The following is a 288,358-nucleotide window of genomic DNA, read 5'->3' on the forward strand; positions in this document are numbered from 1 at the left end:
GAGTAAAAGCTTGATGATTGGTTAAAATCACCCTACCAACCGTTTTAAGCTTTCAAATTACTAATCATGTTTATCTGTATCTTGGCTGGAAAATAATTTGGGCTTTGTAGCCGTGTGCAGCACTGATTCTATTAGGCCATCTATAATAAGCTCCACCAGATTTAAAATTACTAATCATGTTTATCTGTATCTTGACTGGAAAATAATTTGGGCTTTGTAGCAGTGTGCAGCACTGATCCTATTAGGCCATCTATACTAAAGCTTCACCAGATTTAAAATTAATAATAATTTTTAGCTGCATCTAGCCCGGAAAATAATTTTGGGGCTCCGAGATGCGCAAGACACATAAGTGCCTTCTTGCTGCACTACCTGCAGCATGACCCTCATATTGTCAGAATTCGAAGTAATCATGACTACTGGGTTGCCACACTCTTAGATCCCCCAAACTTTTCGATCAACCTTTTCATTTTAATAAAGACCAAAAAAATGGTCATTTTTGAAATTATAAGCATTAGCAGGTTGTTAGAAACTGAAATCAAACAGTTTTCAACTCAAAACTTTATTCTAGGTGATGTTACATTTTCACATAGGACCCCTTGTTCGAAAGGAGCTTCTGAACTCTCTCGTCCATTGAATTTGTCAGGTTTTGGATGGTTTCTGCTTCAATTGTTTTGCATGAGGACAGAATACCCTCCCAGAGCTGTTGCTTAGATGTGAACTGCCTCCCGCCATCATAGACACTCCTTTTAATGATGCTCCAAAGGTTCTGAATGGGGTACAGGTCAGGGGAGCATGGGGGTCACACCATAAGTTTGTCCCCTTTTATGCCCATATCAGCCAGAGATGCAGATGTTTTATGTGCAGCATGAGATGGTGCATTATCATGCAGAAAAATGATCTTGCTGTGAAATACACGGTTCTTCTTCTTGAACCATGGCAGGAAGTGCTGTTTGAGAAAATCCACATACATTATGGAGTTCATCTTTAGCGCCTTCAGGGATCCTAAAGGGGCCGACAATCTCTCTCCCCATGATTCCAGCCCAAAACATTACTCCACCTCCTCCTTGTTGGCGCTGTAGCCGTGTTTGCATGGGGTGTCCATCAACCAGCCATCCTCCACTCCATCCATCTGGACCATCGAGCGCTGCACGGCACTCATCCGTGAACAAAACAGTTTTGAAATCAGTCTTCATGTAATGTTTGGCCCACTGGAGCCGTTTCTGCTTGTGTGAAGTGGATAGAGGAGGTCGACAGGATGGCGTATGCACAGCTGCAAACCTCTGAAGGACCCTGCATCTTGTTGTTCGGGGGACGTTGGAGGCACTAGCAGCTTCAAAAACTTGTCTGCTGCTATGACAAGGCTTTTTTGCCGCTGATCTTTCAACCTGACGTAATTGCCTGTAGGAAAGAGTCCTCAATTTGCCCTTATCAGCACGCACACGTGTGTACTGTGAATCAGCTACATACTTCTTGATTGCCAAGACACTTCATCCTGATCATCGCACAATGTTGATTGTAGTCATGCCTTGACCTAAACACTCCACAATTTGTTGCTTCTCAGCAGCCGACACATCCTTTTTCTTTCCCATTTTGGCAGAAAATGTAGGCTGCTTAATAATGTGAGACAGCCTTCTTAAGTAGTCTTGCCTTTCATTGGACACACCTGCCAAACTAATTAGCACAGGTGTCTGCAATTGCTTACAGTGATATAAAGAGCCCTGACACACATCACCATCAATGAGTTTAACTGACAAACAAACAAATTCTTCCCTTATCACTCCTAAACACTTTTTGCATAATAATTTGGAACGCAGTGTACATGTGCTTTTCCACAAAACACCAGTGGTTCACGTAGTGAATCTTACAGTTCTAACTTGCCAACCGTGGTCTGTATGGAGTTGTTCAATAAAGGGCCCAAAATTAAGATAACATAGATGGGAGAGGTCTCTATGAATAGGAATTCCTAAGTATTTGATACCCTGTGAGGGCCAGGCAAAGGGAAAGTTGGACTGGATGGAATCCTATATGGATTTGGGGAGGGAGACATCGAGGGCCTCAGACTTCGCTGCATTGATTTTAAAATTTGACCATGTAACAAAGTGATCTATTTCAGCCATAACAGCATGGATGGATATATGTGATTGAGTGATATATACTAGGACATCATCAGCAAATTGAGAGCACTTGTACTCGGTGCCTCCCACCTCAATCCACCTAATATTGGGGTTATGGCGAATTGATGAGAGCAGGTGCTCCGTCACTAGGATGTATAAGAGAGGGGACAGAGGACATCCCTGCCTTGTCCCATTGGTGATTGTGAAAGGTGATGAAAATGTTCTGATGCACCCCCTGGGCCTTGGGACACCCGGAGCCGGACCCTTTTTGGTGGATGCTGGTGGTTGTAGTCTTCGTGGTGGCGACCAGGTTCCGTGGCTCAGGGTGGTCAAACCAGTGGCGGAACTATTTATGTGGTTTTGATGTTTAAATGTCCGACTACGCCACCCGTGGATTGCGGTCAGAGTGAACCGCCGCTGCAGGGCAGACCGCTGAGGCTGGTGTTGTGGGTTCAGCAGAGCGTAGCATAACTCCCCACGGGAGGAGTATAGCCTCAGGGCAGTGTATGCGGAGGATGGGGGTGATGGTGCAGGGCAGCAGCAGTAACGACACGGAGTCAGTGATGCAGTCCAGGGCCTTTACTCACAGTTCTTATTATCCAGACCATGTCTGCAGGTAACGGCTGCCCACGTCGTACTGTGCTCACCAGGTGAGGGGCTCAGACAACTCCCAGATAACTTTGGAGCGCTTCACAGGACCCCCTTTGTGTGTCCTTTGTCTGGCCTTTCTTACCAACCCTTCTGTCCGGCTGCCTCGGGCCTCCTCTTGGTAAACTTGGCGCCAGTTTCCCTGACCCTATGTGGTGCCTTCCTAGCGGGTGTAGCGAGGGGCTGCGCCACATAAAATGTCACAGCCTCCGGTTTCTAGCTGAGAGTCGTTTCCTGCCTCCACTAGTTTCGGGGACCGGTCTCCCCCTTTGGCCTGACCCCTCCACGCAGGTGGATTCGGGCGTGCGGTGGCGACTCGCCAGTCCGCACCCCTGGGATCCCTTCATTCCTCGATCCTGGAGCCTTCTCCGCTCCTCTTCCTTCCTTCTCCCTCTTCCAGGCCTGGGCCTCTGTTACTAGGACCGCCTCCGGAGCAGAGCTCATGCAGAGCCCCTGCTCCCTGCCACTTCTGCTCAGACTTCTCTGCACTGAACTAAGATGGTGCCCACCTTTTATATTCCCTTCTCAATGCACCCAGGAACTGCTTCCTCCCTGCTCCTGCACTACAGGGTTCCCCTTCCTCAGTGTTCCCTCCCCCCACTCCAGCCAGGGACAGGGACTTGTGTGCCCATCTCAGAGGCATATTGGTCGCCCTGCCCCACGGCAATGTGGTGTAATGCATGCAGGTGTCGGGTCCTGATCCACACTCCATCCTTACCTGAGAGTGAGATATCACACCTCTGGGTGAGGTGCAATACCTCTGTAGCAACCGAGCCCTCAGGGTGCTACAGTTCCATTTATCTTCAGCCTAGGTGACGTATTGTGATACAGGGCCGTGATTTTGGCTATAAAAGGGTCCCCTAGACCCCTACCCCAAGCTTTTTAAGAGAATCATATATGGCGTGCCAGGAGACTCTATGGAATGCTTTCTCAGCATCCAACGAGAGTATCTAATTACAAATTTTTAACTGCATCTAGCCCAGGAAATACTTTGTGCCTAGTAGCAGTGTCTGCTAGTCAGCGGATTATCCCAGCTGTTAAGCAAGCTACACCACCTGTAGTTTAGACACTTAATTTTTTCAAAGGAAATGCTTCGGGACCATGGGATACTCAGTGAAGAGCATCAGGAGGCACCCCAAGGCATAGGGGCTGGGACTGGCAGTAGGATGCCTTGCGGTGGACAGCCGAGCTCGATCCTTATAAAAGCTTTTTAACTGCAGCAGCTTTAGTGGACGCTACTGGAGCTGGAATTACGCGGCTGCTGGCATGAGACTTGCCCTCCAATAGATCCTTGTAAATCTATTTAAAGTGTATTCATTCAAATTAGAGAGACAATTTAAATTAAAAAGCTTAGAGCTGCCTCCACCACAGGGGGGCTCGCTCGACCCACCAGCGGACAGGCACCAGTATTGGGAGAGGGGGGCTGGCCATCAGGGTTCACCGCGGCTCTGGCACAAACCCGGCGACACGGAGGTGGCACGGGCAGGAGCGGACTGGCCGTGTCAGCTTCTCACTTTTTGGATTGTAGAAGGGCATGACATGCCTATATCTGTGTCTCCCCCTCCTTTTACTCCTCCACCTCTTTTATTTTCGCATGACTATATGTACTTGTCACTTTTCCATGTGTTAGTTATGTCTTCTGAGCAGTTTGTCAGCTTTTGGACACCTTTGAAGGTGTTTTCTATGTGTTTCTATGTGTTTTTGTTTGCCTGCCATTGGTTTTAACGGTGTTCGAAGGTGTTCGACGAACAGTTCGACGAACAGTTCGGCGAACACACGGGTGTTCGACGAACCGAACCGAACTCGAACACTACGGGGGTGGCTCAACACTAGTATGGACAACTGAACACTGCGCTGGGACAAAGACATGGACGTACTTCCTGATGTTGCTACTTGAGAATGTGCAGCTACAGGTTCAGGGCAGGAGGCGTCTTCGCATGCACCATGGACAGGGGATTGACTTGCATGAACAACAGCGGAAGAAGCAATGGTGCCACCCGCAAGACACTGTTCCTGGACCCTGAGGTTCGGCCCACAAAGTCGGGTGCTTTGCTGAAATGTGACTGATCATGCTGGTGGTGGTCAGGCTGGTCGTTTTGCCACCCCTGCTGACGCTGGCCTGGCAGGTGGTGTAAATGGCCTTTTTGGGGATATCGGCAGAGTGTTTAAAAAACAACCAGACTCGGGAAGACCTAACAGTTGTACTGGCAACTTCCTTCGTGTTGGTGTTATGGGGAACGGTTGCCTGCCTTCTGTCTGCGGCCACCACACTGCCTCTTCCTGCCTATTGGAGTGCTCTGCCTCCCTTTCCCTGTGTGCTGCTGTCCTCACTCTGCATGTCCTCCTGACAGGTTGGGTCAGATACTATATCATCCACCACCTCATCTTCCACTTCCATACCCTGGTCCTCCTCCTGACTTTCTGGCAATTGTGTCTCATCATCGTCCACCTCTTGTGACACTTTCCCACTGTCGCCTTCGTGTGACTGTGGCTGCTCAAATATTTGGGCATCGCTACACACGATATGCTCTTTCCCTGCTTCAAGTGGACCGGGCGAGAGGCCCGAATCTATAAATGGAAAAGTGAACATCTCTTGAGAGTGTCCAAGTGTGGAATCAGTTGTCTCTGGGTACTCGGCATGGTGGGATGAAGTAGGATCAGGGTGAGGAATATACGGTCCAGACTCACGGCTAATGAGACTTGACCGTGTGGAAGACAGGGTGGTTGTGGTGGTGGCTAAGTGACTGGAAGCATTATCCGCTATCCACCCAACAACCTTTTGACACTGCTCTGGGTTCAATAGTGGTGTGCTGTGGTCCCCTAGAAATTGGGACAGGAAAGTCAGGCGAGAAGATGTGGGTGTTTGCTGTGGCACAATTTCGGCTTGCCCACGGCCTTGTCCTCGACCTCTGCATGCACCATTACCATCACGTCCAGTTTCCCGTCCCTTGCCATGTGCCTTGCCCATTTTAAATGGAGGACAGTATCTTCCACTCTCACTACAAATGACTGAGTTTGGAGCGAACTTATATGTGATCCATTTGACGGAGAAAACACAGTTTTAAATAGCTGGATTTCTAGCGTTCTAATATGGAAAGGACCTGGCTGTATTCTGCAGTGCCATCAAGCACATGGCGCAGAAAAAACTGTGTTCTCTGGATTGCTTTTTAAGCAAATAATGAGGATTAAGATCCAAAGAAAAGTATTCCTGGCCCCTGAGACCTAGGCCTTTATATAGAAATATCTAACTGCAGCAGAAGGTAGAATTGGAATGGAGCTTCTTGTGCTATATGCACTGCAGTCTGCTATAAACACTGCCTGCCTATACACCCTGCCTGCCTGATATCTCAGCATATAGATTAGTCCTCAGAAGGACTGTTTGTTAAGATGGATATGTGTAATGTACTTTTTTTCTCCGTACACTGCCTAATACACAAGCAAATCTGTCCCTAACGCAGCAGCACCTCTCCCAAAACCAGCAAATGGCACAGAAAAACGGTCTTCTCTGGATTGATTTTTAAGCAAATAATGAGGATTAAGATCCAAAGAAAAGTATTCCTGGCCCCTGAGACCTTGGCCTTTGTATAAAAATATCTAACAGCAGCAGAAAGCAGAATTGGAATGGAACCTGCTGTGCTATTTGCACTTTAGTCTGCTATATACACTGCCTGCCTATACACCCTGCCTGCCTGATATCTCTGCAGATGGATAAGTCCTCAGAAGGACTGTTTGTTAAGATGGATATGTGTAATGTATGGTTCTTCTCCCTACACTACCTAATACACAATCAAATCTCTCCCTGACACAGCAGCAGCTCTCCCTACACTGTCTGATCTGGAGTGACTGTGACGAGCATGGCGGCGCCAGGTCTGATATAGACCTGATTACTCTGTGCGGCCTGCCAATCACTGTAATGCCCACAACCAACATGACTACGGCATTACAGTGCATGGTAGGCAATCCCTGCATGTTCATTGGCTCTCTAAAGAGCGCCAAACATGCAGGGAGGGGACCCAAGTTCCTGCCCGAGCAACCCGGAAATACTCAGCGAGTGCCGAGCATCTTGAGCAGTCAGATGCTCGGGCGAGCACTGAGCAGTAGCGAGCATGCTCGCTCATCACTAATGATTATGGCTTACAGCTAATGAAAACATAAAACTCATTATCTCAGTAAATTAGAATACTTTATAACAACAGCTTGAAAAATGATTTTAAAATCCGAAATGTTATCCTACTGAAATGTTTGTTCAGTAAATAACTCAATACTTGGTTGGGGCTCCTTTCACATCAATTACTACATTAATGCGGCAATGTGGCATGGATGCGATCAGCCTGTGACACTGCTGAGGTGTTATGGAAGCCCAGGTTGCTTTGATAGCAGCCTTCAGCTCATCTGCATTGTTGGATCTGGTGTCTCTCATCTCCCTCTTGACAATACCCCATAGATTCTCTATGGGGTTAAGGTCAGGCGACTTTTCTGGCCAATCAAGCACAGTGATACTGTTGTTTTTAAACCAGGTATTGGTACTTTTGGCAGTGTGGACAGGTGTGAAGTCCTGCTGGAGAATGAAATTTCCATCTCCAAAAAGTTTGCCAGCAGAGGGAAGCATGAAGTGCTCTATAATTTCTTGGTAGACGGCTGCACTGACTTTTGTATTGATAAAAGACAGTGGACCTACACCAGCAGATGACATGGCCCCCCAAACCATCACTGATTGTGGAAACTTCACACTAGACCTCAAACAGCTTGGATTGTGTGCCTCTCCACTCTTCCTCCAGACTCTGGCACCTTGATTTCCAAATGACAATTGGAACTCTGGGACCTTGTGAAGTGTGTCAATGACTGCCTTCTGGACATCTGTCAAGTCAGCAGTCTTCCCCATGATTGTGGAGCCTACTGAAACAGACTAGGGGACCTTTTTAAAAGCTTAAGAAGCCTTTACAAGTGTTTTTTGTTAATTATTTTAATTTACTGAGATAATGAGTTTGGTTTTTTTATTGGCTGTAAGCCATAATCATCAACATTAACAGAAATAAACACTTGAAATATATCACTCTGTTTGTAATGACTCTATATAATATAGGAGTTTCACTTTTTGGATTGAAGAGCTGAAATAATTTAACTTTTTAATGATATTCTAATTTAGTGAGATGCACCTGTAGCAAGAAATGTTAGGTAGGTAGGTACATGTGTGGTGCCCCTGTGGGTTCAGTTGCCACAGAGGTACTGCATCTCACCCAGAGGTGTGGTGCCCCACTCTCAGGTAAGGAGGGAATACTACCCGGGACCCACCCACCGGCATCCAACACTACTTCATTCCAGACCAGCAAGCGGGGCAAGATGCACTGCCTTATGCTGAGCCTTGTCCCTGGTTGGAAGTGGGGGAGAACCGAGTGAGGGGGAACCACGTAGTGGGTGTGGGTGGAGGAAGCAGTACAGTGGAGCACTTTGAGGAGGAGTATAAAAAGGGGAAGCATCTTGTAGGAAGGCAGTCAGACAGAGGAGTTCAGTCTGAGGAGGAAGTCTGAGAGTATCAGGAGCTCTGTATGAGCTCTGCTCAGAGGAGAGGGCCTAGATTGAGAGGCCCAGGAGGACAGGCTGGAAGAGGACAGGAGTAGAGGGAAGGCTCCAAGAGGGGATCCTAGGGGCACAGGAAGTGCGGATACCACCCGGGCATCCAAATCTACCAGAACGTGAAGGGATCAGGCCGCAGAGGGGACCGGCCCCTAACTAGTGGAGAGCTACAAGGCTCGGCTAGAAACCGGAGGCTACTGCACTTTTACGGTGCAGCTGCTCACAACTGCAACTAAATCGCAAAAATCGCTAAATCGCTAATAAGGTAGCTACATAGGATTCAGGGGACTGCAGGTTGCCCGCCAAATTCCGAGCCTACCGGTTTGGGACATTGGTTGCAAGACGCAGGGCAGGAGGGTGAGAGCCAGCGCAGGAAGACGACTGAGGAAGGCACAGAGCATAGGGTCCCATTAAGTGCTCTTGAATTACCTCAGGGATTGCTGAACCCCTCCCTGAGTGAACACAGGACGGCACGGGAGGTTACCCTGGCGCTGGGAACCTGGAGTCTGACAACTGCGAGTAAATCTTGAAGACTGCACCCCCCACTGTGTCCTAGAATTATTTTCTGTGCCATCACCTGCACCACACTGCACAGAAACATCTATCAAATCACCATCTATACTGCCCTGGAGCTTAGATGGTGAAGCTGAACCAAGCTGAACAAACTCTGCTGGGTCACCATCAGCTCCAGAGGATCTGCACCGCAGCGGCTGCCCATATAGCTGCATACCACAGGTGGCGTCACGAACATTAATCTATAAAAACTATAATCCCCTTTTATTAACCGCCCTGGGTCACGGACCGGGTCACTGCCACTGTAACATCCCCTACACCGACCGGACCGTCACCGAGTACCCCACGGCCCAGGGGGCGTCACAAGCACATAATGCAAAATGTGTCAGCAGGCTGCAATTTAGTTGTGGTGTGTATAGTTGTCAAATTGGGCCATTAAAACAGGTGTGCAAAAACAGGTACATAAAGCAGGCAAATGTCGACTTTTTTAGAAAAAATATTAAGACTTGAGAGTCCTCAGTGGTTGATACCTTTTAATGGATATCTGAAAAGATGATAACAAATTGCAAGCTTTTGAGACTACTCAGGTTTCTTCATCAGGCATAGAATAACACAAAATCTGAAGAGTAACCTATCCTGATGAGGAGACCTGAGTAGTCTCTAATGCTTGCAATTCGTTACCATCTTTTCTGTTAGCCATTAAAAGGTATCTATCACTGAGGACTCTCAAATCTTAATATTTTTCTATCTACTGTACTGGCTAACATGGTACAAAAATAGATAGATAGATAGATAGATAGATAGATAGATAGAATGTCGTACTTTTTAAACATTTTTTGTTTGCAAAAACTCAGCATAGTCACTTGTAACAAGTAAGCACATTGACAGTGAATGCAGATTTTTTTTCTGTGGCTTGCTGCTGCTTTCTAGTGCATTATGAATGAAGAATGATAATGTGCAATTGTAGATCAGCATTGATGCTGCAGAGCAAAGCAAAGTTGATGATTCAAAGAACAAATGATAAAGAAGTATTCTGGAAAATTGTTTCATCATGCACTGAATATGTCTTAGAGCTTATCCAAACAGTCATATTGTGGCACCATTTTTAATGCATCCAAATATATCTCTTATAGAAACATAAAAAATTATAGTATGAATGATGGTTTAACCTGTTCAATCTCGCTCTATATGTATTCAACTCTGGGAGCATTGCTTTTTGGGAGAATATGTTCTTTTTTACAGAGTCTGATGTCAGTGCAAGGAGCTTACATGAGACTTTAGTTAGATAAAACCAGAAATTTATTTTTTGTTCATTTTCCAGACCAAGCACAAGAAGGACGCAGTTTGAAAATGAAGATTATATCATTGTAATTATTTATGAAATTGGGGATTACTCCATGTATTTCAAAGGTTAAATTTCCAATGTTCAGGATCATACATTCCATCCATTTAGATCATGGTATTAAACAGGAATTATGTAACATTATGACTCATTTCCAGTACTGGCATCACACATCAGAAATCATAAAACAGTATAACATAATTAAAATGAGGAAACGGAAAAAAAATCATCTCAAACTAAAATTGCGTTTGTAATTGCATTTTTCATTATAGAAATAGTGACTGAGAAAATTAAATAAAAATGAAACAGCATCATATATTAATTTTCTTAAGTTATTGCTGTTTAAAGGTGGTTCTACAAAGTGTACCTAATTTTTCACACATTTCTTCTTCATTTTGACTAGTTTTTCACATGGTATCATTTATCATGTGTTGTTGCTCATCTCAGGCTGTATTTACAAGGGATTTGCAAATTTATTTGTGTCAAAGTTTTGAAAAGTTAATAAACCCAGAAAAATGTAACAGTTTACAATTCGATTTACTCGAATTGCCAAAAAAGTCTCCACTATTTTACACAATGCTGAAGATTACATCAGTCAGGTAGTGCAACAGAGTGGGCTACCCAATAATGCCTCTGCAGCTATCATATTACAAAACCTAGTATAGCCTGTATAAAAGCTGAGGTAGGGAATGAAGCACAGGAACCATTTGGGGGTTAATCTGTTTAGTGAGTGGATGTCATCTTAGCAAAAGAATTAGATAAAAAAAAAGTCCTCAAAAAATTCTGAATAAGCTGTACAAATGGTGTATGTCCCAAAATAGAAGTCAAGAACAGATACCAGCCGTTTATGCAAGTATTTGCAAGAAAGAGCTTGAAAAGGGTTAGATTCAGTCCCATTAGACCTTAGACTGTTATACTTCTCTTTCTAGGGAAATTAGAGCACCTGCAATTTTCACAAAATAAATGTGCCACAATATATATTTGCAATAGTTGATGACTTAGAATTTCTGAAGATTTGATCATTTCTAGTATTTAGTTAATTTTAAGACCTTCTAAAGACTAGATTTTATTATTATGTCCTCAATGATATTAAAAGCCATATAATTAAATTAGGGTGTACTTAAGTTTTTCTCATTTGTTATATGCACAACAGTCTGTCTTACTTTCCTCATTCTTTCCATGCCTTCAACATGAGGTATCTTTTTGATAACTTTATCATTCACATTACCAAGGTACAGGAACATTCAGGTGTATTTACTAAGGCGAGTGCGCCATAATTATGATTTGCAATGCACCAAAAACCGGCACCAATGACGTGCATTACATGGTTCGTGGACCCACTGTGCCAAAGACCGCACTTACCCTGGAGGGGCGTGACTAAGCAGCTACCTTGGTGTTCGCTGGAATCTCTAGTGGTGAAGTCAGGCTTGTGCGGCAGGTAGTTGCCAGGTGCCTCTCCAAAGCGATGCCTGGCAGTTGCTACTGACCCCAAAGGGCAGAGACGTTACTTCGAATTCTCAACAGGACAGGAAAGCCACTTGTAAAAAGTTCAGACTGTGCAGACAGGACAGCCACTGGGACAAGTTCACTCTGTGCAGAAAAGATGACCACTAGGACAGCTTCAGACTCTGCAGACAAGATGGCCACTGGGATAGGTTTACATTGTTCAGACAGGTACTACCGATGCGGCCACAGGGTACAGATACTACCAATGTGGTTTCAGGTTCAGGATTCTGGTCTGGGCGCTCAGCCCCCAGGTTGGCAGACAGGTACCACCACAGATGCGGTTCAGGATGCGGATTCCGCCAAAGCGGTCACAGGAACATGTACAACTATACTGGACTAAAGGGACAGGACACAGGATATGGGAAACTATAACAGACTAGGGATGGGTGAACTGGCAACATACAGTTGCACACCAAACCACCTAACATAACTATAGGGGTTACTCAGGCACCGCCGTATTGCAGGTGAGGACTTTAACTAAATTCCTTCCAGCTATCAGCTGGGAGCTTTCAGCAAATGCACGCGCTGCCCCTTTAAGAGCAGGGGAGCGCGTGGGCACACTATGCACGCCACCGGAACAGAGTACGGTGTGCATATCAGTAAGCACGAGGCAGGAGCACACCGGGGACCACACCGAGAACCGGGGTGGTGAGTAAGCCAGCATCACTGCATGGAGGGAGAAGGTGACAGCATGTATGGGCACTGGCAATAGCGCTATAACTGGGCTATGGAATTTTTAAAATCAGATATTGTAAATATATTTCTATGCACACATTTTATTTTTACCCATGTTCTAATAGTCTTTTTTTATTTTTACAATTAATGTTTAACCCCTTTACCCCCCAAGCCTGTTTTCACCTGCATGACCAGGCCAAATTTTACAATTCTGACCACTGTCATTTTATGTGGTAATTAGTGTTGAGCCACCCCCATAGTGTTCGGGTTCGGTTCGGTTCGTCGAACACCGGGACGTTCGAGGAACTGTTCGTCGAACTGTTGGTCGAACACCTTAGAACACCGTCGAACACCGTTAAAACCAATGGCAGGCAAACAAAAACACATCGAAAACACCTTCAAAGGTGTCCAAAAGCTGACAAACTGCTCAGAAGACACTCTCTTTAAAAAAGCCGGCCGGCAAATTCAGCAGCGGCATACACCGGCACCCGACAATTTAGACAAGAAGGAATAGAGCATCACACATAGATTAGATAGATAGAAACATGTCAGTCACACATATAAGAAGCACAGTAACAGTGTTGGTTGCTGCACTTGTCATTTAGTGTAAAGGATTTATTAAAAAAAATATTAGTGTTTTCATGCACCGTCTCTTTAAAAAAGCCGGCCCGCAATTCAGCATCTGTACTCGACAATTTAGAACAGAAAGAATAGAGCATCACACATAGATTAGATAGATAGAAACATGTCAGTCAGATATATAATAAGTACAGTGATAGTGTTGATTACTGTACTTGTCATTTAGTGTTAAAATAAAGGATTTAGTAAAAAAAAATTAGCGTGGGGTTCCCCGTAATTTTAGTCTCTAGCGGAGGTTAAGCAGATGGCTGGGGCAGATGTTTGAAGCCTGGGAAGGGGTAATACCCACGGAGCTTCCCAGGCTACTAATCCAGCTGAATACCTAGCCTTTACTAGCTATTAAAATGGGGGACCCCCAAAAAAATGACGTGGGGTCCCCCCTATTTTAATAGCTAGCAAAGGCTAGGCAGACAGCTGGGGGCTGATATTAATAGCTCAGGAAGGGTGCCATGAATATTGGCCCCCTCCCAGGCTAGAAACACCATAGGATGCGCCAATTCTGGCACTTAGCCTCGCTCTTCCCACTGCCCTGTAGCGGTGGCAGTGGGGTAATAGGGCTGGGGTTGATGTCAGCTTATAATGCCAGCTGACATCAAGTCCAGGTTAGTAATGGAGAGGCGTCTATAAGACACCCCCATTACTAACCCCATAGTGAAAGTTAAAAAAACCACAAACACCCAGAATAAAGTCCTTTAATTGAAATAAACACACAATTCTTTATTGTTCTAAATTAAACCATACTTACCGTCACGCCCATTCCAGCTGAAGCCAACGATCTCCTGCAATAAAAATAAAATAATAAACCAACATCACCCTTACCTTTCGATGGTTCCCAGGACAGCTCCAGCTCTGCTACATCGAGATGACAGGCTGGACCGCAGCAGAACGCTGCCATCCAGCCTGTCAATCCGCAGACACTGAGAAGAGCAGGCTTGCTTCGCTCCTCAGTGTCTCGCTGTGACGGCATCCAGATGAGCCGAGGTCATGTCCAATGAACTCGGCTCACCTCATGCACGTCACTGACAGCGTGGGAAAATTCTCCTGCACTCAGCGCTTCAGCTTGGGAGAATTCTCACGCTGAAGCGCTGAGTGCAGGAGAATTTTCCCACGCTGTCAGTGACGTGCATGAGGTGAGCTGAGTTCATTGGACATGAGCTCACCTCATGCACGTCACTGACAGCGTGGGAGAATTCTCCTGCACTCAGCGCTTCAGCGTGAGAATTTTCCCACGCTGTCAGTGACGTGCATGAGGTGAGCCGAGTTCATTGGACATGACCTCGGCTCATCTGGATGCCCTCACAGAGAGACACTGAGGAGCGCAAGCATGCCTGCTCTTCTCAGTGTCTGCGGGATGACAGGCTGGATGGCAGCGTTCTGCTGCGGTCCAGCCAGTCATCTCGATGTAGCAGAGCTGAAGCTGTCATGGGAACCATGGAAAGGTAAGGATGATGTTGGTTTATTATTTTTCTTTTATTTCAGGAGATCGTTGGCTTCAGCTGGAATGGGCGTGATGGTAAGTATGGTTTAATTTAGAACAATAAAGAATTGTGTGTTTATTTCAGTTAAAGGACTTTATCTGGGTGTTGTGTTTTTTTTAAATACTTTACTAGAAATTCATGGCGGTCATGTCTAATACTGGCGTGACCCCATGAATTTTGGGCTTAGGGCCAGCTGATAATTCCAAGCTGGCCCTAACCCCTTTATTACCCAGTGAGCCACCGCACCAGGGCCCTGGATGAGTTGGGTACAGCGCCAGAAGATGGCGCTTCTATGAACGCGCCATTTTCCGGGGTGGCTGCGGACTGCAATTTGCAGCGGGGTGGGGGCCCAGAAAGCTTGGTCCTCCCTGCGCTGCAGATTCCAGCCCCCAGCTGCCTAGTTGTACCTGGCTGGACACAAAAATAAGGCGAAGCCCCACGTATTTTTTTTTTAATTATTTCATGAAATTCATGAAATAATTAAGAAAAAAAGGCCTTCTCTATATTGTTGTGTCCGGCCAGGTACAAATAGGCAGCTAGTGGTTGGGGGCAGCCCGTTCCTGCCTGCTGTACCTGGCTGGACACAAATATAGTGCGAAGCCCCACTTCAATTTTTTTTAATTATTTCAGGAAATTCATGAAATAATTAAGAAAAAAAGGCCTTCCCTATATTGTTGTGTCCGGCCAGGTACAAATAGTCAGCTGGTGGATGGGGGCAGCCCGTTCCTGCCTGCTGTACCTGGCTGGACACAAATATCGTGCGAAGCCCCACTTCAATTTTTTTAAATTATTTCAGGAAATTCATGAAATAATTAAAAAAAAATTGAAGTGGGGCTTCGCACTATATTTGTGTCCAGCCAGGTACAGCAGGCAGGAACGGGCTGCCCCCAACCACCAGCTGCCTATTTGTACCTGGCCGGACACAACAATATAGGGAAGCCCTTTTTTTTTTAAATTATTTCATGAAATAATTTAAAAAAAATTGACGTGGGGCTTCGCACTATATTTGTGTCCAGCCAGGTACAGCAGGCAGGAACAGGCTGCCCCCAACCACCGGCTGCCTATTTGTACCTGGCCGGACACAACAATATAGGGAAGACCTTTTTTTTTTAATTTTTTCATGAAATAATTAAAAAAAAATTGACGTGGGGCTTCGCACTATATTTGTGTCCAGCCAGGTACAGCAGGCAGGAACTGGCTGCCCCCAACCAACAGCTGCCTATTTGTACCTGGCCGGACACAACAATATAGGGAAGCCCTTTTTTTCTTAATTATTTCATGAAATAATTTAAAGAAAATTGACGTGGGGCTTCACCCTGTTTTTGTGTCCAGCCAGGTATAACTAGGCAGCTGGGGGCTGGAATCCGCAGCGCAGGGAGACCCAAGCTTTCTGAGCCACCCCCGCTGCAAATTGCAGTCCGCAGCCACCCCGGAAAATGGCGCGTTCCTAGAAGCGCCATCTTCTGGCGCTGTACCCAACTCATCCAGGGCCCTGGTGCGGTGGCTCACTGGGTAATAAAGGGGTTAGGGCCAGCTTGGCATTATCAGCTGGCCCTAAGCCCGAAATTCATGGGGTCACGCCAATATTAGACATGACCACCATGAATTTCTAGTAAAGTATTTAAAAAAAACACAACACCCAGAAAAAAGTCCTTTAATTGAAATAAACACACAATTCTTTATTGTTCTAAATTAAACCATACTTACCATCACGCCCATTCCAGCTGAAGCCAACGATCTCCTGAAATAAAAGAAAAATAATAAAGCAACATCATCCTTACCTTTCCATGGTTCCCATGACAGCTTCAGCTCTGCTACATCGAGATGACAGGCTGGACCACAACAGAACGCTGCCATCCAGCCTGTCATCCCGAAGACACTGAGAAGCGCAGGCTTGCTTGCGCTCCACAGTGTCTCTCTGTGAGGGCATCCAGATGAGCCGAGTTAATGTCCAATGAACTCGGCTCACCTCATGCACGTCACTGACGGCGTGGGAAAATTCTCCTGCACTCAGCGCTTCAGCGTGGGAGAATTCTCACGCTGAAGCGCTGTGTGCAGGAGAATTTTCCCACGCTGTCAGTGACGTGCATGAGGTGAACTGAGTTCATTGGACATGAGCTCACCTCATGCACGTCACTGACAGCGTGGGAGAATTCTCCTGCACTCAGCGCTTCAGCTTGAGAATTTTCCCACGCTGTCAGTGACGTGCATGAGGTGTGCCGAATTCATTGGACATGAACTCGGCTCATCTGGATGCCGTCACAGAGAGACGCTGAGGAGCGCAAGCAAGCCTGCGCTACTCAGTGCCTGCGGGATGACAGGCTGGATGGCAGCTTTCTGCTGCGGTCCAGTCTGTCATCTCGATGTAGCAGAGCTGAAGCTGTCATGGGAACCATGGAAAGGTAAGGATGATGTTGCTTTATTATTTTTCTTTTATTGCAGGGGATCGTTGGCTTCAGCTGAAATGGGCGTGATTGTAAGTATGGTTTAATTTAGAACAATAAAGAATTGTGTCTTTATTTCAATTAAAGGACTTTATTCTGGGTGTTTGTGTTTTTTTTTAACTTTGACTACGGGGTTAGTAATGGGGGTGTCTTATAGACGACTCTCCATTACTAACCTGGGCTTGATGTCAGCTGGCATTATAAGCTGACATCAACCCCAGCCCTATTACCCCACTGCCACCACTACAGGGCAGTGGGAAGAGCGAGGCTAAGTGCCAGAATTGGCGCATCCTATGGATGTGCCATTTCTGGGGCGGCTGACGGCTGGTGTTTCTAGCCTGGGAGGGGGCCAATATTCATGGCACCCTTCCTGGGCTATTAATATCAGCCCCCAGCTGTCTGCCTAGCCTTTGCTAGCTATTAAAATAGGGGGGACCCCACGTCAATTTTTTGGGGGGTCCCCCATTTTAATAGCTAGTAAAGCTAGGCATTCAGCTGGGGGCTGATATTAGTAGCCTGGGAAGCTCCGTGGGTATTACCCCTTCCCAGGCTTCAAACATCTGCCCCAGCCGTCTGCTTAACCTCCGCTAGAGACTAAAATTACGGGGAACCCCACGCCAATTTTTTTTTAAATAAATCCTTTATTTTAACACTAAATGACAAGTACAGTAATCAACACTGTCACTGTACTTCATATATATGTAACTGACATGTTTCTATCTATCTAATCTATGTGTGATGCTCTATTCCTTCCATTCTAAATTGTCGGGTACCCTGCTGAATTGCCGGCCGGCTTTTTTAAAGAGACGGTGCATGAAAACACTAATATATTTTTTTAATAAATCCTTTACACTAAATGACAAGTACAGTAAGCAACACTGTCACTGTACTTCTTATATATGTGACTGACATGTTTCTATCTATCTAATCTATGTGTGAAGCTCTATTCTTTCGGTTCTAAATTGTCGGGTACCGGTGTACGCCACTGCTGAATTGCCGGCTTTTCATGTTTCACTGTGAGCACTGTTCCCATCGATTTGGGCAATCACTCTAATGCCACAACCACCATGGCTGTGGCATTACAGTGAGTGGCAGACAATCCCTGCATGATTGGTGCTCTAAATAGCGCCAGACATGCATGACACGCTTTTGGTGCACGAACAGTTATCGAACATAACCTCGAACAGCCGAATTTTTTGCAAATCGTTCGGGTTCGTCGAACAACTCGAACACCGCCCAAAACAGCTCGAATTTGAGATTGGCGAACAGTTCTAGTCGAACACCGCTCATCTCTAGTGGTAATAACTCTGGAACTCTTTGACGGATTCCAGTGACTCTGAGAATGTTTTCTCATGACATATTGTACATCATGATAGAGGTAAAAAATTTTAACATGACTGGTGTTTATTTTTGAAAATAGTAGAAATTTGCAAAATTTAGAAAATGTCACAATTTTAAATTAATTCTTATGGCCTTACACCAGAAAGTTATGTCACAAAACATAGTTAATAAATAACATTTTCAATATGTCTACTTTACATCTGCATCATTTTTGAAACATTATTTAATTTTTTGTTAGGAATAGTGATGAGCGACTATGTTTTGTTAACCCTTTCACCGAGTACACTTGGCCGAGCACCGAGTATCTATAGCGTGCTCGGGCTTTAAGTTTTCTTCCCTCCGTGAACATGATTTTCGACTGTTTGACAGATTTAATATGTGTGAGGAATGCCTGTTTTTCCAGCATTACTCACATGTATTAAATCTGTAGTGATGAGCGATCATGCTCGCTACTGCTCGGTGCTTACCTGAGCATCTCACTGCTCGAGATGCTCGGCGCTCGCCGAGTATTTCCGGGTTGCTCGGGCGGGAACTCGGGTCCCCTCCCTGCATGTTTGGCGCTCTTTAGAGAGCCAATGAGCATGCAGGGTTTGCCTGACATGCACTGTAATGCCATAGCCATAGCTATACTGCGTCAACAGGTCTATATCAGACCTGGCGCCGTCATGCTCGTCACAGTCACTCCGGACCAGACAGTGTAGGGAGAGCTGCTGCTGTGTCAGGGAGAGATTTGCTTGTGTATTAGGTAGTGTAGGGAGAGAAATCATACATTACACATATCCATCTTAACAAACAGTCCTTCTGAGGACTAATCCATCTGCAGAGATATCAAGCAGGCAGGGTGTATAGGCAGGCAGGAAGTGTACAGTATATAGTAGACTGCAGTGCATATAGCACAAGAGGCTCCATTCCAATTCTGCCTTCTGCTGCTGTTAGATATTTCTATACAAAGGCCCAGGTCTCAGGGGCCAGGAATACTTTTCTTTGGATCTTAATCCTCATTATTTGCTTAAAAATCAATCCAGAGAACACCGTTTTTTCTGCGCCATTTCCTTGTTCGCACTGCAGAATACAGCCAGGTCCTTTCCATATTACAGCGCTAGAAATCCAGCTATTTGAAACTGTGTTTTCTCCGTCAAACGGATAACATATACGTTGTCAGAAAATACTGCCATTTCTGGCCTCCATTAAAAATTTCCATTAGTGTGTCATTGAAGCAATCCACCGCAGTTTGCTGGTCAAACTACTTACCCACAGGCCAAGTATTTAAAACTCTGTTTCCTCCATCACACGGATCACATATAAGTTCACTACAAACTCAGTCATTTTCTGTGAGCGTGGAAGATACTGTCCTCCATTTAAAGTGGGCAAGGCACGTGGCAAGGGACGGGGAACTGGAAATGATGCTAATGGTGCATGCAGATGCCGCGGACAAGGCCATGGGCAAGCCGAAATTGTGCCACAACAAACACCCACATCTTCTCGCCTGACCTACCTGTCCCAATTTCTAGGGGACCACAGCACACCACTATTGAACCCAGAGCAATGTCAAAAGGTTGTTGGTTGGATAGCGGATAATGCTTCCAGTCACTTAGTCACCACCACCACCACCCTGTCTTCCACACGGTCAAGTCTCAGTAGCCGTGAGTCTGGACAGCATAGTCCTCACCCTGATCCTCCTTCCTTCCTCCATGACGAGTACCCAGAGACAACTGATCCCACACTTTGACACCCTGAAGAGCTGTTCACTTTTCCATTTATAGATTCGGGCCTCTCGCCCGGTCCACTTGAAGCGGGGCAAGAAAAGATCGCGTGTAGCGATGCCCAAATATTTGAGCAGCCACGGTCACACGAAGGCGACGGTGGGAAAGTGTCACAAGAGGTGGACGATGATGAGACACAATTGCCAGAAAGTCAGGAAGAGGACCAGGGTGCAGAAGTGGAAGACGAGGTGGTGGATGATATAGTAACTGACCCAACCTGTCAGGAGGACATGCAGAGCGAGGACAGCAGCACACAGGGGGAGGGAGGCAGAGCACCCTAACAGGCAGGAAGTAGCAGTGAGGTGGCCGCAGACAGAAGGCAGGCAACCGATCCCTGTAACACCAACATTAAGGAAGTTCCAAGGACAACTGTTAGGTCTTCCCAAGTCTGGTTGTTTTTTAAAGACTCTGCCGATAACCCCAAAAAGGCCATTTGCACCACCTGCCAGGCCAGCATCAGCAGGGGCAAAACGACCAGCCTGACCACCACCAGCATGATCAGGTACATGGCAAAGCACCCGAATTTGTGGGCTGAACCCCAGTGTCCAGATACAGTGTCTGCCCGTGGCACCATTGCTTCTTCCGCTGTTGTGCATGCAAGCCAATCCCCTGTCCATGGTGCATGCGAAGACGCCTCCTGCCCTGCACCTGTCGTTGCACACTCTCAAGTAGCAGCATCAGGAAGTACGTTCATGTCCTTGTCCCAGCGCAACGTTCAGTTGTCCATACCCCAGTCATTGGAACGCACGCGCAAATATGCAGCCAACGCCCCACAGGCCACACTACTAAATTCTCACATTTCACGACTGCTTGCGCTCGAAATGTTGCCTTTTTGGCTCGTGGAGACTGAAGCTTTCCGCAACCTGATGGCGGTGGCTGTCCCTTGGTACTCAGTCCCCAGCCGCCACTATTTCTCCCGGTGTGCTGTCCCTGCATTACACAAGCACGTGTCCCAAAACATTAGCCGTGCTCTCAACAACGCAGTTACCGGTAAAGTCCATCTAACCACGGACACGTGGACAAGTGCTTGAGGGCAGGGATTGTACATCTCGCTGACGGCACACTGGGTTAACATAGTGGAAGCCGGAACCCTGTCGGACCTTGGGACGGAACACGTCATCCCGACTCCAAGGATTGCGGGCCCTAGGTGAATCAGGGTTGCCCCCACGTTCTACAGCTCCTGCACCTCATCCTTCTCATCCTCCTCCTCCTCTTCAGCCTTCTTCTCCGAAATGACCACATCGGTCACAAGCTGGAAGCACTGCAGCACTGCCTCAGCCAAGCGGCAACAGGCTGTGCTGAAGTTATATGCTTAGCTGAAAAACTGCACAATGCTGAAGAGTTGTGGACAGCTCTGAAAGAGCAGGCAGAACTGTGACTCACACCGCTGAACCTACAGCCAGGCATGGTCGTGTGTGACAATGGGCGGAACCTGGTGGCAGCTCTGAGGCGAGGCGAGCTCACACACGTACCATGCCTGGCCCATGTACTTAACCTCATGGTTCAGCAGTTTCTCAAATCCTACCCGGAGCTTCTGGATCTGCTTGTTAAAGTACGCCGCCTGTGTGCCCATTTTAGAAAGTCAGCTACAGCTTCCACCGCCCTTGCATTGTTTCAACAGCATTTGCAGCTTCCAGCTCACAGACTGGTGTGTGATGTCCCCACGCGTTGGAACTCTACACTGCAGATGTTGGGAAGGATTTGTGAGCAGAAGAGGGCAGTTGTTGAGCACCAGCATCAACAAGGCCGTCGGCATTCAGTTCAGACTCCACACATAAGACCTCAGGAGTGGACATGGATGTCAGACATGTGTACCATCCTCCAAAACTTTGAGGACTCCACCAAGATGGTGAGCGGCGATGATGCCATAATTAGCGTCACCATCCCACTTCTCTGTCTTCTGAAACGCTCTCTGCTCACAATCAAAGATGATGCATTGCAGGCAGAGCACGATGAGATGGAGCAAGGAACCATACAGGGTGATTACACACAGCCAAGCCTCATCTCATCCCAACGTGGATTGGGTGACAATGAGGAAGGAGAGGAGGAGGAGGAAGGACAGGAGCTATTTTCATGCACTATAGACGGTACTACCTGCACAGCTGTCATACCATCTGTTCAGCGTGGATGGCCAGAGGACAGAGAGGAGGAGGAGGAAGAGAGAATGGTCAGTCATCCTCTTGGTGAGGACACGGAAGTCTTGCCTGTTAGTAGTCTGGCACGCATGGCTGAGTTTATGTTACGCTGCCTTTCCCATGACCCTCACGTTCTCAAAATTTTGGGTGACAGTCTTTACTGGTTGGTGACACTTCTAGACCCACGCTACAAAGAGAACTTTAAATCTCTTATTCCTGAGGCGGACAGGTTTACAAAAATGGGGCAGTACCAGAAGGCCCTTGTTGGGGAACTATTAACAGAATTCCCATCTGAAAACACTGGCAGCAGAGGGCACACTTCGTTGGACAACCAAGAAGTACAGGCGAGAGATAGACAACTTCAATCCAGCAAAGGCAGGGGAACACTGTCAAAGTTCTGGGAGCGTTTTCTCAGACCCTCCCATCGCACAGGCCCTGAGGCGTAGGGTACTCTCACAAGGAGTACAAAGTTTGGAAAGATGCTGAGGGAGTACCTTGCCGACCATACCAACGTCCTCCATGATTCCTCTGAGCCTTATAATTATTGGGTTTCCAAGCTGGTTACGTGGAATGAACTGGCTCTCTATGCCTTGGAGGTCCTGGCCTGCCCTGCCGCCAGCGTTTTATCAGAGCAGGTTTTTAGTGCCGCTGGTGGAATTATAACTGATAAGTGCATCCGCCTGTCCACTGAAAATGCTGACAGGCTGACTCTTATAAAAATGAACAAGGGCTGGATTGGGCCAGACTTCTCAACACCACCGAATGATAGCAGCGTAACATAAACTCTAATTCAGTGTCTTTTATTGGGAGGTGCATTCCCATGCACCTTTTCACACCCACATATGGGTATATGCTTCCTGATTTTGTCTATTTGCTTTTGTCCTCTTCCTTTTCCTCATCCTCCACCACCATATCACCAGGCTGACCGTGGTCCTTGATGCAACACCCACACAATTTTTTTAAAGGGTGTTTATGTTGCCAGTGAAACATTTTTTTATACACTATGTTCATGTATTCCCCCCAGGGGTAAATGTTTGTCAACCCATACACTTAGTTCATGGGCATTACAAGTATAGGAGGCCCGTTCTTTTCTAATGGGAACATTTTTTCATGAGGCCCTCCTCCATGTCTCTTCCAAGGGGCATTGAAGTGCCTCCAAATTTTTGGCAGCCCTTGCATTCACAGCATAGACCAACACTATGGGAGACTCTTTCCTTTCTAATGGCAATTTGTCATTACTGTGGCCCTGCTATGTGTGTCTTTAAATTCTTAGTGGGGTTATTCCTAAAATTGGTCAGCTGTTGGACTCACTGCATGCCCTATAACTGTAAAGCAGACCCTCTCCTTTCCAATGGGAACATGTCGTACCTTGTTACTGTGGCCCTGCTCCGTGTGTCTTTAAATTCTTAGTGGGGTTTTTCCTAAAACTGGCCAGCCGTTGGACTCACTGCCTACCCTATGACTGTACAGCAGACCTTCTCCTTTCTAATGTGAACATGTCATACCTTGTTACTGTTGCATTGCTCCGTATGTCTTTAAATTCTTAGTGGGGTTTTTACTAAAATTGGTCAGCCATTGGACTCACTGCATACCCTATAATTGTATAGCAGACCCTCTCCTTTCTAATGGGAACATGTCGTACCTTGTTACTGTTGCCCTGCTCTATGTGTCTTTAAATTCTTAGTTGGGTTTTTCCCAAATTTTGGCAGCTCTTGCAGTCACAGCATGGGCATTACCACTATAGGAGACCCTCTCCTATATAATAGGAACATTTTTTTACTGAGACACTCCTCTATGTCTCTTCAAAGGGGTATTGGGTGGCGTCCAAATTTTTGGCAGTCCTTGCAGTCACTGGATACGCAATAACAGTATAGGAGACCCACTTGTTAATAATGGGAACAACAAAGCATAGCCGGCTGATGGCTTTCTAACAATAGCTAGGGCCGACTGCTGGCCTTTTAAGAATAGTAAGGGCCGTCTGATGTCCCTGTAAAAATAGGCTTTATGACTTTCACAGTCCCTCCATCATAAATAGAAAAGGATGTGTCTGATGATGTGTCACACACCACATTGCCAGATAAGGTTGTAAAATATTAAAATGACATTTCCCGGTGAATGCATTTGTCTTAAAAAATAATGTAAAAAAACCCAAAACAATAGCATCTTTCTTTAGTATAAAAAACAGCGTCACCAATTTAACCTCAATGTAATCACATTGTTCAGCTCATGCACCTCCTCCATCTCCGAAATGATCACATCAGTCACAAGATGACAGCACTGCAGCACTGCCTTGGCCAAGCGGCAACAGGCTGTGCTGAAGATAACGGTTGCTGAAATCTGTAACACAGCAGCCTGGTCTGTAGCTCTCACCACTTAACATACAGCCAGGCATGGTCGCGTATGACAATGGGCGGAACTTTGTAACGGAGAAATGACAGTCGGGGTAGATACGGTTTCCTTCTATGCCAGTCCTTTCACCGAGCTAAAGAATTTGGCTGTGGTGCAATGCAACTCCCACTGAGAAGCTGTTTCAGATTGATAAACATTGTGCCCACCAGAGGATTTGATTCTGAGTGCTAAACTTTCTCCCCCGCTCAAGAGCCCCATAGCAGCTGCAAAGTTAGCACTATAATGATCTCTCCTGAGGTAGAAGCCAAGGCACACCAGAGGATTCTCTGGTGGGACCGTCCAACCAGGGAATGGCTAAGTGTGTGGGAAGGTTCCTGGACACTCTATGGCAGCTTTTTTACTGAGGAGGAAACACACGCAAACACGGGGAGAACATACAAAGTCCTTGCAGATGTTGTACTTGCTTGGATTTGAACCCAGGATCCCAGCGCTGCAAGGCTTCAGTGCTAACCACTGATCCAATGTGCTGCCGTTCACCCTCTAATACCTAACAGGCTGGAATAACTTGCACCTACTGCCACTCTATGTACAGCTCCTTTGTGAGAAAATGTATTTGGGCAGCCACTCAGTCTACCAAATAAAATTACTGAGAAGTAAATTGGGGATGGCTTCGCTACTGGTACTGGGGGCAGTGCTAATACCATGGCGTTGTACCATAGTTTGCTGGAAATATTCCAGGCTGGTAGGAGGCAAGCAAATTCCCACAGAAAAGTACCAGCAGTAATGTTCAGGCCACATTTCAAATGCAAGCAGCTTTAGAGGGAGAAATGACAAGCAGGGTAGATATGGTTTCCCTCTATGCCAGTCCTTTCACCAAGCTAAATACAACTCTCAGACAAAAAAGCTGTGGACTGGCTCCGTACCGTCCCTGGCCACATTCACCTGTCCACGTGTTTGTAGTTAGGCGGTCCTTCCCAGTAAGTGCACTGCGGAGGGCACGAGAAATGTTGTGTGATCCGTGCTTGTGGAAGGCGGATGTGATACCGGGAAATATAGTGGCGGCTGGGGACCGAGTATGGACACCCGGCCGCTGCCGGCATGAGGTTGTGAAAAGCTTCCGCCTCCACGAGCTTAAAAGGCCATATTTCAAGTGCAAAGAGCTGCCCAGAAATCTGGCAGTTTAGTGTTGCAGCCTGTGGGTGGGTGGCTGTCTGCATATTTGCACTTGCATTCCAAGTAACAGAAAACTAAGCAGATGGTGGCCTCTATCATCATCATGGCCTCACCTCGGCACTATGAAATCTCCTGAAGGAGAAGCCAGGGCCCACCGGAGGAGTCTTCGGTTCTCTGGTGAGCCCGTCCAACTCTGCCGGAAAGCAGCCCTGGCTAAGAAAAGTGTGGGGGAAGGTTTCCGGACACTCTATGGCTGCTTTTTTAATGTGGATCGGCCATGCTTATGCATGTTTTTTCTCAAAATGCATTACAGATCAGGCCATTGTCCAACTCTGTATTAAGGAAATTAAATGGGCAAAGAAAGATGTGTGTGTGTCAAAGCACCACCGACAAGTGCGAGTTGATGTTGGACGGGCTGCCATTGCTTTTGCAACAAGCTCAATTACAGGACTTCCTGGGAGAAATGACACGCATGGTAGATACGGTTTCCCTCTATGCCAGTCCTTTCACCGAGCTAAATACAACTCTTAGCAAAAAAAGTTGTGGACTGGCTCCGTACCGTCCCGGGCCACATTCACCTGTCCACGTATTTGTGGTTAGGCGGTACTTCCCAGTAAGTGCACTGGGGAGGGCAAGGGTAATGCTGTGGGACCCGTGCTTGCGGAAGGCGGAGGCGATACTGGGAAATATAGTGGCGGCTGGGGACCGAGTATGGACACTCGGCCGCCGCCGGCATGAGGTTGTGAAAAGCTTCCACCTCCAAGAACCTAAAAGGCCACATTTCAAGTGCAAGCAGCTGTCAAAATTTGGCAGTATAGTATTGCAGCCTGTGGGTGGGTGGGTGGCTGCCAGCATACTTGCACTTGCATTCCAAGGAATGGGGTAGGGACAACTGAATGCTGCACTGGTACAAGGACCTAGACGGTGAATGTTGCAAGTCTGCAATGACAGGTGCATGGCGGGAGGCATCTTCGCATGCACCAAGGATCACTTATGATAGGCACACTTTTAGGCAGTGACCTGGGAGCCAGAGATGCTTCCAGAGGTCTTCCCCATGCTGTTCCCATGTCTGTTTCTGCACTGTATGCATGTGTCTGATGATGTGTCACACACCACATGGCCAGATAAGGTTGTAAAATGTTAAAATGACATTTCCTGGTGAATGCATTTGTCTTGGTTGAAAGCAATTAAAAAGTGAAAAAATGCATCAAAAACGCAACGTGTGAACATAGCTCAAGTTGTGGAGGAGTATTTTTGTTTTTGGTTATTTATTTTGCCTTATATACAAGTCATTACCCTGGAAAGGATGTTCCTTAACATATTTCCCAGGAAAATCCATTTTGGTTTCGTTTTTGTATGTTTTATTGTGAGTCCGTAAAAGTGGCGTAATACTCTGACCATGTTGCTGACAGCAGTGATATGGGAGTCAGTAATGCTTCCAGGGGTCTTCCCCATGCTGTTCCCATGTCATTTCAGCACTGTTCCCATCGATTTGGGCAATTTTTAGGCCCTCTGCAGACCGCCGGGGGAGCCGCCTGAAAAATGCTCGAGTTTCCCATAGACTTACCTTGGGCTCATTGCTCGGGTCGAGCACCCGAGTATTCCAATTTGCTCGACCCGATAAATGAGTACCCGAGCATTTTAGTGCTCGCTCATCACTAGTTATAAGTTGATCATCAATTTCTTATATTTACAGCAAAATTAATAAAAAAAACATTTTTTTAGTGACCACATCACATTTGAAGCGACTTTGAGGGGCCTTTATGGCAGAAAATACCAAAAAATGAAAACATTCTAAAAACTCAACCCTTCAAAGTCCTTAAAACTACATTCAAAAAGTTTATTAACCCTTCAGGTGCTTCACGGGAATTAATGCAATGTGGAAGGAAAAAATAACATTTTACTTTTTTTCACAAAAATGTTAATTTTGCCCCAATTTTTTTATTTTCATATGGGTAACTGGAGAAAATGGAGCCTAAAATTTGTTGTGCAGTTTCTCATGAGTACACCGATACCTCATATATGGTCGAAAAATACTTTTGAGGTACAGTGCAAAGCTCAGAAGGGAAGAAGTGCCATATTAGAGTTCAGATTTTGCTGGAATGGTTTGAGGGTGCCATGTCACATTGGCAGAGCCACTAAGGTGCCAGAACAGCAGAAGCCCCCAATAAGTTAACTCATTTTACAAACTGCACCCCACACTGAATTTATCTAGGGGTGCAGTGAGCATGTTGACACCACATGTGCCTCACAGAATTTTATACCATTGAGCGGTGAAGAAAGAATAATTACATTTTTACCACTAAAATGTTGTTTTAGCTCCAAGTTTTTAATTTTTCTAAATGATAGTAGGAAAAACTGGACCTCAGATTTCTGTAAAATTTCTCCTTTAATCAGGAAATAGTTTTCAGGCACAGCGCAAAGCTCAGAAGGGAAGGAGCACCATATTATAGTGCAGATTTTACTGTTATGGTTTGTGGGTGCCATGGCCCACTGGAAGATCCCTTGAATAGGAAAGGACGGACCGGTGGAAGTTCGGGTTCTGGGACCTGACCCAAACTTTTTAGAAAGTTTGGTTCAGGTACCAGAACAGTACCCAAATTTCCACCAGTACCCAAATCCCATTGAAAATGATGAATACCCGAACTGCTAAGAAGAGAAAAAAAATATCTCCCTCTCTCACAACAGACTTACCCCAAACAATGCACCGGACTTCAGAAGAAAGTTTGTGTTCGGTGTTCAGGCCCGAACAGTGACTGTCCGGTACAAACGTCAAACATTTCTATTCAGGTTTGGCCATCTCTACCTCTGAGGTGCCAGAACAGCAGAACCCCCATAAGTGACCCCATTTTACAAACTATACATCTCAATGAATTCATCTAGTGGCGCATTGATGATATTGACACCACAGGTGTGTCAAAGAATTTTATATCATTGGTCAGTGAAAAAAAAATAATTACATTTTTGCCACAAAAATTTCGTTTTAGCCCTAGATTTAACATTTTCACATGGGGAAATGGGTAAACATGGCATTTTCTTCTGAATGTAGAAATACCCTATGTGTGACTGTACAGTACTGCTTAGCCATACTGCGAGACTCAGGAGGGACGGAGCATTATTTGCCTCCTGGAGTGAAGGTTTTCCTAGAATACTTTGCGGACTCCATACCTAGAACCCCCAAGTGCTACAAGAGCAGAATCCACTCTCTCGTGACCCCATTTTGGAAATTATCCCTTAAGGAGTTTATCTAAAGGTGTAGTGATGATTTTGACTCTATAAGCATTTTCTTGAAACAAGCAGCAGCAGATGTTGCTGAGTGAAAACTGTGTGAACTGCCATTGTAGTGCCCATACATTGTAGTGCCCAGTACGTTGTAGTGCCCAGCTCATACTTCTGGAGACATGCACCAGTAAATTAGGTGGGCTATCATCACTACAGAAATGCCAAACATGTGGACGCTAAATGTGATTTAGGCACACTGTGGGGCTCAGAAGGAAGAAGGTCATTTGGTTTTGGGAGTTCAGAATTTGTTCAGTTTCTTTTGGGGGGCAAGGAGCCATTTCGCTTTCCCAGAACCTTTTGTGCTACCAGTAACGTGGAAGCCCCTATATCTCCATTAACAGATGATGGACATGAGTGGGGACTTGCTTTTTCTGTGGATTGATTAGAAGCTTTTGCTGGGAACATTATACATAACATTTTTGGATCACATTTATCCTGTGCTCTACGTTGAGCATTTACTTTGGGATTTCCATCTAAATCTCCGAGTGATGTGATTCATAGGAAACCACCAAGGGATCCATTCACTATAATGAGGCAGTAGAATTCCTTTGAACTCCATCAGGCCTCTGTTCAGCGTTGTCGTTCTTTTCAGAAGTGTGCAAAACTGTGGTCGACCGCGCATTTATACACACCTAAAAATACGGACACTGCCGAATCACAGGCCAGACAGTGTCCACAGTGCCTCCATCTGCCTCATTATAGGGAATTTTCCGCCGGGGTTTCCCTCTTAATTAGTGTTGAGCCACCCCCGTAGTGTTCGAGTTCGGTTCGGTTCGTCGAACACCCGTGTGTTCGCCGAACTGTTCGTCGAACTGTTCGTCGAACACCTTCGAACACCATTAAAACCAATGGCAGGCAAACAAAAACACATAGAAACACATAGAAAACACCTTCAAAGGTGTCCAAAAGCTGACAAACTGCTCAGAAGACACAACTAACACATGGAAAAGTGACAAGTACATATAGTCATGCGAAAAGAAAAGAGGTGGAGGAGTAAAAGGAGGGGGAGACACAGATATAGGCATGTCATGCCCTTCTAAAATCCAAAAAGTGAGTCCGCTCCTGCCCGTGCCACCTCCGTGTCGCCGGGTTTGTGCCAGAGCCGCGGTGAACCCTGACGGCCAGCCCCCCTCTCCCAATACTGGTGCCTGTCCGCTGGTGGGTCGAGCGAGCCCCCCTGTGGTGGAGGCAGCTCTAAGCTTTTTAATTTAAATTGTCTCTCTAATTTGAATGAATACAATTTAAATCCATTCACAAGGATCTATTGGAGGGCAAGACTCATGCCAGCAGCCGCGTAATTCCAGCTCCAGTAGCGTCCACTAAAGCTGCTGCAGTTAAAAAGCTTTTATAAGGATCGAGCTCGGCTGTCCACCGCAAGGCATCCTACTGCCAGTCCCAGCCCCTATGCCTTGGGGTGCCTCCTGATGCTCTTCACTGAGTATCCCGTGGTCCCAAAGCATTTCCTTTGAAAAAATTAAGTGTCCAAACTACAGGTGGTGTAGCTTGCTTAACAGCCGGGATAATCCGCTGACTAGCAGACACTGCTACTAGGCACAAAGTATTCCTGGGCTAGATGCAGTTAAAAATTTGTAATTAGATACTCTCGTTGGATGCTGAGAAAGCATTCCATAGAGTCTCCTGGCACGCCATATATGATTCTGTTAAAAAGCTTGGGGTAGGGGTCTAGGGGACCCTTTTATAGCCAAAATCACGGCCCTGTATCACAATACGTCACCTAGGCTGAAGATAAATGGAACTGTAGCACCCTGAGGGCTCGGTTGCTACAGAGGTATTGCACCTCACCCAGAGGTGTGATATCTCACTCTCAGGTAAGGATGGATTGTGGATCAGGACCCGACACCTGCATGCATTACACCACATTGCCGTGGGGCAGGGCGACCAATATGCCTCTGAGATGGGCACGACAGTCCCTGTCCCTGGCTGGAGTGGGGGGAGGGAACACTGAGGAAGGGGAACCCTGTAGTGCAGGAGCAGGGAGGAAGCAGTTCCTGGGTGCATTGAGAAGGGAGTATAAAAGGTGGGCACCATCTTAGTTCAGTGCAGAGAAGTCTGAGCAGAAGTGGCAGGGAGCAGGGGCTCTGCATGAGCTCTGCTCCGGAGGCGGGCCTAGTAACAGAGGCCCAGGCCTGGAAGAGGGAGAAGGAAGGAAGAGGAGCGGAGAAGGCTCCAGGAACGAGGAATGAAGGGATCCCAGGGGTGCGGACGGGCGAGTCGCCACCGCACGCCCGAATCCACCTGCGTGGAGGGGTCAGGCCAAAGGGGGAGACCGGTCCCCGAAACTAGTGGAGGCAGGAAACGACCCTCAGCTAGAAATCGGAGGCTGTGACATTTTATGTGGTGCAGCCCCTCGCTACACCCGCTAGGAAGGCACCACATAGGGTCAGGGAAACTGGCGCCAAGTTTACCAAGAGGAGGCCCGAGGCAGCCGGACAGAAGTGTTGGTAAGAAAGGCCAGACAAAGGACACACAAAGGGGGTCCTGTTAAGCGCTCCAAAGTTATCTGGGAGTTGTCTGAGCCCCTCACCTGGTGAGCACAGTACGACGTGGGCAGCCGTTACCTGCAGACGTGGTCTGGATAATAAGAACTGTGAGTAAAGGCCCTGGACTGCATCACTGACTCCGTGTCGTTACTGCTGCTGCCCTGCACCATCAGCCCCATCCTCCGCATACACTGCCCTGAGGCTATACTCCTCCCGTGGGGAGTTATGCTACGCTCTGCTGCACCGAAAACACCAGCCTCAGCGGTCTGCCCTGCAGCGGCGGTTCACTCTGACCGCAATCCACGGGTGGCGTAGTCGGACATTTAAACATCAAAACCACATAAATAGTTCCGCCACTGGTTTGACCACCCTGAGCCACGGAACCGGGTCGCCGCCACGAAGACTACAACCACCAGCATCCACCAAAAAGGGTCCAGCTCCGGGTGTCCCAAGGCCCAGGGGGTGCATCAGAACATTTTCATCACCTTTCACAATCACCAATGGGACAAGGCATGGATGTCCTCTGTCCCCTCTCTTATACATCCTAGTGACGGAGCACCTGCACTCATCAATTCGCCATAACCCCAATATTAGGTGGATTGAGGTGGGAGGCACCGAGTACAAGTGCTCTCTATTTGCTGATGATGTCCTAGTATATATCACTCAATCACATATATCCATCCATGTTGTTATGGCTGAAATAGATCACTTTGTTACATGGTCAAATTTTAAAATCAATGCAGCGAAGTCTGAGGCCCTCGATGTCTCCTTCCCCAAATCCATATAGGATTCCATCCAGTCCAACTTTCCCTTTGCCTGGCCCTCACAGGGTATCAAATACTTAGGAATTCCTATTCATAGAGACCTCTCCCATCTATGTTATCTTAATTTTGGGCCCTTTATTGAACAACTCCATACAGACCACGGTTGGCAAGTTACATCTGTAAGATTCACTACGTGAACCACTGGTGTTTTGTGGAAAAGCACATGTACACTGTGTTCCAAATTATTATGCAAAAAGTGTTTAGGAGTGATAAGGGAAGAATTTGTTTGTTTGTCAGTTAAACTCATTGATGGTGATGTGTGTCAGGGCTCTTTATATTACTGTAAGCAATTGCAGACACCTGTGCTAATTAGTTTGGCAGGTGTGTCCAATGAAAGGCAAGACTACTTAAGAAGGCTGTCTCACATTATTAAGCAGCCTACATTTTCTGCCAAAATGGGAAAGAAAAAGGATGTGTCGGCTGCTGAGAAGCAACAAATTGTGGAGTGTTTAGGTCAAGGCATGACTACAATCAACATTGTGCGATGATCACGATGAAGTGTCTTGGCAATCAAGAAGTATGTAGCTGATTCACAGAACACACGTGTGCGTGCTGATAAGGGCAAATTGAGGACTCTTTCCTACAGGCAATTACGTCAGGTTAAAAGAGCAGCGGCAAAAAAGCCTTGTCATAGCAGCAGACAAGTTTTTGAAGCTGCTAGTGCCTCCAACGTCCCCCGAACAACAAGATGCAGGGTCCCTCAGAGGTTTGCATCTGTGCATACGCCATCCTGTCGACCTCCTCTATCCACTTCACACAAGCAGAAACGGCTCCAGTGGGCCAAACATTACATGAAGACTGATTTCAAAACTGTTTTGTTCACGGATGAGTGCCGTGCAGCGCTCGATGGTCCAGATGGATGGAGTGGAGGATGGCTGGTTGATGGACACCCCACGCAAACACGGCTACAGCGCCAACAAGGAGGAGGTGGAGTAATGTTTTGGGCTGGAATCATGGGGAGAGAGATTGTCGGCCCCTTTAGGATCCCTGAAGGCGCTAAAGATGAACTCCATAATGTATGTGGATTTTCTCAAACAGCACTTCCTGCCATGGTTCAAGAAGAAGAACCGTGTATTTCACAGCAAGATCATTTTTTTGCATGATAATGCACCATCTCATGCTGCACATAAAACATCTGCATCTCTGGCTGATATGGGCATAAAAGGGGACAAACTTATGGTGTGACCCCCATGCTCCCCTGACCTCTACCCCATTCAGAACCTCTGGAGCATCATCAAAAGGAGTGTCTATGATGGCGGGAGGCAGTTCACATCTAAGCAACAGCTCTGGGAGGGTATTCTGTCCTCATGCAAAACAATTGAAGCAGAAACCATCCAAAACCTGACAAATTCAATGGACGAGAGAGTTCACAAGCTCCTTTCGAACAAGGGGTCCTATGTGAAAATGTAACATCACCTAGAATAAAGTTTTGAGTTTAAAACTGTTTGATTTCAGTTTCTAATAACCTGCTAATGCTTATAATTTCAAAAATGACCATTTTTTTGGTCTTTATTAAAATGAAAAGGTTGATCGAAAAGTTTGGGGGATCTAAGAGTGTGGCAACCCAGTAGTCATGATTACTTCGAATTCTGACAATATGAGGGTCATGTTGCAGGTAGTGCAGCAAGAAGGCACTTATGTGTCTTGCGCATCTCGGAGCCCCAAAATTATTTTCCGGGCTAGATGCAGCTAAAAATTATTATTAATTTTAAATCTGGTGGAGCTTAGTATAGATGGCCTAATAGGATCAGTGCTGCACACTGCTACAAAGCCCAAATTATTTTCCAGTCAAGATACAGATAAACATGATTAGTAATTTTAAATCTGGTGGAGCTTATTATAGATGGCCTAATAGAATCAGTGCTGCACACTGCTACAAAGCCCAAATTATTTTCCAGCCAAGATACAGATAAACATGATTAGTAATTTGAAAGCTTAAAACGGTTGGTAGGGTGATTTTAACCAATCATCAAGCTTTTACTCTCCCCAGGATGACACAGGGGTAGAAAAGTCGTTTCGGATCCATGATTTGTTCATCTTTATGAACGTGAGTCTGTCTACATTATCAGTGGAGAGCCGCATGCACTTATCTGTCAGCACACCACCAGCAGCGCTGAACACACGTTCAGACAGAACGCTGGCTGCGGGGCATGACAAGATCTCCAAGGCGTAATTGGCTAGCTCCGGCCACTTATCCAGATTGGAAGCCCAAAAAGAGCAAGGGTCCAGTGACAGTCATGGCTTCAATGTTTACTTGGAGATACTCCTGTACAATCGTCTCTAGGCGTTGACTATGTGTCAGACTTCTTGTCTCCTGTGGCCTTGCAAAGGATGGGCTAAAAAAGTGGTGAAATGATTCTGCAAAATTGTTGTTACCAGCAGATACTGTGGTTCTGTTACGGTTTGAGTGCTGAACACTTGACGGTCCCACGGTTGGCAAGTTGGAACTGTGAGATTCACTACGTGCACCACTGGTGTTTTGTGGAAAAGCACATGTAAGATTCTGCAACAGTCTCTGCTGATACTCCTGCATTCGTGCATCCCTTTCTATGGCAGGAATAATTTCTGCAAATTTACTTTTGTACCAGGGATCTAACAGTGTGGCAACCCAGTAGTCAGGATTATTTCTAATTCTCACAATTCGAGGGTCATGTTGCAGGTAGTGCAGCAAGAAGGCACTCATGTGTGTTGCGCATCCAGGAGCACCAAGTCCCTGTTGTGTTGGTGGCGAGGTAACAATCATGCTTCCTTCCTCTGTCCTCTCCCCCCAACCTCGCACAACAGAAATGTGATCAAGGTCTCCCTCATCTGATGAGTCTTCCATCAGTTCGTCCTCCACTTCTTCCTGGGCTCCTGCACCTTCCTCACTAGTTTGGCTGCTACCATGCGCCCTGGTAAAACCATCTCCCTCACCCTCACATGCCTGCCGCCTTGGTGCTGCCGACCGTCTGGACCTTGCAGATGTTAGTGACGCGCCCCCTGGGCCATATTCTTTAGGGGAATACCCGGAGCCGGATCAGATGGGGGTTGTAGTCTCCGAGTGGCTGTGACCCGGTCCGTGCCCAGGGTGTCAAGCTCAGAGTATGTGGCAGTCCTACAGATGTTACAACGTTCGTTATGTCGACTACGCCACCCGTTGGATTGCGGTCACTACGGCCGCCGCTGCAGCAGGGTCTGCTGAGGCTGATGGTGTTGGTGCAGCTTTAGATAGTATAACCCCCAACGGGAGGGGTATGGCCTCAGGGGGTCAGGTGTAGAGGATGGGGGTTGTGGTGGTGCAGCGTAGATGATAAGTAAAGACAGAGTCGGGTTGTGCAGTTCAGGGTGTTTACTTACTGCAGATATTCCGGTCACTCCGGCCTTCAGTGACCACCCGAGCCGTGCTGCGTCCACCAGGTCCTGGATTTAGCCAACCCCCAAGCAAGTCCGGAGCGTGTCCCTGAGCCCTCCTTCTTGTCCTTTCTTCTGGCCGTCCCCACCAGGGATCCACCTAGGTCCAGCTCCCTCGGGCCTTCTGTTGGGAGACCCTTGGCCTTGGGTTCCCTGACCCTACACGTGGTTTGCCTTCAGGGTGGATGTGGTGGGTGGCCGTGGCAGATCCTGCCCACGGCCTCCGGTCTCTGGCTGAGGTATGCTTTAGCCCCCACCAGTTTGGGATCCGGTACCCTATTGCCAACTCTTCACCCTGGGGTTGTACTTGGGTTCTCAGAGTTCCTTTCTGTCTCCCCCTCTGGGTCTTTCTGGCTCTCCTCTCTCACTCTCTCTGGGGCTGCTCTGCTCCTCTGCTCTCTTCCTCTCCTCTGGCTTCTCTGCAAAGACTGGCTGACTGACTGACTGACTGACCCTGATCTTAGATGGTGCCCACCTTAAATACTCCCTCTATGTGTGAGCTCAGGTGACCAGCACCCAATGAGCTCCTATCTTTACCCAGGCTGCTCCCCCTATCTGCCCCTACACTACTGGGATGTACCACCCCCCTCCCACTCCAGCCAGGAACAGACTCGGTCGTACCTGCACATTTCTAAGTGGGAGTACCGTTGGTCTGTTCCTCGGAAATGGGATGTGTGTAGTGCATGCAGCTTTCCGAGCTCAGTTCCACACTCCATCCTTACCCGGGAGTGGAATATCACACCTCTGGGTTGAGGTGCAATACCCCTGTAGCAGCCGAATCCTCAGGGTGCTACATTCCCCCCTGGTAAATCACAGCACGTCCTCGGGCTGCAAGATATAAAACAACACCAAAACATACAACTTTTGCATAAACAACATAATAAAACATATAAAACAACATATATTAGCAGCATCATAAAACTTTTCATATAAAACTTTCTCGTACTCGTTTCTTGCTTCTAACTCCTCCTCCGGACACTGTGCAACGTGTGCCCGGGAAAAGTGCAACAGTTTCTCTAGAAAAATGGTTTTCCTATAAAACCGGTAGGGGGCGCTTTAGGAAGCGCAACTATATACATGGGGATATGGCCGCTCTCAGTCCTCGGCCAGGTATTAGGAAAGGGATGACCGCTCTCAGTCCTCGGTCAGAGGGATTAAGGGAAATACGGGTAACAGTTCAATTTGCTGGTCCCAACGGGGACTATAATAGCAGCAACGGTTCACTGTGCCCCGACGGGCAACTATATACAGCTTGTACTCTGCTGTACTCAACGACGACGTCCTCCTGCTCTTTCTTTGTGTTTACCTTTAACTTCAGACCCGTCCGGGTCCTCTTGCTCCTCCTCACACCGCAGCTCCTCCTCCGTCAGGCGATGCACATGGAGGGCGTAGGGTCCTTTGGCACACTTGTGCCGGGTGAAGGTGACCTCGTCCCCTATATACAGGTCACGTCCTCTGTGTCCCTCCGGTAGGTGGGACTCAACGTCTCTTCTTGTCACGAAGACGTCGCCTGGGGTACGGTGATCTCGGATGAAGCCCCACCCGTGCTGCATATTAAACTTGATCACAGTCCCGGTGGAAGGGGGACCATGAGCTGCACGGGGACTCCTCCTGGCCCGGCTCTTCTGCTCCGCGCTCCTTATTTGGGCTTGTTGTTCCCGGACCCGCCTCTCTCTCCGCTCCCTCTCAAAGACCTCGAGCTGCTGCCGGCAGCACTCTGCACGCTCCGCTGCAGCTGCCCGGGTCTCCTGAGTGAACCCCATGAGGTCTTCTCCGGTGGGGTCCCACTCAACCTGTGCCTCCTCTAGCGGGGGCGAGGTCCTTTTTACGGGCTTTGGAACCGGAATCAGGGGTTCATCTAGGGGTCTCTCTTTCCGGAGTCGGGGATGGTGAAACTCCGGTGGCCAAATAAAGGGCTGCCCATCCGGGCACGTATGTTGGGCGAACAGATCTTCTCCCAGATGCGGCACTCTTGGTTTTATGGGCGCGGTGGTGGTGGCGCCCGGGTTGCCCAGGCCTTGCGGCCAAGCCTGGGGCAACTGGAAAGTGAAGGGCACCGTAAGGACGGCGGCACCCTGGGCTACTTGGCCCTGCGACCAGGCCGGTGGCTCCGCGGAGGTAGGGGGCGCTGTTGGTATTGCGGCGCCCGGGGGTACTAGGCCTTGCGACCAGGCTGGTGGTACTTCCTGCTTGGTCACGCTCGGGGTCGAGGCGTGTGACGTCACAGGGGTCGCGGCTGCGGCTTCCGGTTGAGGCCTAGTCTGTGGCGGTGACGTTGCGGTTACGGGCACGGCAGGGGGTACTTCGGGCTCTGCGACGGGGAGCTGGGGCAGGTACGCGGTTTCCCGGTTTGGGGTAGAGACGTCCCCTTTACCTGCCTCCTTTCGTTCGGCTCCCTTCTCGGCGCCGTCTCCGGCCTTCAGCCCTCCTGCGCCATCCTCAGAGGCGGTCTGTCTCCTCGTCTCGGGTGGCGTGCTCTGCTGATGAGTCTCGGTCCGCTGGGCCATCTCTCGGCTCCACTCCGCCAACGTCTCTCGTTGCACCCGGGCCATCCTCCGTGCGAGGCCCTCCAGCGCAGTCTGCGCACACTCCCAATCTCGGGGGAGCTGTGCCAAGACCTCCACTAAGCCTAGTGGGGTCGTTGCTTCTAGCAGGCTCCTGACCAACGGGTCGGTGCTGCTCTGCTCTCCTTCCGTTGTCTCCAGCAGGCTCCTGGCCAGCGGGCCGGTGCTGCTCTGCTCTTCTTCCATCTCCGGGTAAGCTTCTTCTGGACTCAGCTCTAGGCTTCTTGTCTCCGGGTGCGCTCTCTCCAGACTGCTCCAGGCGACACCCATCTTTGCTCTCTTCTTCTCAGTCCTCCCACTTCGAGGGCGGTCCCGGGGCCACTTGGTGATTGTCAGCTCCAGGGGCAGTTCTTTCACGCTGACAGACACCTCTAGCATCACAGTCTCTGTTGGTGGGGGCGGTTTCCACTTTTGGCGCCATTTTCGGTCCTGGCCCACGATGGGAGGTGGCCTCTTGCCATCCTCTGGCACGCCCATAATGGCGTCCGCTCTGACAAGGCGGGAAACCTTTGGAAATGGCGGGAATCGTCTCCCAGTGGCGGGAAACTCTGCAGATGGCGGGAAAAAGCTGTTAATGGCGGACAACCGGCGGGAATCGATCTGTGATGGAGTCCGATGGCGGGGACCCTCCGGAACCGGCAGGAGACTTCTTTTTGAGGTAAACTTGTTCTTTTCTTCAGGCACGCAGTACCCGGTTGTTGCGGGCACGTAATCCTGCCGACTACGCCAAAGTTGACGCGCCCCCTGGGCCATATTCTTTAGGGGAATACCCGGAGCCGGATCAGATGGGGGTTGTAGTCTCCGAGTGGCTGTGACCCGGTCCGTGCCCAGGGTGTCAAGCTCAGAGTATGTGGCAGTCCTACAGATGTTACAACGTTCGTTATGTCGACTACGCCACCCGTTGGATTGCGGTCACTACGGCCGCCGCTGCAGCAGGGTCCGCTGAGGCTGATGGTGTTGGTGCAGCTTTAGATAGTATAACCCCCAACGGGAGGGGTATGGCCTCAGGGGGTCAGGTGCAGAGGATGGGGGTTGTGGTGGTGCAGCGTAGATGATAAGTAAAGACAGAGTCGGGTTGTGCAGTTCAGGGTGTTTACTTACTGCAGATATTCCGGTCACTCCGGCCTTCAGTGACCACCCGAGCCGTGCTGCGTCCACCAGGTCCTGGATTTAGCCAACCCCCAAGCAAGTCCGGAGCGTGTCCCTGAGCCCTCCTTCTTGTCCTTTCTTCTGGCCGTCCCCACCAGGGATCCACCTAGGTCCAGCTCCCTCGGGCCTTCTGTTGGGAGACCCTTGGCCTTGGGTTCCCTGACCCTACACGTGGTTTGCCTTCAGGGTGGATGTGGTGGGTGGCCGTGGCAGATCCTGCCCACGGCCTCCGGTCTCTGGCTGAGGTATGCTTTAGCCCCCACCAGTTTGGGATCCGGTACCCTATTGCCAACTCTTCACCCTGGGGTTGTACTTGGGTTCTCAGAGTTCCTTTCTGTCTCCCCCTCTGGGTCTTTCTGGCTCTCCTCTCTCACTCTCTCTGGGGCTGCTCTGCTCCTCTGCTCTCTTCCTCTCCTCTGGCTTCTCTGCAAAGACTGGCTGACTGACTGACTGACTGACCCTGATCTTAGATGGTGCCCACCTTAAATACTCCCTCTATGTGTGAGCTCAGGTGACCAGCACTCAATGAGCTCCTATCTTTACCCAGGCTGCTCCCCCTATCTGCCCCTACACTACTGGGATGTACCACCCCCCTCCCACTCCAGCCAGGAACAGACTCGGTCGTACCTGCACATTTCTAAGTGGGAGTACCGTTGGTCTGTTCCTCGGAAATGGGATGTGTGTAGTGCATGCAGCTTTCCGAGCTCAGTTCCACACTCCATCCTTACCCGGGAGTGGAATATCACACCTCTGGGTTGAGGTGCAATACCCCTGTAGCAGCCGAATCCTCAGGGTGCTACATTCGCCCTTCCGCATACAACTCCTCCTCCTCTACTTCCTCCACCTCCTCTTGTGCCACCACCTGACTCCGAATTCTGTTTAACATGTGCTCCAGCATGTAAATCACCGGAATAGTCATGCTGATAATGGCATCGTCAGCACTAAACATCTTCGTCGCCATTTCAAAACTGTGCAGAAGGGTGCATAGGTCCCTGATCTGAGACCACTCCTCCAGCGTGATTTGCCCCACCTCTGGATCTCGTTGGCCCAGGCTATATGTCAGACCGTATTGCACCAGGGCTTGTCGGTGCTGCCACAGTCGCTGCAACATGTGCAGAGTTGAATTCCACCGGGTAGGCACATCGCATTTTAGCCGGTGAAGTGGCAGGCCCAACGACTTCTGTAGAGATGTAAGTCGCTGAGCTGCGGGATGCGAACGGCGGAAGTGAGCACACAGCGACCGTGCCCTCTGCAGAAGGCCATCTAGTCTGGGATAGTGGGCTAAAAATTGCTGGACAACCAGGTTCAACACGTGAGCCATAAAAGGCACGTGTGTGGCATTGCCACGGCGAAGGGCCGCACCCAGGTTTGCAGCATTGTCGCACACGGCCTTCCCTGGTTTCAGGTCCAGTGGAGACAACCATTCATGAAATTGGTTCTCCAGAGCTGACCACAACTCCTCAGCTGTGTGACTCACATTTCCCAGACATTTCAAAGTAAAAACCGCCTGATGACGTTGAGCCCTACTGCTAGCATAGTAAGGAGGTGTGCAGGATCCCTTCTGCGCAGTTAGAAAGCTTGTGGCATGACCAGACAGGCTTTGGGTGCAGGTGGAAGACCGAGAGGAGGTTGAGGAGGCAGAAGCAGTGGAGGAACTTTGACATAAAGAGGATTGACGCACAACTCGTGGGGACGGCAAGACTTGGACAGCAGCCCCTTGTCCTGCTGTCACCATAGTTACCCAGTGCCCAGTCAGCGACATGTAACGCCCCTGTCCATGCCTACTCGTCCAAGTGTCTGTGGTGAAATGCACCCTGTCACACACAGAGTTTCTAAAAGAAGCGGTGATGTTGTGTGCGACATGCTGGTGGAGCGCAGGCACACCTTTCTTTGAGAAGTAGTGCCGACTGGGCATCTGGTACTGGGGCACTGCGACGGACATAAGGTCTCGAAAATCCTCTGTGTCCACCAGGCGGAAAGGCAGCATTTCTGTAGCCAAGAGCTTGCAGATGGTGAAATTCAACCTCTTATCTTTCTCATGGCTAGGAGGAAATGGTCTTTTACTTGTCCACATCTGAGGGACCGAGGGCTGGCTATTGTGCTTAGACGGGGTTGATAAGGGTGTCCCCGGCAAACTGCCGGTCTGTGAAGAAGATGCAGGCGGACATGTTAGGTTGCCTTGATCCAAAGGTGGTGCTATCGATGTCGGACAGCGCTCAACACCAGCTGGTGTTACCACCTCCAAAGAAAATGATGACCTGCCAATCACGCTGGCTGTTGCGGGTAAAGAGGTGGCAGGTCTGCGCCCCAAAACAGGTGTGACTGCTGTCCCCCCAGTCACAGAGGATGAAGAGGCCGCGGATGCACAAGATATGGTAGACGGTGGTTGGCCCGGCCGGCTAGGCCGCATTGTAGCACACTGAGCTTCCCACTGCAACTTATGCTTCATGTCCATGTGCCGGTTCATGCATGAAGTACTCAAACTATGTATTTTTTGGCCTCTACTTAGCTTTTGCTGACAAATGTTACAGATAACACGAGTTGGGTCATCTTTATCGATCTGAAAAAATGCCCAGGCTATGCAAGGCTTAGCACCCATGCGACCTGAAGAGCCACCACGACTTGTGGTGAGAGGCAGAGTTGTGTTTGAGGATGCAGTTGTTGACGTGCTTCCAGTACTATGTCTCTGTCCAGGAAGGCGCAACCTGACCTCGTCGTCACTAGCATCTTCCTCCACCTCCTCTGCTAACCTCATCTCTTGGCTGACTGTGGGTTGACAGTAAGTGGGATCTCCAACCTCATCATCATCACCCTGTGCGTTATCACACCCGTCGTCCTCAGAGCCAACCTGTTCCTGCCCTGACAAAAAACTAAAGTTGTCGCTCCAATCAGGTATTTGAGTCTCATCATCGTCTTCCTCATTGTCTCCACCAACAGGAGTTACAGTTTGGGAATGAGGGTCTACATTATGGTCAGAACCTTCTGCGTCTGGTCCTGGATCCGACTCATAAAGATTCTGGGCATCAGTGCAGATCATTTCCTCGTCTGGATTCACAGAAGCGCTGGAGTCGACCTCTGATTCCCAGGCTATAGTATGAGTAAACAGCTCTGCAGACTCAACCATCTGTTCTACCTCATACTCAGACGGGTAGCTGGAGATTTGGGAGCTGTGAGGAAGCAAGTGTGATTGGGGTGACACCTTTGAGGACTGGAGTATTTGTGATGTTGAAGTTGATGTGGAGGAGAGCCCACTTAAAGGAGCACTTGATATCCGTTGAAGCACCTGCTGTTTTTGTGCCTCATCTGGAATTTGTAGCGATTGGCGTGGCCGTAAGAAAGGGATCTTATCACATTGTCCGCTAAAAGAAGTAGACATTTTAGTTTGGCTGGAAGATGGTCTTTCTTCTGCAGATGTTACTGTTGCTTTAACACCTACCCCACGGACACAACCTTTTTTCCCCTTCCCAACACGCCTATTCCCCTTTCCACCAGCAGCAGGCCTTTTTCCACTCATTTTGGTGGTTAACTAATTCACAACTCTGGAGTTGTTTGCACAAAAAAACAATGGATGGGAACCGAGCAGAGCTGAGTGGCCAAACTGTGGTATTAGGCCAAAACTATTGGCTGGGTTAGATGCAGAAAAAAATTATATTCAATTTGCAACCTGATGGAGGTCAGTATAGATGGAATAATAGAACAAGTCCCACACACAGCTAGAAGCCCAAATATTTTTTCAGAGGAAGATGCAGAAAAAAATTGTATTCAGTTTGCAACCTGATGGAGGTCAGTATAGATGGACTAATAGAACAAGTCCTACACACAGCTAGAAGCCCAAATATTTTTTCAGAGGTAGATGCAGAAAAAAAATATATTCAGTTTGCAACCTGATGGAGGTCAGTATAGATGGACTAATAGAGAAAGTCCCACACACTGCTAGAAGGCCAAATATTTTTTCAGAGCTAGATGCAGACGAAAATTATTTTTAATTTGCAACCTGATGGAGGTCAGTATAGATGGACTAATAGAACAAGTCACACACACAGCTAGAAGGCCAAATATTTTTTCAGACCTAGATGCAGATAAAAATTATTTTTAATTTGCAACCTGATGGAGGTCAGTATAGATGGACTAATAGAGAAAGTCCCACACACTGCTAGAAGGCCAAATATTTTTTCAGAGCTAGATGCAGAAAAAAATTATATTCAGTTTGCAACCTGATGGAGGTCAGTATAGATGGACTAATAGAACAAGTCCCACACACAGCTAGAAGCCCAAATATTTTTTCAGAGGTAGATGCAGAAAAAAATTATATTCAGTTTGCAACCTGATGGAGGTCTGTATAGATGGATTAATAGAACAAGTCCCACACACAGCTAGAAGCCCAAATATTTTTTCAGAGGTAGATGCAGAAAAAAATTATATTCAGTTTGCAACCTGATGGAGGTCTGTATAGATGGATTAATAGAACAAGTCCCACACACAGCTAGAAGCCCAATATTTTTTCAGAGGTAGATGCAGAAAAAATATATATTCAGTTTGCAACCTGATGGAGGTCAGTATAGATGGACTAATAGAGAAAGTCCCACACACTGCTAGAAGGCCAAATATTTTTTCAGAGCTAGATGCAGACAAAAAATTATTTTTAATTTGCAACCTGATGGAGGTCAGTATAGATGGACTAATAGAGAAACTCCCACACACTGCTAGAAGGCCAAATATTTTTTCAGAGCTAGGTGCAGATAAAAATTATTTTGAATTTGCAACCTGATGGAGGTCAGTATAGATGGACTAATAGAGAAAGTCCCACACACTGCTAGAAGGCCAAATATTTTTTCAGAGCTAGATGCAGACAAAAAATTATTTTGAATTTACAACCTGATGGAGGTCAGTATAGATGGACTAATAGAGAAAGTCCCACACACTGCTAGAAGGCCAAATATTTTTTTCAGAGCTAGATGCAGATAAAAATTATTTTTAATTTGCAACCTGATGGAGGTCAGTATAGATGGACTAATAGAACAAGTCCCACACACAGCTAGAAGCCCAAATATTTTTTCAGAGGTAGATGCAGATAAAAATTATTTTTAATTTGCAACCTGATGGAGGTCAGTATAGATGGACTAATAGAGAAAGTCCCACACACTGCTGGAAGGCCAAATATTTTTTCAGAGCTAGATGCAGACAAAAAATTATTTTGAATTTGTAGCGTGATGGAGGTCAGTATAGATGGACTAATAGAGAAAGTCCCACACACTGCTAGAAGGCCAAATATTTTTTCAGAGCTAGATGCTGAAAAAAATTATATTCAATTTGCAACCTGATGGAGGTCAGTATAGATGGACTAATAGAACAAGTCCCACACACTGCTAGAAGCCCAAATATTTTTTCAGAGCTAGATGCAGAAACAAAAATTATATTCAATTTGCAACCTGATGGAGGTCAGTATAGATGAAATAATAGAATGATGCTATGCCCAAAAGATTTTACTTCACTAGGTGCAGTAAAAAAATTGGTATTCTATACACAGGTGGTATATCTTGCAACACAGATAGGCTACTCCACTGACTAACACACTCTGCAATAGGCCAAAAAGGATTAGCTTTGCTAGATTCAGCCAAATGCTGTGAAAAAAACTTGCACAGCACTGGCACAGACCTGCCTGGCAAAAACTGATAGGAACTGATGTAACCTAGTCCTTAAAAGGACTGCAATTACAATTAGTCTTTACTCCCACAATCTATCTATTTAAGAGCACAGACCTGCCTGATAAAAGTCGTAGGAAATGCTGTAACCTAGTCCTTAAAAGGACTGCAATCACAACTATTCCCTACTCCCAAGCTATCTGTAGATTTGTGCGAAAATTGGCTTGAAATTAACAAGGTATAGCGCACACAGCAACAGCGGTGCCGTCTAACACGCAGCTGCAGCAGTGAGAAAATGGTGACGATGGGGAAAATGGCTGGGTCTTATAGGGCAAGGACATGTGACATACACTGCCAATGACACATGCCCTTGCTTGTGTGAAAAAAAGCACTTCGCTCCGTGTGTGCGCTGCTGATAGGCTGACAGATTGCACCTCCCCACTGTAAATGCGGGAAAGAGAAAAAAAAATGGAGATCTTCATTATTTCTGCAGAGATCCATCCCCTGTCCCTCCCCCCACCCCGCTGTACACTCAAACTGCGTATTAACATTAATTTTCATCATTACTGAGAAAAAATCCAGTTATGATTTTGGTGCACGAACAGTTATCGAACATAACCTCGAACAGCCGAATTTTTCTCAAATCGTTCGTGTTCGCCGAACGGCTCGAACACCGCCCAAAACAGCTCGAATTTGAGATTGGCGAACAGTTCGAGTCGAACAACGCTCATCTCTTCTCTTAATCACATATTTCAGAGATTTACATGTAAAACCCAATGTAAATACTCAGCGTAGAGTGCAGGATAGATGTGAGCCAAGCCATACAGCAATCTTTAGGAGGCAGAGTTAAAAAATCAACAGCAAGTGAAGAATTGATTTTATCAATTTTTTACGCCATTCCTCGTGCAGTATAAGTGATTAAACGACTTTATTCTTCGGGTCTGTGCGATTACAGTGATACCAGATTTATATATAGTAGTTTTTTTCTGTTAGGCTGCTGGCACACACTAAAAACCTTTTTTATTGCACATTGCCATATTTTGAGAATTATAATTTTTCCATATTTCTTCATGTTAGGGGCTGTTTTTTGCAGGATGAGATGATGTTTTCATTGGTAATATTTTTGGGCACATAACATTTTTTGATCGGTTTCTATTCTGATTTTTGGGAGGCAGAATGAACAAAACGCAGTGATTCAAAAATTGTTTTTTTTTTATGCTGTTCCGAGTGTTTGTCTGTTCAATCACGTTTTAATCCACTTTGTATTCAGTGGTATGGTGAAAAAGCATAATTTTTTTGCCCAGTTTTTTTTTCTGGTGTTCATTGAAGGGGTTAACTAGTGTGACATTTTTATAGGTTGGGTCGGTCTGGACATGGCAATACCAAATACAGGTATGTGTACTTTTTTTGCTTATTTTTTTATGTAAAAATACAAATTTATGGGTATAATTTTTTATTATTATTTTGTGATGTTTTTAAAAATTATTTGTAAAATTTTTTTTCACTTTTTTTTACTTTTTTTACTTAGTTCCTCTCTGGGACTTTCACTTTTAGCAGTCTGATCACTGTTATAAAGCATTGTGGGCACTGCTCCTGGCAGTGAGAGCCAGGTGTCAGCTATGATATTAGCTGAAAACCCAGTGGCAGTCACGCGCACAGCCCCTGTGCGCTCACAATCGCCATGACGTACCCCGTACGTAGAAGATCGGGAAGTCATTCCCTTCCATGACGTACGGGGTACATCCAAGGTCGAGAAGGGGTAAAGGGATTTTTTCATTTTTATTTTCTACTTAAAATGTATAAATAAGTTTGAATATATATTATCTGAAAACCAGGTAGCCTACAAATAAAAAAAATATTTTGCGTAATGTGATGTTTTACTAATTTGTACTATTGCAGATGCGGAAATGCAAATATTTTTTTTTTCTGACATATATTAATATGGACAACCTTTCCCTTTAGTCAGAATAAATCTGTCTTCTCTGTCTGAAGACCTGTTCATCATCAGCAGGGATTTCTTTCACACCACTTACAAGTTCTCGTATTGTCATATTGCACCAAATTCAACATACACAATGCATCATATATGCAAAATTGCTACAAAGTGGGTTAGCACAGAAAGAAAAAGGACTCTCCAAAAAAGGTGACTTCTAAGATGTTACTGATTAAAACTTACCCCTCTTACCCCTCCTTGTCTAGATTGGTGCTAGATGAATTGAGGTACCTTGACACTATCACATTGCAATAATAAAATCATAGTTCTTAGAGGATAAGCTATGCACAGTGATAACCCTCTTTTTTATCATATCCCTGCACTCTATATCCCAATTTCCTACATCTAGGGCCATTTTATTTCAATAATAAAATTGTGTGGATCTCAATACTGGTAGCTTGGAATTGCTAGGAAAATACATGTGGGGGAGAGAACAAAGACAGAGAAAGACCACACTTACCATATGCAGGCAAGAGATAAAGAAGGCACCCTGCTAAGCACAAGAGCTTAGACTCTACAGGGGAAAGAGAGAGGACCCCACTGACCATAAGAGCTTACACTCTACAGGAGAGAGAGGCTCCCGCTGACCATAAGAGCTTACACTCTACAGGAGAGAGAGGACCCTGTTGACCATAAGAGCTTACACTCTACAGGAGAGAGAGGACCCTGTTGACCATAAGAGCTTACACTCTACAGGAGAGAGAGGACCCCGCTGACCATAAGAGCTTACACTCTAAAGGAGAGAGAGAAGACCCCGCTGACCATAAGACCTTACACTCTACAGGAGAGAGAAAGGGGACCCTGCTGACCATAAGAGCTTACACTCTGAAGGAGATAGAGGACCCCGCTGACCATAAGAGCTTACACTCTACAGGAGAGAGAGATGACCCCACTGACCATAAGAGCTTATACTCTACAGGAGAGAAAGGACCCTACTGACCATAAGAGCTTACACTCTACAGGAGAGAGAGATGACCCCACTGACCATAAGAGCTTATGCTCTACAGGAGAGAAAGGACCCTACTGACCATAAGAGCTTACACTCTACAGAAGAGAGAGAATCCTGCTGACCATAAGAGCTTACACTTTACAGGAGAGAGAGATGACTCTGCTAACCATAAAAGCTTACACTCTACAAGAGAGAGAGGACCCTGCTGACCATAAGAACTTACACTCTACAGGAGAGAGAGGACCTCACTGACCATAAGAGCTTACACTCTACAGGAGAGAAAGGAAACTTCTGACCATAAGAGCTTACACTCTACAGGAGAGAGAGGACCCTACTGACCATAAGAGCTTACACTCTACAGGAGAGAGAGGACCCCACTGACCATAAGAGCTTACACTCTCCAAGAGAGAGAGGACACCGCTGACCATAAGAGCTTACACTTTACAGGAGAGAGGTGACCCCACTGACCATAAGAGCTTACACTCTACATGAGAGAGAGGACCCCGCTGACCATAAGAGCTTACACTCTCCAAGAGAGAGAGGATGCCGCTGACCATAAGAGCTTACACTTTACAGGAGAGAGAGGACCCCACTCACCATAACAACTTACACTTTACAGAAGGGAGGGAGGACCCCGCTAACCATAAGAGCTTAATCTTTACAGGAAAGAGAAATAGAGAGAGCCCCGCTGACCATAAAAGCTTACAATCTATATAATAAAGAGGACCCCACTGACCATAAAAACCTACACTCTACAAGAGAGAGAGTCTTACCTAGTGACTCTGGAGATGGAGAATGATTCTACTGTACAATGTGAGCTTTACTGGAATCCACTGATCTGTGATGGCCCGGTATGATAATATGCTGGATGTCATAGTTGCAGGGCATTATGGGGAGGCCCACACAGAAATGCAAAATTGCATTAGCCTGCTCTCTGATGCTTCAGCAGTATGGGAACTGGTGCTGAGCAAGTTTTTTCTTTTTTTTTCTCTGCGAACTGCAAATCAGTTTCAAAAAGTTTGAATTCTCATGATATCGTGTAGGAAATTCAACTCAAACTCTATCCTGCGTGGATCAATCCGCTCATCTCTAGAGACTACAGTACTTCATTCCTGGCCCAGAAAACCTCTTTAAGAAGCTAATTCTTGATCCATCATGCTGTGCTTCATATCATCCATCCTATGTCTAATATCATTTACTTCTAAACTCCTGAAATTGTCTATAGTGTCTCATCCAATCAACTGTTCTTCTGCTAACTCGATGATGAACCCCTTACAATTTGATTGCCATGTACTCCATTACATGAGAAAAGCTTGCACTAAAGTTACAGTACTAATGATTTCTTGACTACAGAGTTTATTGAGCAATACTAACTTTTAACTGTTCTGAAAATGATATCTTGGACCATTCCCTACTTCAAAACATTTGGCATTGTATAATATTATTTTTTCTTGGTTTACATCTTTATTTCAAGCGTTAAAATATTCTTCATTTTACATTCAAGCTCTTTTTTTTCTAGAAGAGACAAAAAAAAATGTAACACCAGCTCAACAATGTTGGCTCATATCAATGGTATGGCACTGTTTTGCTACTAAGACTATATAGATACCATAACCATCCAAATAAGAGTCTATATCTCTTTTTACCTCTTAAGTCAGGTGAGGCAGTAAGCACATCCTCCTTCTTAAGAGTTTTAAGGGTTTGCTCAGGCATGTAATACTGATGAGGTATCCTTCGAATCCTTAAATCATCAATAACAGATTGGTAGGGGTCAAATACCCCGCACCCTCAACAATCAGTTCATATAAGTTGACAGGCTCATTCAATGCGAAATGATCTTTGTCGAAAATCACAAAGAAACCCCATATCCCATCAGTTCCTCACATAAGCCGCATTCAAATGTTAGTTTTTTTCATGTTCGGGAAAAATGAAAATCGGACATGTCTCTACGATTTTTCATGGGCCATTTGATTAGCACACCATCACAGACATGAAAACAGCCCCATAGACTATAATAGTGTCATGGAAACCCCTCTTTAGGGAGATCTTTGGGGGAGGTGCAAGGGATCTTCCCAGGGACCAGTCAGAGATGAAGCATACACAGGAGTATATCTGTGTACAAAACCTAAAAAATTGAATAAAGGCATAGTACCCCTCAAAAAAAATTATAGCCAAGTAGTGTCCAATAACAAAGTTTTTATTAAAAAAAATCAACAAAACAGTACCATTAAAATCCACTTGTATGATGTTTTTTCGGCTCTGACCTGTTATTATTCCTTGGCATCTACTGCAGTGGTTCTATCTTTCTACTCTTCATGGGTGTACTGCCTCACGTCCCTTTTCTTGCTGTATTCTGTTTTTTATGTCTTTTAATGGTACTGTTTTATTGATCAAAACATTTTTTATTGGTCACTATTTGGCTATATTTTTTGAGGGGGGGTTCTATAACTTTATTCAATGCAGTTTTTTAGATCTTGTGGTTCTGCGTCTGTTTTAAATAGGTGCCATTAATAATTTTTCCTTAAGTTAGGGTCAACGTTCTTTTATAGGTTGTAGTGTTCCTGTGTACACAGCCTGTCTACTAGGTTCCATGACAAGCATGTAAACTTACCAATTTATAAAAAGGAAGTGAATAACGGTAACATCGTGAAAGGATATAAGGTCATCATAACAGCAGCAAGAATATAAGGGTATAAGGTCAACACTCCTGTAACTTGTACCTACATTTATGAAACCAGACAATGTCTAAAACAGTTCTCGAAATTAGTTAAACCGATACTTTGGTTGTTTTTACATACAAAACTTAATGCTAAACAAAAATGAAAACCAAAGTTATTAATACTGATAAACTGTTTAAATGATAATAAAAGCAAGCTACAAAATATTAACCGTATCAATAAGTACAAGTGATGTCCTTAAAAAACACAAATAGATCTCAAATGTGAAAAACTGACGTCTAAATGAATCTTTAATCTTCTCCTGTTCATTGATTTTTTTTCTCTCATATTACAATTACAACTGATAAAATTATAAATAAATGTTCTCTGGATGTCTGAGAAAAGGCAAAATATTACTAAGCCCCTACCACTTGATTAAGGAGGTGGAGCTTTAGCCGCCACCAGTCTAAGGTGGAACTGATTTGTAACTCCCTTCTTTTCTGTAGGATTTCTTCAAGACTGACTGTTTACATAGGTATTGGAATCATGAAGAAAATAATTCAGTCTGACAAGCAGTGAAAGCCGCTATATTTCTTGTTTATTTTTAACATTCATTTCTAGGTTTAGTGTTACTTTAAAAAATGACAAGACTCCTATGCCTGAGACTTCTTAAGACAAGTAAGAACAAAAGGAGATGCCTCAATGTGCAATGACACAAAGTCCTTGAATGAACTCTTAGGAATCCAAGTCAAAGGTCTGTAAGAGGAACTCCCAGTGATGAGCATGGAACGGGAACAAACTGAGAGGCTATTTAAAGGGAACCAGTCTTCGGGAAAAACGCTTTTAACCTGCAGATATATGGTTAATCTGCAGGTTAATGGCGTTACTAACCTGCCCGACACCTGCACCACAAGGGGAAAATTAACTTCCCCCCCGGCAGCACTGTGGTTTCAGTCACGGGGGGCAGCGCCGGTGTGGGTTCAGTCACCGCTCTGAGTTTACAGAGTGTCACATGCATACTTCTCAGCATATGACTTGGGGTGTGCCTGCAAGGGTTAATTTATCTCCTCTCACTCAATCCAGCTCTCAACCTCTGTTTTAGGCTATAAAGTGAGCATAAATCATACCCCGACACATTCAGCACACTGCGATTTCATGATGCTGTTGCCACCACTCATCAAACACATGGGGTGATGAGTTCCCAAAATATGTTACTTTTAGACAATCAAAATATCACACACTCTCTGAAAGGCTATGGATTCTTTAGAACATACAAGGATCAAACATATTAAATATTTTAAGAAATACCTAAATGTATCAGCCTACAGTTATGTTCTGTTTCCTTGAGGGAAGGAGAAATGAATTATGAATCACATCAGCATCCTGGCAGCCTCTACATGTGAACAACTTCTTTTGTGCTAACCAGATTTTTATAGTCCTGACCATAGGCTCATATTTCTATGATCACCTGATTGGATGAAATAAAAAATGCTGTTTGGTGACTGGACACTGAGCTAAGAGCCTTCCATTTCAAATATCCTGTGTCTCCTTCACTCCTCTCTATACAGTGAATAGGAAATATCCTGCCTAATTACAGACCATGTGTTTCGCTTTGAAGCTCAGGGTCCAGGAGCTGATGTGCATTTTTGACACCTCCAGCAAAAAACCCTTTGGTGCTTACAATACTGGTACTGGTACATCTAGTGTCACCCTTTTGTCACCTACATGTAACTCTACTGCTGTTATACATTTCCCTTTTTGATTTTAGATTTCCTTCACAGAAAGCATCTACTTTAACCACACCGCGGACCTGACTGACACTGGCTCTGCATTGGGGCCCGCTGTCATTTATTGCAGGGGCGCGGTTACAGCCACCACTTTCTATACTCAGAGCGATGACTGAACTAGTATCGGCGCCAACTCCGTGACTATAACCGAATATTGCCGGGGAGAATAAAGTTCATTTTCTCCCCACAGAGTTCAGCTAAGAGCAGGCGCTGGGTGGGTTAGTAATGCTATTAACCTGCAGATTAACCCAATATATGCAGGTTATTAGCGTTTTTGCTGGTGGCAGTTTCTCTTTAAATTTTCATCTTGATAAGCCTTAAAGGGAATCTGTCACCAGGTTTTTTCCACCTAATCTGAGAGCAGCATAATTTAGGGATGGAGACCCTGATTCCAGCAATGTCTCACTTACTGGACTACTTGCTGCAGTTTTGATAAAATCCATGTTATATCAGCAGTAGATTATCACTAGAAGACTAGTAAGCCTGCTGCTATGTAGTCCTCTATTTTCATGAGTTATGTATAACCCTATCCCCACCACTGATTGGCAGCTTTCTGCCTATACACAATGTACTCAGAAAGCAGCCAATCAGTGGTGTGGGTGAGGCTATTCAGAGCTCAGCATTCCAAGAACTGCTAGATCTGCTGTGGAGAAAACAGTGATTTTTATCAAAAAAACACTAAGAAGCCAAGTAAGTGATACATCACTGGAATCAGGGTCTCTGGCCCTATATCATGCTACTCTCAGATGGTGCAGTAAACACCTGATGACAGATTACCTTTAATGACTAATGTGGTCGGGCATATAAGATGTTTAGGAACCTTTCATACTGGTCATATTTCAACATATTAAATATTCAAGCTTGACAACCAAAAGGGCCATTCAGTGTTTGTATTATCCATTTCTGACATCATGTGTGATAGAAGTGTTTCATAAGCTCTTTCTTTAATAAAGTATACCTAGTGCGGCCATAAAAGTTGCACCAGACTCTTACACATACTCCATTATAAATGGAACATATACAGTTATATGAAAAAGTTTGGGCACCCCTATTAATCTTAAGCTTAATGTTTTATAAAAATTGGTGTTTTTGCAACAGCTATTTCAGTTTGATATATGTAATAATTGTTGGACACAGTAATGTTTCTGCCTTGAAATGAGGTTTATTGTACTAACAGAAAATGTGCAATCTGCATTCAAACAAAATTTGACAGGTGCATAAGTATGGGCACCCTTATCATTTTCTTGTTTTAAATACTCCTACCTACTTTTTACTGACTTACTAAAGCACTTTTTTTGGCTTTGTAACCTCATTGAGCTTTTAACTTCATAGCCAGGTGTATGCAATCATGAGAAAAGCTACTTAAAGTGGCCACTTGCAAGTTATTCTCCTGTTTGAATCCCCTCTGAAGAGTGGCATCATGGGCTCCTCAAAACAACTGTCAAATGATCTGAAAACAAAGATTATTCAACATAGTTGTTCCGGGGAAGGATACAAAAAGCTGTCTCAGAGATTTAACCTGTCAGTTTCCACTGTGAGGAACATAGTAAGGAAATGGAAGAACACAGGGACAGTTCTTGTTAAGGCCAGAAGTGGCAGGCCAAGAAAAACATCCGAAAGGCAGAGAAGAAGAATGGTGAGATCAGTCAAGGACAATCCTAAGACCACCTCCAGAGAGCTGCAGCATCAACTTGCTGCAGATGGTGTCACTGTGCATCGGTCAACTATACAACGCACTTTGCACAAGGAGAAGCTGTATGGGAGAGTGATGGGAAAGAAGCCGTTTGTGCAAGCACGCCACAAACAGAGTCGGCTGAGGTATGCAAAAGCACATTTGGAGAAGCCAATTTCTTTTTGGAAGAAGGTCCTGTGGACTGATGAAACCAAGATTGAGTTGTTTGGTCATACAAAAAGGCGTTATGCATGGCGGCCAAAAAACACAGCATTCCAAGAAAAACACTTTGGTGTAGGTTCCATCATGCTTTGGGGCTGTGTGGCCAATGCCGGCATGGGGAATCTTGTTAAAGTTGAGGGACGCATGGATTCCACTCATTATCAGCAGATTCTTGACAATAATGTTCAAGAATCAGTGACAAAGTTGAAGTTATGCAGGGGATGGATCTTTCAGCAAGACAATGATCCAAAACACCGCTCCAAATCTACTCAGGCATTCATGCAGAGGAACAATTACAATGTTCTGGAATGGCCATCCCAGTTCCCAGACCTGAATATCATTGAACATCTGTGGAATCATTTGAAGAGGGCTGTCCATGCTCGGCGACCATCAAACTTAACTGAACTGGAATTGTTTTGTAAAGAGGAATGGTCAAAAATACCTTCATCCAGGATCCAGGAAATCATTAAAAGCTACAGGAAGCGACTAGAGGCTGTTATTTTTGCAAAAGGAGGATCTACTAAATATTAATGTCACTTTTCTGGTGAGGTGCCCATATTTATGCACCTGTCAAATTTTATTTGAATGCAGATTGCACATTTTCTGTTAGTACAATAAACCTCATTTCAAGGCAGAAACATTACTGTGTCCAACAGTTATTACATATATCAAACTGAAATAGCTGTTGCAAAAACACAAATTTTTATAAAACATTAAGCTTAAGATTAATAGGGGTGCCCAAACTTTTTCATATAACTGTAACAGATTAGTACTTGACTGAAACCATCCTAGTGTGCCCTAACATTATAGTCCATAGTCATAAACTGTGACTAATATATAATATAATAATAAATAGTAATGCATATATATGCACACATATCTATATAGTTGAAACCAGAAGTTTCCATCCACTATATAAAAAGACACATCTGCATGTTTTTCTCAATATCTGACATGAAATCAGAATAAACCTTTCCCGTTTTAGGTCAATTAGGATTACCATCATTCTTAATATTTGCCAAGTGCCAGAATAATGAGAGAGAGAGAATGCTTTAAGGCATTTTTATTACTTACTGCAACGTCAAAAGTTTCCATACATTTCATTAGTATTTGGTCCCATTGCCCTTAAACTGAATGACTTGGGTGAAACGTTTGGGATCTCCTTCCACAAGCTTCTCACAATAGTTGGTAGGAATATGGGCCCATTCCTCCTGAAAAAACTGGTGTAACTGATCCAGGTCTGTAGGTCGCCTTGCTCGCAGCCTTTTCAACTTTGCCCATAAATTTTCAATAGGATTGAGATCAGGGCTTTGTGATGGCCACTCCAAAACATTGACTTTGTTATCCTTAAGCTACTTGATTACCATTTGACAGTATGCTTTGGGTCATTTTCCATTTGGAAGACCAATTTCAGCCCAAGCTTTAACTTCCTGGCTGATGTCTTGAGATGTTGCTTCAGTATTGCCACATAATCTTCTTTTATCTTTTCTGTTTGTGAAGTGCACCAGTCCCTCCTGCAGCAACATGATGCTGCACCACCATGATTCACAATTGGGATGGTGCTCTTAGGCTTGCAAGCTTGTCCCCTTTTCCTGCAAATGTAATGATGGTCATTATGCCCAAAAAGTTCAATTTTAGTTTCATCAGACCACAGGACATGTCTCCAAAAATTAAGGTCTTTGTTCCTGTGTGCATTTGCAAACATTAATCTGGCTTTTTAATGTTTTTTTTGAGTAATGGCTTCTTCTTGGCAGAGTGGCCTTTCAGTCCATGTTGATACAGTACTCGTTTCACTGTGGATACTGACACAATCTTACCAGCTTCCGCCATCATCTTCACAAGGTCTTTTGCTTTTGTCCTTGGGTTGATATACACATGTCGGACCAAAGCACGTTCATCTCTGGGACGCAGAACCCGTCTCCTTCCTGAGCAGTATGATGGCTACACATTCCCATTTTGTTTGTACTTGCCTATAATTGTTTGTACAGATGAACGAGGTACCTTCAGGTATCTTGAAATTGTACCCACTGATGAGTCAGACTAGTGCAAGTTCACAATTCCCTTCCAGATATCTTAGCTGATTTCTTTAGACTTTCCCATTATGCTACACAAAGAAGCAGTGTGTTTCCGGTGTGCATTAAAATAGATCCACTGGTGTGTCTCTAATTAACTCAGATGTTTCCAGAAAACATATCAGAAGCTTCCAAACACACAACATCATCATATGTGCAATCCAGAATTGTTTAAAGGCATAGTAATCTTAGTGCATGTAAACGGATGACTTTGCAGTAATTAATAAAAATGCCATATATACAGTACAGACCAAAAGTTTGGACACACCTTCTCATTTAAAGATTTTTCTGTATTTTCATGTCTATGAAAATTGTACATTCACACTGAAGGCATCAAAACTATGAATTAACACATGTGGAATTATATACTTAACGAAAAAGTGTAAAACAACTGAAAATATGTCTTATATTCTAGGTTCTTCAAAGTAGCCAACTTTTGCTTTGATGACTGCTTTGCACACTCTTGGCATTCTCTTGATGAGCTTCAAGAGGTAGTCACCGGAAATGGTCTTCCAACAATCTTGAAGGAGTTCCAAGAGATGCTTAGCACTTGTTGGCCCTTTTGCCTTCACTCTGCAGTCCAGCTCACCCCAAACCATCTCGATTGGGTTCAGGTCTGGTGACTGTGGAGGCCAGGTCATCTGGCGTAGCACCCCATCACTCTCCTTCTTGGTCAAATAGCCCTTACACAGTCTGGAGGTGTGTTTGGGGTCATTGTCCTGTTGAAAAATAAATGATGGTCCAACTAAACGCAAACCGGATGGAATAGCATGCCGCTGCAAGGTGCTGTGGTAGCCATGCTGGTTGAGTATGCCTTCAATTTTGAATAAATCCCCAACAGTGTCACCAGCAAAGCACCCCCACACCATCACACCTCCTCCTCCATGCTTCTCGGTGGGAACCAGGCATGTAGAGTCCATCCGCTCACCTTTTCTGCGTCGCACAAAGACACGGTGGTTAGAAGCAAAGATCTCAAATTTGGACTCATCAGACCAAAGCACAGATTTCCACTGGTCTAATGTCCATTCCTTGTGTTCTTTATCCCAAACAAGTCTCTTTTGCTTGTTGCCTGTCCTTAGCAGTGGTTTCCTAGCAGCTATTTTACCATGAAGGCCTGCTGCACAAAGTCTCCTCTTAACAGTTGTTGGAGAGATGTGTCTGCTGCTAGAACTCTGTGTGGCTTTGCCCTGGTCTCTAATCTGAGCTGCTGTTAACCTGCGATTTCTGAGGCTGGTGCCTCGTATAAACTTATCCCCAGAAGCAGAGGTGACTCTTGGTCTTCCTTTCCTGGGGCGGTCCTCATATGAGCCAGTTTCTTTGTAGCGTTTGATGGTTTTTGCAACTGCACTTGGGGACACTTTCAAAATTTTCCCAATTTTTCGCACTGACTGACCTTCATTTCTTAAAGTAATGATGGCCACTCATTTTTCTTTACTTAGCTGCTTTTTTCTTGCCATAATACAAATTCTAACAGTCTATTCAGTAGGACTATCAGCTGTGTATCCACCAGACTTCTGCACAGCACAACTGAAGGTCCCAACCCCATTTATAAGGGAAGAAATCCCACTTATTTAACCTGACAGGGCACATCTGTGAAGTGAAAACCATTTCCGGTGATTACCTCTTGAAGCTCATCAAGAGAATGCCAAGAGTGCGCAAAGCAGTCATCAAAGCAAAAGGTGGCTACTTTGAAGAACCTAAAATATAAGACATATTTTCAGTTGTTTCACACTTTTTTGTTAAGTATATAATTCCACATGTGTTAATTCATAGTTTTGATGCCTTCAGTGTGAATGTACAATTTTCATAGTCATGAAAATACAGAAAAATCTTTAAATGAGAAGGTGTGTCCAAACTTTTGGTCTGTACTATATGTATAAATCATAGCATACATGTTAAACATTTTTATTAACAAATTGACTTAAACCGAAAACACTGATGCAAATAAAAAAAATAATAAGTAATCTAAGGTGATATATACAGAATCTGAGGATGACATAATGGCAATATTTACTCCAATTACAGCTGCCATTAGGTCACGTGTAAAAATGTTCTGTTGGTAAACCATCCTGTATTTGTGCTCTAACCTGAGACCTATGAGGTCTGTTTTGACCTGACTTATCTTTAGACCACATTCACATGTTCAATACTTGGTCAGTATTTTACATCAGTATTTGTAAGCCAAAATAGTGAAACTATCAGAGGAAAAGTGTAATAGAAACACGTGCACCACATCTGCAATTTCACCCACTCCTGATTTTGGCTTATGAGAGTATGCAAATACATTTGTCACGCTCCCAGGTGGCACACGTTTTTCGTGGACTGAATGAGCCATGGGGCCAGGCTTGCCTAGGAGGAGCGTAGATACTTGGTTTTCACTGGAGCTCCTGATGGTGCAGTCAGGTTTGAGCTGCAGGTAACTGCCAGGTACCACTTCTAGTCAGTCCTAAGTACTGCAGCTGCTGACTCCAAAGGGGCAGGTACGCTGGCACGGACTGGATTTGGAGCCACAGACAAGGCTGGATTTGGAACCTGTTCAGACAGGTGTGGCTTCAGGGTTCGAGTACCGCAGGTGCGATTTCAAGATTCTGTTACCGCTGGAGAGGTTTCATGGTTCAGCTACTTCCAGTGTGACTTCAGGGTACCGTACACTCTATACAGGAATACAGGAAAAAGAAATAACTTATCTAGATAGGATGAGGGACCTGGCAACATGTAGTTGTGACTCGCCCCCTGGGCCGTGGGGCACGCGGAACCGGGCGATAGGGAGACGTTGGGGGTAGTAGTGGCGGCCCGATCCCGCGGCTCAGTGTGGTCAGACCAATGGTAGTCTGCTACGCACTTTAGGTAATGTCCGACTACGCCACCCATGGATTGCGGTTATTAGGAACCGCCGCTGCAAGGCAGTCCGCTGGGGCTGATGATGGGTGCAGCTGAGGTGATGAGACTCCCCACGGGAAGAGTGCGGCCCCAGGGCAGTGTAGTGGATGGTGGGAGTGATGGTAGTGCGAGTCCCGGTGCTAATAGTGCTGGAGGCGCGAAGGAGCACACAGACAACAAGTTACAGTCCAGGGTCTTTACTCACAGTTCGTTTGTTCCGGGCCACTTCTGTCAGCAGTGACCGCCCGAGCCGTGCTGCGTCCACCAGGTGCGGGGCTCGGTCAACTCCCAGGCAGTTCTGGAGCGTGGCACAGGACCCCCTTTAATCCTTTCTCTGGTCTGCCTTACCAGTGACCCACTTTTGTCCAGCTGCCGCGGACCTGTGCGGTTAAACGTGGGCCCCGTCCTCCGCTGTCCTATATGGTGCCTTCCTAGCAGGTTTGATGAGGTGTCGCACCAATAAATGATCACGACGACCGGTCTTTGGCTGAGGGTAGTTTCTCCTCCACGAACTTGGGATCTGGTACCCTTAATCTGCTTGACTCTTCACCCTGGATTCTCGTGGTTTCTTAGGGTCCCTTCCACCTTCTTGTTCCTGAGCCCTTCTGTTTCTCTCTCTCTTCTCCTTCTCTCCTGTTCTGTCTTCTCCTCCTTCCCTTGGCCTCTTCTCCAGGCCCACTTCTCCTTTTCCTCTCAGGCTCCGGCCTCTTCTCTAGGCCTGCCTCTGGAGCAGCACTCAGCCTGAGCTGCTGCTCCCTGTCAGCTCTCCTCTCCTCACAGACTGAACTGAACACGGTTCTAAGATGGTGCCCACCTTTTATACCTCCCTCTAGCCATGAGCCCAGGTGACCAGCAACCAATGAGCTCCTTCCTACGCTCAGGAACCAACCCCTATCTGCTCCTACAGCACTGGGTGTTCCACCTCTCCCTCCCCACTCCTGCAGGGACATGGTCGGTCGTGCCTGCACTTCTGTCTAGTGGGAGCACCGTTGAGCTGTCCCTGGGAAATGGGGTGTGTGTGCTGCATGCAGTTAACTGAGCCCTGGTCCATACTCCATCCTTATCTGGGAGTGGAATATCACACCTCTGGTCTGAGGTGCAATACCCCTGTAGCGGCCGAACCCTCGGGGCGCTACAGTTGCACACACAATGTAGGGAAACTACAAGGGTTGTTAAGGCACAACCCTAGTGGGGAGGGTGCCTTTTATACAAAATGCCTTCCAACTATTGGCTGGGGGAAATTTTAAAGTATGCGCTGCCCGATTAAGAACAGGGAACCACGTGTGCACACTGGACGAGCTTCCAGAAGCCCGTGCAGCATGCACAGGAGGGAGGGAGACCGAAGTAGGGAACGAGGACACCACTGTGGCCGGGCAGTGAGTATGTCCGCGTTTCTGCCGGGAGGACGGAGCTCGCAGGGACGCCGGCATAGTGTTACAGTACCCCCCTTTAACCACCTCATCTTTAAGTCCACAATGCATCTCTGCAGAAGAAATGAGGCATCTATACTCTTCTTGGAGTCCCAGGACTTTTCTTCAGAACCACATTCACTCCAGTTCACTAGAAGAAAATTTGCATCTCACACTTTCTTCTTAGTTAGGATGCTTTTCACCATCAAGACATCGGCAACTAGCAGACCAGGTCGAGAAGATGGTGAAATAGGTGGCCAAACTGGATGTACAGGGAAGAGACACCTCTCGTGACTTGACTATCCCCAATGAAGCACTTCCACGAATCTCCAGTCAAGAACAGACTCATGAGTTCTCAGCCACACAAAGACATAAGTGAAGTGGATGAAATAGACCAGATAGCATATAGAATGCAATCTTCTCCGTATGCAATGCTCCTATCTTAAGCTCTACTTGCTCAGTAATGACTTGAACAACTTCAGCAAGAGCCTTTCCCTCGACGGATAATACCCTCAGCAGATTCTGGAAGCGTTAGATGGGAATCTGGCACCGACCCACCACGGCTTGCTGCAAGAAATTCACCGCCAAACTGAAATCAAGGCAAGCTGTTTCAACAAATGGGGTACCTCCAGATGTTACAGATACATTCATAGTCAGCGATGAAGAAGCTAGGAAGGCTTCACCCACTGGCCCTAGGTTTTGGAGTTTTTCAAGCCTCTCAGGACAGCAATGAATGAAGTGTTCCTTGCTTCCGTAGCTGCAGCACACTCCCTTGGCACGACAACATTCCGCTGCTGTTCTGCCAGCCTAACATGACTGACCTACATGGGTTCAGCGTAGACAGCTGTCTCAGGAAGCAGGGGAACAAGCGGTCTCTAGAAGGAAAGAGCCAAACGCGACAGTTTCCTCTCACACATCACCTCTCTGGTCCACTCCTGGAATCTGAGGTCGATCCAGATTGCCATAGAAATCAATTCATCCAGAGTGGCAGAGATGTCACTGTGGCGCCCCTGAGGGTTCAGTCGCCACAGAAGAACTGCACCTCACCCAGAGGTGTGGTGCCTTCTTCTCTCAGGTAAGGAGGGAGTGCTGTCTGGGACCCCAACAACCACATTCAACACTACACTACTCCTGGCCGTCTGGAAGGGCAAGATGCACTGTGTTCTGCTGAGCCCTGTCCCTGGATGGAGTGGGGGGAACCAAAGAGAGGGGGAACCAGTAGTGAGTGTGGGTGGAGGATGCAGAACAAGGGGAGCACTTTTATAGGAGTTATATATTAAGGGAAGCCATCTTAGAGTGGCAGGTCAGTACTGTCCAGTGAAGTGAGTAGTAAGGAGAAGAGGGGAGCAGAGTCTCTTCAGGAGCTCTGCTCCACAAGTGGGGCCTAGTGATAGAGGCCCCGGAGGGGAGCAGAGGAGAAAGGCTCCGTTCTACAGAAGGGATCCCAGGGGGTACGGTGAGTGCAGGACGGCACCCGTACGCCCCGAATCTGCCAGGTGTCAGAGGGATCAGGCCGCAAGAAGGGGACCGGCCCCTGGACCAGCCGTGTTACTCCAGGTCTCGGCTGGAAAAACCGGAGGCTTCTGCACTTCCATGGTGCAGTCGCCACAGTCTCATCCTAGTCACCGTGAGGGTCAAGTAGGTCCGGGAACTCCAGGTTGCCTAGAGGGACTTCAGAGCACCCGATCGGGACTGTGTGTGGGGAAGCGCAGGGCAGGAGGGAGAAGACTAGAGATGAGCGTTATTCGACTCGAACTGTTCGCCAATCTCAAATTCGAGCTGTTTTGGGCGGTGTTCGAGCCGTTCGGCGAACACGAACGATTTGAAAAAAATTCGGCTGTTCGAGATTATGTTCGATAACTGTTCGTGCATCAAAATCATAACTGGATTTTTTCTCAGTAATGCTGAAAATTAATGTTAATACGCAGTTTGAGTGTACAGTGGGGCGGGGGGAGGGGCAGGGGATGGATCTCTGCAGGAATAATGAAGATCTCCATTTTTTTTTCTCTTTCCCGCATTTACAGTGGGGAGGTGCAATCTGTCAGCCTATCAGCAGCGCACACACGGAGCGAACTGCTTTTTTTCACACAAGCAAGGGCATGTGTCATTGGCAGTGTATGTCACATGTCCTTGCCCTATAACACCCAGCCATTTTCCCCATCGTCACCATTTTCTCACTGCTGCAGCTGCGTGTTACACGGCACCGCTGTTGCTGTGTGCGCTATACCTTGTTAATTTCAAGCCAATTTTTGCACAAATCTACAGATTGCTTGGGAGTAGGGAATAGCTGTGATTGCAGTCCTCTTAAGGACTAGGTTACAGCATTTCCTACGACTTTTATCAGGCAGGTCTGTGCTCTTAAATAGATAGGTTGTGGGAGTAAAGACTAATTGTAATTGCAGTCCTTTTCAGGACTAAGTTACATCAGTTCCTATCAGTTTTTGCCAGGCAGGTCTGTGCCAGTGCTGTGCAAGTTTTTTTCACAGCATTTGGCTAAATCTAGCAAAGCTAATCCTTTTTGGCCTATTGCAGAGTGTGTTAATCAGTGGAGTCGCCGATCTGTGTTGCAAGCTACACCACCTGTGTATAGAATACCAATTTTTTTACTGCACCTAGTGAAGTAAAACCTTTTCGGCACAGCATCATTCTATTAGTCCATCTATACTGACCTCCACCAGGTTGCAAATTGAATATAATTTTTTTCTGCATCTAGCTCTGAAAAAATATTTGGGCTTCTAGCAGTGTTTGGGACTTGTTCTATTAGTCCATCTATACTGACCTCCATCAGGTTGCAAATTGAATATAATTTTTTTCTGCATCTAGCTCTGAAAAAATATTTGGGCTTCTAGCAGTGTGTGGGACTTGTTCTATTAGTCCATCTATTCTGACCTCCATCAGGTTGCAAATTCAATATAATTTTTTTCTGCATCTAGCTCTGAAAAAATATTTGGGCTTCTAGCAGTGTGTGGGACTTGTTCTATTAGTCCATCTATACTGACCTCCACCAGGTTGCAAATTAAAAATAATTTTTATCTGCATCTAGCTCTGAAAAAATATTTGGGCTTCTAGCAGTGTGTGGGACTTGTTCTATTAGTCCATCTATACTGACCTCCATCAGGTTGCAAATTGAATATAATTTTTTCTGCATCTAGCTCTGAAAAAATATTTGGGCTTCTAGCAGTGTGTGTGACTTGTTCTATTAGTCCATCTATACTGACCTCCATCAGGTTGCAAACTGAATATAATTTTTTTCTGCATCTAGCTCTGAAAAAATATTTGGGCTTCTAGCAGTGTGTGGGACTTGTTCTATTAGTCCATCTATACTGACCTCCATCAGGTTGCAAATTGAATATAATTTTTTTCTGCATCTAGCTCTGAAAAAATATTTGGGCTTCTAGCAGTGTGTGGGACTTGTTCTATTAGTCCATCTATTCTGACCTCCATCAGGTTGCAAATTCAATATAATTTTTTTCTGCATCTAGCTCTGAAAAAATATTTGGGCTTCTAGCAGTGTGTGGGACTTGTTCTATTAGTCCATCTATACTGACCTCCACCAGGTTGCAAATTAAAAATAATTTTTATCTGCATCTAGCTCTGAAAAAATATTCGGGCTTCTAGCAGTGTGTGGGACTTGTTCTATTAGTCCATCTATACTGACCTCCATCAGGTTGCAAATTGAATATAATTTTTTCTGCATCTAGCTCTGAAAAAATATTTGGGCTTCTAGCAGTGTGTGGGACTTGTTCTATTAGTCCATCTATACTGACCTCCATCAGGTTGCAAATTGAATATAATTTTTTTCTGCATCTAGCTCTGAAAAAATATTTGGGCTTCTAGCAGTGTGTGGGACTTGTTCTATTAGTCCATCTATACTGACCTCCATCAGGTTGCAAATTGAATATAATTTATTTCTGCATCTAGCTCTGAAAAAAAATTTGGGCTTCTAGCAGTGTATGGGACTTGGTCTATTAGTCCATCTATACTGACCTCCATCAGGTTGCAAATTCAATATAATTTTTTTCTGCATCTAGCTCTGAAAAAATATTTGGGCTTCTAGCAGTGTGTGGGACTTGTTCTATTAGTCCATCTATACTGACCTCCATCAGGTTGCAAATTCAATCTAATTTTTTATCTGCATCTAGCTCTGAAAAAATATTTAGGCTTCAGCAGTGTGTGGGACTTGTTCTATTAGTCCATCTATACTAACCTCCACCAGGTTGCAAATTCAATATAATTTTTTTCTGCATCTAGCTCTGAAAAAATATGTGGGCTTCTAGCAGTGTGTGGGACTCATTGTATTAGGCCATCTATACCAAGCTCCACCAGCTTTAAAATTAATAATAATTTTTATCTGCATCTAGCCCTGAAAATAATTTTTCTTCCCAATAGTGGTCGCAATAGAAATAAGGGGCGCGCGCCTGGCTAACAAAAATATACGCTTCATAACAAAAAACACCAGCCTAGCGCACTGCATTAATAAGATGGCATCATCGTCTCTCCCAGTGCTAGGCCTACTACACAGGCTAGCATTCCTGTGCCTAAAACACAATGTATGGGTCCGCGCTAGCCACTATGCTGAGGGGTCTAAAGCTGCTGCTAACGCTTTATAACAATTCAATTGGCAGATTTTCACAGAGCTCTTCCGCAACGCCCACCCATCGGGCAACAGTTGCCCACCCTCCCTATGGGATCTAGTGGCAAATAGTTGATGCCATTAATCAGAGTGTCAGTTGCCCCGTCGACGTGGCAAGCATACGGTAAAGCATGGGAAGAGTGGACACGACTAGTAGCAGGCAGACGGGTTGACCAATATGAACAAGCCAGATCAAAAGTCACCACAGAATTTCTCCACCAGCTAATGATGAGGGGCATATCAGGGGCGTCAGTGCAGCGGTGTCTGACCGGAGTAGCATTTCACTTCCAACTACTGAATTGGGGAGATGTGACAAAGATTCATCATCAGACAATCCATAAAAGGGTGGAAAAGGGGTCAGCCAAGTCAGGAGTGTAGACATCCCGTCCTGTGTCACTAAAACTGATTTCTCACATCATATCCCTAACACCATTAACATGACACTCACAATTTGAAGCAACACTACTGTCTACTGCATTTGTGATCGCCTTCTTCGGGGCGCTATGCATAAGCGAATTAGTCCCTCAATCCAAAATTACAACTAGTGGAGGCTTATTACACCAGGACGTAGTCATAGCCAATAATGCAATACGTCTACGCATACACCAATCGAAAATGGTTCCAGCGGGCAGGGGCACTTGGGTACTTCTACAACCCACAAACGGTACACTGAGTCGGGTAACAATAGTAAAAACATATCTAACCATCAGATCACAAAGTAATTTCTTCCTATCTCACATTGATGGAACGCCATTATCAAGATACCAGTTCCAAGCTATATTTAATAAATGCATAACATCAGCAGGGAACCACCCCAAAGATTACGGGACACACTCATTCCGCAAAGGTGCGGCTACGGAAATAGCAAGAGCAGGACTGTCAGAAACGGAAGTTGAGAGGATAGGGAGATGGCGATCCACGTGTTTGGCGAGATACATAAGAACGGACTTGTTATCCTAACGGGGTTTGTTTCTTTTACAGGTGACGCTAAGCCAACAGTGTGGGTGATAGGCCACTCGTATATATATTGGGCAGAAAAAAGGGCAAAAGTCTGCCCAGGTGGGAGGAAATTAGAGTTTCATAACACATATTTCAACTGCAGAGCTATTAGAGGCCTGCTATGGCCACAGGTACTAATGGAGGTAATCAAGGTAGGGAGAGAGGCAAGAGGTCCGGTCATCTTAGTTATACAGACCAGGGTAAACAACTTAGGTCATCACAAGAGCGCATAACTAATGGCAATAACGAAACTAGACACTGAGCGCTTCAGAGAATTTTTCACAAAACTAGCTATAGTATGGTCAGAGATTGTGCCAATAGCGGTATGGCAAGGTGCACGAGACATCATGGCCATCGAACGGACAAGGCGGGTAATAAATATTTGGATGGCAAAATTTATAAGAGACAGAGGCGGTGTAGTGATACGACACCGACAACTGGAAGGAGATAAAGCAGGCCTCATATGGCCCGACGGTGTTCACTTAATATTTGACTGGGCATATTCCTATCAGGACTCCAGGACGGAATGGAACAAGCATTAAGAGTGATGGGTGGGGGTCAGAGTCCTGCATACGAGTACGCAGGATCCTCCGTGGCCTGGAAATAGAAAGGACATGTTGGAGAGTTACACTTGTTGGCCAACTTGCCGGAGTGGAGACCCAGGGCATGCTGCAACAAGCTGAATTATTTTAGAAATAAAATGCCTTTCTAATGGAATGAGTATAAAGAGTTAATAAAGCTGTGACCAATCCTCACCCATCCAGTTGTAAGAGTTACATTATTGTATTGTCAAGGAAAGGGGGGCTTTAGGGGGGCTGAGCGTCTGGGTTTGGTTGGGGGTCCCCACAGTCTGCCTAGGCTAGATGCATTTAAAAATTCTTATTAGATACACAGGCGGTGCAGCTTGCTTCGCAGCTGGGCTACTATGCCCAAAGTATTGCCTAGGCTAGATGCAGTTAAAAATTCTACGCTGACTAGCAGACACTGAAGATTTGGAGCAGACCTCTGAGTAAACAGCTCTTCAGACTCAACCATCTGTGTTACCCCAAGCCATAGTGTATGTAGTTTCTTACAGTTAAAAGGGGGGGGGCAGCGACCCAACCCACCTGGAATTGACGATGTCAACGTCATGTAAGACACAGCAAGGGGACTCCAAAAAGAGTCTCAATTTTTTCCCAAAATTGTGGCACAGACACCACTTAACCCTAGAACGCATACCTGGGGCGTCGCAGGCCCGCCCTGTTAATTGTTTTCTCTTTTCTGCAAGATTACTTTAGTTAGAATTTTGAAACTCTAGGTATTCTTCATGTATATAGTTGTTTGTCATTTGAGCTTGAGTTATTCCATGTTATTTGCACACGGGCCTAAAAGGCCCCAGGTATGTGAAAGTGTAGATTTTTATGGTCATGCGTTCTAGGGTTAAGTGGCATCAATTGCCCCACAGTTGCTTAAAACGGTTGGTGAGGTGATTTTACCAAATCCTCAAGCTTTTAGTCTCCCAAGGATGACACAGGGGTAGAAAAGTCCTTGCGAATCCATGATTTGTTCATCTTTATGAACGTGAGTCTGTCTACATTCTCAGTGGACAGCCGCGTGCGCTTATCTGTCAGCACACCACCAGCAGCGCTGAACACACGTTCAAAGAGAACGCTGGCTGCAGGGCATGACAAGATCTCCAAGGCGTGAGTGGCGAGCTCCGGCCATTTTTCCAGATTGGAATACCAAAATGAGCAAGGGTCCAGTGACACAGTCATGGCTTCGATGTTCACTTGGAGATACTCCTGTACCATCCTCTCTAGGCATTGACTATGTCAGAGTTCTTGTCTCCTGTGGCCTTGCAAAGGATGGTCTAAATAAGTGGTGAAACGATTCCACAAAATTGCTGTTACCAGCAGATACTGTGTTACTGTTACGGTTTGAGTGATGAAGACTCGACAGTCCCACGGTTGGCAAGTTAGAACTGTGAGATTCACTACGTGCACCACTGGTGTTTTGTGGAAAAGCACATGTAAGATTCTGCAACAGCGTCTGCAGATACTCCTGCACGCGTCAATCTCTTTTTATGGAAGGAATTATTTCGGCAAATTACTTTTGTACCGGGGATCTAGGAGTGTGGCAACCCAGTAGTCGGGATTACTTCGAATTCTGACAATCCGAGGGTCATGTTGCAGGTAGTGCAGCAAGAAGGCACTCATGTGTCTTGCGCATCCAGGAGGACCAAGTCCTTGTTGTGTTGGTAGCGAGGTAAGAATCATGCTTCCTTCCTATGCCTTCTCCCCCCAACCTCGCACAACAGAAATGTGATCAAGGTCTCCCTCATCTGATGAGTCTTCCATGCCCATCGCCAGTTCGTCCTCCACTTCTTCCTCGGCTCCTGCACCTTCCTCAACAGTTTGGCTGCTACCATGCGCCCTGGTTAATCCCTCTCCCCCACCCTCCCATGCCTGCCGCCTTGGTGCTGCCAACCGTCTGGACCTTGGAGATGTTATCCCTTCCGCATATGACTCCTCCTCTACTTCCTCCACCTCCTCTTGTCCAACCACCTGACTCTGAATTCTGTTTAATGTGTGCTCCAGCATGTAAATCACCGGAATAGTCATGCTGATAATGGCATCGTCGTCAGCACTAAACATCTTCATCGCCATTTGAAAACTGTGCAGAAGGGAGTGTGGCGCCCCTGAGGGTTCTGTCGCCACAGAGTTACTGCATCTCACCCAGAGGTGTGGTATCTCACCCTCAGGTAAGGAAGGCGTATGGCTCGGGACCCTAACACCTGCATCCAACACATACCCGCAGTGGGGGTAGGGCGAGATTGCTCCTAAGGGAGAGCACAGTCCCAGGTCCCTAGCTGGTAGGAGGGTCCTATGTAGTGGGTGCTTAGGGGAGCAGCTTAGGAGAGCACATGACAGGGAGAGTATAAATAAGAAGCCATCTTAGAAAGAGCAAGCCAGTCAGAGGAGGAAAAGTGACAGGAGCAGAGGCTCGGCATGAGCTCTGCTCCGGAGGCGGGCCTAGCCTGGGAGGCCCAGGACTGAAGGAGAGAAGAGAGGAGTGGGAGCAGGAAGGCTCCAGGAACCAAAGGGACCCTAGGAGTACGGACCATGCAGAAGGTCACCCGTACACCCGCTGTTACCAGGAGGTAGAGAGGTCAGGCCAGATAAGGGGAACCAGTCCCTCAACTAGAAACCGGAGGCTGCAGCATTTCATGTACTGCAGGCCAAAGTCCACACCAGTCTCACTAAGAAGGTAGCCACATAGGACCCAGCGGACGAAACACACGTCGCCCGCCACAGCCCGAGGATACCAGATAGAAGTGTCACTAGGTGTGAGGTGCAGGGAGAAGGCCAGAGAAAGGACACACAGAAGGGGGTCCTGCTAAGTACTCCGGAGCTATCTGGGGGTGGACTGAGCCCCTCACTGAGTACACACAGCACGAAGGGGGAGATTGCTCTGGTACCTGTTATCTGGACTGCAACAACTGTGAGTAAAGATCTTGGGACTGCATCACACGGACTCTGTGTTCATTACTGACTCCCTGCACTACAACCACCATCATCCACCCACACTGCCCTGAAGCTACACTCTTCCTGTGGTGAGTAATAATACCATTGCTGCAAAACCAACAGCTTCAGAGGACTGTTCCGCAGCGGCGGCCCCTTTGGCCGCACTCCACAGGTGGCGTAGTCGAACATTATAAAATCTATATATACAAATTACCCTTGGATTGACCACCCTGAGTCACCGCCACAGTGACTACAACCCCCAGCGTCTACCGGCCCGACTCGGTACCCCACGGCCCAGGGGGCGCGTCAACTTCATAGGTCCCTGATCTGAGACCACTCCTGCAGCGTGATTTGCCCAACCTCTGGATCTCGTTGGCCCAGGCTATACGTCAGAACGTATTGCGCCAGGGCTTGTCGGTGCTGCCACAGTCGCTGCAACATGTGCAGAGTTGAATTCCACCGTGTCGGCACATCGCATTTCAGCCGGTGAACTGGCAGGCCCAACGACTTCTGTAGAGATGTAAGTCATTGAGCTGCGGGATGTGAATGGCGGAAGTGAGCACACAGTGACCGTGCCCTCTGCAGAAGGCCATCTAGTCCGGGATAGTGTGCTAAAAATTTATGGACAACCAGGTTCAACACGTGAGCCATACAAGGCACGTGTGTGACATTGCCCCGGCGAAGGGCCGCACCCAGGTTTGCAGCATTGTCGCACACGTCCTTCCCTGGTTGCAGGTCCAGTGGAGACAACCATTCATGAAACTGGGTCTCCAGAGCTGACCACAACTCCTCAGCTGTGTGACTCACATTTCCCAGACATTTCAAAGTAAACACTGATGCCGTTGAGCCGTCCTGCCAGCATAGTAAGGAGGTGTGCAGGATTCCTACTGTGCAGATAGAAAGCAGGTGGCATTACCAGACAGGCTTTGGGTGCAGGTGGAGGACTGAGAGGAGGTTGAGGAGGCAGAAGCAGTGGAGGAACTTCGAGATAAAGAGGATTGACGCACGACTCGTGGTGACGGTAAGACTTGGATAGCAGCCCCTTGTCCTGCTGTCATCATAGTTACCCAGTGCCCAGTCAGCGACATGTAATGCCCCTGTCCATGCCTACTCGTCCAAGTGTCTGTGGTGAAATGCACCCTGTCACACACAGAGTTTCTCAAAGAAGTGGTGATGTTGTGTGCGACATGCTGGTGGAGCGCAGGCACACCTTTCTTTGAGAAGTAGTGCCAACTGGGCATCTGTTACTGGGGCACTGCGACGGACATAAGGTCTCGAAAATCCACTGTGTCCTCCAGGCGGAAAGGCAGCATTTCTGTAGCCAACAGCTTGAAGATGGTGAAATTCAACCTCTTAGCTTTCTCATGTCTAGGAGGAAATGGTCTTTTACTTTTCCACATCTGAGGGACTGAGGGCTGGCTCTTGTGCTTAGACGGTGTTGAGTAGGGCGTCCACGGCAAACTGCTGGTCTGTGAGGAAGATGCAGGTGGACATGTTAGTGTTAGAACCTTGCTCTTAGGTTTTTTCTATTGCTGGTCACATGACCTTGTTGGCCTATTTAGTCCTGCTCCGCCCTTCTGGCTTGCTGGACTTCATTGTATTACTACTCTTTAGCTAGCCGGTGCTCAGTATCTAACTCTGTTAGTTTGCTTGGTCTTCGGACCTCTGTGTTCTATATTATTTGTTTGTTCGTCTGTCTGCTACTATTTCTGTTAGGAGGTGTCCATTTTGCTTCCAGTCCCTAGAACTTGTAGGGATTCCTTCCCCACATCTATAGGTCTCCGTACAGACTAGCTGAGGACTTTAGCAGGTCTGATCGCAGGATCAGGTTCCCTGTTACATCGTAGGGATCAAGCTGAGTTCTATCGTAGGGACAGATCTCCTCTTTTTCCTTAGCTCTGGTAGCAGAACATAACAGTAAGTCCAGCCTGCAAATTCTCTAAGGAAAGATTTTTCTGTTCCATCATGGTGTCAGTTCAGGATTTGGCTCAACGCCTGCAGGGACTCTCTCTGGAGGTGGCCGAGCTCCGTCAGCACGTGAGTAACTGTCCTGGAGCACATTTCTTGGAGCCTAAGGTACGTTTGCCTGATTTATTTTTTGGTGAACATCAAGAATTTTTTTCATTTAAAAATGCTTGCTTATTGTATTTTCGTTTGAGACCCAGGTCCTCTGGGGATGAATCCCAGCGCATAGGGTTCATAATGTCACTTTTGCGCAAAGAGCCTCAGGAGTGGGCCTTTTCTTTGCAACTTAGTGATTCATGCTTTAGATCAGTGGATAGTTTTTTTTCTTCTTTGGGGCTATTATATGATGATCCTGACCGTGTCTCATCTGCTGAGACTGAGTTGAGACGTTTGTGACAGGGATCAGGTAATGTGGAAAAATATTGTACTCATTTCCGTCGGTGGTCTACTCAAATAGGGTGGAACGATTCTGCTCTGAAGAGTCTGTTTCTTGCTGGGCTTAGTGAAAGGGTTAAAGACTTGCTAATTGCTTATCCCACACCTGAAGATTTGCAACAGGCTATGCAATTAGCTATACGGGTGGATAGGAGACTGCGTGCAAGGGTTAATGAGAGCAAATCCTCTGCTATGTCAGTTTCTGGTCATGAGAATGTGTGTACTGACAGTGGAGAGCTGATGGAGATTGGAGCGATGGCACCTCGCTCTCAAGAAAAGGACCGCAGATTTTCTGAAGGCTTGAGTTTCTATTGCGGAAATTCTGGTCATTTCATTAAAAGCTGTGTGCTTCGTATGAAGAAAGAAAAAAAAATGGTCAGTCATGCCCGTATTGCCTGTTTAAATTCCAAGGGTGTATTTTTAGCTGCTTCCACTATTGCTCAGGAAAAATTAATGGAATTTCAGGTGTTTGTCGATTGTGGGTCTACTCTGAATGTTATTGATGGGGGATTCTTGGAAAAACTCAATTTAAAACCCGAACCTTTGTCATCCCCTATTGCTGTGGTTTCTGTGGATGGCTCCCCTTTGAAGAATGTTACTCTCAAGGTCTGTGAATTTCCCCTCACTATTAATGGTGTTCACCATGAGAATTTGGATTTGGTAGTTCTGAATAACTTGCCTTCTCCGGTGGTGTTGGGATTGCCCTGGTTAAAATTGCACAATCCTGTACTGGATTGGTCTACCAATGAAATTAAATCCTGGAGCCATAAATGTTATGACAAGTGTTGTAACGGGCGCATTGCAGCTGTGGATAGGGGGGAATTGCCTGTTCCTATTCAGGATTTTTGGAGAGATTTTTCTGAGAAGGAATCGCAGGTTTTGCCTCCCCATAGAGACTATGATTGTACTATTGAATTTGTCCCTGGAGCGACTCTTCCTAAAAGTCGTTTATTTAACCTTACTATTCCTGAGAGAAAGGCTTTGGAGGAATACATACAGACAAGTTTGGCCGCCGGTCACATTAGGCCCTCTAAGTCTCCTGTGGCGGTTGGATTTTTTTTTGTAAAAAAAAAGGACGGCGGTTTACGTCCTTGTCTGGATTTTCGTGAGATTAACAAAATTACTGTACGCAATCCTTACCCACTGCCATTGATTCCTGATCTGTTTAACCAGTTAGTGGGGGCCAAGTGGTTCTCTAAAATTGACCTTCGGGGGGCATACAATCTGTTGCGCATGAAGGAGGGTGACGAATGGAAGACTGCTTTTAACACTCCTGTGGGTCATTTTGAGAATTTGGTTATGCCTTTTGGTCTTACTAATGCTCCTGCATTTTTTCAGAATCTTATTAATGACATCCTTAGACCTTTGATCGGCAAAAATGTGGTTGTGTATTTGGATGACATTTTGATTTATTCGCCGGATCTGGAATCTCATTGGCGGAGCGTACGTGAAGTATTACAGTTATTCATTGACAATTCGCTTTTTGCTAAGCTGGAGAAATGTGAGTTCGCTGTACAGAGAATTAGTTTTTTGGGCTACATTATCTCCAGTGAAGGTTTTGAGATGGACCCGGTGAAAGTTCAAGCTGTGCAGGAATGGCCTACGCCTATTGGTTTGAAATCGATATAGAGGTTTTTGGGTTTCGCCAATTATTATAGAAAATTCATAAAAAATTTTTCTATTATTGTCAAACCTCTGACCGATCTCACCAGGAAAGGTGCTGATGCGGTTCAGTGGACTTCTGAGGCCATTGAAGCTTTTGTGTATCTCAAGGAGAGGTTCACCTCTGCTCCCATCCTTATGCAGCCTGATGTGACTAAGCCGTTTTTGGTTGAGGTTGATGCTTCCTCTGTGGGGGTTGGCGCAGTATTGTCTCAGGATAACGGGGATGGAGTACATCCCTGTGCCTTTTTTTCAAAAAATTTTTTCGGAGACTGAACTGAATTACGATGTTGGTAATCGGGAATTATTGGCTATTAAACTCGCATTTGAACACTGGCGCCACCTCTTGGAAGGTGCTGAATTTCCCGTTCAGGTTTTTACGGATCATAAAAATCTGATATATCTTGATGCTGCCAAGCGCCTGAATGCCCGTCAGGCTAGGTGGGCACTGTTTTTCTCGCTGTTTAATTTTTCCGTTACTTACATCCCAGGTACTAAGAATGTTAAGGCGGATGCCTTGTCTCGCAGTTTTTCTCCCATAGTCAGTGCTGAGAAAGAGGAGAACATTTTACAAGAAGGTGTTGTGATTGCTGCTTTGGACTCCATTTTGGAGGATGAGATTCTTAAAGCACAGGAGAATGCCCCATCTAACACTCCCCATGGGAGGTTGTTTGTGCCTGGGACCTTTAGGAGAGATTTGTTTGTTGAGTGTCACGAATCTCGGTTGGCAGGTCATCCCGGAATCTCTGAGACCAAGAGACTGGTGGGTCGCAGTTTTTGGTGGCCTGGATGGCAGAAGGAAGTCATTAAGTGGGTGCGTCAATGTACTATATGTGCTAGATCTAAGTCCTCACATACTCCTGCTGCGGGGTTGCTTTGCCCTCTGGAGATTCCCAGTGCTCCTTGGACACATTTGGCTATGGACTTTATAACTGACCTTCCCCCCTCTGAGGGTTTTACTGTCATCTGGGTGGTTGTGGACCGTTTTAGCAAGATGTGTCACTTGGTTCCCTTCGTCAAACTGCCCTGCGCTAAGACTCTCGCTAAGGCCTTTGTCAAGGAAATTGTCAGACTTCATGGCGTTCCTACTGACATTGTTTCTGATAGGGGACCTCAGTTCGTGGCTCATTTTTGGCGCGCCTTTTGTGACAGGTTGGGAGTTCATTTGTCGTTCTCATCCGGATATCATCCTGAATCTAATGGCCAGACAGAAAGGAAAAACCAGGATGTTGAGCAGTTCTTGCGCTGTTTTGTGGCAGACAATCAAGAGGTGTGGTCTGAGTTTCTGCCACTTGCTGAATTTGCTCTTAACAACCATACATCTTCTTCTGCTGGTTGTTCGCCTTTTTTTTGTTGTTCTGGGAGACATCCGTCGTTTGGGTCGTTCTCCAAGTTGGTATCTGCCGTGCCTGAGGAGGAGAATTTTTCCGGCGATTTGGAGAGAGTTTGGACGGATGTGCGTGGTAATCTTCAGGAGGCTAACAGAAAATCTAAAGACTACTTTGATAGGAAATGACAGGAGGTTTTGTTCGCTGTTGGTGACATGGTTTGGTTGTCCTCTAGGAATCTGCGGTTGAGGATTCCGTCTAAGAAATTGGGTCCCAAGTTTGTAGGGCCCTTTAAGGTGCTTCAGGTTGTCAACCAATCTGCTGTTAGGTTGGAGGTTCCTACCTCCTGGAGAATTAATCCCGTGTTTCATATCTCTCTGTTGAAAAAAGCTGTTGTGTCGGATTGTGACGCCTCTGCCTCTGTTCCTCCGGTGGTGGAGGACGGGGAATATGAAATTTCTCGCATCCTTAATTCTAGACGGTATAGAGGTAGTTTGCAGTATCTCGTGGCCTGGAAAGGTTTCGGTCCCGAGGATAACTCATGGGTGAGGTCGGATGATGTTTCCGCGTCCAGACTTATCAGAGCGTTTCACAGGAGATTTCCTGATAAGCCTGGTCCTAGGGGATCCGGAGGATCCTCTTAGAAGGGGGGGTACTGTTAGAACCTTGCTCTTAGGTTTTTTCTATTGCTGGTCACATGACCTTGTTGGCCTATTTAGTCCTGCTCCGCCCTTCTGGCTTTGCTGGACTTCATTGTATTACTACTCTTTAGCTAGCCGGTGCTCAGTATTAGAGATGAGCGTTGTTCTACTCAAACTGTTCGCCAATCTCAAATTCGAGCTGTTTTGGGCGGTGTTCGAGCCGGTCGGCGAACACGAACAATTTGAGAAAAATTCGGCTGTTCGAGGTTATGTTCGATAACTGTTCGTGCACCAAAATCATAACTGGATTTTTTCTCAGTAATGATGAAAATTAATGTTAATACGCAGTTTGAGTGTACAGCGGGGCGGGGGGAGGGGCAGGGGATGGATCTCTGCAGGAACAATGAAGATCTCCATTTTTTTTTCTCTTTCCCGCATTTGCAGTGGGGAGGTGCAATCTGTCAGCCTATCAGCAGCGCACACACGGAGCGAAGTGCTTTTTTTCACACAAGCAAGGGCATGTGTGATTGGCAGTGTATGTCACATGTCCTTGCCCTATAAGACCAAGCCATTTTCCCCGTCGCCACCATTTTCTCACTGCTGCAGCTGCGTGTTAGACGGCACCGCTGTTGCTGTGTGCGCTATACCTTGTTAATTTCAAGCCAATTTTCGCACAAATATACAGATAGCTTGGGAGTAGGGAATAGTTGTGATTGCAGTCCTTTTAAGGACTAGGTTACAGCATTTCCTACGACTTTTATCAGGCAGGTCTGTGCTCTTAAATAGATAGATTGTGGGAGTAAAGACTAATTGTAATTGGAGTCCTTTTCAGGACTAGGTTACATCAGTTCCTATCAGTTTTTGCCAGGCAGGTCTGTGCCAGTGCTGTGCAAGTTTTTTTCACAGCATTTGGCTGAATCTAGCAAAGCTAATCCTTTTTGGCCTATTGCAGAGTGTGTTAGTCAGTGGAGTAGCCTATCTGTGTTGCAAGATATACCACCTGTGTATAGAATACCAATTTTTTTACTGCACCTAGTGAAGTAAAATCTTTTAGGCATAGCATCATTCTATTAGTCCATCTATACTGACCTCCATCAGGTTGCAAACTGAATATAATTTTTTTCTGCATCTAGCTCTGAAAAAATATTTGGGCTTCTAGCGGTGTGTGGGACTTGGTCTATTAGTCCATCTATACTGACCTCCATCAGGTTGCAAATTAAAAATAATTTTTTTCTGCATCTAGCTCTGAAAAAATATTTGGGCTTCTAGCAGTGTGTGGGACTTGGTCTATTAGTCCATCTATACTGACCTCCATCAGGTTGCAAATTAAAAATAATTTTTTTCTTCATTTATCTCTGAAAAAATATTTGGGCTTCTAGCAGCGTGTGGGACTTGTTCTATTAGTCCATCTATACTGACCTCCATCAGGTTGCAAATTAAAAATAATTTTTTTCTGCATCTAGCTCTGAAAAAATATTTGGGCTTCTAGCAGTGTGTGGGACTTGGTCTATTAGTCCATCTATACTGACCTCCATCAGGTTGCAAATTAAAAATAATTTTTTTCTGCATCTAGCTCTGAAAAAATATTTGGGCTTCTAGCAGTGTGTGTGACTTGTTCTATTAGTCCATCTATACTGACCTCCATCAGGTTGCAAATTAAAAATAATTTTTTTCTTCATTTAGCTCTGAAAAAATATTTGGGCTTCTAGCAGTGTGTGGGACTTGTTCTATTAGTCCTTCTATACTGACGTCCAGCAGGTTGCAAATTGAATATAATTTTTTTCTGCATCTAGCTCTGAAAAAATATTTGGGCTTCTAGCGGTGTGTGGGACTTGGTCTATTAGTCCATCTATACTGACCTCCATCAGGTTGCAAATTAAAAATAATTTTTTTCTGCATCTAGCTCTGAAAAAATATTTGGGCTTCTAGCAGTGTGTGGGACTTGGTCTATTAGTCCATCTATACTGACCTCCATCAGGTTGAAAATTAAAAATAATTTTTTTCTGCATCTAGCTCTGAAAAAATATTTGGGCTTCTAGCAGTGTGTGGGACTTGGTCTATTAGTCTATCTATACTGACCTCCATCAGGTTGCAAATTAAAAATAATTTTTTTCTTCATTTAGCTCTGAAAAAATATTTGGGCTTCTAGCAGTGTGTGGGACTTGTTCTATTAGTCCTTCTATACTGACCTCCAGCAGGTTGCAAATTGAATATAATTTTTTTCTGCATCTAGCTCTGAAAAAATATTTGGGCTTCTAGCGGTGTGTGGGACTTGGTCTATTAGTCCATCTATACTGACCTCCATCAGGTTGCAAATTAAAAATAATTTTTTTCTGCATCTAGCTCTGAAAAAATATTTGGGCTTCTAGCGCTGTGTGGGACTTGGTCTATTAGTCCATCTATACTGACCTCCATCAGGTTGCAAATTAAAAATAATTTTTTTCTGCATCTACCTCTGAAAAAATATTTGGGCTTCTAGCAGTGTGTGGGACTTGGTCTATTAGTCATTCTATACTGACCTCCATCAGGTTGCAAATTGAATAAAAAAATTTTCTGCATCTAGCTCTGAAAAAATATTTGGGCTTCTAGCGGTGTGTGGGACTTGGTCTATTAGTCCATCTATACTGACCTCCATCAGGTTGCAAATTAAAAATAATTTTTTTCTGCATCTAACCCGGCCAATAGTTTTGGCCTAATACCACAGTTTGGCCACTCAGCTCTGCTCGGTTACCATCCATTGTTTTTTTGTGCAAACAACTCCAGAGTTGTGAATTAGTTAACCACCAAAATGAGTGGAAAAAGGCCTGCTGCTGGTGGAAAGGGGAATAGGCGTGTTGGGAAGGGGAAAAAAGGTTGTGTCCGTGGGGTAGGTGCAGAAGAAAGACCATCTTCCAGCCAAACTAAAATGTCTACTTCTTTTAGCGGACAATGTGATAAGATCCCTTTCTTACGGCCATGCCAATCGCTACAAATTCCAGATGAGGCACAAAAACAGCAGGTGCTTCAACGGATATCAAGTGCTCCTTTAAGTGGGCTCTCCTCCACATCAACTTCAACATCACAAATACTCCAGTCCTCAAAGGTGTCACCCAAATTGCACTTGCTTCCTCACAGCTCCCAAATCTCCAGCTGCCCGTCTGAGTATGAGGTAGAACAGATGGTTGAGTCTGCAGAGCTGTTTACTCATACTATAGCCTGGGAATCAGAGGTCGACTCCAGCGCTTCTGTGAATCCAGACGAGGAAATGATCTGCACTGATGCCCAGAATCTTTATGAGTCGGATCCAGGACCAGACGCAGAAGGTTCTGACCATAATGTAGACCCTCATTCCCAAACTGTAACTCCTGTTGGTGGAGACAATGAGGAAGACGATGATAAGACTCAAATACCTGATTGGAGCGACAACTTTAGTTTTTTGTCAGGGCAGGAACAGGTTGGCTCTGAGGACGACGGGTGTGATAACGCACAGGGTGATGATGATGAGGTTGGAGATCCCACTTACTGTCAACCCACAGTCAGCCAAGAGATGAGGTCAGCAGAGGAGGTGGAGGAAGATGCTAGTGACGACGAGGTCAGGTTGCGCCTTCCTGGACAGAGACGTAGTACTGGAAGCACGTCAGCAACTGCATCCTCAAACACAACTCTGCCTCTCACCACAAGTCGTGGTGGCTCTTCAGGTCGCATGGGTGCTAAGCCTTGCATAGCCTGGGCATTTTTTCAGATCGATAAAGATGACCCAACTCGTGTTATCTGTAACATTTGTCAGCAAAAGCTAAGTAGAGGCCAAAAAATACATAGTTTGAGTACTTCATGCATGAACCGGCACATGGACATGAAGCATAAGTTGCAGTGGGAAGCTCAGTGTGCTACAATGCGGTCTAGCCGGCCGGGCCAACCACCGTCTGCCATATCTTGTGCATCCGCGGCCTCTTCATCCTCTGTGACTGGGGGGACAGCAGTCACACCTGTTTTGGGGCGCAGACCTGCCACCTCTTTACCCGCAACAGCCAGCGTGATTGGCAGGTCATCATTTTCTTTGGAGGTGGTAACACCAGCTGGTCTTGAGCGCTGTCCGACATCGATAGCACCACCTTTGGATCAAGGCAACCTAACATGTCCGCCTGCATCTTCCTCACAGACCGGCAGTTTGCCGGGGACACCCTTATCAACCCCGTCTAAGCACAATAGCCAGCCCTCGGTCCCTCAGATGTGGACAAGTAAAAGACCATTTCCTCCTAGCCATGAGAAAGCTAAGAGGTTGAATTTCACCATCTGCAAGCTCTTGGCTACAGAAATGCTGCCTTTCCGCCTGGTGGACACAGAGGATTTTCGAGACCTTATGTCCGTCGCAGTGCCCCAGTACCAGATGCCCAGTCGGCACTACTTCTCAAAGAAAGGTGTGCCTGCGCTCCACCAGCATGTCGCACACAACATCACCGCTTCTTTGAGAAACTCTGTGTGTGACAGGGTGCATTTCACCACAGACACTTGGACGAGTAGGCATGGACAGGGGCGTTACATGTCGCTGACTGGGCACTGGGTAACTATGGTGACAGCAGGACAAGGGGCTGCTGTCCAAGTCTTGCCGTCCCCACGAGTTGTGCGTCAATCCTCTTTATGTCATTTTTCCTCCACTGCTTCTGCCTCCTCAACCTCCTCTCGGTCTTCCACCTGCACCCAAAGCCTGTCTGGTCATGCCACAAGCTTTCTAACTGCGCAGAAGGGATCCTGCACACCTCCGTACTATGCTGGCAGTAGGGCTCAACGTCATCAGGCGGTTTTTACATTGAAATGTCTGGGAAATGTGAGTCACACAGCTGAGGAGTTGTGGTCAGCTCTGGAGAACCAATTTCATGAATGGTTGTCTCCACTGGACCTGAAACCAGGGAAGGCCGTGTGCGACAATGCTGCAAACCGGGGTGCGGCCCTTCGCCGGGGCAATGTCACACACGTGCCTTGTATGGCTCACGTGTTGAACCTGGTTGTCCAGCAATTTTTAGCCCACTATCCCAGACTAGATGGCCTTCTGCAGAGGGCACGGTCGCTGTGTGCTCACTTCCGCCGTTCGCATCCCGCAGCTCAGCGACTTACATCTCTACAGAAGTCGTTGGGCCTGCCACTTCACCGGCTAAAATGCGATGTGCCTACCCGGTGGAATTCAACTCTGCACATGTTGCAGCGACTGTGGCAGCACCGACAAGCCCTGGTGCAATACGTTCTGACGTATAGCCTGGGCCAACGAGATTCAGAGGTGGGGCAAATCACGCTGGAGGAGTGGTCTCAGATCAGGGACCTATGCACCCTTCTGCACAGTTTTGAAATGGCGACGAAGATGTTTAGTGCTGACGATGCCATTATCAGCATGACTATTCCGGTGATTTACATGCTGGAGCACATGTTAAACAGAATTCGGAGTCAGGTGGTGGCACAAGAGGAGGTGGAGGAAGTAGAGGAGGAGGAGTTGTATGCGGAAGGGCTAACATCTGCAAGGTCCAGACGGTCGGCAGCACCAGGGCGGCAGGCATGTGAGGGTGGGGGAGATGATTTTACCAGGGCGCATGGTAGCAGCCAAACTAGTGAGGAAGGTGCAGGAGCCCAGGAAGAAGTGGAGGACGAACTGATGGAAGACTCATCAGATGAGGGAGACCTTGATCACATTTCTGTTGTGCGAGGTTGGGGGGAGAGGACAGAGGAAGGAAGCATGATTGTTACCTCGCCACCAACACAACAGGGACTTGGTGCTCCTGGATGCGCAACACACATGAGTGCCTTCTTGCTGCACTACCTGCAACATGACCCTCGAATTGTGAGAATTAGAAATAATCCTGACTACTGGGTTGCCACACTGTTAGATCCCCGGTACAAAAGTAAATTTGCAGAAATTATTCCTGCCATAGAAAGGGATGCACGCATGCAGGAGTATCAGCAGAGACTGTTGCAGAATCTTACATGTGCTTTTCCACAAAATACCAGTGGTGCACGTAGTGAATCTCACAGTTCCAACTTGCCAACCGTGGGACCGTCAAGTGTTCAGCACTCAAACCGTAACAGAACCACAGTATCTGCTGGTAACATCAATTTTGCGGAATCATTTCACCACTTTTTTAGCCCATCCTTTGCAAGGCCACAGGAGACAAGAAGTCTGACACATAGTCAACGCCTAGAGACGATGGTACAGGAGTATCTCCAAGTAAACATTGAAGCCACGACTGTGTCACTGGACCCTTGCTCTTTTTGGGCTTCCAATCTGGATAAATGGCCGGAGCTAGCCACTTACGCCTTGGAGATCTTGTCATGCCCCGCAGCCAGCGTTCTGTCTGAACGTGTGTTCAGCGCTGCTGGTGGTGTGCTGACAGATAAGCGCACGCGGCTCTCCACTGATAATGTAGACAGACTCACGTTCATAAAGATGAACAAATCATGGATCCGAAACGACTTTTCTACCCCTGTGTCATCCTGGGGAGAGTAAAAGCTTGATGATTGGTTAAAATCACCCTACCAACCGTTTTAAGCTTTCAAATTACTAATCATGTTTATCTGTATCTTGACTGGAAAATAATTTGGGCTTTGTAGCAGTGTGCAGCACTGATCCTATTAGGCCATCTATAATAAGCTTCACCAGATTTAAAATTAAAAATAATTTTTAGCTGCATCTAGCCCGGAAAATAATTTTGGGGCTCCGAGATGCGCAAGACACATAAGTGCCTTCTTGCTGCACTACCTGCAGCATGACCCTCATATTGTCAGAATTCGAAGTAATCATGACTACTGGGTTGCCACACTCTTAGATCCCCCAAACTTTTCGATCAACCTTTTCATTTTAATAAAGACCAAAAAAATTGTCATTTTTGAAATTATAAGCATTAGCAGGTTGTTAGAAACTGAAATCAAACAGTTTTCAACTCAAAACTTTATTCTAGGTGATGTTACATTTTCACATAGGACCCCTTGTTCGAAAGGAGCTTCTGAACTCTCTCGTCCATTGAATTTGTCAGGTTTTGGATGGTTTCTGCTTCAATTGTTTTGCATGAGGACAGAATACCCTCCCAGAGCTGTTGCTTAGATGTGAACTGCCTCCCGCCATCATAGACACTCCTTTTAATGATGCTCCAAAGGTTCTGAATGGGGTAGAGGTCAGGGGAGCATGGGGGTCACACCATAAGTTTGTCCCCTTTTATGCCCATATCAGCCAGAGATGCAGATGTTTTATGTGCAGCATGAGATGGTGCATTATCATGCAGAAAAATGATCTTGCTGTGAAATACACGGTTCTTCTTCTTGAACCATGGCAGGAAGTGCTGTTTGAGAAAATCCACATACATTATGGAGTTAATCTTTAGCGCCTTCAGGGATCCTAAAGGGGCCGACAATCTCTCTCCCCATGATTCCAGCCCAAAACATTACTCCACCTCCTCCTTGTTGGCGCTGTAGCCGTGTTTGCGTGGGGTGTCCATCAACCAGCCATCCTCCACTCCATTCATCTGGACCATCGAGCGCTGCACGGCACTCATCCGTGAACAAAACAGTTTTGAAATCAGTCTTCATGTAATGTTTGGCCCACTGGAGCCGTTTCTGCTTGTGTGAAGTGGATAGAGGAGGTCGACAGGATGGCGTATGCACAGCTGCAAACCTCTGAAGGACCCTGCATCTTGTTGTTCGGGGGACGTTGGAGGCACAAGCAGCTTCAAAAACTTGTCTGCTGCTATGACAAGGCTTTTTTGCCGCTGCTCTTTCAACCTGACGTAATTGCCTGTAGGAAAGAATCCTCAATTTGCCCTTATCAGCACGCACACGTGTGTACTGTGAATCAGCTACATACTTCTTGATTGCCAAGACACTTCATCCTGATCATCGCACAATGTTGATTGTAGTCATGCCTTGACCTAAACACTCCACAATTTGTTGCTTCTCAGCAGCCGACACATCCTTTTTCTTTCCCATTTTGGCAGAAAATGTAGGCTGCTTAATAATGTGAGAGAGCCTTCTTAAGTAGTCTTGCCTTTCATTGGACACACCTGCCAAACTAATTAGCACAGGTGTCTGCAATTGCTTACAGTGATATAAAGAGCCCTGACACACATCACCATCAATGAGTTTAACTGACAAACAAACAAATTCTTCCCTTATCACTCCTAAACACTTTTTGCATAATAATTTGGAACGCGGTGTACATGTGCTTTTCCACAAAACACCAGTGGTTCACGTAGTGAATCTTACAGTTCTAACTTGCCAACCATGGTCTGTATGGAATTGTTCAATAAAGGGCCCAAAATTAAGATAACATAGATGGGAGAGGTCTCTATGAATAGGAATTCCTAAGTATTTGATACCCTGTGAGGGCCAGGCAAAGGGAAAGTTGGACTGGATGGAATCCTATATGGATTTAGGGAGGGAGACATCGAGGGCCTCAGACTTCGCTGCATTGATTTTAAAATTTTACCATGTAACAAAGTGATCTATTTCAGCCATAACAGCAGGGATGGATATATGTGATTGAGTGATATATACTAGGACATCATCAGCAAATAGAGAGCACTTGTACTCGGTGCCTCCCACCTCAATCCACCTAATATTGGGGTTATGGCGAATTGATGAGAGCAGGTGCTCCGTCACTAGGATGTATAAGAGAGGGGACAGAGGACATCCCTGCCTTGTCCCATTGGTGATTGTGAAAGGTGATGAAAATGTTCTGACGCACCCCCTGGGCCTTGGGACACCCGGAGCCGGACCCTTTTTGGTGGATGCTGGTGGTTGTAGTCTTCGTGGCGGCGATCCGGTTCCGTGGCTCAGGGCGGTCAAACCAGTGGCGGAACTATTTATGTGGTTTTGATGTTTAAATGTCCGACTACGCCACCCGTGGATTGCGGTCAGAGTGAACCGCCGCTACAGGGCAGACCGCTAAGGCTGGTGTTGTGGGTGCAGCAGAGCGTAGCATAACTCCCCACGGGAGGAGTATAGCCTCAGGGCAGTGTATGCGGAGGATGGGGGTGATGGTGCAGGGCAGCAGCAGTAACGACACGGAGTCAGTGATGCAGTTCAGGGCCTTTACTCACAGTTCTTATTATCCAGACCACGTCTGCAGGTAACGGCTGCCCACGTCGTACTGTGCTCACCAGGTGAGGGGCTCAGACAACTCCCAGATAACTTTGGAGCGCTTCACAGGACCCCCTTTGTGTGTCCTTTGTCTGGCCTTTCTTACCAACACTTCTGTCCGGCTGCCTCGGGCCTCCTCTTGGTAAACTTGGCGCCAGTTTCCCTGACCCTATGTGGTGCCTTCCTAGCGGGTGGAGCAAGGGGCTGCGCCACATAAAATGTCAGAGCCTCCGGTTTCTAGCTGAGGGTCGTTTCCTGCCTCCACTAGTTCGGGGACCGGTCTCCCCCTTTGGCCTGACCCCTCCACGCAGGTGGATTCGGGCGTGCGGTGGCGACTCGCCCGTCCGCACCCCTGGGATCCCTTCATTCCTCGTTCCTGGAGCCTTCTCCGTTCCTCTTCCTTCCTTCTCCCTCTTGCAGGCCTGGGCCTCTGTTACTAGGCCCGCCTCCGGAGCAGAGCTCATGCAGAGCCCCTGCTCCCTGCCACTTCTGCTCAGACTTCTCTGCACTGAACTAAGATGGTGCCCACCTTTTATACTCCCTTCTCAATGCACCCAGGAACTGCTTCCTCCCTGCTCCTGCACTGCAGGGTTCCCCTTCCTCAGTGTTCCCTCCCCCCACTCCAGCCAGGGACAGGGACTGTCGTGCCCATCTCAGGGGCATATTGGTCGCCCTGCCCCACGGCAATGTGGTGTAATGCATGCAGGTGTCGGGTCCTGATCCACACTCCATCCTTATCTGAGAGTGAGATATCACACCTCTGGGTGAGGTGCAATATGTCTGTAGCAACCGAGCCCTCGGTGCTACAGTTCCATTTATCTTCAGCCTAGGTGACGTATTGTGATACAGGGCCGTGATTTTGGCTATAAAAGGGTCCCCTAGACCCCTACCCCAAGCTTTTTAAGAGAATCATATATGGCGTGCCAGGAGACTCTATGGAATGCTTTCTCAGCATCCAACGAGAGTATCTAATTACAAATTTTTAACTGCATCTAGCCCAGGAAATACTTTGTGCCTAGTAGCAGTGTCTGCTAGTCAGCGGATTATCCCGGCTGTTAAGCAAGCTACACCGCCTGTAGTTTGGACACTTAATTTTTTCAAAGGAAATGCTTCGGGACCACGGGATACTTAGTGAAGAGCATCAGGAGGCACCCCAAGGCATAGGGGCTGGGACTGGCACTAGGATGCCTTGCGGTGGACAGCCGAGCTCGATCCTTATAAAAGCTTTTTAACTGCAGCAGCTTTAGTGGACGCTACTGGAGCTGGAATTACGCGGCTGCTGGCATGAGACTTGCCCTCCAATAGATCCTTGTAAATGGATTTAAAGTGTATTCATTCAAATTAGAGGGACAATTTAAATTAAAAAGCTTAGAGCTGCCTCCACCACAGGGGGGCTCTCTCGACCCACCAGCGGACAGGCACCAGTATTGGGAGAGGGGGGCTGGCCGTCAGGGTTCACCGCGGCTCTGGCACAAACCCGGCGACACGGAGGTGGCACGGGCAGGAGCGGACTGGCCGTCTCGGCTTCTCACTTTTTGGATTTTAGAAGGGCATGACATGCCTATATCTGTGTCTCCCCCTCCTTTTACTCCTCCACCTCTTTTCTTTTCGCATGACTATATGTACTTGTCACTTTTCCATGTGTTAGTTGTGTCTTCTGAGCAGTTTGTCAGCTTTTGGACACCTTTGAAGGTGTTTTCTATGTGTTTCTATGTGTTTTTGTTTGCCTGCCATTGGTTTTAACGGTGTTCGAAGGTGTTCGACGAACAGTTCGACGAACAGTTCGGCGAACACACGGGTGTTCGACGAACCGAACCGAACTCGAACACTACGGGGGTGGCTCAACACTACTTAGTATCTAACTCTGTTAGTTTGCTTGGTCTTCGGACCTCTGTGTTCTATATTATTTGTTTGTTCGTCTGTTTGCTACTATTTCTGTTAGGAGGTGTCCATTTTGCTTCCAGTCCCTAGAACTTGTAGGGATTCCTTCCCCACATCTATAGGTCTCCGTACAGACTAGCTGAGGACTTTAGCAGGTCTGATCGCAGGATCAGGTTCCCTGTTACATCGTAGGGATCAAGCTGAGTTCTATCGTAGGGACAGATCTCCTCTCTTTCCTTAGCTCTGGTAGCAGAACATAACAGTTAGGTTGCCTTGATCCAAAGGTGGTGCTCTTGATGTCGGAGAGCGCTCAACACCAGCAGGTGTTTCCACTTCCCAATGAACTGACGACCTGCCAATCACACTGGCTGTTGCGGGTAAAGAGGTGGCAGGTCTGCGTCCAAAAACACGTGTGACTGCTGTCCCCCCAGTCACAGAGGATGAAGAGGGTGCAGATGCACAAGATGGGGCAGACGGTGGTTGGCCCAGCTCGCTAGGCCGCATTGTAGCACAGTGAGCTTCCCACTGCAACTTATGCTTCATATCCATGTGACGGTACATGCATGAAGTACTCAAACTATGGATTTTTGGCCTCTAGTTAGCTTTTGGCGACAAATATTACAGATAACACGAGTTGGGTCATCCTTATCGATCTGAATAAATGCCCAGGCTATGCAAGGCTTAGAGCCCATGCGACCTGAAGAGCCACTACGACTTGTGGTCAGAGGCAGAGTTGTGGTTGAGGATGCAGTTGTTGACGTGCTTCCAGTACTCCGTCTCTGTCCAGGAAGGCGCAACCTAACCTCGTCAATAGCATCTGTGACGACCCGCTGCACTTGGTATCACAGATCCTAGAAGAGTGCATTGATGGATTCCTCCACAAGAGGCCCCTATAAACATTTACACATCTCCACCTTCCACCTCAAACCAGCAGAGGGAGCCCGTTAGGGATATAAATAGGGAAGGTGGAGCTAGGCAGTTCAGTTCCTCTGAAGAGTTCCTGCAGTAGAGAAGCCTAACAGAGGTCAGTCTGCAGTGGAGCTCAGTCTAGTCTAGAGAACTCAGTTAATAGTTTAGCAGTGGAGCACGAGGCTCCTGGTAGCTAGATTCAGGGAGCCCAGTTAGAGCTTAAGGTGTGCCGGCGCCATAAGATCGGTGAAGCGCGGCAAGCTGCCATTAGTGTGTATAGCCTAGTGAGGGCCCGAGTAGGCCGAAGGCGAGCGGCGAGCTAGTACATAAGGGGCAGAGGAGCTTAACCAACTCACCCCGAAGCATTTACCGGACACCGGATCCGAGCTTACCGGTATCTCTATGACCCAGTAAGGCATAACCGGAATCCCTGGAGAACTACAAGTCCCAGGATCGCTAAGGTGCTGATACGTAACAGAGCCCGGAGATGCTTAGGCCCTGCATACTGGGCGCGTGAACTCCAAGAGAAGTCCCTACCACAAGGTCAGCCAGCGCAGGACAGAGACAAAGTTAGGCCTAGCTCCCGGCAGGTCAGAAACTTACTACGCAGAGGCAAGAAACAGGAGGCCCTACACCCGCTCATTGGGGAGGATCCTGATATGCACCCTTCACCCTACAGTGCTCCGGGATGTGCCTGAATTTCCACCAGTAAAAGGTACTGAAGTGACTACCGTGTCCGTTCCCGTTCTTGCTCTGACCCGGCTGGGTCTCGTCTGTCCTGCATTCCCCCTGCATACGCTGCCCTGAGACCTAGCTCCACCTGTGGGGAGCTATACCATCAAGCTGCCTTATCACGGGCCTCAGTGGACTGCTGCAGCGCTGGTGCTTCTCACCAGATACCACAGGTGGCGTCACGAACTCTTATAAAATTAACAATTCTCCACCCTTTTAAAGAGTGACCCCAGGGTACGGGCCAGGGAGCCGACCACCACGACATCCCCAAGGCCAAGCAAAGGCCTGGGTACCGAGTCATCCCCATCCCCTGGGCTAGTCACATCCTCCTCCACCTCCTCTGCTGACCTCATCGACTGGCTGACTGTGGATTGAGAGTAAGTGGGATCTCCAACCTCGTCATCATCACCCTGTGTGTTCTCACACCCGTCGTCCTCAGAGCCAACCTCTTCCTGCCCTGAACGAAAAGTCAAGTTGTCGCTCCAATCAGGTATTTGAGTCTCATCATCATCTTCATCATTGTCTCCACCAACAGGAGTTACAGTTTGGGAACGAGGGTCTACATTTTGCTCAGAACCTTCTTCATCTGGTCCTGGATCCGACTTATAAAGATTCTGGGCATCAGTGCAGATCATTTCCTCGTCTGGATTAACAGAAGCTCTGGAGCAGACCTCCGTTTCCCAGGCTATAGTATGAGTAAACAGCTGTGCAGACTCAACCATCTGTGTTACCCCATACTCAGACGGGCAGCTGGAGACTTGGGAGCTGTGAGGAAGCAAGTGCGATTGGGGTGACACCTCTGAGGACTGGAGTATTTGTGATGTTGAAATTGAGGTGGTGGAGAGCCCACTTGAAGGAGCACTTGATATCCATTGAAGCACCTGCTGTTTTTGTGCCTCATCTGGAATTTATAGTGATGGGCGTGTCCGTAAGAAAGGGATCGTATCACATTGTCCACGAAAAGAAGTCAACATCTTAGTTTGGCTGGAAGATGGTCTTTCTTCTGCAGATGTTACTCCCCCCCCACCGCGGGGGGGCTAGACCCACCAGCGGACAGGCACCAGTATTGGGAGAGGGGGGCTGGCCGTCAGGGTCCACCGCGGCTCTGGCACAAACACGGCGACACGGAGGTGGCACGGGCAGGAACGGACTGGCCGTGTCGGCTTCTCATTTTTTGGATTTTAGAAGGGCATGACATGCCTATATCTGTGTCTCCCCCTCCTTTTAGTCCTCCACCTCTTTTCTTTTTGCATAACTATATGTACTTGTCACTTTTCCATGTGTTAGTTATGTCTTCTGAGCAGTTTGTCAGCTTTTGGACACCTTTGAAGGTGTTTTCTATGTGTTTCTATGTGTTTTTGTTTGCCTGCCATTGGTTTTAACGGTGTTTGAAGGTGTTCGATGAACAGTTCGACGAACAGTTCGGCGAACACACGGGTGTTTGACGAACCGAACCGAACTCGAACACTACGGGGGTGGCTCAACACTAGAGAAGACCCGGCGCGAGAAGTCGGTCTACTAAGGAACACAAAGAAAGCGGGATTCCGTCAAGCACTCCTGATTAGAGATGAGCGGTGTTCGACTAGAACTGTTCGCCAATCTCAAATTCGAGCTGTTTTGGGCGGTGTTCGAGTTGTTCCACGAACCCGAACGATTTGCAAAAAATTCGGCTGTTCGAGGTTATGTTCGATAACTGTTCGTGCACCAAAAGCGTGTCCTGCATGTCTGGCGCTATTTAGAGCACCAATCATGCAGGGATTGTCTGCCACTCACTGTAATGCCACAGCCATGGTGGTTGTGGCATTACAGTGATTGCCCAAATCGATGGGAACAGTGCCAACAGTGAAACATGAAAAGCCGGCAATTCAGCAGCGGCATACACCTGTACCCGACAATTTAGAACCGAAAGAATAGAGCTTCACACATAGATTAGATAGATATAAACATGTCAGCCACATATATACGAAGTACAGTGAAAGTGCTGCTTACTGTACTTGTCATTTAGCGTAAAGGATTTATCAAAAAAAATAATAGTGTTTTCATGCACCGTCTCTTTAAAAAAGCCGGCCGGCAATTCAGCAGCGGTACCCGACAATTTAGAATAGAAGGAATAGAGAATCACACATAGATTAGATAGATAGAAACATGTCAGTCACATATATAAGAAGTGCAGTGACAGTGTTGATTACTGTACTTGTCATTTAGTGTAAAGGATTTATTTAAAAAAATAATAGTGTTTTCATGCACTGTCTCTTTAAAAAAGCCGGCCGGCAATTCAGCAGCGGTACCCGACAATTTATAACAGACAGAATAGAGCATCATACATAGATTAGATAGATAGAAACATGTCAGCCACATATATACGAAGTACAGTGACAGTGTTGCTTACTGTACTTGTCATTTAGCGTAAAGGATTTATCAAAAAAAATAATAGTGTTTTCATGCACCGTCTCTTTAAAAAAGCCGGCCGGCAATTCAGCAGCGGTACCCGACAATTTATAACAGACAGAATAGAGCTTCACACATAGATTAGATAGATAGAAACATGTCAGTCACATATATATGAAGTACAGTGATAGTGTTGGTTACTGTACTTGTCATTTAGTATTAAAATAAAGGATTTATTATTAAAAAAATTGGCGTGGGGTTCCCCTTAATTTTAGGCTCTAGCGGAGGTTAAGCAGACGGCTGGGGCAGATGTTTGAAGCCTGGGAAGGGGGTAATACCCACGGAGCTTCCCAGGCTACTAATATCAGCCCCCAGCTGAATACATAGCCTTTACTAGCTATTAAAATGGGGGACCCCCCAAAAAAAATGACGTGGGGTCCCCCCTAATTTAATAGCTAGCAAAGGCTAGGCAGACAGCTGGGGGCTGATATTAATAGCCCAGGAAGGGGGCCATGAATATTGGCCCCCTCCCAGGCTAGAAACACCAGCCGTCAGCCGCCCCAGAAATGGCGCATTCATAGGATGCGCCAATTCTGGCACTTAGCCTCGCTCTTCCACGCTGCCCTGGTGCGGTGGCAGGGGGTAATAGGGTTGGGGTTGATGTCAGCTTATAATGCCAGCTGACATCAAGCCCAGGTTAGTAATGGAGAGGCGTCTATAAGACACCCCCATTACTAACCCCATAGTCAAAGTTAAAAAAAACACAAACACCCAGAATAAAGTCCTTTAATTGAAATAAAGACACAATCCTTTATTGTCCTAAATTAAACCATACTTACCGTCACGCCCATTCCAGCTGAAGCCAACGATCTCCTGCAATAAAAGAAAAATAATAAAGCAACCTCATCCTTACCTTTCCATGGTTCCCTCGACAGCTTCAGCTCTGCTACATCGAGATGACAGGCTGGACCGCAGCAGAACGCTGCCATCCAGCCTCTCATCCCGCAGACACTGAGAAGCGCAGGCTTGCTTGCGCTGCTCAGCGTCTCTCTGTGACGACATCCAGATGAGCCGAGTTCATGTCCAATGAACTCGGCTCACCTCATGCACGTCACTGACAGCGTGGGAAAATTCTCAAGCTGAAGCGGTGAGTGCAGGAGAATTCTCCCACGCTGTCAGTGACGTGCATAAGGTGAGCTCATGTCCAATGAACTCAGCTCACCTCCTGCACGTCACTGACAGCGTGGGAGAATTCTCCTGCACTCAGCGCTTCAGCGTGAGAATTCTCCCGCTGAAGCGCTGAGTGCAGGAGAATTTTCCCACGCTGTCAGTGACGTGCATAAGGTGAGCTCATGTCCAATGAACTCAGCTCACCTCCTGCACGTCACTGACAGCGTGGGAGAATTCTCCTGCACTCAGCGCTTCAGTGTGAGAATTCTCCCACGCTGAAGCGCTGAGTGCAGGAGAATTTTCCCACGCTGTCAGTGACGTGCATCAGGTGAGCCGAGTTCATTGGACATTAACTCGGCTCATCTGGATGCCCTCACAGAGAGACACTGTGGAGCGCAAGCAAGCCTGCGCTTCTCAGTGTCTGCGGGATGACAGACTGGATGGCAGCGTTCTGCTGCGGTCCAGCCTGTCATCTCGATGTAGCAGAGCTGAAGCTGTCATGGGAACCATGGAAAGGTAAGGATGATGTTGCTTTATTATTTTTCTTTTATTTCAGGAGATCGTTGGCTTCAGCTGGAATGGGCGTGACGGTAAGTATGGTTTAATTTAGAACAATAAAGAATTGTGTGTTTATTTCAATTAAAGGACTTTTTTCTGGGTGTTGTGTTTTTTTTAAATACTTTACTAGAAATTCATGGTGGTCATGTCTAATATTGGCGTGACCCCATGAATTTCGGGCTTAGGGCCAGCTGATAATGCCAAGCTGGCCCTAACCCCTTTATTACCCAGTGAGCCACCGCATCAGGGCCCTGGATGAGTTGGGTACAGCGCCAGAAGATGGCGCTTCTATGAACGCGCCATTTTCCGGGGTGGCTGCGGACTGCAATTTGCAGCGGGGGTGGCCCAGAAAGCTTGGGCCTCCCTGCGCTGCGGATTCCAGCCCCCAGCTGCCTAGTTGTACCTGGCTGGACACAAAAACAGGGCGAAGCCCCACGTCAATTTTCTTTAAATTATTTCATGAAATAATTAAGAAAAAAAGGGCTTCCCTATATTGTTGTGTCCGGCCAGGTACAAATAGGCAGCTGGTGGTTGGGGGCAGCCCATTCCTGCCTGCTGTACCTGGCTGGACACAAATATAGTGCGAAGCCCCACGTCAATTTTTTTTAAATTATTTCATGAATTTCCTGAAATAATTTAAAAAAATTTAAGTGGGGCTTCGCACTATATTTGTGTCCAGCCAGGTACAGCAGGCAGGAACGGGCTGCCCCAATCCACCAGCTGCCTATTTGTACCTGGCCGGACACAACAATATAGGGAAGCCCTTTTTTTCTTAATTATTTCATGAATTTCATGAAATAATTAAAAAAAATTGAAGTGGGGCTTCGCACTATTTTTGTGTCCAGCCAGGTACAACTAGGCAGCTGGGGGCTGGAATCTGCAGCGCAGGGAGGCCCAAGCTTTCTGGGCCCCCCCCCGCTACAAATTGCAGTCCGCAGCCACCCCGGAAAATGGCGCGTTCATAGAAGCGCCATCTTCTGGCGCTGTACCCAACTCAACCAGGGCCCTGGTGCGGTGGCTCACTGGGTAATAAAGGGGTTAGGGCCAGCTTGGTATTATCAGCTGGCCCCAAGCCCAAAATTCATGGGGTCACGCCAGTATTAGACATGACCGCCATGAATTTCTAGTAAAGTATTTAAAAAAAACACAACACCCAGAATAAAGTCCTTTAATTGAAATAAAGACACAATTCTTTATTGTTCTAAATTAAACCATACTTACCATCACACCCATTCCAGCTGAAGCCAACGATCTCCTGCAATAAAAGAAAAATAATAAACCAACCTCATCCTTACCTTTCCATGGTTCCCACGACAGCTTCAGCTCTGCTACATCGAGATGACTGGCTGGACCGCAGCAGAACGCTGCCATCCAGTCTGTCATCCCGCAGACACTGAGAAGCGCAGGCATGCTTGCGCTCCTCACTGTCTCGCTGTGACGGCATCCAGATGAGCCGAGGTCATGTCCAATGAACTCGGCTCACCTCATGCACGTCACTGACAGCGTGGGAAAATTCTCACGCTGAAGTGCTGAGTGCAGGAGAATTCTCCCACGCTGTCAGTGATGTGCATGAGGTGAGCTCATGTCCAATGAACTCAGCTCACCTCCTGCACGTCACTGACAGCGTGGGAAAATTCTCCTGCAATCAGCGCTTCAGCGTGAGAATTTTCCCACGCTGTCAGTGACGTGCATGAGGTGAGCCGAGTTCATTGGACATGAACTCGGCTCATCTGGATGTCGTCACAGAGAGACGCTGAGCAGCGCAAGCAAGCCTGCGCTTCTCAGTGTCTGCGGGATGACAGGCTGGATGGCAGCGTTCTGCTGCGGTCCAGCCTGTCATCTCGATGTAGCAGAGCTGAAGCTGTCGTGGGAACCATGGAAAGGTAAGGATGAGGTTGCTTTATTATTTTTCTTTTATTGCAGGAGATCGTTGGCTTCAGCTGGAATGGGCGTGACGGTAAGTATGGTTTAATTTAGAACAATAAAGGATTGTGTCTTTATTTCAATTAAAGGACTTTATTCTGGGTGTTTGTGTTTTTTTTAACTTTGACTATGGGGTTAGTAATGGGGGTGTCTTATAGACGCCTCTCCATTACTAACCTGGGCTTGATGTCAGCTGGCATTATAAGCTGACATCAACCCCAACCCTATTACCCCCTGCCACCGCACCAGGGCAGCGTGGAAGAGCGAGGCTAAGTGCCAGAATTGGCGCATCCTATGAATGCGCCATTTCTGGGGCGGCTGACGGCTGGTGTTTCTAGCCTGGGAGGGGGCCAATATTCATGGCTCCCTTCCTGGGGTATTAATATCAGCCCCCAGCTGTCTGCCTAGCCTTTGCTAGCTATTAAATAAGGGGGGACCCCACGTCATTTTTTTGGGGGGTCCCCCATTTTAATAGCTAGTAAAGGCTATGTATTCAGCTGGGGGCTGATATTAGTAGCCTGGGAAGCTCCGTGGGTATTACCCCCTTCCCAGGCTTCAAACATCTGCCCCAGCCGTCTGCTTAACCTCCGCTAGAGCCTAAAATTAAGGGGAACCCCACGCCAATTTTTTTAATAATAAATCCTTTATTTTAATACTAAATGACAAGTACAGTAACCAACACTATCACTGTACTTCATATATATGTGACTGACATGTTTCTATCTATCTAATCTATGTGTGATGCTCTATCTTTCTGTTCTAATTTGTCGGGTACCGCTGCTGAATTGCCGGCCGGCTTTTTTAAAGAGACAGTGCATGAAAACACTATTATTTTTTTAGATAAATCCTTTACACTAAATGACAAGTACAGTAAGCAACACTATCACTGTACTTATTATATATGTGACTGACATGTTTCTATCTATCTAATCTATGTGTGAAGCTCTATTCTTTCTGTTCTAAATTGTCGGATACAGATGCTGAATTGCCGGCCGGCTTTTTTAAAGAGACGGTGCATGAAAACACTAATATTTTTTTTAATAAATCCTTTACACTAAATGACAAGTGCAGTAACCAACACTGTCACTGTGCTTCTTATATGTGTGACTGACATGTTTCTATCTATCTAATCTATGTGTGATGCTCTATTCCTTCTTGTCTAAATTGTCGGGTACCGGTGTATGCCGCTGCTGATTTTGCCGGCCGGCTTTTTTAAAGAGAGTGTCTTCTGAGCAGTTTGTCAGCTTTTGGACACCTTTGCAGGTGTTTTCTATGTGTTTCTATGTGTTTTTGTTTGCCTGCCATTGGTTTTAACGGTGTTCGACGGTGTTCTAAGGTGTTCGACGAACAGTTCGACGAACAGTTCCTCGAACATCCCGGTGTTCGACGAACCGAACCCGAACACTACGGGGGTGGCTCAACATTACTCCTGATCTATCTGAGAAAGTGCTGAACCCCTGGTATGGTAAAGGCAGTGCGACACGGAGGTGGACACCCATACAGTGTAGCTGAGAACTTTGAACAAGAACTGTGAGTAAAACTCGGATGACTGCACTTCACTGCCTCCGTCAGTTATTTCAGCTGCGCTATCTCTCCTGCACCACAAGTACCAGCATCACCACGCACCATCAAACTCTACACTGCCCTGAGGCCCGCTCCACCTGTAGGGAGCTGTTCTATCCTAGCAGCCCTATCAACTGCCTCAGAGGTTTGCAGCAGCGCTGGTACCAATTACCAGAAACCACAGGTGGCGTCACGATCTAACTACAAATCCCATATAAACTATCCCCTTTTTGTTGACCTCCCTGGGCCACGGTCCAGGCCAGCCACTGTGACATATTCCCCCCCAGCACCCATATGCCCGGACACCGAGTACCCCACTGCCCTGGGGGCGCGTCACCTTGACCAGTCAATTCATCCTTGATCCTTAAGGATAATCTTTTCCAGAAGGTGGCTACCAATGCTTGATCGTTCCAACCTAGTTCAGAAGGGTGTCGTACTGGACGGCATACTGGGTTACAGACAAATCACCCTGATGCAGTCTGAGAAGGGAAGATGCAATAGAAGATACATGATCAGGCTCATCGAAGACCATTCAGAAATCCACCAGGAAGGCCTGCAGATCTGAGATCACATGTTCCCCTCTCTCCCACAAGAGGTTGAGCCATGCTAGGAGGGACATCAGGAATTAATCTGATCAGGGGGAACTTGATGGGCCAATAGTCCATAATGCAAGGTGTACTGGTTCATGAATACACGGTACTTCTTAGGGTCTCCGTTGAATCATGGTGGAGCCGATAAATAAAGAGAAACTCCTGGAGCATAAGTTGCAGGCAGAGTAGACTCAGCTACAGCTGCTGCAACTTTGTTTGGAGCAGAAGAAGCAGGCTTGTTCAGGGCTTCTAACCGGGTATTCACAGAACGTAGATATCACAATAATTTTTCTTGCTGATGTCGCTGACGGATCAATTCTTGGTACAGCTCAGATGCCTGAGAGGTCTTGGGATCAGTGGGGTTCATGGCCTGAGAAAACTGTCAAGCATGCAGATGGCGCAAGTGGTTTATGGACTCACTGAGTCACAGGGCCTGGCTTCACTAGGAGGGGCGAAGCTAAACGGCTACATGTTTTTCATTGGAGCTCCTGGCGATGGAATTTGGTTTGAGCTGCAGGTAGCCACCAGGTACCACTCCTATGAAGTCCCAGGGACTGCAGCTGCTCACCCTAAAGGGGCAGGTATGCTGACACGGAGTGGATTCAGAGTCAACGACAAAGCTTGATTCGGAGCCTGTTCAGACAGGTGCGGCATCAAGGTTCGGGTACTGCCGGTGCGGCTTCAGGTTCAGGATCTGCCAGTGTGGCTACAGAGTTCAGGTACCGCCAGAGCGATTTCAGAATTCAGGTGCCAGAGAGACTCCTGGTGGGCTGGGGTAATGAAAGAGGTGAGTGGTAAGGTGAGTATTAGTTTTTGTTTTTAAGCCCTTTCCTGCCCATCTACAATTAAGCAATTTAGAAGCTTTCTGGCACAAAAGCAAATTACAAAAAAAATCCGGATTCAGGACAAAGTCGCTTGTCTCTTCTAATTATGTCAAGCAAAGTAAAGTTTCTAGGATTTATACTGTGCGATACTACTAAAGAGGGCAATAGTGCAATATTTAGTAATACTACCAGCTTGCATATCTTGTTTTTTCCCTATTGCTCCTTGAACCTACGATTTTATCCTTGTAGAAATATCAAACTGGAGTAGGGAGACTAACATACCAGGCAATACTGCCCTTCAGAAGAAATAAACAAATTCTTTACGAAGTTATCCTAAAAGTCATTGTCCAACTCTAAGTCTTGAAACATAAGTATTGATATTAGCTCAATCAGAGTTCTTGCTCTGTGTATATGTGATCTAAAAACCTATTCCGTGAATTCAAATTTATAACTAATGTAACCTAGTACTTATTATAACTCTTAGTATATCAGACCTAGATTATATTGTACCTGTTAAACACATTTGCTAGGAAAATCACAAAAATCTCTAACTTTTTTTTCTTCTTCCAAACATCAGTATTACTTTATTCATAGGTTAATCGGGAGTTACAGAACATTTACTAAATGAGATTACCCTGTCTGTAATGCATACAATTTATGTGATGATCAGTATTCAGTTCCTGTCCTTCTACAGCTGTCAGTTTGTGAACTGCCATGTGGAGATAGAAGTGGATGGCCGACAACCAACAGTAAAAAGAGGTTTTGTCATGGTGTCATTGGCATTACAAAAGACCAGAAGGAGCAATCCTGTCACCTATCATAAAGCAATGGCACAAAAGACAGTAACTCCAGCTTTGCCCAGATGCCAACCAATTAATAAACATTCCCAGTAGACCATGTGGACCTTTAAACTGCTTTTGGCAATTGATACCAGGGTACAGAAAACGCATCTGCTAGCGGGCAGCTGACAAGTTACATGTCTGTTAATCTTGTGCAGCTCTAAAATTTTCTATGCAAAGAAGTACGGATCTTTTTACACCACGTGTACAGTATTGTGTCCAGGATCGGATGTAAGCCACATGTACTCAAATATTAATGATCTTTCACTAAATCAAAAATGTTTTGTAGGATATTACCAACATTACCGCCTTAAAATGCTACAGAGAACCATATAAATCCCCCTTAATTCCTTTATATTATTTTAGGAAAAAAAAGATTTTCTTTAAAGGATCCGAAAGCAAATTAATTTTCATTCTGAATCCCTATCTATTTAGTGCCATAATCTAAACTATTTTCTAATATACTAGCATTAAAAATTCCCTAACCTTCTCCAACTACATTATCTACCCGCTTTCTATTTTTTTCCCTACTCCCTCTTTCAGGACTCTGCATTTGAGAAGTCCAGTGCATGCTGGGCTAGTCAAACAAAGCGTCATCAGGGGGCAAAGACCTTGGTCCCTGCTGCAGCCCCTGAGCCCTCCCTGAAATGAAGCATCATCAGTAATGCTTGTTTCAGGTGCTGGGCTAGTCTCTGCACACTGTGAACTATGTGACATGCACAATAACAGTGCGCTCTCAGTTGTCGGCTCAAATCAGCACTAATGAGCGGTGTCAGAATACCTGGCGTGCAGAGACCAGCAAGTGAAGTCAACAGTCTCTGCATGCCGAGTATTCTGACTCTGCTTTGTTGCAGGCTCGCTACTACTGATCTGAGTCGACGAGAGAGCGCACTGTCATTGTGCACATCGCACAGAGACTAGCTAAGCACCTGAAACGAGGGTCAATAATGACATTTTATTTCTGGGAAGTGACTGCAGTCTCTTGCCCCCTGATGACGCTTCATTTGAATATTATAGCATGCACAGAGATTTGGAAATTAAGTGTCATCACAAAGGAAGTGGAAAAAAAAGAAAAGCAGCTAGTGTAATTAGGAAAGGTTAGGGAATTTTTAATGCAGGTATATTAGAAAATAGTTTAGATTATGACATTAAATAGAAAGGTATTTAGAATGAAAATGACTTTGCCTTCGGACCACCCCTTTTAACTCCTGAAGCACACAGACAATTTTTTTTTTTGCCTTCTCTACTACTAATAACCATAACTATTTTTTATTTTTTATCAACATAGGCATATGAAGATTTTTGCTTTCAGCACGGGTTTGTAGATTTTAATGACATCATTCACTTTACCAGAAAATGTACTGAAAAATGTGGAGAAAAGGTGAAAAAAAAAATAAAATTCCGGCATTGTTTTTTCTGATGTAATTTGTTTACTATCTTAGTGGCTTAAAAAATGTCAGAACTTTATAAAAATATACCTATAGCTTTTTTTTTCTTGAGCCGGTGTAATTATTATTATTTTTTTATTTCCATGCTATAGTTTTTAATATTTTCTGGTTACATACAATGTCTTGATAATCTTTTCTTGCCTTTCTGGGGGAGGGACCACAAACAAAAAAAATAGCAATTTTTGCTGTTCCATTTTTTTTCTTTATGTTTATCAATTTTAAAGGGACTCTGTGACTGGGTTTTTGCTATTACATGTGAGAGTAGCATGATGTAGAGAAGCTCGGGAGAGGGACAGAAGCGCATACAAAATAGGGCAATACCATCTGGTAAAGGATAGGCATAATCAAAGATAGCACTCACCACAGGGTGTTATGTGCAGGCACAGCACCTATAAAGGTGTGGAAAGCTGCTGCAGCTGCCCCGTGGCTGGAGGAATAGGTTCTTCCAGGGGTATATGGCAAAAATGGAAGTTGGCACGTTTAGGCGGGCTGCGCTGCAGGAATAAAGATGAATTAATTTGCCTAAATCTATTTAACTCTGTTTTGAGTATCCCTAACTTTTTGCTTTTTGGGTGATTCTTTCCATGTTCAATAATTCTTCCCAGTTTATATAGTTTATTCCCTTAGCTTACTCCATCAATCAGGGATTACTCAATGGGCACAACCTAGGTTTCCCTGCAGCAAAGTCCAGATACCTGTAGAGGGACTAAAGCAGGGATGTTAAACTGAAATAGACAGAGGTCAATAATTAAAGGTTTATACAAAATTGGCCAACCTTGATATTTATTAAAAAAAAATGTCTACAATTGAGGAAGTTTTTCCTTATCATCAAACATAACGATGAACATTTTCATATGGAAACAAATGTAAAGGGGTTGTTCCATGAACAAAGTACATTTTAATTAATAAATATTACAATAAAATATTGTAAAAAATGTTAAACAAGAGAAGTAAAAATCATATGGCCCAATGACCTAACTTAAATATGTAATAATAAAATATAAAAAAATCTTGAAAAATACAGATAATAAAGTATAATGCCAACAAAAGTGCCCATCAAACACAGTAAGATCCCTTCACAGTACCCTCCACATGCATGGTATGATGACCCTACTGTACCCGCTCCCACACCCTAGCTAAGTATGGTGACTTCATCACAGTATGATCCCCCAACTGTAATCCTCACACAGCCTTCCACATATTATAATGGACCCCATATAGTCCTCCATACAGTATAATGGCCTCACATAGTTCTCCATACAGTATAATGGGCCTCACATAGTCCTCCATACAGTATAATGGCCTCACAAAGTCCTCCATACAGTATAAGGGGGCCCTGCATTGCATTCCATGCAGTATAATGGGCCTCACACAATGCTCCATACAGTATAATGGCCACAGAAAGTGCTCCATATGGAATAATGGCCCCACAGAGTCCTCCATACAGTGTAATAGGCCTCACATAGTCCTCCATACAGTATAATAGGCCCCATATAGGGCTCCATACAGTATAATGGGCCTCACATAGTCCTCCATACAGAATAATGACCCCACATAGTCCGACATACAGTATAATGACACCACATAGTGCTCCATACAGTATAATGGGCCCCACATAGTGCTCCAGACAGTATAATGGGCCCCACATAGTGTTCCATACAGTTTAAAACCCCACTTAGTCCTCCATACAGTACAATGATACCACATAGTGCTCCATACAGAATAATAGGCCCCACATAGTGCTCCATACAGTGTAATAGGCCTCACATAGTCCTCCATACAGTATAATAGGCCTCACATAGTCCTCCATACAGTATAATGACCCCACATAGTTCTACATACAGTATAGTGACACCACATAGTGCTCCATATAGTATTTTGGGCCCCACATAGTGCTCCAGACAGTATAATGGGCCCCACATAGTGCTCCATACAGTATAAGGACCCCTACTTTAAAATAATAAATAAATACTCACCTTTCCCAGTTCGCCTGCTACTCTGGTCTCTTTATGATATCTTCTGATCCTCTGCACATTTTGGTACTGTGGGTGCATTGTTATGACGTCATTTTGCCCACTGCGCTGAGACATCAGACGCAGAGGGAGAATGATGGTGGGGGGAGTGTCAGCTGATGCTCCCACCTCCATCATTGCTTTTAACTATATCATCATCCATGATGGCAAGAAAGTTGAAAGTCCAATGCAGGGCAGGAGGGATGGAGGACCCGCCCAGCATTGAGGACCAAATATGCTCACCCTGGGGATCAGATTTGGCCAGCTGGCCAGAGTTTGACTTTTGTATACGAAAGGGTGAAAACTAGAGAGCTCCTTAAATTCTGCTAAAGCCTGGCTGCAGAAGGTTATTTTGAGCTAATGATTTTATTACAATTATATTATACTGTAATAAAGTTGTACTTCGAAGCAGCAGTGAACAACCAGGTTCATAGTCTGGGCTCTGCTGAACCCCCGTCTTTGAAGATACTCCTGGCAAGTATGATACTTAGAGATGAGCAGATCTTTTAAAAATTCAAACTTGCCGATGACTCGCCCAGGGGGATATGGGGGAAACTCGGTACCCGGGCCTTGACCTTCTGTGGGATGTCACGGAGGTCGGCTCCCGGGCCCGTACCCAGGGGTCACTCTTTAAAAGGGGGTTTGTTAACAGTTTTGTCTCGTGACGCCACCTGTGGCTCCTGGTAATGGGTACCAGCGCTGTTGCAGACCTCCGGGGGTGATGGGATGACAGCTGGGATGTTTCTGCTCCCCACAGGCGGAGCCGGCCCCGGGGCAGGGTTGATGGAAGGGATGCAGGTGAGAGGTGGCCAGGTCGGGTCAGGGGGAATGACGGACACGCACACAGGGGATTAGCTTCAGTACCTTTACTGGTGTAACGGCAGGTATGGTCCAGGGTACCTATTAGGAGAGTGCACTTCAGGACTCTCCCCAGTGAGCGGGTAGTAGGCCTCCTGGTCCATTTCTTCCTCTTTCTAAAGCTTCTGTCCTGCCTGGAACTAGGCCTAGCTTCTATGCTGTTTCACTCTCTCACCTGTCTGCTTGGTAATAGAACTTTTCTCCGGCAACCACTATCCCTGGACGCAGGGGCCTTCGTGGTTCCTAGTTCTGTAAAATTATGGTAGCTTCAAGTTGACCCGGAATCTGGAATCCTCCTGGTATGCCGGTTGTCCCTACTGGGTGTAGAGGACCCTGTAGGCGCGGACTCGGTGTCTGGCTTGTGTCCTGGGGTGAGCTTCAGATGCTCCTCTGCCCCCTTAACTTCTCTCTCCTCTCTCCTTGCCTCGGCCACACTCGGGGCCCTCAACACAGAAGCAGACATGCTGCTCCTTCACTGATCTAAAGTGTCAGCACACTCTGACTACCTAACTCCACCTTCCAGTATATATATCCCTAACAGGGCTCCCTCTGGTGCTATGAGGTGGAAGGGTGGAGGTCTCTGTTATGTAATGAGGGCCTCTGGTGGAGAAGTCCGTCCATGCACCCTTTTGGGTTCTGTAGTACCTGGGTAGCAGGATGCCACACCAACTTCATCAAATTTTCCCCAAAAATTTGATTTGCAGCAAATTGATGTGTGCAAATCTCAATAACGTAAAGCTTGTAATTGCTGAGAAAATATAAGTGGGGGTGAGGAGAGAAAAAGAGAGAATCCAGCTGACCCTAAGAGCTTACAATCTACAGAAGAGAGAGGACCTCGCTGATGATAAGAGCTTACACTCTACAGGAGAGAGAGAGGACCCCACTGACCATAAGAGCTTACACTCTACAGGAGAGAGAGAGAGGACCCCACTGACCATAAAAGCTTACACTCTACAGGAGAGAGAGGACCTCACTGACCATAAGAGCTTACACTCTACAAGAGAGAGAGGACCCTACTGACCATAAGAGCTTACACTTTACAGGAGAGAGAGGACCCTGCTGACCATAAGAGCTTACACTCTACAGGAGAGGACCCCACTAACCATAAGAGCTTACACTCTACAGGAGAGAGAGGACCCTGGTGTCCATAAGAGCTTACACTCCACAGAAGAGAGAGAGAGAGGACCCTGCTGACCATAAGAGCTTACACTCTGCAGGAGAAAGGGAGAGGACCCCGCAGACTATAAGGCTGTGTGCCCACGATGTGCTTTTGGTGCATTTTTTGGTGCGTATTTGCAGCGCGTAAACGCTCCAGAAAGGCATTGCATATCTTATCCCATGACTTCCTATGAGAGTCAGGATTTTTTCTGCGCAGATTTTACTCGCAGAAAAAATACGGACATGACCAATTCTTGTGCGTTTCTGCATGCATATTTGCCTATACAATGCATTGGAAAAACGCATGGCAAATACGCATGCAAAAACGCTTCAAATACGCGTCAAAAACACATATAAAAACCGTATGCGTTTTTCTGCCAAGGAGATGCAGAAATCAACAGTAAAATTTCTGCTTAATTTCTACATCATGGGCACTAAGCCTAAGAGCTTACACCTCACAGAAGAGAGAGAGAGAGAGGACCCCACTGACCATAAGAACTTACACTCTACAGGAGAGAGAGGACCCCACTGACCATAAGAGCTTACACTCTACAAGGGAGAGATGACCCCGCTGACCATAAGAGCTTATACTCTACAGGAGAGAGAGAGGATCCTACTAACCATAAGAGCTTACACTCTGTAGGAGAGAGAGAGGATCCTACTGATCATAAGAGCTTACACTCTGTAGGAGAGAGAGAGGATACTACTGGCCATAAGAGCTTACACTCTGTAGGAGAGACTTACCCAGTGACTCTAGAGATGGAAAACGACTCTGCTGTACAAACTGTGCTCCACTGGGAATCGATGATCTTTGATGGCCCCGGTACTGACCACCATTGTACAAGGTGTGATAATCCACTAGCTGCAGGGCATTATGGAGAGACCATGCAGTAAAGCAAAATGATGTTAGCCCACTCTCTGATGCTTCAGCAATGTGGGAAATGGTGTCGGGCAATTTTTTTCTTTGCAAACCGCAAATCTAATCTCAAAATGTGTAAATTAGCATTAAAACATGAATTTTACGAAATTTGACTTGAAGTATACAGCTCTTCCATATTATATCCATCTCCGTATATAGTACTATTATTAGCAATAATATTATCAAATATTATAAAAAAGTTAGAAATGTACAAAAAAAACCCCCTTATTTTCAATAGCTGCCATGAATGCCAACATAACCTTGCCCTGCATTTCTATACAGTACACATTCTATAATATATTGGATTTCTAGGCTGGAGCAGCTCTGAACATGGTAATATGTTCTTTTAACAATGGAATTATTTCACACTTCGCTTTCCAAACTGCACAGACCAAAATGTGATCTCATGTCGTCTGAACATGCCAAATTCCAGTAACCTCCAGGTTACCAGAGCTTTCCAGTAAAACAGAACCTTTGGCAGTGGAAAGAAATAGGACTTGATTTTACAGCTTCAGTCCACCCTCCTTCCTGAATATCATTGTCCTCATCCCACACAGAAGAGTCAAAGCCGTTCAGATAACAAATGTGGAATCCTATGACTCACTGAATCGTCTACAAAATGGAAGCCTGTGAGACAATGGTAGGAGTTACGGAAATACAGAGGCGAAACGTTAGGGAAATCCAACATTCCAGAGGGGGATTCCAAGTCAATGACTGACATCACAGTATAATTGTACTGGGATGGAGATTATCGTAATATGCTGCGAAACATCCTTGATTACACCATGACCTCAAATGAAAAAAACATGTGCAAGACAAGGGAAGGATGCATGCCATATGGAATAAAGCCAAGGATTTAGTCCCAAATGAGGAAACGCTATATGAATATGGTTTTCCTGAAGTGTAGGGTTCTGCAGACATGTCTGCTGAAGGAGCTGCGAATGCTGACTCAGTCCTATAATAATCTAATAAAAGCTTCGGCAGCATAATGACATAAGCCATGTTTGGCTGCTAACTCAGTCTGCTCTCATAGTCTACTAAATTAAAAGCCTCCCTTTGTGCGTACCCCACAGACAAAACTCAGTCACAGTATGGAACAATGTGAAGAGAAGGGGGTCACAGATGTGGGAAAAGGGAGCAAGAAAATAACATCAGAAACACATTGGGAATAACTTAATATCCGGATAACCCTAAAATCAGTTAGAAGATACTTTGCATTAAATGCGTTTTTCAAAATCGATCTCCATTTAAACCATAACCATATATACCACTTTAGCATCCACAATCATTTTCTTCCATTTTGCCAGTTTTATACATTGAATCTAGATACCCCTGATTGATTAATACTGGAGCGTGCGGAAGTTGCCTTCCTGGCATCTGATCCTTTCTGGCTACTTTTTAATATTCTTGGCTCATGAATTTAAGAATCTCAGTATCTTGTCAACTCAGGGCTTCTTCTCTAGTGCATCCTCACCTAATGTATGTGACGTCACTTTTGATATTCTAGATATTGACGCAGCCAGAAATAAAGTTCAAAAACTGTGAACCGGATGTGGCAGATGTGGCGAAACCACAAAGAGGAAAGGTCTCTTGACCAGCACCAAGATATAGTCTGCTAAATTAAAAGTTTTCCTTTGCATCCACAGTAAAATCAAATTTCAAATACAGTAAGTATATAACAAAGTGAGAAGAATTGATCATAGATGTGGGCAACGGCACGTGTAAAGGGAAAGGAATAAGCAGATAACACAAGCAATCAGTAACACATTGTTAAAAACCTAATATCATGTTAACTCTAAAATCAGTTTGAAGATACTTTGCATTAAATAGGTTTTACAAAACGGATTTCCATTTTTCGAAAACGCTCTTTCCACTTCTATAAACCAGTGTACCCATTCATTTTCTTCCATTTTGCCAGTTTCATATCTTCAATCAAGAAACCCTTGATCGAAATATACTGGAGTGTGCTGAAGGGACATTTCTGGCCACACAAGCATCTGACCATTTCTGGCGACTTTTTATCTTTCCTGGCTCATGAATTATGGAAGCTCAGTATCTTGTCAAGTGTATGCTCAGTGGAAATGGAGCTTCTTCTCTAGTGCATCCTCATCATAATGTATGTAACTGTTACAACCCGTCTGTTTGTTTTTTCCATCTTGTGTTTTGCGGTCACGTGACCATCTGCCTTTATATTCCAGCTCCGCCCTTTTGGCTGTGCTGGACTTCAGTGTTGTTTGACTGTTTTTCTAGCCAGGTGTTTCGGTGCCTATCTCTGTTAGTTCGCTTGGTCCTTCTGGGAACTCTAGTACCTTTTTGTAAGTTTGTCTTTTTGTGTTGTGCAACAACTTTCTCTGTTTAGGAGGTGTCCCATTTTTGTTCCAGTCCTTAGTTCTTTTAGGGACTCCTTCCTTTATTCTATAGGTCTTCATTCAGACTAGCCTAGGACTAAGGCGGGTCCGTTCGCTAGGAACTAGAGATGAGCGTTGTTCTACTCGAACTGTTCGCCAATCTCAAATTCGAGCTGTTTTGGGCGGTGTTCGAGCCGTTCGGCGAACACGAACAATTTGAGAAAAATTCGGCTGTTCGAGGTTATGTTCGATAACTGTTCGTGCACCAAAATCATAACTGGATTTTTTCTCAGTAATGATGAAAATTAATGTTAATACGCAGTTTGAGTGTACAGCGGGGCGGGGGGAGGGGCAGGGGATGGATCTCTGCAGGAATAATGAAGATCTCCATTTTTTTTTCTCTTTCCCGCATTTACAGTGGGGAGGTGCAATCTGTCAGCCTATCAGCAGCGCACACACGGAGCGAAGTGCTTTTTTTCACACAAGCAAGGGCATGTGTCATTGGCAGTGTATGTCACATGTCCTTGCCCTATAAGACCAAGCCATTTTCCCCGTCGCCACCATTTTCTCACTGCTGCAGCTGCGTGTTAGACGGCACCGCTGTTGCTGTGTGCGCTATATCTTGTTAATTTCAAGCCAATTTTCGCACAAATCTACAGATAGCTTGGGAGTAGGGAATAGTTGTGATTGCAGTCCTTTTAAGGACTAGGTTACAGCATTTCCTACGACTTTTATCAGGCAGGTCTGTGCTCTTAAATAGATAGATTGTGGGAGTAAAGACTAATTGTAATTGGAGTCCTTTTCAGGACTAGGTTACATCAGTTCCTATCAGTTTTTGCCAGGCAGGTCTGTGCCAGTGCTGTGCAAGTTTTTTTCACAGCATTTGGCTGAATCTAGCAAAGCTAATCCTTTTTGGCCTATTGCAGAGTGTGTTAGTCAGTGGAGTAGCCTATCTGTGTTGCAAGATATACCACCTGTGTATAGAATACCAATTTTTTTACTGCACCTAGTGAAGTAAAATCTTTTGGGCATAGCATCATTCTATTAGTCCATCTATACTGACCTCCATCAGGTTGCAAATTGAATATAATTTTTTTCTGCATCTAGCTCTGAAAAAATATTGGGCTTCTAGCTGTGTGTGGGACTTGTTGTATTAGTCCATCTATACTGACCTCCATCAGGTTGCAAACTGCATATATTTTTTTCTTCATCTACCTCTGAAAAAATATTGGGCTTCTAGCTGTGTGTGGGACTTGTTCTATTAATCCATCTATACAGACCTCCATCAGGTTGCAAACTGAATATATTTTTTTCTGCATCTACCTCTGAAAAAATATTGGGCTTCTAGCTGTGTGTGGGACTTGTTCTATTAATCCATCTATACAGACCTCCATCAGGTTGCAAACTGAACATATTTTTTTCTGCATCTACCTCTGAAAAAATATTGGGCTTCTAGCTGTGTGTGGGACTTGTTGTATTAGTCCATCTATACTGACCTCCATCAGGTTGCAAACTGAATATATTTTTTTCTGCATCTACCTCTGAAAAAATATTGGGCTTCTAGCTGTGTGTGGGACTTGTTGTATTAGTCCATCTATACAGACCTCCATCAGGTTGCAAACTGAATATATTTTTTTCTGCATCTACCTCTGAAAAAATATTGGGCTTCTAGCTGTGTGTGGGACTTGTTGTATTAGTCCATCTATACTGACCTCCATCAGGTTGCAAACTGAATATATTTTTTTCTGCATCTACCTCTGAAAAAATATTGGGCTTCTAGCTGTGTGTGGGACTTGTTCTATTAATCCATCTATACAGACCTCCATCAGGTTGCAAACTGAATATATTTTTTTCTGCATCTACCTCTGAAAAAATATTGGGCTTCGAGCTGTGTGTGGGACTTGTTGTATTAGTCCATCTATACTGACCTCCATCAGGTTGCAAACTGAATATATTTTTTTCTGCATCTACCTCTGAAAAAATATTGGGCTTCTAGCTGTGTGTGGGACTTGTTGTGTTAGTCCATCTATACAGACCTCCATCAGGTTGCAAACTGAATATATTTTTTTCTGCATCTACCTCTGAAAAAATATTGGGCTTCTAGCTGTGTGTGGGACTTGTTGTATTAGTCCATCTATACTGACCTCCATCAGGTTGCAAACTGAATATATTTTTTTCTGCATCTACCTTTGAAAAAATATTGGGCTTCTAGCTGTGTGTGGGACTTGTTGTATTAGTCCATCTATACTGACCTCCATCAGGTTGCAAACTGAATATATTTTTTTCTGCATCTACCTCTGAAAAAATATTGGGCTTCTAGCTGTGTGTGGGACTTGTTCTATTAATCCATCTATACAGACCTCCATCAGGTTGCAAACTGAATATATTTTTTTCTGCATCTACCTCTGAAAAAATATTGGGCTTCTAGCTGTGTGTGGGACTTGTTGTATTAGTCCATCTATACTGACCTCCATCAGGTTGCAAGCTGAATATATTTTTTTCTGCATCTACCTCTGAAAAAATATTGGGCTTCTAGCTGTGTGTGGGACTTGTTGTATTAGTCCATCTATACAGACCTCCATCAGGTTGCAAACTGAATATATTTTTTTCTGCATCTACCTCTGAAAAAATATTGGGCTTCTAGCTGTGTGTTGGACTTGTTGTATTAGTCCATCTATACAGACCTCCATCAGGTTGCAAACTGAATATATTTTTTTCTGCATCTACCTCTGAAAAAATATTGGGCTTCTAGCTGTGTGTTGGACTTGTTGTATTAGTACATCTATACTGACCTCCATCAGGTTGCAAACTGAATATATTTTTTTCTGCATCTACCTCTGAAAAAATATTGGGCTTCTAGCTGTGTGTGGGACTTGTTGTATTAGTCCATCTATACTGACCTCCATCAGGTTGCAAACTGAATATATTTTTTTCTGCATCTACCTCTGAAAAAATATTGGGCTTCTTGCTGTGTGTGGGACTTGTTGTATTAATCCATCTATACAGACCTCCATCAGGTTGCAAACTGAATATATTTTTTTCTGCATCTACCTCTGAAAAAATATTGGGCTTCTAGCTGTGTGTGGGACTTGTTGTATTAGTCCATCTACACTGACCTCCATCAGGTTGCAAACTGAATATATTTTTTTCTGCATCTACCTCTGAAAAAATATTGGGCTTCTAGCTGTGTGTGGGACTTGTTCTATTAATCCATCTATACAGACCTCCATCAGGTTGCAAACTGAATATATTTTTTTCTGCATCTAGCTCTGAAAAAATATTTGGCCTTCTAGCAGTGTGTGGGACTTTCTCTATTAGTCCATCTATACTGACCTCCATCAGGTTGCAAATTGATTATAATTTTTTTCTGCATCTAACCCAACCAATAGTTGTGGCCTAATACCACAGTTTGGCCACTCAGCTCTGCTCGGTTCCCATCCATTGTTTTTTTGTGCAAACAACTCCAGAGTTGTTAATTAGTTAACCACCAAAATGAGTGGAAAAAGGCCTGCTGCTGGTGGAAAGGGGAATAGGCGTGTTGGGAAGGGGAAAAAAGGTTGTGTCCGTGGGGTAGGTGTTAAAGCAACAGTAACATCTGCAGAAGAAAGACCATCTTCCATCCAAACTAAAATGTCTACTTCTTTTAGCGGACAATGTGATAAGATCCCTTTCTTACGGCCACGCCAATCGCTACAAATTCCAGATGAGGCACAAAAACAGCAGGTGCTTCAACGGATATCAAGTGCTCCTTTAAGTTGGCTCTCCTCCACATCAACTTCAACATCACAAATACTCCAGTCCTCAAAGGTGTCACCCCAATCGCACTTGCTTCCTCACAGCTCCCAAATCTCCAGCTGCCCGTCTGAGTATGAGGTAGAACAGATGGTTGAGTCTGCAGAGCTGTTTACTCATACTATAGCCTGGGAATCAGAGGTCGACTCCAGCGCTTCTGTGAATCCAGACGAGGAAATGATCTGCACTGATGCCCAGAATCTTTATGAGTCGGATCCAGGACCAGACGCAGAAGGTTCTGACCATAATGTAGACCCTCATTCCCAAACTGTAACTCCTGTTGGTGGAGACAATGAGGAAGACGATGATAAGACTCAAATACCTGATTGGAGCGACAACTTTAGTTTTTTGTCAGGGCAGGAACAGGTTGGCTCTGAGGACGACGGGTGTGATAACGCACAGGGTGATGATGATGAGGTTGGAGATCCCACTTACTGTCAACCCACAGTCAGCCAAAAGATGAGGTCAGCAGAGGAGGTGGAGGAAGATGCTAGTGACGACGAGGTCAGGTTGCGCCTTCCTGGACAGAGACGTAGTACTGGAAGCACGTCAACAACTGCATCCTCAAACACAACTCTGCCTCTCACCACAAGTCGTGGTGGCTCTTCAGGTCGCATGGGTGCTAAGCCTTGCATAGCCTGGGCATTTTTTCAGATCGATAAAGATGACCCAACTCGTGTTATCTGTAACATTTGTCAGCAAAAGCTAAGTAGAGGCCAAAAAATACATAGTTTGAGTACTTCATGCATGAACCGGCACATGGACATGAAGCATAAGTTGCAGTGGGAAGCTCAGTGTGCTACAATGCGGCCTAGCCGGCCGGGCCAACCACCGTCTGCCATATCTTGTGCATCCGCGGCCTCTTCATCCTCTGTGACTGGGGGGACAGCAGTCACACCTGTTTTGGGGCGCAGACCTGCCACCTCTTTACCCGCAACAGCCAGCGTGATTGGGAGGTCATCATTTTCTTTGGAGGTGGTAACACCAGCTGATGTTGAGCGCTGTCCGACATCGATAGCACCACCTTTGGATCAAGGCAACCTAACATGTCCGCCTGCATCTTCCTCACAGACCGGCAGTTTGCCGGGGACACCCTTATCAACCCCGTCTAAGCACAATAGCCAGCCCTCGGTCCCTCAGATGTGGACAAGTAAAAGACCATTTCCTCCTAGCCATGAGAAAGCTAAGAGGTTGAATTTCACCATCTGCAAGTTCTTGGCTACAGAAATGCTGCCTTTCCGCCTGGTGGACACAGAGGATTTTCGAGACCTTATGTCCGTCGCAGTGCCCCAGTACCAGATGCCCAGTCGGCACTACTTCTCAAAGAAAGGTGTGCCTGCGCTCCACCAGCATGTCGCACACAACATCACCGCTTCTTTGAGAAACTCTGTGTGTGACAGGGTGCATTTCACCACAGACACTTGGACGAGTAGGCATGGACATGGGCGTTACATGTCGCTGACTGGGCACTGGGTAACTATGGTGACAGCAGGACAAGGGGCTGCTGTCCAAGTCTTGCCGTCCCCACGAGTTGTGCGTCAATCCTCTTTATGTCAAAGTTCCTCCACTGCTTCTGCCTCCTCAACCTCCTCTCGGTCTTCCACCTGCACCCAAAGCCTGTCTGGTCATGCCACAAGCTTTCTAACTGCGCAGAAGGGATCCTGCACACCTCCTTACTATGCTGGCAGTAGGGCTCAACGTCATCAGGCGGTTTTTACATTGAAATGTCTGGGAAATGTGAGTCACACATCTGAGGAGTTGTGGTCAGCTCTGGAGAACCAATTTCATGAATGGTTGTCTCCACTGGACCTGAAACCAGGGAAGGCCGTGTGCGACAATGCTGCAAACCTGGGTGCGGCCCTTCGCCGGGGCAATGTCACACACGTGCCTTGTATGGCTCACGTGTTGAACCTGGTTGTCCAGCAATTTTTAGCCCACTATCCCAGACTAGATGGCCTTCTGCAGAGGGCACAGTCGCTGTGTGCTCACTTTCGCCGTTCGCATCCCGCAGCTCAGCGACTTACATCTCTACAGAAGTCGTTGGGCCTGCCACTTCACCGGCTAAAATGCGATGTGCCTACCCGGTGGAATTCAACTCTGCACATGTTGCAGCGACTGTGGCAGCACCGACAAGCCCTGGTGCAATACGTTCTGACGTATAGCCTGGGCCAACGAGATCCAGAGGTGGGGCAAATCACGCTGGAGGAGTGGTCTCAGATCAGGGACTTATGCACCCTTCTGCACAGTTTTGAAATGGCGACGAAGATGTTTAGTGCTGACGATGCCATTATCAGCATGACTATTCCGGTGATTTACATGCTGGAGCACATGTTAAACACAATTCGGAGTCAGGTGGTGGCACAAGAGGAGGTGGAGGAAGTAGAGGAGGAGGAGTTGTATGCAGAAGGGCTAACATCTGCAAGGTCCAGACGGTCGGCAGCACCAAGGCGGCAGGCATGTGAGGGTGGGGGAGATGGTTTTACCAGGGCGCATGGTAGCAGCCAAACTAGTGAGGAAGGTGCAGGAGCCCAGGAAGAAGTGGAGGACGAACTGATGGAAGACTCATCAGATGAGGGAGACCTTGATCACATTTCTGTTGTGCGAGGTTGGGGGGAGAGGACAGAGGAAGGAAGCATGATTGTTACCTCGCCACCAACACAACAGGGACTTGGTGCTCCTGGATGCGCAACACACATGAGTGCCTTCTTGCTGCACTACCTGCAACATGACCCTCGAATTGTGAGAATTAGAAATAATCCTGACTACTGGGTTGCCACACTGTTAGATCCCCGGTACAAAAGTAAATTTGCAGAAATTATTCCTGCCATAGAAAGGGATGCACGCATGCAGGAGTATCAGCAGAGACTGTTGCAGAATCTTACATGTGCTTTTCCACAAAATACCAGTGGTGCACGTAGTGAATCTCACAGTTCCAACTTGCCAACCGTGGGACCGTCAAGTGTTCAGCACTCAAACCGTAACAGAACCACAGTATCTGCTGGTAACATCAATTTTGCGGAATCATTTCACCACTTTTTTAGCCCATCCTTTGCAAGGCCACAGGAGACAAGAAGTCTGACACATAGTCAACGCCTAGAGACGATGGTACAGGAGTATCTCCAAGTAAACATTGAAGCCACGACTGTGTCACTGGACCCTTGCTCTTTTTGGGCTTCCAATCTGGATAAATGGCCGGAGCTAGCCACTTACGCCTTGGAGATCTTGTCATGCCCCGCAGCCAGCGTTCTGTCTGAACGTGTGTTCAGCGCTGCTGGTGGTGTGCTGACAGATAAGCGCACGCGGCTCTCCACTGATAATGTAGACAGACTCACGTTCATAAAGATGAACAAATCATGGATCCGAAACGACTTTTCTACCCCTGTGTCATCTTGGGGAGAGTAAAAGCTTGATGATTGGTTAAAATCACCCTACCAACCGTTTTAAGCTTTCAAATTACTAATCATGTTTATCTGTATCTTGGCTGGAAAATAATTTGGGCTTTGTAGCAGTGTGCAGCACTGATTCTATTAGGCCATCTATAATAAGCTCCACCAGATTTAAAATTACTAATCATGTTTATCTGTATCTTGACTGGAAAATAATTTGGGCTTTGTAGCAGTGTGCAGCACTGATCCTATTAGGCCATCTATACTAAAGCTTCACCAGATTTAAAATTAATAATAATTTTTAGCTGCATCTAGCCCGGAAAATAATTTTGGGGCTCCGAGATGCGCAAGACACATAAGTGCCTTCTTGCTGCACTACCTGCAGCATGACCCTCATATTGTCAGAATTCGAAGTAATCATGACTACTGGGTTGCCACACTCTTAGATCCCCCAAACTTTTCGATCAACCTTTTCATTTTAATAAAGACCAAAAAAATGATCATTTTTGAAATTATAAGCATTAGCAGGTTGTTAGAAACTGAAATCAAACAGTTTTCAACTCAAAACTTTATTCTAATTGATGTTACATTTTCACATAGGACCCCTTGTTCGAAAGGAGCTTCTGAACTCTCTCGTCCATTGAATTTGTCAGGTTTTGGATGGTTTCTGCTTCAATTGTTTTGCATGAGGACAGAATACCCTCCCAGAGCTGTTGCTTAGATGTGAACTGCCTCCCGCCATCATAGACACTCCTTTTAATGATGCTCCAAAGGTTCTGAATGGGGTAGAGGTCAGGGGAGCATGGGGGTCACACCATAAGTTTGTCCCCTTTTATGCCCATATCAGCCAGAGATGCAGATGTTTTATGTGCAGCATGAGATGGTGCATTATCATGCAGAAAAATGATCTTGCTGTGAAATACACGGTTCTTCTTCTTGAACCATGGCAGGAAGTGCTGTTTGAGAAAATCCACATACATTATGGAGTTCATCTTTAGCGCCTTCAGGGATCCTAAAGGGGCCGACAATCTCTCTCCCCATGATTCCAGCCCAAAACATTACTCCACCTCCTCCTTGTTGGCGCTGTAGCCGTGTTTGCGTGGGGTGTCCATCAACCAGCCATCCTCCACTCCATCCATCTGGACCATCGAGCGCTGCACGGCACTCATCCGTGAACAAAACAGTTTTGAAATCAGTCTTCATGTAATGTTTGGCCCACTGGAGCCGTTTCTGCTTGTGTGAAGTGGATAGAGGAGGTCGACAGGATGGCGTATGCACAGCTGCAAACCTCTGAAGGACCCTGCATCTTGTTGTTCGGGGGATGTTGGAGGCACAAGCAGCTTCAAAAACTTGTCTGCTGCTATGACAAGGCTTTTTTGCCGCTGCTCTTTCAACCTGACGTAATTGCCTGTAGGAAAGAGTCCTCAATTTGCCCTTATCAGCATGCACACATGTGTACTGTGAATCAGCTACATACTTCTTGATTGCCAAGACACTTCATCCTGATCATCGCACAATGTTGATTGTAGTCATGCCTTGACCTAAACACTCCACAATTTGTTGCTTCTCAGCAGCCGACACATCCTTTTTCTTTCCCATTTTGGCAGAAAATGTAGGCTGCTTAATAATGTGAGACAGCCTTCTTAAGTAGTCTTGCCTTTCATTGGACACACCTGCCAAACTAATTAGCACAGGTGTCTGCAATTGCTTACAATGATATAAAGAGCCCTGACACACATCACCATCAATGAGTTTAACTGACAAACAAACAAATTCTTCCCTTATCACTCCTAAACACTTTTTGCATAATAATTTGGAACACAATGTACATGTGCTTTTCCACAAAACACCAGTGGTTCACGTAGTGAATCTTACAGTTCTAACTTGCCAACCGTGGTCTGTATGGAGTTGTTCAATAAAGGGCCCAAAATTAAGATAACATAGATGGGAGAGGTCTCTATGAATAGGAATTCCTAAGTATTTGATACCCTGTGAGGGCCAGGCAAAGGGAAAGTTGGACTGGATGGAATCCTATATGGATTTGGGGAGGGAGACATCGAGGGCCTCAGACTTCGCTGCATTGATTTTAAAATTTGACCATGTAACAAAGTGATCTATTTCAGCCATAACAGCATGGATGGATATATGTGATTGAGTGATATATACTAGGACATCATCAGCAAATAGAGAGCACTTGTACTCGGTGCCTCCCACCTCAATCCACCTAATATTGGGGTTATGGCGAATTGATGAGAGCAGGTGCTCCGTCACTAGGATGTATAAGAGAGGGGACAGAGAACATCCCTGCCTTGTCCCATTGGTGATTGTGAAAGGTGATGAAAATGTTCTGACGCGCCCCCTGGGCCTTGGGACACCCGGAGCCGGACCCTTTTTGGTGGATGCTGGTGGTTGTAGTCTCCGTGGCGGCAACCCGGTTCCGTGGCTCAGGGCGGTCAAACCAGTGGCGGAACTATTTATGTGGTTTTGATGTTTAAATGTCCGACTACGCCACCCGTGGATTGCGGTCAGAGTGAACCGCCGCTCCAGGGCAGACCGCTGAGGCTGGTGTTGTGGGTGCAGCAGAGCGTAGCATAACTCCCCACGGGAGGAGTATAGCCTCAGGGCAGTGTATGCGGAGGATGGGGGTGATGGTGCAGGGCAGCAGCAGTAATCACACGGAGTCAGTGATGCAGTCCAGGGCCTTAACTCACAGTTCTTATTATCCAGACCACGTCTGCAGGTAACGGCTGCCCACGTCGTACTGTGCTCACCAGGTGAGGGGCTCAGACAACTCCCAGATAACTTTGGATTGCTTCACAGGACCCCCTTTGTGTGTCCTTTGTCTGGCCTTTCTTACCAACCCTTCTGTCCGGCTGCCTCGGGCCTCCTCTTGGTAAACTTGGCACCAGTTTCCCTGACCCTACGTGGTGCCTTCCTAGCGGGTGTAGCGAGGGGCTGCGCCACATAAAATGTCACAGCCTCCTGTTTCTAGCTGAGGGTCGTTTCCTGCCTCCACTAGTTTCGGGGACCGGTCTCCCCCTTTGGCCTGACCCCTCCACGCAGGTGGATTCGGGCGTGCGGTGGCGACTCGCCCATCCGCACCCCTGAGATCCCTTCGTTCCTCGTTCCTGGAGCCTTCTCCGCTCCTCTTCCTTCCTTCTCCCTCTTCCAGGCCTGGGCCTCTGTTACTAGGCCCGCCTCCGGAGCAGAGCTCATGCAGAGCCCCTGCTCCCTGCCACTTCTGCTCAGACTTCTCTGCACTGAACTAAGATGGTGCCCACCTTTTATACTCCCTTCTCAATGCACCCAGGAACTGCTTCCTCCCTGCTCCTGCACTACAGGGTTCCCCTTCCTCAGTGTTCCCTCCCCCCACTCCAGCCAGGGACAGGGACTGTCTTGCCCATCTCAGGGGCATATTGGTCGCCCTGCCCCACGGCAATGTGGTGTAATGCATGCAGGTGTCGGGTCCTGATCCACACTACATCCTTACCTGAGAGTGAGATATCACACCTCTGGGTGAGGTGCAATACCTCTGTAGCAACCGAGCCCTCAGGGTGCTACAGTTCCATTTATCTTCAGCCTAGGTGACGTATTGCGATACAGGGCCGTGATTTTGGCTATAAAAGGGTCCCCTAGACCCCTACCCCAAGCTTTTTAAGAGAATCATATATGGCGTGCCAGGAGACTCTATGGAATGCTTTCTCAGCATCCAACGAGAGTATCTAATTACAAATTTTTAACTGCATCTAGCCCAGGAAATACTTTGTGCCTAGTAGCAGTGTCTGCTAGTCAGCGGATTATCCCGGCTGTTAAGCAAGCTACACCACCTGTAGTTTGGACACTTCATTTTTTCAAAGGAAATGCTTCGGGACCACGGGATACTCAGTGAAGAGCATCAGGAGGCACCCCAAGGCATAGGGGCTCGGACTGGCAGTAGGATGCCTTGCGGTGGACAGCCGAGCTCGATCCTAATAAAAGCTTTTTAACTGCAGCAGCTTTAGTGGACGCTACTGGAGCTGGAATTACGCGGCTGCTGGCATGAGACTTGCCCTCCAATAGATCCTTGTAAATGGATTTAAAGTGTATTTATTCAAATTAGAGAGACAATTTAAATTAAAAAGCTTAGAGCTGCCTCCACCACAGGGGGGCTCGCTCGACCCACCATCGGACAGGCACCAGTATTGGGAGAGGGGGGCTGGCCGTCAGGGTTCACCGCGGCTCTGGCACAAACCCGGCGACACGGAGGTGGCACGGGCAGGAGCGGACTGAACGTGTCGGCTTCTCACTTTTTTTATTTTAGAAGGGCATGACATGCCTATATCTGTGTCTCCCCCTCCTTTTACTCTTCCACCTCTTTTCTTTTCGCATGACTATATGTACTTGTCACTTTTCCATGTGTTAGTTGTGTCTTCTGAGCAGTTTGTCAGCTTTTGGACACCTTTGAAGGTGTTTTCTATGTGTTTCTATGTGTTTTTGTTTGCCTGCCATTGGTTTTAACGGTGTTCGAAGGTGTTCGACGAACAGTTCGACGAACAGTTCGGCGAACACACGGGTGTTCGACGAACCGAACCAAACTCGAACACTACGGGGGTGGCTCAACACTACTAGGAACAGGCAGCCCGCTACATCGTAGGGATTCAGCTTAGTCTTACTGTAGGGATAACTTTCCCCTTTCTTTCCTTAGTACTTGTTGCAGATCATAACAATAACGTCACATTTGACATTCTAGACATTAATGCATCCAGAAGAGAAAGTCAAAAACAGTGCACCGGATGTGGCTGATGTGGCGAAACCACAAAGATGAAAGGTCACAAGTCCAGCACAAAGATAAAGTCTGCTAAAATGAAAATGACCCTTTGTTTTTATGGTACAGGCAAATCTCAGTCACAGTAAGTGACAATGTGCGAAAAAGGGATCGTAGATGCAGGGGTGGATTAAGAGTAGCAAGGGCCCTGGGCAGTTAAGAAGGCGCGGCTCCCCCCTCACATACACACACACCTGATGTATCACGTGACTTGTCACATGATTCCCTGTGATAGATCATGTGATAGTTCATGTGAAATTAATTTGGCACAATATTAATATATTAATTATAATTATTTTTTTACATTAATTGTATGACTTAATATTGAGCACAATTAAGTATGCTGACATCCCCTATATACAGTATGAGACCCTACACACAATATGAGCTGACACAATGCTCCCATACATAGCAGGAGGCCGCACGTAGCCATCTATGCACAGCAGGAGGCCACACATAGCCATTTATACACAGCAGAAGGCTGCACGCAGCCATTTGTACACAGCAGGAGGTCATACGGTGCCATCTATACACAGCAGGAGGCCGCACGTAGCCATCTATACACATCAGGAGGCCGCACGGTGCCATCTATACACAGCAGAGGGCCGCACATAGCCATCTATACACAGCGGGAAGCCACATGTAGCCATCTATACACAGGAGGAGGCCGCATGCTGCCATCTATACACAGCGGGAGGCCGCACAGTGCCATCTATACACAGCAGGAGGACACACGTAGCCATCTATACACAGCAGGAGGCCGCACGGTGCCATCTGTACAGAGCGGGAGGCCGCACAGTACCATATATAAACAGCAGGAGGCCGCACGTAGCCATCTATACACAGCAGGGGGTCGCACGTAGCCATCTATACACAGCAGGAGGCTGCATGGTACCATATATAAACAGCAGGAGGCCGCACGTAACCATCTATACACAGCAGGAGGCCGCACGTAGCCATCTATATACAGTGGAAGGCCGCACGTAGCCATCTATACACAGAAGGAGGCCGCACATAGCCATCTATACACAGCAGGAGGCCGCATGTAGCCATCTATACACAGCAGGAGGTCGCACGTAGCCATCTATGCACAGCGGGAGGCCGCATGGTGCCATCTATGCACAGCAGGAGGCCGCACGGTGCCATCTATGCACAGTAGGAGGCAGCATGTAGCCATCTATACACAGCAGAGGGCAGCACGTAGCCATCTATACACAGCGGGAGGCCGCACGTAGCCATCTATACACAGTGGGAGGCCGCACGTAGCCATCTATACACAGCAGGAGGCCGCACGGTGCTATCTATACACAGCATGGGGCCGCACAACACCATCTAAACACGGCGGGAGGCCGCACGTAGCCATCTATACACGGCAAAAGGCCGCACATAGCCATCTATACACAGCAGGAGGTTGCACGTAGCCATCTATACACAGCAGGAGGCCGCACAGTGCCATCTAGACACAGCGGAAGGCCGCACTGTGCCGTCTATACACAGAGGGAGGCCGTACGTAGCCATCTATACACAGCAGGGGGCCGCACGTAGCCATCTATACACAGAAGGGGGCTGCACGTAGCCATCTATACACAGAAGGAGGCCGCAGGGCACCATCTATACACAGCAGGGGGCCGCACGGCGCCATCTATACACAGCGGGAGGCTGCATGGCACCATCTATACACAGCAGGGGGCCGCACTGTGCCATCTATACACAGCAAGGGGCCGCATGATGCCAACTATACACAGCTGGAGGGGCCGCACGGCACCCCCCCAGATACAGCGGGAGGCCACACGGCGCCCCCCAGAGACAGCAGGAGGCCGCACGCTGTCACGCACACACACACAAACATATACAGACATGTACATACATACACGCATAAACACATCTGAAACACAAAAATACATATAAACAGCCATCACACAATGAAATCTGCACTCACACAGACACACTCACTCACTCACCATGCCTCGGCTCCCGTCGTCCAGCTCCTCTCCGGTGGTAAGTAGCAGTGCAGGGCACGCACTGCGTGACGTCACACTAGCAGACACGGCCGCGCACAGGGCCGTGTCTCCTAGCTGAGGGAAGTTAACAGGTGCAGTGCTGGCCCGGCCGAAGAAGAAGCAGCGGTTGTGCGTCACTGCTGGGGGAGCGGTCCGGGGGCCCCCGCCTCTGACTGCCGGTATGTGCCGCGGCGCCGCACATATTATAATGAGGGAAATCTGGCCATGGAGCCCCCAGAGCCCAGGGCCCCCTTGAGCCCCGGGGCCCCAGGCGGTAGCCCAGATTGCCCTCATTAAAAATCCGCCTATGCGTAGATGTGGGGAAAGAGACAAGAAAATAAAACAAGCAATCAGTAACACATTGTAATTAACGTAATGTTCTGATAACTCTAAGATCAGTTAGAAGAGGCTTTGCTTTAAATGAGTTTTCCAAAACTGATCTCCTGTTTCAAAAAAATGCCCCTCCTGCTCTTCTAAATCACCTTAGTGTCACCCAGGTGTGGACATATCATTGATGCAACCTGTGTAGCTGCACAGGGGCTCAAGAAGTAAGAGGGCCCACAACTACCTCCAGATCTGGTGGAATTGTGCATTATGATGAGCTATTGGGCTGCAAATGCCCATATATAGTTCTTTGCACAGAGGCCTTCTTCTGTCTGTGTCCATCAGTGGTGTTGCCAATACTATTTTTCTGTTCCATCAGCTTCATACCTTGAATCTAGATACCACTGATTTGAGTTGTACTGGAGCGTGTTGAAGGTGCATTTCTGGCCACACCAGCATTTGACACTTTCTGGGTTATCTTGTCAAGTGTATGCTCAGAGGAAACAGTGCTTCTTCTCTAGAGCATCCTCATCATAATGTACGTGACGTCACATCTGACATTCTAGGCATTGACACAGCCAGAAGAAAAGGTCAAAAACAGTGCAGGGACTTAACCGGATGTGGAAAAGCCACAAAGAGGAATAGTTTACTAAATGAAAAGGCTTCCTCTGTCCATATGATGTAGGGCAATCTCAGTCTAAGTATGCAACAATGTGAGAAGAAGGGATCACAGATGCGGGGAACTGCAAATAACCCAGCAACACATTGGGAATAACTTAAGATCCTGTTAAACCTAAATTCAGTTGGAAGATACTTTGCGTTAAAATGGTTCTTTTTTAAAAAAAAAAAAACAAATTTCCAGATTTCAAAAATGGCCTGAACACACACGTCAGTGTCACCAATAGTTTTCTTCTATTTTCCCAACTACTTGTGTCTATTGTTATATTGTCTACAAGTGGCACTTCTGACCACTTCAGGCTACTTCTTTTTAACGCTTCTGGTGTTACACTGAAGAAGTTTCATATCCTGTCAAGAAAATGCTCAAATCCTCTAGCGCATTCTTATCTTAATGTATGTGACGTCACATATGACATCCTGGACACTTTAGATATTATATTTATTATTCTCGGGAGTCTTGAAAGACTATAATAATAGGTTACATTAAATTAGCTAAGAGGTTATTGGAATATTAAACAATATCACATTTCCAGAAAAAATCTGTGAAAATAGACTAATTCATTTTTTTTTTTTATAAGGGTGGCACTCTATCCAGTTTTCAGACATTTTAATTCAGCATTTTTGAGCAATAATCCAAAAATAGATTAAAGACGCCAGCTCTATGACTGTTGAACCTGTTTCAAATCTGCAAAATAATAATTTCCATTCTCCCAGACACTGACTTGTATTAAGCATATGTTAGTTCATGTACTAACGGCAAGCCGACTCAGTGGGTACTGCACAAAAGTCTACACTTGTTAAATAAGTGACACCCAAGGGTTCGGCTGGTGGCGGAGCATTTCCAATCATATCGGCATCTGTGCAGCTGTTAAATGTCTGACTGACCGCACTGAACTTGTTACAGCAGGGCATAAGGATGAGTAATGGCACTGAAAATTTGGTTCAAAACTCTTAACCACTTTATTGCCTTAAGCCACTGGAGATGTTTTTATTAAGGGATTTCCTAATCTCATAAAGTAATGCCATATCGGTAGGATTTGTGATAACTTTATGATTTTGAGAGTTTGATGTCAGGGGTCCTCAATGTTCCAGAGAATAAAAGGGGTGCACATGTATCACCTACCTCATATCTATCCATCATCTGCTTATTACATCTACTTCACATGCCACAGAGTATCGGCTTCTTCCTCATCAGATCACTATGGAGCATGAGCAGGGACAAAGAAAGGAAGCTACTGAGCATGTGCGTCCACCACTGAAGGTGGACCTACATTGCAGCCACAGGAGAAACAGCATGGAGCGTGTAACGGGTCTGCGAGGTGGAACCTCTGAGCAACTATACAAGGGGGCGATCCTTGTAAGGAAGCGGGTGGTGACCAGGGAAGACGGGCAGGTAGTCACAGCAGGTGACCGGGACAGTCTCTGGGTAAACGGGCAGGAGGTCACCGCAAGTGACCGGGACAGTCTCTGGGTAAACGGGCAGGAGGTCACAGCAAGTGACCGGGACAGTGTCTGGGTATATGGTTGGTATGACCTGTGACGGCTGAGCCTCCAGGTAGGCTAGCAGGCGGATGGCAGGTGTGTGCTCCCAGGTGAGCAGGCGAGAGTCTCTGGATAAGCAGGTGGTCACAGCATGTGACGGCGGAGCCTCCAGGTAGGCTAACAGGCGGATGCAGATGAGTGCTCCCAGGTGAGCAGGCGAGAGTCTCTGGATAAGCAGGTGGTCACAGCATGTGACGGCGGAGCCTCCAGGTAGGCTAACTGGCAGGTAGCAGATGAGCGCTCCCAGGTGAGCAGGCAAGAGTCTCTGGACTGGCAGATGGTCACAGCACGTGACGGCGGAGCCTCCAGGTAGGCTAACAGACAGGTAGCAGGTGAGCGCTCCCAGGTGAGCGGGCAAGCTGGTCCATAGACAGACTGACAGGTGTCGGAAGGCAGACCGTCGGACCTCAGGCTAGCAAGCAGGAAAGCGGATGACAGGCAGGAATCAGGCAGCAAACTGGCAGGAAACTGGCAGGTAACTGGCAGGTAACTGTCAGGTAGCAGGCAGGTAACAGGCAGGTAACAGGCAACGGGACCTGAGGGCTGAAGCAGAGTAGTGAACAGTGCAACAACATTGCTCGGGCACCTCCATTTTGGAGGAGGTGCCTTATATATGGTGAAGTCCTCCGGCCATTGGCCGGGGACTCCTTAGGACGGCGCGCGCGGCCCCTTTAAGAGGGGGGGAGCGCGCGCGCGAGCGCCCTAAGCACCATGGCCGGGAAGGAGCGCGCGCTGCCAGCAGAGCGGGAGGAGGACGCCGGGCTCGGAGCGGAGAGGTGAGGGGAACAGCGTCCCTGCCTAGCAGGGGCAGGGACGCCGACGCTACAGTACCCCCCCCCTTTAGGCCCCCCCTTTTTTAGGCCAGACAGAAATTTAGCAAGGATGAGAGGGGCATGGATGTTCTCCCGGGGCTCCCACGTTCTCTCCTCAGGACCAAACCCCTTCCAATCTACTAGAAAAAAGGTCTTTCCTCTTACCCTTTTGGTGGCCAGAATGTTCTCTACCTCAAACTCGTCTTCAGCAGAAACCGGAGCAGGAGGCGTACCTGTAGACTTGGAAAAAGAGTTAAGTACCACGGGTTTGAGGAGAGATACATGGAAGGAGTTAGGGATCCGTAGGTTGGCCGGGAGTTTCAATTTATAGGCCACCGGGTTGATCTGACTGATAACCTCCAGAGGACCGATGAACCGAGGCCCTAACTTATAGGAAGGAATCTTGAGCCGGACATTCTTGGACGAGAGCCAGACTTTATCCCCAGGACGGAATTGTGGAGGATCCAGACGTTTTTTGTCAGCGTGTCTTTTCATCCGCTCGGACGACTGAAGGAGTGCGGATCGGGTACTCTCCCAAGTGGAGGAAAATTTGTTAACGAGAGATTCTGCAGCCGGATTATCCACCGAGGTGGAGACAGGAAATGGGATCCGAGGATGCTGACTGAAGACTACAAAAAACGGGGATTTGGAGGAAGATTCGCTCTCGTGGTTATTGTACGAGAATTCAGACCATGGCAGGAGATCCACCCAGTCAGAATGGTGGGCATTAACGAAGTGCCGGAGGTAACTGGTCAGGTTCTGATTGATCCGCTCCACTTGACCATTAGACTGTGGGTGGTAAGCGGAGGAGAAGTCCAGGGTGATGTCTAGCAGTTTACAAGTGGCTCTCCAGAAGCGTGAGGTGAACTGTACCCCACGATCCGACACGATGTGGAGGGGCAGGCCATGAAGACGAAAGATGTGGCGGATAAAATCTTTAGCCAGCTCGGGTGCAGACGGGAGGCCTGGCAGGGGAACGAAATGAGCCATCTTGGAAAAGCGGTCAGCGACCACCCAAATGACCGTACAACCAGCAGAGACGGGGAGATCAGTTATGAAGTCCATATCTATATGCTGCCAGGGGGCAGCAGGTACAGGAAGCGGAAGGAGGCGACCGGCTGGCAGATGTCTCGGAACCTTGTTGCGGGCGCAGGACACACAGGCAGAAACAAAGTCAATTACGTCCTTGTGCAGGGTAGGCCACCAGTAGTGCCGGGTAATAAGCTGGAGGGTCTTTTTCTGACCGGCATGGCCAGCTAGTTTAGACGAGTGACCCCAGTGTAGCATCTTCTCCCGATCAGGTACATATACGAACGTCTTACCGGGAGGGAGACGATTTAGACTCACGGGAGCCACCTGCATTACTCTGGTGGGATCGATGATGTGTTTAGGTTCCTCCTCGAGATCAGACACCAGAAAGGATCGGGACAAGGCATCTGCCTTGATGTTTTTGTCAGCCGGGCGAAAATGAAGAACAAAATCAAAGCGAGCAAAAAACAAGGACCACCGGGCTTGGCGCGGGTTAAGTCTCTGGGCATGCTGGAGGTAAGCCAAGTTCTTGTGGTCAGTGTAAATTATTACTGGGTGAAGAGCCCCTTCGAGCAGGTAACGCCACTCCTCCAATGCCAGCTTGATGGCCAATAACTCTCGATCTCCTATGGAATAGTTGCGCTCCGAAGAGGAGAAGAGTTTGGAGAAGAAGCCACAAGTTACCATTCTCCCGGAAGACGATTTTTGGGTAAGTACCGCTCCGGCTCCAGAGGAGGAGGCGTCAACTTCCAGGAAGAACTGCTTGTTGCCATCTGGTCGATGCAGCACCAGGGCGGAAGAGAAAGCCTGTTTTAAGGAAAGAAAGGCCTCCTCTGCTTCGGGCGGCCACTCCTTGGGATTAGTGCCCTTACGGGTGAGCGCAGAAATTGGGGCAGTCCGGGAAGAGAAGTGCGGTATGAAGAGGCGGTAGTAGTTGGCGAAGCCCAGGAACCGCTGAATGGCCTTCAACCCCTCCGGTCGAGGCCACTTCTCGATGGCAGACAGTTTCTCAGGATCCATTCGTAGGCCGGTCTGAGAAATTATGTAGCCCAAAAACGGAAGCGAGGTCTGCTCAAAAAGGCACTTCTCATATTTAGCGAAGAGGTGGTTCTGCCTGAGCCTGAGCAGGACCTGACGAACATCCCTCCGGTGAGTCTGGAGATCCGGAGAGAAGACCAAGATGTCGTCCAGGTACACCACCACACAGGAGTAGAGAAGGTCCCGGAAGATGTCATTGACCAACTCTTGAAAGACGGCGGGAGCGTTACAGAGACCGAAGGGCATTACCAGATATTCATAGTGGCCGTCCCGGGTGTTGAATGCCGTCTTCCATTCATCCCCCTGACGGATACGGACCAGGTTGTACGCCCCACGAAGGTCCAGTTTGTTGAAGATTCTAGCCCCCCTCAGACGATCAAATAATTCCGGAATGAGCGGAAGGGGGTACTTATTCTTCACCGTGATCTGGTTTAGGCCTCTATAGTCTATGCAGGGACGGAGAGAGCCGTCCTTCTTTTTAACGAAGAAGAAGCCTGCTCCCGCCGGGGAGGTAGATTTCCGGATAAATCCCCGGGCCAGGTTCTCCTCAATATATTCGGACATAGACCGGGTCTCAGCAGCGGACAATGGGTAAATACGCCCACGGGGAGGAGTAGTACCGGGTAACAGGTCGATAGGGCAGTCGTATGGTCTATGAGGGGGTAGTGTCTCTGCCTCCTTTTTATTAAAGATATCAGCATATGACCAATAAGGAATCGGAAGTCCAGGTAGATTAGCTGGGGTAGGAGAAGGACGGACGGGATGGACGGGAACCAAACAAGTCTTATGGCAGTCCTGTCCCCAGCGAAGGACTTCTCCGGTCTGCCAGTCAAGCACGGGTGCATGTCTCTGGAGCCAAGGTAGGCCTAGCAAGAGGGCATGAGAGAGTCCAGGCAGAACATGAAAGGAGATACTCTCAGAATGCAGCATTCCCACCTGCAGAGTAACGGATTTGGTGATGAGTTGGATGGGACGTGGTAAGAGAACCCCATCCACGGCAGCGACAGATAAGGGTACAGCCAGAGGTTTGGTGGGGATGCGGTATCTCTCTACCAGGGACTGTGAAATAAGATTCCCGGCTGCTCCAGAGTCAAGTTGGGCTAGTTCGAAATAACGGTTCTCCCCGCAGACGATTGAGACTGACAACAGCAGAGATGGAGAGGATTTATTCTTGTCTAGGACATAGTTAGTAAGTAAAGCCGAATAAAGACTTGCGTCCATCAAGTTCGACCTGTTAGTTCTGTAATTGCTAAAGTTGATCCAGAGGAGGGCAAAAACCCCAAATGATTTGGCCAATCTTCACCTGAGGAAAAATTCCCTCCCGACTCTGAAACCAGCAGTCAGAATAAATCCCTGTATCAACCTACTATTTTATTTTATTTTTAAGTATATGCTGAAATCTGCCTGGTATCTAGAAAAGCATCCAGTCCCCGCTTGAACTGGTTTAGTGAATCCGACATTACCGTCTCCTCACTCAGTGAATTCCATATTCTCACTGCTCTTATCGTAAAAAACCCCTTCCTATGCTGGTGCTGAAACCTTTTCTCTTCCAGTCTTAGTGAATGCCCTCTTGTTACCGTAATATTCCTCTTTTTGAACAAATCCCGGGCAAGGTCTCTATACTGTCCCCTAACATATTTGTACACATTTATTATGTCCCCCCTCAACCTTCTCTTTTCCAGGCTGAATAGTCCTAGTTTTGCCAACCTCTCTGGGTATTGCAGTCCCTCCATTCCCTTTATTAATTTTGTTGCCCTCCTTTGTACCTTTTCAAGCTCATTTATATCCTTTCTATATATTGGGGCCCATAACTGAGCACAGTATTCCAAGTGTGGTCTGACCAGAGCTTTGTACAGTGGAAGAACAATGTTCTCCTCCTTTGCAGCTATACCTCTTCTGATACATCCCATTACCCTGTTTGGCCTTACAGCAGCCGCCTGACTTTGGGCACTCCAATTTAGTTTGCTATCAATTAAGATGCCCAAGTCCTTCTCCATCTCTGAATTCCCCAATGATTTCCCATTCAGTGAGTACTGGTGACTTCCATTTTTCCTTCCCATATGTATGACCTTACATTTCTCCTCGTTAAACCTCATTTGCCATTTAATGCTCCACCTACCCAGCTTATCCAAATCCCTCTGTAGGTCTGCACTGTCCTCTTTTGTATTAATTGTTTTACATAACTTTGTGTCATCTGCAAATATTGATATTTTACTATTTATCCCGTTGACTATGTCGTTAATAAAGATATTAAATAACATTGGGCCTAGTACAGACCCCTGTGGTACCCCACTAGTGACGCTTACCCAATCTGAGTATATTCCATTTATAACCACCCTCTGCCTTCTATCCTTTAGCCAGTTAGCTACCCACTTGCAGACATTTTCCCCCAGCCCCATCATTCTCATTTTGTATACCAACCTATTATGTGGCACGCTATCGAACGCTTTTGAGAAGTCGAGATACACGACATCCACTGGTTCCCCCTGATCTATTCGAGAGCTAACCTCCTCGTAGAAGTCAATCAGGTTAGTTTGGCAGGAGCGATTCCTCATGAATCCATGTTGGTTCGGGGTTAATAGATTATTAGCATCAAGATGCTCCATGATTGCCTCATTAATAAAGCCTTCAAAAATTTTGCCCACAACGGACGTCAGACTCACCGGCCGATAGTTTCCGGCGTCACTTTTCGCTCCCTTTTTGAATATTGGCACTACATTCGCCTGTCGCCAATCAAGTGGTACAGACCCAGTCTCAACAGAGTCCTTAAATATAAGATATAACGGTCTGTCTATCACATTACTTAGTTCCCTTAGTACCCGTGGGTGTATGCCATCAGGTCCTGGTGATTTGTTTATTTTAATGTTACTGAGGCGTTTCTGTACCCCAGCTTGGGTTAGATTTGTCATACTTAGTGGAGGATTAAGCTTGTCACTTCTCATTTCTCCTGTTAGTTCGATTTCCTTTGTGAAAGTTGACGAAAAAAATTTATTTAATAGATTAGCTTTATCCTCATCTTTCTCTATGATTTTGCCTTCCTCACTTTTTATTGGTCCAATATTATCCGATTTAATCCTTTTACTATTTATATACGTAAAGAACAGTTTGGGATTTGATCTACTTTCCCTAGCAATACGTCTCTCTGTTTCCTCCTTCGCTATTTTTATTTGTTTTTTGCAGGTTCTCGTTTTTTCCTTGTAACACATTAGTGCCTCCTTACTGTTTTCCTGTTTTAATCTCTTGAATGCCTCTTTTTTGCTATTTAACGCCCTTTTTACGTTCTTGTTCAACCATATTGGTTTCCTCTTATTTCTGGCCCTTTTATTCCCATACGGTATATACCTCTCGCACTGAGTATTCAGAATTATTTTGAAGGTTTCCCATTTACTATTCGTATTCCTTTGATTAAGAACTTTGTCCCAGTCTATAAGTTGAAGGTTTTCTTTCAGCTGATCAAACTTCGCCCTCCTAAAGTTTAATGTTTTAGTTGTTCCCTTATTGATAACCCTACTGAAGGGCATTTTGAAATTGATAATGTTATGATCGCTATTACCTAGGTGCCCCCCTATCTGTACCTCAGTTATTCTATCAGGCCTATTAGTCAATATTAAGTCCAACACGGCCTTCCCTCTCGTTGGTTCCTGCACTAGTTGGGAGAAATAATTATCCTTGATATTTGTCAAGAACCTTTTTCCTTTCTGCGATCTACAGGTTTCTGTTTCCCAGTCAATATCCGGGTAGTTGAAGTCCCCCATTACAATCACCTCATTATGTTTTGCTACTTTGTCTATTTGTCCTAATAGCAGTTTCTCATTCTCCTCTGTTATATTGGGTGGCTTATAGCAGACCCCCAGTAATATTTTATTATTATTTTTTGCCCCCTCTATCTCTACCCACATGGACTCGACCCCCTCTTCTCCCTCTCCTATATCTTCCCTTAGTCTGGGCTTTAGACGTGACTTTACATATAAGCAGACTCCTCCGCCCTTCCCCTGTTTCCGGTCCCTTCTAAATAAACTATAATCTGTTAAATTTACCGCCCAGTCGTAGCTATCATCTAGCCAAGTCTCTGTTATACCTACGATGTCATACCTCTCCTCCGATATAAGCGCCCGCAGCTCATCCGCCTTATTGCTCAGGCTTCTTGCGTTGGTCAGCATGCAAGATAAAACTTTGGGGTTATTTAGCATCCTATTCTTCTCTAACGATCTAACTGTACTATCCCCACCCCCCTCTCCACCCTCATTATATTCACTTCTCCCCTTCCCCCTTGCTTGCCTCACATCCCACCTATTTCCTTGGTTTCCCCCCCCCGTCTCTAGTTTAAAAACTCCTCCAACCTATTAGCCATCTTCTTCCCCAGCACCGCTGCACCCTCCCCATTGAGGTGCAGCCCGTCCCTACGGTAGAGCCTGTAGCCGACAGCGAAGTCGGCCCAGTTCTCCATGAACCCAAACCCTTCTGCCTTGCACCAACTCTTTAGCCACTTATTCACCTCCCTAACCTCCCGTTGGCGCTCCTGTGTGGCTCGCGGGATTGGTAGTATTTCTGAGAAAACTACCTTGGAGGTCCTTGCCCTAAGCTTCCTACCTAGATCCCTGAAATCATTTTTAAGGACCCTCCATCTACCACTCACTTTGTCATTGGTGCCAATGTGGACCATGACCGCTGGGTCTTCGCCAGCCCCACCCAGTAACCTGTCAACCCGATCCGCGATGTGCCGGACTCGAGCGCCAGGGAGGCAGCACACCGTTCGGCGATCCCGGTCTTTGTGACAGATTGCCCTGTCTGTCCCCCTAATAATAGAGTCACCCACTACCAGGACCTGTCTAGCCTGCCCTACACTTCCCCCCTCCCCCTCATTACTGGAGCATACACTCCCCCGGCGGTCAGAGGATCTGTCGTGCTCCAATAATGCCGGTTCTGAACCAGCCTTCCTATACTTCTTCCCTCTATCCCTTCTAACTGTTACCCAGCTCCCTGCCTGTTCAGCCTGCGCTTCCCCACTAAGCTCCACCCCCATTGTTGACCCATTGAGTGTCTGCTCGGTGAGCAGCAAACTCCGTTCCATGTTGTCGATGCTCCTCAGTACCGCTATCTGAGCACTTAGATCCAGGATTTGGGCTTCCAAGTGCACGATATGCTCACATCTCTCGCAGCAGTATGGATCCCTGAGCGGTAGCTCAGGGAATGCATACATTGCGCAAGATGTACACTGCACGGCTCCGGCCAACATGGACGTCATTCTAAATATGGGGATACAGTCAGTATATATGTACAAGTACAAAACACAATTATTTATATATAGGTGTATGGACGGGGATCAATTAGGGATGTGCAAGTGTATCGATTAGATATCGACGCGGGATCCGTTAAGTATGGACGGGGGATCAATTAAGTATCAATTAAGTGTGGACGGGGGATCAGCTGAGTGGGTCAGGTGGATTAATTAAGTATGGACGGTGTGTCAATTAACTATGGACTGGGATCAATAAGTATGGACTGGGGAAATAATTAATTGTGGACTAGGGAATCAATCAATTAATTATGGACAGGGGGTTTAATTAAATAGGATGGGGGGTAAAGCAAATAAATAGGTATGGACGGTGGGTCAATTAACTAAGGACTGGGGATCAATAAGTATCAATAATATCAATAAATATGGACTGGGGAAATAATTAATTGTGGTCTGGGGAATCAATCAATTAATTATGGACAGGGGTTAATTAAATATGGTGGGGGATAAGGCAAATAGATAGGGACTGGGGATGAGTAAAAGTGGACAAGGGGAATCTATTAAATAGGACAAGGGGGATCAATCAATTATGGGCTGGGGGGGTCAATCATTTAAATGTGGTCAGGGGGATCACTTTAATATGGACGGGGGGTGGTCGGGGATCAATTAAATGAGGACGGGGGGTCAATTTAATGTGGTCAGAGGGATCAGTTAAATATGGACGGGGGTGTTCAGGGGAATCAATTTAAATATGGACGGGGGTGATCAATTAAATATGGACGGGGGGTAATCAATTAAATATGGACTAGGGAATACAATACAATTACAATACAGATACAAATACAATACAGTACAGTACACACTTGGGTTCAGTAGGGCCGCTTATCGCGGCCTCCTGCCCCTCACTCACCTCCTCTAGGGACGCTGCTCGCTATCACAGCGTGCTCGACCCTCCGGTCGCCCTTACCGGTCCTCCTGATCACCTTCTGGTCACCACCACCTGGCACACTCCGCCGGCCAGCACTGCACCCTGCCACAGCGCTCTCTTGCGCTCGTCCCTCCGGTCGCCTCCTACTGGTCCTCCCGGTCCGCTCGGTCACCTCCGCCTGGCTCTCCTCTCTGAGCGATCCTGGACACAGGCGTTTCCCGACCTCTCCGGGCAGGTACGGATCCGGTGCTCCTTACTGCCACAGTAGAAGCAGCTCCCCTCGGCACGGCGTAAGTCTTGACGGGTTTTGACCATCTTGGTCTGGTCGACCTGCATAGGCTCAGGAGAGTGTGCCTGGGGAGAAACGGAGGGAATAACGGGTTTCTGGAAGATGGGAGCTAGACGTGGAAACCTTCTCTCACGAGAGACCTCTTTGGCGCGCTCCTGGAACCGTAGGTCAATCCGGGTGGCAAGAGTTATTAAGTCGTCGAGAGTGGTAGGAATGTCCCGACCGGCGAGTTCATCTTTAATACGGCCGGACAGACCCTCCCAGAAGACAGACACCAGAGTGTCGTTATCCCAGGCCAGCTCCGAGGCAAGGGTACGGAACCATATGGCATATTGGCCCACGGTGAGATCTCCCTGACGGAGGCGTAGCAGAGACGATGCGGATGAGGTCTTCCATCCGGGTTCATCGAAGACTTTCCGGAAAGCCGTGAGAAAGGCTGACAAGTCGGACACCAGAGGGTCTCCTCTCTCCCATAGAGGATTCAGCCAAGCCAGAGCCTCCCCCGTGAGGTGGGACATGATAAAGGCCACTTTGGACCGGTCGGAGATAAACTGGTGGGACAAGAGTTCGAAGTGCAGGGTGCACTGGTTTATGAAGCCCCGAGCTTGAGCGGAGTCACCTCCGTAGCGAGGAGGTGCAGAAAGCCGGGGTCCAGGACAGGATACCATGGTATTGGTGAGCAGCGGCGCTGCCGGGTTGCGAGTCATGACACTAGCGGTGGTTGCTGGTGGAGCAGTCAGAGTGTCCAGGCGAGAGTTGACATTCCGCAGGTGACCCAGGATGGACTCCTGTTGGGACCTCTGACGGGACAGTTCATGACATAGGTCCGAGAGCGAGGGAGCTTGGGTACCACCGGGTTCCTTGGCCCGAGCAAACTGTAACGAGTCTGGGAGGTGGAACCTCTGAGCAACTATACAAGGGGGCGATCCTTGTAAGGAAGCGGGTGGTGACCAGGGAAGACGGGCAGGTAGTCACAGCAGGTGACCGGGACAGTCTCTGGGTAAACGGGCAGGAGGTCACGGCAAGTGACCAGGACAGTCTCTGGGTAAACGGGCAGGAGGTCACAGCAAGTGACCGGGACAGTCTCTGGGTATAGGGTTGGTACGACCTGTGACGGCTGAGCCTCCAGGTAGGCTAGCAGGCGGATGGCAGGTGTGTGCTCCCAGGTGAGCAGGCGAGAGTCTCTGGATAAGCAGGTGGTCACAGCATGTGACGGCGGAGCCTCCAGGTAGGCTAACAGGCGGATGCAGATGAGTGCTCCCAGGTGAGCAGGCGAGAGTCTCTGGATAAGCAGGTGGTCACAGCATGTGACGGCGGAGCCTCCAGGTAGGCTAACTGGCAGGTAGCAGATGAGCGCTCCCAGGTGAGCAGGCAAGAGTCTCTGGACTGGCAGATGGTCACAGCACGTGACGGCGGAGCCTCCAGGTAGGCTAACAGACAGGTAGCAGGTGAGCGCTCCCAGGTGAGCGGGCAAGCTGGTCCATAGACAGACTGACAGGTGTCGGAAGGCAGACCGTCGGACCTCAGGCTAGCAAGCAGGAAAGGGGATGACAGGCAGGAATCAGGCAGCAAACTGGCAGGAAACTGGCAGGTAACTGGCAGGTAACTGGCAGGTAACAGGCAGGTAACAGGCAGGTAACAGGCAACGGGACCTGAGGGCTGAAGCAGAGTAGTGAACAGTGCAACAACATTGCTCGGGCACCTCCATTTTGGAGGAGGTGCCTTATATATGGTGAAGTCCTCCGGCCATTGGCCGGGGACTCCTTAGGACGGCGCGCGCGGCCCCTTTAAGAGGGGGGGAGCGCGCGCGCGCGCGCCCTAAGCACCGTGGCCGGGAAGGAGCGCGCGCTGCCAGCAGAGTGGGAGGAGGACGCCGGGCTCGGAGCGGAGAGGTGAGGGGAACAGCGTCCCTGCCTAGCAGGGGGCAGGGACGCCGACGCTACAGAGCGCTTTTACAATTTTCAAATGTAATGTGTTTTCAAAACAGCACAGTATTTTTACTTGATTATATTGCAAAAACTCTATTTTTATGCACCTTTTTCTGATTTGAACATTTTTTTGTGGGACGACTCCCTTGAGAAAAACAATGTACTGCCGTTGTGCTCTTGGTGCAACTCGGACAGAGAATTGAGTTATACCTTTCCCAGTGAGTATACCCCATAAAGGGGTATTCCAATTTTGTAATATGATAGCATATTAATAGAATATGCCATCATATTACTCAACCTCTATGAAGTAATGAACTGCAGTGCTAATTTTGAGCTACATCCTCTATTTTGACTTTTCTTGCACATCTAGTCCCTGATCAGCAACTGTGTAGTGAAGTGTAGCTCAGACGTATTCAAGTAAATAGGTCATCTACAATTTACATCAGTCAACTGGGAGGCCGGGAACATTGCTGTGTATGGAAACTTGGAATGAAGGTGCACAATAGAGATGAGCGGTGTTCGACTCGAACTGTTCGCCAATCTCAAAATCGAGCTGTTTTGGGCGGTGTTCTAGCCGTTCGGCGAACACGAACGATTTGAAAAAAATTCGGCTGTTCGAGGTTATGTTCGATAACTGTTTGTGCACCAAAATCATAACTGGATTTTTTCTCAGTAATGCTGAAAATTAATGTTAATATGCAGTTTGAGTGTACAGCGGGGCGGGGGGAGGGGCAGGGGATGGATCTCTGCAGGAATAATGAAGATCTCCATTTTTTTTTCTCTTTCCCGCATTTACAGTGGGGAGGTGCAGTCTGTCAGCCTATCAGCAGCACACACACGGAGCGAAGTGCTTTTTTTTCACACAAGCAAGGGCATGTGTCATTGGCAGTGTATGTCACATGTCCTTGCCCTATAAGACCCAGCCATTTTCCCCGTCGCCACCATTTTCTCACTGCTGCAGCTGCGTGTTAGACGGAACCGCTGTTTCTGTGTGCGCTATACTTTGTTAATTTCAAGCCAATTTTCGCACAAATCTACAGATAGCTTGGGAGTAGGCAATAGTTGTGATTGCAGTCCTTTTAAGGACTAGGTTACATCATTTCATACGACTTTTATCAGGCAGGTCTGTGCTCTTAAATAGATAGGTTGGGAGTAAAGACTAATTGTAATTGCAGTCCTTTTCAGGGCTAGGTTACATCAGTTCCTATCACTTTTTGCCAGGCAGGTCTGTGCAAGTGCTGTGCAAGTTTTTTTCACAGCATTTGGCTAAATCAAGCAAAGCAAATCCTTTTTGGCCTATTGCAGAGTGAGTTAGTCAGTGGAGTAGCCTATCTGTGTTGCAAGCTACACCACCTGTGTATAGAAAACAAATTATTTTACTGCACCTAGTGAAGTAAAACCTTTTGGGCATAGCATCATTCTAGTAGTCCATCTATACTGACCTCCATCAGGTTGCAAATTCAATATAATTTTTTTCTGCATCTAGCTCTGAAAAAATATTTCATCTTCTAGCAGTATGTGGGACTTGTTCTATTAGTCCATCTATACTGACCTCCATCAAGTTGCAAATTCAATATAATTTTTTTCTGCATCTAGCTCTGAAAAAATATTTAGGCTTCTAGCAGTGTGTGGGACTTGTTCTATTAGTCCATCTATACTGACCTCCATCAGGTTGCAAATTCAATATAATTTTTTTCTGCATCTAGCTCTGAAAAAATATTTCAGCTTGTAGCAGTGTGTGGGACTTGTTCTATTAGTCCATCTATACTGACCTCCATCAGGTTGCAAATTCAATATAATTTTTTTCTGCATCTAGCTCTGAAAAAATATTCCAGCTTGTAGCAGTGTGTGGGACTTGTTCTATTAGTCCATCTATACAGACCTCCATCAGGTTGCAAATTCAATATAATTTTTTTCTGCATCTAGCTCTGAAAAAAAAATTCAGCTTGAAGCAGTGTGTGGGACTTGTTCTATTAGTCCATCTATACTGACCTCCATCAGGTTGCAAATTCAATATAATATTTTTCTGAATCTAGCTCTGAAAAAATATTTAGGCTTCTAGCAGTGTGTGGGACTTGTTCTATTAGTCCATCTATACTGACCTCCATCAGGTTGCAAATTCAATATAATTTTTTTCTGCATCTAGCTCTGAAAAAATATTTAGGCTTCTAGCAGTGTGTGGGACTTGTTCTATTAGTCCATCTATACTGACCTCCATCAGGTTGCAAATTCAATGTAATTTTTTTCTGCATCTAGCCCTGAAAAAATATTTAGGCTTCTAGCAGTGTGTGGGACTTGTTCTATTAGTCCATCTATACTGACCTCCATCAGGTTGCAAATTCAATATAATTTTTTTCTGCAACTAGTTCTGAAAAAATATTTCAGCTTGTAGCAGTGTGTGGGACTTGTTCTATTAGTCCATCTATACTGACCTCCATCAGGTTGCAAATTCAATATAATTTTTTTTTGCATCTAGCTCTGAAAAAATATTTAGGCTTCTAGCAGTGTGTGGGACTTGTTCTATTAGTCCATCTATACTGACCTCCATCAGGTTGCAAATTCAATATAATTGTTTTCTGCATCTAGCTCTGAAAAAATGTTTCAGCTTCTAGCAGTGTGCGGGACTTGTTCTATTAGTCCATCTATACTGACCTCCATCAGGTTGCAAATACAATATAATTTTTTTCTGCATCTAGCTCTGAAAAAATATTTCAGCTTGTAGCAGTGTGTGGGACTTGTTCTATTAGTCCATCAATACTGACCTCCATCAGGTTGCAAATTCAATATAATTTTTTTCTGCATCTAGCTCTGAAAAAATATTTCAGCTTCTAGCAGTGTGTGGGACTTGTTCTATGAGTCCATCTATACAGACCTCCATCAGGTTGCAAATTCAATATAATTTTTTTCTGCATCTAGCTCTGAAATAAATATTTAGGCTTCTAGCAGTGTGTGGGACTTGTTCTATTAGTCCATCTATACTGACCTCCATCAAGTTGCAAATTCAATATAATTTTTTTCTGCATCTAGCTCTGAAAAAATATTTAGGCTTCTAGCAGTGTGTGGGACTTGTTCTATTAGTCCATCTATACTGGCCTCCATCAGGTTGCAAATTCAATATAATTTTTTTCTGCATCTAGCTCTGAAAAAATATTTCAGCTTGTAGCAGTGTGTGGGACTTGTTCTATTAATCCATCTATACTGACCTCCATCAGGTTGCAAATTCAATATAATTTTTTTTCTGCATCTAGCTCTGAAAAAATATTCCAGCTTGTAGCAGTGTGTGGGACTTGTTCTATTAGTCCATCTATACAGACCTCCATCAGGTTGCAAATTCAATATAATTTTTTTCTGCATCTAGCTCTGAAAAAATATTTCAGCTTGAAGCAGTGTGTGGGACTTGTTCTATTAGTCCATCTATTCTGACCTCCATCAGGTTGCAAATTCAATATAATATTTTTCTGCATCTAGCTCTGAAAAAATATTTAGGCTTCTAGCAGTGTGTGGGACTTGTTCTATTAGTCCATCTATACTGACCTCCATCAGGTTGCAAATTCAATATAATTTTTTTCTGCATCTAGCTCTGAAAAAATATTTAGGCTTCTAGCAGTGTGTGGGACTTGTTATATTAGTCCATCTATACTGACCTCCATCAGATTGCAAATTCAATATAATTTTTTTCTGCATCTAGCTCTGAAAAAATATTTAGGCTTCTAGCATTGTGTGGGACTTGTTCTATTAGTTCTTCGATCCCGACCTCCATCTGGTTGCAAATTCAATATACTTTTTTTCTATATCTAGCTCTGAAAAAATATTTCAGCTTGTAGCAGTGTGTGGGACTTGTTCTATTAGTCCATCTATACTGACCTCCATCAGGTTGCAAATTCAATGTAATTTTTTTCTGCATCTAGCTCTGAAAAAATATTTAGGCTTCTACCAGTGTGTGGGACTTGTTCTATTAGTTCTTCTATCCCGACCTCCATCAGGTTGCAAATTCAATATAATTTTTTTCTGCATCTAGCTCTGAAAAAATATTTCAGCTTGTAGCAGTGTGTGGGACTTGTTCTATTAGTCCATCAATACTGACCTCCATCAGGTTGCAAATTCAATATAATTTTTTTCTGCATCTAGCTGTGAAAAAATATTTAGGCTTCTAGCAGTGTGTGGGACTTGTTCTATTAGTCCATCTATACTGACCTCCATCAGGTTGCAAATTCAATATAATTTTTTTCTGCATCTAGCTCTGAAAAAATATTTAGGCTTCTAGCAGTGTGTGGGACTTGTTCTATTAGTTCTTCTATCCCGACCTCCATCAGGTTGCAAATTCAATATAATTTTTTTCTGTATCTAGCTCTGAAAAAATATTTCAGCTTGTAGCAGTGTGTGGGACTTGTTCTATTAGTCCATCTATACTGACCTCCATCAGGTTGCAAATTCAATGTAATTTTTTTCTGCATCTAGCCCTGAAAAAATATTTAGGCTTCTAGCAGTGTGTGGGACTTGTTCTATTAGTCCATCTATACTGACCTCCATCAGGTTGCAAATTCAATATAATTGTTTTCTGCATCTAGCTCTGAAAAAATATTTAGGCTTCTAGCAGTGTGTGGGACTTGTTCTATTAGTCCATTTATACTGACCTCCATCAGGTTGTAAATTCAATATAATTGTTTTCTGCATCTAGCTCTGAAAATATATTTCAGCTTCTAGCAGTGTGCGGGACTTGTTCTATTAGTCCATCTATACTGACCTCCATCAGGTTTCAAATTCAATATAATTTTTTTCTGCATCTAGCTCTGAAAAAATATTTCAGCTTGTAGCAGTGTGTGGGACTTGTTCTATTAGTCCATCAATACTGACCTCCATCAGGTTGCAAATTCAATATAATTTTTTTCTGCATCTAGCTCTGAAAAAATATTTCAGCTTCTAGCAGTGTGTCGGACTTGTTCTATTAGTCCATCTATACTGACCTCCATCAGGTTGCAAATTCAATATAATTGTTTTCTGCTTCTAGCTCTGAAAAAATATTTAGGCTTGTAGCAGTGTGTGGGACTTGTTCTATTAGTCCATCTATACTGACTTCCTTCAGGTTGCAAATTCAATATAATTTTTTTCTGCATCTAGCTCTGAAAATATTTGGGCTTGTAGCAGTGTGTGGTACTCATTGTATTAGGCCATCTATACCAAGCTCCACCAGCTTTGAAATTAATAATAATTTTTAGCTGAATCTAGCCTTGAAAATAATTTTTCTTCCCAATAGTGGTAGCAATAGAAATATGGGGCGCGCGCCTGGCTGACAAAAATATACGCTTCATAACAAAAACCACCAGCCTAGCGCATTGCATTAAAAAGATGGCATCATCGTCTCTCCCAGTGCTAGGCCTACTACGCGGGCTAGCATTCCTGTTCCTAAAACACAATGTATGGGTCCGCGCTAGCCACTATGCTGAGGGGTCTAAAGCTGCTGCTAATGCTTTATAACAATTCAATTGGCAGATTTTCACAGAGCTCTTCCCCAACGCCCACCCATCCAACAGTTGCCCACTCTCCCTATGGGATCTAGTGGCGAATAGTTGATGCCATTAAACAGAGTGTTAGTTGCCCCGTCGACGTGGCAAGCATACGGTAAGGCATGGGAAGAGTGGACACTCCTAGTAGCAGGCAGACGGGTTGACCAATGTGAACAAGCCAGATCACAAGTCACCATAGAATTTCTCCACCAGCTAATGATGAGGGGCATATCAGGGGCGTCAGCGCAGCGGTGTCTGACCGGAGTAGCATTTCACTTCCAACTACGGAATTGGGGAGATGTGACAAAGATTCATCATCAGACAATCCATAAATGGGTGGAAAAAGGGTCAGCCAAGTCATGAGTGTAGACGTCCCGTCCCATGTCACTAAAACTGATTTCTCACATCATATCCCTAACACCATTAACATGACACTCACAATTTGAAGCAACACTACTGTCTACTGCATTTGTGATCGCCTTCTTCGGGGCGCTATGCATAAGCGAATTAGTCCCTCAATCCAAAATTACCACCAGTGGAGGCTTATTACACCAGGACATAGTCATAGCCAATAATGCAATATGTCTACGCATACGCCAATCGAAAACGGTTCCAGCGGGCAGGGGCACTTGGGTACTTCTACAATCCACAAACGCTACACTTAGTCGGGTAACAATAGTAAAAACATATATAACCATCAGATCACAAAGTAATTTCTTCCTATCACACATTGATGGAACGCCATTATCAAGATACCAGTTCCAAGCTATATATAATAAATGCATAACATCGGCAGGGAACCACCCCAAAGCTTACGGGAAACACTCATTCCGCATAGGCGCGGCCATGGAAGCAGCAAGAACAGGACTGTCAGAAACGGAAGTTCAGAGGATAGGGAGATGGCGATCCACGTGTTTGGCGAGATACATAAGACCGGACTTGTTATCCTAACGTGGTTTGTTTCTTTTACAGGTGACGCTAAGCCAACAGTGTGGGTGATAGGCCACTCGTATATATATTGGGCAGAAAAAAGGGCGAAAGTCTGCCCAGGCGGGAGGAAATTAGAGTTTCATAACACATATTTCAACTGGAGAGGTATTAGAGGCCTGCTATGGCCACAGGTACTAATGGAGGTAATCAAGGTAGGGAGAGAGGCAAGAGGTCTGGTCATCTTAGTTATACAGGCTGGAGGAAACAACCTAGGTCATCACAAGAGCGCATAACTAATGGCAATAATGAAACTAGACATTGAGCGCTTCAGAGAATTTTTCACAAAACTAGCTATAGTATGGTCAGAGATTGTGCCGATAGCGGTATGGCAAGGTGCGCGAGACATCACGGCCATCGGACGGACATGGCGGGTAATAAATATTCGGATGGCAAAATTTAGAAGAGACAGAGGTGGTGTAGCAATACGACACGGACAACTGGCAGGAGATAAAGCAGGCCTCATACGGCCCGACGGTGTTCACTTAATGGATATTGGACTGGACATATTCCTGTCAGTACTCCAGGATGGAATGGAACAAGCATTAAGAGTGATGGGTGGGGGTCAGAGTCCTGCATACGAGTACGCAGGATCCTCCGTGGCCTGGAAATAGAAAGGACATGTTGGAGAGTTACACTTATTGGTCAACTTGCCGGAGTGGAGACCCAGGGCATGCTGCAACAAGCTGAATTATTTTAGAAATAAAATGCCTTTCTAATGGAATGACTCTAAAGAGTTAATAAAGCTGTGACCAATCCTCACCCATCCAGTTGTAAGAGTTACATTATTGTATTGTCAAGGAAAGGGGGGCGGTAGGGGGCTGAGCATCTGGGTTTGGCTGGGGGTTCCCACAGTCTGCCTAGGCTAGATGCAATTAAAAATTCTTATTAGATACACAGGCGGTGCAGCTTGCTTCGCAGCTGGGCTACTATGCCCAAAGTATTGCCTAGGCTAGATGCAATTAAAAATTCTTATTAGATACACAGGCGGAGTAGCTTGCTTCAGAGCTGGGCTACTACGCTGACTAGCAGACACTGAAGATTTGGAGCAGACCTCTGAGTAAACAGCTCTTCAGACTCAACCATCTGTGTTACCCCAAGCCATAGTGTATGTAGTTTCTTACAGTTAAAAGGGGCGGGGAGCGACCCAACCCACCTGGAATTGACGATGCCAACGTCATGTAAGACACAGCAAGGGGACTTCAAAAAGAGTCTCCATTTTTTCCCAAAATTGTGCCACAGACACCACTTAACCCTAGGACGCATACCTGGGGCCTCGCAGGCCCGCACTGTTAAATGCTTCCTTCCTCTGCCCTCTCCCCCCAACCTCGCACAACAGAAATGTGATCAAGGTCTACCTCATCTGATGAGTCTTCCATGCCCATCGCCAGTTCGTCCTCCACTTCTCCCTCAGCTCCTGCACCTTCCTCAACAGTTTGGCTGCTACCATGCGCCCTGGTTAATCCCTCTCCCCCACCCTCCCATGCCTGCCGCCTTGGTGCTGCCGACCGTCTGGACCTCCTCTTGTCCAACCACCTGACTCTGAATTCTGTTTAATGTGTGCTCCAGCATGTACATCACCGGAATAGTCATGCTGATAATGGCATCGTCGTCAGCACTAAACATCTTCGTCGCCATTTCAAAACTGTGCAGAAGGGTGTGTGGCGCCCCTGAGGGTTCAGTCGCCACAGAATTACTGCATCTCACCCAGAGGTGTGGTATCTCACCCTCAGGTAAGGAAGGCGTATGGCTCGGGACCCTAACACCTGCATCCATCACATACCCGCAGTGGGGGTAGGGCGAGATTGCTCCTAAGGGAGAGCACAGTCCCAGGTCCCTAGCTGGCGGGAGGGTCCTATGTAGTGGGTGCTTAGGGGAGCAGCTTAGGGGAGCACATGACAGGGAGAGTATAAATGGGAAGCCATCTTAGAAAGAGCAAGCCAGTCAGAGGAGGAAAATTAACAGGAGCAGAGGCTCTGCATGAGCTCTGCTCCGGAGGCGGGCCAAGCCTGGGAGGCCCAGGACTGAAGGAGAGAAGAGAGGAGTGGGAGCAGGAAGGCTCCAGGAACCGAAGGGACCATAGGGGTACGGGCTGTGCAGAAGGCCACGGGTACTCCCGCTGCTACCAGGAGGTAGAGGGGTCTGGCCAGATAAGGGGAACTGGTCCCTCAACTAGTGGAGAAACAGCAAGGCTCAACTAGAAACCGGAGGCGGCAGCATTTCATGTACTGCAGGCCACACCAGTCTCACTAAGAAGGTAGCCACATAGGACCCAGGGGACGGAACACACGTCGCCCGCCAAGGCCCGAGGATACCGGATAGAAGTGTCACTGGGTGTGAGGTGCAGGGAGAAGGCCAGAGAAAGGACGCACAGAAGGGGGTCCTGCTAAGTTCTCCGGAGCTATCTGGGGGTGGACTGAGCCCCTCACTGAGTACGCACAGCACGACGGGGGAGATTGCTCTGGTACCTGTAATCTGGACTGCAACAACTGTGAGTAAAGATCTTGGGACTGCATCACACGGACTCTGTGTTCATTAATGACTCCCTGCACTACAACCACCATCATCCACCCATACTGCCCTGAAGCTACACTCTTCCTCTGGGGAGTAATAATACCATTGCTGCAAAACCACCAGCTTCAGAGGACTGTTCCGCAGCGGCGGCCCCTTTGGCTGCACTCCACAGGTGGCGTAGTTGGACATTATAAAACCCATATATACAAATTACCCTTGGATTGACCGCCCTGGGTCACGGACCGGGTCACCGCCACAGTGACCACAACCCCCAGCGTCTACCGGCCCGGCTCAAAGGGCCAAGGGGGCGCGTCAACTTCATAGGTCCCTGATCTGAGACCACTCCTTCAGCGTGATTTGCCCCACCTCTGGATCTCGTTGGCCCAGTCTATATGTCACAACGTATTGCACCAGGGCTTGTCGATGCTGCCACAGTCGCTGCAACATGTGCAGAGTTGAATTCCACCGTGTCGGCACATTGCATTTCAGCCGGTGAACTGGCAGGCCCAGCGACTTCTGCAGAGATGTAAGTCGTTGAGCTGTGGGATGCGAACGGCGGAAGTGAGCACACAGCGACCGTTCCCTGTGCAGAAGGCCGTCTAGTCCGGGATAGTGGGCTAAAAATTGATGGACAACCAGGTTCAACACGTGAGCCATACAAGGCACGTGTGTGACATTGCCCCGGCGAAGGGCCGCACCTAGGTTTGCAGCATTGTCGCACACGGCCTTCCCTGGTTGCAGGTCCAGTAGAGACAACCATTCATGAAACTGGGTCTCCAGAGCTGACCACAACTCCTCAGCTGTGTGACTCACATTTCCCAGACATTTCAAAGTAAACACTGATGCCGTTGAGCCCTGCTGCCAGCATAGTAAGGAGGTGTGCAGGATTCCTTCTGCGCTGTTAGAAAGCAGGTGGCATTACCAGACAGGCTTTGGGTGCAGGTGGAGGACCGAGAGTAGGTTGAGGAGGCAGAAGCAGTGGAGGAACTTCGAGATAAAGAGGATTGACGCACAACTCGTGGGGACGGTAAGACTTGGACAGCAGCCCCTTGTCCTGCTGTCACCATAGTTACCCAGTGCCCAGTCAGTGACATGTAACGCCCCTGTCCATGCCTACTCGTCCAATTGTCTGTGGTGAAATGCACCCTGTCACACACAGAGTTTCTCAAAGAAGCGGTGATGTTGTGTGTGACATGCTGGTGGAGCGCAGGCACACCTTTCTTTGAGATGTAGTGCCGACTGGGCATCTGGTACTGGGGCACTGCAAAGGACATAAGGTCTCGAAAATCCTCTGTGTCCTCCAGGCGGAAAGGCAGCATTTCTGTAGCCAACAGCTTGCAGATGGTGAAATTCAACCTCTTAGCTTTGTCATGGCTAGGAGGAAATGGTCTTTTACTTTTCCACATCTGATGGACCGAGGGCTGGCTGTTGTGCTTAGACGGGGTTGAGTAGGGTGTCCCCGGCAAACTGCCGGTCTGTGAGGAAGATGCAGGCGGACATGTTAGGTTGCCTTGATCCAAAGGTGGTGCTCTCGATGTCGTAGAGCGCTCAACACCAGCAGGTGTTTCCACTTCCCAATGAACTGACGACCTGCCATTCACACTAGCTGTTGCGGGTAAAGAGGTGGCAGGTCTGCGTCCAAAAACATGTGTGACTGCTGTCCCCCCAGTCACAGAGGATGAAGAGGCTGCGGTGCACAAGATGGGGCAGACGGTGGTTGGCCCGGCCCGCTAGGCCGCATTGTAGCACAGTGACCTTCCCACTGCAACTTATGCTTCATATCCATGTGACGGTATATGCATGAAGTACTCAAACTATGGATTTTTTGGCCTCTACTTAGCTTTTGGTGACAAATATTACAGATAACACGAGTTGGGTCATCCTTATCGATCTGAAAAAATGTCCAGGCTATGCAAAGCTTAGAGCCCATGCGACCTGAAGAGCCACTACGACTTGTGGTCAGAGGCAGAGTTGTGGTTGAGGATGCAGTTGTTGACGTGCTTCCAGTACTCCGTCTCTGTCCAGGAAGGCGCAACCTAACCTCATCGTCAATAGCATCTGTGACGCCCTGCTGCGCTTGGTATCACAGATCCTAGAAGAGTGCATTGATGGAATCCTCCACAAGAGGCCCCCATAAACATTCACACATCTCCACCTTCCACCTCAGACCAGCAGAGGAAGCCCGTTAGGGAAATAAATAGGGAAGGTGGAGCTAGGCAGTTCAGTTCCTCTGAAGAGTTCCTGCAGTAGAGAAGCCTAAGAGAGGTCAGTCTGCAGTGGAGCTCAGTCTAGCCTAGAGAACTCAGTTAATAGTTCAGTAGTGGAGCACGAGGCTCCTGCTAGCTAGATTCAGGGAGCCCAGATAGAGCTTAAGGTGTGCCGGCGCCATAAGATCGGTGAAGCGCGGCAAGCTGCCGTTAGTGTGTATAGCCTAGTGAGGGCCCGAGTAGGCCGAAGGCTAGTGGCGAGTTAGTACATAAGGGGCAGAGGAGCTTAACCAGCTCACCCCGAAGCATTTACCGGACACCGGATCCGAGCTTACCGGGATCTCTATGACCCAGTAAGGCATAACCCGAATCCCTGGAGAACTACAAGTCCCAGGATCGCTAAGGTGCTGATACGTAACAGAGCCAGGAGACGCTTAGGCCCCGCATACTGGGAGCGTGAACTCCAAGAGAAGGCCCTTCCACAAGGTCAGCCAGCGCAGGACAGAGACAAAGTTAGGCCTAGCTCCAGGCAGGTCAGAAACTTACTACGCAGAGGCAAGAATCAGGAGGCCCTACACCCGCTCATTGGGGAGGATCCTGATATGCACCCTTCACCCTACAGTGCTCCGGGATGTGCCTGAATTTCCACCAGTAAAAGGTACTGAAGAGACTACTGTGTCCGTTCCCGTTCTTGCTCTGACCCAGCTGGGTCTCTCCTGTCCTGCATTCCCCCTGCATATGCTGCCCTGAGACCTAGCTCCACCTGTGGGGAGCTATACCATCGAGCTGCCTTATCACCGGCCTCAGTGGACTGCTGCAGCGCTGGTGCTTCTCACCAGATACCACAGGTGGCGTCACAAACTCTTATAAAATTAACTATTATCCACCCTTTTAAAGAGTGACCCCAGGGTACGGGCCAGGGAGCCGACCATCGCGACATCCCCAAGGCCAGGCAAAGGCCCGGGTTCCGAGTCATCCCCATTCCCTGGGCTACTCACATCCTCCTCCACCTCCTCTGCTGACCTCATCGACTGGCTGACTGTGGGTTGACAGTAAGTGGGATCTCCAACCTCGTCATCATCACCCTGTGTGTTTTCACACCCGTCGTCCTCAGAGCCAACCTCTTCCTGCCCTGACCGAAAAGTCAAGTTGTCACTCCAATCAGGTGTTTGAGTCTCATCATCGTCTTCATCATTGTCTCCACCAACAGGAGTTACAGTTTGGGAACGAGGGTCTACATTATGCTCAGAACCTTCTTCATCTGGTCCTGGATCCGACTCATAAAGATTCTGGGGATCAGTGCAGATCATTTCCTTGTCAGGATTAACAGAAGCTCTGGAGCAGACCTCCGTTTCCCAGGCTATAGTATGAGTAAACAGCAGTGCAGACTCAAACATCTGTGTTACCCCATACTCAGACGGGCAGCTGGAGACTTGGGAGCTGTGAGGAAGCAAGTGCGATTGGGATGACATCTCTCTGGACTGGAGTATTTGTGATGTTGAAGTTGAGGTGGAGGAGAGCCCACTTGAAGGAGCACTTGAAATCCGTTGAAGCACCTGCTGTTTTTGTGCCTCATCTGGAATTTGTAGCGATGGGCGTGTCCGTAAGAAAGGGATCGTATCACATTGTCCACGAAAAGAAGTAGACATCTTAGTTTGGCTGGAAGATGGTCTTTCTTCTGCAGATGTTACCCCCCCCCCACCGCGGGGGGGCTCGACCCACCAGCGGACAGGCAGCAGTTTTGGGAGAGGGGGGCTGGCCGTCAGGGTCCACCCCGGCTCTGGCACAAACCCGGCGACACGAAGGTGGCACGGGCAGGAGCGGACTGAACGTGTCGGCTTCTCACTTTTTTGGTTTTAGAAGGGCATGACATGCCTATATCTGTGTTTCCCCCTCCTTTTACTCCTCCACCTCTTTTCTTTTCCCATGACTATGTGTACTTGTCACTTTTCCATGTGTTAGTTGTGTCTTCAGAGCAGTTTTTCAGATTTTGGACACCTTTGAAGTGTTTTCTATGTGTTTTCTATGTGTTTTTGTTTGCCTGCCATTGGTTTTAACGGTGTTCGAAGGTGTTCGACGAACAGTTCGGCGAACATACGGGTGTTCGACGAACCGAACCGAACTCGAACACTACGGGGGTGGCTCAACACTAGTGCACAACAGGGTGGTGGTGGGGGTTCCAGAGGTCAATTTCCACTTATCATAAAGTGATGGCATATCCTAGCATATAAATCAATTTTGGACTCTGAGGTCTTGCACAGCTCTCCTATAGCCCTATTTCCCAAGGACAGTTCTCTTATATCTCTACTACCAAGGTACATCTCTCTTAGTTCAACTACCCAGGTGCACCTCTCTTAGCCCTAATACCCAGGGACAGTTCTCTTAGCCCTACTACCGTGGGACAGCTATCTTAGCCCTACTACCCAGGAACAGCTGTCCTATATCCCTACTATCCAGGGACAACTTTGCTATATTCCTACTACACAGGGACAGCTCACTTAGCCCTACTACCCAGGGACAGCTCACTTAGCCCTACTTCCCAGGGACAGCTCACTTAGCTCTTCTACCCAGGGACATCTCTCTTAGCCCTACTACCCAGGGACATCTCTCTTAGCCCTACTACCCAGGGACATCTCTCTTAGCCCTACTACCCAGGGACATCTCTCTTAGCCTTACTACCCAGCTTTCCTATATTCCTACTACCCAGGGACAGCTCACTTAGCCCTACTACCCAAGGGTATCTCTCTTATCCCTACTACCCAGGGACATCTCTCTTAGCCCTACTACCCAGGGACAGTTTTTTTAGCCCTACTACCCCGGGACAGCTATCTTAGCCCTACTACCAAGGAACAGCTTTCCTATATCCCTACTACCCAGGGACAACTTTACTATATTCCTACTACCCAGGGACATCTCACTTAGCCCTACTACCCAGGGACATCTCTCTTAGCCTTACTACCCAGGAACATCTCTCATAACCCTACTACCCAGGGACAGCTATCTTAGCTCTACTACCCAGAAAGAGTTTTCCTATATTCCTACTACCCAGGGACAACTTTCCTATATTCCTATCACGCAGGGACAGCCCTCTTAGCCCTACTATCCAGGGACAGCTCTCTTATCCCTACAACCCAGGGACATCTCTCTCAGCTCTATTACCAAGGGATAGCTTTCTTAGCCATACTAACCAGAGACAGGTGTCTCAGCTGTACTACCCAGGGACAGCGTTCTTATCCCTACTTCCCAAGGACAGTTCTCTTACATCCTTACTACCCAGGACCAGCTCTCTTCGCCTTACTACCCAGGACCAGTTCTCTTAGCCCTACAACCCAGACACATCTCTCTTAGCCCTGCCACCCGCAGAGACAGCTTTCTTATCCCTACTACCCAGAGACAGCTTTCTTATCCCTACTACCCAGAGACAGCTCTTGTAGCCCTACTACCCAGGGACAGTTCTCTTATATCCTTACTACCCAGGACCAGCTCTCTTAGCCTTACTACCCAGGGACAGTTCTCTTACATCCTTACTACCCAGACACATCTCTCTTAGCCCTACTACCCAGACACATCTCTCTTAGCCCTACTACCCAGACTCATCTCTCTTAGCCTATTACTCAAACACATCTCTCTTAGTCCTACTACCCAACCCAGACACGTCTCTCTTAGCCCTACTGCCCAGGGACAGCTCTCTTAGCACTACTTCCCAAGGACAGCTTTCTTATATCCTTACTACCTAGGCCCTTGGTTAAAATGATTTTGATATCCCTGCTTTAATGTCTATAATAGCAAAGGAGAATATGGCTATGAACCCTTCATGCACCTATTATTGCTGACACAGACCACTGAATGCCGCTTTATTTTACTAATAATAGATGAATGAATGCATTTGAGCTGAGTGGAATTAAATTCTACTCAAATTTCACAAAAATCTGCGTTTACTTAAAGGCAAATTTTTTTAGTACTTAACTTCTGAGCAGATTCAGCTACATGGCGGCCACTGGTCGCCACTTTTCTGAATCGTAAAGGGCCATCAAAAAGTTAAAAAATTAAAAAATCCTTATAATCATCTAACCACTCTCCTCTTCAGCCCCTCCGCTCCTCATCATCACCTGACCCATCCACGTCATATCTTCTGAGTGCTGAAATCCCCATCACAAAGTGCATCGGCCATAATGCTGAATCCGTGAGGAAGCGTCGTGATTAGTGTTGAGCGAGCACTAAAATGCTCCAGTGCTCGAAGCTCGGGCCGAGCTCGCCGTGATACTCGGGTGCTCGACCCGAGCAACGAGCCCAATGTTAGTCTATGGGAGACTCGAGCATTTTTGCGGTGGCACCCCCGGCAGTCTTTTAAAAGCCTAACAAGTGCCCAAAACGATAGTGACAGTGCTCAAATGACATGGGGACAGCATGGGGATTGCCCCAGGAAGCATTTCTGACCCCCAGGTCACTGCTGTCAACAACGTGGTCAGAGGTATTAAGACACTTTTACAGGCTCACAATAAAACGTTCAAAAACGAAAGTGAAACTTTTTTCCTGTGAAATATGTTAAGGAACATACTTTCCAGGGTAAAGACTTGTGTATAAGTTAAAATAAATGACCAAAAACAAAAATACTCCTCCACACCTTCGGCTATGTTCACAAGTAGCATTTTTTATGCGTTTTTGCACTTTTGTATTGCTTTCAACTATGACAAATGCATTCACCGTGAAATGTCATTTTAACATTTTACAACCTTATCTGGCCATGTGCAGTGTGACACATGCATAAAGTGCTGAAAAGACAAGGGAACAGCATGGGGAAGACCCCTGGAAGCATCTCTGACTCCCAGGTCACTGTCTAAAAGTGTGCCCATCATAAGTGATCCTTACCGCATCAGAAGATGCAGACTTGCAACTATCCCCATGCAAGTTCTAGTCCCAGGGCAGTGTTCAATTGCACCTCGCCCATTCCTTGCAATACAAGCTCAAGTATGCAGCCTGCCACCCACCCACCCCCAGGCTGCAATACCATACTGCTTGCTTGCTTGCACTTTAAATTGGGCCTTTTAGGCATGTGGAGGCGGAATCTGGCCACCACGCCATGGCTGTGTCGGCGGCCTGGTATCCATACTCAGTCCCCAGCCGCCTGGTGGCCGGGTGTCCCCGCTTGCTCCCCAGCCTCCAGGGAGTGGCCGAGTGTCCATACTCGGTCCCCAGCCACCCCTATTTATCCCGGTAACCTTTCCCACACTTTTCTTAGCCTGGCCTGCTTTAGGGCAGCATTGGCCGAGCCCACCGGACAATCAGACTCCTCCGGTGGGCCCTGGCTTCTCCATCAGGGGAGTTGAGAGTGCCAAGGTGAGGAGCATGATGAGGATGATAGAAGTTAGCATCTGCTTTGTTTTGTTGTAATGCAAGCGCATGTATGTAGTAGCGGCTAGGCCTGAGGTGGTCAGCGTTTTGGCGCATATCCTACCTCCTCCGAGGATTGCTGGATGTTTTCCTGCTACTATCCAAGTTCTATGACTCCCGTTAAAACAAAGCTTCAGGTGATAAATGATGGATGAGGTAGTGGCAAAGGAGAAAGAGCAGGAGGAACAGGGACCATTCACATCAATATCAGGCCAGTCAACCAGATATGTCTTGTAGGATATGTTTCTGTAACAAAAGGAGCGGTTCGGCTACACAGTTATAGGGCATACAATGAGTGCAATGCCTACCAATAATTTCGAGCCACTCCAATGCCCCTTGGAAATGACATGGAGGTCAGAGGGTGTTAACTAAACCTTTTTTTCCATTTATAGCAACTGGGTCTCCCGCACACTGTTGGCCTAAGCAGTGAATGGAAGGCTTTCCAAAAATTATGAGGCACTGCAATGTCCCTTACAAGAGCCATGTGTGGCACCCCAGGGGTCTGGTCACCACAGTAATAGAGATATTACGTCGGAGAGCAAGTGGGAGGTTTCCTGGTCAGGATCCCTTAAACATGCAACATCCTCCTGCCCCAGTCCTGGGAGGGGAGAATTCTGCCCTTATAAACTGGATCTGGGGCGGGGTTGAGTGAGTCAGAGAACAGTCAGAGTCAGAGTGAGAGCAAGGGAAAGTAACAGCAAGGAGCTCTGTAGGAGCTAGGAGTTAAAGACCAGGGGCTGGAAGCTGAGCAGAGCTCGTCCTGGCAGAAGACAATAGGAACCGGACACAGGAGTCCGAAGCTGTGAGGACTTATATATCCAGCAGCAGAAACCAGCCGGCAGGGGATTTCAGGTCCTCTGGCCATAGAAGCCCAGAGGCTCAGTCACAAGCAAGGGACCAGCACCGCCGTCGTGGAGCGGAGGCTAACAGAAGGCCCCAAGTCACCAGCCATATGGGTGAGCACTACACGGTACACTCAGGGACGTGGGCTACTTCTACCCGCTTACAGCAAGGTAGCCAGGAAGAGTGCAGACAGACGGGGAGGCCTACAAATCCACCTGGCCAGGGGAACTCCTGCTTGCTCACAGACTGACCAGGCCTCTTATGCTAGCCAGTACTCCCGGGAGGGTCTACCTTATAATCATCAGTAAAGACCCTGAACTGCACTGCAAAGACTCTGAGTCATTCCTGCTGCACTCATGCACCATCAGCCCCATCATCCACACTCACTGCCCTGAGGCTATACTCCTCCCGAGGGGAGTTATCCCATTCTATGCTGCGCACACTACACCAGCCTCAGCGGTCTGCCTTGCAGCGGTGGTACTCCCTGACCGCAATCCACGGGTGGCGCAGTCGGACAATTAACCTCAAAACCTAAGAAAGACTGCCACTGGTTTGACCAGCCTGAGCCACGGGACCGGGTCACCGCCACTGAGACTACAGACCCCAGAGACCCGGCACCGGGTATCCCACACACGTGTACACACGGCCCAGGGGGCGCGTCACATGCAGTACAGCATATTACAAACATAAGTCCCATTATTGGGGAGTGGGTGTCCCATAGTATTTGCTTATGCTTTCCCAGCAAAAGCTGCCAAAAATTAGGACGGAGCAACTTGCAATGCCCCTTACAAGAGCCATGCAGTACAGCATATTACAAACATAAGTCCCATTATTGGGGAGTGGGTGTCCCATAGTATTTGCTTATGCCTTGCAAGCAAAAGCTGCCAAAAATAAGGACGGAGGAACTTGCAATGCTGGCACCCTGGTGGTATAGTGGTGGTGGAGGCTGAGAATAAGGAGAAGAAGATTAAACAGACGAAATGAGGAAGCGTATACCCATGTGTGTGTGTGAAGCGGTGAATGTGAACATACCTCCCGAAATAACACAGTGGATTTGACTTTATGTTACTCTGCTGTCATTTGGTGGTGATGAGAAGTCTGGCCCAATCCAGCCCTTGTTCATTTTGATAAGGGTCAGCTTGTCAGCATTGTCAGTTGACAGGCGAGTGCGCTTATCAGTTATAAGTCCCCCAGCGGCACTAAAAGCACGCTCCGATAACACGCTAGTGGCAGGGCAGGCCAGGACCTCCAAGACGTACAGAGCGAGTTCATTCCAAGTGTCCAGCTTGGATACCCAATAATTAAAAGGCACAGAGGAATCACGGAGGACGCTGGTACGATCGGCAAGGTACTCCCTCACCATCTTTTGAAACTTTCCACTCCTTGTGAGAGTACCCCGTGCCTCAGGGCCTGTAAGCTGGGCGGGTGTCAGAAAACTGTCCCAGAACGTTGACAGTGTTCCCCTGCCTCTGCTGGATTGGAGTTGCATCTCTCTAGCCTGTACGCCTTGGTTGGGCAACGAACTGTGACCTCTGCCGCTAGCGTGTTCAGATGGGAATTTTCTGCAGCAAGGGCCTTCTGGTATTGCCCCATTTTTGTAGACCTCTCCACCTCAGGAATAAGAGAGTGAAAGTTCTCCTTGTAGCGGGGGTCTACAAGTGTCACCAACCAGTAATGACTGTCACCCAACATTTTGACAACGCGAGGGTCACGGTTAAGGCAGCGTAGCATAAAGTCAGCCATGCGTGCCAGACTGGTAACGGGCAAGATTTCCGTGTCCTCACCAAGATGACGACTGACCATGCTCTCCTCCTCCTCCTCCTTTTCCTCCGCCCCCCTGTCCTCAGGCCACCCACGCTGAACCAACGGTATGACACTTGTACAGGTACTACCGTCTACAACGCATGATAGCACCTCCTGTTCTTCCTCCTCCTCCTCCTCCTCCTCTCCCTCATTGTCCCCCAATGCACATTGGGATGAGATGAGGCTGGGCTGTGTGTAATCGCCCGCTACGGCTTCTTGATCCATCTCATCATACTCTGGCTGCAATGCCTCCTCTTTAATTCTCTGCAGAGAGCGTTGCAAAAGACAGACAAGTGGGATGCTGACACTAATGATGGCGTCATCACCACTCACCATCTTGGTGGCCTCCTCAAAGTTTGTCAGGATGGTACATATGTCAGACATCCAGGTCCACTCCTGAGGTCTTATGTGTGGAGTCTGACCTGAATATCGATGGCCTTGTTGCAGCTGGTACTCCACAACTGCTCTCTTCTGCTCACAAATCCTTTGCAACATGTGGAGGGTAGAGTTACAACGTGTGGGGACATCACACATCAGTCGGTGTGCCGGAAGCTGCAAACGCTGCTGCAACACAGCAAGGGCAGCGGAAGCTGTAGCCGATTTGCGAAAATGAGCTGACAGGCGGCGTACTTTCACGAGCAGATCTGGCAACTCGGGGTACGATTTAAGAAACCGCTGAACCATGAGGTTAAGCACATGAGCCAGGCATGGTACGTGTGTGATCTCACCTCGCCTCAGAGCCGCCACCAGGTTACGGCCATTGTCACACACGACCATGCCGGGATGTAGGTTCAGCGGTCTCAGCCACAGATCTGCCTGCTCTTTCACAGCTGTCCACAACTCACAAGCAGTGTGAGGTTTATCACCTAAGCTTATGAGTTTCAGCACAGCCTGTTGCCGCTTGTCGGAGGCAGTACTGCAATGCTTCCAGCTTGTAACTAATGTGGTGATATCTGAGATGGAGGCTGAACATGAGAAGGAGGAGGAGGAGGATGCGCAGGAGCTGTACACTGTGGGGGCAACTCTGACTGACATAGGGCCCGCAATCCTCGGTGTGGGAAGGATGTGTTCCGTCCCAAGGTCCGACTGGGTCCCGGCTTCCACTATGTTTACCCAGTGTGCCGTCAGAGAGATGTATGGTCCCTGGCCACAAGCACTTGTCCATGTGTCCGTTGTCAGGTGGACTCTCCCAGTAACTGCGTTGTTGAGGGCATGGCAGATGCTTTGGGACACGTGCTTGTGTAGTGCAGGGATGGCACACCGGGCAAAATAGTGTCGGCTGGGGACCGAGTACCGAGGGACGGCCACCGCCATAAGATTGCGGAAGGATTCCGTCTCCACCAGCCTAAAAGGCATCATTTCCAATTCAAGCAGTCGTGAAATGTGCGAATTTAGGACTGTGGCCTGTGGGGCGTTAGCTGCGAATTTCTGCTTTCGTTCAAAGGTCTGGGATATGGACAATTGAATGCTGCGGTGGGACGTGGACGTGGACGTTGATGCTGTTTCTTGAGAAACTGCCATAACAAGTGAAGACTGAGAGGAGGGGGCATCTTTACATGCAGAATGGACAGGGGATTGCCTTGCACACACAACAGGGGGTTCTATTGCACGCACAACAGTGGAAGAAGCAGTGGTGACACCCGCTGACACTGGTCGTGGACCCTGGGTTTCGCCCCACAAAGTAGGGTGCTTTGATTCCATGTGCCTGATCATGCTGGTGGTGGTCAGGCTGGTAGTTTTGTCACCCCTGCTGATGCTGGCATGGCAGGTGGAACATATGGCCTTTTTGGGGTTATCAGCAGAGTCTTTAAAAAAATTCCAGACTCTGGAAGACCTACCGCTTGTACTGGCAACGTCCCTCATGTTGGTGTTACGGGGAACGGTTGCCTGCCTTCTGTCTGCGGCCACCACACTGCTTCTTCCTGCCTGTTGGGGTACTCTGCCTCCCTCCCCCTGTGTGCTGCTGGCCTCACTCTGCATGTCCTCCTTCCACGTTGGGTCAGTTACTAGATCATCCACCACCTCCTCCTCTTCCACTTGCGCACCACGATCCTCCTCCTCACTTCCTGGCAATTGTGTCTCGTCATCGTCCACCTCTTGTGACAGATTGCCAACGTCGACTTCCTGTGGCCGTGGCTGTTCAAATATTTGGGCATCGCAACATGGGATCTCCTCTTCCACCACTTCAAGCGTATCAGGCGAGGGGCCCAAATATGGAAATGGACCAGTGAACAGCTCTTCAGAGTGTCCAAGTGTGGGATCACTTGCTGTCTGACGACACTCGGCATGGTGGGAGGAAGGAGCATCAGGGTGAGGAGGAGTATGCGGTCGAGACTCACGGCTCCTAAGAGTTGACCGTGTGGAAGACAGACCGGAGGTGGTGGTGCCCAGGTAACTGGAAGTATTGTCTGCTATCCAATTAATAACCTGTTCACACTGATCAGTTCTCAATACTGGTGTTGTTCTGTGCTTCCCTAGTAATTCGGTCAAGAAGTGGGAGCGAGAAGATGTGGCTGTTGGTTGTGGCACATTTTCACCTTGGCCACGGCCCCGTCCTCTGCACGAATCATCACCAGAACGTCCACTTCCACGTCCCTTGCCACGCGCCTTGCCCATTGTAAATGAAGTAAAATAGATTACACTTGCACTATCAATGGAAAAAGGGTAATAAAGAGTAGATTAGAACCGTGGAAGAGGAAAACCACAGTTATTGTTTACTGGGGTATACCACACTTTTTTAAATAGAGATATTTGTGGCTGAACAGTGAGCGACACACTCAAACTGCTTTTTTTTTAGATACCAAAGGCCCAAAACTGGATAGTACAGCGATTTGACCCGTGGAACTGCGAAACCACACTGGGATGTCGGGCCTACACAAGACTATTTTCAACAGATATATTTTTGTGTCACAACAGTCAGGAGACACTACTGTTTTTCTTTACGGAAAAAACTACCAAAAGCTGAATAATAGAGATTTTTTACCGTGGGATGGCAAAACCACAGTTATTGTTTACTGGGGTATACCACACTTTTTTAAATAGAGATATTTGTGGCTGAACAGTGAGCGACACACTCAAACAGTTTTTATTTTTAGATACAAATGGCCCAAAATGGATAATACAGAGGTTTGAACCGTGGAAGTGCAAAACAACACTTCTGTTTCTCTAGCCTACACCAGACTATTTTCAACAGTTATATTTGTGTCTGAAAAATCAGAGACACGCTTTTTTTTTGGGGGGGGGGTGGACACACCAAAAGGTTAATAATACTCGAGGTGATGCTGTGCGGCCAGCCAATCACTGTAATGCCCACAACCAACATGGCTGCAGCATTACAGTGACTGGCTGGCAATCCCTGCATGTTCATTGGCTCTGTACAGAGCACCAAACATGCAGGGCGGAGACCCGAGCTCCCGCCCGAGTAACCCGGAAATGCTCAGTGCTCGCCGAACATCCCGAGTAGCGTGATGCTCGGGCGAGTACCGAGCAGTGTCGAGCATGTTCGCTCAACACTAGTCGTGATCTTTTGCACGCTTACGCAAAATCTTCCTGTGCCTCATTAGAGCCGTATGTCCCGACTTAGTGTGAGAAGCCTGAGGATTTCAGAAGATGTGATGAGGACCGGACAGGTGATGGTGAGGGGTGGAGGAGCTGGAGAGGTGGCCGGTATGGTGAGTAATTATTTTAGTTTTTACATCTTACGTTTATTTTTTTCTGGGGTCTTGAAAGACCCCAGAACATTATAAGTGACATTAAATTTGCTGAGAATAACTTCTCTGTGAATTGAATATCCTGGGAAAAACACGAACAAGCAAATTAGAATTCTGATACAGCCACTTATCTCTGCCTAAAAGTATACTTCCAGTTCCAAACCTTTGGTTTGATTCTGACTTCTCATCTACCTGCTGAATTATTACATTGTTAGATATAAAGAGTACCTGACTGAAGAAATTGTATTTTATGGTATAACACTTTTTTATATATTTTTGGACTTTTTATTTTAGTGCCGCACAGCAGCAGTGTTTGCCTCCACTAATATATCCCTAGCATCAATCCCATGGAAATAAATGTAGGAGGAACATGCAAAATATTTTCCAAACTCTATGGCAGTTATTAAGAGAACATGGTTCTGTAGTGTTTTTCACTTTGTGAATCAGTCTCCACAGTAGTTCTTAAAATCTCATAATATTTGTTTCTTGCTAAACTATTAACAAAATCAAAAGCTCAAATAGACCTCATTCTACATACATGTCCTATATATGATTTTCACAGATATAACCTGCATGTAACCATTATAGTATATGGAACTGTTCACAAGTTCATGTTTTTTTTTGCGAACCGTGTGTCTGTAAAAACTCATGGACACTCAAAATCACTCTTTACACTGCTGTAACTAGACTCTGATGGGCCTGGTGCAAGATTTGGACTGGGTCCCCCCATCCTCAATGTACAGTATATATATACACAGCTCAAAAAAATAAAGGGAACACTCAAGTAACACATCCTAGATCTGAATGAATGAAATATTCTCATTGAATACTTTGTTCTGTATAAAGTTGAATGTGCTGACAACAAAATCACACAAAAATCATCAATGGAAATCAAATTTATTAACCAATGGAGGCCTGGATTTGGAGTCACCCCCAAAATTAAAGTGGGAAAACACAATACAGGCTAATCCAATTTTGATGTAATGTTCTTAAAACAAGTCAAAATGAGGCTCAGTATTGTGTGTGGCCTCCACGTGCCTGTATGACCTCCCTACAATGCCTGGGCATGCTCCTTATGAGGTTGCGGATGGTCTCCTGTGGGATCTCCTCCCAGAACTGGACTAAAGCATCCGCCAACTTCAGGACAGTCTGTGGTGCAACGTGACGTTGGAGGATGGAGCAAGACATGATGTCCCAGATGTGCTCATTCAGATTCAGGTCTGGGGAACGGGCGGGCCAGTCCATAGCTTCAATGCCTTCATCTTGCAGGAACTGCTGACACACTCCAGCCACATGAGGTCTGGCATTGTCCTGCATTAGGAGTAACCCAGGGCCAACCGCACTGCCAAACCGGTCATGCTGAAGGATGTTGCAGGCAGCAGATCACTCTCCACGGCGGCTCCAGTCACATCTGTCACATGTGCTCAGTGTGAGCCTGCTTTCATCTGTGAAGAGCACAGGGCGCCAGTGGCGATTTTTCCAATTCTGGTGTTCTGTGGTAAATGCCAAGCATCCTGCACGGTGTTGGGCTGTGAGCACAACCCCCATCTGTGGACGTCGGGCCCTCATGCCACCCTCATGTAGTCGGTGTTCTAAACTTTGTGCAGACACATGCACATTTGTGGCCTGCTGTAGGTCATTTTGCAGGGCTCTGGCAGTGCTCCTCCTGTTCCTCCTTGCACAAAAGCGGAGGTAGCGGTCCTACTGCTGGGTTGTTGCCCTCCTATAGCCCCCTCCACGTCTCCTGGTGTACTGGCCTGTCTCCTGGTAGCGCCTCCAGCCTCTGGACACTACACTGACAGACACAACAAACCTTCTTGCCACAGCTCGCATTGATGTACCATCCTGGATGAGCTGCACTACCTGAGCAACTTCTGTGGGTTGTAGAGTCCGTCTCATGCTACCACGAGTGTGAAAGCACAACCAACATTCAAAAGTGAGCAAAACATCAGCCAGAAAGCATTGGTACTGAGATTGGTCTGTGGTCCCCACTTGCAGAACCACTCCTTTATTGAGGGTTTCTTGATAATTGCCAATAATTTCCATCTATTGTCTATTCCATTTGCACAACAGCATGTGAAATTGATTGTCAGCAGCAGGACGGCTACCTCTGCCTTTGTGCAAGGAGGAACAAGAGGAGCACTGACAGAGCCCTGCAAAATGACCTTCAGCAGGCCACAAATGTGCATGAGTCTGCACAAAGTTTAGAACACCGACTACATGAGGGTGGCATGAGGGCCCGACGTCCACAGATGGGGGTTGTGCTCACAGCCCAACACCGTGCAGGATGCTTGGCATTTACCACAGAACACCAGAATTGGAAAAGTCGCCACTGGCGCCCTGTGCTCTTCACAGATGAAAGCAGGCTCACACTGAGCACATGTGACAGATGTGACAGAGCCTGGAGCCGCCGTGGAGAGTGATCTGCTGCCTGCAACATCCTTCAGCATGACCGGTTTGGCAGTGGGTCAGTAATGGTGTGGGGTGGCATTTCTTTGGAGGGCCGCACAGCCCTCTATGTGCTCTCCAGAGTTAGCCTGACTGCCATTAGGTACCGAGATGAGATCCTCAGACCCCTTGTGAGACCATGTGCTGGTGCGGTTGGCCCTGAGACCTCATGTGGCTGGAGTGTGTCAGCAGTTCCTGCAAGATGAAGGCATTGAAGCTATGGACTGGCCCACCCATTCCCCAGATCTGAATCCAATTGAGCACATCTGGGACATCATGTCTCGCTCCATCCACCAATGTCACGTTGCACCACAGACTGTCCAGGAGTTGGCGGATGCTTTAATCCAGGTCTGGGAGGAGATCCCACAGGAGACCATCCGCAACCTCTTCAGGAGCATGCCCAAGCATTGTAGGGAGGTCATACAGGCACGTAGAGGCCACACACAATACTGAGCCTCATTTTGACTTGCTTTAAGGACATTACATCAAAGTTGGATCAGCCTGTAGTGTGTTTTTCCACTTTAATTTTGGGGGTGACTCCAAATCCAGGCCTCCATTGGTTAATAAATTTGATTTCCATTAATTATTGTTGTGTGATTTTGTTGTCAGCACATTCAACTTTGTACAGAACAAAGTATTCTATGAGAATATTTCATTCATTCAGATTTACGATGTGTCATTTGAGTGTTCCCTTTATTTTTTTGAGCAGTGTATATATATATATATATATATATATATATATATATATATATATAAATATATATATATATATACATATATATATATATATATATATATATATCTGAACTAGCGGTCCTTCTGAGGACTAATCCAGCTGCATATAATTTTTAGACATAGCCCCAGATATCAGGGACCAGGGAATTTTTTTTTCTATCTTAATCCTGGTTATTTGCTTAAAAAGCAATCAAGAGTACACAATTTTTCTGCTCCATTTGCTTGTTCTCATTGTAGAATAAAGCCAGATCTGTTCCATACTTCAGCGATAAAAATCCAGAAATTTGAGCTGAACTTGGAAAATATTGGCTTACATTTTCATTTTGTTGCAGTGTGTCGATCAAGCTATTCACACTAAGTCTCTGAGAAGAATAGAATTACTAAACTACAGGCCTGCTATTTAAAACTGTGGTTCTGTGTCAGACATATCTCACATATAACTGTGTTCCAAAATCAGCTATTTCTGCCTTCCATTTCATTGCAGTGTGTCAGTCTAGCTATTCACACTAGGTCTCTGTGAAGAATAGTATTAGTAAATTACAGGCCTGCTATTTAAAACCGTGGTTCTCTGTCAGATGTATCTCACATATAACTGTGTTCCAAAATAAGCCATTTCTGCCTTCCATTCTGTTGCAGTGTGTCGGTCAAGCTATTCACACTAGGTCTCTATGAAGAATAGTATTAGTAAATTACAAGCCTACTATTTAAAACTGTGGTTCTCTGTCAGACGTATCACATATAACTGCGTTCCAAAATCAGTCATTTCTAGTGAACGTGGAAAATACTGTTCACCATTTAAAATGGGCAAGGTGCATGGCAAGGGACGGGGAAGTGGATGTGATGGTCATGGTGCATGCAGAGGCCGAGGCGGAGAACATGGGCAAGGTGAAATTGTGCCATAACAAACACCCACATCTTGTCGCCTGACCTTCCTGTCCCAATTGCTAGGGGACCACAGCAGACCACTATTGAACCCAGAGCAATGTCAAAAGGTTGTTGGTTGGATAGCAGCTAATGCTTCCAGTCACTTTTCCACCACAACTACCACCCTGTCTTTCACACGGTCAACTCTCAGTAGCTGTGAGTCTGGACCGCATATTCCTCACCCTGATCCTCCTTCCTCCCACCATGCTGAGTGACCGGAGACAACTGATCCCACACTTGGACACTCAGAAGAGCTGTTCACTTTTCCATTTGTAGATTCGGGCCTCTCGCCCCGCCAGCTTCAAGCGAGTCAAGAGTAGAACACGTGTAGCAATGCTCAAATATTTGAGCATCCACGGTCACACGAAGGCAATGGTGGGAAAGTGCAATTACTGTCGAAAGAGGTGGATGATGATGAGACACAATTCACAGAAAGTCAGGAGGAGGACCAGGGTGCAGAAGTGGAAGATGAGGTGGTGGATGACATAGTAACTGCTCTCACCTGGCAAGAGGACATGCATAGCAAGGACAGCAGCACACAGGGGGAGGGAGGCGTAGCATCACAACAGGCAGGAAGAAGCAGTATGGTGGCCGCAGACCTTGGACCTCTACATCTCTTGCAAGCAACATCATTGGAGTTCCTCCAAATTTTTGGTAGCTGTTGCATTCACTGCATAGGCAAACAGTATGGGAGACTCACTCCATTCTAATGGGAACATGTCATTACTGTGGCCCAGCTCTATGTGTCTTTAAATTGGTATTGGGGTTTTTCCCAAATTTTGGCAGCCCTTGCAGTCATTGCATGGGCATTACCACTATAGGATACCCACTCCTTTATAATGGTAACATTTTTTTTACTGAGACCCTCTTCTGTGTCTCTTCAAATGGGTATTGGGGTGCGTTCAAACTCAGTAACTGCATATGCAATAACAGTATAGGAGATCCACTCTTTAATAATGGGAACAACAAAACATAGCCGAATTCTGGCCCTTTAAGAATAGTAAAGGCCCCCTAATAGCCCTAAAAAAATATTTTTTTGTGACTTTCAGAGTCCCTCCTTTATTAATAAAACAGGATGGGTCTGATGATGTGTCACACACCACATGGCCAGATAAGGTTGTAAAATGTTAAAATGACATTTCCTGGTGAATGCATTTGCCTTGGTTGAAAGCAATACAAAAGTGCAAAAACGCATCAAAAATGCTACGTGCATAACCCAAGGTGTGGAGGAGTATTTTTATTTTTGTTTTTTTTTATTTTGCCTTTTTTACAAGTCATTATCCTGGAAAGGATGTTCCTTAACATTTTTCCAAGGAAAATCCATTTTGGTTTCGTTTTTGTATGTTTTATTGTGAGTCCGTAAAAGTGGCGTAATACCTCTGACCACGTTGCTGACAGCAGTGATCTGAGAGTCAGAAATGCTTCCAGCGGTCTTCCCTATGCTGATCCCATGTCATTTGAGCACTATTTTCATTGATTTGGGCAATTTTTAGGCCTCTGCAGACCGCCGGTGGGAGCCGCCTGAAAAATGCTAGAGTTTCACATAGACTTACATTGGGCTCGTTGCTCGGGTTGAGCACCCGAGTATTCCAATTTGGCTCGACCCGAAGAACGAGTACCCAAGCATTTTAGTGCTTGCTCATCACTTATCTTTATACAACACCTTATTTGTATGGACCCTAATGCTGAACAAAAAAACTCTACTTTACCAGTGTGTTCTTCTGATTTCATAGCTAATAGACACTGATGGTTTTTAATACTTTGCATTTGAAAATATTGACTTTTCCTCACTCCCCTATTCCTGAAGAAGGCCAAGAAGACCTAAACCTTTGCAATCCTGTAAAATAATATTCACTAGTGGTGTTTCACATATCTAAATTCAAAATAAATTCACTTCAAAACGTGAAGTGAATTTTCCATTCATTCCATTTGCCTTCTTTTTGGATTTCTATGTGAATGGGAGGTGGCCATCCCACCAGCATACATCCCATCAACTTCTGGCCAGCTGGCACCAAGATCATCTACTCATTTTTCCTCTGCTTTTGTCTTGTTTTTTCTTCCATAATTATAGCCCTTTCATTAAATTTTAAAGCAATTTTCAATTCTAGGCTATATGAAACATTTATGCACCACAAATATTTTAGGTGATTGCATATGGCCAAAAACTGCGTGGAAATAATCATGTTCTTAAAGCCAAATTGCATGACACTTAATCCGTTGCAAATCCTAGAACATGTAAGACGGACCCAAAATTCAGACTGCTAGGAATTGCATTGAATCACCTATTCAAGTCTACTGAAACCTGTGTAATATACAAAATAATCTACTAACGCGCTAAACCTCTGAGTCCCTTTAGATGCCTTTAGACAACAGTATTTAAAACCCCTAAAGACAAAGCTAAAACTAAGTCACCTCTAGCCTACCTGAATCATTTCTGAAAATGGCCCTGCTATTCACTTTCCATCTCCTCTTTTCCCATAATACACTATGTGACAGCCGAAGCCTTAAAGAGAAGCTGTCATCAGGATCATGCATGGTAAACTAAAGGAATTGACATTAAGACACTGTTATATTGATTTAATAGGTACCTTCAATGTAGAAATCCGCAGCTTGGTCATTTATCATTAGAAAATTGGGGACAATACGGTTTTCGTGCATTAGGGCGGGACTGTGGGACAGGTCTATGGGTAGGGTCTTTGGCTCTGCTACGGGCCCTCAGCTCCCTCTGATGTCCATATGTCTTATTGTTTTTTAAATTTTGCACAAGCGATGTCCTAACTGCGAGTGGCACTTGTTCATATTGATCTTGAAGTGGGCTTTAGGAAAATGTCACCAATGTGGGCACAGGAGCGCATTGAATTCCATGAGGTCTTCAGTAAAATGGTGCCAGTGGAGGCACATGCGCAGATTGAGATCTTGGCTCGTCATTAGCTGAAATCTAAATCTGCCAACATCGGAGCAAATTTCCTGAAGCCAGCACGAGATCATTGTGCCCAAGCGTCGCCCGCGTTAAGGACTGCGGCGCGAAATTGAAAATAATATGAAAATAAGGATATCAGAGGCATCGGAGGAGCTGTGGCAGAGCTGAAGACTCTATGCAGAGTCCTACCCGATGCACAAAGGGCTTATTGTGTGGCACCCCAGGGGTCCGGTTGCCACAGTGGCATTGCCTCCCTCACAAGAGGTGATGCCATGCCTGGAAGCAAGCAAGGGTCCCCTAGTCAGGTATACTAGCATGCAACACTTTCCTGGCTCCAGACCAGCAAGGGGAGCTCCTCCCCTTAGCAACTGGAATCTGGAGGCGGGGTTAGTTGGAGTTAGTGAGAGGAATTGAAGTCAGGACAGCAACGAGGAAAGACCTGGGAAGTGTAGCTGCACGGCAGCTCTTCCCAGAGAGGAGCGTAGAAGAACCGGACACCGGAGTCCAAGGTTGTGGGGCACTGAAGGCCCAGCAGCAGAAACCGGAAGGCAGAATAATGCAGGTCTCCTGGCCCCATCAGACGCCTGGAGGGTCAGCAGCACGATAGGGCCCAGCACCGCCACGTGGGAGCGACATCCAGGAGGGCCCGAGCTGCCTGCCATACGGCTAGTACCCGTGCCCCGGTCTGCCTAACCACCGCAAGTAAAGATAAGAGGAAACCGCCATTAAGTTGTGGACTGATTATTAACTGCGCCATCCCAGGCACTACACTGCACAGCAACATCTATAGCATCACCACTTCCTGCCTGGAGCTAAGCTCTTTCTGTGGACAGCTGAATCAACTCTGCTGCGTCATCATCAGCTCCAGAGGATGGAGCATAGTATTAAATATGGAGCATAGTATTAAGATGGTTGAATTAGTTCAAAAGCTGGAAACCGTCCAAGACACGGGTAACTCTCTTGCACACCGTTCCTTTCCAAAAATCTATCCAAAACTAATAGAATCATCAATAAACAGGACTAGTTACTGGTTTGACATTTCTGGGCTATAAAAGCAAGTGACAACATTACAGAATATTAAAGATTTCCTCCACACTAATAAAACAAAATGTATTCACTGTATGTTATGGACATGATTTCATGTTTTATACAAAAGGTCAAGCAATGGGAAGACACCCTGTCCATCAGCATCACTTGACCAACTAAGATCAGAACTCATAATACATTATACCCATCTTCCCAGCCCCCGCTTCCTCAGTCCCTCTGACATCAGCTCTATGGAACGCTCACTCTGTCTGCAACAAACTTTCATACATTTATGATCTTTTCATTACTGGTAAACTTACCTTTCTCAGCATCATCGAAACCTGGCTCACCCCCTCTGACACAGCCTTCCAGCTGTTCTTTCTTGTGGTGGATTTCACCTTTCTCACACCCTCTGCCCCAGCAGCAAGCATGGTGGAGGAGTTGGTTTTCTCCTGTCATATAACTGTTCTTTCATCCCATTTCAATTGCTATCCTCCGTTACTCTCCCTTCTTTTGAGGTGCACTCTGTGCATGTCTACTCCCCCTCCAATCTCAAATTGGCTGTCATTTACCGCCCCCCAGGGCTAGCCACCACCTTCTTTGACCGCTTTACCACCTGGCTACTTCACTTTCTTTTCGCTGACATCCCCACTATCATCATTGGTGACTTCAACATCCCCACTGTCACTTCCCACTCAGATGTCTCTAAGCTTCTATCTCTCATTTCCTCCTTCTGCCTCGCTTAATGATCTTTCACAGCCACTCACAAAGAGGGCCACACACTGGACCTCATTTTCACCCACCTCTGTTCCCTATCTAACTTCTCTAACTCACCTCTCCCTCATTCTGATCACAACCTACAGTACTTACACTCTCTTCCCTTTCCTCTCCAGGTGCACAATGCCCACTCCACAAACTTGCACACCCTCGCCAAAATCTTAAACATCTTGATCTACACTCACTCTGTGAATTCCTTCTCCCTCTTGCAAACATAAGTTCCCTACACAATGCAGATGCTGCTGCCACTTTATATAACACAACAACAGCTGCAGCTCTCAAATCGGTCACCCCCTCACACATACCTCAGCTCGCAAAATCAAAAGGTAACCCTGGCACACCAGCCTGACTAAATAACTGAGGCAGGCTTCCAGGGTTGCTGAGCAGAGATAGAAACAATCCCACTCCAATGAGCACTTCATCGCATTCAAACAGTCCCTCAATATTTTCAAGTTCACACTCACTGCAGGAAAAAAAACTTACTTTTCATGTCTCATATCCTCCCTGTCTCACAACCCTAAACAACTATTCAACACTTTCAATTCTCTCCTCCATACCCCTGCACCTCAGTCCTCTCCACTCATCTCAGTTGAAGACTTTGCCTCATTCTTCAAGCAGAAGATCTATAACATCAGACAAAGCTTTGGCCTATAACCCCCACTGACCCTCCTCATAACTATTCCACCCTGCTCCTCCAAAACCACTTCTCCACCATTACAAAAGATCAACTTTCCTCTCTACTCTCAAGATTACATCTCACCACCTGTGCACTCGACCCGATCCCGTCCCACCTCATCCCAAACCTCACTACAGTCTTCATCACAACCCTAACCCATTTCTTTAACCTGTCACTAACAAGTAGTATTTTCCCCTCATGCTTCAAACATTCCTCCATCACATTCATACTCAAAAAGCCCTCCTTTGACTCATCCTCTGTGTCTAGCTATCACCCCATTTCACTTTTTTCCCATGCCTCAAAACTACTGGAACAACACGTCCATCTTGAACTGTCCTCCCACCTCTCCTCCTGCTCCCTCTTTGACTGCTAACAATCTGGCTTCCAACCTCATCACTCCATTGAAACTGCCCTGACTAAAGTCACCAATGACCTACAGGATAGGTTAAAATGATTTGAGTCCACCAGGGGGAGGAAGAAAGTTCACTTGATGCCAAGAGGACTCCAGGTCCAGTCTCCCTGATAAGTGAAATGAGGCATAAGATATATGGGTATCTCTCTCCCAAAATACAATTTTTAAACCTTTTCTACATCATTCTCAATGATTTTGGCCCTTCAACCCAACTCCAAGAATGTCTACACAGGCAGACCAAAGATCGGTCTGTGTGCATAGACTGCCATTGTTCTCAGCAGTGCGAGTACTGTTTAAACAGGAAGATGTGTCACCGAGAACAATGATCTTGCACCACGCAAACGATAATTTCATTTGATTACCAAGCATTTTGCTCATTCATAGAATGATTAGCAGCCTGTTTAAATGGAAAGATTATTGTGAAATGAGCATTCTTAACCCACAACAAAAACCTTAGTTTTGAAGAACTAATCTACATTGTGAAGGCACCAGGTTTCTTGCACTAGAATTTCTGCTAGTCTCCTGCCTCTTGCTTTGATACTTTCAATCACCAGTGCAACTCATAGATATGATGGAAGTTTCAGTCAAGAAATAAGGGAGAACCACCTAAAGGACTAGGAACAATGTCTGCATGTGGAGGGTCTTAGCAACCTTGAAATCATCTGAAAAAACTCGATTGTCAGGTCACCAACTGGCGACAATTTCTTTATCTCCTCCCTAGTCCCTGTTAGTATTATATTATTATATATATTTACAGAAGCCTTTACATAAAGTTTTGAAATTAGAAAGAAAACAGAAGCAGTTAGAAAGTTGACTGGAAACGGACATCTAAAATAATCAGCCTGTGTTGCAATGCTGGCATAGTACTGCTGAAAACCAGTGGCCGAAGGAGTATGAGCAGAACAGCAAGCGGTAGTAGAAGTTCTTGTAGTTAGCAAAAGGAGTTGTAGGAAACAATCTGTAGATAGGTGAGAACAGTCTGGGTAAGAATGTTAAGGAGCTTGGAGACTGGAAACTAGGCTAACAGCTAGACACAATACTCAAGCAATGAGTGAGAGATCCATGCGGCTTTAAGTAGGCCCAAACAGGAAACAAGATGGATCCCACAGGTTCAGAAGCTGCCATCTTAGAAAACGGCAATTGCAGAACACAATAGCAGCCTCAAGTGGTAAGGAGTGGGATTGCAGCACAATTATTAAGGTGAACAATAGCTGCTACTAGTGGTCAAACTATAGAAGGACAAATGGAATTCTGACAGCCTGACAGATTGAAGTGTATAAATATCTGCCCAAAATTAATTTCTATATATTGATATTCGGCATCAGTACAGTCAGAAAGTGACAGCAACAGGTTCCTCCATCCACTACCTTACAGAGAAACAGCTATCTGATTGCCTTGCTGAATGTCTTTTCCCCCTTACCCAAGAGAAACCATACTCTACCAGCCACAAAATGGGAACAATCAAAGACGGGGACCAATCACAACCAGGTGGCACCACCTCAGGAGAGGCAGTCCACTGATTTAGCTCTTGCGGAAACACAATGTAGCTCATTGACTGTGCCAATGTCAATAGTGACATTCTCACTATTGGAATTTGAATTAATGGCACTTTATTGAGGTTGTCACATGAGGATAGGAAATATGGAGGAGTGGTTGAGCAACAGCTTTTTTACATAACCTGTTCTTCTTCTGGCTCTGAAGAAGAAGCGTAGATTATGTGAAGAAGTGTAGGTTACGTGAAACAGCTGTTGCTCAATCTCTCCTCCATATTTCCTATCCTCATGTGACGACCTCAATAAAGTGCCATTAATTCAAATACCAGTGTTGAGTGCTGCTTCTTTTCTGGACATTTTGTATCTCAATAACTTTCATTTATGAGACTTCACTTGTGGGCTGAGCACCACCATATCTGGATAACCGGTGCAAGATTTTGCCATATTATGCTTCCCAATTTACAGATTTTTCATGTGCAATAGCAGTGCCAGCGTTTCTGCTCTTTTTCTGTCTTCCCATAATTAGGTCATTAGCAATACCAGTGTCATTATTGGGTACTTAAAAACCCCATAAACTTAACCCTGGAGATCAAAACCTAGGAGTCTCCTTACAGAAACAGTAGCTTGATATTAGGAAACACCATGTGTTGCCCAAGTAATAGCATGTGTCATAATAGCAGACCTCATTTTCTGGCTTTAAAACAGTCCAAAGTGTGCCAAATTCATTATGAGGTTTGAGCCTCTTAATAAATTTGGTGTATCAATTTAAGATGAGTGTGTGCCAGTCTTAATAAAAAAAAAAAATAAGGCTTCAAATGCCAAAAATATCGCAAAGTGTCTTTAATGAGGTTAATTTAATATTTTACTGTAGATTTTAGTACGACATCCATAGAAAAATTTTAAACCAAATTTTACTTTCGACAAAAGTTATAAAAATGGGTCTGATTTGCTTATTTAGGTTAGCGAGACAGAGCTGCAAACACATCTTCTAGGCAAGGTTGGCAGTGTTTCTGCAAAAAAAAAACAATAATGCTCGACATACACTTTTAGGCCACATTCACACGTTCAGTATTTGATCAGTATTTTGCCTCAGTATTTGTAAGCCAAAATCAGGAGAGGAACAATCAGAGGAAAAGTATAAAAGAAACTCGTCACCACTTCTGTATTTATCACCCACTCCTGGTTTTGGTTTAGAAATACTGATGTAAAATACTGACCAAACACTGACCGTGTGAATGTGACCTTAGCGTTTGTGCGCCCAATGACTTTTTCAGGTGGATTCCAACTGGTATTCAACTGAAAAAGTGCTCAATAAGCATTAAAAAATAATGAACGCATGCATTAAAATGTCGAAATGACTTGCTGTGCGTATCTTCCGTCAATTGTAACTACTTTTAACCACCTCAGGCTAAAGAAGAAGCTTTTAGCTGAAGAAGCTAAAAGAAGGGACCTGATCATTCATCTGGAGGCTTCTGCTTGAAAACTGCCACTATCTTATGTATAAAATTGAAAAAAAACCAAAGATGTCAGTGGCAAAGCTGCCACAAAAATGTCGACAAAGAAGATGGTTTAAGGCTTAAGAAAAACACCGCCGGCATTTTCCTTAAGTATCTTCTGCTTCGTCTAATAGACACTGTGTGCAAGTACGCTTAGGAATCTAATTTATATTCCACTTTTCTTTCTATAAATTGATAAAGTGAGCAAGGAATTAATGTAACAGATGATGAAGTGTCATCCATCACATCATCAGGGTTGATTTTATAGCCTTCACTTTAAAAATAAATGATAGAGGTGCAAAAAGTTGTGGGGTGATGAATGAATGGACAAAGCTTTCTGCACTGTTCATCAATGGAAGTTATTTTACTCATGTATATGGCACCATTAATTCAACAGAACTTTACAGACATCGTCATCTCTGTCCCCATTGGGGCTCACAATTTACATTCCCTATCAGTCTTTGGAGTGTGGGAGGAAACTGGAGAACCTGGAAGGAGCCAATGCAAACACGGGGAGAACATACAAACTTCTTGCAGATGTTGTCCTTGGTGGGATTTGAACCCAGGACCCCTACACTACAAAACAACAGTGCTAACCACTGAGCCACCGTGCTGTCCAATTATAGTATTTTGCACATTACTAATATCTCTATCAACCATTTTGACATTAGACTCAAATGTCAATAGGATGAATGTAAAAAGTTGACAAGTGTTTTAGTGTTTTCTTTACTCAGTAAGGATATTATAGGCGCACATTGCCTCATCTACAGAATATGCATAGCGGGATATCCCTTCATTATCAATATTATGAGTCTAATTCTACATGTAATGTATAAACCCTAGAGATAATCACTGCACAAAGTAACACGGTTGGGAATCCAGGTCAAACACTTGACAAACAAAGCAGGAACACTATGATGATAAAATAAGACATTTATGCTAGAAAGAATCCCTGTCTTCGTGGTTACTCTGGTGGAAAGTAAGCTTGTCTGATCTCATATTGCAATGTGTAAAATTGATAACCTCGGGGAGCAGCAGTTATTCTTTTTCTAGACTGTGTAACAACAATATATGTCTGCTCCCACGAGAGGTCAAAACTGGGCAGCTAATGAATGAAGTATTCTTTGTGAGCGTCGTTAGCGTATGTCCTTAATGAAAACATGAAATGCAGACCAGAATTTACTACTTAGTGACACAATCATTCTGGCTCAGTGGAATAGATTTATTATGTTTGCATAGAACTATGATGTTTGCTACTAATAAAGTGAAGCTTTTTATTATGGACTATATACTACTGCTAAAATAATCCATAGATAACAATTACTCCCATCAGCCCCCCCCCCTACTGTTAGTCCTAGACTCACACATCTGTATTTCATAGTCAAAGTATGGACCACGAAGAATGGAACAACCCTGACTCAAACTGGGCAGCCTCACAGTCACTAAAATGGAGTGCATCGATTGGACAGTATCCTAGCGAATAGGTAAAGTATACACCCTCAACTGGTAACACCCAGCCATCAGTGTTGAGCGAGTATGTTTCATTAACCTTTTCAGCGAGCACACTCGGGGGCTCGCCGAGTATTTTGGCGTGCTCGGCAACTCTTTTACTGTTGCCGCGGCTGCAAGTGTCACGGCTGTTAGACAGCTGTGACACATGCAGAGATTGCCTGTTAAACAGGCAATCTCTGCATGTGTCACAACTTTCTAACAGCCGTGACACTTGCAGCTGCGGAGACAGTAAAAGAAATGTTGAGCACACCAAAATACTCGGCGAGCACCCGAGCATGCTCGCCAAAAGTGTTAATGAAACATACTTGCTCAACACTACCAGCCATTCATTTAATCACAAATTTCCAGGATGATTACAGAGGAACTACACAACACGAAGCTGTAATAAAAGAGACTGCATTGGGAATTAATTGGGAATACCTGACTGTTGTAGTTTTAACTACTTTGATTTGTTGCTTGACTTGTCTCGGTATCTGTTTTTTACTGGTCATAAGTTCCTGTCCTTAACTTGTATTTTGACTACCGGATTGCTTCCAAATTCTGTCCCTTACTTTGCACCCATGGTAACAATCTGGCATTATGACCCTTCTCTTTGACAACTCGCTCCACCGATCAGCAGTAACAGACCTCCATTACAGTATAACGAGCCCAAAATTATGGATCATCTAAAAGCGGTGGTTGATTAAATGCAAGATCCGGCCCAATTGATCCAGGATCTTTAAGAGCAGGATTAGCATTGTGAGATTGCTCAGACATCAAGGCACTGCAGCACTTCCCTTGAACAATCCTGAACCCAAAATAAATCTACCTGACCGTTTTTCAGGTGACTGTAAAATAAAATATATTCTTTGGGAAAGTTATTGCCTGTAATTCAGGCTCCACCCACATGTGTCTGGTTTTGATAGCCAATATATGCTTCAAAGTAACCCTAAGGTTTGAGTCTGCTCACTATCCCCTGATGCTCCTGAACTCTCCACAGTTTCCACAGTTTTCTTTTTCTTTGAGTACCTAGGGCTCCTCTATGATGACTCTGATCATGTAGCATTAGCAGATTGTAAAAAAAAAATGTCTATGCTTAGGGAGATGTACTGCTGAGTAATTCTGTGCTGAGTTTCAGATCTGGGCCCAGTGGCATACAAAGAAATCATCGGGCCCCATAGCAAAAGACGTTAATGGTTAATCCTCCCCCAAAAATTGAGCAGAGTAGGTGGATATCTTGTGCCTGTGATTTTCTACATTCTGCCTACCTGCATGCGGTCTCCTGTCTCTTTGTTTCTTGGCTGTCCGTGTCCTGCATGTCCCACATATCTGCTGCACCATCGCTCTTGTCCCGTGTGCCTACCCAGACGTTGGTCTTGGAGCCACCACAGTCAATAGCATAGCCCTCAAAGCCCCCCACACAATATGCTGGCCCTCACACACAGTACCATGGCTACCAAAGTCCACCAAACTCAGCATCATGCCCACACACCCCTTCACACAGGATGATGGCCCTCCAACATACAGTACCATGCCCCTCACAGCCTCCCACACAGTATGATGTCCCCCACAGTCCACACAGAGAGTATCATTGCCCCCAATGCTCCTCTTATAGTAGGATGATCCCAATGACATTATCTTAGCCTCCACAGCCCCCCACTTAGTATGATGATATACACAGATCCCACCAATAGTATCATGTCCCCCAAAGCCCCACACAGAGTATTGTGGATTCCATGACATACACAGCCTCCTACAAATTATCATAGGCCCCACAACAGACAGCATCATGACCCCCACACAGTATAATGCACCTAAAAATACTGAAACCATAAAAAATAAATAAAAACGAATTACCCAGCCTTATTTCTCTGGTATACTGCTCTGGTCTGTGCAGCAGGCACAATCTAGTGATGTTAATGTACCTGTTGTGCTGAGACTCAGACACATAGGCTGAATGGTGGAACATGAAGCCAACTGCTCCCTCTTCCTCCATTGTATTTGTGAAGCCCAGCTGTGCTTGGTATCATAGATCCTAGAAGGGTGTATTGAAGGATTCCTCCACAAGAGGCCCCCATAACCATTCACACATCTCCACCTTCCACCTCACACCACCAGAGGGAGCCCTCTAGGGAGATATAAAAGGGAAGGTGGAGCTAGGCAGCAGTTAGTCTGTGTGAGTTGGAGTCAGAGTTCAGTTTGGTTTAACAGTGAGTCCAGTGCAGTCTGAGAAGAGTTACCTCAGAGGACAAAAGTCTGTTCCAGCTGTTGCAATTGCTATCCTGCAGTGGAGCTTCCAGATCAAGACTCCGTGTAGCTCAGAGAGGTGAGCTTTAGGTGTGCCGGCGCCATAAGATCGGTGAAGCGCGGCAAGCTGCCGTTAGTGTGAGTAGCCTATTGAGGGCCCGAGTAGGCCGAAGGCGAAGAATAGAGAGAGTTAGCTCATAGGGGCAGAGGAGCTTAACTAGCTCACCCCGAAGAAGCAGTTACCAGACACCAGGTCCGAAGCTTGTCGGGATCTCCACGACCCAGTAAGATAAACCAGAATCCCTGGAGAACTAAAGGTCCCAGGATCGCTAAAGTGCTGATACGTACCAGAGCCAGGAGACACATAGGCCCCGTAGGTCGGGAGCGTGCACTCCAAGAGAAGGCCCTACCACAAGGTCAGCCAGCGCAGGACAGAGACAAAGTTAGGCCTAGCTCCAGGCAGGTCAGAAACTTATTATGCAGCAGCAAGAACCAGGAGGCCCAAAACCCGCTCATTGGGGAGGATCCGGACATACACCCTTCACCCTACAGTGCTCCGGGGAGTGCCTGAATTTCCATCAGTAAAAGGTACTGAAGTGACTATCGTGTCTGTCCCTGTTCTTGCTCTGACCCGGCGGGGTCTCTTCGTCCTGCTTTCCCCGTTCATACACTGCCCTGAGGCCTAGCTCCACCTGTGGGGAGCCATACCATCTAGCTGCCTTATCACCGGCCTCAGTGGACTGCACAGCACTGGTGAATATCATCAGAAACCATTGGTAGCGTCACGAACTTTTATAAACTTGATATCTATCAACGCCTTTTTAAAGAGAGACCCCAGAGTACGGGCCCGGGAGCCGATCACCGTGACCTCCTTAAGGCTAAAGGCCCGGGTAACCGAGTCATCCCCCATCCCCTGGGCTAGTCATCTCTTCTGGCATCACGAACAGAATAGCGTGCCCGCTGCAACAACGTTGTGTTTTGCCCGTTGCCACCGGGTACTGTGCGCCTTTATTCTGAACTGTGTATGTGAAGTTGTGGTGAAGGTTGCCGCCATTGTTGAGCCGCTGAGCGAGAAGAAGGGCGTAGCCGCGGGAAAATAAGGGGCATACCTGCAAAAGAGCGCGAAGTCCCGGACACGCCCCACGCCTCGACGTCAAATCAGGAAGCGCCAGGTCCTGTACGGAGCGTTGCTGAACGCTCTGACGTAGGTCGCAAGCGACGCAAGGTCCTGAAGATAACCGTCACCTGCGGAGCTGCGGCCTACCGGAAGAAAAACCAGCAGGTAGGCCACGGTTAACTAGTGTGGCGCTAAGATGTCCGTCGAACAGCAGAACGCCGACCTGCCGGTCAACGTCCCTGATGTTCAGCCCGCACCCGATGATGAGCAGGCCGAAGCCGCCGCTTCACCGGCAGCGCCTGTAACACCTGTGATTCCTAAGACTTTACCGTACATTCCTGGAGCAAAGTGGCTCCCCCAGTACAACGGCAAACCAGATACCTGTCTGGATTCAAACAGAAGATATGTGGTATCTTAGACATGTACTCTATGACTGGCAAACAAAGAGCTGCCGTTGTATTAGGACAACTGACCGGTGCTGCGGAACGGGAAGTGGAAACATGGTCAGCCGCAGACCAGGAGTCAGTGTCCGCAATATTCCAAAAACTACAGACTGTATTTGAGGACCTGACTGAGGCGGACCTCCGGATGAGGTTCTACAGCTGCTCCCAACAACCAGAGGACAATGTTCGGGACTACGCCTGGCGTCTCCAAGGGGTCCTGCGGGCTCTGAACCAGGTTAGTCCAACCAGCGTTGAGAAAGAGAAGAAAATGCTGAAGGAACAGTTTGTCTAGGGACTGAAGTCTCCAGAGGAGAGCAGGACTGTGCGTTGGTGGTCCCTGGATCATCCGGATGCCACCTTTGACAATCTTAAGGACATGGCTATTAAAGGACTGCAGCCCCTGGAAACAAATGCCATCCAACGTTATCAGGGTGGGGCTACTCCAGTGCCTGCTACACCCACCTTTTCCCCAGTGACTGCTGAAGCTAAGGTTCCAGCAACGTCCCCTAAAGAACTGGACAGTCTGTGCTCTGAGGTGCGTCAGTTGAGCAAAACTCTGACCACAGTGCTGAGTGCCCTGCAGCTGCGGACGGAGCTCGAGGAAGGAGGGAAGATCCTGCTCGCCGACAGCCCTGAGGATGTCCCCTGGATGCAGAGGAGGCCAACACCACCCTCGCCAAGGACCAGTGACCAGCGCCGCCCACCGAGGGAACCAACCTGCTACCGATGCCGTAAGACCGGACACCTCGCCCATAAGTGTCCTTTAAATGAGAAAACCCTGGGTCCGAGGGCCGACACCCAGGAGTAGACTCACCAGGCCCATCAGACTGGTACAACAGGTTCGTCGGAGGAAGACCTTTCTTGTCCATTGTATTGGACGGGATCCCGACGCATGCCCTGCTGGACACAGGATCTCAGGTAACCATCATGCCTGAAGTCCTCTACAAGAGGTTTTGGTCCATGGACGATCTACGTCCGCCAGCTCCAAATTTGTCTGTATATGCTTCAAATGGACTCCCCCTTAACCTACTCGGGGTTAAGAATGTGACTATAAAGGTGGGGAGAGTGGAGCTGAAGGACCAGGGACTAATTGTAGTGGAGACTAACCCTGATGACAGCAACCCATATATGGTACTAGGCCCTAATGTTGTTGGTAACTGTTTGGGAGAGGTTGTGTTCTTACTCCAACAGATCGCTGACACTGCCAGACCGAGACAAAGGAGGGCACTGCAGAGAGAGATCCGCGTCCTGATGTATCAGCAGCAAGTAAGGTTGACAGATGGTGAAATCGGTAACGTGAGGGTAACAGACCCCGTACCCATTGTCATCTCCCCAATGAGTGAAATGCTCATCTGGTGTAGAGCTGCCATAGGTCTTAGAGGACAGAGCTACCAGGCGGTAGTAGAACCCCTTTGCTCCGAGCATAGACCCACGCTCTTAACCACCAGGGGAGTGGTAGATGTACGTAATGGGAGGGTGCCTGTCCATCTTCTTAACCTAGGGGAAGATGAGGTCAAACTGCCACGTTATGCCACTGTTGCCAAATTACATGCTGTCAATAATAACTGCATCCATGAGGCGGAGTCCATAACCTCACCAGATGAAGTAGAGGATAATGACCCTGCAACCCAGGTGGAGGATTGGTGTCAACAGCTCCATGTTGGGACAGACACCACTCCGGCCCATCAAAAACAGGGTGTACACCGGGTGGTTCAAGAGTACTCGCAGGTGTTCAGTAAACATCCACTAGACTTCGGGAGGGTTAAGGGGGTTCAACATCATATCCCCACAGGCAACCATTCCCCAATCAAAGAACGTTATAGGCCTATACCCCTAGCTCACTACCAGAAGGCAAAAGAAATGCTGCATGACATGAGGAAGGCGGGAGTGATAAGGGATAGTTGTAGTCCCTGGGCGGCTCCCCTAGTGCTGGTTAGGAAAAAGGACGGGAGCATGAGAATGTTTGTAGATTACCGTCAAGTAAATCGCATTACACATAAAGATGCATACCCTTTAGCACGCATAGAGGAGTCCCTAGCTGCCTTGAAGTCTGCAAATTACTTTTCCACCCTTGACCTCACTAGTGGATACTGGCAAGTAGCTGTGGCTGAGGAGCATCGGGAGAAGACGGCCTTCACCACCCCGATGGGACTCTGCGTGTTCAACAGCATGCCGTTTGGACTCTGCAATGCCCCCGGAACGTTCCAGAGATTGATGGAGTGCTGCCTGGGACACCGCAACTTCGAGACTGTGTTACTTTTCCTGGATGACGTAATTGTGTACTCTGGAACGTACGAGGACCACTTGAAACACCTGGCAGAGGCATTTGAGTCACTGTCCCGGTACGGGATGAAGTTGAAGCCCTCAAAGTGCCACCTGCTCAAGAGGAAGGTACAGTACCTGGGACACATTGTCAGTCCGGAAGGCGTAGCACCAGACCCGGAGAAAGTCACAGCCATCCAGAAGTGGCCGGAGCCGAAGAACCTCAAGGAGGTGCGTCACTTCTTGGGACTAGTAGGATACTACGGGAGGTTCGTAAAGGACTGCACAAAGAAAGCAGCTCCTCTGCAAGACCTCCTGGTAGGGCAGTCCCCCAAAGGTAAAAACCCTCCATTCCACTGGGGTAAGGAGCAAGCAGAGTCGTTTCAGGAGATGAAGGAGATCCTGACAGGTGATGAGATCCTAGCCTACCCTGACTACAGCCAACCGTTCCTGCTGTATACGGATGCCAGCAACGAAGGCCTGGGCACTGTCTTAAGTCAGAAGCAGAATGGGCAAGAGAAAGTCATCGCATACGCAAGCAGGAAGCTCCGTCCGACTGAGAGGAACCCAGAGAACTATAGCAGCTTCAAGTTGGAGTTCCTGGCCTTGGTCTGGGCCATCACTGAACGGTTCAAGCACTATCTGGCCTCCAGCAAGTTCACTGCCTTTACTGATAACAACCCCTTGACCCATCTTGAAACAGCTAAGTTGGGGGCACTGGAACAACGATAGAAGTCTCGGCTGTCAAACTACCAATTTACAATTAAATACGGGCCGCAAGAACGCCAACGCCGATGCCCTGTCTAGGATGCCTCACCAGTCAGACACAGAAGAAGAAGTGGATGACCTGGAAGAGATAGAGCTACCGGCCTTTCACTAGAGTGGGATGATCCATGAGCAACGAGCCTCCAGGAAGCCGCGTGAAAAGACGTTAAACCCCCTGCCTCACCACAGCTGGAAAGAGACCCAGGACAGTGACCCGGTTGTCAGCCGCATCAAACAGCTGATAACCCAAGAAGGTGCCTCCCTGGAGAAAGATGCGTCTCTGCAAGCAAAGCAGCTGTGGAACGAGAGAAGCCGGCTGTTTATCTACCGTGAGAAGCTGTGCCAGAGGTACGTTAATCCAAGAACCCATGAGATGGTATGGCAGATAGTGGTCCCGAAGACAGACATCCAGATGGTATTGGAAGCTTACCACGATCGGGGCACTTTGGCTGGAAAAAGCTAGAGACCCTGCTGAAATGTCGATTCTACTGGGTAGGAATACGCAGCTCCATCGAGAGGTGGTGCCGGGATTGTGGACCCTGCGGCCTAAGAAGGAAAGACTTCAGCAGCCAGAAGGCACCCCTGCAATCCATCAAGACGACTCGGCCCCTGGAGATCGTGGCCCTGGACCATGTCAAGCTCTCCCCCAGCAGGTCAGGGTACTCCTATGCTCTGACCATGGTAGATCACTACTCACGTTTCCTGGTGGTCGCCCCGTCAAAGACCTGACGGCAGAGACGGCAGCAAAAACGTTCCAAGCGTATTTCTGCAGACCCCATGGCTACCCTGAGCAGGTGCTGACGGACCAAGGTCCGGCCTTTGAGGCTGAGTTGTTCAAGGAGTTCTGCCATCTCTACGGGTGTAAAAAGATAAGAACTACACCTTACCACCCACAAACAAATGGTCTCTGCGAAAAGATGAACAACATCATCATCGACCTGCTGAAGACCATGCCACTTGAGGAGAGAAACCAGTGGCCAGACCTACTACCAGACCTAGTGGATCTGTACAATCATATACCAGTCACTTCCACCAATTGCACTCCGGCATATCTCATACCGGCAAGGCCAGGAAAGCTGCCCATGGATCTGGAGCTTGGTGTTGTTGAACCTGAAGCTGATATGACCACTGAGGACTGGGATAAGACCAGACAAGAGCAGTATAGAAGGGTACAAGCTTGTGTCAAGGACAGTCTTACTCGGGTGAGAGAAAAGCAGGAAATGCACTACAACAAAAACGCACCAGCAGAACCTTTCACACCAGGTGAAACAGTACTAAAAAGGAAAAGACGCAACCACAAACTCGACGACCAGTGGAAAAAAGACCCCTACACTGTGTTACCATCAAGGTTTGACAACAAAAAGACCTGCGTAATTAGTCATGATGGAGGAAGAACATCTGCTACAGTGTCCAGGGACCATCTAAAATTGTGTCCACATCTACTAAGAACTCAGGAAGAATTGTCTCTCACAACCCAGGAAGAACCTAAAGAAGCGGTGATACACACTGACCTAGGAGACTTCCCAGCAGATTGGCCTCAGATAGGAGGTGCAGTAATCATTCCAGTACTCCAATTCTATGAACATCCAGAAAACCCTCCACAGCAAGCTGTACCTGTAAGTGCTGCAGAAGAGCCAGCTCAAGAAGTATCCCCGGATGAAGGATCCCCGGCAGGAGCAGAGCAAGAGGGCCTAGCCAATTGTAGACTTGCCAGTCCAAGAGAGAGCTTAAGGCAGTTTTACAACATGGTTACACGTAGAACTGGTAGAGTAACTGAGGATACAGACATTGACACTCCACCAACCACAGCACTACGCAGATCAGTACGCAGCACGAGAGGTAAACCCCCTGCTAGGTACACTGAGTAAAGTAGCAAAATTTCAGAGAGTGTAGATAGTTACCCCTGGGGTATTGTGTAATAAACTGAAAATGTATTGAATTAATTGTGTATTTTCATGCATGTTTATCAATTTGTGCTTTACCTCATTAATTACTGTCTTATTTACCAAAGGACTTTTTGGCTGAGAACCGTGTGCAGCCCAAAAACTGCTTTTGTATATAATTGCGCTCCCTGGAGTGCCCTTTAGGTGACCTCAGAAGAAAAACCAGTCTGGAGTGGCACGTGTGGAGGTCCGATTCGGGATCTTCATGCCCTGCAGCCACCCCAGGGCCTACGTAGAGGGTTTAGGACAGGTCCGTCAAAAACACCAAGTACTCTACTTTGTGAGATGGACATCCTTTTTGGGAACCTCACCACCAGAGACTTGGATTCTGAGGACACTCTGATTTGTTATTGTTATGCAACGTTTAAGATTCGTGCCTCCCATAAAGGGAAGAATGTTCTAGAATTGCTTATGTTCATATTGTTACTGTTTTATAAAATGTACTTCAGCCCGGGAGTGCTGAGTTTAACTAGGGGGGAATGTGAAGCCCAGCTGTGCTTGGTATCACAGATCCTAGAAGGGTGTATTGAAGGATTCCTCCACAAGAGGCCCCCATAACCATTCACACATCTCCACCTTCCACCTCAGACCACCAGAGGGAGCCCGCTTTGGAGATATAAAAGGGAAGGTGGAGCTAGGCAGCAGTTAGTCTGTGTGAGTTGGAGTCAGAGTTCAGTCTGGTTTAACAGTGAGTCCAGTGCAGTCTGAGAAGAGTTACCTCAGAGGACAAAAGTCTGTTCCAGCTCCTGCAATTGCTATCCTGCAGTGGAGCTTCCAGATCAAGACTCCGTGTAGCTCAGAGAGGTGAGCTTTAGGTGTGCCGGCGCCATAAGATCGGTGAAGCGCGGCTAGCTGCCGTTAGTGTGAGTAGCCTATTGAGGGCCCGAGTAGGCCGAAGGCGAAGAATAGAGAGAGTTAGCTCATAGGGGCAGAGGAGCTTAACTAGCTCACCCCGAAGAAGCAGTTACCGGACACCGGGTCCGAAGCTTGCCGGGATCTCCACGACCCAGTAAGATAAACCGGAATCCCTGGAGAACTACAGGTCCCAGGATCGCTAAAGTGCTGATACGTACCAGAGCCAGGAGACACATAGGCCCCGTAGGTCATGAGCGTGCACTCCAAGAGAAGGCCCTACCACAAGGTCAGCCAGCGCAGGACAGAGACAAAGTTAGGCCTAGCTCCAGGCAGGCCAGAAAATTATTACGCAGCAGCAAGAACCAGGAGGCCCAAAACCCGCTCATTGGGGAGGATCCGGACATACACCCTTCACCCTACAGTGCTCCGGGGAGTGCCTGCATTTCCATCAGTAAAAGGTACTGAAGTGACTATCGTGTCTGTCCCTGTTCTTGCTCTGACCTGGCGGGGTCTCTTCGTCCTGCTTTCCCCGTTCATACACTGCCCTGAGGCCTAGCTCCACCTGTTGGGAGCCATAGCATCTAGCTGCCTTATCACCAGCCTCAGTGGACTGCGCAGCGCTTGTGAATATCATCAGAAACCATAGGTGGCATCACGAACTTTTATAAACTTGATATCTATCAACGCCTTTTTAAAGAGAGACCCCAGAGTAGAGATGAGCGTTGTTCTACTCGAACTGTTCGCCAATCTCAAATTCGAGCTGTTTTGGGCGGTGTTCGAGCCGTTCGGCGAACACGAACAATTTGAGAAAAATTCGGCTGTTCGAGGTTATGTTCGATAACTGTTCGTGCACCAAAATCATAACTGGATTTTTTCTCAGTAATGATGAAAATTAATGTTAATACGCAGTTTGAGTGTACAGCGGGGTGGGGGGGAGGGGCAGGGGATGGATCTCTGCAGGAACAATGAAGATCTCCATTTTTTTTTTCTCTTTCCCGCATTTACAGTGGGGAGGTGCAATCTGTCAGCCTATCAGCAGCGCACACACGGAGCGAAGTGCTTTTTTTCACACAAGCAAGGGCATGTGTCATTGGCAGTGTATGTCACATGTCCTTGCCCTATAAGACCAAGCCATTTTCCCCGTCGCCACCATTTTCTCACTGCTGCAGCTGCGTGTTAGACGGCACCGCTGTTGCTGTGTGCGCTATACCTTGTTAATTTCAAGCCAATTTTCGCACAAATCTACAGATAGCTTGGGAGTAGGGAATAGTTGTGATTGCAGTCCTTTTAAGGACTAGGTTACAGCATTTCCTACGACTTTTATCAGGCAGGTCTGTGCTCTTAAATAGATAGATTGTGGGAGTAAAGACTAATTGTAATTGGAGTCCTTTTCAGGACTAGGTTACATCAGTTCCTATCAGTTTTTGCCAGGCAGGTCTGTGCCAGTGCTGTGCAAGTTTTTTTCACAGCATTTGGCTGAATCTAGCAAAGCTAATCCTTTTTGGCCTATTGCAGAGTGTGTTAGTCAGTGGAGTAGCCTATCTGTGTCGCAAGATATACCACCTGTGTATAGAATACCAATTTTTTTACTGCACCTAGTGAAGTAAAATCTTTTGGGCATAGCATCATTCTATTAGTCCATCTATACTGACCTCCATCAGGTTGCAAATTGAATATAATTTTTTTCTGCATCTAGCTCTGAAAAAATATTGGGCTTCTAGCTGTGTGTGGGACTTGTTGTATTAGTCCATCTATACTGACCTCCATCAGGTTGCAAACTGAATATATTTTTTTCTGCATCTACCTCTGAAAAAATATTGGGCTTCTAGCTGTGTGTGGGACTTGTTCTATTAATCCATCTATACAGACCTCCATCAGGTTGCAAACTGAATATATTTTTTTCTGCATCTACCTCTGAAAAAATATTGGGCTTCTAGCTGTGTGTGGGACTTGTTGTATTAGTCCATCTATATTGACCTCCATCAGGTTGCAAACTGAATATATTTTTTTCTGCATCTACCTCTGAAAAAATATTGGGCTTCTAGCTGTGTGTGGGACTTGTTCTATTAATCCATCTATACAGACATCCATCAGGTTGCAAACTGAATATATTTTTTTCTGCATCTACCTCTGAAAAAATATTGGGCTTCTAGTTGTGTGTGGGACTTGTTGTATTAGTCCATCTATACTGACCTCCATCAGGTTGCAAACTGAATATTTTTTTTCTGCATCTACCTCTGAAAAAATATTGGGCTTCTAGCTGTGTGTGGGACTTGTTCTATTAATCCATCTATACAGACCTCCATCAGGTTGCAAACTGAATATATTTTTTTCTGCATCTACCTCTGAAAAAATATGTGGCCTTCTAGCAGTGTGTGGGACTTTCTCTATTAGTCCATCTATACTGACCTTCATCAGGTTGCAAACTGAATATATTTTTTTTCTACATCTACCTCTGAAAAAATATTTGGCCTTCTAGCAGTGTGTGGGACTTTCTCTATTAGTCCATCTATACTGACCTCCATCAGGTTGCAAATTCAAAATAATTTTTTGTCTGCATCTAGCTCTGAAAAAATATTTGGCCTTCTAGCAGTGTGTGGGACTTTCTCTATTAGTCCATCTATACTGACCTTCATCAGGTTGCAAACTGAATATATTTTTTTTCTACATCTACCTCTGAAAAAATATTTGGCCTTCTAGCAGTGTGTGGGACTTTCTCTATTAGTCCATCTATACTGACCTCCATCAGGTTGCAAATTCAAAATAATTTTTTGTCTGCATCTAGCTCTGAAAAAATATTTGGCCTTCTAGCAGTGTGTGGGACTTTCTCTATTAGTCCATCTATACTGACCTCCATCAGGTTGCAAATTAAAAATAATTTTTATTTGCATCTGCAGTACCTCTGAAAAAATATTTGGGCTTCTAGCTGTGTGTGGGACTTGTTCTATTAGTCCATCTATACTGACCTCCATCAGGTTGCAAATTGAATATAATTTTTATCTGCATCTAGCTCTGAAAAAATATTTGGCCTTCTAGCAGTGTGTGGGACTTTCTCTATTAGTCCATCTATACTGACCTCCATCAGGTTGCAAATTGAATAAAATTTTTATCTGCATCTAGCTCTGAAAAAATATTTGGCCTTCTAGCAGTGTGTGGGACTTTCTCTATTAGTCCATCTATACTGACCTCCATCAGGTTGCAAATTAAAAATAATTTTTATCTGCATCTGACGCGCCCCCTGGGACATATTCCTTTTTGAGGGGAATACCCGGCACCAGATCAGATGGGGGGTTGTAGTCTCCGAGCGGCTGTCACCCGGCCCGTGCCCAGGGCGTCAAGCTCAGTGTTATGTGGCAGTCCTACAGATGTTATTAAGAGTTCTTTTGTGTCGACTACGCCACCCGTTGTGATGCGGTCACTGTGGCCGCCGCTGCAGCAGGGTCCGCTGAGGCTGATGGTGTAGGTGCAGCTTGTGATGGTATAACCCCCAACGGGTGGGGTATAGCCTCAGGGGGGACAGGTGCAGAGGATGGGGGTTGTGGTGGTGCAGTGCAGACGGCAGTGAAGACAGAGTCGGGTTGTGCAGTTAAGGGTGTTTACTTACTGCAGATGTTGTACTGGTCACTCCAGCTTCGAGTGACCACCCGAGCCGTGCTGCGTCCACCAGGTCCTGGATCCAGCCAACCCCCAAACAAGTCCGGAGCGTGGCCCTGAGCTCTCCTTCTGTCCCGTTCTCTGGCCGTCCCCACCAGTGATCCACCTAGGTCCAGCTCCCTCGGGCCTTCTGTTGGGACACCCTTGGCCTTGGGTTCCCTGACCCTTCATGTGGTGTGCCTTCGGGGTGGATGTGGTGGGTGACCGTGGCAAACGCTGCCCACGGTCTCCGGTCTCTGGCTGGGGAATGTTTTTACCCCCACCAGCTTGGGTTCCGGTACCCTGTGCCGACTCTTCACCCGGGGATTTAGTTTGGGATCTTAGAGTCCTTTTCTTCTGTGCCTCTGGGTCTCTCTCTTCTCCTCTCTCACTCTGGGTCTTTCCTTCTCCTCTGCTCGCTGACTTGTTCTCTGCATCTGACCCTGTTCTTAGTTGGTGCCCACCTTATATACACCCTCTATGTGTGAGCTCAGGTGACCAGCACCCAATGAGCTCCTAACTTTACCCAGGCTGCTCCCCCTATCTGCCCCTACACTACTTGGGATGTACCACCCCCCTCCCACTCCAGCCAGGAACAGACTCGGTCGTACCTGCACATTTCTAAGTGGGAGTACCGTCGGTCTGCTCCTCGGAAATGGGATGTGTGTAGTGCATGCAGCCTACCGAGCTCAGTTCCACACTCCATCCTTACCCGGGAGTGGAATATCACACCTCTGGGTTGAGGTGCAATATCCCTGTAGCAGCCGAATCCTCAGGGTGCTACATTCCCCCCTGGTAAATCACAGCACGTCCTCGGGCTGTAAGACATAAAACATCACCAAAACATACAAATTTTTCATATGAACATATAAAACATATAAAACATTATATATATATAAAACTTTTCATATAACATTCTCGTCGTCTCTTGTTTCTGGTTCCTCCTCCGGACACTTGTGCAACGTGTGTCCGGGAAAAGTGCGACAGTCTCTTAGAAAAACTGGTTTTCTATAAAACCGGTAGGGAGCGCTTTAGGATGCGCAACTATATACAGGGGAAGTTGGCCGCTCTCAGTCCTCGGCCAGGTAAGGAGGGAAAGGGAATGGCTGCTCACAGTCCTCAGCCTGTGGGATTAAGGGGTTAACGGATGAACAGTTCACTCAGCTGGTCCCAACGGGGACTATATATATGTAGCAACAGTTTCTTTGGTACCCGGTTGGGTAACTATTTACATCTACTGCTCTGCCGCACTCAACGGCGTCTTCCTCCTGCTCTTTGCTTGTAGCTGGTTGTAACTTCAGACCCGTCCGGATCCTCTTGCTCTTCCTCCTCACATCGCAGCTCCTCCTCTGTCAGGCGATGCACATGGAGGGCGTAAGGTCCTTTGGCACACTTGTGCCGGGTGAAGGTGACCTCGTCTCCGATGTAGAGGTCACGACCTCTGTGCCCCTCCGGCAGATGGGACTCAACGTCTCTGCGCGTTACAAAAACGTCGCCGGGGGTGTTGTGGTCTCTGATGAAGCCCCACCCATGCTGCAGGTTAAACGTTATTACAGTCCCGATGGTACGGGGACTGTGCGCTGCACGGGGGTCCCTCCTGGTTCGGCTCTTCTGCTCGGCGCTCCGTACTTGGGCCTGTTGCTCCCGGACCCGCCTCTCTCTCCGCTCCCTCGCAAACTCTTCGAGCTGCTGTCGGCAACACTCAGCACGCTCTGCTGCAGCTGCCCTGGTTTCCTGAGTGAACCCCATTAGGTCTTCTCCGGTGGGGTCCCACTCAAATTGGGCTTCTTCCAGAGGAGGCGAGATCCTTATCACGGGCTTCGGAGCCGGAATCAGGGGTGCACACATGGCTCCAACTCTCCTCTGGTGCTCCAGTTCATAATATTTCTGGGGCCAGATGAAAGGCTGCCCGTCCGGCCACGTGTGCTGGGCAAACAAGTCCTCTCCCAGACGCGGCACCCTTGGTTTTACGGGTGCGGGCGCGGTGGTGGTGGCGCCCGGATTGCCCAGGCCCTGCGGCCAGGCCTGGGGCACCTGGAAGGTGAAGGGCACCGTTAGGACGGCGGCACCCTGGGCTACCTGGCCTTGCGGCCAGGCCGGAGGCTCCGCGGAGGTAGGGGGCGCTGTTGGTATTGCGGCGCCCGGGGGTACTAGGCCTTGCGACCAGGCTGGTGGTACTTCCTGCTTGGTCACGCTCGGGGTCGAAGCGTGTGACGTCACAGGGGTCGCGGCGGCGGCTTCCGGTTGGGGCCTAGTCTGCGTCGGTGACATGGCGTTTTCGGGCACAGCAGGGGGACTTTCGGGCTCTGCGACGGGGAGCTGGGGCAGGTGGGCGGTGTCCCGGCTTGGGGTGTAGACGTCCCCTTTACCTGCCTCCATGCGTTCGGCTCCCTTCTCGGCGCCGTCTCCGACCTTGGGTCCTCCCGCGCCATCCTCAGAGGCGGTCTGCTTCCTCATCTTGGCTGGCGTGCTCCGGGTCTTGGTTTCAGCTTGCTGGGCCATCTCCCGGCTCCACTCCGCCAATATCTCGCGCTGTACCCGGGCCATCCTCCGTGCGAGGCCCTCCAGGGCAGTCTGTGCACACTCCCGGTCTCGGGGGAGCTGTGCAAGGACCTCCACTAGGCCTAGTGGGGTCGTGGTGTCTAGCAGGCTCCTGACCAACGGGTCGGTGCTGCTCTGCTCTTCTTCCAGCAGGCTCCTGGCCAGCGGGCCGGTGCTGCTCTGCTCTCTGGACATCTCCGGGTGAGCTTCTCTGCTACTCCTCTCCAGGCTTCCTGCCTCCGGGTGCGCTCGCTCCAGACTCCTCCAGGCGGCACCCATCTTCGTTCTTTTCTCTCGTCTCCTCCCACTTCGAGGGCGGTCCCGGGGCAACTCGGTGACTGTCAGCTCCAGGGGTAGTTCTTTCACGCTGACAGACACCTCCAACATCACAGTCTCTGTTGGTGGGGGCGGTTTCCACTTTTGGCGCCATTTTCTGTCCCGGCCCACGATGGGAGGCGGCCTCTTGCCCTCCTTTGGCACGCCCATAATGGCGTCCGCTGCTCTTCCAAGGCGGGAAATCTTCGGATTTGGCGGGAAGCGTCGCCCAGTGGCGGGAAACTCTGCAGATGGCGGGAACAAGCTGGAAATGGCGGACAATCGGCGGGAAACGACCTGTGATGGGGTCCGATGGCGTGGACCCTCCGGAACCGGCGGGAGACTTCTTTCTGAGGTAAACTTGCTCTTTTCTTCAGGCACGCAGTACCCGGGTGTTGTGGGCACGTAATCCTGCCGACTACGCCAAAGTTGACGCGCCCCCTGGGACATATTCCTTTTTGAGGGGAATACCCGGCACCGGATCAGATGGGGGGTTGTAGTCTCCGAGCGGCTGTGACCCGGCCCGTGCCCAGGGCGTCAAGCTCAGTGTTATGTGGCAGTCCTACAGATGTTATTAAGAGTTCTTTTGTGTCGACTACGCCACCCGTTGTGATGCGGTCACTGTGGCCGCCGCTGCAGCAGGGTCCGCTGAGGCTGATGGTGTAGGTGCAGCTTGTGATGGTATAACCCCCAACGGGTGGGGTATAGCCTCAGGGGGGGACAGGTGCAGAGGATGGGGGTTGTGGTGGTGCAGTGCAGACGGCAGTGAAGACAGAGTCGGGTTGTGCAGTTAAGGGTGTTTACTTACTGCAGATGTTGTACTGGTCACTCCAGCTTCGAGTGACCACCCGAGCCGTGCTGCGTCCACCAGGTCCTGGATCCAGCCAACCCCCAAACAAGTCCGGAGCATGGCCCTGAGCTCTCCTTCTGTCCCGTTCTCTGGCCGTCCCCACCAGTGATCCACCTAGGTCCAGCTCCCTCGGGCCTTCTGTTGGGACACCCTTGGCCTTGGGTTCCCTGACCCTTCATGTGGTGTGCCTTCGGGGTGGATGTGGTGGGTGACCGTGGCAAACGCTGCCCACGGTCTCCGGTCTCTGGCTGGGGAATGTTTTTACCCCCACCAGCTTGGGTTCCGGTACCCTGTGCCGACTCTTCACCCGGGGATTTAGTTTGGGATCTTAGAGTCCTTTTCTTCTGTGCCTCTGGGTCTCTCTCTTCTCCTCTCTCACTCTGGGTCTTTCCTTCTCCTCTGCTCGCTGACTTGTTCTCTGCATCTGACCCTGTTCTTAGTTGGTGCCCACCTTATATACACCCTCTATGTGTGAGCTCAGGTGACCAGCACCCAATGAGCTCCTAACTTTACCCAGGCTGCTCCCCCTATCTGCCCCTACACTACTTGGGATGTACCACCCCCCTCCCACTCCAGCCAGGAACAGACTCGGTCGTACCTGCACATTTCTAAGTGGGAGTACCGTCGGTTTGCTCCTCGGAAATGGGATGTGTGTAGTGCATGCAGCCTACCGAGATCAGTTCCACACTCCATCCTTACCCGGGAGTGGAATATCACACCTCTGGGTTGAGGTGCAATACCCCTGTAGCAGCCGAATCCTCAGGGTGCTACACATCTACCTCTGAAAAAATATTTGGGCTTCTAGCTGTGTGTGGGACTTGTTCTATTACACCATCTATACTGACCTCCATCAGGTTGCAAACTGAATATATTTTTTTCTGCATCTACCTCTGAAAAAATATTGGTCTTCTAGCTGTGTGTGGGACTTGTTGTATTAGTCCATCTATACTGACCTCCATCAGGTTGCAAATTAAAAATAATTTTTATCTGCATCTACAGTACCTCTGAAAAAATATTTGGGCTTCTAGCTGTGTGTGGGACTTGTTCTATTAGTCCATCTATACTGACCTCCATCAGGTTGCAAATTGAATATAATTTTTATCTGCATCTAGCTCTGAAAAAATATTTGGCCTTCTAGCAGTGTGTGGGACTTTCTCTATTAGTCCATCTATACTGACCTCCATCAGGTTGCAAATTAAAAATAATTTTTATCTGCATCTACCTCTGAAAAAATAGTTGGGCTTCTAGCTGTGTGTGGGACTTTTTCTATTAATCCATCTATACAGACCTCCATCAGGTTGAAAACTGAATATAATTTTTTTCTGCATCTAGCTCTGAAAAAATTTTTGGCCTTCTAGCAGTGTGTGGGACTTGTTCTATTAGTCCACCTATACTGACCTCCATCAGGTTGCAAATTCAAAATAATTTTTTGTCTGCATCTAGCTCTGAAAAAATATTTGGCCTTCTAGCAGTGTGTGGGACTTTCTCTATTAGTCCATCTATATTGACCTCCATCAGGTTGCAAACTGAATATATATTTTTTCTGCATCTACCTCTGAAAAAATATTGGGCTTGTAGCTGTGTGTGGGACTTGTTCTATTAATCCATCTATACAGACCTCCATCAGGTTGCAAACTGAATAAAAAAATTTTCTGCATCTACCTCTGAAAAAATATTTGGGCTTCTAGCTGTGTGTGGGACTTGTTGTATTAGTCCATCTATACTGACTTCCATCAGGTTGCAAATTGAATATAATTTTTTTCTGCATCTAACCCAGCCAATAGTTTTGGCCTAATACCACAGTTTGGCCACTCAGCTCTGCTCGGTTCCCATCCATTGTTTTTTTGTGCAAACAACTCCAGAGTTGTGAATTAGTTAACCACCAAAATGAGTGGAAAAAGGCCTGCTGCTGGTGGAAAGGGGAATAGGCGTGTTGGGAAGGGGAAAAAAGGTTGTGTCCGTGGGGTAGGTGTTAAAGCAACAGTAACATCTGCAGAAGAAAGACCATCTTCCAGCCAAACTAAAATGTCTACTTCTTTTAGCGGACAATGTGATAAGATCCCTTTCTTACGGCCACGCCAATCGCTACAAATTCCAGATGAGGCACAAAAACAGCAGGTGCTTCAACGGATATCAAGTGCTCCTTTAAGTGGGCTCTCCTCCACATCAACTTCAACATCACAAATACTCCAGTCCTCAAAGGTGTCACCCCAATCGCACTTGCTTCCTCACAGCTCCCAAATCTCCAGCTGCCCGTCTGAGTATGAGGTAGAACAGATGGTTGAGTCTGCAGAGCTGTTTACTCATACTATAGCCTGGGAATCCGAGGTTGACTCCAGCGCTTCTGTGAATCCAGACGAGGAAATGATCTGCACTGATGCCCAGAATCTTTATGAGTCGGATCCAGGACCAGACGCAGAAGGTTCTGACCATAATGTAGACCCTCATTCGCAAACTGTAACTCCTGTTGGTGGAGACAATGAGGAAGACGATGATAAGACTCAAATACCTGATTGGAGCGACAACTTTAGTCTTTTGTCAGGGCAGGAAGAGGTTGGCTCTGAGGACGACGGGTGTGATACCGCACAGGGTGATGATGATGAGGTTGGAGATCCCACTTACTGTCAACCCACAGTCAGCCAAGAGATGAGGTCAGCAGAGGAGGTGGAGGAAGATGCTAGTGATGACGAGGTCAGGTTGCGCCTTCCTGGACAGAGACGTAGTACTGGAAGCACGTCAACAACTGCATCCTCAAACACAACTCTGCCTCTCACCACAAGTCGTGGTGGCTCTTCAGGTCGCATGGGTGCTAAGCCTTGCATAGCCTGGGCATTTTTTCAGATCGATAAAAATGACCCAACTCGTGTTATCTGTAACATTTGTCAGCAAAAGCTAAGTAGAGGCCAAAAAATACATAGTTTGAGTACTTCATGCATGAACCGGCACATGGACATGAAGCATAAGTTGCAGTGGGAAGCTCAGTGTTCTACAATGCGGCCTAGCCGGCCGGGCCAACCGCCGTCTGCCATATCTTGTGCATCCGCGGCCTCTTCATCCTCTGTGACTGGGGGGACAGCAGTCACACCTGTTTTGGGGCGCAGACCTGCCACCTCTTTACCCGCAACAGCCAGCGTGATTGGCAGGTCTTCATTTTCTTTGGAGGTGGTAACACCAGCTGGTGTTGAGCGCTGTCCGACATCGATAGCACCACCTTTGGATCAAGGCAACCTAACATGTCCGCCTGCATCTTCCTCACAGACCGGCAGTTTGCCGGGGACACCCTTATCAACCCTGTCTAAGCACAATAGCCAGCCCTCGGTCCCTCAGATGTGGACAAGTAAAAGATCATTTCCTCCTAGCCATGAGAAAGCTAAGAGGTTGAATTTCACCATCTGCAAGCTCTTGGCTACAGAAATGCTGCCTATCCGCCTGGTGGACACAGAGGATTTTCGAGACCTTATGTCCGTCGCAGTGCCCCAGTACCAGATGCCCAGTCGGCACTACTTCTCAAAGAAAGGTGTGCCTGCGCTCCACCAGCATGTCGCACACAACATCACCGCTTCTTTGAGAAACTCTGTGTGTGACAGGGTGCATTTCACCACAGACACTTGGACGAGTAGGCATGGACAGGGGCGTTACATGTCGCTGACTGGGCACTGGGTAACTATGGTGACAGCAGGACAAGGGGCTGCTGTCCAAGTCTTGCCATCCCCACGAGTTGTGCGTCAATCCTCTTTATGTCAAAGTTCCTCCACTGCTTCTGCCTCCTCAACCTCCTCTCGGTCTTCCACCTGCACCCAAAGCCTGTCTGGTCATGCCACAAGCTTTCTAACTGCGCAGAAGTGATCCTGCACACCTCATTACTATGCTGGCAGTAGGGCTCAACGTCATCAGGCGGTTTTTACATTGAAATGTCTGGGAAATGTGAGTCACACAGCTGAGGAGTTGTGGTCAGCTCTGGAGAACCAATTTCATGAATGGTTGTCTCCACTGGACCTGAAACCAGGGAAGGCCGTGTGCGACAATGCTGCAAACCTGGGTGCGGCCCTTCGCCGGGGCAATGTCACACACGTGTCTTGTATGGCTCACGTGTTGAACCTGGTTGTCCAGCAATTTTTAGCCCACTATCCCAGACTAGATGGCCTTCTGCAGAGGGAACGGTCGCTGTGTGCTCACTTCCGCCGTTCGCATCCCGCAGCTCAGCGACTTACATCTCTACAGAAGTTGTTGGGCCTGCCACTTCACCGGCTAAAATGCGATGTGCCTACCCGGTGGAATACAACTCTGCACATGTTGCAGCGACTGTGGCAGCACCGACAAGCCCTGGTGCAATACGTTCTGACGTATAGCCTGGGCCAACGAGCTCCAGAGGTGGGGCAAATCACGCTGGAGGAGTGGTCTCAGATCAGGGACCTATGCACCCTTCTGCACAGTTTTGAAATGGCGACGAAGATGTTTAGTGCTGACGATGCCATTATCAGCATGACTATTCCGGTGATTTACATGCTGGAGCACATGTTAAACAGAATTCGGAGTCAGGTGGTGGCACAAGAGGAGGCGGAGGAAGTAGAGGAGGAGGAGTGGTTTGCCGAAGGGCTAACATCTGCAAGGTCCAGACGGTCGGCAGCACTAAGGCGGCAGGCATGTAAGGGTGGGTGAGATGGTTTTACCAGGGCACATGGTAGCAGCCAAACTAGTGAGGAAGGTGCAGGAGCCCAGGAAGAAGTGGAGGACGAACTGATGGAAGACTCATCAGATGAGGGAGACCTTGATCACATTTCTGTTGTGCGAGGTTGGGGGGAGAGGACAGAGGAAGGAAGCATGATTGTTACCTCGCCACCAACACAACAGGGACTTGGTGCTCCTGGATGCGCAACACACATGAGTGCCTTCTTGCTGCACTACCTGCAACATGACCCTCGAATTGTGAGAATTAGAAATAATCCTGACTACTGGGTTGCCACACTGTTAGATCCCCGGTACAAAAGTAAATTTGCAGAAATTATTCCTGCCATAGAAAGGGATGCACGCATGCAGGAGTATCAGCAGAGACTGTTGCAGAATCTTACATGTGCTTTTCCACAAAATACCAGTGGTGCACGTAGTGAATCTCACAGTTCCAACTTGCCAACCGTGGGACCGTCAAGTGTTCAGCACTCAAACCGTAACAGAACCACAGTATCTGCTGGTAACATCAATTTTGCGGAATCATTTCACCACTTTTTTAGCCCATCCTTTGCAAGGCCACAGGAGACAAGAAGTCTGACACATAGTCAACGCCTAGAGACGATGGTACAGGAGTATCTCCAAGTAAACATTGAAGCCATGACTGTGTCACTGGACCCTTGCTCTTTTTGGGCTTCCAATCTGGATAAATGGCCGGAGCTAGCCACTTATGCCTTGGAGATCTTGTCATGCCCCGCAGCCAGCGTTCTGTCTGAACGTGTGTCCAGCGCTGCTGGTGGTGTGCTGACAGATAAGCGCACGCGGCTCTCCACTGATAATGTAGACAGACTCACGTTCATAAAGATGAACAAATCATGGATCCGAAACGACTTTTCTACCCCTGTGTCATCCTGGGGAGAGTAAAAGCTTGATGATTGGTTAAAATCACCCTACCAACCGTTTTAAGCTTTCAAATTACTAATCATGTTTATCTGTATCTTGGCTGGAAAATAATTTGGGCTTTGTAGCAGTGTGCAGCACTGATTCTATTAGGCCATCTATAATAAGCTCCACCAGATTTAAAATTACTAATCATGTTTATCTGTATCTTGACTGGAAAATAATTTGGGCTTTGTAGCAGTGTGCAGCACTGATCCTATTAGGCCATCTATACTAAAGCTTCACCAGATTTAAAATTAATAATAATTTTTAGCTGCATCTAGCCCGGAAAATAATTTTGGGGCTCCGAGATGCGCAAGGCACATAAGTGCCTTCTTACTGCACTACCTGCAGCATGACCCTCATATTGTCAGAATTCGAAGTAATCATGACTACTGGGTTGCCACACTCTTAGATCCCCCAAACTTTTCGATCAACCTTTTCATTTTAATAAAGACCAAAAAAATGGTCATTTTTGAAATTATAAGCATTAGCAGGTTGTTAGAAACTGAAATCAAACAGTTTTCAACTCAAAACTTTATTCTAGGTGATTTTACATTTTCACATAGGACCCCTTGTTCGAAAGGAGCTTCTGAACTCTCTCGTCCATTGAATTTGTCAGGTTTTGGATGGTTTCTGCTTCAATTGTTTTGCATGAGGACAGAATACCCTCCCAGAGCTGTTGCTTAGATGTGAACTGCCTCCCGCCATCATAGACATTCCTTTTAATGATGCTCCAAAGGTTCTGAATGGGGTAGAGGTCAGGGGAGCATGGGGGTCACACTATAAGTTTGTCCCCTTTTATGCCCATATCAGCCAGAGATGCAGATGTTTTATGTGCAGCATGAGATGGTGCATTATCATGCAGAAAAATGATCTTGCTGTGAAATACACGGTTCTTCTTCTTGAACCATGGCAGGAAGTGCTGTTTGAGAAAATCCACATACATTATGGAGTTCATCTTTAGCGCCTTCAGGGATCCTAAAGGGGCCGACAATCTCTCTCCCCATGATTCCAGCCCAAAACATTACTCCACCTCCTCCTTGTTGGCGCTGTAGCCGTGTTTGCGTGGGGTGTCCATCAACCAGCCATCCTCCACTCCATCCATCTGGACCATCGAGTGCTGCACGGCACTCATCCGTGAACAAAACAGTTTTGAAATCAGTCTTCATGTAATGTTTGGCCCACTGGAGCCGTTTCTGCTTGTGTGAAGTGGATAGAGGAGGTCGACAGGATGGCGTATGCACAGCTGAAAACCTCTGAAGGACCCTGCATCTTGTTGTTCGGGGGACGTTGGAGGCACCAGCAGCTTCAAAAACTTGTCTGCTGCTATGACAAGGCTTTTTTGCCGCTGCTCTTTCAACCTTACGTAATTGCCTGTAGGAAAGAGTCCTCAATTTGCCCTTATCAGCACGCACACGTGTGTACTGTGAATCAGCTACATACTTTTTGATTGCCAAGACACTTCATCCTGATCATTGCACAATGTTGATTGTAGTCATGCCTTGACCTAAACACTCCACAATTTGTTGCTTCTCAGCAGCCGACACATCCTTTTTCTTTCCCATTTTGGCAGAAAATGTAGGCTGCTTAATAATGTGAGACAGCCTTCTTAAGTAGTCTTGCCTTTCATTGGACACACCTGCCAAACTAATTAGCACAGGTGTCTGCAATTGCTTACAGTGATATAAAGAGCCCTGACACACATCACCATCAATGAGTTTAACTGACAAACAAACAAATTCTTCCCTTATCACTCCTAAACACTTTTTGCATAATAATTTGGAACACAGTGTACATGTGCTTTTCCACAAAACACCAGTGGTTCACGTAGTGAATCTTACAGTTCTAACTTGCCAACCGTGGTCTGTATGGAGTTGTTCAATAAAGGGTCCAAAAGTAAGATAACATAGATGGGAGAGGTCTCTATGAATAGGAATTCCTAAGTATTTGATACCCTGTGAGGGCCAGGCAAAGGGAAAGTTGGACTGGATGGAATCCTATATGGATTTGGGGAGGGAGACATCGAGGGCCTCAGACTTCGCTGCATTGATTTTAAAATTTGACCATGTAACAAAGTGATCTATTTCAGCCATAACAGCATGGATGGATATAGGTGATTGAGTGATATATACTAGGACATCATCAGCAAATAGAGAGCACTTGTACTCGGTGCCTCCCACCTCAATCCACCTAATATTGGGGTTATGGCGAATTGATGAGAGCAGGTGCTCCATCACTAGGATGTATAAGAGAGGGGACAGAGAACATCCCTGCCTTGTCCCATTGGTGATTGTGAAAGGTGATGAAAATGTTCTGACGTGCCCCCTGGGCCTTGGGACACCCGGTGCCGGACCCTTTTTGGTGGATGCTGGTGGTTGTAGTCTCCATGGCGGCGACCCGGTTCCGTGGCTCAGGGCGGTCAAACCAGTGGCGGAACTATTTATGTGGTTTTGATGTTTAAATGTCCGACTACGCCACCCGTGGATTGCGGTCAGAGTGAACCGCCGCTCCAGAGCAGACCGCTGAGGCTGGTGTTGTGGGTGCAGCAGAGCGTAGCATAACTCCCCACGGGAGGAGTATAGCCTCAGGGCAGTGTATGCGGAGGATGGGGGTGATGGTGCAGGGCAGCAGCAGTAACGACACGGAGTCAGTGATGCAGTCCAGGGCCTTTACTCACAGTTCTTATTATCCAGACCACGTCTGCAGGTAACGGCTGCCCACGTCGTACTGTGCTCACCAGGTGAGGGGCTCAGACAACTCCCAGATAACTTTGGAGCGCTTCACAGGACCCCCTTTGTGTGTCCTTTGTCTGGCCTTTCTTACCAACCCTTCTGTCCGGCTGCCTCGGGCCTCCTCTTGGTAAACTTGGCGCCAGTTTCCCTGACCCTATGTGGTGCCTTCCTAGCGGGTGTAGCGAGGGGCTGTGCCACATAAAATGTCACAGCCTCCTGTTTCTAGCTGAGGGTCGTTTCCTGCCTCCACTAGTTTCGGGGACCGGTCTCCCCCTTTGGCCTGACCCCTCCACGCAGGTGGATTCGGGCGTGCGGTGGCGACTCGCCCGTCCGCACCCCTGGGATCCCTTCGTTCCTCGTTCCTGGAGCCTTCTCCGCTCCTCTTCCTTCCTTCTCCCTCTTCCAGGCCTGGGCCTCTGTTACTAGGCCTGCCTCCGGAGCAGAGCTCATGCAGAGCCCCTGCTCCCTGCCACTTCTGCTCAGACTTCTCTGCACTGAACTAAGATGGTGCCCACCTTTTATACTCCCTTCTCAATGCACCCAGGAACTGCTTCCTCCCTGCTCCTGCACTACAGGGTTCCCCTTCCTCAGTGTTCCCTCCCCCCACTCCAGCCAGGGACAGGGACTGTCGTGCCCATCTCAGGGGCATATTGGTCGCCCTGCCCCACGGCAATGTGGTGTAATGCATGCAGGTGTCGGGTCCTGATCCACACTACATCCTTACCTGAGAGTGAGATATCACACCTCTGGGTGAGGTGCAATACCTCTGTAGCAACCGAGCCCTCAGGGTGCTACAGTTCCATTTATCTTCAGCCTAGGTGACGTATTGCGATACTGGGCCGTGATTTTGGCTATAAAAGGGTCCCCTAGACCCCTACCCCAAGCTTTTTAAGAGAATCATATATGGCGTGCCAGGAGACTCTATGGAATGCTTTCTCAGCATCCAACGAGAGTATCTAATTACAAATTTTTAACTGCATCTAGCCCAGGAAATACTTTGTGCCTAGTAGCAGTGTCTGCTAGTCAGCGGATTATCCCGGCTGTTAAGCAAGCTACACCACCTGTAGTTTGGACACTTAATTTTTTCAAAGGAAATGCTTCGGGACCACGGGATACTCAGTGAAGAGCATCAGGAGGCACCCCAAGGCATAGGGGCTGGGACTGGCAGCAGGATGCCTTGCGGTGGACAGCCGAGCTCGATCCTTATAAAAGCTTTTTAACTGCAGCAGCTTTAGTGGACGCTACTGGAGCTGGAATTACGCGGCTGCTGGCATGAGACTTGCCCTCCAATAGATCCTTGTAAATGGATTTAAAGTGTATTCATTCAAATTAGAGAGACAATTTAAATTAAAAAGCTTAGAGCTGCCTCCACCACAGGGGGGCTCGCTCGACCCACCAGCGGACAGGCACCAGTATTGGGAGAGGGGGGCTGGCCGTCAGGGTTCACCGCGGCTCTGGCACAAACCCGGCGACGCGGAGGTGGCACGGGCAGGAGCGGACTGAATGTGTCGGCTTCTCACTTTTTGGATTTTAGAAGGGCATGACATGCCTATATCTGTGTCTCCCCCTCCTTTTACTCCTCCACCTCTTTTCTTTTCGCATGACTATATGTACTTGTCACTTTTCCATGTGTTAGTTGTGTCTTCTGAGCAGTTTGTCAGCTTTTGGACACCATTGAAGGTGTTTTCTATGTGTTTCTATGTGTTTTTGTTTGCCTGCCATTGGTTTTAACGGTGTTCGAAGGTGTTCGACGAACAGTTCGACGAACAGTTCGGCGAACACACGGGTGTTCGACGAACCGAACCGAACTCGAACACTACGGGGGTGGCTCAACACTACCCCAGAGTACGGGCCCGGGAGCCGATCACCGCAACCTCCTTAAGGCTAAAGGCCCGGGTAACCGAGTCATCCCCCATCCCCTGGGCTAGTCATATTCAATTCTAGCTGCATACAGATGATGGAGATAACATTGAAATTACTTTGGTGGGCAGGGAGGCCCTGGGAAGGTCCATGTTATTCAGGATCAGGTCCCTACAGATTTGGTTGACTCTTTCTTATCAACAATATGGGGTCAAATGACCAAAGCAGGATCTATGTAGCTACTGTGGAGCATCTGGATATCAGATATGTGCCTGCTCAAGTCAACTGCTACCATAAGAGCCTAGGTGTTTCTGGGGATGGCCACCAATCTCACATGTATTTTCCTATGATTCTGCTAAATTATTGGTCCCTGTATGTTTGTTTACCTTCTGTTGAAAAAATCTGTGTAGTTTAAGGCCTTTATTAATTGTAGTTCCATGGGAAATTTTGTTAATGCCAAAGTAGCAAAAGATCTTGGTGTACCATTGCTGAATTTCTGTTTTTCTATGAAACTCCGCACAGTGGCTCAGTGGTTAACACTGCATCCTTGCAGCACTGTGGTCCTGGGTTCAAATCCCACAAACCACAACATCTGCAAGGAGTTTATATCTTCTCCCCGTGCTTGTGTGAGTTTCTTCTGGGTTCTTTGGTTTCCTCCCACACTCCAAAGAAATTATGATAGGGAATGTAGATTGTGAGCCCTGATGGGGACAGCACCCATATTGTCCATGAAGCACTGTGGAGTAAATGGCGCTATATAAGTGAGCAAAATAAATAAAGTTGCCTCAATTGATAATTCTTTTAAAAGGCTTGGATGCCGCATACAGCACGCAGAGAGCATGGCAGAGGTTTAATTCAAGATTTGGTTTCTCCACGCAGGGAGTGTAAATTTAAGTAACCCAACAATAAACAATTGTGGTTTAACTATAACACAGAAAGGATGAACAATACGGCGCAGTCCCAAAAGTTCAGGCTGAATAAGAGAAGGTAGATTACTGGAGGCTTGCACTTATCTGTCCTTTAGCGATAAGTACGTCCGTCTTCAGACACTCACTCCGGAGGGTGTCCGTCTTCTGGCGTCAGTGGGAGGTTTCGGGTCTCACCCACTGGGCCCCCAGTCCTTTTGATCACACAACAGCGGTCACGACTCCTTTAAGAGCCATAGCAAGCTCCTCCAGCGTGCAACAAACTGTGTTAGGATCACTAATCCCGGGTGCGTCCTCACCCGTAGGTCACCGTTAGATGTCTGGAAAACTGTGGTGATGCAGGTAACTGAACGATCACTTTCTGTAGGCCCTGTACTGATCGCACGCCCCTTGTTTTGCGGCAAGCTGTGCCACCCGTTCGTCCGTCACCGCAGACAGGTCAGCACGTCTCTATTTCACCGAGGACAGGGCAGCACGTCTCTCTCTCGTTGTCGGCAGGTCAGACTGTTTCTTCCCAACTGCCGGTCTGCTCTCCACAACCAACTGTCTCTTTCGCGTGAGCCCAGACACCTGACTTCCTCTCTTCCGTCCCTCTCCTCTGTCCCCCAGCACTGTCCAGGAAGTCCCCCGTGCACTATTAATCCCGTCCCCTGGCAACACTGGGCAGGACCCTGGCAGTTCTGGCACCGGAGCTCCGCACCTGTCCCTAGGCAAGTCTTCCTTCTTACACCTCCTTGCACAAAGGCGGAGGTAGCCGTCCTGCTGCTGGGTTGTTGCCCTCCTACGGCCCCCTCCACGTCTCCTGGTGTACTGGCCTGTCTCCTGGTAGCGCCTCCAGCCTCTGGAAACTACGCTGACAGACACAGCAAATCTTCTTGCCGCAGCTCGCATTGATGTGCCATCCTGGATGAGCTGCACTACCTGAGCAACTTCTGTGGGTTGTAGAGTCCGTCTCATGTTACCACGAGTGTGAAAGCACAACCAACATTCAAAAGTGACCAAAACATCAGCCAGAAAGCATTGGTACTGAGATGTGGTCTGTGGTCCCCACCTGCAGAACCACTCCTTTATTGAGTGTGTCTTGATAATTGCCAATAATTTCCATCTATTGTCTATTCCATTTGCACAACAGCATGAGAAATTGATTGCCAATCAGTGTTGCTTCCTAAGTGGACAGCTTGATTTCACAGAAGTTTGATGTACTTGGAGTTATATTCTGTTGTTTAAGTGTTCCCTTTATTTTTTTGAGCAGTGTATGTACAAAAGTTCAAATCACCCCCCTTTTACCCCATTCAAAATAAAACAATTAACAAAAAATCAAATATACACATATTTGGTATCGCGGCCTTCAGAATCGCCCGATCTATCAATATATAAAAATAATTATTCCGATTGGTAAATGGCGTAACAAGAAAAAAAATCAAAACACCAGAATCGCCCGATCTATCAATATATAAAAATAATTGTTCCGATTGGTAAATGGCGTAACAAGAAGAAAAATCAAAACACGAGAATTGCATTTTTTTTGTATCCACAACATTGCAAAAAAATGCAATAACGGGTGATCAAAACATCATATCTACCGAAAAAAATGGTATCAATAAAAACGTTAGCTCTGTGCGCAAAAACTAGGACCTCACCCAGCCCCGGATCCCAAAAGATGGAGACGCTACGAGTCTCGGAAAATGGCAACTTTTTTTTTTCAAACTTTGAATTTTTTTTTCAGCACTTAAATAGAGAAGAACCTGTACATGTTTGGTATCTACAAACTCGTAATGACTCGGAGAATCATAATGGCAGGTCAGTTTTAGCATTTAATAAACAAGATAAAAAAAAACACACTTGTGAAATTAAACTTTTTTTGCAATTTCATTGCACTTGCAATATTGAGTGATCACAATGAAGGACAATCTCTTTCTCAATCAATATCTTAGTAAATAAGGAAACGTGGAGTTATTTATAGGAAAACTATCTGTTCAGACTCCAACTTGGGTGGTCTCTGTGTCTGGAGTAAACTGTACCAGAATCCCCCAGCCCACCTATTGTTTCTCCATGTGTTCCATTAGTTCAGCAAGTCAATAATGTGCTCCCTGTTGTGTGTCAGGATATTGGCAATTGGGCAGATAAAGATTATCACGGACTGCCATATATTGTCATACAAAGTCCTTTCTAATTATACGCCTGTGGAAAGTGTGGGGGGTGGAGGAATGACATTTGAACTTTCGCCTAACACTTGAAATGATTCATTGCCTCTCTGGGAACTTGTCACAGGCAGCTAGGACATTTACAAGCAAAACAGATAGAGGCAAAATAGATCAATGGGATCTCTGAAATTATTGGAAAGTAGCAATATTTAATGAAAGTATGGAAGCGATAAAATTATATTCTAATTTTTTCAAAATAAAGGATATCAAGGGACATATAATAGAAAAGGTCAGGGGTGTAGCTATAGAGGGAGCAGAGGTCACCCTGGTGCTTGAGAGGAGTCAAAAGTCAAAATGCCTCCTTGTCACAAAGGAAGATAGTTTTAGAAATAACCCACACTGTTACAGTTAGGACCCCATGACAGATTTTTTCATTATCGCGCAAGTGTTTTACGTAGAGATGAAAAAGTGTCCGGTGCTGAAGTTCGAACATGAAGAGAGAGAGAGAGAGAGAAAGATAGAGAAAGAGATTTTCCATCTCCAAAGTTTGGATCCCAATTGATTTCTACGGGGTTCGAGTTCAGGTTCAAGTTCGGGTACAGTTCTAATGCCCGAACCCAACTTTGGACTAAAGTTCGGTGGGATCCAACAAACTCGAACTTCCATGTGACTACTAGAGATGAGCGTTGTTCTACTCGAACTGTTCGCCAATCTCAAATTCGAGCTGTTTTGGGCGGTGTTCGAGCCGTTCGGCGAACACGAACAATTTGAGAAAAATTCGGCTGTTCGAGGTTATGTTCGATAACTGTTCGTGCATCAAAATCATAACTGGATTTTTTCTCAGTAATGATGAAAATTAATGTTAATACGCAGTTTGAGTGTACAGCGGGGTGGGGGGAGGGGCAGGGGATGGATCTCTGCAGGAACAATGAAGATCTCCATTTTTTTTTTCTCTTTCCCGCATTTGCAGTGGGGAGGTGCAATCTGTCAGCCTATCAGCAGCGCACACACGGAGCGAAGTGCTTTTTTTCACACAAGCAAGGGCATGTGTCATTGGCAGTGTATGTCACATGTCCTTGCCCTATAAGACCAAGCCATTTTCCCCGTCGCCACCATTTTCTCACTGCTGCAGCTGCGTGTTAGACGGCACCGCTGTTGCTGTGTGCGCTATACCTTGTTAATTTCAAGCCAATTTTCGCACAAATATACAGATAGCTTGGGAGTAGGGAATAGTTGTGATTGCAGTCCTTTTAAGGACTAGGTTACAGCATTTCCTACGACTTTTATCAGGCAGGTCTGTGCTCTTAAATAGATAGGTTGTGGGAGTAAAGACTAATTGTAATTGGAGTCCTTTTCAGGACTAGGTTACATCAGTTCCTATCAGTTTTTGCCAGGCAGGTCTGTGCCAGTGCTGTGCAAGTTTTTTTCACAGCATTTGGCTGAATCTAGCAAAGCTAATCGTTTTTGGCCTATTGCAGAGTGTGTTAGTCAGTGGAGTAGCCTATCTGTGTTGCAAGATATACCACCTGTGTATAGAATACCAATTTTTTTACTGCACCTAGTGAAGTAAAATCTTTTGGGCATAGCATCATTCTATTAGTCCATCTATACTGACCTCCATCAGGTTGCAAACTGAATCTAATTTTTTTCTGCATCTAGCTCTGAAAAAATATTTGGCCTTCTAGCAGTGTGTCGGACTTTCTCTATTAGTCCATCTATACTGACCTCCATCAGGTTGCAAATTCAAAATAATTTTTATCTGCATCTACAGTACCTCTGAAAAAATATTTGGCCTTCTAGCTGTGTGTGGGACTTGTTGTATTAGTCCATCTATACTGACCTCCATCAGGTTGCAAACTGAATATATTTTTTTCTGCATCTACCTCTGAAAAAATATTGGGCTTCTAGCTGTGTGTGGGACTTGTTGTATTAGTCCATCTATACTGACCTCCATCAGGTTGCAAACTGAATATAATTTTTTTCTGCATCTAGCTCTGAAAAAATATTTGGCCTTCTAGTAGTGTGTCGGACTTTCTCTATTAGTCCATCTATACTGACCTCCATCAGGTTGCAAATTCAAAATAATTTTTATCTGCATCTACAGTACCTCTGAAAAAATATTTGGGCTTCTAGCTGTGTGTGGGACTTGTTGTATTAGTCCATCTATACTGACCTCCATCAGGTTGCAAACTGAATATATTTTTTTCTGCATCTACCTCTGAAAAAATATTGGGCTTCTAGCTGTGTGTGGGACTTGTTGTATTAGTCCATCTATACTGACCTCCATCAGGTTGAAAACTGAATATATTTTTTTCTGCATCTACCTCTGAAAAAATATTGGGCTTCTAGCTGTGTGTGGGACTTGTTGTATTAGTCCATCTATACTGACCTCCATCAGGTTGCAAACTGAATATATTTTTTTCTGCATCTACCTCTGAAAAAATATTGGGCTTCTAGCTGTGTGTGGGACTTGTTGTATTAGTCCATCTATACAGACCTCCATCAGGTTGCAAATTGAATACAATTTTTTTCTGCATCTAACCCAGCCAATAGTTTTGGCGTAATACCACAGTTTGGCCACTCAGCTCTGCTCGGTTACCATCCATTGTTTTTTTGTGCAAACAACTCCAGAGTTGTGAATTAGTTAACCACCAAAATGAGTGGAAAAAGGCCTGCTGCTGGTGGAAAGGGGAATAGGCGTGTTGGGAAGGGGAAAAAAGGTTGTGTCCGTGGGGTAGGTGTTAAAGCAACAGTAACATCTGCAGAAGAAAGACCATCTTCCAGCCAAACTAAAATGTCTACTTCTTTTAGCGGACAATGTGATAAGATCCCTTTCTTACGGCCACGCCAATCGCTACAAATTCCAGATGAGGCACAAAAACAGCAGGTGCTTCAACGGATACCAAGTGCTCCTTTAAGTGGGCTCTCCTCCACATCAACTTCAACATCACAAATACTCCAGTCCTCAAAGGTGTCACCCAAATCGCACTTGCTTCCTCACAGCTCCCAAATCTCCAGCTGCCCGTATGAGTATGAGGTAGAACAGATGGTTGAGTCTGCAGAGCTGTTTACTCATACTATAGCCTGGGAATCAGAGGTCGACTCCAGCGCTTCTGTGAATCCAGACGAGGAAATGATCTGCACTGATGCCCAGAATCTTTATGAGTCGGATCCAGGACCAGACGCAGAAGGTTCTGACCATAATGTAGACCCTCATTCCCAAACTGTAACTCCTGTTGGTGGAGACAATGAGGAAGACGATGAAAAGACTCAAATACCTGATTGGAGCGACAACTTTAGTTTTTTGTCAGGGCAGGAACAGGTTGGCTCTGAGGACGACGGGTGTGATAACACACAGGGTGATGATGATGAGGTTGGAGATCCCACTTACTGTCAACCCACAGTCAGCCAAGAGATGAGGTCAGCAGAGGAGGTGGAGGAAGATGCTAGTGACGACGAGGTCAGGTTGCGCCTTCCTGGACAGAGACGTAGTACTGGAAGCACGTCAACAACTGCATCCTCAAACACAACTCTGCCTCTCACCACAAGTCGTGGTGGCTCTTCAGGTCGCATGGGTGCTAAGCCTTGCATAGCCTGGGCATTTTTTCAGATCGATAAAGATGACCCAACTCGTGTTATCTGTAACATTTGTCAGCAAAAGCTAAGTAGAGGCCAAAAAATACATAGTTTGAGTACTTCATGCATGAACCGGCACATGGACATGAAGCATAAGTTGCAGTGGGAAGCTCAGTGTGCTACAATGCGGCCTAGCCGGACGGGCCAACCACCGTCTGCCATATCTTGTGCATCCGCGGCCTCTTCATCCTCTGTGACTGGGAGGACAGCAGTCACACCTGTTTTGGGACGCAGACCTGCCACCTCTTTACCCGCAACAGCCAGCGTGATTGGCAGGTCATCATTTTCTTTGGAGGTGGTAACACCAGTTGGTGTTGAGCGCTGTCCGACATCGATAGCACCACCTTTGGATCAAGGCAACCTAACATGTCCGCCTGCATCTTCCTCACAGACCGGCAGTTTGCCGGGGACAAACTTATCAACCCCGTCTAAGCACAATAGCCAGCCCTCGGTCCCTCAGATGTGGACAAGTAAAAGACCATTTCCTCCTAGCCATGAGAAAGCTAAGAGGTTGAATTTCACCATCTGCAAGCTCTTGCCTACAGAAATGCTGCCTTTCCGCCTGGTGGACACAGAGGATTTTCGAGACCTTATGTCCGTCGCAGTGCCCCAGTACCAGATGCCCAGTCGGCACTACTTCTCAAAGAAAGGTGTGCCTGCGCTCCACCAGCATGTCGCACACAACATCACCGCTTCTTTGAGAAACTCTGTGTGTGACAGGGTGCATTTCACCACAGACACTTGGACGAGTAGGCATGGACAGGGGCGTTACATGTCGCTGACTGGGCACTGGGTAACTATGGTGACAGCAGGACAAGGGGCTGCTGTCCAAGTCTTGCCGTCCCCACGAGTTGTGCGTCAATCCTCTTTATGTCAAAGTTCCTCCACTGCTTCTGCCTCCTCAACCTCCTCTCGGTCTTCCACCTGCACCCAAAGCCTGTCTGGTCATGCCACAAGCTTTCTAACTGCGCAGAAGGGATCCTGCACACCTCCTTACTATGCTGGCAGTAGGGCTCAACGTCATCAGGCGGTTTTTACTTTGAAATGTCTGGGAAATGTGAGTCACACAGCTGAGGAGTTGTGGTCAGCTCTGGAGAACCAATTTCATGAATGGTTGTCTCCACTGGACCTGAAACCAGGGAAGGCCTTGTGCGACAATGCTGCAAACCTGGGTGCGGCCCTTCGCCGGGGCAATGTCACACACGTGCCTTGTATGGCTCACGTGTTGAACCTGGTTGTCCAGCAATTTTTAGCCCACTATCCCAGACTAGATGGCCTTCTGCAGAGGGCACAGTCGCTGTGTGCTCACTTCCGCCGTTCGCATCCCGCAGCTCAGCGACTTACATCTCTACAGAAGTCGTTGGGCCTGCCACTTCACCGGCTAAAATGCGATGTGCCTACCCGGTGGAATTCAACTCTGCACATGTTGCAGCGACTGTGGCAGCACCGACAAGCCCTGGTGCAATACGTTCTGACGTATAGCCTGGGCCAACGAGATTCAGAGGTGGGGCAAATCACGCTGGAGGAGTGGTCTCAGATCAGGGACCTATGCACCCTTCTGCACAGTTTTGAAATGGCGACGAAGATGTTTAGTGCTGACGATGCCATTATCAGCATGACTATTCCGGTGATTTACATGCTGGAGCACATGTTAAACAGAATTCTGAGTCAGGTGGTGGCACAAGAGGAGGTGGAGGAAGTAGAGGAGGAGGAGTTGTATGCGGAAGGGCTAACATCTGCAAGGTCCAGACGGTCGGCAGCACCAAGGCGGCAGGCATGTGAGGGTGGGGGAGATGGTTTTACCAGGGCTCATGGTAGCAGCCAAACTAGTGAGGAAGGTGCAGGAGCCCAGGAAGAAGTGGAGGACGAACTGATGGAAGACTCATCAGATGAGGGAGACCTTGATCACATTTCTGTTGTGCGAGGTTGGGGGGAGAGGACAGAGGAAGGAAGCATGATTGTTACCTTGCCACCAACACAACAGGGACTTGGTGCTCCTGGATGCGCAACACACATGAGTGCCTTCTTGCTGCACTACCTGCAACATGACCCTTGAATTGTGAGAATTAGAAATAATCCTGACTACTGGGTTGCCACACTGTTAGATCCCCGGTACAAAAGTAAATTTGCAGAAATTATTCCTGCCATAGAAAGGGATGCACGCATGCAGGAGTATCAGCAGAGACTGTTGCAGAATCTTACATGTGCTTTTCCACAAAATACCAGTGGTGCACGTAGTGAATCTCACAGTTCCAACTTGCCAACCGTGGGACCGTCAAGTGTTCAGCACTCAAACCGTAACAGAACCACAGTATCTGCTGGTAACATCAATTTTGCGGAATCATTTCACCACTTTTTTAGCCCATCCTTTGCAAGGCCACAGGAGACAAGAAGTCTGACACATAGTCAACGCCTAGAGACGATGGTACAGGAGTATCTCCAAGTAAACATTGAAGCCACGACTGTGTCACTGGACCCTTGCTCTTTTTGGGCTTCCAATCTGGATAAATGGCCGGAGCTAGCCACTTACGCCTTGGAGATCTTGTCATGCCCCGCAGCCAACGTTCTGTCTGAACGTGTGTTCAGCGCTGCTGGTGGTGTGCTGACAGATAAGCGCCCGCGGCTCTCCACTGATAATGTAGACAGACTCACGTTCATAAAGATGAACAAATCATGGATCCGAAACGACTTTTCTACCCCTGTGTCATCCTGGGGAGAGTAAAAGCTTGATGATTGGTTAAAATCACCCTACCAACCGTTTTAAGCTTTCAAATTACTAATCATGTTTATCTGTATCTTGACTGGAAAATAATTTGGGCTTCGTAGCAGTGTGCAGCACTGATCCTATTAGGCCATCTATAATAAGCTCCACCAGATTTAAAATTAAAAATAATTTTTAGCTGCATCTAGCCCGGAAAATAATTTTGGGGCTCCGAGATGCGCAAGACACATAAGTGCCTTCTTGCTGCACTACCTGCAGCATGACCCTCATATTGTCAGAATTCGAAGTAATCATGACTACTGGGTTGCCACACTCTTAGATCCCCCAAACTTTTCGATCAACCTTTTCATTTTAATAAAGACCAAAAAAATGGTCATTTTTGAAATTATAAGCATTAGCAGGTTGTTAGAAACTGAAATCAAACAGTTTTCAACTCAAAACTTTATTGTAGGTGATGTTACATTTTCACATAGGACCCTTTGTTCGAAAGGAGCTTCTGAACTCTCTCGTCCATTGAATTTGTCAGGTTTTGGATGGTTTCTGCTTCAATTGTTTTGCATGAGGACAGAATACCCTCCCAGAGCTGTTGCTTAGATGTGAACTGCCTCCCGCCATCATAGACACTCCTTTTAATGATGCTCCAAAGGTTCTGAATGGGGTAGAGGTCAGGGGAGCATGGGGGTCACACCATAAGTTTGTCCCCTTTTATGCCCATATCAGCCAGAGATGCAGATGTTTTATGTGCAGCATGAGATGGTGCATTATCATGCAGAAAAATGATCTTGCTATGAAATACACGGTTCTTCTTCTTGAACCATGGCAGGAAGTGCTGTTTGAGAAAATCCACATACATTATGGAGTTCATCTTTAGCGCCTTCAGGGATCCTAAAGGGGCCGACAATCTCTCTCCCCATGATTCCAGCCCAAAACATTACTCCACCTCCTCCTTGTTGGCGCTGTAGCCGTGTTTGCGTGGGGTGTCCATCAACCAGCCATCTTCCACTCCATCCATCTGGACCATCGAGCGCTGCACGGCACTCATCCGTGAACAAAACAGTTTTGAAATCAGTGTTCATGTAATGTTTGGCCCACTGGAGCCATTTCTGCTTGTGTGAAGTGGATAGAGGAGGTCGACAGGATGGCGTATGCACAGCTGCAAACCTCTGAAGGACCCTGCATCTTGTTGTTCGGGGGACGTTGGAGGCACCAGCAGCTTCAAAAACTTGTCTGCTGCTATGACAAGGCTTTCTTGCCGCTGCTCTTTTAACCTGACGTAATTGCCTGTAGGAAAGAGTCCTCAATTTGCCCTTATCAGCACGCACACGTGTGTACTGTGAATCAGCTACATACTTCTTGATTGCCAAGACACTTCATCCTGATCATCGCACAATGTTGATTGTAGTCATGCCTTGACCTAAACACTCCACAATTTGTTGCTTCTCAGCAGCCGACACATCCTTTTTCTTTCCCATTTTGGCAGAAAATGTAGGCTGCTTAATAATGTGAGAGAGCCTTCTTAAGTAGTCTTGCCATTCATTGGACACACCTGCCAAACTAATTAGCACAGGTGTCTGCAATTGCTTACAGTGATATAAAGAGCCCTGACACACATCACCATCAATGAGTTTAACTGACAAACAAACAAATTCTTACCTTATCACTCCTAAACACTTTTTGCATAATAATTTGGAACGCAGTGTACATGTGCTTTTCCACAAAACACCAGTGGTTCACGTAGTGAATCTTACAGTTCTAACTTGCCAACCGTGGTATGTATGGAATTGTTCAATAAAGGGCCCAAAATTAAGATAACATAGATGGGAGAGGTCTCTATGAATAGGAATTCCTAAGTATTTGATACCCTGTGAGGGCCAGGCAAAGGGAAAGTTGGACTGGATGGAATCCTATATGGATTTGGGGAGGGAGACATCGAGGGCCTCAGACTTCGCTGCATTGATTTTAAAATTTTACCATGTAACAAAGTGATCTATTTCAGCCATAACAGCAGGGATGGATATATGTGATTGAGTGATATATACTAGGACATCATCAGCAAATAGAGAGCACTTGTACTCGGTGCCTCCCACCTCAATCCACCTAATATTGGGGTTATGGCGAATTGATGAGAGCAGGTGCTCCGTCACTAGGATGTATAAGAGAGGGGACAGAGGACATCCCTGCCTTGTCCCATTGGTGATTGTGAAAGGTGATGAAAATGTTCTGACGCACCCCCTGGGCCTTGGGACACCCGGAGCCGGACCCTTTTTGGTGGATGCTGGTGGTTGTAGTCTTCGTGGCGGCGACCCGGTTCCGTGGCTCAGGGCGGTCAAACCAGTGGCGGAACTATTTATGTGGTTTTGATGTTTAAATGTCCGACTACGCCACCCGTGGATTGCGGTCAGAGTGAACCGCCGCTACAGGGCAGACCGCTGAGGCTGGTGTTGTGGGTGAAGCAGAGCGTAGCATAACTCCCCACGGGAGGAGTATAGCCTCAGGGCAGTGTATGCGGAGGATGGGGGTGATGGTGCAGGGCAGCAGCAGTAACGACACGGAGTCAGTGATGCAGTCCAGGGCCTTTACTCACAGTTCTTATTATCCAGACCACGTCTGCAGGTAACGGCTGCCCACGTCGTACTGTGCTCACCAGGTGAGGGGCTCAGACAACTCCCAGATAACTTTGGAGCACTTCACAGGACCCCCTTTGTGTGTCCTTTGTCTTGGCTTTCTTACCAACACTTCTGTCCGGCTGCCTCGGGCCTTCTCTCGGTAAACTTGGCGCCAGTTTCCCTGACCCTATGTGGTGCCTTCCTAGCGGGTGTAGCGAGGGGCTGCGCCACATAAAATGTCAGAGCCTCCGGTTTCTAGCTGAGGGTCGTTTCCTGCCTCCACTAGTTCGGGGACCGGTCTCCCCCTTTGGCCTGACCCCTCCACGCAGGTGGATTCGGGCGTGCAGTGGCGACTCGTCCGTCCGCACCCCTGGGATCCCTTCATTCCTCGTTCCTGGAGCCTTCTCCACTCCTCTTCCTTCCTTCTCCCTCTTCCAGGCCTGGGCCTCTGTTACTAGGCCCGCCTCCGGAGCAGAGCTCATGCAGAGCCCCTGCTCCCTGCCACTTCTGCTCAGACTTCTCTGCACTGAACTAAGATGGTGCCCACCTTTTATACTCCCTTCTCAATGCACCCAGGAACTGCTTCCTCCCTGCTCCTGCACTACAGGGTTCCCCTTCCTCAGTGTTCCCTCCCCCCACTCCAGCCAGGGACAGGGACTGTCGTGCCCATCTCAGGGGCATATTGGTCGCCCTGCCCCACTGCAATGTGGTGTAATGCATGCAGGTGTCGGGTCCTGATCCACACTCCATCCTTACCTGAGAGTGAGATATCACACCTCTGGGTGAGGTGCAATACGTCTGTAGCAACCGAGCCCTCAGGGTGCTACAGTTCCATTTATCTTCAGCCTAGGTGACGTATTGCGATAGAGGGCCGTGATTTTGGCTATAAAAGGGTCCCCTAGACCCCTACCCCAAGCTTTTTAAGAGAATCATATATGGCGTGCCAGGAGACTCTGTGGAATGCTTTCTCAGCATCCAACGAGAGTATCTAATTACAAATTTTTAACTGCATCTAGCCCAGGAAATACTTTGTGCCTAGTAGCAGTGTCTGCTAGTCAGCGGATTATCCCGGCTGTTAAGCAAGCTACACCACCTGTAGTTTAGACACTTAATTTTTTCAAAGGAAATGCTTCGGGACCATGGGATACTTAGTGAAGAGCATCAGGAGGCACCCCAAGGCATAGGGGCTGGGACTGGCAGTAGGATGCCTTGCGGTGGACAGCCGAGCTCGATCCTTATAAAAGCTTTTTAATTGCAGCAGCTTTAGTGGACGCTACTGGAGCTGGAATTACCGCGGCTGCTGGCATGAGACTTGCCCTCCAATAGATCCTTGTAAATGGATTTAAAGTGTATTCATTCAAATTAGAGAGACAATTTAAATTAAAAAGCTTAGAGCTGCCTCCACCACAGGGGGGCTCGCTCGACCCACCAGCGGACAGGCACCAGTATTGGGAGAGGGGGGCTGGCCGTCAGGGTTCACCGCGGCTCTGGCACAAACCCGGCGACACGGAGGTGGCACGGGCAGGAGCGGACTGGCCGTGTCGGCTTCTCACTTTTTGGATTTTAGAAGGGCATGACATGCCTATATCTGTGTCTCCCCCTCCTTTTACTCCTCCACCTTTTTTATTTTCGCATGACTATATGTTCTTGTCACTTTTCCATGTGTTAGTTATGTCTTCTGAGCAGTTTGTCAGCTTTTGGACACCTTTGAAGGTGTTTTCTATGTGTTTCTATGTGTTTTTGTTTGCCTGCCATTGGTTTTAACGGTGTTCGAAGGTGTTCGACGAACAGTTCGACGAACAGTTCGGCGAACACACGGGTGTTCGACGAACCGAACCGAACTCGAACACTACGGGGGTGGCTCAACACTAGTGACTACTCAATCCCTAGTTTAAAGTTATACTTTCCTGGAAAATGTATGTGGTTAATAACTCATTTTCTCTTTGTAGCATTTTTCAAAAACATACCGATAGGTTTATTGGATTGCTTTAAAATTGGCTTTAGAATTATAAGGGTTAAAGATTGAAAAATAGAGCCTGTAAACTTCACTGAAGACAGATGTGAGCAGACCTTTAAAGGTCTGTCCAAGCTATATTACATAGACGAGATTTAAGAACGGTCTAAAATAAAAGTTGTCTTTGTTGCCCATAAAGATGAGTGAAACTTTTCAAATTCGAATTTGGAAGCTTTGACTAATTTTTCCTGAAAATTCGATTTGCGTTAAATTGATTCACCATGGATCGTAAGATCTCCAAATTCCCTAAAAAGATGTGTATAACTCTCTGAGGTCTCCTAAGACTGTATTCAATTCTTTTCTAACTCCTTAACCCCTTAGTGACCTTGCAATTTTTCATATTTGCGTTTTCATTTTTCCCTCCCCTTCTTCCAAGAGCCATCACTTTTTTTTATTTTTCCGTCAACATCGCCGCATGAAAGCTTGTTTATTACGAGACGAGTTGTATTTTTGAATGACACCATTCATATTAAATATATAGTGTACAGCTGATTAAATCAGCCATCAAGTGTGGGGAAAGATGTCGGCTCGTCGGGCCAGCCCACATCAAAGGCAGGGACACGACCTTTGACGTAAATATACGTCAACGGTCGTGAAGGGGTTAAAGGGAATCTGTCACCAGATTTTTGATACCTCATCTAAGAGAAACACTTCGGCCTGGGACAAAAAATTCACAAAATGATCCACTGGTTGATTCTAATAAAAATGTTACTTGCTCACTACACATCGAACTAGGACTAATGAAAAACTTTGGAAAGAGCAAAAAGAAAGTGATGGGCTCAAGTATTTGACATCAAAATTTTCTCGATTAAGTCACGCAAAGTTGAAAGAGGGCATCTTTGTTGGCCCACAGATTAGGGAGCTTTACAAGAATATTCAGTTCGATGATGTACTTCAGGCTGTCGAAAAGGCGGTGTGAAATAGTTTTAACCCCTTCACCGCCTTACGATTTAACTTTTTTGCCATTCGTTTTTTTCCTCCCTTTCTTCTCAGAGCCATAACTTATATTTTTCTATAAATATGGCCATATGAGGGCATGTTTTTTTGTGGGACGACTTGTATTTTTGAATGACACCGTTGATTTTACCGTATAGTGTACTGAAAAACAGGGAAAAAAATGCAAGTGCGTTAAAATTGCAAAAAAAAGTACAATTCCACAATTTTTTTACATTTTTTTTTATTTACCATGTTCACTAAATGCTAAAACTGATATTCCATTATGATTCTCCAGGTCATTACGAGTTCGGAGATACCAAACATGTGCAGGTTCTTTTTATTATTTAAGCGGTGGAAAAAAAATCCGAAATTTGTAAGGTAAAAAAAAAATTTTGCTTATGTCGCCATTTTCTTAGACTCGGAATCAGGACATTGCTGTCATCGAGAAAAGGTATGAAGGGAAATTGAGCCGGCAATGTTAGGAGACTACTGCTGGACACTCAAGAGAGACGCTCCAGAGTTAAACTAAAAGAGGCAGCCGAGAGAAAGTGTTCAACTTAAAATTGCAGAAAATGTAGTTATTTATTATGTACTTTGGCCCATGTAATGATAGTTTGTCACAAAAATTCCCAATTAATTTGCTGAATCTTTTTGCAAATTTCACCTTTTAACCATGAATTATGTATTTCATTAATTGCATTGCCCCACATCTCCTATTTTAAAAACAAGAGCAAATGATTTGGTAATATTCTGTTCACTTTATGGTCATAGAAATGTAAATAATCTAATTTTAATCATTTTGCAAAGAATTCATGAAAATTTGTTGAACAGTGTGTTATCAGAGGAGGGGGCAGGTTTAGATAGGTTTCACGTGAGCCGCAGTCCTGTAGTAATAATCCTCTGCTGATAAAACATTCATTGTATGGAAACAACAGTACCCAGCCTAATAAGTGACACATCACTATAATCAGTGTCTCAGCTCTTACCCCATGTTGCCTTAAGATTACATAGCAAAACCCGACTGACAGATTTCCCGTAACGCAAACACAGCCTTATACCTCATACAGATGTCCATTTTTCACATAAGTCTATCTGTGGTTTTCACGGAAAGAACCCATTATAGTCTATGATGTTATTCACTTCTACATGCTTTTTGTGTAATATGTGACCGCAAAAAAAATCACGTCTGTTTTTGATTAAGTAAACAATCAAAATTACCCACACAAATCAATGAGTACGAGAAAAATCACTGACATTCATCTGCAACCCGTGTGCTCCATTTTTAATATATAATTGGTAGGAAAAGCTTTGCAATTTATTTTTTTATTTTTCATTTGAGAAAATCACTGATGAAAAACTGTTAGTAAAAACACTGGATCCAAAACAATGATGAAGATGAAACTAGATATTTTGTGCACCAGAAAAATCAATGTCTGAATGAGGCTTTAATGATGTCAAAGTTACCTATATATATATATTTGGCTATTAGTAAACTGATGGTAACTGATCTTCACTGTTGTGCTATTACACATACTATCTATACAGTTTATCCAGTGTTTCATATCTTTCTCTACTATATCTATGGCTGACAACATTTCACTATCTAGATTCACTCCAAAATGGCCACTGCATTCCCTACCTATGCTTTTATACAGGCAATAATAGTCCATCCTGATTGGATGTGCTATATCATGTGATAGATTTACAGGGCACTATAGCGAAGCCCGCCTGAGGTCATGTGGGCATGCAGCAATTTTTCACGATTCGAACAAAGCGTAAATCGTTTGAATTCGCCAGGTCTAATGAATTTCCAAAGATTCAACACAAATTCTATTTACATTGAATCGATTCGCTCAGACATCTGTAATAGTGGCCATTCAAAGTCCAAGCTTTCATTTTATTAGATGCTTTTGAAAAATTAATGCTGCATGGTGATTGGCTGCTGTGGGCAAATTTTCCTTTTTTGACCGTTTCATATATCTGCCCCATACTGTGTCAACGAGTGGGATATAATAGCAAAAATGGAATCCCACGCTGCGGGAATGAAGGGTCTTGGGATTCCAAAACTTTTTTTTTTATTAATATCAATTCATTTCTCAAGGTTTAAAAACCAAGTGAGCAGGGTAAAACAACTGGAGGCTTTAAAAGGGAGAATCTTGCTTGTCTCACTTTCCTATATATATTTTTTTTTATCTCTTTTTTATTACTCTTTTTTATTACTCTTTATATTTATATTCCTTTACAATTCTTAACATTTATATATTTCTATCACTTTTCTCTATATCTTACATATCAATCAGCTCGATCAGGTTTTAACTTTCTTCCCTGCTCTCCTCTCCTCCTCCAATTTTTTCCCCCTTATTTATTAACCACTCCACCTTCTCTGTCTCAGCACCTTTTTTAAAATTCTTTTTCTTTTCCTTTATTTCCTCTTCCTCCCCTTCCGGGCAGTTTCTTATGCTTTTTGGAGCCATTTTCTCCTATTTAAAGCCTCCAGTTGTTGTACCCTGCTCACTTGGTTTTTATTACTTGAGAAAGGCACCGGTCCGGCACAGAAACGCGTTGGTATTAATAGGAATCCTAAGGCTCTTCATTCCAGCAGTGCAGCCCACCTAAACGTGCCAGCTTCCATTTTTTTATCTATTATACCTCTGGAAGAACCTTTCCTCCAGCCATGGGGCAGCAGCACCGGCTTTCCACACCTTTATAGGTGCTGTGCCTGCACACAATACCCTTAGGTGAGTGTTACCATCGCTTATACCTATCGCTTACCAGACAGTATTGCCCTATTTTGTGTGCGCTTCTGTCCCTCTCCAGAGCTTCTCGACGAGTTGGATATAGAGTTATTAACATTCTTGATAGTGGAGATGTATATGATAAGTCACTGATCAGGGGGGCAGATATTTTTCTGTATACGAATTGTTACACAGTACAGTTACCCTCTCCATTATCTGAAATGACCGATACATAGATTACAGTATTTTGTAAATTTATATAAAAAATATTTTTCCTTTAAGTTTTTTTGCTTCTAATTCCTGAAATACAACAGCGCACAAGTGTTCCCACCATAGGAGCTTGCAATCTATTTTCCTAGCCTAAGGCACATCTACATGTGTGTTCAGGAGCAAGATATAGCAGGAATACATATAAAAGACCCTGACCTTTACAAGAGTCGCTCAAAGGCTTTTCGTCTGTTCCCTGATGCTTCCGGCTTTATTCTTGTGGTATATACAGTATATATCATGTTGTAGTCAGTTTACTATCAGTCAGTGCAGAAGTCAGATTAACTCCGTGTATACATAGGAAAGGGCTAGAAGCTGGAAAGGATAAAAATACAAAGTGAAGTTCAGATTTTTTTTTTACCTATAATTTCTTTACCTAAGAATAATGCAGAGATATAAGACAACTTAATAATCCTTATTTTCCAGGACAGAAGTGTTTATTACAGCTTTGGACCAATGAACATTTTTTCCATCAGAACATAAAAATAATTATCCAGGACTTGTCTAGACAGAGGATCTCTCCTCCGACTTCACCATAAACATGTATGTATGAGTTGTGTATCACAAGAGCACAGGTTTATTATCACAGCAAAGTAATAAAGTTACCTGCTCCTCTACTGATTTTGTCTGTCAAACGCCACCATTTCAATCTCGGTAATAAAGTTGACAGAGCTGTTGAATGGAGAAAGCAACACCCAGCCGGGATTACCGGCAGTTTATTTTTTTCCAATTTAATAGTCTTTGTTCTGTCTCAACCTCCTTCATAAAGTTGCATTTACAGTGAAAGACAATCATTGGAGATGGGTGAACCTGGACTTAAAAGTTTGTGGTTCGTACCGGAAGGTTAGTGTCCTGAGCTAAACGCCGAACATGGACTTCTCCCGGAAGTTCTTTGCAATGTACGGAGTTCCGGGAGAACAGAGAGTAAAATATTTCAGCTGCAAAGTTCGGGTCCAATTTGTTATCAATGGGGTTCGGGTTCAAGTTCGGGTACAGTTCTGGTACTCAAACCGAACTTTAGAATAAAGTTCGGGTCAGGTACCAGAACTCGAACTTCCACGGGTCCAGTCATCCTTAACAATCATTCTTAAAAAGGCTTGTTTCACAATTATCTTGCAGTGTAACCAGGCTGCTGGTCACCTGATAAAATTTTTCTACTTTTGCCATTTTCACGCCAGTTTCCTACCTTGTTAGACACTCCTGATTCATTAAGAGTCATTCGCCTCTTAATGAATCAGGAGTGTCTGGCTCCAAAACGCACCCTCATCAATACCGGTGAGAAAATTGCCATCTTGATAAATCGGGGTCCATGCATACCCCCTGAGGAAGCCACAGTATGATGGCAATACAAGTCTTTCCCACTCCTTGGCTTTCTTGAACCTTTAACCCCTTAACGACCTTGGGTCTTTCTGTTTTTGTGTTTTCATTTTTTGCTTCCCTTCTTCCCAGAGCCAGAACTTTTTTAATTTTTGTTCAATATGGCCATGTGAGGGCTTATTTTTTGCGGGACAAGTTTCACTTTTAAACGCCATCACTGGTTTTACCATATCGTGTCATGGAAAACGGGAAAAAAATTCCAAGTGAGGTGAAATTGCAAAAAAAATGCAATTCCACAGTAGTTTTTTGGGTCCTTTCTTTACCAAGTTCACTGATTGCTAAAACTGACCTGCGATAATTATTCTCCAGGTCATTATGAGTTCGTAGACTCCAAACATATATAGGTTCTTTTTTATTTAAGTGGTGAAAAAAAAATCCAAAGTTTGCTAAAAAAAAATGACACCATTTAGTGTCTCTCTATTTTTCAGGATCTGGGTCCGGGTGAGAACTTATTTTTTGCACGCCGGGCTGTCGTTTTTATTGATACCATTTTTGGGTAGATCCGATGTTTTGATCGCCCATTATTGCATTTTATTGCAGTTGCAGCGACCAAAAAAACGTAATTCTGGATTTTAGAATTTTTTTCTCGTTACGCCGTTCACAGATTAGATTAATTCTTTTTTTATCTTGATAGATCAGGCGATTCTGAACGCGGCGATACTAAATATGTGTATGTGGGTTTTTTTTTAATTATTTTATTTTGAATGGGGCGAAAGGGGGGTGATTTAAACTTTTATATTTTTTTTATTTTTTCTATATTTTTAAAAACATTTTTTTTACACTTTCTGCTTGCTTCAATAGTCTCCAGAGGAGACTAGAAGCAGCAGTTGTCTGATAGCCTCTGCTACATACAGGCAATGAGCAGATCGCTTGTATGCAGCAGAAATGCTCACTTGCTATGAGCGCCGACCACTAGGTGGCACTCATAGCAATTGAGACATGACAACTACAGGGGTTGGCTGCTGTCCCAGGGTTGTCATGCCCACCCATTGGTGACCCGCGATCACGTGACGGGGTCACCAATGGGCGGGGCTTAGGACGCGCTTCCTGGAAGCGCGAGTTACGTGCCGCTTTCAGAGATTGACAGCGGCATTTAACTGGTTAACAGCCGCGGTTGGATCTTGATTCCACCCGCGGCTGTTGCGGGCTCATGTCAGCTGTAAGAATCAGCTGACATGTGCCCGTTTCAGTGCGGGCTCAGCGCTGGAGCCATCGCTGAACCGGCCTTTCCGACCTGGTGCGTACTATTACTGACCAGGTCGGAAAGGGGTTAAGGTTACTCTTTATTGGGATTCCGATGTCAAAATATTGACATATTCTTTTCATTTTATTTTTATATATTAAATTTTGTTATTGATGCACTTTGTGACTCTCTAATAAGGATGAGCAGAGTGGACTCATGGAATTTCAGATTCTGGTACCCGACCCAAACTTTAGTCTAAAGTTCAATTGTACCAGAACTGTACCCAAACTTGAACCAGAATCCGAACCCCATTGAAAACAATGGGGACCAGGACTTTTGAGCTGGAAAATCTCTCTCTCTGCGACAGACTATTCTCGGGACTCTGAGCTTTCCAACGGACTTCCGGTAAAAGTCTGTGTTCGGTGTTTAATGCTGGAAACTAACTAGATACTAACTGTCCGGTACGAACCTTGAACTTTTAAGTTCGGGTTTGCTCATCTTTACTCTCTAAACTATTTGGGGTGAGTTAATTCCTCTTTTTAGGTTTTGATAAATTATTGGTCACTTTAATTAATGCATTAATACGGTTTTGCATGATGTTTTATTGGCTCTTGTGGTGCCCTGCTGCGCATTGGTGCCACAGATCCCAGAGGGGTGCATTGACGGACTATATACTTATATGAAGATCTTTATAGATTGGTCTTATTCCTATCCTTTTTAGCCGTGCTCATATTTTGAGCTTGGGGTCAGTTGTCCCTTTCTTTTATTATTTTGGACTTTTCATTTGCCAAGTTTGTGTTGTATCTCTCTGAAGGTGCAGTCTTTTGTTTATTCATGTATCTTTGAGTTATTTTGATATGAAACCAGTTATCCAGCCAATATCTCATATACGCGTTCATTGGACATGGCTTTATCTGAGTTGCAAGATGTAAGATACATAGTTTAGTTGGCATTGCCAGCCACTGGCATCTATATATTTACCAGTCTCAGGGTGCCCATCCTATTATCAACCACAGCACATTCAGCATATTTCTTCCCATTTGCTTAACAGGCTATTATTTGCTATTTCCAGACACAATGCATGAAGAATAATATTATCCCTAATGTAGCTTGGAAAATGGTCACATAGAGCACATAAAAATATGTAATGAAAGGGGAACTGGAAGTGGCTGAGACGGTACTTGGTAATATGAGAAGTAATAAAATTCTGCAATTTACGACAGTGTGTACAGTTTGAGAGGACTTGTTGATGGTATAAATGGGCATTAAAATGCAGAGTTTGGATTAAACTGCTGCACCAGATGCCTTATGTTGTGTATAGCCAAGTGTGGTGAGAAAAGAGTATGGCTATTACATTGCTAGTGTATATTACATCTTTTCTATGCTCTTCACTCTATAGTGACATGTACAGTGGGTACGGAAAGTATTCAGACCCCTTTAAATTTTTCACTCTTTGTTTCATTGCAGCCATTTGATAAATTCTAAAAAGTTCATTTTTTTTCTCATTAAAGTACACTCTGCACCCCATCTTGACTGAAAAAAAACAGAAATGTAGAAATTTTTGCAAATTTATTTAAAAAGAAAAACTGAAATATCACATGGTCATAAGTATTCAGACCCTTTGCTCAGTATTGAGTAGAAGCACCCTTTTGAGCTAGTACAGCCATGAGTCTTCGTGGGAATGATGCAAAAAGTTTTTCACCCCTGGATTTCGGGATCCTCTGCCATTCTTCCTTGCAGATCCTCTCCAGTTCCGTCATGTTGGATGGTGAACGTTGGTGGACAGCCATTTTCAAGTCTCTCCAGAGATGCTCAATTGGGTTTAGGTCAGGGCTCTGGCTGCGCCAATCAAGAATGGTCACAGAGTTGTTCTGAAACCACTCCTTTGTAGAGATGAGCGTTGTTCTACTCGAACTGTTCGCCAATCTCAAATTCGAGCTGTTTTGGGCGGTGTTCGAGCCGGTCGGCGAACACGAACAATTTGAGAAAAATTCGGCTGTTCGAGGTTATGTTCGATAACTGTTCGTGCACCAAAATCATAACTGGATTTTTTCTCAGTAATGATGAAAATTAATGTTAATACGCAGTTTGAGTGTACAGCGGGGCGGGGGGAGGGGCAGGGGATGGATCTCTGCAGGAACAATGAAGATCTCCATTTTTTTTTCTCTTTCCCGCATTTGCAGTGGGGAGGTGCAATCTGTCAGCCTATCAGCAGCGCACACACGGAGCGAAGTGCTTTTTTTCACACAAGCAAGGGCATGTGTGATTGGCAGTGTATGTCACATGTCCTTGCCCTATAAGACCAAGCCATTTTCCCCGTCGCCACCATTTTCTCACTGCTGCAGCTGCGTGTTAGACGGCACCGCTGTTGCTGTGTGCGCTATACCTTGTTAATTTCAAGCCAATTTTCGCACAAATATACAGATAGCTTGGGAGTAGGGAATAGTTGTGATTGCAGTCCTTTTAAGGACTAGGTTACAGCATTTCCTACGACTTTTATCAGGCAGGTCTGTGCTCTTAAATAGATTGTGGGAGTAAAGACTAATTGTAATTGGAGTCCTTTTCAGGACTAGGTTACATCAGTTCCTATCAGTTTTTGCCAGGCAGGTCTGTGCCAGTGCTGTGCAAGTTTTTTTTCACAGCATTTGGCTGAATCTAGCAAAGCTAATCCTTTTTGGCCTATTGCAGAGTGTGTTAGTCAGTGGAGTAGCCTATCTGTGTTGCAAGATATACCACCTGTGTATAGAATACCAATTTTTTTACTGCACCTAGTGAAGTAAAATCTTTTGGGCATAGCATCATTCTATTAGTCCATCTATACTGACCTCCATCAGGTTGCAAACTGAATATAATTTTTTTCTGCATCTAGCTCTGAAAAAATATTTGGGCTTCTAGCGGTGTGTGGGACTTGGTCTATTAGTCCATCTATACTGACCTCCATCAGGTTGCAAACTGAATATAATTTTTTTCTGCATCTAGCTCTGAAAAAATATTTGGCCTTCTAGCAGTGTGTCGGACTTTCTCTATTAGTCCATCTATACTGACCTCCATCAGGTTGCAAATTAAAAATAATTTTTTTCTTCATTTATCTCTGAAAAAATATTTGGGCTTCTAGCAGCGTGTGGGACTTGGTCTATTAGTCCATCTATACTGACCTCCATCAGGTTGCAAATTAAAAATAATTTTTTTCTGCATCTAGCTCTGAAAAAATATTTGGGCTTCTAGCAGTGTGTGGGACTTGGTCTATTAGTCCATCTATACTGACCTCCATCAGGTTGCAAATTAAAAATAATTTTTTTCTTCATTTATCTCTGAAAAAATATTTGGGCTTCTAGCAGCGTGTGGGACTTGGTCTATTAGTCCATCTATACTGACCTCCATCAGGTTGCAAATTAAAAATAATTTTTTTCTGCATCTAGCTCTGAAAAAATATTTGGGCTTCTAGCAGTGTGTGGGACTTGGTCTATTAGTCCATCTATACTGACCTCCATCAGGTTGCAAATTGAATAAAAAAAATTTCTGCATCTAGCTCTGAAAAAATATTTGGGCTTCTAGCGGTGTGTGGGACTTGGTCTATTAGTCCATCTATACTGACCTCCATCAGGTTGCAAATTAAAAATAATTTTTTTCTGCATCTAGCTCTGAAAAAATATTTGGGCTTCTAGCAGTGTGTGGGACTTGGTCTATTAGTCCATCTATACTGACCTCCATCAGGTTGCAAATTAAAAATAATTTTTTTCTTCATTTAGCTCTGAAAAAATATTTGGGCTTCTAGCAGCGTGTGGGACTTGGTCTATTAGTCCATCTATACTGACCTCCATCAGGTTGCAAATTAAAAATAATTTTTTTCTGCATCTAGCTCTGAAAAAATATTTGGGCTTCTAGCAGTGTGTGGGACTTGGTCTATTAGTCCATCTATACTGACCTCCATCAGGTTGCAAATTAAAAATAATTTTTTTCTTCATTTAGCTCTGAAAAAATATTTGGGCTTCTAGCAGTGTGTGGGACTTGTTCTATTAGTCCTTCTATACTGACGTCCAGCAGGTTGCAAATTGAATATAATTTTTTTCTGCATCTAGCTCTGAAAAAATATTTGGGCTTCTAGCGGTGTGTGGGACTTGGTCTATTAGTCCATCTATACTGACCTCCATCAGGTTGCAAATTAAAAATAATTTTTTTCTGCATCTAGCTCTGAAAAAATATTTGGGCTTCTAGCAGTGTGTGGGACTTGGTCTATTAGTCCATCTATACTGACCTCCATCAGGTTGCAAATTAAAAATCATTTTTTTCTGCATCTAGCTCTGAAAAAATATTTGGGCTTCTAGCAGTGTGTGGGACTTGGTCTATTAGTCCATCTATACTGACCTCCATCAGGTTGCAAATTAAAAATATTTTTTTTCTTCATTTAGCTCTGAAAAAATATTTGGGTTTCTAGCAGTGTGTGGGACTTGTTCTATTAGTCCTTCTATACTGACCTCCAGCAGGTTGCAAATTGAATATAATTTTTTTCTGCATCTAGCTCTGAAAAAATATTTGGGCTTCTAGCGGTGTGTGGGACTTGGTCTATTAGTCCATCTATACTGACCTCCATCAGGTTGCAAATTAAAAATAATTTTTTTCTGCATCTAACCCAGCCAATAGTTTTGGCCTAATACCACAGTTTGGCCACTCAGCTCTGCTCGGTTACCATCCATTGTTATTTTGTGCAAACAACTCCAGAGTTGTGAATTAGTTAACCACCAAAATGAGTGGAAAAAGGCCTGCTGCTGGTGGAAAGGGGAATAGGCGTGTTGGGAAGGGGAAAAAAGGTTGTGTCCGTGGGGTAGGTGCAGAAGAAAGACCATCTTCCAGCCAAACTAAAATGTCTACTTCTTTTAGCGGACAATGTGATAAGATCCCTTTCTTACGGCCACGCCAATCGCTACAAATTCCAGATGAGGCACAAAAACAGCAGGTGCTTCAACGGATATCAAGTGCTCCTTTAAGTGGGCTCTCCTCCACATCAACTTCAACATCACAAATACTCCAGTCCTCAAAGGTGTCACCCAAATCGCACTTGCTTCCTCACAGCTCCCAAATCTCCAGCTGCCCGTTTGAGTATGAGGTAGAACAGATGGTTGAGTCTGCAGAGCTGTTTACTCATACTATAGCCTGGGAATCAGTGGTCGACTCCAGCGCTTCTGTGAATCCAGACGAGGAAATGATCTGCACTGATGCCCAGAATCTTTATGAGTCGGATCCAGGACCAGACGCAGAAGGTTCTGACCATAATGTAGACCCTCATTCCCAAACTGTAACTCCTGTTGGTGGAGACAATGAGGAAGACGATGATAAGACTCAAATACCTGATTGGAGCGACAACTTTAGTTTTTTGTCAGGGCAGGAACAGGTTGGCTCTGAGGACGACGGGTGTGATAACGCACAGGGTGATGATGATGAGGTCGGAGATCCCACTTACTGTCATCCCACAGTCAGCCAAGAGATGAGGTCAGCAGAGGAGGTGGAGGAAGATGCTAGTGACGACGAGGTCAGGTTGCGCCTTCCTGGACAGAGACGTAGTACTGGAAGCACGTCAACAACTGCATCCTCAAACACAACTCTGCCTCTCACCACAAGTCGTGGTGGCTCTTCAGGTCGCATGGGTGCTAAGCCTTGCATAGCCTGGGCATTTTTTCAGATCGATAAAGATGACCCAACTCGTGTTATCTGTAACATTTGTCAGCAAAAGCTAAGTAGAGGCCAAAAAATACATAGTTTGAGTACTTCATGCATGAACCGGCACATGGACATGAAGCATAAGTTGCAGTGGGAAGCTCAGTGTGCTACAATGCGGTCTAGCCGGCCGGGCCAACCACCGTCTGCCATATCTTGTGCATCTGCGGCCTCTTCATCCTCTGTGACTGGGGGGACAGCAGTCACACCTGTTTTGGGGCGCAGACCTGCCACCTCTTTACCCGCAACAGCCAGCGTGATTGGCAGGTCATCATTTTCTTTGGAGGTGGTAACACCAGCTGGTCTTGAGCGCTGTCCGACATCGATAGCACCACCTTTGGATCAAGGCAACCTAACATGTCCGCCTGCATCTTCCTCACAGACCGGCAGTTTGCCGGGGACACCCTTATCAACCCCGTCTAAGCACAATAGCCAGCCCTCGGTCCCTCAGATGTGGACAAGTAAAAGACCATTTCCTCCTAGCCATGAGAAAGCTAAGAGGTTGAATTTCACCATCTGCAAGCTCTTGGCTACAGAAATGCTGCCTTTCCGCCTGGTGGACACAGAGGATTTTCGAGACCTTATGTCCGTCGCAGTGCCCCAGTACCAGATGCCCAGTCGGCACTACTTCTCAAAGAAAGGTGTGCCTGCGCTCCACCAGCATGTCGCACACAACATCACCGCTTCTTTGAGAAACTCTGTGTGTGACAGGGTGCATTTCACCACAGACACTTGGACGAGTAGGCATGGACAGGGGCGTTACATGTCGCTGACTGGGCACTGGGTAACTATGGTGACAGCAGGACAAGGGGCTGCTGTCCAAGTCTTGCCGTCCCCACGAGTTGTGCGTCAATCCTCTTTATGTCATTTTTCCTCCACTGCTTCTGCCTCCTCTACCTCCTCTCGGTCTTCCACCTGCACCCAAAGCCTGTCTGGTCATGCCACAAGCTTTCTAACTGCGCAGAAGGGATCCTGCACACCTCCTTACTATGCTGGCAGTAGGGCTCAACGTCATCAGGCGGTTTTTACATTGAAATGTCTGGGAAATGTGAGTCACACAGCTGAGGAGTTGTGGTCAGCTCTGGAGAACCAATTTCATGAATGGTTGTCTCCACTGGACCTGAAACCAGGGAAGGCCGTGTGCGACAATGCTGCAAACCTGGGTGCGGCCCTTCGCCGGGGCAATGTCACACACGTGCCTTGTATGGCTCACGTGTTGAACCTGGGCCAACGAGATTCAGAGGTGGGGCAAATCACGCTGGAGGAGTGGTCTCAGATCAGGGACCTATGCACCCTTCTGCACAGTTTTGAAATGGCGACGAAGATGTTTAGTGCTGACGATGCCATTATCAGCATGACTATTCCGGTGATTTACATGCTGGAGCACATGTTAAACAGAATTCGGAGTCAGGTGGTGGCACAAGAGGAGGTGGAGGAAGTAGAGGAGGAGGAGTTGTATGCGGAAGGGCTAACATCTGCAAGGTCCAGACGGTCGGCAGCACCAGGGCGGCAGGCATGTGAGGGTGGGGGAGATGATTTTACCAGGGCGCATGGTAGCAGCCAAACTAGTGAGGAAGGTGCAGGAGCCCAGGAAGAAGTGGAGGACGAACTGATGGAAGACTCATCAGATGAGGGAGACCTTGATCACATTTCTGTTGTGCGAGGTTGGGGGGAGAGGACAGAGGAAGGAAGCGTGATTGTTACCTCGCCACCAACACAACAGGGACTTGGTGCTCCTGGATGCGCAACACACATGAGTGCCTTCTTGCTGCACTACCTGCAACATGACCCTCGAATTGTGAGAATTAGAAATAATCCTGACTACTGGGTTGCCACACTGTTAGATCCCCGGTACAAAAGTAAATTTGCAGAAATTATTCCTGCCATAGAAAGGGATGCACGCATGCAGGAGTATCAGCAGAGACTGTTGCAGAATCTTACATGTGCTTTTCCACAAAATACCAGTGGTGCACGTAGTGAATCTCACAGTTCCAACTTGCCAACCGTGGGACCGTCAAGTGTTCAGCACTCAAACCGTAACAGAACCACAGTATCTGCTGGTAACATCAATTTTGCGGAATCATTTCACCACTTTTTTAGCCCATCCTTTGCAAGGCCACAGGAGACAAGAAGTCTGACACATAGTCAACGCCTAGAGACGATGGTACAGGAGTATCTCCAAGTAAACATTGAAGCCACGACTGTGTCACTGGACCCTTGCTCTTTTTGGGCTTCCAATCTGGATAAATGGCCGGAGCTAGCCACTTACGCCTTGGAGATCTTGTCATGCCCCGCAGCCAGCGTTCTGTCTGAACGTGTGTTCAGTGCTGCTGGTGGTGTGCTGACAGATAAGCGCACGCGGCTCTCCACTGATAATGTAGACAGACTCACGTTCATAAAGATGAACAAATCATGGATCCGAAACGACTTTTCTACCCCTGTGTCATCCTGGGGAGAGTAAAAGCTTGATGATTGGTTAAAATCACCCTACCAACCGTTTTAAGCTTTCAAATTACTAATCATGTTTATCTGTATCTTGACTGGAAAATAATTTGGGCTTTGTAGCAGTGTGCAGCACTGATCCTATTAGGCCATCTATAATAAGCTTCACCAGATTTAAAATTAAAAATAATTTTTAGCTGCATCTAGCCCGGAAAATAATTTTGGGGCTCCGAGATGCGCAAGACACATAAGTGCCTTCTTGCTGCACTACCTGCAGCATGACCCTCATATTGTCAGAATTCGAAGTAATCATGACTACTGGGTTGCCACACTCTTAGATCCCCCAAACTTTTCGATCAACCTTTTCATTTTAATAAAGACCAAAAAAATGGTCATTTTTGAAATTATAAGCATTAGCAGGTTGTTAGAAACTGAAATCAAACAGTTTTCAACTCAAAACTTTATTCTAGGTGATGTTACATTTTCACATAGGACCCCTTGTTCGAAAGGAGCTTCTGAACTCTCTCGTCCATTGAATTTGTCAGGTTTTGGATGGTTTCTGCTTCAATTGTTTTGCATGAGGACAGAATACCCTCCCAGAGCTGTTGCTTAGATGTGAACTGCCTCCCGCCATCATAGACACTCCTTTTAATGATGCTCCAAAGGTTCTGAATGGGGTAGAGGTCAGGGGAGCATGGGGGTCACACCATAAGTTTGTCCCCTTTTATGCCCATATCAGCCAGAGATGCAGATGTTTTATGTGCAGCATGAGATGGTGCATTATCATGCAGAAAAATGATCTTGCTGTGAAATACACGGTTCTTCTTCTTGAACCATGGCAGGAAGTGCTGTTTGAGAAAATCCACATACATTATGGAGTTCATCTTTAGCGCCTTCAGGGATCCTAAAGGGGCCGACAATCTCTCTCCCCATGATTCCAGCCCAAAACATTACTCCACCTCCTCCTTGTTGGCGCTGTAGCCGTGTTTGCGTGGGGTGTCCATCAACCAGCCATCCTCCACTCCATTCATCTGGACCATCGAGCGCTGCACGGCACTCATCCGTGAATAAAACAGTTTTGAAATCAGTCTTCATGTAATGTTTGGCCCACTGGAGCCGTTTCTGCTTGTGTGAAGTGGATAGAGGAGGTCGACAGGATGGCGTATGCACAGCTGCAAACCTCTGAAGGACCCTGCATCTTGTTGTTCGGGGGACGTTGGAGGCACAAGCAGCTTCAAAAACTTGTCTGCTGCTATGACAAGGCTTTTTTGCCGCTGCTCTTTCAACCTGACGTAATTGCCTGTAGGAAAGAGTCCTCAATTTGCCCTTATCAGCACGCACACGTGTGTACTGTGAATCAGCTACATACTTCTTGATTGCCAAGACACTTCATCCTGATCATCGCACAATGTTGATTGTAGTCATGCCTTGACCTAAACACTCCACAATTTGTTGCTTCTCAGCAGCCGACACATCCTTTTTCTTTCCCATTTTGGCAGAAAATGTAGGCTGCTTAATAATGTGAGAGAGCCTTCTTAAGTAGTCTTGCCTTTCATTGGACACACCTGCCAAACTAATTAGCACAGGTGTCTGCAATTGCTTACAGTGATATAAAGAGCCCTGACACACATCACCATCAATGAGTTTAACTGACAAACAAATTCTTCCCTTATCACTCCTAAACACTTTTTGCATAATAATTTGGAACGCGGTGTACATGTGCTTTTCCACTAAACACCAGTGGTTCACGTAGTGAATCTTACAGTTCTAACTTGCCAACCGTGGTCTGTATGGAATTGTTCAATAAAGGGCCCAAAATTAAGATAACATAGATGGGAGAGGTCTCTATGAATAGGAATTCCTAAGTATTTGATACGCTGTGAGGGCCAGGCAAAGGGAAAGTTGGACTGGATGGAATCCTATATGGATTTAGGGAGGGAGACATCGAGGGCCTCAGACTTCGCTGCATTGATTTTAAAATTTTACCATGTAACAAAGTGATCTATTTCAGCCATAACAGCAGGGATGGATATATGTGATTGAGTGATATATACTAGGACATCATCAGCAAATAGAGAGCACTTGTACTCGGTGCCTCCCACCTCAATCCACCTAATATTGGGGTTATGGCGAATTGATGAGAGCAGGTGCTCCGTCACTAGGATGTATAAGAGAGGGGACAGAGGACATCCCTGCCTTGTCCCATTGGTGATTGTGAAAGGTGATGAAAATGTTCTGACGCACCCCCTGGGCCTTGGGACACCCGGAGCCGGACCCTTTTTGGTGGATGCTGGTGGTTGTAGTCTTCGTGGCGGCGATCCGGTTCCGTGGCTCAGGGCGGTCAAACCAGTGGCGGAACTATTTATGTGGTTTTGATGTTTAAATGTCCGACTACGCCACCCGTGGATTGCGGTCAGAGTGAACCGCCGCTACAGGGCAGACCGCTAAGGCTGGTGTTGTGGGTGCAGCAGAGCGTAGCATAACTCCCCACGGGAGGAGTATAGCCTCAGGGCAGTGTATGCGGAGGATGGGGGTGATGGTGCAGGGCAGCAGCAGTAACGACACGGAGTCAGTGATGCAGTCCAGGGCCTTTACTCACAGTTCTTATTATCCAGACCACGTCTGCAGGTAACGGCTGCCCACGTCGTACTGTGCTCACCAGGTGAGGGGCTCAGACAACTCCCAGATAACTTTGGAGCGCTTCACAGGACCCCCTTTGTGTGTCCTTTGTCTGGCCTTTCTTACCAACACTTCTGTCCGGCTGCCTCGGGCCTCCTCTTGGTAAACTTGGCGCCAGTTTCCCTGACCCTATGTGGTGCCTTCCTAGCGGGTGGAGCAAGGGGCTGCGCCACATAAAATGTCAGAGCCTCCGGTTTCTAGCTGAGGGTCGTTTCCTGCCTCCACTAGTTCGGGGACCGGTCTCCCCCTTTGGCCTGACCCCTCCACGCAGGTGGATTCGGGCGTGCGGTGGCGACTCGCCCGTCCGCACCCCTGGGATCCCTTCATTCCTCGTTCCTGGAGCCTTCTCCGCTCCTCTTCCTTCCTTCTCCCTCTTGCAGGCCTGGGCCTCTGTTACTAGGCCCGCCTCCGGAGCAGAGCTCATGCAGAGCCCCTGCTCCCTGCCACTTCTGCTCAGACTTCTCTGCACTGAACTAAGATGGTGCCCACCTTTTATACTCCCTTCTCAATGCACCCAGGAACTGCTTCCTCCCTGCTCCTGCACTGCAGGGTTCCCCTTCCTCAGTGTTCCCTCCCCCCACTCCAGCCAGGGACAGGGACTGTCGTGCCCATCTCAGGGGCATATTGGTCGCCCTGCCCCACGGCAATGTGGTGTAATGCATGCAGGTGTCGGGTCCTGATCCACACTCCATCCTTATCTGAGAGTGAGATATCACACCTCTGGGTGAGGTGCAATACGTCTGTAGCAACCGAGCCCTCGGTGCTACAGTTCCATTTATCTTCAGCCTAGGTGACGTATTGTGATACAGGGCTGTGATTTTGGCTATAAAAGGGTCCCCTAGACCCCTACCCCAAGCTTTTTAAGAGAATCATATATGGCGTGCCAGGAGACTCTATGGAATGCTTTCTCAGCATCCAACGAGAGTATCTACTTACAAATTTTTAACTGCATCTAGCCCAGGAAATACTTTGTGCCTAGTAGCAGTGTCTGCTAGTCAGCGGATTATCCCGGCTGTTAAGCAAGCTACACCACCTGTAGTTTGGACACTTAATTTTTTCAAAGGAAATGCTTCGGGACCACGGGATACTTAGTGAAGAGCATCAGGAGGCACCCCAAGGCATAGGGGCTGGGACTGGCACTAGGATGCCTTGCGGTGGACAGCCGAGCTCGATCCTTATAAAAGCTTTTTAACTGCAGCAGCTTTAGTGGACGCTACTGGAGCTGGAATTACGCGGCTGCTGGCATGAGACTTGCCCTCCAATAGATCCTTGTAAATGGATTTAAAGTGTATTCATTCAAATTAGAGGGACAATTTAAATTAAAAAGCTTAGAGCTGCCTCCACCACAGGGGGGCTCTCTCGACCCACCAGCGGACAGGCACCAGTATTGGGAGAGGGGGGCTGGCCGTCAGGGTTCACCGCGGCTCTGGCACAAACCCGGCGACACGGAGGTGGCACGGGCAGGAGCGGACTGGCCGTCTCGGCTTCTCACTTTTTGGATTTTAGAAGGGCATGACATGCCTATATCTGTGTCTCCCCCTCCTTTTACTCCTCCACCTCTTTTCTTTTCGCATGACTATATGTACTTGTCACTTTTCCATGTGTTAGTTGTGTCTTCTGAGCAGTTTGTCAGCTTTTGGACACCTTTGAAGGTGTTTTCTATGTGTTTCTATGTGTTTTTGTTTGCCTGCCATTGGTTTTAACGGTGTTCGAAGGTGTTCGACGAACAGTTCGACGAACAGTTCGGCGAACACACCGGTGTTCGACGAACCGAACCGAACTCGAACACTACGGGGGTGGCTCAACACTACTCCTTTGTTATTTTAGCTGTCTGCTTAGGGTCATTATCTTGTTGGAAGGTGAACCATCGGCCAAGTCTGAGGTCCAGAGCACTCTGGAACAGGTTTTCATCCGGGATATCTCTGTACTTGGCTGCATTCATGTTTCCTTCAATTGCAACCAGTCGTCTTGTCCCTGCAGCTGAAAAACACCCCAATAGCATGATGCTGCCACCACCATGTTTCACTGTTGGGATTGTATTGGGCAGGTGATGAGCAGTGCCTGGCTTTCTCCACACATACCACTTAGAATTATCACCAAAAAGTTCTATCTTCGTCTCATCAGACCAGAGAATTTTACTTCTCAGAGTCTGGGGGTCCTTCATGTGTTTTTGAGCAAACTCTATGGGGGCTTTCATATGTCATGTACTGAGGAGAGGCTTCCGTCAGGCCACTCTGCCATAAAGGCCTAACTGGTGGAGGGCTGCAGTGATAGTTGACTTTGTGGAACTTTCTCCCATCTCCCTACTGCATCTCTGGAGCTCAGCCACAGTGATCTTGGGGTTCTTCTTTACCTCTCTCACCAAGGCTCTTCTCCCACGATTGCTCAGTTTGGCTTGATGGCCAGGTATAGGAAGACTTCTGGTGGTCCCAAACTTCTTCCATTTAAGGGTTATGGAGGCCACAGTGCTCTTAGGAACCTTGAGTAATGCAGCAATTCTTTTGTAACCTTGGCCACATCTGTGCCTTGCCACAATTCTGTCTCTGAGCTCCTTGGGAAGTTCCTTTGACCTCATGATTCTCATTTGATCTGACATGCACTGTGAGCTGTGAGGTCTTATATAGACAGGTGTGTGCCTTTCCAAATCAAGTCCTATCAGTTTAATTAAACACAGCTGGACTCCAATGAAGGAGTAGAACCATCTCAAGAAGTATCACAAGGAAATGGACAGCATGTGACTTAAATATGAGTGTCTGAGCAAAGGGTCTGAATACTTATGACCATATGATATTTCTGTTCTACTTTTTTAATAAATTTGCAAAAATGTCTATATTTCTGTTTTTTTCAGTCAAGATGGGGTGCAGAGTGTACATTAATGAGAAAAAAAATAACTTTTTAGAATTTACCAAATGGCTGCAATGAAACAAAGATTGAAAAATTTAAAGGGGTCTGAATACTTTCCATACCCACTGTACATTATTATGAACAGGTAAACTATTTGAATTTAAACATATATTATTACTAAGCTACATTTTTTTAAATTTTCCTTATCTTCTGCAGGTCTGTGAGACATTTTAGAATTAATAAAGGTGGTGTGGTGGATGTCCATGGCCGTGGTGCTGCGCTGCTGGTATAGATAAAGTATATCCTCACATAAGTTAAGGATGCTTGAAAGATAGTACCTGACCTCTGTAGTTTTTACCTTGAAGAAGGAGTTGGTACAACTCAGAAAAGCGTTAACCAAATAAAGTATCATCTTTCAACTTGCAGTGCAGCACCATAACCAGGGAAATCCACCACACCTTGTTTATTTCTCTGCTGAAGAACATGAACCCATCAGCACATGGAGCTGCAGCATTGTTATCACACTCGCCCTCAAAGGTGTTGTGCGAGTCACAACCCTATCATGTGAACACAGTTTCACCCTACCCCTTCTTTTTACATATGTTATCTTCCAATGTGTGCAATTTCACCACTTTTCACCTAGATCAAATTATATAATTTAGAACATACAGTACAGACCAAAAGTTTGGACACACCTTCTCATTTAAAGATTTTTCTGTATTTTCATGACTATGAAAATTGTACATTCACACTGAAGGCATCAAAACTATGAATTAACACATGTGGAATTATATACTTAACAAAAGTGTGAAACCACTGAAAATATATCTTATATTCTAAATTCTTCAAAGTAGCCACCTTTTGCTTTGATGACTGCTTTGCACACTCTTGGCATTCTCTTGATGAGCTTCAAGAGGTAGTCACCGGAAATGGTTTTCACTTCACAGGTGTGCCCTGTCAGGTTTAATAAGTGGGATTTCTTGCCTTATAAATGGGGCTGGGACAATCAGTTGTGTTGTCCAGAAGTCTGGTGGATACACAGCTGATAGTCCTACTGAATAGACTGTTAGAATTTGTATTATGGCAAGAAAAAAGCAGCTAAGTAAAGAAAAACGAGTGGCCATCAGTATTTTAGGAAATGAAGGTCAGTCAGTGTGAAAAATTGGGCAAACTTTGAAAGTGTCCCCAAGTGCAGTTGCAAAAACCATCAAGCGCTACAAAGAAACTGGCTCACATGAGGACCGCCCCAGGAAAGGTAGACCAAGAGTCACCTCTGCTTCTGAGGATAAGTTTATCCGAGTCACCAGCCTCAGAAATCGCAGGTTGACAGCAGCTCAGATTAGAGACCAGGTCAATGCCACACAGAGTTCTAGCAGCAGACACATCTCTTCAACAACTGTTAAGAGGAGACTTTGTGCAGCAGGCCTTCATGGTAAAATAGCTGCAAGGAAACCACTGCTAAGGACAGGCAACAAGCAGAAGAGACTTGTTTGGGCTAAAGAATAAAAGGAATGGACATTACACTAGAGATGAGCGGTGTTCGACTCGAACTGTTCGCCAATCTCAAATTCGAGCTGTTTTGGGCGGTGTTCGAGCCGTTCGGTGAACACGAACGATTTGAAAAAAATTTGGCTGTTCGAGGTTATGTTCGATAACTGTTCGTGCACCAAAATCATAACTGGATTTTTTCTCAGTAATGATTAAAATTAATGTTAATACGCAGTTTGAGTGTACAGCGGTGCGGAGGAAGAGGCAGGGGATGGATCTCTGCAGGAATAATGAAGATCTCCATTTTTTTTTCTCTTTCCCGCATTTACAGTGGAGAGGTGCAATCTGTCAGCCTATCAGCAGCGCACACACGGAGCGAAGTGCTTTTTCTCACACAAGCAAGGGCATGTGTCATTGGCAGTGTATGTCACATGTCCTTGCCCTATAAGACCCAGCCATTTTCCCCGTCGCCACCATTTTCTCACTGCTGCAGCTGCTTGTTAGACGGCACCGCTGTTGCTGTGTGCACTATACCTTGTTAATTTCAAGCCAATTTTCGCACAAATCTACAGATAGCTTGGGAATAGGGAAGAGTTGTGATTGCAGTCCTTTTAAGGACTAGGTTACTGCATTTCCTACGACTTTTATCAGGCAGGTCTGTGCTCTTAAATAGATAGGTTGGGAGTAAAGACTAATTGTAATTGCAGTCCTTTTCAGGACTAAGTTACATCAGTTCCTTTCAGCTTTTGCCAGGCTGGTCTGTGCCAGTGCTGTGCAAGTTTTTTTCACAGTATTTTGCTAAATCTAGCAAATCTAATCCTTTTTGGCCTATTGCAGAGTGTGTTAGTCAGTGGAGTAACCACCTGTGTATAGAATACCAATTTTTTTACTGCACCTAGTGAAGTAAAACCTTTTGGGCATAGCATCATTCTATTAGTCCATCTATACTAACCTCCACCAGGTTGCAAATTCAATATAATTTTTTTCTACATCTAGCTCTGAAAAACTTTTTCGGCTTCTAGCAGTGTGTGGGACTTGGTCTATTAGTCCATCTATACTGACCTCCACCAGGTTGCAAAGTGAATATAATTTTTTTCTCCATCTAGCTCTGAAAAAATATTTGGGCTTCTAGCAGTGTGTGGTACTTGGTCTATTAGTCCATTTATACTGATCTCCATCAGGTTGCAAATTAAAAATAATTTTTATCTGCATCTAGCTCTGAAAAAATATTTGGGCTTCTAGCAGTGTGTGGGACTTGGTCTATTAGTCCATCTATACTGACCTCCATCAGGTTGCAAATTGAATATAATTTTTTTCTGCATCTAGCTCTGAAAAAATATTTGGGCTTCTAGCAGTGTGTGGGACTTGTTCTATTAGTCCATCTATACTGACCTCCATCAGGTTGCAAATTCAATATAATTTTTATCTGCATCTAGCTCTGAAAAACTATTTTGGCTTCTAGCAGTGTGTGGGACTTGGTCTATTAGTCCATCTATACTGACCTCCATCAGGTTGCAAATTGAATATAATTTTTATCTGCATCTAGCTCTGAAAAAATATTTGGGCTTCTAGCAGTGTGTGGGACTTGTTCTATTAGTCCATCTATACTGACCTCCATCAGGTTGCAAATTGAATATAATTTTTTTCTGCATCTAGCTCTGAAAAAATATTTGGGCTTCTAGCAGTGTGGGGACTTGTTCTTTTAGTCCATCTATACTGACCTCCATCAGGTTGCAAATTGAATATAATTTTTTTCTGCATCTAGCTCTGAAAAAATATTTGGGCTTCTAGCATTGTGTGGGACTTGGTCTATTAGTCCATCTATACTGACCTCCATCAGGTTGCAAATTGAATATAATTTTTTTCTGCATCAAGCTCTGAAAAAATATTTGGGCTTCTAGCAGTGTGTGGGACTTGTTCTATTAGTCCATCTATACTGACCTCCATCAGGTTGCAAATTGAATATAAGTTTTTTCTGCATCTAACTCTGAAAAAATATGTGGGCTTCTAGCAGTGTGTGGGACTTGGTCTATTAGTCCATCTATACTAACCTGGACCAGGTTGCAAATTCAATATCATTTTTATCTGCATCTAACCCAGCCAATACTTTTGGCCTAATACCACAGTTTGGCCACTCAGCTCTGCTCGGTTCCCATCCATTGTTTTTTTGTGCAAACAACTCCAGAGTTGTGAATTAGTTAACCACCAAAATGAGTGGAAAAAGGCCTGCTGCTGGTGGAAAGGGGAATTGGCGTGTTGGGATGGGGAAAAAAGGTTGTGTCCGTGGGGAAGGTGTTAAAGCAACAATAACATCTGCAGAAGAAAGACCATCTTCCAGCCAAACTAAAATGTCTACTTCTTTTAGAGGACAATGTGATAAGATCCCTTTCTTACGGCCACGCCAATCGCTACAAATTCCAGATGAGGCACAAAAAGAGCAGGTGCTTCAACGGATATCAAGTGCTCCTTAAAGTGGGCTCTCCTCCACCTCAACTTCAACATCACAAATACTCCAGTCCTCAGAGGTGTCACCCCAATCGCACTTGCTTCCTCACAGCTCCCAAATCTCCAGCTGCCCGTCTGTGTATGGGGTAGAACAGATGGTTGAGTCTGCATAGCTGTTTACTCATACTATAACCTGGAAATCAGAGGTCGGCTCCAGAGCTTCTGTGAATCCAGATGAGGAAATGATCTGCACTGATGCCCAGAATCTTTATGAGTCAGATCCAGGACCAGACGCAGAAGGTTCTGACCATAATGTAGACCCTCATTCCCAAACTGTAACTCCTATTGGTGGAGACAATGAGGAAGATGATGATGAGACTCAAATACCTGATTGGAGTGACAACTTTAGTTTTTTGTCAGGGCAGGAACAGGTTGGCTCTGAGGACGACGGGTGTGATAACACACAGGGTGATGATGACGAGGTTGGAGATCCCACTTACTGTCAACCCACAGTCAGCCAAGAGATGAGGTCAGCAGAGGAGGTGGCGTAGGATGCTAGTGACGGCGAGGTCAGGTTGCGCCTTCCTGGACAGAGACGTAGTACTGGAAGCACGTCAACAACTCCATCCTCAAACACAACTCTGCCTCTGACCACAGGTCGTGGTGGCTCTTCTGGTCGCATGGGTGCTAAGCCTTGCATGGCCTGGGCATTTTTTCAGATCGATAAGGAAGACCCAACTCGTGTTATCAGTAACATTTGTCAGCAAAAGCTAAGTAGAGGCCAAAAAATGCATAGTTTGAGTACGTCATGCATGAACCGGCACATGGACATGAAGCATAAGTTGCAGTGGGAAGCTCACTGTGCTACAATGCAGCCTAGCCGGCCGGGCCTACCACCGTCTGCCCCATCTTGTGCATCCGCGGCCTCTTCATCCTCTGTGACTGGGGGGACAGCAGTCACACCTGTTTTGGGACGCAGACCTGCCACCTCTTTACCCGCAACAGCCAGCGTTATTAGCAGGTCATCATTTTCTTTGGAGGTGGTAACACCAGCTGGTGTTGAGCGCTGTCCGACATCGATAGCACCACCTTTGGATCAAGGCAACCTAACATGTCCGCCTGCATCTTCCTCATAGACCGGCAGTTTGCCGGGGACACCCTTATCAACCCCGTCTAAGCACAACAGCCAGCCCTCGGTCCCTAAGATGTGGACAAGTAAAAGACCATTTCCTCCTAGCCATGAGAAAGCTAAGAGGTTGAATTTCACCATCTGCAAGCTCTTGGCTACAGAAATGCTGCCTTTCCGCCTGGTGGACACAGAGGATTTTCGAGACCTTATGTCCGTCGCAGTGCCCCAGTACCAGATGCCCAGTCGGCACTACTTCTCAAAGAAAGGTGTGCCTGCGCTCCACCAGCATGTTGCACACAACATCACCGCTTCTTTGAGAAACTCTGTGTGTGTCAGGGTGCATTTCACCACAGACACTTGGACGAGTAGGCATGGACAGGGGTGTTACATGTCGCTGACTGGGCACTGGGTAACTATGGTGACAGCAGGACAAGGGGCTGCTGTCCCAGTCTTGCCGTCCCCACGAGTTGTGCATCAATCCTCTTTATCTCAAAGTTCCTCCACTGCTTCTGCCTCCTCAACCTCCTCTCGGTCCTCCACCTGCACCCAAAGCCTGTCTGGTCATGCCACAAGCTTTCTAACTGCGCAGAAGGGATCCTGCACACCTTCTACTATGCTGGCAGTAGGGCTCAACGTCATCAGGTGGTTTTTACTTTGAAATGTCTGGGAAATGTGAGTCACACAGCTGAAGAGTTGTGGTCAGCTCTGGAGAACCAATTTCATGAATGGTTGTCTCCACTGGACCTGAAACCAGGGAAGGCAGTGTGCGACAATGCTGCAAACCTGGGTGCTGCCCTTCGCCGGGGCAATGTCATACACATGCCTTGTATCGCTCACGTGTTGAACCTGGTTGTCCAGCAATTTTTAGCCCACTATCCCGGACTAGATGGCCTTTTGCAGAGGGCACGGACACAGTGTGCTCACTTCCGCCGTTCGCATCCCGCAGCTCAGCGACTTACATCTCTACAGAAGTCTTTGGGCCTGACACTTCACCGGCTAAAATGCAATGTGCCTACCCGGTGGAATTCAACTCTGCACATGTAGCAGCGACTGTGGCAGCACCGACAAGCCCTGGTGCAATACGTTCTGACGTATAGCCTGGGCCAACGAGATCCAGAGGTGGAGCAAATCACGCTGGAGGAGTGGTCTCAGATCAGGGACCTATGCACCCTTCTGCACAGTTTTGAAATGGCGACGAAGATGTTTAGTGCTGACGATGCCATTATCAGCATGACTATTCCGGTGATTTACATGCTGGAGCACATGTTAAAAAGATTTCGGAGTCAGGTGGTGGCACAAGAGGAGGTGGAGGAAGTAGAGGAGGAGTTGTATGCGGAAGGGCTAACATCTGCAAGGTCCAGACGGTTGGCAGCACCAAGGCGGCAGGCATGTGAGGGTGGGTGAGATGGTTTTACCAGGGCGCATGGTAGCAGCCAAACTAGTGAGGAAGGTGCAGGAGCCCAGGAAGAAGTGGAGGACGAACTGATGGAAGACTCATCAGATGAGGGAGACCTTGATCACATTTCTGTTGTGCGAGGTTGGGGGGAGAGGACAGAGGAAGGAAGCATGATTGTTACCTCACCACCAGCACAACAGGGACTTGGTGCTCCAGGATGCGCAAGACACATGAGTGCCTTCTTGCTGCACTACCTGCAACATGACCCTCGAATTGTGAGAATTAGAAATAATCCTGACTACTGGGTTGCCACACTGTTAGATCCCCGGTACAAAAGTAAATTTGCAGAAATTATTTCTGCCATAGAAAGGGATGCACGCATGCAGGAGTATCAGCAGAGACTGCTGCGGAATCTTACATGTGCTTTTCCACAAAACACCAGTGGTGCACGTAGTGAATCTCACAGTTCCAACTTGCCAACCGTGGGACCGTCGAGTGTTCAGTACTCAAACCGTAACTAGTGTTGAGCATTCCGATACTGAAATATCGGGTATCGGCCGATATTCGCGGTATCGGAATTCCGATACTTAATTCCGATACTATTGCAATATCGTATACCGGAATCGGAAGTTCCCATAATGCAATGAGACATTTTCATTTTATTCAGCCAATGAGGATCCTAAGAAGTGTGGGCACATCCTGTTAGGCATGTAGGCATCTTAACTAATGGCATGGCTGTGATTGGCTGCTGAAATGATGTCATGATGCACTATAAAAGCCACCGCCGCCATTTTGAGCTCACTCTGCTGTGAATTCAGTTAGGGATAGGACGCTGTTGTTCTGAGGGACAGTTTTAGCTACCTATTTGCTCTATACTCCTTTACCCAAGCTACTTTCTAAATCACTGTGCCTTGCAGTGCTAGTGCACAGTTCCCTGTGCTGTTCACCGCTATCTGCAAGGTCTGTGTGTGTGAGTGCAGCTCACCCTGTAGTGTGTGCTTCAGCCAAGTCTGGTTGTAGTGCACTCAGTGTGTGTCACTGCCTCATACATTGTCCTTTTTTGCCAATTCATAATTTTTCCTGATATCTCCTATTAGTGTGGTGGTTCCATCTGTATTCAGCTAAATTGGTTCCAAACACACTATATAGGAGTAGATAGAGAAATTTTTTTCCGTCTTGCAGCACTAGTGCACAGTGCTCTGCATCTGTACTGTTCACCGCTGTCTGCAAGGTCTGGTGTGTGAGTGCAGCTCACCCTGTAGTGTGTGCTTCAACCCCGTCTGGTTGTAGTGCACTCAGTGTGTGTCACTGCCTCATACATTGTCCTTTATTGCCAATTCATAATTTTTCCTGATATCTCCTATTAGTGTGGTGGTTCCATCTGTATTCAGCTAAATTGGTTCCAAACACACTATATAGGAGTAGATAGAGAAATTTTTTTCCGTCTTGCAGCACTAGTGCACAGTGCTCTGCATCTGTACTGTTCACCGCTGTCTGCAAGGTCTGGTGTGTGAGTGCAGCTCACCCTGTAGTGTGTGCTTCAACCCCGTCTGGTTGTAGTGCACTCAGTGTGTGTCACTGCCTCATACATTGTCCTTTATTGCCAATTCATAATTTTTCCTGATATCTCCTATTAGTGTGGTGGTTCCATCTGTATTCAGCTAAATTGGTTCCAAACACACTATATAGGAGTAGATAGAGAATTTTTTTTCCGTCTTGCAGCACTAGTGCACAGTGCTCTGCATCTGTAGTGTTCACCGCTGTCTGCAAGGTCTGGTGTGTGAGTGCAGCTCACCCTGTAGTGTGTGCTTCAACCCCGTCTGGTTGTAGTGCACTCAGTGTGTGTCACTGCCTCATACATTGTCCTTTATTGCCAATTCATAATTTTTCCTGATATCTCCTATTAGTGTGGTGGTTCCATCCATATTCAGCTAAATTGATTCCAAACACACTATATAGGAGTAGATAGAGGAGCCTTTCTGCAGCATTGGGCCCTGCAGCCCCAGCCAGATTAGTATTAGCCTATTTTTTGCAGCCTCATCTATTGCATTGTAGGTTACCTTCCTACATTGTAATAGCTACAAAAAGTTTGTGATACTATCGTTATTACATCTTTAGGCACATCCAGTGTCTTTTTGTGACAAAAAAAACCTAAATAAAGTTCACCAAACACTCCACTTTACAGTTGTGTAGGCCACATTAGCTCATATTAAAGTCTAGTCCACACTTTATAAAATTAGTGTTTCTTATACCTGTTAGCAGCTGTTCAGGAATAAGCACACTAAGCCCTTAGTACTTTTCTGCCTATCTTTATCAGTCTACCAAGATGAAGAAGGCAGGGAGTAAGGCATGTGGTCGTGGTCGTGGGCGTGGGCGTGGAGTTTCTGCAGGGAGAGGACGTGAGGATTCTGTGCCTGCAGGGAGAGGACGTGGGGATTCTGTGCCTGCTGCGGGCACCAGTGACTCAGCATCCCCCAGTTTTACCAGGGAACAGTCCTTTATGCGCAGCTTTGTAGGAGCTAGCCGTACCCCACTGCTGCGCGAGGACCAAATTGAAGCCGTTGTCGGATGGATGGCAGCTAACGCATCGACTTCAATTAGTTCCAGATCCTCTCAGGTCCTGAGCACTGAAGAGCACCCATCTGTCTCTTCACCACCTGCCAAATTGCCCAGGCAGTCAGAGAGCCCTGGACAGGAGCCATCTCTACTTCTGTTCTCTGAATCTCTTGGCTTGGAAAGAGGGGGCCAGCCAAGCAGAATTCGAGAATTTGAAGAAGAGGTAGTATGCAGTGATGCGCAACCGTTTTGTCTCTCTGAATCTGAAGAGGCGGGTGGGCCAGTGCCTATGGTCAGCAGCACACCTCAGTACGCATCTGATGATGAGACTCAGGTGCCACTTTCTGGTGCGTACTGTGCTGTCGAGACTACCCAGGAGAAGCAGTTGTTTGAAGAGGGTGGTGTAGATGATGAGGTCCTTGACCCATCATGGCGTGAGGGACAGGAAGGTGGTGGGAGCAGCTCTGAGGAAGAGATTCCCCGAACGGCCCAAAAAGGAGGGAGAGGGAGGGGGCAGACTTGGTTGCCTGTAGCCTCCACTTCGGCACCCATTAGGAGCATGGCTCTTCCAAAATCCAAAGCGGGCGCTCCCAAGACTTGCAGTGCCTGGTCCTTTTTTGACACAGTTGCAGATGACATTTGCTTTGTCAAATGCAAGCTGTGTAATCAGAAGGTGAAAAGAGGGAAAAGTGTCAGCAACCTCAATACCACAAATATGTGGAAACATGTGCGGACCAAGCACGTGGTGGAGTTACACAAACACACTGAAGACCTAGGCCAACCTACAGCGCCACCTACCACCTCTTCAGCTCGTGTTGTAGCCTCTTCCTCCAGCTCACACACAGCTGGTTCGGCTTCCTCACAGGATCGCCATGGAAGAATCTCTGGCACTGTTGTACAGAGACACAGTGTAATTCCACCCACAGCACCACTTTCCCAGTCATCCTCACACTCCCAGGCCAGTCTACAGCCATCGTTAGCACAGGCATGGGAGAAAAGGCGCCCATACTCGGCAAACCACCCCCGAGCACAGGCTCTGAATGCTGGCATTGCTAAACTACTGGCCCTTGAAATGCTATCATTCAGGCTGGTGGAGACTGACACATTCCGTAACTTTATGGCATTGGCAGTCCCACAATACAACGTGCCCAGCCGCTTTTATTTCAGCAGGCAAGCCGTCCCTGCCCTGCAACATCATGTGGAGGGAAAAATTAAACATGCGCTACAAAACGCCGTCAGTAGCAAGGTCCACCTGACCACTGATGCGTGGACCAGTAAGCATGGACAGGGACGATACCTTTCCCTCACTGCCCATTGGGTAAATGTTGTGGAGCCGGGTACAGATCTTGAGAGTGGCGCTGTACGTGTTCTGCCAACTCCAAGGATTGCAGGAATCCAGTCTGTACACATTGACTCCTCCTCATACTCCAGTTCCTCTGAATCAGCGCTGCAGGAGCCGTCACGGTCTACCTCCACATCGACCCGTGAACGGTTACCTGTTATGATGACCGATATGAGCACAGCCGTGGCCAAACGTCAACAGGCCGTATTAAAATTAATTTCTTTGGGGAATCGAAGCCACACAGCGCAGGAGCTCTGGAATGCCATCAAGCAGCAGAGTGACGTGTGGTTTGTGCCAGCGAATCTCCAGCCAAGCATGGTAGTGTGTGACAATGGCCGAAATCTGGTGGCAGCTCTGGGCCTAGGCAACCTCACTCACATCCCATGTCTGGCACATGTGCTCAACTTGGTCGTGCAGAGTTTTTTGAGGGACTATCCGGATCTTGATGCACTGCTTCACAAGGTCCGCATAGAGTGCGCTCACTTGCGGCGTTCCAGCAATGCAAGATCACGCATTGCAGCTCTGCAGCGCCGATTATGTCTTCCGGAACATCGCATCATATGTGACCTACCCACCAGGTGGAATTCAACGTTACATATGTTGGAGAGGTTGTGTGAGCAGCAGGCAGCAGTAATGGAGTACCAGCTGCAGCAGGCGCAAACAAGTCGCAGTGCGCGCCGTTCACACTTCACCACCACTGAGTGGGCCTCTATGAAGGACATTTGCCACGTTTTGCGTGCCTTCGATTATTCCACGCGGATGGCGAGTGCAGATGATGCACTAGTCAGCATGACTATCCCCCTTATCTGCCTGCTTGAAAAAACACTGCAAGCACTAAGGGACGAGGTTTTGGAAGAGGTGGAGGATGAGGAGTCACAAATGCCATCTGCTTCTCTACAGTCTGCGCAACGTGGTTCCTCACAAAGGCCTAGGCAGGGGACACTTTGTGAGGAGGATGAGGAGGAGTCAATGGATGAGGAAGACATCTGTCCAGAGGAGGGAGGTACACAATGCTCTAGTAGTCAGTATCTAGAGCGAGGGTGGGGTGATGCAGAGCAGGCAGAGATCACGCCTCAAGCAGGGGACAGCGTTTCTTGGCCAGTTGGCAGTCTGCAGCACATGGTTGATTTCATGCTGCAGTGCCTCAGAAACGACCGCCGCATCGCCCACATTCTCAACACGGCTGATTATTGGGTGTCCACCCTCCTAGATCCTCGCTACCGGGACAACTTACAAAGCCTCATAACACCATTGAACCGGGAGCGTAAAATGCGGGAGTACCAAGACGCACTGGTGCATTCCATCATGTTCTCCATTCCAACCGAGAGCAGTGCTGCTAGTGCTTTACAAAGCAGCTCAGTGCGTCGAGGCAGTGGAGGAAGCTCTGCACAAAGAGGGAGCAGAAGCAGCGCCTCAGCACAAGGCAAGACCAGTATGGCCGAAATGTGGCAAAGTTTTGTGTCCCCGCCGCCACAAATGTCTACACCATCACAGACAGCTCCAGTCAGCAGGAGGCAACGTTTCCGTCAGATGGTGACAGACTACATGTCTTGCCCTCTTAGTGTACTCCCAGACGGCTCTTCTCCCTTCAAGTTTTGGGTCTGTAAGCTGGATACATGGCCAGAGCTTAGTCAGTATGCACTGGAGGTGCTAGCTTGCCCTGCTGCTAGTGTATTATCGGAACGCGTCTTTAGTGCCGCAGGTGGTGTACTAACAGACCGTCGCATGCGACTATCCTCCGATAACGTTGACCGGCTTACTTTTCTCAAAATGAACAAGGCCTGGATCTCTCATGAATTTGCCAGTCCTCTTCCAGAATAAATAATTGGTTGGCAACAGTATCCAGGTCTCCTGTTCTGTTCATGTTTCTACCACCTGAACTGTAATCCCTGAGCTCCAACACCGCCAGTTGGCGCTCGGAAGTGCCGTCTGCACAGTCAACACTTGCTGCCGTGTTATTGGGGTTCAGTAACGTCAGCTGTTCTCCTGCTGTGCGGACGGCAATTTCTCCTGATTTGTCCACATCCACTGTACTACACATTTTAAAGTTGCTCCAATTACTCCTCTGGCTCCTCTGTTTTCATTCTTATCCCTGGGCTCCAGCACCGCCAGTTGGCGCTCGGAAGTGCTGTCTGCACAGTCAACACTTGCTACCATGTTATTGGGGTTCAGTAACGTCAGCTGTTCCCCTGCTGTGCGGACGGCAATTTCTCCTGCTCTGTCCACATTCTCACTACTACAGATTTTAAAGTTGCTCCAATTACACCTCTGGCTCCTCTGTTTTCATTCTTATCCCTGGGCTCCAGCACCGCCAGTTGGCGCTCGGAAGTGCCGTCTGCACAGTCAACACTTGCTGCGGTGTTATTGGGGTTCGGTAACGTCAGCTGTTCCCCTGCTGTGTTCACGGCAATTTCTCCTGCTCTGTCCATATTCACTGTGCTACTTATTTAAAACTTGCTCCAATTACACCTCTGGCTCCTCCGTTTTTAGTATTTACCCTGGGCTCCAACACCGCCAGTTGGCGCTCGGAAGTGCTGTCTGCACAGTCAACACTTGCTGCCGTGTTATTGGGGTTCAGTAACGTCAGCTGTTCTCCTGCTGTGCGGACGGCAATTTCTCCTGCTTTGTCCACATCCACTGTACTACACATTTTAAAGTTGCTCGAATTACACCTCTGGCTCCTCTGTTTTCATTCTTATCCCTGGGCTCCAGCACCGCCAGTTGGCGCTCGGAAGTGCCGTCTGCACAGTCAACACTTGCTGCCGTGTTATTGGGGTTCAGTAACGTCAGCTGTTCTCCTGCTGTGCGGACGGCAATTTCTCCTGCTTTGTCCACATCCACTGTACTACACATTTTAAAGTTGCTCGAATTACACCTCTGGCTCCTCTGTTTTCATTCTTATCCCTGGGCTCCAGCACCGCCAGTTGGCGCTCGGAAGTGCCGTCTGCACAGTCAACACTTGCTACCATGTTATTGGGGTTCAGTAACGTCAGCTGTTCCCCTGCTGTGTTCACGGCAATTTCTCCTGCTCTGTCCATATTCACTGTGCTACTTATTTAAAACTTGCTCCAATTACACCTCTGGCTCCTCCGTTTTTAGTATTTACCCTGGGCTCCAACACCGCCAGTTGGCGCTCGGAAGTGCTGTCTGCACAGTCAACACTTGCTGCCGTGTTATTGGGGTTCAGTAACGTCAGCTGTTCCCCTGCTGTGCGGACGGCAATTTCTCCTGCTCTGTCCACATTCTCACTACTACAGATTTTAAAGTTGCTCCAATTACACCTCTGGCTCCTCTGTTTTCATTCTTATCCCTGGGCTCCAGCACCGCCAGTTGGCGCTCGGAAGTGCTGTCTGCACAGTCAACACTTGCTACCATGTTATTGGGGTTCAGTAACGTCAGCTGTTCCCCTGCTGTGCGGACGGCAATTTCTCCTGCTCTGTCCACATTCTCACTACTACAGATTTTAAAGTTGCTCCAATTACACCTCTGGCTCCTCTGTTTTCATTCTTATCCCTGGGCTCCAGCACCGCCAGTTGGCGCTCGGAAGTGCCGTCTGCACAGTCAACACTTGCTGCGGTGTTATTGGGGTTCGGTAACGTCAGCTGTTCCCCTGCTGTGTTCACGGCAATTTCTCCTGCTCTGTCCATATTCACTGTGCTACTTATTTAAAACTTGCTCCAATTACACCTCTGGCTCCTCCGTTTTTAGTATTTACCCTGGGCTCCAACACCGCCAGTTGGCGCTCGGAAGTGCTGTCTGCACAGTCAACACTTGCTGCCGTGTTATTGGGGTTCAGTAACGTCAGCTGTTCTCCTGCTGTGCGGACGGCAATTTCTCCTGCTTTGTCCACATCCACTGTACTACACATTTTAAAGTTGCTCGAATTACACCTCTGGCTCCTCTGTTTTCATTCTTATCCCTGGGCTCCAGCACCGCCAGTTGGCGCTCGGAAGTGCCGTCTGCACAGTCAACACTTGCTGCGGTGTTATTGGGGTTCGGTAACGTCAGCTGTTCCCCTGCTGTGTTCACGGCAATTTCTCCTGCTCTGTCCATATTCACTGTGCTACTTATTTAAAACTTGCTCCAATTACACCTCTGGCTCCTCCGTTTTTAGTATTTACCCTGGGCTCCAATACCGCTAGTTGCTGCTCAGAAGTGCCGTCTGCACAGTCAACGCTTGCTCCAGTGTTATTGGGATTCAGTAACGTCAGCTGATCCCCAGCTGTGTGTCCGGCAAATTCTCCTGCTTTGTCCACATCCACTGTAGTACGGATTTAAAACCTCCTCCAAATACACCTCTGGCTCTTCTGTTTTTAGTATTTACCCTGGGCTCCAGCACCGCCAGCTGGTTCTCGGCAGTTCCATTGGCTCTTGTACCTTCTGCTACCCATCCGGGTTCCAGTACCGTCAGCTGGTTCTCGGCAGTGTCTTTGGCACGGGTACTCCCTCCTGCCCAGCCTGGTTCCAGCACGCCAGCTGTTTCCGGGTAGTGTCAACGTCACTTTGCCTCCAATGCGTTGTCCTGTCGTGTTGCGGTCGGGTTAGCCGACTCTATGGTGCCTGCAGTTTAGGTGACTCCTATGTGGGCTGCGGGATCTGGCAATGAAGGCTGGTTCCATAGTGCCAATAGGACAAGCACCCTCTGTAGGACTGTGGGTTTTGGTAACTGCGGCCGGCTCGCGGCCTTGAACTTTTTTTTTACATGGGTACCTTCTGCTACCCATCCGGGTTCCAGTACCGTCAGCTGGTTCTCGGCAGTGCCTTTGGATTAGGTGCCTCCTTCTCGGTATCCAAGTTCCACCAACGTCTGCTGGTCCTTGGTAGTGCTTTCTGGCACAGGTACCTCCTGCTTAGTAACCGAGTTCCAGTAACATCAGCTGGTCCTCGGTAGTTCCATTGGCTCTTGTACCTTCTGCTACCCATCCGGGTTCCAGTACCGTCAGCTGGTCCTCGGTAGTTCCATTTGCTCTTGTATCTTCTGCTACCCATCCGGGTTCCAGTACCGTCAGCTGGTCCTCGGTAGTTCCATTTGCTCTTGTATCTTCTGCTACCCATCCGGGTTCCAGTACCGTCAGCTGGTTCTCGGCAGTGCCTTTGGATTAGGTGCCTCCTTCTCGGTATCCAAGTTCCACCAACGTCTGCTGGTCCTTGGTAGTGCTTTCTGGCACAGGTACCTCCTGCTTAGTAACCGAGTTCCAGTAACATCAGCTGGTCCTCGGTAGTTCCATTGGCTCTTGTACCTTCTGCTACCCATCCGGGTTCCAGTACCGTCAGCTGGTCCTCGGTAGTTCCATTTGCTCTTGTATCTTCTGCTACCCATCCGGGTTCCAGTACCGTCAGCTGGTTCTCGGCAGTGCCTTTGGATTAGGTGCCTCCTTCTCGGTATCCAAGTTCCACCAACGTCTGCTGGTCCTTGGTAGTGCTTTCTGGCACAGGTACCTCCTGCTTAGTAACCGAGTTCCAGTAACATCAGCTGGTCCTCGGTAGTTCCATTGGCTCTTGTACCTTCTGCTACCCATCCGGGTTCCAGTACCGTCAGCTGGTCCTCGGTAGTTCCATTTGCTCTTGTATCTTCTGCTACCCATCCGGGTTCCAGTACCGTCAGCTGGTCCTCGGTAGTTCCATTTGCTCTTGTACCTTCTGCTACCCATCCGGGTTCCAGTACCGTCAGCTGGTCCTCGGTAGTTCCATTTGCTCTTGTATCTTCTGCTACCCATCCGGGTTCCAGTACCGTCAGCTGGTCCTCGGTAGTTCCATTTGCTCTTGTATCTTCTGCTACCCATCCGGGTTCCAGTACCGTCAGCTGGTTCTCGGCAGTGCCTTTGGATTAGGTGCCTCCTTCTCGGTATCCAAGTTCCACCAACGTCTGCTGGTCCTTGGTAGTGCTTTCTGGCACAGGTACCTCCTGCTTAGTAACCGAGTTCCAGTAACATCAGCTGGTCCTCGGTAGTTCCATTGGCTCTTGTACCTTCTGCTACCCATCCGGGTTCCAGTACCGTCAGCTGGTCCTCGGTAGTTCCATTTGCTCTTGTATCTTCTGCTACCCATCCGGGTTCCAGTACCGTCAGCTGGTTCTCGGCAGTGTCTTTGGCACGGGTACTCCCTCCTGCCCAGCCTGGTTCCAGCACGCCAGCTGTTTCCGGGTAGTGTCAACGTCACTTTGCCTCCAATGCGTTGTCCTGTCGTGTTGCGGTCGGGTTAGCCGACTCTATGGTGCCTGCAGTTTAGGTGACTCCTATGTGGGCTGCGGGATCTGGCAATGAAGGCTGGTTCCATAGTGCCAATAGGACAAGCACCCTCTGTAGGACTGTGGGTTTTGGTAACTGCGGCCGGCTCGCGGCCTTGAACTTTTTTTTTACATGGGTACCTTCTGCTACCCATCCGGGTTCCAGTACCGTCAGCTGGTTCTCGGCAGTGCCTTTGGATTAGGTGCCTCCGTCTCGGTATCCAAGTTCCACCAACGTCTGCTGGTCCTTGGTAGTGCTTTCTGGCACAGGTACCTCCTGCTTAGTAACCGAGTTCCAGTAACATCAGCTGGTCCTCGGTAGTTCCATTGGCTCTTGTACCTTCTGCTACCCATCCGGGTTCCAGTACCGTCAGCTGGTCCTCGGTAGTTCCATTTGCTCTTGTATCTTCTGCTACCCATCCGGGTTCCAGTACCGTCAGCTGGTTCTCGGCAGTGTCTTTGGCACGGGTACTCCCTCCTGCCCAGCCTGGTTCCAGCATGCCAGCTGTTTCCGGGTAGTGTCAACGTCACTTTGCCTCCAATGCGTTGTCCTGTCGTGTTGCGGTCGGGTTAGCCGACTCTATGGTGCCTGCAGTTTAGGTGACTCCTATGTGGGCTGCGGGATCTGGCAATGAAGGCTGGTTCCATAGTGCCAATAGGACAAGCACCCTCTGTAGGACTGTGGGTTTTGGTAACTGCGGCCGGCTCGCGGCCTTGAACTTTTTTTTTACATGGGTACCTTCTGCTACCCATCCGGGTTCCAGTACCGTCAGCTGGTTCTCGGCAGTGCCTTTGGATTAGGTGCCTCCTTCTCGGTATCCAAGTTCCACCAACGTCTGCTGGTCCTTGGTAGTGCTTTCTGGCACAGGTACCTCCTGCTTAGTAACCGAGTTCCAGTAACATCAGCTGGTCCTCGGTAGTTCCATTGGCTCTTGTACCTTCTGCTACCCATCCGGGTTCCAGTACCGTCAGCTGGTCCTCGGTAGTTCCATTTGCTCTTGTATCTTCTGCTACCCATCCGGGTTCCAGTACCGTCAGCTGGTTCTCGGCAGTGTCTTTGGCACGGGTACTCCCTCCTGCCCAGCCTGGTTCCAGCACGCCAGCTGTTTCCGGGTAGTGTCAACGTCACTTTGCCTCCAATGCGTTGTCCTGTCGTGTTGCGGTCGGGTTAGCCGACTCTATGGTGCCTGCAGTTTAGGTGACTCCTATGTGGGCTGCGGGATCTGGCAATGAAGGCTGGTTCCATAGTGCCAATAGGACAAGCACCCTCTGTAGGACTGTGGGTTTTGGTAACTGCGGCCGGCTCGCGGCCTTGAACTTTTTTTTTACATGGGTACCTTCTGCTACCCATCCGGGTTCCAGTACCGTCAGCTGGTTCTCGGCAGTGCCTTTGGATTAGGTGCCTCCTTCTCGGTATCCAAGTTCCACCAACGTCTGCTGGTCCTTGGTAGTGCTTTCTGGCACAGGTACCTCCTGCTTAGTAACCGAGTTCCAGTAACATCAGCTGGTCCTCGGTAGTTCCATTGGCTCTTGTACCTTCTGCTACCCATCCGGGTTCCAGTACCGTCAGCTGGTCCTCGGTAGTTCCATTTGCTCTTGTATCTTCTGCTACCCATCCGGGTTCCAGTACCGTCAGCTGGTTCTCGGCAGTGTCTTTGGCACGGGTACTCCCTCCTGCCCAGCCTGGTTCCAGCACGCCAGCTGTTTCCGGGTAGTGTCAACGTCACTTTGCCTCCAATGCGTTGTCCTGTCGTGTTGCGGTCGGGTTAGCCGACTCTATGGTGCCTGCAGTTTAGGTGACTCCTATGTGGGCTGCGGGATCTGGCAATGAAGGCTGGTTCCATAGTGCCAATAGGACAAGCACCCTCTGTAGGACTGTGGGTTTTGGTAACTGCGGCCGGCTCGCGGCCTTGAACTTTTTTTTTACATGGGTACCTTCTGCTACCCATCCGGGTTCCAGTACCGTCAGCTGGTTCTCGGCAGTGCCTTTGGATTAGGTGCCTCCTTCTCGGTATCCAAGTTCCACCAACGTCTGCTGGTCCTTGGTAGTGCTTTCTGGCACAGGTACCTCCTGCTTAGTAACCGAGTTCCAGTAACATCAGCTGGTCCTCGGTAGTTCCATTGGCTCTTGTACCTTCTGCTACCCATCCGGGTTCCAGTAACATCAGCTGGTCCTCGGTAGTTCCATTGGCTCTTGTACCTTCTGCTACCCATCCGGGTTCCAGTACCGTCAGCTGGTTCTCGGCAGTGCCTTTGGATTAGGTGCCTCCTTCTCGGTATCCAAGTTCCACCAACGTCTGCTGGTCCTTGGTAGTGCTTTCTGGCACAGGTACCTCCTGCTTAGTAACCGAGTTCCAGTAACATCAGCTGGTCCTCGGTAGTTCCATTGGCTCTTGTACCTTCTGCTATCCATCCGGGTTCCAGTACCGTCAGCTGGTCCTCGGTAGTTCCTCAGCTTTCTTGTACCTTCTGCTACATTTCCAAGTTCAAGCTTTTTGAAATGGTTCTTGGTAATCACTCTGGATCTCCCTGACGAGGACCCTGAAGACGAGGACCCTGAAGACCAACCCTAAGAAGACGAGGACCCCGAAGACAATGACCCTGAAGACGAGGACCCTGAAGACCACCCCGAAGAAGACGAGGACCCTGAAGACCACCCCGAAGAAGACGAGGACCCTGAAGACCACCCCGAAGAAGACGAGGACCCCGAAGACGAGGACCCAGAAGACCAACCCGAAGAAGACGAGGACCCCGAAGACGAGGACCCCCGAAGACGACGACCCTGAAGACCACCCCGAAGAAGACCAAGAAGATGACCCTGAAGAAGTTGACCAAGAAGACAAAGAAGAGAAGACAAGCACCAAGATACAGAAAAACAAGAGACAGAAAACCAAGAAGCAGAAATACAAGAAGCTGCAGAACAAAAAGCGGAAGAACATTAAGCATAAGACTAAAAATCAGAGCAAAAGATAATATCTAAATTATAAGCAGAAGATGACTAAGCAGTGTATGGGGGTGAGTCCGTTCCTCCTCGTGGTGCCCCTGGAAAAGACCTGCTGCTGCAGGCCAAACTGAACGCGGACAAATCCTGTTGTAAATCTTTTGTGACGGGCAGAACGAAAGGTGTAATGTCCAACCTTTTATAGATAACAACTACAGGAATGCCTGTCACAAATAAGAATATGATGAAGAAGAAGAATATGAAGAAGATGAAGAAGTAGAATATGAAGAATGTAAAAAAAAGAATAATACGAAGAAGGTGAAGAAGAAGAAGGTGAAGAAGAAGTGGATGAAAAAGATGCTGAGGATGATGAAGGAGAAAGTGTGGGAGAAGTAAAAAAGAAGGTGAAGAGCATGGAAGTAGTGAAACATAAATATCTGACAAAATATAAAAATACTTAACATAGTTAATATTTCCGTAACTCAGAACATAATAAAAAAATATTAATTCCTGCTATTCCATTTGACTGGGCTAAACCTCTATGCCTTTATTGTCTCCCCCACCTCCCCCCATACATTCTACATTATTCTTAGTTGTTTTCCTTCATGTAGAAATAACCTACAAGGAAAGAAAGGGTTTATTTTAATTCCGATATTTATGTCCCATTGACTTGCATTGGTTTCCGGTATCGGAATCGGCGATATCCGATACTTTTTCGGTATCGGTCCGATCCAATCCGATCCGATATTTCCCGATATCGGAAGGTATCGCTCAACACTAACCGTAACAGAAACACAGTATCTGCTGGTAACATCAATTTTGCGGAATCATTTCACCACTTTTTTTAGCCCATCCTTTGCAAGGCCACAGGAGACAAGAAGTCTGACACATAGTCAACGCCTAGAGACAATGGTACAGGAGTATCTCCAAGTAAACATTGAAGTCATGACTGTGTCTCTGGACCCTTGCTCTTTTTGGGCTTCCAATCTGGATAAATGGCCAGAGCTCGCCACTTACGCCTTGGAGATCTTGTCATGCCCTGCAGCCAGCATTCTGTTTGAACGTGTGTTCAGCGCTGCTGGTGGTGTGCTGACAGATAAGCGCACGCGGCTCTCCACTGATAATGTAGACAGACTCACGTTCATAAAGATGAACAAATCATGGATCCGAAACGACTTTTCTACCCCTGTGTCATCCTGGGGAGAGTAAAAGCTTGATGATTGGTTAAAATCACCTCACCAACCGTTTTAAGCTTTCAAATTACTAATCATGTTTATCTGTATCTTGGCTGTCAAATTATTTGGGCTTTGTAGCAGTGTGCAGTACTGATTCTATTAGGCCATCTATACTAAGCTCCACCAGATTTAAAATGACTAATCATGTTTATCTGTATCTTGGCTGGAAAATTATTTGGGCTTTGTAGCAGTGTGCAGTAATGATTCTATTAGGCCATCTATACTAAGCTCCACCAGATTTAAAATTACTAATCATGTTTATCTGTATCTTGGCTGGAAAATTATTTGGGCTTTGTAGCAGTGTGCAGCACTGATTCTATTAGGCCATCTATACTAAGCTCCACCAGATTTAAAATTAATAATCATGTTTATCTGTATTTTGGCTGGAAAATAATTTGGGCTTTGTAGCAGTGTGCAGTACTGATTCTATTAGGCCATCTATACTAAGCTCCACCAGATTTAAAATTAATAATAATTTTAAGCTGCATCTAGCCCGGAAAATAATTTTGGGGCTCCTAGATGCGCAAGACACATAAGTGCCTTCCTGCTGCACTACCTGCAACATGACCCTCAGATTGTCAGAATTAGAAGTAATCCTGACTACTGGGTTGCCACACTCTTAGATCCCCCACACTCTTCGATCAACTTTTTCATTTTAGTAAAGAACAAAAAAAATGATCATTTTTGAAATTATAAGCATTAGCAGGTTATTAGAAACTGAAATCAAACAGTTTTCAACTCAAAACTTTATTCTAGGTGATGTTACATTTGCACATACGACCCCTTGTTCGAAAGGAGCTTCTGAACTCTCTCGTCCATTGAATTTGTCAGGTTTTGGATGGTTTCTGCTTCAGTTGTTTTGCATGAGGACAGAATACCCTCCCAGAGCAGTTGCTTAAATGTGAACTGCCTCCCGCCATCATAGACACTCCTTTTGATTGTGCTCCAGAGGTTCTGAATGGGGTACAGGTCAGGGGAGCATGGGGGTCACATCATAAGTTTGCCCCCTTTTATGCCCATATCAGCCAGAGATGCAGATGTGTTATGTGCAGCATGAGACGGTGCATTATCATGCATGAAAATTATCTTGCTGTGGAATATACGGTTCTTCTTCTTGATCCATGGCAGGAAGTGCTGTTTGAGAAACTCCACATACATTATGGAGTTCATCTTTACCCCTTCAGGGATCCTAAAGGGGCCGACAATCTCTCTCCCCATGATTCCAGCCCAAAACATTACTCCACCTCCTCCTTATTGGCGCTGTAGCCGTGTTTGCGTGGGGTGTCCATCAACCAGCCATCCTCCACTCCATCCATCTGGACCATTGAGCGTTGCACGTCACTCATCCGTGATCAAAACAGTTTTGAAGTCAGTCTTCATGTAATGTTTGGCCCACTGGAGCCGTTTCTGCTTGTGTGAAGTGGATAGAGGAGGTCGACAGGATGGCGTATGCACAGCTGCAAACCTCTGAAGGACCCTGCATCTTGTTGTTCGGGGGACTTTAGAGGCACCAGCAGCTTCAAAAACTTGTCTGCTGCTATGACAAGGCTTTTTTGCCGCTGCTCTTTTAACCTGACGTAATTACCTGTAGGAAAGAGTCCTCAATTTGCCCTTATCAGCACGCACACGTGTGTACTGTGAATCAGCTACATACTTCTTGATTGTGCGATGATCAGGATGAAGTGTCTTGGCAATGTTGATTGTAGTCATGCCTTGACCTAAACACTCCACAATTTGTTGCTTCTCAGCAGCCGACACATCCTTTTTCTTTCCCTTTTTGGCAGAAAATGTAGGCTGCTTAATAATGTGGGACAGCCTTCTTAAGTAGTCTTGTCTTTCATTGGACACACCTGCCAAACTAATTAGCACAGGTGTCTGCAATTGCTTACAGTGATATAAAGAGCCCTGACACACATCACCATCAATGAGTTTAACTGACAAACAAAAAAATTCTTCCCTTATCACTCCTAAACACTTTTTGCATAATAATTTGGAACACAGTGTACATGTGCTTTTCCACAAAACACCAGTGGTTCACGTAGTGAACCTTACAGTTCTAACTTGCCAACCGTGGTCTGTATTGAGTTGTTCAACAAAGGGCTCAAAATTAAGATAACATAGACGGGAGAGGTCTCTATGAATAGGAATTCCTATTATTTGATACCCTGTGAGGGCCAGGCAAAGGGAAAGTTGGACTGGATGGAATCCTGTATGGATTTTTGGAGGGAGACATCGAGGGCCTCAGACTTCGCTGCATTGATTTTAAAATTTGACCATGTAACAAAGTGATCTATTTCAGCCATAACAGCAGGGATGGATATATGTGATTGAGTGATATACAGTGTGGCATGTAAAAGTTTGGGCATCCCTGGTCAAAATCACTGTTATTGTGAACAGTTAAGCAAGTTGAAGATGAAATGGTCTCTAAAAGGCATATTGTTAAAGATGACATATTTCAGTTGTATTTTAGGCAAATAAATATATATATTGTCCTTTTTTTTTCATTTTAAAAATTTACAATAAGGGAAATGGGCCTATGCAAAAGTTTGGGCACCCTTGGAGATTTGTGTGCTTTGATAATTTTGACCGAGGTTTCTGACCTTAATTAGTCTGTTAGGGTTATGGCTTGTTCACTACCATCGTTAGGAAATGCCAGGTGATGAAAATTTCCCAGCTTTATAAAAACCAAGCCTCCTCTAACTTTATGCCAAAAAACAGCAGCCATGGGTTATTCTAAGCAGCTGCCTAGAACTCTGAAAATGAAAATGGTGGAGGCCCATAAAGCAGAAGAAGGCTAAAAGAAGATAGCAAAGTGTTTTCAAGTTGCCCTTTCCTCAGTTTGAAATGTAATTAAGAAATGGCAGTTAACAGGAACAGTGAAGGTCAAGATAAGGTCTGGAAGACCAAGCAAAATTTCAGTGAGAGCTGTTCGTACGATTGCTAGAGAGGCAAATCAGAACCCCCGCTTAACCTCAAAAGACCTAAAGAAAGATTTAGCAGACTCTAGCTTTGTGGCTCATTGTTCTACTGTTCAGAGACACCTGCACAAATATGACCTTCATGAAAGAGTCATCAGAAGAAAACCTCTCCTGCAGCCTCACCATAAAATTCAGCATCAGAAGTAAGTAAAAGAACATCTAAACAAGCCTGATACATTTTGGAAACAAGTTCTGTCGATCGAAAAGGTTAAAATAGAAGTCTTTGGCCACAATGATCAAAGGTATGTGTGGAGTAAAAAGTTCACCAAATTTCAGGAAAATAACATCTCGCCAGCTATTAAGCATGGAGGTAGATCAATCATGCTTTGGGGTTGTGTTGCAGCCGATGGTACAGGGGACATTTCACGGGTAGAGGGAACAATGGATTCAATGAAATTTCAACAAATTCTTGATGCAAACATAACACCATCTGTAAAAAAGCTGAATTTGAAAAGAGGATGGCTTCTACAAATGGTTAATGATCCTAAACAAACATCAAAATCCACAATAGGTTACCTCAAAAGGTGCAAGCTGAAGGTTTTACAATGGCCCTCACAGTCCCCTCATCTGAACATCAATCAAAATCTGTGGCTAGACCTCAAAATAGCAGTGCATGCAAGATGACCAAGGAATCTCACAGAACTGGAAGGATTTTCCAAGGAAGAATGGATGAAAATCCCTCAAACAAGAGTTGAAAGACTCTTGTCTTGCTACAAAAAGCTTTTACAAGCTGTGATGCTTTCAAAAGGGGGTGCTACTAGGTACTAACCATGCAGGATGCCCAAACTTTTGCATTGGTCCATTTTCCTTTTTTCGTCATTTTTAAAATGTAAAAGATTAAAAAATATATATTTTTTGCCTAAAATACAAAGGAAATCTGTTATCTTTAACTTCAGGCCTTTTAGAGATCATTTCATCTTCAACTTGCTTAACTGTTCACAATAACACTACCTTTGACCAGGGGTGCCTAAACTTTTACATGCCACTGTATACTAGGACATCATCAGCAAATAGAGAGCACTTGTACTCGGTGCCTCCCACCTCAATCCACCTAATATTGGGGTTATGGCGAATTGATGAGAGCAGGTGCTCCGTCACTAGGATGTATAAGAGAGGGGACAGAGGACATCCCTGCCTTGTCCCATTGGTGATTATGAAAGGTGATGAAAATGTTCTGACGCGCCCCCTGGGCCTTGGGACACCCGGAGCCGGACCCTTTTTGGTGGATGCTGGTGGTTGTAGTCTCCGTGGCGGTGACCCGGTTCCGTGGCTCAGGGCGGTCAAACCAGTGGCGGAACTATTTATGTGGTTTTGATGTTTAAATGTCCGACTACGCAACCCGTGGATTGCGGTCAGAGTGAACCGCCGCTGCAGGGCAGACCGCTGAGGCTGGTGTTGTGGGTGCAGCAGAGCGTAGCATAACACCCGACGGGAGGAGTATAGCCTCAGGGCAGTGTATGCGGAGGATGGGGGTGATGGTGCAGGGCAGCAGCAGTAACGACACGGAGTCAGTGATGCAGTCCAGGGCCTTTACTCACAGTTCTTATTATCCAGACCACTTCTGCAGGTAACGGTTGCCCACGTCGTACTGTGCTCACCAGGTGAGGGGCTCAGACAACTCCCAGATAACTTTGGAGTGCTTCACAGGACCCCCTTTGTGTGTCCTTTGTCTGGCCTTTCTTACCAACGCTTCTGTCCGGCTGCCTCGGGCCTACTCTTGGTAAACTTGGCGCCAGTTTCCCTGACCCTATGTGGTGCCTTCCGAGCGGGTGTAGCGAGGGGCTGCGCCACATAAAATGTCACAGCCTCCGGTTTCTAGCTGAGGGTCGTTTCCCGCCTCCACTAGTTTCGGGGACCGGTCTCCCCCTTTTGCCTGACCCCTCCATGCAGGTGGATTCGGGCGTGCGGTGGCAACTCACCCGTCCGCACCCCTGGGATCCCTTCATTCCTCGTTCCTGGAGCCTTCTCCACTCCTCTTCCTTCCTTCTCCCTCTTCCAGGCCTGGGCCTCTGTTACTAGGCCTGCCGCCGGAGCAGAGCTCATGCAGAGCCCCTGCTCCCTGTCACTTCTGCTCAGACTTCTCTGCACTGAACTAAGATGGTGCCCACCTTTTATACTCCCTTCTCAATGCACCCAGGAACTGCTTCCTCCCTGCTCCTGCACTACAGGGTTCCCCTTCCTCGGTGTTCCCTCCGCCCACTCCAGCCAGGGACAGGGACTGTCGTGCCAATCTCAGGGGCATATTGGTCGCCCTGCCCCACGGCAATGTGGTGTAATGCATGCAGGTGTTGGGGTCCTGATCCACACTCCATCCTTACCTGAGAGTGAGATATCACACCTCTGGGTGAGGTGCAATACCTCTGTAGCGACCGAGCCCTCGGGGTGCTACAGTTCCATTTATCTTCAGCCTAGGTGACGTATTGCGATACAGGGCCATGATTTTGGCAATAAGAGGGTCCCCTAGACCCCTACCCCAAGCTTTTTAAGAGAATCATATATGGCGTGCCAGGAAACTCTATGGAATGCTTTCTCAGCATCCAACGAGAGTATCTAATTACAAATTTTTAACTGCATCTAGCCCAGGAAATACTTTGTGCCTAGCAGCAGTGTCTGCTAGTCAGCGGATTATCCCAGCTGTTAAGCAAGCTACACCACCTGTAGTTTGGACACTTAATTTTTTCAAAGGAAATGCTTCGGGACCCCGGTATACTCAGTGATGAGCATCAGGCGGGAACCCAAGGCATAGGGGCTGTGACTAGCGGTAGGACGCCTTGCGGTGGACCGCCGAGCTCGATCCTTATAAAAGCTTTTTAACTGCAGCAGCTTTAGTGGACCCTACTGGAGCTGGAATTACGCGGCTGCTGGCATGAGACTTGCCCTCCAATAGATCCTTGCAAAAGGATTTAAAGTGTATTCATTCAAATTAGAGAGACAATTTAAATTAAAAAGCTTAGAGCTGCCTCCACCACAGGGGGCTCGCTCGACCCACCAGCGGACAGGCACCAGTATTGGGAGAGGGGGGCTGGCCGTCAGGGTCCACCGCGGCTCTGGCACAAACCTGGCAACACGGAGGTGGCACGGGCAGGAACGGACTGGCCATGTCGGCTTCTCACTTTTTGGACTTTAGAAGGGCATGACATGCCTATATCTGTGTCTCCCCCTCCTTTTACTCCTCCACCTCTTTTCTTTTCGCATGACTATATGTACTTGTCACTTTTCCATGTGTTAGTTATGTCTTCTGAGCAGTTTGGACAGCTTTCAAGGTGTTTTCTATGTGTTTCTATGTGTTTTTGTTTGCCTGCCATTGGTTTTAACGGTGTTCGAAGGTGTTCGACGAACAGTTCGTCGAACACAAGGGTGTTCGACGAACCGAACCGAACCGAACTCGAACACTACGGGGGTGGCTCAACACTACAACACTTACATTAGGTGTTTTCTATGTGTTTCTATGTGTTTTTGTTTGCCTGCCATTGGTTTTAACGGTGTTCGAAGGTGTTCGACGAACAGTTCGACGAACAGTTCGTCGAACACAAGGGTGTTCGACGAACCGAACCGAACTCGAACACTACAGGGGTGGCTCAACACTACATTAGACCAATGGAAATCTGTGCTCTTTGGTTCCAACCACCGTGTCTTTGTGCGACGCAGAAAATGTGAACGGACTGCAGACCCCGGGTTTTCATGCCCACACATCGGTGACCCACGATCATGTGACTGGGTCACCACTGGGCGGGACCTAGGATCCGTTTCCCGGAAGTGTGAGTTAAATGCCGCTGTTAACAGCCGCGGGTGGATCGTGATTCCACATGTGGCTGTTGTGGCACATGTCAGCTGTATAAATCAGCTGACATGTGCCCAGTTCAGTGCGGGCTCAGCGGCGAAGCCCGCACTGAACAGGGGGTGCCGACGTGGTGCATACTAATACGTACCACATCGGAAAGGGGTTAACTTACATTGAGTGTTGGTATCAGTATTCTTTCTAAACTATATATTATTATTATTATTATTTATTTATTTATATGGCACTTATAATTTTAATGGTCCATTATGGTCTTCCAATGCATCAATAAAAAAAAATGTTGTCTCTCCGTGATTTTTGGATAAGTTATCAATGAAAAATACAAAGTCTAGTTGGCAATCCTAACTTTAAGGGAGTCTGTCACTAGGATCAACCCTCCTACACCATCTATATGAGCATGCAGGTCATAGGAAGCTGAATAAAATGATACCTTGCTATCTGCGTTCATATGTATTATTTTAAAGATATCCATGATTTTCTTAAATGTAAATGAGCTGTTAGGATCTCTGGGCCGGACATAGATCTCACTGAGAATCTTCCGCCAGAGATTATTGTAATGAAATAGGGAATTACCAGTCTGAGACGTGTACCTAACACAGAACAGGAGAACTGAACTGTGTCTGCTTACAAACACATTTGCTGCAGCTCTCACAGCTCTGCTGTATTGCAACAATATTGCAACACTGGTTGTTTGTTAAAGGGAAGCTGAAGCTGAGAGGAACCTGCAGATGTGTCAAGTATAACACAGCTCTACAGTGAGATCCAGAGAGCAGACTGTCAGTCATTACATGTCTCACACTGGTAACGCCTCCTTTCATATAAAATAAGCTCTGTGGTCAGATTCTCAGGGAGATATATGTCCGCCCCATAGATCTTAAAAGCTCATTTATATATTAAGAAAAACATGGATTTCTCTAGAATAAGACATCAGACGCAGATATCAAGGTATCATTTTACTCTGCTTCCTATGACCTACATGCCCATATAGATGACTTAGGAGGGCTGATCCTACTCACAGATTCCTTTTAAAAGAGAAAATTGGGATCTGTTATGTACTGTGTAAAGGCCTTGGATTACAAATAGAGGAATGTTTTAAATGCCCATGGATTAATAACAATCTATGAAAATACTTTTTGGTGTTTTAGAGCAATCCATAAAAATGGGAACATATGGATATTCATGAACAGATAATGTTTACCCCATTTTTTTGATGACAAACCTTTAAAGGCGTTGTCCACCCATTCCCCCTCTACATACACATTGCGTATACACTCACAAAAAATAACACTGTTGGGGCTCAGATAAAGGAAAAGAAGCCTCTACGTGCTATTTTGGAGAAATAAATGCTTTCTGTTAGTTTATCGATTCCAGAGCATGTCTGTAGGTCCAGCTGTGGGTGTCTGATCCTTGGGGAGATCAACAATCCAGGGAGACATGCAGGATAGAATTAAAAAAAAATAGAAATATTGAACAATCCCGTTGACATTACAATAGGCTTCTTTACCATTTTCAATAAACTGATGACAGGCAACTCTTTGTGCCTGACAAAGAAAAAATGGTCTAAAAATTGAAGACCATTAGAAGAAAGGGTCCATCTTCCCATTTTGCCATTGTACGTACGGTACAGTAGCTTAGACATCAGACCCGACATACACTACATATTCCACGAGTGAATCTGGTGCTTAGTATCCAACCACTTAGTAATGTTGACATATTGTTTAGGTAATGATAGCATTTTATTTAAAAACATTGAGATATCTGTTATCCACAGAGAAGGAAATCTTTTGCTGCGGTAATGATTTTTTAATCCTCGTATTGCATAGTAGAACATCTGCAGCAATACGGTAGGACTTACACGCGACATTCATGGCACTGGCTCCAAGGTTGAAAACTTAAATAAATAAATAAATAAAACCCAGTCTCATGTATTACAACTACACAGCTAGAGATAATTCCCTTGAGAAAGCTGGACGTGTTCCCTGCGAAACGTGCGTCGGGAGGGAAGAGGCACTAGCCTTCCTTACCACCTGGTGGGGCGCATCTTTACTTTTAGAGGTAATGATTTGGTGGACATTGACTGGGCATGTATGGGGATTTGTTTTGAGACTACATAGCCACACCACTATGCTGTAGGCTTACAAGACGGGCATTGTAGCCTTAATTGTGGTCTTGTATTACTAGGAGATGGGGCACTAAGCTCCACAGCATGGTCTGATATTAATCTCTCTAGGTTTTGTTGTCCCTGTCCTCCCCCCTATATTCTACTTGACACCAAGTCCCATTTATCTTGATAATTGTCATATTGTTTCTTCTACCTCTTTTTGCCCTTGCTGCCTTTCTTTATCTCTACTCCGTTACACATATCCTTTGTACTTATAGATTTTATATGTATGTTTTGTACTAATAAAGTTTTCATATATTTTTGCATCAACCTTTAAGACTTCATTTGTTTCTATTTAATTTACAGCTAGAGATGATGTAGGCAAGTCAGATCACTGATGGTTCAACCACTGGGACCAGCAGTGATCATAGGAAGTAATTGCCTAGTCTTGACTTCTAGTACAGAAATGGATGTACATTCTGGACACTTTCAATTAGAGTTAATGAGAGACACAGCTAAATCTTTGACTGTAATGGAGAAAGTACTTTGATAAAGTAAGACCAGCTGTTTTGGCCATATTGGATGTTTTGGGTTTCCTGCGGCAAGAGTATGTTACATACGGTTCCCAGTCTTGACTTGTTCTGAACATCCATAAAATAGATTTCAGAATTGTCCCCAATGGAGCCATAGACTTCAATTAGGCAAGTGTAAGGAAGCACATTGGCTGAGATGTATTGCTGCAGCCCTTAATGAAGCCCTCCTCCTCCTCCCATCAAAGTTTTTATCCTCTTCATATATTGCACTCACCATATTATACAGCACTGTGCACTTACAATTGCTCATTTTGCCTTTCTACCCAGCTAATTGTTCTCTTTTCCATTAGGTCTGTGACATCACGAAATTAAAAACTGACGAGCTGAATCCTTCTAAGCTCTATGTAGAAACATGTATGAGGCATGAGTCACTGGAAAAGTCCCTGGCAGGGGAGGAGGAGCAGCTGGGTCAGGAGTTGAAAGGGGGAATGCTTCCCGCAAGGAAGATGGACTTCCTGTTTCTACATAGAACAGAGAAGAATTTACTGGGTATGAAGGCAAAATGAGCAATTGTAACTAAACGGTGCTATATAATATGATAACTGCAATATATTAAGTATTAACAGGATAAAAACTTTGATGGGATTGCTTCTTTAGCACCATATATTGAGATTCCTCAGGGTGGATGTGTGTTGTAGACTTACTAGAGTGTTTCTCACTCAGGTCTGATACTGTAGGATGGTATAGAAACCCCAGATTTTTCCAGTACACAAGGAAGATCTCAGTCCTCTTTATGAAACTAAAACATTTTCTACTGGTGAACTTGTTCGAAACAATGTACACAAGGTACCAAGTAATCAATAAATAAGTCACATCTTTTGAGCACAACAAAGGCATGAACTTGGTGCCTACAAGTGATGGTACAGAACTTGCAAGGCAGATTTCATGTATACAGTTTGCATAACTTGAGCAAGCCATCACAACATTGTCATCTTTTTCTCTTTATCCTCAGCTCCAGCAGCACTGGTGCCCAGACCTGGTTAGTCTCATTTCTTTCCTATGCAACCAGGACCAGTCTACACATTGCCTTTTCAGCCCACTCCTGTAGCTGTCCAGGGCCCCACAACCCACAGCTCTACTACTGGTTTCTGCCCGTTCTCATTGCAGTTAAGCTCTTTTTCAATCTGACTCAATTCTCTGGCATCAAGGATGTTTTGGCCATGTCTGAGTATAACTGCCACTTTCTTCAATCTCTCTTTCAATTTGCTATCAACTTGATAGTAGAGTGCTTCTTTTATCATCTTCGGGTCTAATGGGCACCGTTTCGCCTCCTTGAGAGTGCCATGCCTGATATAACAGGGTAAGGAGACTTATAGGCCATGCAGTGCTCCTCTGGGAAATTAATTGTGCAAATTTTCTCTTTGGAAATTAAGTCAATATCGACCCTATAACAAGCCTTGTCACTAGTGATGGGCGAGCACTAAAATGCTCGGGTGCTTCATGCTCGGATCGAGAACATTAGAATTTTCGGGTGCTCGACCCGAGCAATGAGCCCAATGTAAGTGTATGGGAAACGCGAGCATTTTTCCAGGGGCTCCCCCCGGCAGTCTGCAGAGGGCTTAAAAATTGCCCAAATCGATGGGAACAGTGCTCAAATGGCATGGGAACAGCATGGGGAAGACTTCTGCAAGCATTTCTGACTCCCAGGTCACTGCCACAGGTATTATGCCACATTTACAGACTCACAATAAAACATACAAAAACGAAACCAAAATGGATTTTCCTGGGAAATATGTTAAGGAACATCCTTTCCAGGGTAATGACTTGTATATAAGGCAAAATAAATAACAAAAACAAAAATGCTCCTCCACACCATAGGCTATGTTTACACGTAGCGTTTTTTATGCGTTTTTGCACTTTTGTATTGTTTTCAACTGTGACAAATGCATTCACCAGGAAATGTCATTTTAACATTTTACAACCTTATCTGGCCATGTAGTGTGTGAGACATGATCAGACCCATCCTGTTTCATTTATGAAGGAGGGACTCCTATTCTTATAGGGCCATCAGGCGGCCTTTATTATTCTTAAAAGGCCAGCAGTTGGCCCTCACTATTCTTAGAGAGCCATCAGCCGGCTATCCTTTGTTGTTTCCATTACTAAAGAGTGGGTCTCCTATACTGTTATTGCGTACGCAGTGAGTGGCAGGGCTGCCCAAAATTTGGACGCACCACAATACCCCCTTGAAAATTTGGACGCACCCCAATACCCCTTTGAAGAGACTTAGAGAAGGGCCCCCTGAAATAAAATGTTCCCATTATTAGAAAGTGGGTCTCCCATTGTGTTTGCCTATGCAGTGAATGCAAGGGTTGCCAAAATTTGGGAGGCACTCCAATGCCCCTTGGAAGAGACATGGAGGTCAGAAGGCCTCCTGAAAGCAATGTTCCCATTATTAGGAAGTGGGTCTCCCATAGTGTTGGCCTATGCAGTGAATGCAAGGGCTTCCAAAAATTCTGAGGCACTCCAATGCCCCTTGGAAGAGACGTAGAGGGCCTCATGAAAAAATGTTAAAATTGGAAAGGAATGGGTCTCCTATACATGTAATGACCATGCACTAAGTGTATGGGCTGACAAACATTTACCCCTGGGGGTATACATGAACATACTGTATAAAAAAATTTTTTTATGGGCATCATAAAGACCCTTTAAAAAAATTATGTGGGTGTTGCATCACGGACCACGGTCACCCTGGTGATATGGTGGTGGAGGATGAGGAGGCACTCCAATGCCCCTTGGAAGAGACATGGAGGTCAGAGGGCCTCCTGAAAACAATGTCCCATTATTAGGAAGTGGGTATTCCATTGTGTCTGCCTATGCAGTGAATGCAAGGGTTGCCAAAAATTGGGAGGCACTCCAATGCCCCTTGGAAGAGACGCAGAGGGCCTCATGAAAAAATGTTCCCATTATTAGGAAGTGGGTCTCCCACATTGTTGGCCTATGCAGTGAATGCAAGGGTTGCCAAAAATTGGGAGGCACTCTAATGCCCCTTGGAAGAGACGTAGAGGGCCTCATGAAAAAATGCTCCCATTATTAGGAAGTGGGTCTCCCAAAGTGTTGGCCTATGCAGTGAATGCAAGGGCTGCCAAAAATTTGGAGGCACTCCAATGCCCCTTGGAAGAGACATGGAGGTCAGAAGGCCTCCTGAAAGCAATGTTCCCATTATTAGGAAGTGGATCTCCCATAGTGTTGGCCTATGCAGTGAATGCAAGGGCTGCCAAAAATTTGGAGGCACTCCAATGCCCCTTGGAAGAGACATGGAGGTCAGAAGGCCTCCTGAAAGCAATGCCCCTTGGAAGAGACGTAGAGGGTCTCATGAAAAAATGTTAAAATTGGAAAGGAATGGGTCTCCTATACATGTAATGACCATGCACTAAGTGTATGGGCTGACAAACATTTACCCCTGGGGGTATACATGAACATACTGTATAAAAAATTTTTTTTATGGGCATCATAAAGACCCTTTAAAAAAATTATGTGGGTGTTGCATCACGGACCACGGTCACCCTGGTGATATGGTGGTGGAGGATGAGGAGAAGGAGGAGGACAAGAGCAAATAGTCAAAATCAGGAAGCGTATACCCATGTGTGAGTGTGAAAAGGTGCGTGGAAATACACCTCCCAAAAAAAGACACTGAATTAGAGTTTATGGTACGCTGCTATCATTTGGTGGTGTTGAGAAGTCTGGCCCAATCCAGCCTTTGTTCATTATTATAAGAGTCAGCCTGTCAGAATTTTCAGTTGACAGGCGGATGCGCTTATCAGTTAAATTCCACCAGCGGCACTAAAAACCCGCTCTGATAAAATTCTAACGGCAGGGAAGGCAAGGACCTCCAAGGCGTAGAGAGCCAGTTCATTCCACGTATCCAGCTTGGATATCCAATAATTATAAGGCACAGAGGAATCACGGAGGACGTTGGTACGGTCGGCAAGGTACTCCCTCAGCATCTTCCCAAACTTTGGGAGGGTCTGAGAAAATTGTCCCAGAACTTAGATAGTGTTCCCCTGCCTCTACTGGATTGGAGTTGTGTCTCTCTGGGTAGGATTTTAGAAACCGCTGAAAAACGAGGTTAAGCACATGGGACAGGCATGGTACGTGTGTGAGCTCGCCTCACCTCAGAGCCGCCACCAGGTTCCGGCCATTGTCACACACGACCATGCATGGCTGTAGGTTCAGCGGTGTGAGCCACAGATCTGCCTGTTCTTTCAGAGCTGTCCAAATCTTTTCAGCATTGTACGGTTTGTGTTATGATCTGCAACATGAACTAAGGAAAGATAAGGGAAAGCTGTCCCTACAGTAAGACTAAGCTGAATTCCTACGATGTAGCGGGCTGCCTGTTCCTAGCGAACAGACCCGCCTTAGTCCTCGGCTAGTCTGAACAAAGACCTATAGCATAAAGGGAGGGGTCCCTAAAAGAACTAACGACTGGGACAAAAATGGGACACCTCCTAAACAGAGAAGTTGTTGCAGAACACAAAAAGACATACTGACAAAATGGTGCTAGAGGTCCCAGAAGGACCAAGCAAACTGACAGAGAAAGGCACAGAAGCACCTGGCTAGAAACAGACAAATACTGAAGTCCAGCACAGCAAAAAGGGCAGAGCTGGAATATAAAGGCAGATGGTCACGTGACCACAAAACACAAGATGGAAAAAACAAACAGGAGGGTTCTAACAGTACCCCCTCTTTTATTAGGATCCTCCGGATCCTCCAGGCCCAGGCCTATCCGGAAACCTCTTGTGGAAAGCTTTAACAAGCCTAGGAGCAGAGACATCATCCGTCCTTACCCAGGAGTTGTCTTCGGGACCGAAACCCTTCCAGGAGACAAGATACTGTAATCTCCCTCTATGCCATCTAGAATTCAAGATACGAGAAATTTCATATTCGCCGTCTTCCACCACAGGAGGAACTGCGACAGTGGCATCCCTATCTGACACATCAGCCTTTTTCAACAAAGAAACATGAAACACAGGATTAATCTTCCAGGAAGTAGGGACATCCAACCTAACAGCAGACGAGTTAACAACCTGAAGCACTTTAAATGTACCCACAAACTTAGGACCCAGTTTTTTAGAGGGAATCCTCAACCGCAGGTTCTTTGAGGACAACCAAACCATGTCACCCACAGTAGACAAAACCTCCTTACGTTTCCTGTCAAAATACTTCTTGGACTTCTTGTTAGCCTCTTGAAGGTTGCAACATACATTAGTCCAAACTCTCTCCAAATCACCAGAAAAATTCTCCTTCTCCGGCACCGCCGACCCTAATTTGGAGAACGAACCAAAAGATGGATGTCTCCCAGTACAACAAAAAAATGGAGAACACCCAGCAGAGGAGGATGTATGATTGTTAAGAGCAAATTCCGCGAGAGACAGAAACTCAGACCACACCTCTTGATTGTCCGCCACAAAACAACGCAAAAACTATTCTACATCCTGGTTCTTTCTTTCAGTCTGTCCATTAGACTTAGGATGATACCCAGACGAAAATGACAAATGGACTCCCAACCTGTCACAAAAAGCACGCCAAAAGCGAGCCCCAAACTGAGGTCCTCTATCAGAAACAATATCCGTGGGAACGCCATGAAGCTTGACAATCTACTTAACAAACACCTTAGCGAGTGTCTTGGCGCAGGGCAACTTAACGAATGGAACCAAATGACACATCTTACTAAAACGGTCCACGACCACCCAGATGACAGTAAAACCCTCGGACACAGGAAGATCAGTAATAAAATCAATTGTGAGATGCATCCAAGGTGCACTAGGAACCTCCAGAGGGCAAAGCAACCCCGCAGCAGGAGTATGTGAAGCCTTTGACCTAGCGCACACAGTACACTGATGTACCCATTTGTTGACTTCCTTCTGCCATCCAGGCCACCAAAAACTGCGACTGATCAGTCTCTTAGTCTCTGAAATTCCTGGATGACCTGCCAACAAGCAAATCTCTCCTAAAGGCTCTAGGCACGAACAACCTCCCATGGGGAGTGTTAGATGGAGCATCATTTTGAGCTTTCAGAATCCCATTCTCCAAAGCGGAGTCCAAAGCCGCCACCACAACTCCTTTCTGTAAAATGCTCTCCTCCTCGGCACCGACCGTAGGAGAGAAGCTGCGAGATAAAGCATTGGCTTTAACATTCTTAGTACCAGGGATATAGGTAACAGAAAAAATGAAACCGAGAAAAAAAAAGTGCATACCTAGCTTGACGGGCATTCAAGCGCTTGGCAGCATCCAGATAGATCAAATTCTTATGATCTGTGAAAACCTGAATAGGAAATCTAGCGCCTTCCAAAAAATGACGCCAATGTTCAAACGCGAGTTTAATAGCCAGCAACTCCCGAATTCTAACATCATAATTCAGTTCGGTTTCCAAAATTTTTTTCGAAAAGAAGGCAGAAGGATGTACTCCATCCTTGTTCTCCTGAGACAAAACTGCTGAGACCCCCACCGATGAAGCATTGACCTCGACCAAAAAAGGCTTGGTCTCATCAGGCTGCATAAGGATAGAGGCAGAACTGAACCTCTCTTTGAGATACTTAAACGCTTCAATGGCCTCAGTACTCCACTGGGCCGTATTCGCACCTTTCCTGGTGAGATCGGTTAGAGGTTTAACAATTACAGAAAAATTCTTAATGAATTTCCTGTAATAATTGGCAAAACCCCAAAATCTCTGTATAGATTTCAAACCAATAGGCCTAGGCCATTCTTGCACAGCCTGAACCTTCACCGGGTCCATCTCAAAGTTCTCGCTGGAGACAATGTAGCCCAAAAAACGAATTTTCTGCACAGCGTACTCACATTTCTACAGCTTAGCAAAAAGTGAATTATCACTCTATAACTGAAAAACTTCACGTACACTCTGCCTATGGGACTCTAGATCTGGTGAGTAAATCAAAATGTCATCCAAATGCACAACCACATTCTTACCAATGAAAGGTCTCAGGATATCATTAATAAGGTTCTGAATAAATGAAGGTGCATTGGTAAGACCAAAAGGCATCACCAGATTCTCAAAATGACCTACCGGAGTGTTAAAAGCAGTTTTCCATTCATCACCCTCCTTCACTCGTAACAAATTGTATGCCCCCCGGAGATCAATTTTAGAGAACCACTTGGCCCCCACTAACTGGTTAAACAAGTCAGGAATTAACGGCAATGGGTAGGAATTGCGTACGGTAATCTTATTAATTTCACGAAAATCCAGACATGGACGTAAACCGCTGTCCTTTTTTTAACAAAGAAAAATCCAACTGCCACAGGCAACTTAGAAGGTCTAATGTGACCAGTAGCCAGTCTAGTATGTATGTACTCCTCCAAGGCCTTTCTTTCAGGGATAGACAGATTAAACAAGCGACTCTTGGGAAGAGTAGCTCCTGGAACAAACTCAATGGTGCAATCATAATCCCTATGAGGAGGTAAAACTTGCGACTCCTCCTCCGAAAAAAACCTCCAAAAATCTTGAATAGGTACAGGTAATTCCTTTTTTTCCATAGCCGCAATGCGACCATTACAACATTTATCATAGCACTTCGGACTCCAAGACTTAATCACATTAGTATACCAGTCCAGTAAAGGATTGTGCAGTTTTAACGAAGGCGATCCTAGAACATCCAGAGAGGGTAAATTATCTAAAACAACCAAGTCCAAAATTTCTTGGTGAACTCCATTGATAGTGAGGGGAAATACAGCAACCTTGTGAGTAATATATTTCAAGGGAGTGTTATCAATTGCAATCACAGAAATAGGTGATGACAAAGGTTTGGATTTCAATTTAAGGTTTTCCAAAAACCCTTTATCAATCACATTAAGTGTTGAACCACAATCCACAAATACCGGAAATTCAATCAAATCTCCCTGCTCCCAGAAAGAAATACTCCTGCAGAGCGTAAACAAGCTATACGGGCATACCTGACCTTTTTTTTTCCTTTACTTAAACGAAGCTCACAATGCTTAATCAAATGGTCAGCTTTACCACAATAAAGACACAATCCCTCGGCGAACCTCCGGTCTCTTTCCTGAGAGCGGAGTGACATCGCCTCAACCTCCATCGGTTCTCCACCGTCTGAGCAGATTTTCTGGGGACTAGAAACTGACATTACAGGAGTCTTTACCTCATTCAGCCTGAACCTCAGCCTCCTGTCCACACGAACAGCTAATTGCATAGCATCCTGCAGAGTCTCAGGTCCAGGGAATGCAATAAGCAGATCCTTAACCATTTCACTCAAACCAGCAAGAAATAAACATTTCAGCGCAGGATCACTCCATTTAACTTCTGAGGCCCATCTCCTGAAGTGTGTGCAATAATCTTCAACATCACCTGACCCCTGATTCAAACGCCTGAGTTCTGCCTCAGCAGATGAGGTTCGATCAGGATCGTCATATAATAGCCCCAAACAGAAAAAAATTCTTCAACAGACCTTAAACACGGATCATTAGGTTGGATAGAAAAGGCCCACCCCTGTGGTTCACTGTGCAAAAGTGACATAATAAAACCAATGCGCTGTGATTCATTCCCAGAGGACCTTGGTCTCAAACGAAAATATAACAAACAAGCATTTTTAAAGTAAAAAAATCTTGCTGTTTACCATAAAAAACATCAGGCAGTCCTACCTTGGGTTCGACAAAATGCGCTCCAGAACAGCTACTCACGTGTTGCTGAAGCTCGGCCACCTCCAGAGACAATCCCTGCAGGCGTTGAGCCAAATCCTGGACGGAAACCATACTGATCCCCGAATTTCTTTCCTTTTAGTTTTTTGGGCTGGACTTACTGTTATGATCTGCAACATGAACTAAGGAAAGATAGGAGAAAGCTGTCCCTACAGTAAGACTAAGCTGAATCCCTACGATGTAGCGGGCTGCCTGTTCCTAGCGAACAGACCCGCCTTAGTCCTCGGCTAGTCTGAACGAAGACCTATAGCATAAAGGGAGGGGTCCCTAAAAGAACTAAGGACTGGGACAAAAATGGGACACCTCCTAAACAGAGAAGTTGTTGCAGAACACAAAAAGACATACTGACAAAAAGGTACTAGAGGTCCCAGAAGGACCAAGCAAACTGACAGAGAAAGGCACAGAAGCACCTGGCTAGAAACAGACAAACACTGAAGTCCAGCACAGCCAAAAGGGCGGAGCTGGAATATAAAGGCAGACTGTCACGTGACCGCAAAACACAAGATGGAAAAAACAAACAGGAGGGTTCAAACAGTTTGTCACTTAAGCATATTAGCTTCAGCACAGCCTGTTGCCTGTTGATGCTTGGCCGAGTCAGAGCTGTAGTGCTTCCAGCTTGCGACTGATGTGGTCATTTTGGAGATGGAGGCTTAAGAGGAGGAGGAGGCTGAGGAGGATGAGGTGCAGGAGCTGTAGACAGTGGGGGTAACCCTGATTGACATAGGGCCCGCAATCCTTGGCATCGGAAGGATCTGTTCCGTCCCAAGGTCCGACTGGGTCCCTGCTTCCACTATGTTAACCCAGTGTGCCGTCAGCGAGATGTACCATCCCTGCCCACAAGCACTTGTCCACGTGTCCGTGGTTAGGTTGACTTTCCCATTAACTGCGTTGTTGAGGGCACGGCTATTGTTTTAGACACATACTTGTGTAATGCGGAGTGGAGGCTGGGGACTGAGTACCAAGGGACGGCCGCCGCCATCAGGTTGCAAAATGCTTCCGTCTCCTAAAAGGCAACATTTCGAGCGCAAGCAGTCTCGAAATGTGGGAATTTATTAGTGTGGCTTGAGGGGCGTTGGCTGTGTATTTGCGCTTGCGTTCCAAGGACTGGGGTATGGACAACTGACGTGGACGTGCTTCCTGATGCTGCTACTTGAGAGTGTGCAACGACAGGTGCAGGGCAGGAGGCATCTTCGCAGGCACCATGGACAGGGGATTGGCTTACATGCACAATAGCGGAAGAAGCAGTGGTGCCGCCCGCAGACACTGTTCCTGGACCTTGGTGTTCGACCCACAAAGTCGGGTGCTTTGCTGCCATGTGCCTGATTATGCTGGTGGTGGTCAGGCTGGTAGTTTTGCCACCCCTGCTGATGCTGGCCTGGCAGGTGGTGCTAATGACCTTTTTAGGGTTATCAGCAGAGTCTTTAAAAAATGACCAGACTCGGTAAGACCTAACAGTTGTACTGGCAACTTCCTTCGTGTTGGTGTTACAGGGAGTGGTTGCCTGCCTTCTGTCAACGGCCACCACACTGCTTCTTCCTGTCTGTTGGGGTGCTCTGCCTCGCTCCCCCTGTGTGCTGCTGTCCTCGCTCTGCATGTCCTCCTGCCAGGTTGAGTCAGTTGCTATATCATCTACCACCTCGTCTTCCACTTCTGCACCCTGGTCCTCCTCCTGACTTTCTGGCAATTGTGTCTCATCATCGCCCACCTCTTGTGACACTTTCCCACCGTCACCTTCATGTGACCGTGGCTGCTCAAATATTTGGGCATCACTACATGCGATTTCCTCTTGCTCCGCTTCAAGTGGACTGGGCGAGAGACCCAAATCTATAAATGGAAAAGTGAACAGCTCTTCAGAGTGTCCAAGTGTGGGATCAGTTGTCTCCGGGCACTCAGCATGGTGGGAGGAAGGAGGATCAGGTTGAGGAATATGCAGTCCAGACTCACGGCTACTGAGACTTGACCATGTCGAAGACAGGGTGGTGGTGGCAAAGTGACCGGAAGCATTATCCGCTATCCAACCAACAACCTTTTGACACTGCTCTGGGTTCAATAGTGGTGTGCTGCGGTCCCCTAGGAATTGGGACAGGAAGGTCGGGCGAGAAGATGTGGGTGTTTGTTGTGGCACAATTTCAGCTTGGCCTCGGCCTCTGCATGCACCATCACGATCACCATCACATCCAGTTCCCCGTCTCTTGCCACGCGCCTTGCGCATTTTAAATGGAGGACAGTATCTTCCACATTCACTACAAATGGCTGAATTTGGAGTGAAGTTATATGTGATCCGTGTGACGGTCAAACCCCAGTTTTAAATAGCTGTATTTTTAACACTGTAATATGGAAAGGACCTGGCTGTATTCTGCAGTGCCAACAAGCAAATGACGGTGTTCTCTGGATTGCTTTTTAAGCAAATAATGAGGATTAAGATCCAAAAAAAAGTATTCCTGGCCCCTGAGACCTGGGCCTTTGTCTAGAAATGTCTAACAGCAGCAACTGACAGAACTGGAATGGAGCCTCTTGTGCTATGTGCACTGCAGTCTGCTATATACACCGCCTGCCTGCCTATATACCCTGCCTGCCTGATATCTCTGCAGATGGATTAGTCCTCAGAAGGACTGTTTGTTAAGATGGATATGTGTAATGTACGGTTTTTCTCCCTACACTACCTAATAAACAAGCAAATCTCTCCCTAGCTCAGCAGCACCTCTCCCTACACTGTCTGATTGCGGAGTAGACTGATGAGCATGGCGGCACCAGGTCTGATATAGACCTGATGACGCTGTGCGGCCAGCCAATCACAGTAATGCTACAACCACCATGGCTGCGACATTACAGTGAGTGGCAGGCAATCCTTGCATGTTCATTGGCTCTGTAAAGAGCGCCAAACATGCAAGGAGGGGACCCGAGTATCCGCCGAAGCATCTCACATGTACTCGGTGTGCTCCGAGCATGTCGAGTACTAAGATGCTCAGGGCGAGTACCGAGTACTTGCGAGTATGCTCGCTCGTCATTACTTGTCACATGACTTAGGATAAAAGCCAAACCAGAATCTCAATTCGTTGACACGTGTTTCAGGGTGTTGCCCCTCCTCAGTGAAAAGCAGGAGGTATGATTTGGCTGTATGAGAAACCTGACTGGGGAATAAGGGGTAACATTGTGGAGAGTGACATGCCTGACATGCCAGGTTAAGTCATGCATGTCATAAGAATTCCTCTTCCTCTCTGAAAAGACAATTTGCATATTCTGTCACCCTCTTATAATCCCTCTTATAATCTAATACAAGTTCAAAATATGCAACTTTTAACTATTATTTAAACTTATTTTTTTCCGGTGGTGTCCAACTTAAAGGGAATCTGTCACCAGGTTTTTGCAACCTCATCTGAGAAAAACATAATGCAGGGGCAGAAGCCCAGATTCCAACGATATGTCACTTACTGGGCTTCTTACTGTCATTTTAATACAATCCCTATTTTATCTGTTGCAAATCTAGTAGTTCTCTGAATGTTAAGCTATGTGTAATCCCACCCACACCACTGATTGGCAACTTTCTGTGTATTCTGTACAAAGGCAAAATGCTGCCAATCAATGGTGGAGGTGGGGTTATACAGAGCTCTTGGATATGGAGGGCTCCATGGCAGCAGGTTTAGTAGTCCTCTAGTGATCATCTCTTGCTGATAAAACAATGACTTTTTCAAATTACAGCAAGCAGCCCAGTAAAAGACACATCACTTTAATCAGGGTCATCATGCTGCTCTGAGATTAGGTGGCAAACTCCTGGTGACATTGGCAAAAAAGAAAAAAGGAAAGAAGTGGCACTCACCGTTCCATAAAATTGTCCTTAATTTCATATTGAGTGACATAAAGTGGTTGTAGCGCCGGCATCCCTGCCCTCTGCTAGGCAGGGACGCTGTTCCCCTCACCTCTCTGCTCCGTGCCAGGCGTCCTCCTCCCGCTCTGCTGGCAGCGCGCGCTCCTTCCCGGCCACTGTGCTTAGGGCGCGCGCGCGCGCTCTCCCTCCCTCTTAAAGGGGCCGCGCGCGCCGTCCTAAGGAGTCCCCGGCCAATGGCCGGAGGACTTCACCATATATAAGGCACCTCCTCCAAAATGGAGGTGCCCGAGCAATGTTGTTGCACTGTTCACTACTCTGCTTCAGCCCTCAGGTCCCGTTGCCAGTTACCTGCCAGATACCTGCCAGATTCCTGCCAGCTTGCTGTCTTATTCCTGCCTGATTATCTGCTACCTGCCTGCTAGTCTGAGGTCCGACGGTCTGCCTTACTACTCCTGTCAGTCTGTCTAAGGACCAGCCTGTCCGCTCACCTGGGAGCGCACTTCAGCCACCTGCCTGCTTGCCTGAGGTCCGACGGTCTGCCTTCCAACTCCTGTCAGTCTGTCTATGGACCAGCTTGCCTGCTCACCTGGGAGCACACATCTGCTACCTGCCTGCTAGCCTACCTGGAGGCTCTGCCGTCACGTGCTGTGACCACCTGCCTGTCCAGTGACTCCTGCCCGCTCACCTGGGAGCGCTCATCTGCTGCCTGTCTGCTAGCCTACCTGGAGGCTCTGCCGTCACGTGCTGTGATCACCCGCCTGTCCAGAGACTTCTGCCCGCTCACCTGGGAGCGCTCATCTGCCGCCTGTCTGTTGGTCTTCCTGGAGGCTCCGCCGTCACATGCTGTGACCACCCGTTCATCCAGAGACTCTCGCCTGCTCACCTGGGAGCTCACGTCTATCATCAGCCGCCACAGGTCGTACCAACCCTTTACCCAGAGACTGCCCCGGTCACTTGCCGTGACCATCTGCCCGTTCATCCAGAGACTGCCCCGGTCACTTGCCGTGACCATCTGCCCGTTCATTCAGAGACTGCCCCGGTCACTTGCCGTGACCATCTGCCCGTTCATTCAGAGACTGCCCCGGTCACTTGCCGTGACCATCTGCCCGTTCATCCAGAGACTGCCCCGGTCACTTGCCGTGACCTCCAGCCCGTTCACTCAGAGACTGTCCCGGTCACCTGCTGTGACTTCCTGCCCGTCTTCCCTGGTCGCCACCCGCTCCCTTACAAGGACCGCCCCCTTGTATAGTAGCTCAGAGGTTCCGCCTCCCAGACCCGTTACAGTTTGCTCGGGCCATGGAACCCGGTGGCACCCAAGCTCCCTCGCTCTCGGACCTGTGTCATGAACTGTCCCGTCAAAGGTCCCAACAGGAGTCCATCCTGGGTCACCTGCGGAATGTCAATACTCGCCTGAACACTCTGACTGCTCCACCAGCAACCTCCGCCAGTGCCATGTCTCGCAATCTGGCAGCTCCGCCGCCCACTAATACCATAGTATCCTACCCCAGACCCCGGCTTTCTGCACCTCCTCGCTTCGGAGGCGACTCCGCCCAGGCTCGGGGCTTCATAAATCAGTGCACCCTGCACTTTGAACTATTGTCCCACCAGTTTAACTCCGACCGAGCCAAAATTGCATTCATCATGTCCCATCTCACCGGGGAGGCCCTGGCCTGGCTAAATCCTCTATGGGAGAGAGGAGACCCCCTGGTGTCCAACTTGCCTGCTTTTCTCACGGCTTTCCGGAAAGTCTTCGACGAACCCGGACGGAAGACCTCATCCGCATCATCACTGCTACGCCTCCGTCAGGGAAGTCTCACCGTGGGCCAATATGCCATACGGTTCCGTACCCTTGCCTCGGAGCTGGCCTGGGATAACGACGCTCTGGTATCCGTCTTCTGGCATGGTCTGTCCGGCCGTATTAAAGATGAACTTGCCGGTCGGGACATCCCTACCACTCTCGATGACCTAATAACTCTTGCCACCCGGATTGACCTACGGTTCCAGGAGCGTGCCAAAGAGGTCACCCGTGAGAGGAGGTTACCACGTCTAGCTTCTACTTTTCAGAAACCCGTCACTCCCTCCGACTCTACCCAGGTACACTCTCCTGAGCCTATGCAGGTCGACCAGACCAAGATGGTCAAAACCCGACAGGACTTACGCCGTGCCGAGGGGAGCTGCTTCTACTGTGGCAGTAAGGAGCACCGGATCCGTACCTGCCCGGAGAGGTCGGGAAACGCCTGTGTCTAGGTTCGCTCAGAGAGGTCGACCTAGACAAGAATAAATCCTCTCCATCTCTGCTGTTGTCAGTCTCAATCATCTGCGGGGAGAACCGTTATTTCGAACTAGCCCAACTTGACTCTGGAGCAGCCGGGAATCTTATTTCACAGTCCCTGGTAGAGAAATACCGCATCGCCACCAAACCTCTGGCTGTACCCTTGTCTGTTGCTGCCGTGGATGGGGGTCTCTTACCACGCCCCATCCAACTCATCACCGAATCCATTACTCTGCAGGTGGGAATGCTGCATTCTGAGAGTATCTCCTTTCATGTTCTGCCTGGACTCTCCCACGCCCTCTTGCTAGGCCTACCTTGGCTCCAGAGACATGCACCCGTGCTTGACTGGCAGACCGGAGAAGTCCTTCGCTGGGGACAGGACTGCCATAAGACCTGTCTGGTTCCCGTCCATCCCGTCCGTCCTTCTCCTACCCCAGCTAATCTACCTGGATTTCCGATTCCTTATTGGTCTTATGCTGATGTCTTTAATAAAAAGGAAGCAGAGACACTACCCCTTCATAGACCATACGACTGTCCTATCGACCTGTTACCTGGTACTACTCCTCCCCGTGGGCGTATTTATCCATTATCCGCTGCTGAGACCCGGTCGATGTCCGAATATATTGAGGAGAATCTGGCCAGGGGATTCATCCAGAAATCTACCTCCCCGGCGGGAGCAGGCTTCTTTTTCGTCAAAAAGAAGGACGGCTCTCTCCGTCCCTGTATAGACTATAGAGGCCTTAACCAGATCACGGTGAAGAATAAGTACCCCCTTCCGCTCATTCCTGAGTTATTTGATCGTCTGAGGGGGGCTAGAATCTTCACCAAACTGGACCTCCGTGGGGCGTACAACCTGGTTCGTATCCGTCAGGGGGATGAATGGAAGACGGCATTCAACACCCGGGACGGCCACTATGAATATCTGGTAATGCCCTTTGGTCTCTGTAACGCTCCTGCCGTCTTTCAAGAGTTGGTCAATGACATCTTCCGGGACCTTCTCTACTCCTGCGTAGTGGTGTACCTGGACGACATCTTGGTCTTCTCTCCGGATCTCCAGACTCACCGGAGGGACGATCGTCAGGTCCTGCTCAGGCTCAGGCAGAATCACCTCTTCGCTAAATACGAGAAGTGCCTCTTTGAGCAGACCTCGCTTCCGTTTTTGGGCTACATTATTTCTCAGACCGGCCTACGAATGGATCCAGAGAAACTGTCTGCCATCGAGAAATGGCCTCGACCGGAGGGGTTGAAGGCCATTCAGCGATTCCTGGGCTTCGCTAACTACTACCGCCTCTTCATACCACACTTCTCTTCCCGGACTGCCCCAATTTCCGCGCTCACCCGTAAGGATACTAATCCCAAAGAGTGGCCGCCCGAAGCAGAGGAGGCCTTTCTTTCCCTAAAACAGGCCTTCTCTTCCGCCCCGGTGCTGCATCGCCCGGACGGCAACAAGCAGTTCTTCCTGGAAGTTGACGCCTCCTCCTCTGGAGCCGGAGCGGTACTTACTCAAAAATCATCTTCCGGGAGAATGGTAACTTGTGGCTTCTTCTCCAAACTCTTCTCCTCTTCTGAGCGCAACTATTCCATAGGAGACCGAGAGTTATTGGCCATCAAGCTGGCGTTGGAGGAGTGGCGTTACCTACTCGAGGGGGCTCTTCACCCGGTAATAATTTACACTGACCACAAGAACTTGGCTTACCTCCAGCATGCCCAGAGACTTAACCCGCGCCAAGCCCGGTGGTCCTTGTTTTTTGCTCGCTTTGATTTTGTTCTTCATTTTCGCCCGGCTGACAAAAACGTCAAAGCAGACGCCTTGTCCCGATCCTTTCTGGTGTCCGATCTCGAGGAAGAACCTAAACATATCATCGATCCCGCCAGAGTAATGCAAGTGGCTCCCGTGAGTTTAAATCGTCTCCCTCCCGGTAAGACGTTTGTTTCAGTACCTGATCGGAAGAAGATCCTACACTGGGGCCATTCGTCTAAACTAGCTGGCCACGCCGGTCAGAAAAAGACCCTCCAGCTTATTGCCCGGCACTACTGGTGGCCTACCCTGCACAAGGACGTAATAGACTTTGTTTCTGCCTGTGTGTCCTGCGCCCGCAACAAAGTCCCGAGACACCTGCCAGCCGGTCGCCTCCTTCCGCTTCCTGTGCCTGCTGCCCCCTGGCAGCATATTGCTATGGACTTCATAACTGATCTCCCCGTCTCCGCCGGTTGTACGGTCATTTGGGTGGTCGCTGATCGCTTTTCCAAGATGGCTCACTTTATTCCCCTGCCAGCCCTCCCGTCTGCACCCGAGCTGGCTAAAGACTTTATCCGCCACATCTTCCGTCTTCATGGCCTGCCCCTCCACATCGTGTCGGATCGTGGGGTACAGTTCACCTCACGTTTCTGGAGAGCCACTTATAAACTGCTAGACGTCACCCTGGACTTCTCTTCCGCTTACCACCCACAGTCCAATGGTCAAGTGGAGCGGATCAATCAGAACCTGACCAGTTACCTCCGGCACTTCGTTAATGCCCATCATTCAGACTGGGTGGATCTCCTACCATGGGCCGAGTTCTCTTATAACAATCACGAGAGCGAATCCTCCTCCAAATCCCCGTTTTTTGTAGTCTTCGGTCAGCATCCTCGGATTCCTTTTCCTGTCTCCACCTCTGTGGACAACCCGGCTGCGGAATCTCTCGTTAGCAAATTTTCCTCCATTTGGGAGAGTACCCGATCCGCACTCCTTCAGTCGTCCGAACGGATGAAAAGACACGCTGACAAAAAACGCCTGGATCCTCCACAATTTCGTCCTGAAGATAAAGTCTGGCTCTCATCTAAATATGTCCGACTCAAGATACCTTCTTACAAGTTAGGGCCTCGGTTCATCGGTCCTCTGGAGGTCATCAGTCAGATCAACCCGGTGGCCTATAAATTGAAACTCCCGGCCAACTTACGGATCTCTAACTCCTTCCATGTATCTCTCCTCAAACCTGTGGTACTTAACTCTTTTTCCAAGTCTACAGGTACGCCTCCTGCTCCGGTTTCTGCTGAGGACGAGTTTGAGGTAGAGAACATTCTTGCCACCAAAAGGGTAAGAGGAAAGACCTTTTTTCTAGTAGATTGGAAGGGGTTTGGTCCTGAGGAGAGAACGTGGGAGCCCCGGGAGAACATCCATGCCCCTCTTATCCTAGCTAAATTTCGGTCTGGCCTAAAAAAGGTAGGTGGGGCCTAAAGGGGGGGGTACTGTAGCGCCGGCGTCCCTGCCCTCTGCTAGGCAGGGACGCTGTTCCCCTCACCTCTCTGCTCCGTGCCCGGCGTCCTCCTCCCGCTCTGCTGGCAGCGCGCGCTCCTTCCCGGCCACTGTGCTTAGGGCGCGCGCGCGCGCTCTCCCTCCCTCTTAAAGGGGCCGCGCGCGCCGTCCTAAGGAGTCCCCGGCCAATGGCCGGAGGACTTCACCATATATAAGGCACCTCCTCCAAAATGGAGGTGCCCGAGCAATGTTGTTGCACTGTTCACTACTCTGCTTCAGCCCTCAGGTCCCGTTGCCAGTTACCTGCCAGATACCTGCCCGATTCCTGCCAGCTTGCTGTCTTATTCCTGCCTGATTATCTGCTACCTGCCTGCTAGTCTGAGGTCCGACGGTCTGCCTTACTACTCCTGTCAGTCTGTCTAAGGACCAGCCTGTCCGCTCACCTGGGAGCGCACTTCAGCCACCTGCCTGCTTGCCTGAGGTCCGACGGTCTGCCTTCCAACTCCTGTCAGTCTGTCTATGGACCAGCTTGCCTGCTCACCTGGAAGCACACATCTGCTACCTGCCTGCTAGCCTACCTGGAGGCTCCGCCGTCACGTGCTGTGACCACCTGCCTGTCCAGTGACTCCTGCCCGCTCACCTGGGAGCGCTCATCTGCTGCCTGTCTGCTAGCCTACCTGGAGGCTCTGCCGTCACGTGCTGTGATCACCCGCCTGTCCAGAGACTTCTGCCCGCTCACCTGGGAGCGCTCATCTGCCGCCTGTCTGTTGGTCTTCCTGGAGGCTCCGCCGTCACATGCTGTGACCACCCGTTCATCCAGAGACTCTCGCCTGCTCACCTGGGAGCTCACGTCTATCATCAGCCGCCACAGGTCGTACCAACCCTTTACCCAGAGACTGCCCCGGTCACTTGCCGTGACCATCTGCCCGTTCATCCAGAGACTGCCCCAGTCACTTGCCGTGACCATCTGCCCGTTCATTCAGAGACTGCCCCGGTCACTTGCCGTGACCATCTGCCCGTTCATCCAGAGACTGCCCCGGTCACTTGCCGTGACCTCCAGCCCGTTCACTCAGAGACTGTCCCGGTCACCTGCTGTGACTTCCTGCCCGTCTTCCCTGGTCGCCACCCGCTCCCTTACAAGGACCGCCCCCTTGTATAGTAGCTCAGAGGTTCCGCCTCCCAGACCCGTTACAGTGGTGTGTAGGGGAAAGCAAGAAGTGTGAAGGACGACGGCCATTTCCCATTGTACCAGTGCTTCTACGGGTCCAGGTGAGATCCGTAGAAGCGTTGATACAATGTGAAACAACCGTTTTCCTTCACGCTCCTTGCTTTCCCCTGCACACCACTTTATGTCCCTCGACATGGAATTAAGGGTAATTTTATGGAACGGTGAGTGCCGCTTCTTTACTTTTTTTCTTTCTTGCCAATTATTTTACTATAGAAGCAGAGTGCCACCACCTTCCAATAGACCATTCGGGGATCCATATGAGTTTTTTTTTTGCACACTTGCAAGCTGCTTAATGCAATATCATTTATCTGGAAAATCCTGGAGATAGATTCCCTTTAAAAATCGAGACATGTCTGAATGATGTTCAGAGTCATGAATGGTGGCCCAGATTTGGTCTGAGTTACCTAGCCTGAAAAAATGACTATTAAAGATGCCAGCAAAATCTGTCCTTGGATTAAATGTTTTTTTAAGAGGGTGTAGTACTCAACAAGGACCTATTGTGCTGGAGGAGACACCTTTCACTATGAGAGTATGACTGTGGTGGACAGAAAGTTACTCTTGTTTGTTATCGTGGACAAAGAATGTCAGACATGTCTAAAAAGATTCATCAGGCGTACAGACTCAACTGTTCATCTGCTTGATCTCTAATATTTCATTGCTTTTATTTGAGTGCTGTTTGAAGTATTATTAGGCTACTGTATTAGGCGGCATTATTTATGCACTACATTCATGACATTATTCTTGGGTCACAAGGTATTTTTTGAGGACTATACGGCCATATATTGTTTAGAAGCTGCCTGGAATTATTATCTCTCTAAATATGGCTCTAATCTTCATGTTTATGAGCATAGCGTGCAAACTTTCAACTTTTTTGTAAAGGGCACTAGAGATCTGATTGGTGATTGCTAATAATGATGTATTGTGCTAACATTGAAACGTGGATGGCAGATCTCATGCTCATTATACGGGCGTAAAAATCATACTAAACACATGACATATAACCTCACTGATGAAAATAATTATAAAATGAATAAGCAAAAATTTTAGCCCATATGTATATTATCCAGTAACCTGAAATAAAAAAATAAAAAAATAGGGTCACTTAGAGTCTATAACTTTCACCTACCTATTAGGAAGCCTGCCATATAGTGCACATAATGGGTTAAGTGAAGAACAGTTCACAAAGCGCAGTATGTAAAAATGTACCAAAAACTGTTTATTTCTCCTCATATGATCAGTTACGTTTGTTTGAAAAATGTATCTTGAAATTAATCCAAAAACGTCTCAAAAGATGCATAGAGGAGACATGAACGATAGCAGGATAATGTATACCTTACCGCCATCTGCAAAGCGAAGACAGCATCTGCACATACCAGACTGTAACTCTCGTCCGCCTCTCCGCAGGAGGTGAGTAATAACTGAATGGAAACTGAAGTAATCTGAATTCATCCAGAAAGTTCTCAGACCAAAACCTGGCTTCACCATGTAGTCAGTAAGTTCTGAAGACCACCATACTGGATTACACAGGTCTACGATATGTTGTATAAGTTATAGCTGCAGTCATATCACTCATTCAGTAACAGATTCCATCATAAATATTTTTATACTATTACTAATACAGTGCCTTGAAAAAGTACCCACAAACTTAAATGTATTTTTTGGGGATATTTTTGTGATACCAACACTAGGTAAGAAGTATTTGTGAACTGTAAAGGAAGTGACTCATAGTTTTCTAAGTATTTTAAAAATATAAATCTGAAAATCAGGACATACATTTGTATTCAGCCCCCCTGAGTCAATACTTTGTATGACCACCTTTCACTGCAATTACTGCTGCAGTCTTTTGGGGCCTGTCTCTCCACCTTTCTCTGCAGTCTTTTGGGGCCTGTCTCTCCACCTTTCTCTGCAGTCTTTTGGGGTCTGGCTCTCCAACTTTCTCTGCAGTCTTTTGGGGTCTGTCTCTCCAGCTTTCTCTGCAGTCTTTTGGGGTCTGTCTCTCTACCTTTCTCAGCAGTCTTTTGGGGCCTGTCTCTCCACCTTTCTCAGCAGTCTTTTGGGGCCTGTCTCTCCACCTTTCTCTGCAGTCTTTTGGGGTCTGTCTCCCCAGGTTTCTCTGCAGTCTTGTGGGGTCTGTCTCTCCAGCTTTCTCTGCAGTCTTTTGGGGTCTGTCTCTCCAGCTTTCTCTGCAGTCTTTTGGGGTCTGGCTCTCCAGCTTTCTCTGCAGTCTTTTGGGGCCTGTCTCTCCACCTTTCTCTGCAGTCTTTTGGGGCCTGTCTCTCTACCTTTCTCAGCAGTCTTTTGGGGCCTGTCTCTCCACCTTTCTCTGCAGTCTTTTGGGGCCTGTCTCTCCACCTTTCTCAGCAGTCTTTTGGGGCCTGTCTCTCCACCTTTCTCTGCAGTCTTTTGGGGTCTGTCTCCCCAGGTTTCTCTGCAGTCTTTTGGGGTCTGTCTCTCCAGCTTTCTCTGCAGTCTTTTGGGGTCTGTCTCTCCACCTTTCTCTGCAGTCTTTTGGGGCCATCTCTCCACTTTTCTCTGCAGTCTTTTGGGGCCGTCTCTCCACCTTTCTCCGCAGTCTTTTGGGGTCTGTCTCTCCAGTTTTCTCTGCAGTCTTTTGGGGTAAGTCTCTCCAGCTTTCTCTGCAGTCTTTTGGGGCCATCTCTCCACCTTTCTCTGCAGTCTTTTGGGGCCATCTCTCCACCTTTCTCTGCAGTCTTTTGGGTTCTGTCTCTCCAGTTTTCTCTGCAGTCTTTTGGGGTCAGTCTCTCCACCTTTCTCTGCAGTCTTTTGGGGCCATCTCTCCACCTTTCTCTGCAGTCTTTTGGGGCCATCTCTCCACTTTTCTCTGCAGTCTTTTGGGGCCGTCTCTCCACCTTTCTCTGCAGTCTTTTGGGGCCTGTCTCTCCACCTTTCTCTGCAGTCTTTTGGGGTCTGTCTCTCCAGTTTTCTCTGCAGTCTTTTGGGGTCAGTCTCTCCAGCTTTCTCTGCAGTCTTTTGGGGTCTGTCTCCCCAGCTTTCTCTGCAGTCTTTTGGGGTCTGTCTCTCCACCTTTCTCTGCAGTCTTTTGGGGCCGTCCCTCCATCTTTCTCTGCAGTCTTTTGGGGCCTGTCTCTCCACCTTTCTCTGCAGTCTTTTGGGGCCATCTCTCCACCTTTCTCTGCAGTCTTTTGGGGCCTGTCTCTCCACCTTTCTCTGCAGTCTTTTGGGGCCATCTCTCTACCTTTCTCTGCAGTCTTTTGGGGTCTGTCTCTCCAGCTTTCTCTGCAGTCTTTTGGGGTCTGTCTCTCCAGCTTTCTCTGCAGTCTTTTGGAGCCGTCTCTTCACCTTTCTCTGCTGTCTTTTGGGGCCATCTCTCCACCTTTCTCTGCAGTCTTTTGGAGCCCTCTCTCCACCTTTCTCTGCACACTTTTGGGGTCATCTCTCCACCTTTCTCTGCAGTCTTTTGAAGCCCTCTCTCCACCTTTCTCTGCACACTTTTGGGGCCGTCTCTCCACCTTTCTCTGCAGTCTTTTGGGGTCAGTCTCTCCACCTTTCTCTGCAGTCTTTTGGGGTCTGTCTCCCCAGCTTTCTCTGCAGTCTTTTGGGGCCTGTCTCTCCACCTTTCTCTGCAGTCTTTTGGGGCAGTCTCTCCACCTTTCTCTGCAGTCTTTTGGGGCCTGTCTCTCCACCTTTCTCTGCAGTCTTTTGGGGCCATCTCTCCAGCTTTCTCTGCAGTCTTTTGGGGCCTGTCTCTCCACCTTTCTCTGCAGTCTTTTGGGGCCTGTCTCTCCACCTTTCTCAGCAGTCTTTTGGGGCCTGTCTCTCCACCTTTCTCTGCAGTCTTTTGGGGCCATCTCTCCACCTTTCTCTGCAGTCTTTTGGGGCCGTCTCTCTACCTTTCTCTGCAGACTTTTGGGGCCGTCTCTCCACCTTTCTTTGCAGTGTTTTGGGGCAGTCTCTCCACCTTTATTTTCAGTCTTTTGGAGTCTGTCTCTCCCAGCTTTGCACATCTAGAAGTGATATTTTTACCCCTTCTTCTTTGCACACTCGCTCTCGCTTAGTGAGATTGGGGGGAGACGTCTGTGAACAGCAATTTTCAAGTCTTTCCCCAGATTCTCAATAAGATCTCGATCTGGATTGTGACTGCGCCGTTCGCATACATGAATATGCTCTGATCTAAACCCTCCATTGTATCTCTGGCAGGATGTTTAGGGTCGTTGCCCTGCTGGAAGATGAACCTACGCCTCAGTCTCAAGTCTTTTGCAGCCTCTAACAGGTTTTCCTCCAGGATTACCCTGTATTTAGCTCCATCTATCTTCTCATCAACTCTGACCAGCTTCACTATCACTGCTGAAGAAAAGCCTCCCCACAGCATGATGCCGCCACCACCATGTCTGACGGTAGGGATGGTGTTTTCAGGGTGATGTGAAGTGTTAGTTTTCCGCCACACATAGCATTTTGCATTTAGTACAAAAAGTTCTACCTCAATCTTTTCTGACCAGAGCACTATCTTCCACATGCTTGCTATGTCCCCTACCTGGCTTTTTGCTAACTGCAAAAGGACTTCTTATTGCATGCTTTCAAAAATGTCTTTCTTCTTGCCATTCTTCCATAAAGGCCAGATCTGTGAAGTATGCAACTAATACTTGTCCTGTGGACAGATTCTCCCACCTGAGCTGTGGATCTCTGCAATTCCTCCAGTGACCATGGCTGCTTCTCTAGTAAGTTCTCTCCTTGCTTGGGTGGTCAGTTTAGGTGGATGGCCGTGTCTTGGTAGGTTTGCAGTTGCAGCATACCTAAACTCCACATCCAGTGATCAACTCATTAGCTTCTCTTTCAAGAAGATTTTCGCTGGCACTGTGGATTTAAGTTTTGTTCAGGGATCTTCAGCATAGAAACAAGTCGTTTTTTTAAAAAAAAATAAAACTATCTTATTGAAAGGAAAACTAATAAATTATTCCTATCGCTTCTTGGATCAGCCATACCTGGGGATTAAGGTTATGTGCACACGTTGAGTATTTGCAGAAGATTTTTTTACAGGAAAGATCGGCCGTTGGCAGGAAAAATGCAGCGGAAACAACATGCATTTTTTTAAACATTTTTGGGTGCATTTTTTGATGCATTTTTACTTATCCCATTAACTTGAATGGCTCAACAACCTTGCAAAAAATGTTGAGAGAATTATCATGCTGAAGAATTGAAAAAACGCTTCACTTTGCTGATACTGTAAAACGCAGCGCTATTTTCACTGGCAAAAACGTGTGGAAAAATGTGGGCAAAAATACTACATGTGAACAAGACCTAAGTTTGCATTTTCGCAAAGATT

Source organism: Phyllobates terribilis, unplaced genomic scaffold (assembly GCF_046119375.1).
Source record: "Phyllobates terribilis strain yellow unplaced genomic scaffold, ASM4611937v1 Scaffold_7__3_contigs__length_470593459, whole genome shotgun sequence".
Classification (NCBI taxonomy): Eukaryota; Metazoa; Chordata; class Amphibia; order Anura; family Dendrobatidae; genus Phyllobates; species Phyllobates terribilis.